Source organism: Equus quagga, chromosome 11, assembly GCF_021613505.1.
Source record: "Equus quagga isolate Etosha38 chromosome 11, UCLA_HA_Equagga_1.0, whole genome shotgun sequence".
NCBI lineage: Eukaryota > Metazoa > Chordata > Mammalia > Perissodactyla > Equidae > Equus > Equus quagga.
This window is the reverse complement of record NC_060277.1, coordinates 10653932-10897724: the sequence shown is the minus strand read 5'-3', so window position 1 is coordinate 10897724 and position 243793 is coordinate 10653932. Positions and strand designations below refer to the sequence as shown.

The 243793-nt window shown below is 39.1% G+C and overlaps 2 protein-coding genes across 8 annotated transcripts; both read left to right on the top strand.

Moving 5' to 3' along the window:
* Window positions 1-1227: 1227 nt before the first annotated feature.
* Window positions 1228-20497, top strand: HINT3 (histidine triad nucleotide binding protein 3). The gene is made up of 6 exons (XM_046675089.1): window positions 1228-1281; window positions 1728-2369; window positions 9864-9981; window positions 13568-13637; window positions 15878-16004; window positions 18213-20497. Exons 1-6 carry the CDS (start codon window positions 1228-1230, stop codon window positions 18243-18245), a joined length of 1044 nt encoding a protein of 347 aa, XP_046531045.1. The 3' UTR covers window positions 18246-20497.
* Window positions 20498-29477: 8980 nt separating this feature from the next.
* Window positions 29478-114095, top strand: TRMT11 (tRNA methyltransferase 11 homolog). 7 transcript variants are annotated; one of them, XR_006890817.1, is made up of 14 exons: window positions 29478-29572; window positions 36900-36965; window positions 38792-38865; window positions 44005-44086; window positions 44175-44267; window positions 44505-44639; window positions 45379-45535; window positions 54821-54901; window positions 57695-57859; window positions 59495-59567; window positions 59693-59824; window positions 65319-65332; window positions 67090-67210; window positions 111393-111479. XR_006890817.1 is itself a non-coding variant. In XM_046677416.1 (13 exons), exons 1-13 carry the CDS (start codon window positions 29501-29503, stop codon window positions 111570-111572), a joined length of 1431 nt encoding a protein of 476 aa, XP_046533372.1. In that variant the 5' UTR covers window positions 29478-29500; the 3' UTR covers window positions 111573-114092. The 7 variants fall into 7 exon arrangements, 5 of the variants coding, with proteins under 5 accessions (XP_046533372.1, XP_046533373.1, XP_046533375.1 ...); XR_006890816.1 differs by lacking the exon at window positions 111393-111479 and adding an exon at window positions 87335-87468; XM_046677416.1 differs by lacking the exon at window positions 65319-65332 and having other exon boundaries at window positions 111393-114092.
* The last annotated feature ends 129698 nt before the right edge of the window (window positions 114096-243793 follow it).

Below are 243793 nucleotides of genomic sequence, written 5' to 3'. Positions count from 1 at the left end.
ATAAGTTAATATTTGTCTATGATGTGAATTAGCAAATTCTTATTTGTGGTGTTCTTGTACAGTGTGCAACCTGAACACTCCTATGCAGCAACCTTATTTCTAATCACTCTTTCGTTCATCAGACAATTGTTAAGTGTCTACCTACATGCAAAGCACTGTACTAGGCACTATGAGAGATTCAAAGACACCCTTTTTTTTTTTTTAAATCAAGGAACATAATTTCTAGTAGGAAAAATAGGTACATAAATAGCATGTAATACAAAGGTGATAATTTCTACAAGAGAAGTATTGAAAAACTGCTGTGAATTCACAAAAGGAAGTGCTTATTTCAGTTTGGTTAATTAAAGATTAAGTTCATGAAGAAGGTAGCATTTGAGGAGTGGCTTGGAAGGTGAAATTTGGATGTGCAGAGATGGAAACAGGGAAATTTCAAACAGGGGAAACAGCGTGGATAAAAGCAGCGTGACGTGCAGGTGTACTGTATGCATAGAAATAGTGGATACTCAAGTTGGGCAAAGAAATGTAGTGGTTCTGAACCCGGCCTTGGGCTCTCCAGGGGCTATGAAGCTATTATAAGGGTCCCCCAAAATGTCTTGAACACATATACACAACTACTTAAAAAATATGTAAATCCTTTTAATTAAAACAACATAAATTCATTTAAAAATATTACTGAGTTAGGGGCTGGCCCCGTGGCCGAGTGGTTAAGTTCGCGCGCTGCGCTGCAGGCGGCCCAGTGTTTCGTTGGTTCGAATCCTGGGCGCGGACATGGCACTGCTCATCAAACAACGCTGAGGCGGCGTCCCACATGCCACAACTAGAAGGACCCACAACGAAGAATATACAACTATGTACCAGGGGGCTTTGGGGAGAAAAAGGAAAAAAATAAAATCTTTAAAAAAAAATATTACTGAGTTCATAAATAGGACTTTGTTATTATCTGTTTTCTAAATCAACAAACACCAACAGTACAAGTACTATAATAAGTCAGTCTAAGAAATTTTTCAGTGTGAAAAAGGAGTTGCGTTCAAAAAGGCTGAAAGTCTCTGGAGTTAGACAAACCTTTATCTGAACTCGGCCACTAATTAGTTGTGTGGTATTGGGCAAGTCTTTCTAAGTTTGTTTCTTCATCTCTGGTGGGGATTATAAAACCAACCTTGCTTATTTTGACGATTAGAGAAACACCTGGCACATTTTAAGTGTCCAGCAAATGCCAAGTATTACGAAATGAAAAGTCGAGGTCAAATCAGAGTCCACCCGGAATACCAAGCTAAGGAAGCGGTACTCTTTCTTGGGGCGCCATGGTTACTGAAGGGTTTTGAGTGACAGCAGAATCAAGGAGGGAAGCTATAGTTTGAAGGTTATTGCAGTGGTCGAGGTGAAGCATAATGAGGCACCGGCAGGGAATTTCTGGACTATTTCAGACTATAAACGCCGGGACTCCACATTGACCTGCGTGTGAGGAACGTGAGATAAAGGCCGCTATTCTGACCTAGCTGATGCTGTTAACAAGAAGAGTAAACAGTCACGTGAAGCCCAGTTTTGGACATTTTGAGCTTAAGCCTCTAAAATTATCGTGACTGAAAATGCAATCACAGAGCATCAAACATGATCTTTGTTGAAAAGGAAGCTCTGGAAATTTTGTTCATTCTCTTAAAACGTATGAATTAAAATTTTTTTTCTTAACGACAGCGTAATACACTCCTACCGCATACTAACATCACAAGCCTTGGGGAGACGACACCCACATCACCAGACTCCATTTGGTCTGGCCTTCGGGCGCGCCGGTGACGTCACCGCGACGCGGGGCGCGTACCCGCGTCTCGGCGGACGTCTTGCGTCATCACCAACGAGACGCAGGGGGCCGAGCTCTCCTGCAGCCGCAGCCGGCTTCCCCTCCCCGCCCCCCGCCTCCCCCGGGTAGCGTCCTCGTGCGCCCCCTCGTGGCCACTAGCTTCGAGGCTGCCGCCGGCTTTGGGGCCCAACCCCGCGTTGCCTTCCCTCCAGCGTCAGTTTGGATCTGCGCGTGCGCCCAACTCCCACCAGGGCCAGCGCCGGGCGGCGGGCGACGCCTCCAGGTACAGCCGAGGAGGTGCAGGAGGCCGGCGCAGGCCCCCTTGTCCCAGAGGCGCCGAGGCCCTCGGCCGCCAGGGGCAGGTGCGATGGCTGAACCGCAGGAGAGCAGCAGCGCCGAGTCGGACCCCGGCAGAGAGGCGGCGGCGGCGGCGGCGGCAGCGCTTCCCAGGTCTTTGTCGGAGACCGCGCAGGTCGTCGCAGCGTCGCCGGAGCCCGAGGAAGACGGCGGCAAGTGCGTGTTCTGCCAGATCGCGCGGCAGCAGGTGCCGGGCACCGAGCTCCTGGACTGCGAGGTGGGCGGCGGCGCGCGGCCGGCGAGCGTGGGGGTCGTGTCAGCCTCGGGAGCTTGGGAGGGACGCTTGCGGGTGTGGACCCAGGTGGGGGGGTCTTCTCAGTCCCGGGAGATCGGGAGGGACGTTCGCGGGTGTGGACCCTGTGGGGGTCGTGTCAGCCCCGGGAGCTCGGGAGGGACGTTCGCGGGTGTGGACCCTGTGGGGGTCATGTCAGACCCGGGAGCTCGGGAGGGAGGCCTCGCGGGTGGGGACCGGGGTGGGAGGATCCTGTGTGGATGGGGCCGGGTGTCCTGTTTAATGACAGACTTGCTTTCCCTGGGTCGGTAATGTCTCCCGCGTTCTTTGCTGTTCCATTGGGAGAAAACGTACTGATGAAGTCAGATACTTCGGTCTGTCTCTGCGGGTACAGAAGTATTTGGCAGAAAAGAGCATTTAGGGCTTCTGCTTTTATTAAACGGACCCCATCCCCCGCCTTTCTAGACTCTGCTTTTAAATTCTGCACACTGTAATATTGATATGGAGAAAACTAGCAGGAGATAGGTAATGGTAATTGTGAAAAGCTTGTTTGTTAGATTGACTGAAAGGCAGGGTGGCATGGGGTGGGGGAAATCCGAGGTCGAACTATTACTTAATAGCCTCTGATTTCCACTGCAGGGTACAGGTCCCAGAGGTGTTATCAGTTGGGATGTGTGCACATCTTGAGGGCACTAAGACTTTGCCTAGATATTTTAAAACAGAGATCTGGTACACACTTTCTTCTGCCGGTTCTACTTACCTTTAAAGAAACAACCTTTTGAGAGAATCAGCTCCAAAGATTCTGGCTTTTTGTAGTAATCATTTATTCATTTTGTAAAAGTAAGTTGAATTCCTTGTAAGCACCTAGACTTGCAGATTCAGTGGTGAACAAGATAAAGGATAGTCCCTGTCCAGATTTTATAATCTAAAGGGTGGAATGAATACAGATGGAGGAGGCAGCTGATTACAATGCCCTGTGCTGTGGTGAAATGGTTTTACCACCTATGGTATTTTGCAAGCCCGTGGGAGGAGCACCTAACTCAGATTTGAAGGGTTAGGGAAGGCTTTTCCGAGGAAGTGAGACATGAAGAAATAGGTAGTAGTTGACCAGGTGGGAGATTAATGTCCCAGGTAGAGAGAACCTCAGAGGTTTGGTTTGAGCCATAAGGAGAGCTAACAGAAATTCAGTCTAAGTGGAGCGTTGAGCTTGAGAGGATGGGAGGTGTGAAAGATGAGGCTGGAGAGGGGAACAAGGGGCCAGATTATTAAGGGTGCTGTAGTTCATGGTAAGGAGTTTTGTCTTTATCTGGAGAATGAAGGGAAGCTTCCTTCTTCCGAATGTTTTATCTTCTGTTTGCCAGTGTTCTCTCTGGAGAAGAGGAAATGTTTAACGCAGGGTTGGGAGGAAGGGGTTGAGGTGTTATACCAGGGGGTTTGATCTTTGGAAGATCCTTTGGGCCCCACTGAGGAGAATGATTTGGAGAGGACCAGTCTGGAGGCGTGGGGACTTGTTAGGAAGCGATTGCGGTCATCCAGCTGATAATGGCCTTAAGTAGGAATGTGGTAGTGGAGATGAAGAAAAGCGGATCAATTTAAGGGTATTTCGGAGGTGAAACAGGCTGGACTTATTGATGGAGATGGATCAGTGGTTTTCAAATGGAGACTTTTGGTTGTAACAACTGAAAGGGTGGGGAGGGCTACTGGCACCTAATGGGTAGAGGTCAAGGTTGCTAACATTATACAATGCACAGGAGAGCCCCCACCATGAAGAATTATCTGGCCCCCAAATATCAGTAGTCCCTGGGTTGAGAAACTCTGGTTTAGATGTAGGAGAATGAGGAAGGTCAAGGATGATTTGTAGATTTCTGCTAGGGTAAACCCATAGTGGTGGTACGATTTCCTTATAATTGGGAACAGAGGAGGAGAAGGTGGCCAGGAGGTGGCAGAGGGCAGGAGAGTGTTGGGCATCTAAGCAGAGATGTCCAGTAAAATGTTGGGTAGTCTGTCCTCTGGAGAGAACTATATCTCTAGCCCACATGATGGGAACTGCCAGTTTATGGATGGAAATTGAGGAGAGGGGAGTTGATGAGATCTCCTAGGAAGCACATGTAAAGTAAGCAGTGAAGGCGGGGCCTACACAGAACTCTAAAGAACACTAGCATCATAAGGGACAGGCAGAGGAAGAGGACCTGGAAAAGAGACAGAGAAGGAGCAGAGAAATAGAAGGAAAACTAGGAATGCTGAGAAAAGGGATATGTGAAGAAGAAAGGAAGTGGCAGCGGTGTCAGCCTTCCCTGATCTTCAGTCTGGGCTGGTGATCCTCCTGCATGCTTGCAAGAGGCCAAGTTAGACCAGAACTGGTTTTGTCCCTTAAGTGATAGTCATCGACTTCAAGGAGAACAATTGCGGTGCAGTGCTGAGTCAGAAGGCAGATTGTAGTTGACTGAGAAGGACCTGGGAGAACAAAAATTGAAGACAGCAAATATAGACAGCTTGTGAAGGAAGTTTGGTAGTCTTGGGGAGGAAGGAAAGGGAGTAGTAACTACAGAGGAGTTGGGGGTTAAGAGAAAGGTTTTAAAACGGTGAAGACTTTGGTGTGTTTGAGTCCTGATGGGAAGTTGTCAATGAAGAGAGATTTAAAATGGCTCATGCGGTAGAGCTTTGTACCTCAGAAAGAGGAAACTCACTTACTCGTTCGTTCTCAGTATTTGAAAGAGTGCCGTCTATACGCCAGGCACTGTCGGAGGCACTGGGATACAGCAGTGACAAAATGTGCAAATCCCTGCCCGCGTGGAGCTTACGGAAATGGACAATAAGCAATATAAGTAAAATACACAGTTTATCAGACAGTGAAAAAATGAAAGAGATGCAATTTTTAAATTTTAGTCAGGAAAAGCTTCACTAGGAAGGTGGCATGTGAGGGAAGGTTTGAAGGAGGTAAGGGAGCAAGTTACAGGGTCACTTAGAAGTAAAAATTTGAAGTAGCTCCTTGGAGGCTGGGAGAGAGGATCAGGGAAAACAGAAGGGTTGCTGGGTAGTGATGACGGTCAGTTGAGGTTGAGGACGTTCAGATTAACGTCTGCACAACTGCGTGGGTTTTTTTCACCCCTCCAGCAGTGGGGCAAAGATAAGAATATATGGCTAGAGAATGACTGATGTGATAGACTGTAAAAGCCATGCTGAAGAGGAGAAGGACGTGGAGGCAGGAAGCGGCTGATTCGGAGAAAGATTTTCGGTCAGTTATCTGTAAAGCGGGCCTCTGCTGAGCTGATCCAGAGTCAGAAGGGACCGATCTCTGCCTCTTCATTCACTCCTTATTTTACTAAACATAAAATTTGGTTAGTGAGAGGGCAAGTGAGCTGTTTAACTTCAGAGTTCAATATTTCTTAGATTCCTGGAAACGGCTTTAAAATTTTGCACACTCCAGTACTGATGTTGAAGAAAACTAATAGAAATAGATGCTAGTGGTTGTGGAAAGCTTTGTTTGTCTAAAAATAGTCATCAAGAGGGGTTGGGATGGTCCAACTTTCAATCACAGCTTTCTTCCTGGCCAAAGGTCAGGAGTTTTTCTTTGTTAGGAATATCTCAGAGTAAACTGTGTGAAGAGCACAGGGCCATTTTTTTTTTTTTTTTTTTTTTTTTTGCTGAGGAAGATTCACCCTGAGCTAACATCTGTGGCCAGCCTTCCTCTTTTTGCTTGAGGAAGATTTGCCATGAAATAACATCTGTGCCAGTCTTCCTCTGTTTTGTGTGTGGGTTGCTGCTACAGCATGGCTGATGACAAGTGGGGTAGGTCTGTGCCTGGGATCTGAACCCTGGCCACTGAAGCGGAGCACACCAAACTTAACCACTAGGCCATGGGGCGCCAGCATAGGGCCATTTTTATAGAGGAAATTAGGCATGATCAATACTTTCATTAACTAATTTATCCCCTAAATAGGGGGCAGAGGATGAATATATACAATAGTCCATGTAATACAGAACCAGTCTCCTAGCTGAATTATGGACACTTGGGTTAATTTCAGTCTTTTATCATAAATCATGCTGCAAAGAATAGCCTCCAGTACTATGTTGAATAAGAGTGGGCATCCTTGTCTTGTTCCTGTTCTCAGGGGATGGCGCTCGGTTTTTGCCCATGGAGTATGATGTTGGCTGTGAGTTTGTCATATATGGCCTTTATTATGTTGAGGTAATTTCCTTCTATCCCCATTTTGTTCAGAGTTTTTATCATAAATGGCTGTTGGATCTTGTCAAATCTTTCTCTGCATCTATTGAGATGATTATGTGGTTTTTATTCCTCAATTTGTTGATGTGGTGTATCATGTTGATTGATCTGTGGATGTTGAACCAACCCTTTGTTCCTGGTATGAATCCCACTTGATTGTGATGTATGATCCTTTTGATGAATTGCTGAATTTGGGTTGCCAAAATTTTGTTGAGCATGTTTGCATCTATGTTCATCAGCTATATTGGCTTGTAGTTCTCGTTTTTTGTGCTGTCCTTGTCAGGCTTTGGTATCAGAGTGATGTTGGCCTTGTAGAATGTGTTAGGAAGTGTTCCATCCTCCCTAATGTTTTGGAATAGCTTGAAAAGGATAGGTATTAAATCTTCTCTGAAAGTTTGGTAGAATTCCCCAGGAAAGCTGTCTGGTCCCGGGGTTTTATTCTTTGGGATGCTTTTGATTGCTGTTTCAACCTCTTTCCTTGTGATTGGTCTGTTCAGATTGTCTGTTTCTTCTTGACTTAGTTTTGGGAGGTTGTAAGAGTCTAAGAATTTACCCATGTCCTCTAGTTTATCCATTTTGTTGGCATATAGTTTTTCATAGTATTCTGTTATAATCCATTGTATTCCTGTGGACTCTGTTGTTATTGCTCCCCTTTCATTTCTGGTTTTGTTTATTTGAGCTTTCTCTCTTTTTTTCTTTGTAAGTCTGGCTAGGGGTTTGTCAATTTTATTTATCTTCTCAAAGAACCAGCTCTTTGTTTCATTGGTCCTTTCTACTGCCTTTTTTGTTTCAATAGCATTTATTTCTGCTCTGATTTTTATTACTTCTCTCCTTCTGCTGACTTTGGGCTTCGTTTGTTCTTCTTTTTCTAATTCAGTTAGGTATAATTTGAGATTGCTTATTTGGGATTTTTCCTGTTTGTTAAGGTGTGCCTGTATTCAGATGACTTCTAATCAGGATGTATTCTATACCAAAAAGAATCACTGCTGGATTTTTAAAAGTTAATGTCATAATTGAGGGGAAATAAAAGCATATAAAGTTGTATTCTGAACCAATCTGGGTAGTACAGTTGTGGCAGTTCTGTTCTGCTAGATTTGACTCCCCAATACTGATTGTTTCTCAGAAGGAGGCATTAAAGAAATATTGGAAAACCTTAAACAATTAAAAACATTGTGGTCCTTGATCTTATCCTTTTCTAAAACATTCTATAGATGTCAGTATTTAAAGTTAATACTAGACAGAAAAACGATAATAAAATGGATTAAAATTGATATAATTGTCTTGTTATTTTAGGGTTAGCCTTTGGGGTTCCCCAAGTCATCAACCTTCTGGGATTTCTCTTTGTACATCTATATATATATTTTAAAAATATATATTTATATACACACACATGTGCACATACACACATATATATGTATGCATGTATACGTATGCACATACATGTATGTATGTATGTGTATACACACACACGAAACTGAATTGAACCTCTGTCCATGTATCACAGGAAACCCACCACTCTCCCCAGTTTATGAGAGGAGTTTATCCTGAGGCTGGGAGGAGTGTGCTGTATTCATTATCCTTAGACACCGCTTGTATTTTCTGTTTCTGTTGAATATTGTACCTTGGCCTCAAACCTTTGTCTTGCATTAACCAAAGAAAGTAACACAGGTTCTTTTCCTTTCATTTTCGTGATACCTTAATGCAAAGCAACAGTTGGTATAGATTTTTCCTGAAAGTTTGGGGGTGATGAAGGATTGTCCTATTCAAACACAGCATCAAATCCCTGTTTCTGTCAGCAGGTACCTCAACTCAGTTCTTATTTGTGTACTTTCCTCCCAGCTCCTGCTGCATCCAGTTGACCCTCACTGTGTTTACCACAAGATCTTTAAAGTAACAGTTTTTTCCCCCTCCCTATACTCATCATATAGGCAGGTTACACTTAATAGCTGGAAAAATAATCAAGATTTTTGTGTAGTTGCGCCTCCACATTTTAGCAGCTTCTAGGCTGAAGGTTTGTAAGTGATGACAGCAACAAAGTCAATATTTAAACAGTATTTTAATAAAGTGATATTGTGGGCATTATACAGAAGTCTTAAGGTAGGAAAGGGACATGTAATACCTTGTTTTTGCTGCTTCCATTTCAATCATGGCCTGCTGGGGGCTAAAGTAAACAAAAAGTCCCAGTCTCTGAAGCATGGTCTACTGGAGGTCGACTTGTCAGTCACCTGAAGCTTACATGAGCTGTACAGATACTGATACGGAGGTTCATGGTGCAGATGTGCAATGGCCAACACCATTATTCTCACTGAACCCAAGATTACTGGCATGGATATGAAGCCCTTGTTCAGATTGAATTTTGGTTCCTAGAATTGAGAACTAATGAGCAACAGTATGTTCTGGGGATTTTTCTGAGGGAAACTATACTTATTGGTACTGATTTTATTTAACTTTGACTAATTTTTTTATATAAGATATTGAATGAGGTTATTTAGGGAATGCAGATTTTTCTCTTGGAAAAGCTTGAAACTCAAATGTTAATAGGTTGAAAGATTCCCTTTTTTGTTTCCTTTTCTGTTTTCCTTACATTACTGTGTGGAGTATGTAAACCAGAAAATGCATGCCACACTTGTAATGGATTGAGCACATAGCTTTGTAGAACATACAGGAATTTGTTTCAGCATTTCAAAGTCTTTTTAATGCTGTAAAGTGGAAGTAAACATGAAGTATTTGTATATAATTGCTGTAAAAAATGTTTAAAAATGTAACTGTTGGATATGTAGATGCTAGATAATGTTCTTGTTATAATTGAGGAACATGCCACTTTGGAAAAAAATTAAGTGTAAAAAACAACTTATCAATCTTGCTATGATTCTATAGTCAAACCTTTGAAAGTACGTATTGAGTGAAAAAACCTTAGGGTAGAGATGGAGAAATACGTAATAAAATACAAAAAACTCTGGGATTGTTGGTAATGAAGTTGTAATGAACCATATTCATAATTGTTTTCCTGAAATTGACTTTATATAAGTCTTTTTATTCTCTGGAATAAATGAGCATCTCATGAAGGCAGCTAAAGCTTGTCTTTATGGACCTAATGCATAATCACAAAATTGCTCAATGGGGCTTAGTTGTAACATAAGTACCATTTCCCTATCAGACTGAGATTTAAGATGTTTAAGACATGCCAGAACAGCATTAGGAAATTCTTTTAAAAAAATTCACTGACTAACAAATGATATGTTTTTTTCCTTTAGAGTGAAGACCTAGTTTGCTTCAAAGATATCAAACCAGCAGCACTTCATCATTATCTTGTGGTGCCAAAGAAGCATATTGGAAACTGCAGAGAACTAAAGAAAGATCATGTAGAACTGGGTAAGACAATGGCGGTATTCTTCATGATTATATCATCTTGAATTGGCATCAGCAATGGCAGTGACGATTAAAGAGAAAAAGCCTAGCCAAGTATTACAAAAAGGGAGCATTATGACTTTTTGAAACTTTCATTGTGAAAAATTTCAAATATACACAAAAATAAAGAACACAGTATAATCTCCATGTATTCATCACCCACCTCAACATTTATTAACTTGTGGCCAATCTTTTTTCATATATTAACCTTCTCCTACAGTAGATTTGAAGCAAATCCAAGACATCATGTTATTTAATCTTTCAAATCTCTAAAAGATAATGCCTTTTATGCTTTTAGATGATGGCTTTTCTTGACTCTGAAAATGAAAGGTGCTATGAAAAATTACAAATAAGTTATGATATGGCACATGAACCCATACTGCCTGAGGGTGAGACCATATTGGTACCTGCCTTGTAGTTTCCTGTGTAGATGAACTAGCACCAAAGTTTAATTATGAGATTTTAGTGATGAACTTTTAGCCTTTGAAAAGGAGATTCTGAATCTTGTCTCTTATATGATTATCCTGTATTTTCCTACTCATGATTTCTGTGACTTGTCAACTATCATTTACTAAGACATTTCTAAGGTCACTTCAGATCTGCTTTGATAGCCATTGTCACCAGGGTCTGGGATTAGTTTGGTCAGTATTTTAAGGTAGCTAACAAGACGGATAAGTTGGGCTAGATTTTTTGAAGGTGAATAAGAAATCTCTTTGATGGAAAACCTTGAAGTATAGTTCATTAGGGTTTAGATTACTGAATTGCCAGTTTTTAAACTGTTCTTTTCTAGATATTATAAAGTTCCTTAGTCATCTGCAGTTCTATCAGTACATTTCACACTCATTCCAACAGACGGAGGCCAGTATACATGAAATAGTCAGTACCAGGCAACAGCCACCATAGCCTTAAGTATTTTTTTCATACTGCTTTTCTTAAGAAGGGAAAAATGTGTTCATGCTTGTTTTCCTCTTTTTTAGCATTTCTTCTTTCTTATTAAAAGTTTTTATAACTGTTGCAAGTTAAATGTTACTAATTTTGAAGCAGCATAGTGAGTACTTGGGATTTCATTATACTTTTCTTCCTGATTTTGTGTATATTTAAATATTTCCATAATAAAAGTTAAAAGTTCTTGAAATTAATATTTTTTTATAGTCCATAAAGTTTGGAAAATAATAAGCATATGGATGAGCTCAATAATACTATCAAGCACTGTGACTACAATTGACAGTAATTGAACTCCACTTAGCTATAGAATGCACATTTTGTTAAGAGTACTCATTTTCCAAGATATACTATATTCTGAGGAATAAAATAAGTCTCAATACATTTCAAGTGATCGAAATCTTATATGTTCTCTGATAACAATGGAGTTTGAAAAATAAAATCTAGAATAACACTAAAAATCTTTTAACAAATGCACTTTTAAATAACTTCTAAATAAAATGTCACAGAAGACAATATTTTGAATTGATTGGTAAGAAAAATACAACATATCAAAATTTTTAGACTGTAGCTAAAGCAGTGCGTAGAAGGAAATTTATAGCTTTAAATGCTTATATTAGAAAAGGAAGTTGAAAACCAATGACAAGGTTCCACTTGAGAATGCTAGAAAGAGGCAAGCAAATCAGACCAAAAGAAGTATATGGAGGGAAATAATAAAGAGTAGGTATCAGTGAAATAGAAAAGAGACAGTAGATTGGCTCCATGTATTTCGGATCTGATTTTAAATGAATGCATAATTATGATTGTCATGTCTTCTCAATGAATTGATTGTTTTTTGTTTTTGAGTGACTCAAAGATGGCTTTTTTTTTTTTTTGGAGGGAAAGAGTCTCCCTGAGCTAACCTCTGTTCCCAATCTTCCTCTTTTTTTTTCTCCCCAAAGCCCCAGTGCATGGTTGTATATCCTAGTGTAAGTCCTTCCAGCGCTATGTGAGCCACTGCCACAATGTGGAAACTGACAGATGGGTGCTGTGTTTCTGCATCTGGGACATGAACCCGGGCTACTGAAGCAGGAGTGCTCAACTTTAACCACTAGACCTTCAGGGCTGGCTTGAACTGATCTTTTTTTGTCATTATAAAATGTCCTTCTTTATTTCTGGAAAATACTTCTTGAATCTAGTTTGTATGATATTAATTTAGCTACTCCAAATTTCTTATTTATTGTTTGCATTGTGTATTTTTTCGGTCCTCTACTTTCAACCAAATTGAATATTTATATTTAAAGACTTGCAGATAGAAATATAGTTGGGTCTTGCTATTTTTTTTAAATGTAGTGTGAAAATCTCTGTCTTTTAATTGGAGTGTTTAGTCCATAAACATTTAACGTAACTATTGATGTAGTTGGATTTAGTTCTACCATCTTGCCATTTGTTTTCTGTTTGTCCCATTTGTTTTTTGTTGCCTTGTTTCTTGTTTCCTGCCTTCTTGTGGTTGATCAAATGTAGTTTTTAGTACCCCACTTTCTCTCTTGCCGTTTTAGCTGTTATTCGTTGCATTTGTCTTTAGTGTTTGCTCTAGAGAGATCCTGTAATTATCACAGCCTACAGTTCACATTGTATCAATTCATATAAAGTATGAGAAAGCTTGCAACACTATGTGTTAATGTTGTTATATATATTACATCTACAAACTTTATAATCCCCTGATACCGTTAAAGTTATTGCTTTAAACAGTCATATGTCTCTTAAAGAAATGAAAAAGAAAAAACAGTCTTTTATCTTTACCCACATGTTTGGGATCTTGGGAGTATTTTAAAAGAAAACAAGACAAAGTCTAGCTTCAAGTAACTTGAACTTTGTTTTTGATCGTATGGGATATGGTACTGGCCTTGTCATGGAAGTCTGGGAGCCTCCCTGCTCAGGCCTGACTTAGAGAGGTAAACATTAGCAATGATTTTATGTCTTGTTGTAACAATTGTCCTCTGTAGAGTCTCTCATTTCTTCCCCTTTCAAACACTTGATTTCACCATTCAGAAACAAAAGAGGTCTAAAGTTTGACGTTGTGCTTTGAAGATCCCAGGTTATCAAAATTTTTCTAATGGGGAAGCATATTCCCATCAGCAGGCCCTGAAGCACCGAGACAGTAAAGATACTAAGGCAGATTAGAGTTTGGAAGCCAAAACAAGTATACAAACATTTAGCTAGTCAAGGCTAGGCTGGCATGAAGGGATATCATATCCGTAATTTGGGCTCAAAGACAAATTCAAAGTTTTCCTGTCTTCTTAATTCAAACAAGTTTTTTTTTAATTACTTAGTCTCCTTATGATTAGAAGTAAACCTCAGTAGGATCATATGTCCTAAAGGATCACTTGATAATACCCTTCTACAGCTGTTCAAAGTCAGCCTCTGGGTGATATTTTGTGATAGGGTGAACCTTCAGTTCAGTTGTTGATAAGCAGACTTCTCAGTAACTTAGAGCTGTTGAATGTATCTTTAAATGTTTACCCATTTGATATAACTTTTGACTAGGACCCTAAAAGTTAAGATTAATAACAACTTAGTGAACTTAATGTCTCCTATATTGTAATGTAGTTTCTTTCCTATTTTATAGTTGAGAACATGGTAAATGCTGGAAAAACCGTTCTTGAAAGGAATAATTTCACTGACTTCAAAAATGTGAGGTATGTGTACTTCCAGATAGAAACCAATATATGCATTTAGTTTTTCTGAAATGTTGTTTCCTCCTGGAAAATGAAAGCAGAGATGGCAGAGTTCATGGTTTAAATGCAGTTTTTCTGAACATGAGCATACAGTTCATTAGTAGTATAAATTAAATAAACAAACCTCTTCCTCTCATGTCTCATTTTCTAATAATCACCAGTTATACATTATATTCAAGCAGTGGGTTACAAGTCTACTTATTTTTGTTCCATATGTGCATTCCTATAAAATAGTGTATGAATTGAATTTCCTTACAAACAATTTTATGTGATTTAAAAATGTATTATTACACTTGTAGTATGACATTAATTTGAATTCATTGCCTGCTGAACTGAATTCTAGTATTTGCCAAAGTTTGAGCAAAAGCACATCATGTTCAATTTGGCAACTGCTTTAATTAATCTTAATAGTTGTTTTTTCTTTTTAAAAGACTTCTGATTTTGCCTTGTGTGTCCAAAGCAGAGCCAAGGCAGCTGTAGTGTAGATTACTTCTAACACCTCTGAACTGGAATTCAGAGAGGTCTGAATTCTAATGCTATCCATACTACTTGCTGTGCACTGTACTTGTACTGACTGTGTTACTTCAGACTAGTCGTTTAACCTCTCAAGATAATACCTGCTCTGCCTACCTGTAGGCTCAAATGAGATTGTGTGTGAAAATTCTCTGAAAACTGTTAAGCACTATCCAAGGGGATAATGACAAGGAACAGATGGTATCTGAGACCCTTTGCCCAAAAGCAGCACATTCGCTTCCCAGTCGTAGGAGTGCTTATGAGGAGAATGAGCATTGGACTAGGAGTCAAGAGCCCTGAGCCTCAATCCTAGCTCTACCATTGCCTAACTTTGTGACCTTGAGAAGGCTCTTAAACTTTCTGGATCTTTGCTTCCCTGTTTTTAAAGTGAAAGGGTTGAGTGAACCCCTGAAGTGCTTCTAGCTTTTAGTTTACTAGATTCTGCATTATATGACTCCTGTTTCACAGAGGGAAAAACCTAGTCTCCTTTTCTAGGTAGCACTGGAAGCTTTTCCATATGTGTTGTGTATCTGACTCCACCTTGTCCGTCCTGTACTCCTGCAGTATAGCACTTCTCCCGTGCCTTCTTCCCATACTCCCGCTCACTTCTAGTAATTTTTCTCTTTTAATTGAGACTTAGTTCTAGTTAGAACAGGCAGATATTTCTAGGCTTGGATTATTGTTACAGGTGTGTCCTGCTCCACTCAGAATCAGTGGACTTAGGAAACTCTAAAATGATTTTTAAGAGGTTAAATCATATTAAAAAAATTTATTTTACTAGTCAAAGGAACTCTTTTATAAATGTAGAAAGCAAATAATTATGAATAATTATCATCTAACTTATTTTCAGTATTAAACAGGAAACTTAAGTGATGATAAATTTTTTTTAATGATGATGTAATTAATTTCACTACTGAAATATTTGTAAGGAAATGATTGACTACTTTATTAAAGGAGAAAGCATGCCATCTCCTGGCTATGTCTTAGAATAAAGAAACCCTTCTTCTACTTGAGTGTCCAGTAATTTTTTTTTTTTTAATTATTTGGCTTGATTAAGCCTTGTGTTTTTTTGCACAGGAAGAGTCACCCTAAGCTAACATCTGTTGCCAGTCTTTCTCCTGTTTTCCCCCTCAAAGCCCCAGTGTGTAGTTGTATATAGTTGTAAGTTCACCGGGATCTTCTATGTGAGTCACTGCCACAGCATGGCTGCTGACAGACAAGTGCTGTACTTTCATGCCTGGGAACTGAACCTGGGCCGCCAAAGTGGAGCATACCAAACTTTAACCACTAGGCCATCAGGGCTGGCTCCAGTAGTTTTTCTTTTTTTAAGATTCATTGCAGAGGCATATCTTAGGAGAATTAAAGCTTAATATGCTAAGGACTGAAGTGATAAGACATAATGCCAACTCAGAATTCCTACAAGTTACACTGAGGCATAATATGCGATTAAGGCCTTCCTTGATGAAGAGTTTATGTTACTGTGAACTTCAACGTGAAAAGAAGAGGAACTTTGTGAATATTCTGAAATGTATAAAGAGAAACAGTAAAAGAGATGTTTGAGTGGTAATCTGTCTACCTTAGGTAACCTGTTTTGTATATCTTTAATATTTATGTGTTTTAACCTGAAAAAATAGCTTTAAGCAACTGTGGAACTCATTTGTCAATTATCTCTTACTTTTCTGTCTTAGAATGGGTTTCCATGTGCCGCCATTCTGTTCCATTAACCACTTGCACCTTCATGTGATGGCACCAGCCGATCAGCTTAGCTTCTTATCAAAATTGGTTTATAGAGTGAATTCCTATTGGTTTATCACAGTAAGTATTATTGTCATAATAGCAGCATATAAAAATATTTATCCTTTTGTTGTAGTTTTCCTTTTCTTGGCAACAGTAGGCACTTAGAGCTCTCATAGACTTGATCATCTAACATACTGCTTGTACATATCCAAAATAATATTTTTAATCTGGGGATTTTCTAGGTCATCAGCTCTGCAGGAAGAGAAACTATGGCTAAGTCTCTCCATTGCAAGCAGAGGATAGGATATAGAAGAACCATGGCATTAATAATTCAGAATCCAGAGTCAGATCTGGATTCAAATTCTGGCTCTGTTAGTTACTTGAGGGACCATGTGCAAGTTACTTAAACTTTTTAAGGCCCCAGTTCTTTATTACCTGCATATAAGTAATAGTGCCTACCTCTAGGATTAAGAGGATTGATGAAATAATTTACATGAAAAGCACTTAGAACTATACTTTGCGTATAGTAAGTGTTGGTAAATGTTACCTGTTGGCTTTGTCATCATCACCAACGTCATTGTAGAAACTGAGGTTTTGTAATTTTTGGTAGTCAGTTTGAACTCCTTAGAAAAGGGCTGCAGTAGAAGCATTAACCACCAGAGCTGAGCCTGAAGCTTTAAGCCTAAAAAATTGCAGAATTCTGCTTTGCTAGGGCAAAAGTAGCATAGAATTCATCTGATTATAGGTTTGTGGCCTGACAGTCAAGCTTTAGTTATTAAGTGGCTCTGTCCTTCCAGGGCCACTTGACTAGTAATTTACCAGTCTCTTATTTCATGTGTCCTTGATGATAAGGTAACCTGTAGTTGCTATCTGAATGATCATCAAGTTACAAGTTAAATAATTATCATTAATTAATATATATTATTATAGTTACAGTACACAAATTAAAAAGCATATGATTTCTAGAAACTTCATATTTCAAACTTATTTCCTTCTCTTCCACTTGTTGTCCAGATGATTTTATTTAATTAAAAAATATATTTAAGATATATATATGTGTGTGTGTGTTTATTTGAAATAAACAAGTGGGACATCCTGCAGGACAGCTAGAAGGGTCTCTTTAAAAAATCAGTGTGATAAAAAAGGGATTTTTTTCTTACTTGTATTTCCAGTTTTCTACATGATCCATGCTTTTGTAATAAAAAAGTAATTAAAAATATATTTTTGTAATGTTTTAAACTGTATTTCCTTACATGAGTTTTCAGTTAGAAAAAAACTGAATGAACAAAGTTATAAGATCTGTTGAAGGTTCACCCTAGGAATCTGAACTCTTCTTAAATGTGGGACTTTGTCAGTATATATTATGAGACTTTGAAAAAAATCAAGATAAAGATACTAAAGTTTATTCCAAAATCTCTTATATAATGTTCCAGATACATAAGATGATTGAGAAAAGTATCTGAAATAATATAACTAGAAGACTTTAGTTTACTTTTTATTTATTTAATAGATTTTATTTTTTAGAGTAGTTTTAGGTTCACAGCAGAACTGAATGGAAAGTACACAGAGTTCCCATACACCTCTGCCCCCACATACTTAAAATCTCTGTCACTGTCAACATTCTCCAGCACAGTGATACATTTGTCACAATCCATGAAACTACACTGACACATCATTATCACCCAAAGTCCATAGTTCACATTAGGGTTCATTCTTACTATTGTACATTCTATTATAGGTTTGGACAAAAGTATAATGTCATATATCCACCATTATAGTATCATACAGAATAGTTTCATTGCCCTAAAAATCCTGTGTTCTGCCTTTTCAAATATCCCTCCCACTTAATCCCTGGTACCCACTGATCTTTTTAATGTCTCTACAGTTTTTCCTTTTCCAGCATATCATATAGTTGGAATCATACAGTATATAGCCTTTCAGATTGGCTTCTTTCACTTAGTAATATGCATGTAAGCTTCCTCCGTGTCTAGTGTACTTTTTAAAGCTATAGTATTACATTTATTTTCCTTCTCTTATTGAAACTTTTTAATGAATATGCAATATGGATAAAAATCTGCTTATTTATATACAATCTAGAATAATACCTTTACTACAGTTTATAAAACTGTTACATTGAGAGTTTATTTGCAAGATATTTTTAGGAACAAAATCCTTAGTATCTAGCTCTTCTGCTGTGGCTTATTATAATAGAAATGCCAGTAGAATTATTTCATACAGGTTATGATTACTAGAATAAAAAGTATGTTATATATTTTTTAATTACAGGCTGATTATTTGATTGAAAAATTAAGAACATGAAAATGTCAACAGTGGAAGATTTTCCTAATTTTGGCTCAACAGAAACTACTATTTTGGTCCCTTTGAAGTCTAATTATAGTTCTGAGGTTTCTTGGGTTTTATGAGAGGCTATCACTGGGTAGCCTTAAATCTTTTCTCAATGTCTATTTCTTGAGATCTGTAATATAGTTATGTGAATACTTTGTCATTGACTTCTTTGTTTTAATGGTTATTTGTCTAAGGTATAAGGTACTATAGATAAAATCCCTTTAAAACAAATTTTGTTAATCAGGAAGTGCTCTGAATTAAAAAAAAAGTACAAATATTTTCATTTCTCAGTAGTCAATTATAATCGTGATTTCTTTATGAATAATAAGCCAGTATAGAAAATACTTTGTTGGAGGTTTTATTACTGTGAAGGAGAAAAAGAAATACTACTTCTTGACAGTTCCATAATTTTACACATAAAATTTCAAAATAAAGAGTTCCGTACTACACAGTGATCTCTGATCTTGTTGATGGAAAGAATTGTGTATGTGTCACTTTTTACTGAGATTTCAGATGCTTTTCACTTCTTGAAGCCTTGCATCTTTGTAATAAATTGATCCTGAAAGCTATATAATATATATAAAATAAATTCTAACAGTGAATTTGCAATAACAATCAATTTGGCTATTCAGGAGAATTCACTGCAATGGAGTTTTATTTGTAAGAACATAAATAGGAAGAAACATAAAGTGGTTATATTAATGTATTAAAACTGGTGGAAACTGTTGCTTTATGGCTTGTTTATTGTACCAAAGGAAAATTAGAATTAAAAATTGGTTAGACCTAGCTTTTCTAATAAAAAGGTCCTGATTTGGAAGTAGAGATAGATAGACTTGGATGAGAAAATTTGTTTTAATAACACAATGCTAATATTATTGATAGATCATTTCATGAGACATATTTCTTTAGGAATTGTCTTTTGATGCTAATTTACACTAACAATAGTGAATGCAAATGATGAGTAGGTGGTGAAAGCTAATTGTATATTGTGCCAGTGTGTAATAGTACCACGTACATGAATATAAATGAACCTAAGGATTAAAGTATTGATGTTGGAAACAGGCTGAGATGACTGGTTTTCTTTCTTTTTGGGGGGGCATGATATTAAACATAATTTTAAGTAATGAAATACTTATTGCAATGTTTAGTTATAACATCTGGAATCACTATTGTTTAGTTTACTTGTTCATTTATTTATTCAGCAGACATTTACTGAGCATTTAGCATCTAACAGACACTGCCAGGATCAGGAAATACAGAAGTGAGAAAGGACAGCCTGCCTTCAATTGCTAATACAAGACGCAAACAAAACCGGTGAATACAGTTTAGTGTGTTAAGGGTTATAATGTCCAGAGAAGAGGCTGTGGAGAGGGAAACACTTGAGAGCAGGTGGCAGAAGAGCTGAGTATTCAAGACTCAGTGTTCAGCAGGTAGACAGTGGAAGATGGGGCAAGAAGAGACCCACATGTACTCTCCTCAAGTTCTGCTTCCATTAGTTTTTACTTAACAATAGAAATGAATGTCCAAATTCCATTTTATTCACTGAAAGTGGAGAGAGGGATTTGGAAGTAGGGGTTATGGGCTCTCAAAATTAGATTTACAAGTTTTTCAGCACTGCTTTGTTAAGTAGATCACTGAGCACCTCCACAGATCAGCAGGTACAAGTTTTTATAAATCAGTTCAAATATGACCAGCTTCAGAAAAGGAATTTTCAGCATGTGCAACATGTTGTACTATGTGAACTTGCAATGATGTGATTGACAATATTATGGTAATAACATGTAAGGTATTTAAGGAATTCTCAATTGCTTGATGGACTTCTTAAAAAATGTGATTAGCCAATTGATTTAATTAATATAGGTTTATCCCCTCTCATAGTAAGTTTTTCTTCTTGTTGGAAAATCGTTGGATCCTCACATTTTTAGTAGCAGTTCTTTTATATCTAAAGATTAATAATTAAACTACTACAATTGAAATTCACTCAGCCTTTTCAGTAGTTTAAGTATTTGGTAACTCTAGCTATCTATAACGTTAGTTCATCACAAAGCTAATTCATAGTCTGTCTTAAAAATGTTTAAAGTAGTATCGAGAGCATTATTTATGCATGTTGTGATACTATTTGTTTGTAATTGCAGAATTGTAAAATTATTAATAATGAGATATGTCAAACTATGCTTACTTAACTAAAAGAAAGCTAAATAAATATGGAAAAATACTGTGTCAAATTTTGCCTCTCCGGACTTTTTTTGTTTTTTTAAGACTATTTTTTTTTAGAGCAGTTTTAGGTTCACAGCAAAATTGAGAGGAAGGTACAGAGGTTTCCTATATATCCCCTGCCCTTATACATGCAGAGCCTCCCCATTATCAACATCCCCCACCAAAGTGATACATTTGTTATACTGATGAACCTATTACATCATTATCACCCAAAGTCCACAGTCTAAGTTCATTCTTGGTGTTGTGTTTTCTATTGGTTTGGACAAATATGTAATAATATATATCCATCGTTATAGTATCATAGAGTATTTTCACTGCCCTAAAAATCCTCTGTGCTCTGTGTATTCATCCCTCTGTCTCCAAACCCTGGCAACCGCTGATCTTTTTATTGTCTGTATAGTTTTGCCTTTTCCACAGTGTCATATGGTTGGAATCATACAGTTTATAGCCTTTGCAGATTGGCTCCTTTCACTTGGTAATATACATTTAAGGCTCCTCCATGTCTTTTCATGGCTTGATGGCTCATCTCTTTTTAGTGATGAATAATACTCCATTGTCTGGAGGTACCACAGTTCATCCATTCACCTACTGAAGGATCCTGGTTACTTCCAAGTTTTGGCAATTATGAATAAAGCTGCTATAAACTCCGTATGCAGGTTTTTGTGTAGACATAAGTTTTCACCTCCTTTGGGTAAATACCAAAGAGCACAATTCCTGGATCATATGGAAAGCGTATGTTTAGTTTTGTAAAAAACTGCCAAACTGTCTTCCAAAGTGGCTATAGTATTTTTCATTCCCACCAGTAAAATGAATGAGAATTCCTGTTGCTCCACATCCTTGCTAGAATTTGGTGTTATCAGTGTTGGGGATTTTGGCCATTCTAATAGGTGTAGTGGTATCTTGTTTTAATTTGCATTTCCCTGATGACATATAATATAGAGCATCTTATCATATGCTTATAGAGCATCTTTTCATATGCTTATTTGCCATCTGTTGTAGTGTCTGTTAACATCATTGGCCATTTTTTAATAGACTTGTTTGTTTTTTTATTGTTGAGTTTTAAGAGCTTATTGTATATTTTGGATAACACTCCATTATCAGTTGTGTCTTTTGCAGATACTTTCTCCTAGTCTGTGGCTTGTCTTCTCATTCTCTTGATATCGTCTTTCACAGAGCAGTAGTTTCTAATTTTAATGAGATCCAGCTTATCACTTATTTCCTTGATGGATTGTGCCTTTGGTGTTTTATCTAAAAAGTCATTGCCATACCCAAGGTCATAAAGGTTTTCCCCTATTATCTTCTAGGAGTTTTAAGTTTTGAATGTCACATTTAGGCCTATGATTCATTTTGAGTTAGTTTTTGTGAAGGTTGTAAGGTCTGTGTGTAGATTCAAATCTTTGCAGGTGGATGTCCAATTGTTCCAGCACCATTGAAAAAGCTATATTGTGTTGCCTTTGCTCCTTTGTCAAAGATCAGTTGACTGTATTTATATGGGTTTATTTCTGGGCTCTCTATTCTGCTCCATTGATCTGTCTGTTCTTTTGCCACTACCGCTGTCTTGATTCCTGTAAGCTGTGTAGTAATAAGTCTTGGAGTCAGGTAGTGAGTCCTCCAACCTTGTTCTTCTACAGTGTTGTGTTGGCTATTCTGGATCTTTTGCCTTTGCATATAAATTTTAAGATCAATTTGTCAATATCTACAAAATAACTTACTGGGCTTTTGATTGGGATTGCATTCAGTTTATAGATCAAGTTGGGAAGAACTGACATCTTAACAATATTGAGCTTTCCTATCTGTGAACATGGAATATCTCTCCATTAATTTAGTTATTTGATTTTTTTTAAATCAGAGTTTTGTAGTTTTCCTTGTGTAGATCTTATACATATTTTGTGAGATTTTTACTTAAGTATTTCATTTTGGGGTTTGCTAATGTAAATGCTATTGTGTTTTTTATTTCATATTCCACTTGTTCATTGCTGGTATATAGGAAAGCAATTGACTTCTGCATATTAACTTTGTATCCTGCAACCTGGCTATAATTGCTTATTAGTTTCAGTAGTTTTTTTAATTGATTCAGATTTTCTACGTAGATGATCATGTCATATGTGAACAAAGACAGATTCATGTCTTTCTTCCCAATTTGTGTATATTTTCTTTCCTTTTATTGTCTTATTGCATTAGCGAAACTTTCCAGTATAATGTTGAAAAGGAGTGGTGAGAGGGGACATCCTTGCCTTGTACCTAATCTTAGTGGAAAGCTTTGTGTTTCTCATCATTAAATATGTTAGCTATAGGTTTTCTTTTTTTTTTTTTTTAAAGATTTTTTTTATTTTTTCCTTTTTCTCCCCAAAGCCCCCCGGTACATAGTTGTGTATTCTTCGTTGTGGGTTCTTCTAGTTGTGGCATGTGGGACGCTGCCTCAGCATGGTCTGATGAGCAGTGCCATGTCCGCGCCCAGGATTCGAACTAACGAAACACTGGGCCGCCTGCTGCGGAGTGCGCGAACTTAACCACTCAGCCAAGGGGCCAGCCCCAGCTATAGGTTTTCTTTATCACAGTTGAGAAAGTTCCTTTCTAGTCCTAGTTTTCTGAGAATTTTTATCATAAATGGATTGTGGATTTGGTCAAATGCTTTTTCTGCATCTATTGATGATCACGTGATTTTTCTTTTTCAGCCTGTTGATGTTTACATTACCTTAATTGATTTTCAAATGTTGGACCAAGCTTGCATACTTGGGATAAATCCCAGTTGGTCATCTAGACTTTTTTAATATTACAGACATGCACCGCATAATGATGTTGGGGTCAATGATGGACTGCATATATGACGGTGGTCTCATAAGGTTAGTACCCTGTAGCCTAGGTGTGTAGTAGGCTATATCATTTAGGTTTGTGTAAGTACACTCAATGATGAAATTGCCTAATGGTGCATTTCTCAGAACGTATCCCTGTTGTAAAGTGATGCATTACTGTACTAAAAACAAAGTTTCAAATCAAAGATGTTTAGTAAATTGGCTGATCCTAATATATGAAAGGTTCGCTGTCAGAAATGGAGACATACCTCTTCTTTCATAAGAATCCAAAGTCAAGAGCACAGTCTTTATTATTGCAACATCTTATACATTTCTAGATACTGATGTCAAGAAGTCATCAATAAAAGTTGATGCCTACATTTTCATTAAGTGCCCACTACTCCAAGTCACTAAAATGAAGCTGATACCTGTTGATTTATCTGCCTATGGATCAGCTTGTATTCTAGCAATATAAATACAAAAAAGAGATCTCTGATTCAGCTTAAATAAACTTAATTAAAATGTCTAGGTCTACCTTTGATTAAGAAGAATCAGATCCTCATTGTATGATTAGTTATTTAAAGCCACAGAAGTAGAGATAGATCCACAGTCAACAATAATCCATTAATTAAACCAGTCCTGAAGTCAAATATCTTTCGGGTAAATGTATTGTATTTTCTGTTGACATAAAACAGGCGTCTCAGACTTAAAACATGTCCTCTTCTCTCCCCATTCCTCTCAGTCTTCCCGATCTTTGTTAATGGCAACTGTAAGCTTTGAATTGCTCAGGCTAAAAATCTTGCAGTCATCCTTGATTCCTGTCTCTCACACTTCATGTCTAACCCATTTGCAAACCCTATCAGTAGTACCTTGAAAATATATTCAGAATTTGACCACTTCCCACCACCTGAACTGTGATCTTGGCCATGTTCTCATCATCATGTGTCTAGATTATGGCAGTTAGCCTCCACACTATCTCCCACCTTTTGTCCTTACCCACTCTGCAGTCTATTCTCAATGCATGTATACATTCAATAAACAGAACACGGATGCCTGAGTGTTCTCTCAAGCTCACAGTTCCCAAGCACTTTGCCCTCAGACACAAAAAGTTTTGGCACCAGGATGTTTCCTTGAAGGGACCTGAAACAAAAATCAGTTCATTCCTCTCAGTACCCAGTGTCTCCGCCTTTTCAGACATATCCTCTCTTGCCTTGAATACTGCTAGAATCTCTTGCCTGGGCCCCATGCCTTCAGTTGCTTCCTTTCTCACACAGCCTCCATCAGAGTTCTTTCTAATTACTGACCTGATCATGCAATTTTCTTATGAAAACCTCACCATTTACCCTCAAAATTACTCATCAGTCTTTCCAGCTTTATTTCCTGCATTGATACCCCATATGTCAGCCATTTTTACTATTCCAACACAACTGAGCACACCTTTGAAAATCTGTTTAGCTTTAAAGCCAGGTTAAAATGTTACTTCCTCTTGGAAGTTTTCTCTGACTTCCCATCCCTACCCATGGCAATATTTAGTGTTTCTTCAGCTCTGACCCATGACATTTTATTTTCCTAGCATAGGCCTTACACAGTCTAGCCAGGAAATAACGGGGTATCTCTTGCTACTGGATTTAGAATGCTTTAGAGCTGGAAGATCTCATTTTTTATTTAGCTTTGTATCCCCATTGCCTTTGCCCAATGACTCATTCATGTTACTGGTCAGTAAATATTGTATTAACTGAGCCCCTTCGAATGTTACGGTAACATAACAAAATTTGATTGAGCACTGCATGATAACCCTAATTTCAGGCAACTTTCAATCCCAAAATCAAAGAGTATAACTTAGATGTCAGCTGGATCCCCCTGATCTTATGTCCTTCATGGCAGTATCCATGACCAATATAACTCAGGTATGAAATCTCTTTGATTCCAAAAAATCCATCCACACCAAGCATTTCATAACTAAACTTTTGCAGGGCAATGGGAAAGTGTCATCTAGCTACTGCCACCTTGCTGACTTTCCCTCAACTTCTCTCCTTGCCTTTGGGACACATTTCTTTTTGCATTAGAATTTTCTACAATTTCTCTAAAGTCGTGGTTCTAACCAACATGCCTGACCCACAGGAAATCACCTTACTTAAGTTGGCTATTCTAGATATTTTCTCAGCTAATGAGATTCAAGATTCTCAATCTAGCTGGTTAGACAGGGTTGTTCTTGTTACATCTTCTGCTGAGAAAAATATTTGCAGCATTTTGCAAATTTATCACATAAATTTTCTCCCAAAAGCTGGGTAAGAAGGCAAAACATGCTATTTATTTGTGGTATCTGGGACTCAGAGCCCATCCATCCATCCCCCTCTCCCAGGTAGTGATTCTCAAACCTCAGTGTGCATCAGAACCACCTGGTGGGCTTGTTTAAAACACACTGCGGGGTCCCACACGTGAGTTTCTGATTCAGCAGGTTTGGGGGTGGGGCAGGATTTTGCATTTCTAAATGGTTCCCAGGTGATACTGATGCTGCTGGTGTCTGCACATTAAAATCAACAACTGAGGAGCTTTTAAAAACATCTATGTTCAGGTCACACCTCAGATAAATTAAATTTGAATCCCTGGGGATAGATTCCAGGCCTTGTATTTTTAAAAACTCCTCAGGTAATTCCAATGTGCAGCTCAATTTGAGAACCTATGCCCTATGGAATTGAATAAAACTCCTCTTTCAGGCATCTTATAGTAGACTCTCAGGAAAATCCCTTTTATGGGACTTGAGATCATTGATACTATATATAATAATTTTCCTACTCATGGGGAACAAATAGGATCAAGAGATGGTAATTTCTTGGAACTGTGCTTAAACAAGAAGCTCTGTGTCCTTTCCTAGGAGGTAAGCTGCACACCTACTTTGAGACTTCATATTTGCAAATTACTTGCTAAAAGCCTTTCTTTGTTGAGAAATCATGTTTGCTTCTTATATTTTAGGACAGGGAGCAGGAAAGTGGGAAGGAGGCAGGGAGGAAGGACAAAAAGACCTGGCTAAAATGATGCAAATGTGCTATGAACTTATATCAACCCTGGTTCACAAGTTCTGCCCAAGACAAGTAAGTAATAAATGGGATCCCATCCAAACGTGTATAATGCTCCCTAAGATACAAAGCTGAAGCCTGGAACAGTGTGGATAATATCCAGGTTTTGTTTGGCCTTGTATTTGGAGTGGAGTAAAAGTAGAGTGAAACCTTTTTTGGTGTCTTGCAATCTCAATCTCATCGCAAACAAAAGAATCCAATTAAGGACTGGCCCAAGGAGAGAGGAAAGGCATCCCTAATTTTGGCATGCCCTAGGTTAGGCTCCTTTTGGAAACTGTTTCTATTTCAGCCAGTTGCTGAGAAATGGGGAAGAGTTGTTTTCCTCTAGCCTAGCTCAATCAGCCTACTGTCTTACATCTGCCTGGAAATGTATGGCCCTTGATTATTTGAATTGTGGCATCATTAGAGTTTAAGGATGACCAGGAGAGAAGGCTGAATCTCCATCCTGTTTTCCTTCACATTTTTTCTTTGCACAGAACCTGCTTCACAGGTGGCAACTTAATGGGGCTAGTTTGCAACTAGGACTTCAGGTTCGTTCTGGGTAGTCTTTTGACCAGAGGACAAGATCTTTTCTCCACTTTGGGAGACCTTGCTTTTTCAAAATTCGACCTCGAGGTATTGAGTAATACTTAAATTAACTGCAGCTGCTTAAATTTGAGCTGGTGCCTCAAAGTCCCAACTTGTTCAGTTTTGTTTCCAGAGGGCACCCTGTGTTAGTTCTCCCTTCGCTTCCTGAATTATCTTCATTAAGATTCAAGATACTGGAGACCCTTCTGGCATTTCATGGAATTAGAACTCCCTCAGGAATGCTTCACTATAGTGAGGTTTCCATAGTTCTTATATAACTTGTCCCAATAAAACTTTATTCTCTGTTCAAAAGCCCCTAGTTCTTTACTCATTGCAAAAATCGTCTTAATACATATGAAGAGAACTTTTCTCCCTCTCATTGGTACACAAATCTCTATGGTTCTGGATGATACCCAATCCCTTTTCAAGTGTTGGATGCTCAGCCTGAGACACATGTATGGCAGTTTTGACATTACACATTCCCTCTGCTGCTGGGACCTGTTAACTCTCTACTCATTTCCTTTCTTCACTGATTCTATGTCCTACTAGTCTCAACACTGTAGTGGCCTATTATAACCAGAACTCAAAATTCTCCTCTCCAGTTCCTGGTCCTCACTTCCCAGGAATGCTTCTGGTTTTTTAATAATCAGCAGCCTATACCAGAGGCTCCAATGCTTGCACAATAGTAATCTCACAGGAGGAGCTGAGTCTCTAAGATGCCTGCCCTGGTGGATGAAGCACAGATGGAGCTTTGGGTCAGTTCCCAGAAGACAGACTGTGAATCTCCTTGCCCCTTCCAGTACAAATTAAAAAAAAAAAAATTGCAAGTCTCTCGATGCTAATTTGAACACCAATTTCCAAAGTCTGTACTCTCTTGCTGCTCCTTAACTACTCTTGTAAGCTCAAAACATTGGACATGTCTGGCTGTGAGTCCCTCAAAGGTTTAGTTGAGCTGAGTAGTTCCACACTAACCTTAATGGCCGATGCAGGGTTACTTTCTACTTCCCCGGACCATGTATCCCCCGTTTGAGATTCATGACATAGATGCTGTCCTGCTCATTCCTGGAGCAGAGAATTAGTGGGGCTTTAGTCATGAACCTTAGCTCAAAGGATCCCATGTGAAAAATCAGTGAAACTTGAATTCATCTAGGTTCTCCTACGCCCTGTAATCTCATTTGCTGTCTCTGCACAGCATCATATTAACCCTAGCATGAAAATCAGCACCTCTTTGATATCCCCTAAAAAGTTGCCTGATCAAAATCTCAGGTGTTTGGTAATTCTGACAAGTTTTGGGGATGGGGCATATCATATGCTGCACATCCTTCCGCTACCATTCCATTGGTTCTCTGTCCCACCTGGGCCTCTCTGCTCAAGGAGGAAGCGATTTCGTTTTCACATGCCAGAGTACTTTTCTCCCCTTCTCTGAAGCCCTGGGGCCAAGAGACGTCTATGCTCCTCAGATTCATTTACCGCAGGTAGAATTATCAAGACGTTTTCCCAAGAAAGGCAGATTGCTTGCTAGGAGGAATTCTCATATGTTTTAAGAGAAGAAAAGTCTCAAATGCCATTTATTGGCCCCACACAATATGCTAGGTGTTACATTAAACACTTTATGTACGTTATTCCACTTAATTGTAACGATCCCTTGAGGGAGGCGGAATTATTCCATTTTAGATAAAACAGGCTAAGGGAGGCTAAGAAATTGCTTAAGAGCATATAGGTGGTAAATAGTGGAACTGAAATTTGAATCAATACTACGCTGGAATGCAAAAGAAATAGCTTTCAATAATGCAAACGATTCAGTACTCTCAAAGCAGCAATACATATACACAGAATATGCAAATTAAAATTTACGAATACGCTACTTATTTTATGTGCCACTCTGAAATCTGTGCCAGGGTTAATAGTTAGAAGCAACTTTCATCATTGTTTTAGTATACACTCGGCTGAGGATTGGTCATGTGAGTCTAGCATCTCAACCTGATATTGAGTACTTTGAGGAGCACATGGTTTTGTTTTCTGTGAGGTAGAGTACGAATCAAGAGAGATGATCTCGGTCCTCAAGAGCTTATCCTAATTGGCTCATAAGGCGTGCATCCTTGAAAAGTTATTGGAAAAATACAAAAAGCATACTAAACGTTAAATGAGTGGCCCAGATAAGGCACTCCCCAAAGTCTGGAGCGGTCGGAGAAGTCTGCCCAGAAAAGGTGAAATTTCAGTCCAGTGCTGAAGAAGTGGGATTTTATGAGTTGTAGAGAAAGGTGGGAGGACGTTCCAGGTGGGAGGACCACTAGGAAGGGCCCTGTCTTATCACAGCCTGCCCCTGAACACAGCGCGGCCCCTGACACCAGCCACTGGCACTTCAGAACCTCAACCAGAAAGCGCCGCGCAGCCCAGCCAACCCCTCCAAGAATGGCCGGGTTCAAAGTCCGCGCGCTAGGAAGCGCGGGACAGCGCCCACCTCGCCGCGCTTCCGCTTCCGGCCCTCAGGCTCCGCCTCAGCGGAAACGGCTTTGCGTGGGGAGAAGGGGCGGGTCGCAGCGCGGGCCGCGCAGGCGCACCGCGGGCGGCTGCTATGGCGCTGCCTGGCCCCCTGAACAGGTATCTGCTGCTCATGGCGCAAGAGCACCTGGAGTTCCGCCTGCCGGTGAGCGCGCCGCGCCCTCCTCAGCCTCCGACGAGGGAGAACGGTGCGGGGAGGGGGGTTCGTATGTGGTGGGGGCTTCCGCCCCGCCCGAGCACGCAGGGTTCCTGGGGGTGATATCGGGAGGTCACGCGTCCCCAGTCCTCGGCCCCCGGGACGGGTGGGAGCTCGGCGGACGGTGTGTGAGAGAGCAGTCGGAGACGGCCTCGCTCGGCCTTGCTAAGCTTTTTCATTCATTCCTCACCGTGAGCCAGGTACTGAGGCAGGCAGGTGCATTTGACCGGTCCCCTCCCTCCAGGAGCCCTTCGTGTAGCGGAGAGTAGGGACAGCCGACAGAGATACTCAGGCAGGGTTACAAGTGTCAGATATGCGGGACAGGTTCCGTAAGGGGGCGGGGCGGAGTGGTGGTGGGTGGTAGGGGTTACAGGATGGAGAAGCTGGGATAAGCGTTTTTTATTCATTCAAGAAACATTTTCAGAGTACCTGATCGAATGTGCCAGACGCTGGGGATATAACGATGACAAAGATATTTTCTGTTTTCAAGGAGCTTACCATTTAGGCTAAGGGGTGAGCCGATGCAAAAACCAGCGTTATGAAATGACGTTAGTAAGTGCAGTGATAGATGCGCAGGGAAGTATCAGGGCCTATAGAGGAGAATCTAGTCCACCTGAGGGGTGGCGGGGATGCTGGCCTTAAGATGGCTTCCGTGAGGGTAGCGCTTGAACTGTAACCTAAAGAATGAGTAGGAGTTAGCCAGGCCGAGGAGAGGGAAAGGGGTAAATTAGAATTACAAGCAATTCATTATTACCGGATTACCAAGTATGTGACGGAGAGTGACGAGAAGAGAGCAGGAGAGGTGGCTAGGGGCCAGCAAATGCAAAGCCTGGAATACCCTGGAGCTTGGAAGGGGAATTTATTGAAGAGCTAAGTAAGAAAGTGACAGAATCAGATTTAAGGAGAAAAAACCACTTTGGCAATATGGAGGATGAATTTGAGAGGAATAAGACTAGAGTCAGAGACCAGTTGGGGGTCTGTTGGAAGAGTCTTCTTAATAGATTAAGAAGGCCTGGACTAGGGCAAGGGGTAAAGATGGGATAGACTGGGAAAATGTTTAGGTGGTAAAATCGTCAGGGCTTGATGACTGATTGAATGTGGGGGGAAGAGGGACCAGTCAAGGATGACTCCTGGGGTGGATATAAGGGTGTCTGCATTTAAAATACGGAGCACAGGCAGATGTAAGTAAGATTTAAATTTTGGTTATGCTGAATTTGGTGTGCTTGTGTGTCATCAAATGGAGATGACCAGGAGGCACTGAATTTATGAGTATGCATAGAGTGTGATGGAGTGGTCTGAGCTGGTAGTAAATGTTTGGAAGTCTTCTGCATATGAACACTAGGAGGGAAAATAAAATTATTCAGTGCAAGCATGCCATCGAAGAGCGGTGGGCCAAATATACATGCTTGGAAGCATTGATTTTAAGGAGAAGTGAGAAAAGAGGAGGTCATGAAGAAGCTAGGCGAGTGTCAGAAGGGTGTGAGGAAGGATGTAAGGCCATAGAAATCAGGAAGGTAAAGTTTTAGGAATTGTACTACAATTGTTGTGTAGTTTTAGGGGGCAAGCCAGATTGCTTGGTTTAGTGGTCAGTGGAAAATGAGGAAGGGGAGATAGACTAGACTAGAACTTAAGAAGGGAAAGTAAGAGGTTGGTTAACAGTTTGGGGGGACCCAGGGTCAAGGGAGGGGATCTTTCCCCCTTGAAGAGAGTTTTCTGTTTATGGGCTGAAGGGAAGAGGAGAATGGATATAAGGGCACAATGGGAGGTGTTGGCCTTTCAATAGAAGGGGAGAATGGGCAAAGGAGAGTTAGGATGGGTTTGAGGTAGCTGCCTGAGGGCCTGTTTTCTAGGTAATTAATGAGTCAAGGTTATTTCTTGGGAGATGGAGGATCAAGGAGTTGAATGGAGAAATGCGAAAAATAGTAAAATTGGAAATGGTCATTGAGAACAAAAGAGGGAGCTGACAAATGAAATTGGGAACACAGGTATTAGAGAAATGCTGAAACCCAGCTAAGGGTGAAGATCACGTCTTTGTGATTGTGCCAAGATTCTGTGATTTTCTTCAGTTGTACTCAACTCACTGGCCTTAGGAGTTATGAAGGAAGATTGTGGCGTTGATTCAGGATTAGTTTTGTTGGGCAGGTGCATTGGCAAAATAGGGGTGCAAGGGCATAGAGTTTCATGGAGGAAGTAGTATTTTAGTTGGATCTTAATTGATAAAGGAGATGTTCTGTGGTGAAGAGAACTGGAAAGCCCACTTCAGTGAGAAAGAAAGAAGAGCAAGTGTAAAGGCACAGAGGATGGTTGATTATGGTGGTGTGGGGTGTGTGGGGTGTGTGGGGAGGCAGGATGAAATAGTGCACAGTGAGGCTAGAGAGGTGGGTAGGATCCAGATTTTGGAGTGTTTTGAAACCATTGCAAGTGTCGATCAAATCTGTAATTAATCTATAAATCAAAATTGGGGTGAGTTTATTATGAGCTAGATCTGAGGACTAGTCCAGGGCTTTCTTTCCCCAGGGAAGGAAGTGCACCGAAGAAGTAGGGTGTGTGGAGTGGTTATATACTGTCTTGGAACAAAAAGCATACATCACATATGATAGGAATGTCCGTTTTACAATTGTCATGAGATTGCTTTGCTGGCACACCATATTGGTGGTCACAAGGTGAGTGGTTACAAGGTGAGCACAGCAGGTCAGTAATTAATCCTTAGTTTAGGGAGAGATGCTCATCCTTAAAGAAACACTGATATGGGGAAGCTACATCCCTGTCTTTAGGGGCATCCTTCTTTGGGGCATAGTAAATATTTAAAGCAGATGTATAATGCATGATCAACGGGCCACATCAGGCGTTTTTGGAAAAAACAAGGTCAAGCAGATTTGGTTTTACATCAAATGACTTCCTCATATACTCCAATATATACTATTCCTTTTCATTTGTTTATCACAAGGAATTTGGATTTTATTTTAGATTTAATGGGGAGGGAGCCATCGATTATTTTTCGCTTTTTTTTTTTTGGTATGCTTTTTGGTGACGAAGATTGGCCCTGAACTAACATCTGTTGCCAGTCTTCCTCTTTTTTTTTTTCCTCTGCCTAAAGTCCCAGTACATAATTGTATATCCTAGTTGTAAATCATTCTATTTCTCCTATGTGGCATGCCACCATAACATGGCTTGATGAGCGGTGTGTTGGTCCACGCCCAGCATCTGAACCTGTGAATTGCAGGCTGCTGAAGTGGAGCACATTAACTTCAACCACTCGACCATGGGGCCGGCCCCTCCTTATTCCTTTTTAAGCAAGGAAGTTGCAAGTGTTTTTTCTTTTTAAACCAGGAAATGACTAGTAATCATTTGTATTTTAGAAAGATAATTCTGGAGTACCAGAGAAGGGATACCACTTAGAGGATACTGGAGTGAAACCAGGAGAGGCCAAGGAGGGTGAGTGCCTATGGTCAGGCATGCAATAAGAATGGAGTAGTTAGGCTGCAGTCTTAAGAATAACATCCCTGGTACCTGGTGATTTTACCTGTTTCTTCTTCCTTAAGTTCTTCTTAGTCAGTGTCTTACCTTGGTGCCAGTTTAATCTCCCAAAAGCTCAGTTCTGTTTTGCGTCCTCGTTGTCCCAATGCTGAAACTCCTTAGTCTAGCATTCAGGGCTCCTCACTGCATGGTTCTCTCCTCTGTCTCCCTCCTCGCCCTCACTGCAGCCAAAACTATGGACTTCCCATCATTCCCTGAATGATACGGGACCCCACCCCACCACGGTTTTCCTGCTTTGGCCTCTGCTCCCTGTGCTCCCTTTTTTCTGGTTTGGGTCTTTCCTATCACAGTATTCAATCTGTTAATTTTATAAGGTCAATTTCATTTAGATTTATGCACATAGTTATTTAGGTTTATATTTTTTACTTGATTCTTCTTTTTTTTTGGTGAGGAAGATTGGCTCTGAGCTAACATCTGCTGCCAATCTTCCTCTTTTTGCTTGAGGAAGATTGGCCCTGAGCTAACATCTGTACCAATCTTCCTCTGTTTTATGTGGGATGCTGCCACAGTGTGGCTTGACAAGCAGAGCTAGGTCCATGCTTGGAGTTTGAACCTGTGAACCCTGGGCCACCAAAGTGGAGTGCTCGAACTTAACCACTGTGCCACCAGGCCAGCCCTCACTTGATTCTTTTCAAATCTGCAATTTCTTTTTAATAGTTTTTCATCCTCTGCCAATTCTTAATTGTCTTTTATCCCTTTCAATATCAAAAGCATAATTATGTTAAGTATGATAAAATATAGGCATATAGAAAGCACAGTTTATGTTAAATATGATAAAAGAGGTCCCGTGGGTCTGTTTCTTTTGCATATTATTTCTCTTGGTGCATTTTCATATATGTGCTGCGTTATTTCTTAAATATGTGCCAGATTACTTGAAAATTTATTTGAAGACATAATATGAAGCCTAGGATGATGTAAATCTTCTTGAGAAGATAGGAGCACATTGGAGCATTAACGGTCTAGGATCACTTGAACTCATTTTCAGGCATTAAGTTCTGTTTCTGTTCTGAGTCACACATACTCACACATACTCCTAGGGTGTGTTGCTTTTTGGGATTCCCAGTCTAAACTGGGTGGTGTATCAAGCCTCCTTTCCCCCCCTTGGATGGTCCTATACTCTTTTTATCGCCCTCTCTCTACTGAGCTATCAAAAGGGCTGTCCACCCTCACCGCTGCTTTTGGAATTGGTAACTGTCCCAGGGAGCAAGTGGCTCCACCTTGGGATTTCTGTCCTCTCCTGGATATTGGTTTGGTAATTCTTGTGATCTCTCCATGTCTTCAAGCAGATGTCAGGATTTTCTACTTCTTCTCAGCAGGAGGCATAATCTGAATTACCTAGTGTGCTGGTACTGGAAGTGGAAGTCCTCTTTCATCTATACAAATTCTGTGTTTAGGGTTTAAGTCAGTTTCCGCTGAAACTTTTCTTCTACAGCTGAAGTAACCTTTTCCTCCCCTGTACTCTACTAGAATACTTTTTTGCTTCTTTAAGAGCACTCGCTGTTTTACACCTCACATTTCAGTTACTAGGTTAAGTGTTTTGTTAGTTCTACTGGACCTTAAGCTCCCTGAGGATAAATATATATTTATCTTTACACAGCTCAGTGCCTTGCACTTATCAGTTGTTTAATAAATATTGACTTGAGTGAAAGGATCCCTTTGGGAAAGGTAATCAAAAGGATCAGCTACACTTTTGGGCCCATCTACTGTATTAGAACTGCTAGGCAGAAAGTTGTAATGAGTAGCTGCCTTTATGATTAAAATAAGAGATTAGGAAGGTAAGTGTGGTCTGGTTTTACCTCTGTAGAGTTAATCAGGGCCAATTTTAGTTGGCAGCCGCCTTATTGTACTGAAAGTAAAGTTCAGCCACCTGGGTTTTATTGCTGGTTCTGAAGCAAACTAAACGGATGAAAAAGTGAGTGGCTGAAAGAACTGGAAAGCTCAGGTGAATTAATGCATCAGGCGTGCTGTAGATGATGCCATAGTTTTGTATCCAATACAGATTCATTTGTTCCTAATGTAGAAAGATTCTCAACTAGGAAGTGAATTTACCATAAGATGAGTAAATATTTCGTTTTACTTTTTCAAAGTAGATTGATGGAGTAGTTTAATGTTTTGCTTTTAAATTTGGAGCTTAGGTTATCGCATTTACTCTCAGTCTTAAGTCATTGCGTGAGTTTTGGGTAGTGGGGCTAACTCTATACCATACAACTTCCCATAAGCCTTCACTTCTCTTTAGACTCATAGAGCCTTTGTGTTCTAGCCTGTTGCTGATTCTTAACGGTTTATTCCAGGAGCAGCAAACTTTGATGTTTCCAATGTAAAGCTGATTTCACAATATGCTTTAATAGAGAATGAACAGCAATGATTCTAGACCAAGTAACTTAACCTATAACTTTGTTTTTTCTTTTCAGTATTTAAACTCTGTCTATCTTCCCTGATTTCTTGAGCCGCTGGACTTCAAGGGCAGTGTTGTCATCGTCATCTTGATTCCCTGCTAACAGCCTGGGTTCTGTGCTCCCCTCTTTACATACCTGCTTACCTCATGAGATAGCTGTGATTCCTTTTTTGTAGACAAGGGAACTGAGAGCTGAAAGAGCTGATGTCCTGTATAAAACCACCGGCTGCTATTTGGAAGAGCTGAAAATCAAATTGTGGTCTGCCTGCCAGGTCCAGTGAGGCCAGCTAGTTAAATTTGTGAAGGCCATCTTGCAAAATGGCTTTTGGGCTACTTTCAGTGATTTACTGATAGTCCATGCTAATTCTTGGTCTGTCCATGTGCTTCAGCTGAATTTAGCCTCTTCGAATACCAGGAATTAAAAACAAAACGATTTGTTACATAGACAAAAGGAAAGCAGAAAAGGCACTAGTTGCTCAAACCTCCCATTCTTTTTGATCCTGAGGTGGAGGATGTCCGCAGTCTGGGTATACTTTCTCTCGTGGTGGCTGTTGCTCATGATGGGCTTGGAGTTAAAGGCTCCTTCTCCTAGCTGGGAGGAAAGAGGATTGTAGGCACCTGGCAACGGGGGCACTTCTCTCTCTATTATATATATACATATATATATATATGTTAGGTTACCTCCTCTCTAAGACCTACACAGAGGAGAGGGATTCTACCTGCTTTATGTTATTTGAGGAAACAAAATTTGTTAGTAGTACAAATCATAAAATTTGTATAGTCATCTTATGTTCATCCATACAAAGTGATTGCTTCATAGAATATACATACTATCTGAATAGGTTACAACTTTGCATACCTGATGAGTTTAAGTAGCTATTGTGTTCTCTTTCTAGTTCTGTAACTTTATCCAGAAAGAAGAGGTTAACTCAATATGGCTTGTGTTTAATGAACCCACAGTGATGCTCCCTAGTTAATCATTATTTCTCTTCTAAACATTCTGTAATCATCTGTTTAATTATTTTATTTTTATTCGTCAGTTGTCAGATTTACTAATCTGTGGTTTTTGTCATCTGTTTTTTTCCTTTTCAGAATCAGGGCATTTTCTAACCAAGTCTTTTGGCAGCTCTCCTGTTGTCTAAAATTTCTCAGAAATTACTTACTATGGTTGTGACTGTAAAATTTGTTCAGAACCCAGAGTTGTAATTTGTCTAGTGTTGAAATTTAAATGCCTCAGGTAGATCATCAAGCCATTGTTTTTTTAAAATCTTATTATATTGTATCTATTAATAGACTTTGAGTTCCCTGTGTTAAAGTATGTCCTCTGTAATATTTTCAATATAGGAGATAAAGTCTTTGCTTTCACTTTTTGGAGGTCAGTTCATCAGTAATCAAGGAACTTATGGAAAGGTAAGTTGAGTTTATAGTCTTCATTATACCATACGTAATATACTTATAAATAGAACTTTAGGTTTGATGAGAACTGCAAATCTTAAATTTATATTTATATGGCTGCTTGTATTTCTGGGGGCAATTGAATAAAAAGGATATTTTGGGAAAAAATTTAGGTTTATTTCCAGTATTCAGTTAGTTTACTAGTTTTTAAAGATTTTTTTTTTTCTTTTTCTCCCTATAAACCCCCTGGTACATACTTGTATATTTTAGTTGTGGATCCTTCTAGTTGTGGCATGTGGGACGCCGCCTCAGCGTGGGCTGACGAGTGGTGTTATGTCTGCGCCCAGGATCCGAACTGGGGAAACCCTGGACCGCCAAAGCGGAGTGAGCGAACTTAACCACTTGGCCACGGGACCGGCCCCAGTTTACTAGTTTTTAATTTTTAATTCAACAATTGTACTATAATTCATATCTGTCCCTTCACTGAAAAAGAATATTGATGATGTGTGATTAGAATTCAAATTTAGAATTTAGCAGAATTTCAGACTTATATTGGGAATCATTTTAAAATGTGAAATTGTGCGTGTGTAAGATTGTGAATTTATTTTGTATTTGATAGTTTATCAGTGTATTAGAGAAGCTTGGAAAACAGAAAAAGAAAAAGAAAAAATCATTCATAGTTCTTCCTCCTTGACATGACTTATAATTTGGGAATTCTGCCTTCCAGTCTTTTTTCATGTACTTTTTTCGTTCAGTTGTAATGCTACTTAGGAACTTCTGCAGTCTCTTTTCCACTTCATAGTGTTAATTTAGGTACACGTTGCTACATAGCCTTCATCACTAACAGAGCTGTGAAATATTTTCCATTGATTAGCTCTACCATAATTTACCTAACAATTTCATTTCATTCAGGTTGCTTTTAAACTTTTCCTAATAAAAATAATACTAAGATGACCGTCTTTTTTCCTGTTTGTATTATTTTGAATTTTTCCGTAGAGTAGTGTAATATTGGAAGAAGAAAGACTGGGTGTGTAGGGAGGGTTTCTTGCAAAAGATGAGAGAACTTAAGTTGAAAGTCCCTGGGGTTGGACTTGTGCTGCTGAGTGACCTTCACTTATCGAGGGAGGAGAAGAGGGAGCCTAGATATAGTCGGGTGAGGGTGATGAACTGAGGTCAGGGTCCTGCTGCGTTTTGCTGTGCTCTGGGGTTCTCTGGGTGGAGTTTAAAAGTGCCTCTCATCTTGAGTGTTGACAGGGCATTGGGAACCCCCCCCCCCGATGCACCTGGAACTTTTGTCCTTAGCTAAAATAATAGAAATCAGTGGTAATTTAATAATATACCCTATGATTTTCCATCATAGTTATTTCAAAGAGCCCCGCCTCCTCCCATCAGGTGGCTACAACTACCTAGAAAAAGAGGGATCATTCAAAAAAATACATTACTTAGAAGTTAAAAATAAAATAGCTTTATTTTAAGGAATGATTAGCAACAATAAAAAATTTGAGACTGTACTTTGGGTTATAATATGCATTCTTTTGGTCAGACTACATAAGAGAGCAAATACAAGATTAACCTTAAGTTTAAATAACCTTAAATTTGCTGATATTTTCATTTAGAGTCATTTATAGAAGTGTTCTGACATTGATATTATCCTAACAGGTTACCTACTAAGATAATTTACTTTTTTACTATTCGAGCAAATTTTTATTTTGGTTAGAGTCAGAGCAGGTGTCTTACATGAGAGTAACAAATAGGAATCTCTCCTTATTGACTTCCTGAATAAGAGCAAGTGAGGCCATAAAACCACTTAGAAGTAAGTTGTATATTGTTCTTTCTTTCAGTCTCCTTTTTGGATTCTTAGCATTCCCTCTGAAGAGATTGCCAGAAATTTAATGAAACGGACAGTGTGTGCCAAGTAAGAGACACCTATAATGTACACTGTACTTCTCATAACTACTCTGTCCTACTCTTTGCTCTACTGGCAGAAAGTGGAAGGTGGTGGTGGTTGAGGGGAACTCAGAGTTGCTTGCAGTTACCTGCATTTGCCACTGGATGGCGGTGGGAGAACAGAGAAGAGTTGTCTGCTGAAACTCCAGATGAGAGTCTCAGTGGTGAAATGCAGAAACACTTGTTTTGGAATAATTGTTTTAAACTTCCGTTTTAGGGAATGTAAGATGAAAATGCTGTGTTATTACATAGGACAAATGCCACATTTAATTATAAGCAAAGTATTGAAAATCTAAAAATGTGTTTCTTATAATTGGTTTTTACTTGGATGAGCAGATTGAAGTGGAAGATGACAAAAAGTGAGGCCTGCCAGGAATTATGTTTTGCTGTTTTATTTGTTAGAGGAATTCTGATTATCGTGCATTGGTATGGATTAATGTAATGAGGTCATTTATCGTTCACCCTACCTGAGTGTTTTCTAGGTTTTATTGTTGGCATCTGTTTCTTTTTTTCTTCCCCCCCCCCCCACACTATTGGAAAATTTTATATCTTTGGGTTTGAAAATTAAACTGTATTTTCAGCTAGCATCTTAAAAATTGAACAACTTATCCTTGACTTGCTTTTTTTCCCTAACATGTTGGCAGATTGCTGAAAACCATGTTTTCCTTAGAAATTATAATATTTAATAATGCAGTACAAATAAGAATTTATATATATCTAGTTTTACTAACATGATTAGTAGTGTTTATAGCATGATATGTAATTGCTGTATTGAGTAGACTACAGCCCCATCTTCAGTTAAGTTCATGCTATTGAAAACTAGCCGCAGTACTAAATCTAATTTCCTAAAGTGAAGCTTGTTAGTGGATCTATCTTATTCAATAAAAATGGCTAGAAAATGGAAACATAAACTAGAAACATCCTTTGAGTAATTATTACTTTAGATTAGCGTTTTAAAATTTATGGCTTTAAGAGGTGTTTGGTTTCTGACGCTAAGTCTTACTACGTTTAAAATAGCTATTTGAGGACCAAGAACTTGTACACTTTCTTCAAATCTCATATCTTCTGGTGCATATATTTTATTAATGGCAGTACAAGTAGTAATTGTGTAATGATTGTATAATATTATGTAATAATTGCCTTGGCCACTTTTTATTCTCTATTTTGCAGAGCTGAGGTTATACCTTAAGGGTTAACTAGGTAAAAGGAGTATTACTGTAGAGGTCTTCTCTCTGTAAACTTAACAGAAAGCAAAGGAGGAATTCATTTGCAAAGGATAAAAATCACAATCCTAATTGTAGTGTTACTTGTTCCAGAATTAAAATAGACTATAATAAGCATAGACTCAAAACTAGCTTAAACTCAGATTTTTCAGTGGGAGAATAGGGATTGAAAGTTAATTTTGTTTGGTTGATTTATTTTTAATATGGAATATTTTGAGCATACCACAAAAACAATGAAAAACAAACCATGTTTACCTTGTTAGGTGTCAACATTTTGAGATATTTGCTATAGATTTTTTGTGTTTCTTTCTTAATTTTTAATTTTTTTATTGAGGTCATGTTGGCATTGACTTTTAGCATTGTGTAATTTCAGGTGTACGTTATTTCAGTTTCTGCATAGGTTGTATCATGCTCACCGTCACTAGTCTAGTTTTTGTCCATCACCATATACATGTTCCCCTTTCCCTTTTTGCCCTCCCACCACTGCCCTTTTCCTCTGGTAACTACTAATCTGTTCTCCTTATCTATGTATTTGTTTAGCTTCCACATATGAGTGAAAGCATACAGTATTTGTCTTTCTCTATCTGACTTATTTGCCTTAGCATAATGCCCTAAAGGTCCATCCATGTTGTTGCAAATGGCATGCTTTTTTCTTTTTTTATGGGTGAGTAGTATTCCATTGTGTATATATACCACATCTCTTTTATCCATTCATCTGTTAATGGACACTTGGGTTGCTGCCACGTCTTGGCTATTGTGAATAATGGTGTGATGAACATAGGGGTGCATAAATCTTTTTGAATTGTTGATTTCATATTCTTTGGATAAATACCCAGTAATGGAATAGTTGGATTATATGGTATTTCTATTTTTAGTTTTTTGAGAAATCTCCATAATGTTTTCTATAGTGGCTATACCGGTTTGCATTCCCACCAGCAGTGTGTGAGGGTTCCTTCTCTCTATAGCCTCTCCAACACTTGTTATTTCTTGTTTTGTTTTTTATAGCCATTCTGACTGGTGTGAGGTGATGTCTCATTGTAGTTTTAGTAATTCCCTAAATAGTGATTCATTTCCCTAATAGTGATGTTGAGCATCTTTTCATCTGTCTGTTTGCCATCTGTATATGTTCTTTGGAAAAATGTTTGTTCACATCCTTTGCCCATTTTTTGATTGAGTTGTTCATTTTTTTGTTGCTGAGTTGTGTGAGTTCTTTATATATTTTGGAAATTAACCCCTGGTTGGAAATATGATTTGCAAGTATTTTCTCCAAGTTGGTGGGTTGTCTTTTCATTTTGTTGATGGTTTCCTTTGCTTTGCAGAAGGTTTTTAATCTGATGTAGTCCTATTTGTTTATTTTCTCTTTTGTTTCCCTTTCCTGAGTAGACATGGTATTCTAAAAGATGCTGCTAAGACTGATGTCAAAGAGCTTACTGCCTGTATGTTCTTTTAGGAGTTTTGTGGTTTCAGGTCTTACATTCAAGTCTTTAATCCATTTTGAGTTAATTTTTGTGTGTGATGTAAAATAATGATCTACTTTCGTTTTTTGCATGTGGCTGTCTAGTTTTCCCAACACCATTTATTGAAGAGACTTTCCTTTCTCCATTGTATGTTCTTGGCTCCTTTGTCAAAATCAGCTGTCCATAGGTGTGTGGTTTTATTTCTGGGCTCTCAATTGTGTTCTGTGCCACAGGTTTTTTTTTTTGAGAAAAAATGTTTTACAGAAACCATTGATGCTCCCTGTGCACCTTTCCCGATTCCATTTCCCTTCTTTCCTCAAAGGATATTCCCTTAAAGGATTTTTGTCAGAAAGTTTTCATTATTACTTCTTTAATCAGTGAAATATTTTAGATCATTATTAACCTTATATTAATTAGTTGACATTCACGCTTACTTGTATAGCACCCATGAGAAATGGGGCAATCCATATAAGCTTTATAATCTCTAAAACAGGGATCATAATAGTACAATTATATATATGAAAACTGTTTACGCTGAAAATCTAAATCATAAAAGGTGTTACTATAAATTAATGTTTCAGTTACAACTCAAGGTTATATGTCGAATGTTTATTTTGACCATTTTAATATTAAATATATTAATATGTAAATTTTTTCTGGAAAGGAGGCTATGGAGTGTTCATATTTTATTGATTCTAAGTTATCATTACAAGCATTCATTTCTGTGTTATACTGTAGAATAGTTCCTTAGGGATAATTACGATGTGTGGAACTGTGTGTGCCTTTCCTGAATGGCTTGGGATTCCTGGTCTTTTTGCATTTTTCTTTCTGAGAAGCAATGTATCATAGTGGTAAAGAGTATGGAGTTTGGAGTCAGAAGGATTGGGGTTGAATCCTAGCTTTATCAATTGCTGTATGACCTGAGATTAATCTCTTTGTGCCTCAGTTTGCTTGTTGGTTAAATGGATGATGATACTGGCAGCTCCATCATGGGGTTCCTATGAGGAATAAGTGGGTTAATATTAAATGGCCTTAGGACAGTTCCTTGTACTTTGTGTTATATTAGCTGTTAGCTCTTACTGCTTTTTATTATTTTGGTTTTCAGAGTTTTCCCTTTCCATAGATTGTGTTGCCTATGTTTTCTCTCAGTTTATTTGCCCAGTTTTTTCTCCCTTAAGTTTCATGAAGGCATGGAGCTTTATTCTCTGCTGTATCCCAGTGGTACCTAGAACAATTCCTCTCATGTAGTAATCCTTAATACATGTTTGTTGAGAGAATGAGTTGACCAAGCTTATAATTTTTAAACATTAAGAAGAAGACAAAAACGGTGAATACATGGAATTTTGGGATATTTTTGAGTAATTTTTTTTATTGCGTTGCTTTTTATTCTCTGTGTTTTGTGTAGCTGAGGTCACTGCTTAAGTGATAGTTAAGTCAGAGGAAAATTGCTGTAGAGGCCCTCTTTCTATAAATTTAAAGAAAGGGTCAAGGAGGAATTTGTTTTCAAAGGATAATGTTCTCAATCCTAATGGCAGCATTGATTACAATTATAAAGTAGTTTGAATTTAGATGTGTAACACTATGCTAATGTATAGACCAAGTTCCATTATCCCTAATTCTAAAAACTGTTTAATTGATTGTAATGAATTTTTGGTTGTAATTGTTTAAATGTTCCTTGAAATTGATGGAAACTTGATTTTTTTTTTTTTTTTGAGGAAGATTACCCCTGAGCTAACATCTGCTGCCAGTCCTCCTCTTTTTTTGCTGAGGAAGACTGGCCCTGCGCTAACATCCACATCCATCTTCCTCTACTTTATATGTGGGATGCCTACCACAGCATGGCTTGCCAAGTGGTGCCATGTCTGCGCCCGGGATCCGAACCGGCAAACCCCGGGCTGCTGAAACGTGTGAACTTAACTGCTGTGCCACCAGCCCTGATAATATTTTTTTATAGTAAGAATTTTGTTTTTCTAAGTAATAAAAGTAACTAATAGTTCCTAAATGTTAGTAAGTAATAGCTAGATATTAATAGTAACATTTTTATCTGGTCATTTTCCTTTTTGTTTTATGGAGAGGACACTGGGAAAAATTGGATTTCCTGCAGCTTTTCACTCATTTCACTAAAATAACAAGTGATTTTACTGCATCATTTGTATTCTAGTATAAAAATATTATGATGAAAACTTGGAAAAATCTTCATTTATGTTAAATTTCTCTTTCTGTATAAAGTTCAACTCCTATGCATAATTTGGACTTGTGACAAATGCTCTATTTGTTTCCAGGCTGTGTATTTCACATTTATAGCTTAGAAAACTTAGGCAATTATTTTAGTGGAGTGAGCATAAGGAACTAGTGAAGTAGTTGTTACGTATTACTACTACATGAACTAATTTCTACTGAGGTTAGTACCAATCATTTATTTCCTAGGTCCATATTTGAACTGTGGGGTCATGGAAGATCTTCAGAGGAGCTGTATAGTTCTCTTAGGAGCTACCCTGTGGAGAAGATGGTGCGTAGTGAAAAGTGGTTTTATATAGACATATCTGCAGATACTGTAGAATTTCTAAGCTTACAGATTTTATTTGCTTTTATTTTAGGTTCCATTTCTGCATTCAGATTCAACGTATAAAATAAAGATTCATACATTTAATAAAACATTGACACAAGAAGAAAAAGTCAAACGAATAGATGTAAGTGAATTAGCACAAACCGAAAAACCTATGAGATTAGTGTCCTCCAGCCACTCTTGATATATAATGATACCCAGTGTCTGTAAGTGCTTATTTTGTAGCACATTGTGTGCTAAGTACTTTTCATGTTTTGTCTTATGTAATATTGCTACCAAACTTATAAAATAGGTATGCTTATATAAGCACTATTTTTCCTTTTAAATTTTTGTAGACATTAGGATTGCTTTCATTTTTTAGGCACTTGAGTTTCTGCCATTTGAAGGAAAAGTGAATTTAAAGAAGCCACAGCATATATTCTCTCTTTTGGAGGATTATGGTTTGGACCCAAACTGCATCCCTGAGAATCCACATAATGTTTATTTTGGTAGATGGGTAAGCAAGTATTCTTTTTACCTATTTCAGTTTGTTTCTTTAAAAGCTCAATGTTATGCCTTTGTATTTGACTCTTTATATGTAGAACTTAAAAGCAGCTGAAGAGTCAGAACTACTGTATGAATTAAAATCAGTGAAAAGTATGTGGTTGTGTGTCTTGTGCCGTTTGTTTTTCCAGAGATTCCTGTGAAGTGCAAGAGATTTGTTAGATATAGGGCCTCGCTAGGAGGTGGTGGACCTGGAAGCATGAACACAGGACTTGTCAGAAAGTCTGAACTGCTTTTTAATAAAGCAGAGAAAAGGCAGCGTGCTGTGATAGCTGAGGTGTCTCATTTGGGGAGCTCTTCAGTCTAGGTTTCCATTCTGAACAGACATGAAATACTGCAGGACAGTTCTGCCTGCTTCCCTGAGGCTGTAAGTGTGCGAGTGGAAGCTGAGGCTTATGTTCGAGAATATTGCTGTTTAGGAGAAAAAAGAAGTGGGTAAAGCTTCCTCACCACCAACCCCTGCGTTAATTGCAATCAACTTCAATCCAAATTTGATTTGAAAAGTCAAACTAAATGGGACACACTAAGAAATAAAAGATATTTCTCTGTAACTACCTTAATCACATTTTTAAAATTTAGGGCAGAAGTAAGTGGAAAGAAGTTATCACCAAAATACTGTGGTTTCACTGTGAGTGATTATCTTGAATCTCTTCTGTACAGTTATACTAATTTGAAAATTATCTCTGATCTAGATTGCAGATGGACAGAGGGAGCTTATCGAGTCATACAGTGTCAAAAAGAGACATTTTATTGGAAATACAAGCATGGATGCTGGTTTATCATTTATCATGGCCAACCATGGAAAAGTGAAAGAAAATGATATTGTCTTTGATCCATTTGTTGGAACAGGTATTTTTATTTAATGGTTAAGCTAGTGTAGAGACATTCCTTGTTTTTATTAGTCAAAGTCGTAGTAATAATGCTAAGAGATTAAATGGATAGAGTAGTCTTTTAATTATCATTAGATAGTGGCTAAGAGACAACCACGTTTGTGTAATAGCCAATATTTAACACTTTTGTGACTTCAAAGATGATGCTGATAGAATTTTGTGGGGGTTTTCCCCCAAGTAAACCACTAGGGAGGAGTATACCATACATTGCAACAGCATACGTTGTCGAAATGTAAAGCTACGTATGTTACTTAAATAGGAAAACTCTTGAGGGGAAGAAAGACTTGAGTGATAAGATAAAAAAAAAAGTATCCATCTTTTAAAATTGATAACCATATACTTACATGGAGAAGAATGGTTAATGTGCCTTATCTTTGATTTGGTTTGTGGAGGTTTATATGTATGAAAATAAGAAAAGTGACTGAGTATTACTGGGCTAGAGCCTGGCTTCTGAGGCCACAACCTGGGTTCTATACATACTTGATTGGATGTCCTTGTCATTAACTTTGTGTAGAAGTTCTCAAATTCCAAGGTTATTTCATCTGACTCTGCACAGACATTTTCCTGCTTCAACCCATTTTTGCTCGATCTTGCCCATACCTAGGGAGTACTCATGTTTAGGTTTGTCTGGCTAAATTCATTGTGATTCAGATTGTGTGGGAACAAATTAGGCTGTGTTTAGAGTTTCACCCTGTAGCCATCTTTCCCCCTCAGAAACTCCCTAAGCAGAGATGCTGCAATAGCTAACACTGGTTGAATAGTGAACGTGTCAGGTACTACGCTCTGCAATCTAACGTTACTATCTGATTTAATTCTTACAACTGACATGGAGAAACTTTAAAAAATCTTCCTGAGGACATGATGGCACAGAGAGAGGTGAAGTGATTTGGCCAGGGTTATACAGTGTGTAAATTTCACGAAATTCACACTCAAGCAGTCTAACTCCAGAATTTCTGCTCTGCACTACTGTCCTAGAGCTGCCTCTCTCTGCATTAGGATCTGCCAGCCAGCTAGTACCGCATAAACCAACTTGAGGAATATGACCACATGTGACTAGGAAGAAATAGTATTAAAGTCGAGAGATTTCTGTGGAAAATCATCTCTGAAGGAATGATTTTCTGTGTGTGTTGTTGAATTAATCCACTAGCGAGTCTCTCTGCTCTCAGTCCATCATTGTCTCCATATATTCCGCCCCCTGCATACTACTTATTCCTTTCTTCCCTAACCTCATTATCCTTAGTGCTTCCTTCTACTTCTTGAACTTTTACTGGAAATAATGCCAAATTTATAGAAAAGTTATGAGAATAAAAATAGAACAAAGAACACCTACATATCCTTGACCCAGATTAAACTGTTGTTAACATTTAGCCTCATTTACTTTATCTTTTGTTTTTTCTTTGTTTATGTACATAACATTTTTTTTCTGCACCATTTGAAAATAAGTTGCATTCATCACGTCCCTTTACCCCTCAAGTGCTTCAGTATATGTTTCTTAATAAGGATATTCTCTTACATAACCACGGTATAGTTTTCAATGTTCGTACATGTACTATTAACACAATACGTTAATGTTTATATTTCATTTTTGTTAATTGACCCACTAATGTCCTTTATACCATCTTTTTTTCTTTCCAGTCTGCCATCAAGTATTGTATTTTGTTGTCAACATTTCTTTGATCCCTTTGATATGGAACATATCCAAATCCTTTCTTTTGTGAAATTGGCACTTGCAAACAGTACTGTCCCTCTACCCTTTATTTTTTATCCATAGTGTTCCTCATTTTGGGTCGTTTGATGTTTTCTCATGATTGGATTCAGGTTCCTGGCTGGACTTCTACATCAGTGATTTTGTGTCCTTCTCAGGGCATCCAGATGATGTCTATCTGCCCCTTGTTGATAATGTTAATTTTGATCAGCTGGGTCAGACAGTGTTCGATTTTTTTTTCCCCCCAGTGTGATTACAGTCATGTGCTGCATAATGACGTTCGGTCAATGACGGACTGCATATATGATGATGATCCTGTAAGATTAGTACCGTATAGCCTAGGTGTGTAGTAGGTTATGCCATCTAGGTTTGCCTAAGTATACTCTATGGTGTTCGCACAATGACGAAATTGCCTAATGAGACATTTCTCAGAACATATCCTTATCGTTAAGTGACACGTAACTGTACTACTTTTTTTCCTTTGCAGTTAACAGGCAGTCTGTGGGGAGACACATTAAGACCATATAAATATTCTTTTTCATATCTAAATCCCCCCTCAGTCCTGTCAGGTTGTCAGGTTTAGCGTCCATTGATGATTCTTGCCTGAAGTAGTCTTGACTTTGATGCTTACAAGGGGATGATTTTTCAACTCCAGCACTCGCGCCGCATTTACCAGTTGATACTCAGTCTGTTCTAAGGAGGGGCCTTTTCTTCTTTCCTGTGTATTTATCTATTATTAATATGAATTAGTAAATTCCCCCGTTTCCCCCCCAATGGTCTATAATTCATTACTTTTCTTAATTATTTTGTTCCTCAAGTTCTCCTAGATTTACCTAGTGAGAGCCCTTTCACATTGGATCTGTCTTTGTGACATGTTCCTATCTTCTTTTGTTTTTTTGAGCACTCCCTGGCTCGTCTTCTACCTGCCAAACCCTGGAATGAATCATTTCTCCAGGGAACCCTTGTTTCTTTTGGTGGGGAATGATGTTAGAGACCAAGATCTGGATGCTAGGTATCTTCATTTCTAGACCCTTTAGCCGATAAGCTGGGAAATATGTGTGTGTGTGTACACAATGTGCATGTAAATGCCTGTGCAAATACACAGACACATATTCCTACACATATACTATCTGTGCATGTTGACATATTTTAGAAATTGTGAGATTTTCACATATACTACAAATTCCAGTCTATCCCCACAAATTTCTTTCTTGCCTACCCCCCTTCCATATTTACATGTACTTCCTTCCACTGTTAGAACCCTGGTTCCTATCAGCATCAACACACATTTACTCTTTTGCTCATTCCTATAATAAATTTAGAATAATTTCAAAATTGCTTTGCCTATACCACTAAAAAACAATCCTATTAAAAGATATGTTTTCAGGATATGTTTTTAGTTCCCTACTCTGCCTAAGGGGCAATAAAGTCAAATATTGTGCTTTCTTCTTTTCCCCCTTCATTTAAAATTCAGTTAAGTTCACTTTTTCCAGTTTGCCCTCAGTTTTAGATTTTTACTCCCCCTCATCCTTGTTGGTTTACCTTTATTTATTTATTTATTTTTGTGAGGAAGATTGTCCCTGAGCTAACATTGTTGCCAGTCTTCTTCTTTTTGCTTGAGGAAGATTGTCACTGAGCTAACACCTGTGCCAGTCTTCCTCTATTTTATGTGGGATGCTGCCACAGTGTGGCTTGATGGGTGATGCTCCGTCTGCGCCCAGGATCCAAACCTGTGAACCCTGGGCCATGGAAGCAGAGTGCACAAACTTAGCCACTATGCCACTAGGCTGGCCCCTTACTTTTATTTTTAAATATGTAGAAGATTAATTTGCTTCCAAAAGTCACAACTACACAAGAAGGTAGATTCAGAGAAATGTCACTTCCTTTCATATCCCTCCCATCCTGCTTCCTTATCCTGTAGGTGACCAACTTCTTTGTTTTCTAGTTCATTCTTCCTGTTTTTTTTTTAAGATAAGCAGATATATGTACATTTTCTTATTTCCACTTCTTTCTTACACAAAAGATAGCATACTATATATGGTTTTTTTTTTTTTTTGGAGGAAGATTAGCCGTGAGCTAACTACTGCCAGTCCTGTTTTTGCTGAGGAAGCCTGGCCCTGAGCTAACATCCGTGCCCATCTTCCTCCAGTTCATCTGTGGGATGCCTACCACAGCATGGCTTGCCAAGTGGTGCCATGTCCACACCCAGGATCTGAACAGGCGAACCCCAGGCCCCTGAGAAGTGGAACATGCGAACTTAACCGCTGCACCACGGGCCAGCCCCTATATGTTGTTTTTAACTTTGCTTTTTTCGCTTAACAATATTTCCTAGATATCATTTCCTGTTAGTTCATAGAGGTTGTCTTCATTCTTTTTTTATAGTTATACTCCACGGGCGTAGGGACTGAAATTTTTTCAAACAATCTCCTGCTTGGACTGGGTAGTTTTCAATATTTTGCAGTTACAAATAATTCTTGCAGTGAATAATCTTGTGCATACATGCTTTCATAATGTTGGAGATATAGCTCTGGGGTAAATTCTTGTAAGTGGGATTTCTGGGTTGAAGAGTGTATGCATATGTAGTTTTGTTAAATGTTTTCAAATTCCTCTCCATTATGCCATTTTGCATTCTTGCAAGCAATAGATGAGTTCCTTTTCCCTCACAGCTGCTCCATCAGGGTAAATTGTTAAGCTTTTGAAATTTTGCCAGTCTCTTGGGTGAAAATGTTATCTCAATGAAGTGTTAATTTTTATTTTTCCTATTATGAATGAAGTCTAATGACATTTTATATTTAAGGGCCATTTTTATAACTTTTTTGGAATTGTCTTTCATGTCTTTTGCTCATTTTTCTGTAGTCTTTTTGTTCCTCCTTATTTTTAAAAGTTCTTTGTATGTTAGAGACATTAACCCCCCATTGTAAAATGTTTTATATATATATAAATATAAAATAATATATATAAAATATTTTCTCTCAGTTTGCCATTTATCTTTTGACTCTGCATGTAATTGCTTTTTGCCACACACAAGTTTTCCCTACATCCAAATTATAGAGGAATTCAGCTATGTTTTCTTCTAGTACTCTCTTAATTTTAATTTTTCCTTTTAGACCTCTGGTCCATTTGGAGTTTATTTTCTTGTATTTTGTGAGGAATGGGTCCAATTTATCTTTTTCTAAATGCTAAACTCTTTATTAATCCTTAATCTTGTTCTTGGACTTCTAAAAACTCTTTCTGTGAAGTGAGAGGAATTCTTTGAGTTATATTCATGTACGTAATGCTTAATATGCACGCATACATGTAGACCATACCGTAAAGTTTAAAAACAGAGTTCCTAGAACTATGGGGAAAATTTCCTTCCCTCGATGTAGATGAGGCTGGGTATATTGTGAAATGCTAACTTCCACAGCCATCAAGGTATTGACTACCTCTAGTGTGGTGAGGAGAGGGGAGACCTGCCCCTGATTTGCTTTAGGGCAGCTCCTTAAAGTGGTTAGCATATCTTAGTCGTTGGGCAGTTTGTATAAGATAGTTAATGGAAAATTAATTGCAATATTTAAGACAGTTAATAGAAAATTGCAAGAGGTAGATCTCTGCAGAAATGCTGCTAAAATTTTTTTGTAATTTGAGTTTGTATAAACATAACTTTAGGACTGTACCTAGTTTTTGGTGCTTTTGTTTTGAAACTGATAATAGCCAACAATTCTGAATTGACACAGTTCTTAAGCACAGTTTGTCCTCTTTCTTGGTCCTTTTGTCTGGTTGATGGGTAGTACCTTCTGAAGGATTGGAGAAATGAGTAGCCCTGTGCCCTCCTCCATGGCCATAGTTTTTCACAAAGTATTTTATGATATTTTTTCCTTCTGTTTCTTTTTTTGTATTTTTTTAATTCAAGTGTTAAATTTTCAATTTTAAAGATTACAAAACTGATATGTATTAGTTTCCCCAATGCTTTACTTACTGACTGTTGGTGACCTGCGACTATCTCAAGGGTATAGACGAACTTCTGGGAAACTGGAAGGAGAGAGAAAATCTTCTCTTGCCTTAACACCTTTCCTTTTTCGTTTAGACAGTCTGCTGCATTATCTAGGATGACATTATGAGCTGCAGAAACACACTTTTCTTTCCATTTTAGCAAATATGTTGTTTTTCACTTTAGTAAGGTTTGTTTTTTCAAAGTTGTGTATCTCCGTTTTCCCAAGGGAGAGGATACATATCATGGGTCAGCTCTCAGTAGTGAGGAAGTGTCTGAACTGCCGCTCTGATTGAGCATCACTCAGAGTGATCGGCGTGAATATGTTGAACACTTACGATGGCACAGGCCTGCCTGCGATATGATACAAGACTTGTGGATGGTCTATAACTCTTATTAACTGAGTGTGCAGCTTTACTTACTTAATTTAATTCAATTTGTTGAATATGTTTATCTAATTGGTAAGCTAACGTATACTTATTTCAATTGCTGCTGATCCCAAAGGAGTGGTATTGTAGAGACTATCACAGAGCAAATAGAGTGAGTTTTCAATCCTTACTCTATCAGTTACTGTGTGACTTTGGGCAAGATTCTTAACTTGTCTAAGCCTCAGTCCCATCATTTGTAAAGTGGTAGTAAGTAATATATTGTGTGGATTAAGTGAGGTAATACATGGATATGAAATTCTCAGCAAGTTAGCTGACGCATAGTAGCTATTCAGTGAACTGTATGGATTATCATTATTTTTGAATTATTATTTTGTTAAGAACTTAGATGCTTTTTTGGTGATGAAAGATGTTAGATATAGCTAATATTGAATGGTGATGGTGAACAATCTTGCCATAAACTCATTTTCTAGTCCCTTCTTTGGCTGTATTCCAAGATATTCTTAATTTGCAACTGTTGACAAATTATGGCAGCAGGCAAGGAATTTGAGGGTTAAAATTGTAAACTTCTGATTCTTTGTTTATAGTGAAAAATAATTTGTCCCAGTGTCTGCCAATGGCTGTAGTTGGCTGTGATATGATTTTTTGATGGAGCTCTGCAGCCATAGCTCTGATTCCTTTTCCCCTTCCCCTCTCTCAAGTGAGTCAGCTCCTTTCGTAATTGAGAGTGCACCCAGGAGGCTATTGTACGCTCCTTGGCCTCTCCTACCTTCACATAGCTCCTGGGTGTAAGGAGAGGAATGTGGCTCCTTTTGAAATTTTATCATTGCAGAATGATAGACACGGGAGCCAGGTTTTGGGAAACCAGCTGTCCTAGTTCTGGGAGGAGACTGAAGAGGAAAAGAGAAGTTAGGAGAGAGAGAGTGGATCTCTGTAGGTCTATATAGTAATCTCTGCTTCCCATTTTGTCCATGGCTATTTGTGGTCCCCTTTTCCTGAGTCTCATAGTTTGTCTGGTAGAATTTCCATTTCCTGGCAATACCCTTTTGCTCAGGCTGCTAGTTTAATTTATTTGAGTTCTTTTTTAAAAAGGATAAAATAGATGTAGTAGTATCACCATTTTTCCTCCTTTTCTCCTTTTCTTTCAGCAAAACCAAAGCCCAGTTCTTATTTCCATAATTTTGTAAAGCTTTCTACTTAACTCTCTAAAGATGAAAGTCATAAATTAGTTTCTATATCCTAAATAAATTCCATTTATTATATCCTTTCACCTGTAAGATATTACCCTAACCTTAAAGTGGTTACCATTTAAGTAATGAGAATTTAGAACACTGAATTGCTAGTCTAGATCACATACGTGGTATTCTTACACTTGATGGCATAATAAGACATTGAGTGAGTCTCCTCACCTGCCCCCTCAACACTTTATCCCTTGTTTTTTTTATCACCCCTTCTTCCACCAGAAAGCTTCCAAAGAAACTGCAACTGAGGTATAACTAAAGGCAAAAAGAATTTTCAATTTAATTGAAAAAACAACTAGATGATTAACAGTGATTACCCAGTGACTAGTTCAGAGAAGCTAATTTATAATGATTTTACTTAAAAGTTGAAAAGCTTAAGGGCACTGAGTTAACTAACAGATGCAGTCTAACAGATTATTCATCTCCTTCCAGCAGTGTACTCTAAATTGGGTCTTCTCAAAACTCACTCTAACCAAATGGATAAGGTTCTGTTTAAGGAAGCACAGGAAAGCTTTTCTGTTTCCCTTGACAACTAGTTCTTCTAGGTGAGTATCTGCCTTAATTGGCAGAATTGTAGTAATTCCTCGTAATTTGGGTGAAGTGATTTTATGAGTATTCCAAATCATCACATATAGTACTTTTCCTGAAGATGGACTGGTCCATTTACAGAGTAAGAATTGTGTGGTCCTCCTCACCGTACCTCTCGCACAGGTGCTTTTTTAGGTAGTGTAAAGGAACCTAGGTTTTGGTTTCTGCTGTTCTTTGGTCCTCCATTTCTCCTCTTCATGGACTCCAGTAGAAAGTAGTTACAGTATTTTTCATGAGCAAAGTATTTTTAAGTACATGTTACCAAACTATGTTTTAAATGGCTATGGAAGGAACACCATTAATTTATAGATCTTGACCCTCTGGAGGCACTACCCATCTTAATTTAGGAGATTACATTTTAAAAGAATATAAGGGAAAGAACCCTAGCTATTTTCCCCTGTGTGAGTTTGTGCATAATCGAAGAATACTTACTGATTTCACTCTGACTGACAGCCCTTTCTACAGTATAGCTATTAAGACTTGCCCAAGCATTGAGAGCATGTTAATTTGGATGATTTACAAAAAGTGGAGGTGAATGAAAAGTACAATTATTAAATTATTTAACTTTGTAAATTTTTTCTTAAATAATTTAAAAATATTGTCACCTTTTATTTTAAAGGAATTTCATTAATGTTTTAATCTTAGATTTTTCTCCATGTGTGAGCTCGTCCCACCTACCAAATTACTTAATCCAATCAGATGGTTTTGAGACATTTGTTTTCACTTTGATCACAGCACTAAGTAAACAGAAGTCATTGTATTAATTATTTTTGTGTATGTTTGATAATAGTTATTCATAAATTCATATTTACGGTTTAAGAGATAATTGCTTCACTGCTTATAGAAGTAACTATTCTTCTTCCTAATATTTTAATTGCAAAGATTAATGTCTTATATATCAATTGTGCCCTCTTTAGTTATTTGAAACTGTGACTTCAGTGGCAGTTGAGCCCAATTATCAGAATTTATTACCAGCTGTTTGCTTATAGCAGCCTTGTATCCTCATTTTTAAGAAAGGAGGAAGATGGTTTGTATAGACCTCTGAAAATAAGGTGAAAATCACTAAATATACATTATTTTGACCAAAAGAAGATAATTTTCTCTAAGTAGTGCTGGTGAAAGTAATGATGCCAGGGCATACATTAATTCCTTGCTCTGTGACCAATGTAGTGAGCACAGTTTAGGGGTTTGTTTTTTCAGTTCTGAGGTCTGCTAAATATGGCCAGGACCAGTGTCATTCTAGGGTACTGTGCCTGCAGCTAGTTTGTAAGAATCTGGATCAGATTAAATAGGGGAAGAAACAAGAGTCTGGGACTTTCTGGTTAACAGATCATAATTGTGTGATTTTTTTTAGGTGGGCTTCTGATAGCATCTGCTCATTTTGGTGCATATGTGTATGGGACAGACATAGACTACAACACAGTTCATGGCTTGGGTGAGTAGAAGTTTTAGTTAGCATTAAAGTCTTTGCTCTTGTACCAAATGAGCCTTTAAAATAATTAAATAGTTTTATATGGCATTGTACATCTATTTCTAATGTTAAAATGCAGAGTTGTGATATTATGTAGTTTCACTTATTTTTACAACAATAAAACTTCATTGGGTATTTGCTTTTTATGAAGTATCCAGTATGTGCAAAGTGATCTCTTGGGGGAAACACAAAGATGGATAAGAAAAAGCCCTCCCCTCACAGGTATTTGTAATCTTAGTAAGAGCTATTTTTTTCGGTTTTTTTTGGTGAGGAAGATTGGCCCTGAGCTAACCTCTGTTGCCAATCTTCCTCTTTTTCCCTAAGGGAGAGCGTTGCTGACCTAACATCTGTGCCAGTCTTCCTGTACTTTGTGTGTGGGACACTGCCACAGCATGATTTGATGAGTGGTGTGTAGGTCCCTGCCTGGATCCAAACCCATGAACCCTGAGCAATTGAAATGGAGCACTTGAACTTAACCCCCACGCCACTGGGCCAGCCCCGAGAGATTTTTTTAAAAATAGGCAAACTATAAGGTTGTGAACTTGCTGGGAAAGAAGTAGGAGAGAAGGGACTAGCCATTTTTAATCAAGATGTCCATGTTAATAAAATACACAGTTTCTACAGATTGCGACCATTCTTTTATTCAGTAATCATACATTGAGTGTATGCTGGATTAATTTCTAGTCCTTGAGTACCATATACATTTTTAATTTCATAACTGACCGAAACATCTTTGAAACAGATAAGGTGACAATAACTTTAAAGATGCTGCATTAGACTCAGGGTAACTTAGGACAAGCATCTGCTTGCTTTTGAGGCAATTTTGGAAAATATTTTAAACTCTAGAAGCTTAGGTAATAATGTTTAATTGAATGGAATTGAATCAAACTGAACAAGTATTTCTTTATAGCTGAATGGTATTAAAAATGTCATATTTCATTGATTTTGAAATTGTTTGTGTTTATGTTGGTATTCCATGTTGTAACTAAAATCAACCCTTAAAACACTCTTTTCTTTTTTCTCACCCAGTGAAGTTATTATATAGGTGAGAATTTCTTATACCTTTTCTTTTGCTGAAGCAATTTGATATATTGTACTTGATGGCCTGTCTTTTTTCCTACCTTGACTATAAGGAATTCAGTAATATTTATCATAAGGAAAGTGAGTTAGGTTTTATCAAGTTCACCTAAATGGGCTAACCAGAAGACGATATGCTCTGTCTGCAGTATATTAGAGTAGACAGGGTGCTCAGAAGAATAATTCCAGTTTGCTTTTAGTAGAAGCAGTATGTTTGCTGTAAGAAAATAGTCCTATATAACTTATTTGAATTTTTATTGATGAAGTTTCTGTTTAAAAGTTATGTTATAACCTTTAGTCTACTTGGATAGAGTTCTGATTGAGGTTGAGTTTCCTTAGAGCCGATCCAAGATGCTGTTAGACGTGCCTGCTGTTTCCTGTGCTTCTCACTCTTTCTGTACTCTCAAGTAGTCTCAAGTTTCTCCTGTTTTGAAACCTTTTCTATCAATCGTGCAGGGGTCCTGTAGCTACCACTTTGTTTCCCTCTTCCTTTTGCCAAAGTGCTTCTTTAAAAACTAGTATTTATTTGCCATTTCTTCTTCTTCGTCTCTCTCTCTGCTGCCTGTTATTTTCTAGCTTCCGTGTCTGCTGAAAACTCTTACTAACCCACAGATTTACAGCATTTGGCAGTGTCAACCTCCGTAAAGCCTCCCTTGGTTTCCTAGACACTGCTCTCATCGGATGGTACTTTTATTTCTTTTACTGTCTGTCTCAGTCTCCTTAAGTCTGTGCAGTTTTCATTGATGTCTGTTTGCATGTAGCTTTTCTCTGGGCAGCTCTCTTTGACTCCATCTCCTATCGCACTACATGTTGTACAGAGTCATGTCATTCTTCTCCTTTTGATTTTTAATTTTTGTTTTTATTGTGAGGTAGATCGTAATACAAAAGAGTTTATAAAAATAGAAGAATAATTGTAGAACAAACACTTATGTAACTGCCAGCACAGTTAAAATGTCATTCATTCTTATGGATTTAACTTAAGTTTATATACTATCTCCCAAGTGTATCTATTCTGGCCTCCAGCTGCCTGCTGAATCTCTTTTCTGAATGTTCTGTAGGAACCTCAAGGTATAGTACGATTGATAGATCTCAAGTGAGTCTCATCTTTTTCCCTAAGCTTGTTTTTCTTCTTGATTTCTCCAGTCTTAACGGTGTCCACTGGTGTCTCCTAGACTAGAACTTTTGAACTTCTTCCTTGGACCTCCTCTTTAACTTTTCGTGTGTAATGCCTCCATTTTGCCTCTCTCCGTGGTCACAGCTCCTGCATTTCCCAAGTTAGCTCTTGTCACTTCTCTTGGTTTTATCTGATTCATAGGAGTCATATTCTGCATGGGACTGTTTTGCCTGAGGAAAGGGACCATGTTCTGTTCAACTCTGTTTACTGGTATATGCTTTGAACTCAGTTAAGTATTGAATGAGTGTTTTTAGGCAGTTTTACTTGAAAGGTGACTGGACAAAATCAGTTAGACATCAGTATATTTTACTGCTCAAAATGTATTTTTATAGTAAGTTGAAATAAAAATAATTGTTTATTTGTAGAAATAAGATTAAGATTTTAAATGAAAGCAAGTCTTATTTGAGTAGATGTAGGTTTAGATGAGTTAAACATTACTTTTAGCTAAATGACAAGAAGTAAGAAGGCTCTATTTGATTGGGTACTTTCTCTTTCTTTCCCTTCAGGAAAGGCTAGTAGGAAAAACCAGAAATGGAGAGGACCAGATGAAAACATTAGGGCAAATCTTCGTCAGTATGGTTTAGAGAAGTATTACCTTGATGTCCTGGTTTCAGATGCATCTAAGCCTTCCTGGAGGAAGGGCATGTATTTTGATGCAATCATCACTGATCGTAAGTTTATTTTTATATGAAAGTAGGAGTAGGATTAGTTTCCTAAAGTCATTTACATTTAAAGTACAAAATTTATCAACACACACACAGAAACGCCAACTTGTGCTAGTATCCCCCCTTCCCTGACTTCTTGGCATAGTGAGGAGGAAAAAATTATGAGTTTAGGGCAGGATACCAATATAACTAAGTAGTTAAAAGCTTACTATTTTGTTTCTTTAAACTACATAGATTAACTTGTCATCCTTTTTTTCTCTTTAGCTTATTTTTTGAGGCATATGTTTGTTTTTTATGCTTGTTTTATATTGGACTGTAATTGTTTACTGGTATACCAATTGGAGCCAAAATGTTATTTGCCATTATGGTGTCAGATTTTGGAGAGTTTCAGCTATCACATATTTCCCCACGTGGAAACTCTTGTGTTTTTTTTTTGTAGTGCGTGTTTTCACTGGCGTCTCCTTTCTAGAGCGACTTGAAATTTGGGGTTCTGCGAACCACTGGGCTTGTGAACCCACTGAGCTTCAGGGCTGTGCATGAGAACTTGTTTTCTCTTGCTCTTGAGTTCTTGAGCTCTTCGGGCCTCTTTATCTAAGAAGAGATCTGCCTTTCCTATAGTGTTTGGCAGTAAATCTGTAAATAGTGGCAAAATGTATCTCAACTGTTCCATCTCAGCCCTCTTCAGTTTTTTGGTAACTTAGATGGTTTCAAATCTAAGAAAAGAAAACTTTTCAAGGTATTACAATGTCAGTGTGAATGTAATTCCTGAAAATTGGATGACTCTTTTTTTCCTTTGAGCTGTATATATATTTTTAATTTAGGTTACATTGGTTTATAACATTATATACATTTCAGGTGTACATCATTATATTTTGACTTCTGTGTGTACTACATTGTGTTCACCACCAAAAATCTAGTTTCTATCCATCGCTGTACAAACATCCCGTTTTATCCCTTTCGCCCTCTCCCCACCCCCCTTCCCCTCTGGTAACCACCAGTCTGTTCTCTGTATCTATGAGTGTGTGGGGGGTGTTGTTGTTGTTTCATCTTCTGCAGGGTGACTTTTTATTAACAATCTACTTTAGTATTTGGTGTCACTCTGTGTGTATATTTATAAAAATGCATACTTGTTTTCTTAGTCAATTGAGGGTAAGTTGTATATATACATTGTGGCTCCTTACCCTTATACTTCAGTATATATTTCCTAAGAATAGGGATAGAATCTTAGATAGCCAAAGTACAGTTATCAGTTTAGTAAATCGATACAGTACTTTAATCAATTCTTTAATAAAGTCATGTTCTTTATAGCAATATTTTTTCCCCTGGTGCAGTATCCAGTCTAGTGTCAGGTATTGCACTTTGTAATCATATCTTTTGGGCCTCTCTTAATTTGTAACACTTTCATGGCCTTTCCTTGTCTTTTATGACGTTGACGTTTTTGAAGAACACGGTCACCTGCCTGCCCTCTCAGTGTTTTAAATAGAATGTTCTTTATGCTATGCATTCTCAGCTAGAATATTGCATAGTGATGATGTTGCGTTCTTCTCAGGGTGTGACACCTGGAGGCACGTGATGCCCATCTGCCCCTCATTGGTCATGGGTGACTTTTGATTATCTGTGTTCCCAATGTTTTTTATCTAGCTCCATATGGAATCAGAGAATCTACAAGAAGAACAGGTTCACAGAAGGAAATACCGAAGGGGATGGAAAAATGGTAAGTGAGAGTTAAATGTGATATATTACTACTCTGAGAAGAAGCATGTTGCTTCTTCTTAATTAACTTAGTTGAACAGTCTTAAAGTTTTTCACTGATTTTGAAATTTTCTTTTCTTTGTCTAGTCCAGAAAGCCACGTTCCTGTTTCCTTGAGTTATCATCTGAGTGATATGTTTTTTGACCTGTTAAACTTTGCAGCTGAGACCCTCGTATTAGGTGGAAGACTAGTCTATTGGTTACCTGTGTATACACCAGAGTATGTAATATTAAATAATTTTATTTTTAATTTCATTTTCTTATGGTATTTATATATCTAGTGTAATTTTTTCCCTATCTCTAATTATATTCAGGGTAAATGTCTTTGTATTTAATGTGTATGATAGCCTTTATTTACTCACATATGTTTATAAAACAGGCCCCTTTCTCTTAATGATTGAGTCGCCCTGACCTTTTTATTTTATATCAGGGATTGGCAAACTATAGCCTGTGGGCCAAATATGATCCTTAGCCTGTTTTTGTAAGGCACTTGAGTTAAGATTGGCCTTTACATTTTTAAAGGGTTGTTAAAAAGAAAAAAAAAATAATAAGAATATGTGACAGCAACATATGTGGCCCACAAAGGCTAAAATATTCACTATCTGGCCCGTAGGAGGAAATTTACCAACCTCTATTGTGTACCACACTTAGCTCAGTGCCTGATATGTCATAGCTGTTCAGTAGCTGTTTTGCCAGGCCACAAACGTGGGTAATTTTTAACGACTTAGCTGAACAATTCATCTGTTACTAGTTGGCTTTCATATATATTGGCTATTATGATCACCTTAAATGCAGTAAATCTTTTTTAAAAGCTAAGACTAAAATAAGAGCTGTATGTATATTTAAAGCCCTCATTGTGTTCCACATTATTGGTTTGGGTTTATTATTCACTAATTATTAATTATAAACAGTGATGTACATCAACAATGACAGACAAGATGTCTTGAACAAGACAGGATCTTTAGATTTGAAAGATAGTATCAAGCTCAAAATGTGGCTGTTTCTTCAATCTGCCATAGAAATCTATTTTAAAAAATTATTTTAATTCCTGTATTTGCTATACATAATTGTACAGAAGCGTTTTAGAATAGCCTTAACTTGATTGTCTTTTCATGATGCTGGTTGGTCCTCCAGCAGTTGGAAGCTTTGCTGTTTTTTGTTGGTTGTTTCGTAAATGTTGTATTGGAAGTTACGATGGTCTATCTTTAGTCATATGTTTGTTATCAGCTGTTAAGACTGTGCACATTAATGCCCAGACCCTTAAAACTAGGCTTAGGTTCTGTTGCCAGGGATGGCATGAACCTAATTCCATTTAACCTCTTCATTTTAGGAATAAGGAAAATTAATTCCAATGAGTGAAGTGACTTGTCTGAAGTTAAAAGCTAGCTAGCTAATTGGTTTCCTTATTCCCAGTGCGTTGTTCACTCAATTCAACATCCTACCAGATCTCAGGTATCTGGTATATGATGAGATAGATGGGATTTTATTAATATTTTCAGAGAAGAGCATAGTTGTTAATTTCTATGCAAAAGTGTTTCCTGTCTTAGAGAAGCTGAATTCCAGCAACAAGCATACTTGTCTTTTTGCTTTAATTCAAGTTTTAGGGCTGAAGTTTTTCAAAATTTATTTTGAAATAATTTCAGACTTACAGAAAAGTTTCAAATACAGTACAAAAAACTTTTATGTCTCCCCTCATCCAGATTTTCCAAATATGTGTTTAACATATACCTACTCCACCTCCCCTTGCCTCACCCATTATATTAATCACATTCCCATTATCATTAATCTTTTTTGGAACTCTTTGAGAAGTTTTGGATATGATGTCCCATCACCCCTATATACTTCATGGTATTTCTCGGATACAAGAACCTGCTTGTCAAATCACCATCAACCCCTGAAGTCTGGAAATCAGCATTGATAACACTGCTGTCTAGTTCATGTACCCCATTCAAATTTCACCAGTTGCAGTCCATCCAAGAAAATGGGCTGCATTGACCCATCATGTCATTCTCCTCCAGTGTGGAATATTTCCTCATCTTTTGTGTCCTTGACCATTTTATAGAATATGTGGTTTATATTCTGAAGGTTGACCCTTAGCCAGGATCCATCTCATGTTTCTTCTATGACCAGACTTAGGTAGTGCTCTTAGTAGGAATACCCCAAAAATGATACTGTGTTCTTCATGCGTTGCATCTTGGGGTGCACAAAGTCAACCCCTACTAGAGATCTTCAACTTGATAATCTGGTCGTGTTGTTCTCTGTCAGGTTTCTCCACTTTGAGTCATCATTTTCTCCTTTAGTTAGTATTTCATGGGGGAGATATCCCAAGATTATACCAGTATCTTGCTCTTTTTTTTTTTTTTTTTTTAAAAATTTTTTTTTTTTTCCTTTTTTTCCCCAAAGCCCCCCGGTACATAGTTGTGCATTCTTCGTTGTGGGTTCTTCTAGTTGTGGCATGTGGGACGCTGCCTCAGCGTGGTCTGATGAGCAGTGCCATGTCCGCGCCCAGGATTCGAACTGACGAAACACTGGGCCGCCTGCAGCGGAGCGCGCGAACTTAACCACTCGGCCACGGGGCCAGCCCCCCAGTATCTTGCTCTTCATCAAACCACTACTCAGATTGACAGCTCCATTCTGGACAACCACCATAATGATGATTTTTCTCTTTCATCATTCCTTTTGCATTTGTAAGTTGGCATTCTACTGTAAGGAAGAGTTTTCTCTCTTCTTCCCATTAATTTATTGATTTATGTTGATGTGGAGTCATAGATTCCTATATTATTCATTGGGTTATAATTTATTAGTATCATTATTTTGTTGCTTTAATTGTCTCAGATTTGATCAGTGGGAGTCTCTTTGAGGTGGCTCGTCTGTCCTTTGGAAATATCCCCCTTTGTTTTTGTGTACTTCTTACTTTCTGGCATTTCTGACCACTACTTTGAGTTAATTATTTAATTATAATTGAAATCAAACATAATTAAGAATATCTTTTGTTGGGCCAGCCCCAGTGGCCTAGTGATTAAGTTTGGCGCACTCTGCTTCGGTGGCTCAGGTTCGGTTCCCAGATGCTGACCCACACTGCTTGTCTGTCAGTGGCCCTGCTGTGGTGGTGGCTCACATTTAAAAAAAAAAAAAAATTTGAGGAAGATTGACAACAGATGTTACCTCAGGCGAATCTTCCTCACCCAAAAAATATATATATCTTTTTAAAATTTATTCATTTCTCTTTATAAAAAGTTAAATTTGAGATAATTTTAACTATTTTTAATACTGTTGAAGACCTTAACAAATGGATATTTCTTTGATGGCTTCTCAATTTTAATAATTTTCAACAAGGGGAAATTTCCAAATGCGTGTAACCAAAAGGATATTTCAGAAGTATAAAAGGGAGATGTATTTTTATCACTTCTTTCTTTCTTTCTTTTTTAACCTTATATGTTTTATCAAGTGACAGATTTCATCTAGGTATATGGCTAGCACATAGACAGGAAGACCACTATGGCATTTACTTCCTTGACTTAGTCGTCCCTGGAGAGTTATTTCCAGGTCCTCTGATGTTCATTACTAGACTTCTGTTGTGTCTTCTCCTCCCCTTCAGCCTAAGGTGATCTAATTAATGAATTAATTTTTATTACTAACTGTTAACTTATTAATGAACTTAGTTTGTCTTAAGTTTGTGTTAGAAAATGAACTCTTTTCATTTTTGCTGCATACATCATCCAAAATCTTTGCTGTTTTTAAAATAACACGTTAATGATGAATTTAAGACTAAAGTCACCTGCAAAAGTTTGAAATAATGTTCTAGCTTCTGAATTAAACAATTTAGAATTAGTTTGATTTTGTTGTATTGAAAATATAATTTTTTATTCGAGCAGAATAAAGAATTCACTTAAAAAGTATACCTTAGCACAAGTTAATTTTAAAACATTTGTGTTTTTGATATAGTGAATATAGCCTTTTAGTCCTACTATTGAATCAGTTTACTCAGCCAAATCCTGTTATATGATTGAAGTTTAAAAATAAGATTACATATTATAATCAAGTTCAGGTATTATTTTCTAAATCCAGGACATTTTGTAAAGTATAAAACATAATAAAAACAAAATACTATCTAAAAGCTTAGTTATTTGTGAAGAATGGTCAGAGCGGATGATTGAAAAGGATTTTCTCACTGTTTGGCATAAATTGCAGTGCAGAAACTGCTGCTCAACACGCTCCTGCTGCTGTTCTTCCTCTCAGCTGCCTTCTCCCCACTCCAGCGTGTGGGTTTTTTGCCAGCATCAGGATACTCTGTCCATGTTGTATCTTTTCACCTTTGTTTATTCTGTTTCCATTGCTTGATATACTCTTCCTTCTTTCTTCAGCTGGTAAAATTCTAGTCATCTTTCAAGACCTGTCTTAATTGTCACCACCTCTGTGACACTTTCCCAACCCTTCCCAGTGGAATTAATCCATCTTTCATCTGCACTCTCAGAGCAGTTTATTCTTATCACTCATAGAAACTTAGCGTGTAAAATTACTGTAGACTGTTGGTGTTTGTGGGTTTATTATTCACAATTTCAACTACTGTACTTACAGATGACCCTGAAGATCTGTGTAGTGTTCATTTGGACAGGGCATAAATTCAACTCATGTGTTTGATGTTACAGGAGTTGCTAAGCTACTGAGTGAGTGTAGCTGTTGCCCAGGTTCCACTATCCATATCGTGTTGTTTTCTAAATATTGTTACACACAGGTGACTCTGAAATGATTAGAAACTGTGTTTCTTTGTGAAAGATGTCCTTTAATAGAAATCTAGCTGCTAACGTTCATGATAAAAATGATGACAAAGTGAAGAAGACTAATAAAGTGCCTTGAAGTAGAATTTGGGGATAAATTTTATTTGTAATAAAATGAATTTTGTGGTGGCTCAGAGCAGTCAGGAGAACATGGTTTTCATCTCTCATTTAGGAAAGAGGAAAAAGTGATTCCTTAAACTGTTTTCAGTAAGGGCTCCAATCAACACAAAATCTGTTTCTCAGATGGGAGGTGAAATTCTCGTGACATTTGGAAATAGTTAGCTTGAGGCATGAAGATTCACAGGAAAATAAGCAACTGTCAAAATTGATTCATGGAAGAGCTAGGGGCCTATACACACAGTTTTTTTTTGCTTTGTTAAATAAGTTGAAATATAATTTGTATACCATGAAAGTGACCCTTTTAAAGTGTACGACTCCATGATTTTTAGTATATCCACAAAGTTATGTGACTCTCACCACTATCTAATTCTAGAACATTTTTTATCACCGCAAAAAGAAACCCTGTATACTTAAGCAATCACTACTGCTGCTGTCCCTATGTGCCACTTAATCCATCTCTGTGGATTTGCCTATTCTAGCCGATTGAGATTTTACGTAGATGTTTAGATTGTAGGGAGTAGTAATAAAGCCAGGGAATTGAGATAGAATGCTATACTATCATACCAGTCCAGGCATAGTACAGATTGATAGCTTCTGCTCAGCACTTTGCAAACAGCTCATTCGTATGAAATATATTAATAAATGTATTAGTAAAGAATATCTTGTTAACTGCTATTTTTTATTTTTTAGCAGGGTATTGTGGGAGTATACTATTAAACTGATTGGTTCATTAATATCATAGAGTAGTGGTTAAAAACAAGTTTGTTAATGATAATGATAACCCAAAATGATGTTCCTTCATGCTTGAACTTGCAGATCAAGTCAAAAAGGTAATCTAAAACTTGTAAATATGTTTTTTTGCTGTTAGCTGAATGCTGGTGACTTAATTTCACCAGTTTAGCATCATTCATGTCATAAATATTAATTAAAATTATTGGTTTTGTACTTTTATATTTGATTTATAAATTTCTTTTTGGTTTTATAGTTATATAAGGGAAATAAGTATAAGAAATTTATATCTATTTTATTTTTGTATATATTTAAGTATCATTTTAATAAAAACACTTTGTAGCTCCACCAGGAAATAAAGGGTTATTTTTCCTTTACAAAAGGGTACATTACTAAGTTTGACAAACAGTTTCAGACATCTATAAACCCTGTTGTTTGCAAGTTTAAGGAAAAGGCTGTATCTCCTCTCTGTTAACACTTTTTATTTTAGTCTGTCAACCATGGTGTAGAATGTATTCCTTCATATCATAAATGCTTTCTATGAAGACTCCAAATTTGATGTCAACTAATGTAATAGAAGTACAACATTTCCAACTATATAGTGAACATTAGAGAATTATTAGGTAGAGTGAAATCTCAAATGGTCATTGCTTGTTGGAAAGCCCTAAGGAAGGAGGCAGAGAGTGACTTCAAGAGAATTCCTTCCACTGATAATAAAGTGAAGTGCATTATGAATGTTGCTTGGCAAGTGGGTGATGAAGGTTTTGAGCAGGTGGTTGAGGTAATGAGGGAGAGCTTGTTGAAGGTCAGAGAGACCTAGAGAAGTAAGTAAAAGAGTGTGGTGAGGACAATGTTGATGCATTAGAACTGGAAGCTGAGATAATGGTGGTCTTTTACATGAAGTGCTAATCAGCACCTTTTGCATTTTGGATCAGAGCTTTACATTTTCCCACATAATAAATGCTTGCAGAAGCTATCTAGAAAGGTAAGAAGATTTTCAAAGGAAAAATAAAAACTGGCAATCGGTATTCTTAATCATACCCATACCTGGTGAGCCCCTCCCCTGCTCTTCTGCCGAATTCTGCTCTCTATAGCCGTTTTCCACACGTCTTTCTCCTCTTTCTTCTGCCCAGATTGATGCCAGCAACCTGTCAGGTGTCAGGTTCTGAATGACTAGACTGACTGTCCTGCTTTCTCGGTGTCATCATCTCCATTCACACAGGACATGTGCTACACAGCAGCAGTCACCACTGCCATCATCATGGCATTGGTTTTATTTCGTGGTTAAGGTGACCAGAGAACTGATGTCACCTGTAGTGTTTATTTTAGTAGTAGATTATTTGAACTTTTGTTCTGTATTTGCAAAGTTAATAGAGGTCTCAAGATGCCATTAAAATTTTGCAGGGGCACTTCATTTTATAGGGAAAAATGTGTTCTATAGTGGACTTTATACTGTGGGAATTTATAAAAATCTCCAGATGACGATGTCAAGGGGTTGCTGTACAATGTATTTCTGCCCATGTTACATGGTCTCGTGGGATCTTTAGGATGGAATCATTGTCTTGTATTTTTGTGGTTTAAATGCTTGGTGCTCTACAACAAAACATACTTGTATCCTCTCTCTCTTACAGGTAAAAAGTTAAAACTGCTTTTTCTGGATGTAGTAATATTAAAATACTTCACTTTTTAAAAATATGGCTTGTTTATGACTTATGGGTTATATGGGTTAGCATTTGTGAATTAAAATAGTACAGCATGTAATGGGAGGATGTCCCATACCACACTGGATAAACCCCATGACCATCCTGTGTGTGGTGTACACATGAGTGTTCTTAACAGTCAGCTGTTCTTTCTTCAGATACATTGAAGAGATGGTTCCCTCGCACCCTTGCCTGAAACTCATTAGCAACTGTGAGCAGAAGCTTTCCAGTCACACATCAAGGCGCTTGATAACAATGGAAAAGGTGAAGAAGTTCGAGGTAAATTATCCTAGTAGGTTTTGGATAAATTATGAAAGAACCCGAAGTAGATTTTTTCTAGTTTTCCTCTAATGGAGTTTGGGACTGTTAGTCCTTGATTTTTTAATAATTATTTCTGAATTCAGGAAGAGGCAGATATGAAGAGGTTTTTGGCACTTGGTGGGATTTAGAGGGTAGGTGTAAGATATAGAAGTTGAAGAGAAGAATAGAAATAAAAGTTGACTTTAACTTCCCAGGATTTATTTGACATCCTTGTCACTAACTCAATTATAAAGCAGAGAACTCTTAGTTAAACAACTATTTTCTAATTAGCAATCTGCTAGTTACTATTTTATCCAAAAGCTGAATCTACTTGATTGCAGACTATGCTGAAGAGAACATGTCACTTTATATAAGGAGAAAGTAATTTTCCCCCATCTGTTAGGGCCCAAGACTTGTTCCCTTTCCTTGTCTCACACACACACATACACACACGTATGCATAATTAATTTAAGCTTGAGAAGAAAGAACAAAACATCTGTTATTTCATGTCCAGATCAGAATTGATATGAATAATGCCTCATAATGGAGCTTAATTAAATCTACAGAAGGCTCCTTGGGCTCTGCTTATCTATATTGACAACCAGAGCTCTCCCAAATTCTCCAGGAACTTGGGCGAGCCCCATCTTTGCTTTGGATCTGTAGGGCAGGTAGAAAAGAATAGGGTGTTACTGCCTGAAGATTTTCTCATACCCATCTCTGCTCTGCATTTGATTTTTTTCATCTAATTCATAGCTTATGGATTCTTTCACAATAATGAAACCTAATATTTGTAGAGTGCTTTTCTATATATTGTTTTATGTATTTGCTTTCGTCTCCATTTGCTCTCTGTCTCTAATTTAGATCTTTATTACCATATACCTGGTTTATGCTGATAGTCTCCTAAATTATCTCGCTTGTTCCATTTTTCACACCTCTAGTTCTTTCTTGTTAAACGAATCTTCCTAAAACACCACATTCATTATGTCACTTCTTTATGCAGAAATTTTAGTGACTCATTTTTATTACTGAAAAAGGTTCAGAATTTTCAGTGTGACGTAAACTTTCCTCAATAATTAGGCTCCACTATCAGGGTATTTCAGAAAGCTAAGCTGTATACATATATAAGTAGTTGATTGGTGTCTACTTGGTGTGTGTATGTATTTGTATACTCACATACATATATATGCAAGGTATATGTGATGTAATTAAAATGAGAGTATCTGGTAGTCAATTTTAAAACAAATACTAGAAGTTTATATTCAAATGACATATATCCTTTGGGTGGCATCTTGTATTCATTACATTTATGTCATAATTATTCAACATGTTCTTGAAACTTTTAGATTAATATTTAAAGAAATATATTCATATTAAACAGTTATTTTGCTTTATAACACCACCTTGCTTTTCTTCAAATTGTATTTACTGGACTTTGCTGCTCACATTTCGTATACCAGAAAGGTTACTTAATTGTTGTGTTTTGGAAATCAAATCCTGTTCCAAGGATGATAATTACCATTAAACATTTAAAACAATAAGCAGATTCAGAAATCCCAGAAGAGGGCTTCCAAATTGTTTAACATAGTGATAACCTTCCAAAGTGACAATTTTGAATGACTACCATTTATTTGGATATACAGTAGAAACCGTCTCAACTAACCTCCATTTCAAACTTAGTTGATTAACCAGTCCTGGCTATTCCTGCTCTAAAACACAATGCCTAATGCCTGTAATATGTGAGATACTTTCAGCTGGTGAGTTGCTTGATCTTTACTATATCTGTACACTTCTGTACCTACTAGCTGCATTGTCTGTTTACCATGAGTTGGTTGTGTTTGTTCTATGAGCTGTTTATGCCAGTTATATTTGTTGTGGTAATTATGTAACTTAAATACTAGTTAGACCAGTGAAATATGAATGTGAGAATAAAGTTGTCATTTCTGTGAAAACTAAGTCAAATGCTGTAGAAAGATAGGATAAAGTGAATTGCTAAAAAAGAATCTTGGATTGGGAATGGGTGAGATAAACTATAAAAGTTTGGAGAAAAGTTATCACAGTCTAGGTTTCTGTACCCAGACTGTTTTGTAAGAGTCTTTAAGTTCCTGCATCATTTTGCAGAAGACCAAAACTGGAAATCTTTTTAAGTCTTAATTCTATATCAAAAGATTGACAAATGAATATACAATTTTTTAAGTTAAAATAAGATGTTTACTGTATTTACAAAGCATTTTAATTTTTCCTGCTTTTACTGACTTTTTCAATTAACCAACTGTAGTTAGGGCTGCCATAACAGAATACCACAGACTGAGTCGCTTAACAGAAATTTATTATCTCACAGTTCTGGAGGCCAGAAGTCTAAGGTCAAGGTACCGGCAGGTTTGGTTTCTGATAGGACTTTTCTTCTTGGCTTGCAGACAGCCGTCTGTTGCTGTGTCCTCTGTGCACACATGCTGGTGTCTTTTCCCGTTCTTATAAGGTCACCAGTCTATTGGGTTACGGTCCCACAATTATGACCTTGTTTAACTTTAATCACTTTCTTTAAGGTCCTATCTCCAGGTACAGTCATATTCGGGGTTAGGGTTTCAACATAGGAATTTTGAGGGGACACAGTTTGGTCCATAACACTAGTGATTACAAGTCTATAGTACATTGAATGAGAGGCTTCTGTTATATGTTAAAGTATACTGTTTTCATATTCTCCTAGTTAGTTACTTCTCATGTATATGTTTATCTTTTAGTATTTTGAGGGAAGTAAGGCATTTGATAATTCAAATAGTAACATTGTAGCTCTTAGAAATCACAGCACTTAATGTAATTATTTGAGTTAATAATAGTAATAGTAACTAACATTTATGTGCCAGGCACATGAGTAATACGCGTAAAAAACAAATATCACCTATAGATTTTGTAGTTTTAAGTCTTGATATTAGAAAATAAAGTGAAGGGCATCAGCATTCTTTTTTTTTGTTGAGGTATAATTGACATATTATGTTAGTTTTAGGTGTACAACACAGTGAGTCAATATTTGTGTACATTGCAAAATGATCACCACAATAAGGCTACTTAACAGTTGTCACCACACATAGTTACAAAGTATTTTTTCTTGTGATGAGGATTTTTAAAATCTACTCTTAGCAACTTTCAAATATGCAATAAATACAGTATTATTAACTATAGTTACCATGCTGTACGTTACATCCTCATGATTTATTTATTTTATAACTGGAAGTTTGTACCTTTTGACCACCATCACCCACTTTGGCTCACCCCCTACACCTACCCTGAGCAATCACCCATCTATGCTCTATATCTATGAGCTTGGTTTTTTTGTTTTGTTTTGTTTTTGTAGATTCTACACATAAGTGAGATCATACGGTATTTATCTTTCTCTGTCTTATTTCATTTAGCATAATGCCCTTGAGGTCCATTCATGTTACAAATGATAAGATTTCATTCTTTTTTTATGGCTGAATAGCATTCCAGTGTGTGTGTGTGTGTATGGTTATGTGTATGTATATGTATATATATATACACCCCACATTTTCTTTATCCATTCATCCATTGATGGACACTTAGGTTGCTTCCATATCTTGGCTATTGTCAATAATGCTGCAATGAACATAGGAGTGCATGTATCTTTTCAAATTAGTGTTTTTGTTTTCTTCTGATAAATACCCAGAAGTAGAATTGCTGGGTCATATGATAGTTATATTTTTAATTTTTTGAGGAATCTCCATATTGTTTCCCATAGTGGCTGTACCGGTTTACATACCCACCAACAGTGCACAAGGCACATCCTCACCAACGCTTGGTATCTCCTGTATTTTGATAATAGCCATTCTAACAGGTGTGGGGAGATACCTCGTTGTAATTTTCATTTGCATTTCCCTGATGATTAATGAGGTTCAGACTCTTCATGTGCCTGTTGGGCATCTGTATGTCTTCTTTGGAAAAATATTTATTCAGATCCTCTGCCTGTTTTAAAATCAGAGTGGTTTTTTTTTTTTTGCTGTTGGGTTGAGTTCTTTATATATTTTGGAGCCCCTTATCAGATATGATTTGCAGATATTTTTTCCCAGTCAGTAGGTTGCCTTTTCATTTTGTTGATGATTTCCTTTACCATGTAGAAGCTTTTTAGTTTGATGTAGTCACACTTGTTTATTTTTGCTTTTGTTGCCTTGGTTTTTGCTGTCAGATCCAAAAAATCATTGCTAGGACTGATGTCAAGGGGCTTACTGCGTGTGTTTTCTTCTAGGACTTTTATGGTTTCAGGTCTTACATTCAAGTCTTTAATCCGTTTTGAGTTACTTTTTGCATATGGTGTAAGATAGTGTAAGTTTCATTCTTTTGCATGTGGCTGTCCAGTTTTCCTATCACCATTTGTTGAAGAGACTGTCCTTTCCTTGTTTGTATATTCTTGTCTCCTTTGTCATAAATTAATTGACCACATATGGATGGGTTTATTTCTGCGCTTTCCATTGATCTATGTGTCTGTTTTATGCCAATACCGTACTGTTTTGATTACTGTAGCTTTTTAATATAGTTTGGAATGAGGGATTGTGATGCCTCTAACTTTGATCTTCTTTCTCAAGATTGGTTTTGCTATTTGGAGTCTTTTGTGGTTCCATACAAATTTTAGGATTGTATGTTCTATTTCTGTGAAAATTGCCATTGGAATTTTGATAGCAATTGCATTGAAACTACTTTGGACAGTTTAACAGTATTAATTCTTCCAATCCATGAGCAGGGAATCTTTCCATTTATTTTTGTCTTCAAATTTCTTTCATCAGTGTTGTATAGTTTTCAGTGTACAGTCTTTCACCTCCTTAGTTAAATTTATTCCTAGATATTGTATTCTTTTTGATGCAATTGTAAATGGGATTGTTTTATTAATTTCTCTTTCTGGTAGTTTATTCTTAGTATGTAGAAATGCAACTGACTTTTGTATATTGATTTTGTAACCTGCAACTTTACTGAGTTCGTTTATTCTAACAGTTGTTTGGTGAAGTCGTTAGGGTTTTCTAAGTATCATATCATCTGTAAATAGTGACAGTTTTACTTCTTCCTTTCCAATTTGAATGCCTTTTGTTTCTTCTTCGTGCCTAATTGCTCCAGCTAGGACTTCCAATACTATGTTGAATAAAAAGTGAGAGTGGGCATGCCTTCTTCCTGATCTTATAGGAAAAGCTTTCAGCTTTCACCATTGAGTGTGTTAGCTGTGGGCTTTTCACATATGGCTTTTATTACATTGAGGTACCTTCCCCTATTCTGACTTTGTTGAGAGTTTTTATCATACATGGATGTTGAAGTTTGTCAAATTCCTTTCTGCATCCATTGAGATGATCATGATTTTTATCCTTTATTTTGTTAATGTGGTGTGTCACTTTGATTGATTTGTGGGTATTGAACCATCCTTGCATCCTTGAGATAAATCTCATTTCATCATGGTGTATGATCTTTTAATGTATTGTTGAATTAAGTTTACCATTATTTTATTGAGGATTTTTAGATCTGTGTTCATCGGAGATATTGACCTGTAATTTTCTTTTCTTGTAGTGTCGTTGTCTGGTTTTGGTATCAGGGTAATGCTAGTAAAGCGTTCTCCCTGTCCTCTGTTTTTCAGAAGAGTTCAAGAACGATTGTTATTAATTCTTCTTCGAGTGTTTGGTAGAATTCACTAGTGAAGCATATGGTCCTGGACTTTTGTTTTTTGGGGGGTTTTTAATTATTCAGTTTCTTTACTGGTAATTGGTCTGTTCAGGTTTCTTCATAGCTCAGTCTTGGAAGGTTGTATGCTTCTAAGTTATCTGTTTCTTCTAGGTTATCCAATTTGTTGACATATAATTGTTTATAGTATTCTTTTATGACCCTTTGTATTTCTGGGGTATCAGTTGTAATGTCTCCTCAGTTGTAATGTCTCCTTTTTCGTTCTGATTTTATTTATTTAAGCCCTCACTTGTTTTCTTAGTCTAGCTAAAGGTTTGTCAACTTTATCTTTTGAAAGAACCAGCTCTTAGTTTCACTGGTCTTTTCTATTGTATTTTTAGTCTCTGTTTCATTTATTTCTGCTCTCATCTTTATTCCCTACCTGCTACTAACTCTGGGCTTCAGCTGTTCTTCTTTTTCTAGTTCCTTGAGGTGTATATTTAGGTTGTTTATTTGATCTCAAATAAAAACGTGTATTAAACACTTGTTAATACATGTATTTATTTTAATACACGTAAAAAACAAATATTAGCTACAGATTTTTTAGTTTTAAGTCTTGATATTAGAAAGTAAAGTGAATGACATCAGTGTTCTTTATTTTGTGGGCTCCTTAAGCAGTACTTGCACCGTATAATGGTTATGATGGTTTGAAACACTGTTCAAAAGAATTGGAAAGAGGAATTTATAGAGAAAAGACTAATAATTAATGGAACCACATAATAAAATAGTCATTTCTATTTTGATGTCAAAATTAAGACCCACTGTGGACAATTTCACATTTGCTTTCCCCTGAGTTTAATTTAAGAAAGTCTGGTATTTTTTTCCAGACTTATAGTTTTCTCTAAGCAAATTTATTTGATACTAAGAACAAACAATATAGAATGATCTGAGGATGCTTCTGAGAATTTTTCTTCTGCATAAAAATGATAAATAAGGTCACTCACTTTAGATATTTTTAAACCTGTAAATGCAGTGCTAATCTTTGTTTGGTTGCCTTTTATCATTTTAGTTGTGTCCTTTCAAATTGATTTTAAAAAATAAGGGAAAAGCCTAATATCAAGTAATTTTTTGAAACAGTCTTCACTTTATAAAATCACATTTAATCAGTGAGTTTTAACTAATATGGAGTTTACTGTAACTGAAAATACTTTGTCTCATTAAATTAATCATGTTTGGTTTTTAATTAATTACTTCATTTCTACCTTCTGTCTGTATGGAGAGGAATGTATATAATTGCAGCAAGATCCTAGTCCTTTATAATGCAAGTGATGACATGAAATTGTCAAACAGTTCTCGTACGCGTCTAACAAATTATTCTCAGGCTTGTTCAGTGTTGTTGATTTTGGCAATGGAAGACGATTAATTTTAGATTTTTACACTTTTGTATTCTGTGTCTCTTCATTTTTGATTTGTCACTTGTTAGGTTTAACTTTAGTATAACTTTTGGCCCACTTGATACATTGTTATAAAGTGTTCTCCCTCTTCCCCCTTTTAAAATATAAACATAAGTTATAAATGCAAAAAATTGTCTAAAGAATATGGATGTTTCATAAAATTTTGTATTTTTACATTATTGGTTATAGTTTTTAGGCTTGTTGAGAATTAGTAGTAAAGAAGAAAATTCTTGCTAACCATGTTAAAATTATGAAGCTGTCTGATAAGAAGAACCAGTTGTTTGTCATTATTCCCTCTTAATATAGTCTGAAAGCTGAGGAGTGATGCTTAACACTTTTCTAAAGCTTTATTCTTTACAAAGCTTCCATGTGCATTTGACCGTATTACTTTATTCTTACAAAGCTTCCATGTGCATTTGACCGTATTACTTTGCCCGTTTTAGAGATGAGGAAGTAGCCTAGACCTTGTGCACTTCACTTCAATGGGAAGTGGCCAAGTTGGGACCAGAACTCTTTTTTGTACTTGAAATTCTGTATCCTTTTTCTACATTATATTATGTCTTTACCAAAAAACACATTTCTACCTGTATGCTGAGATTAAAGGGCAAATATGCTTGAGTGGCATATTATTAGTTTCTTTCAAAGATCGGCTTTCCTCATCGCTCATGGGTCCGTGGTAGAATGTGATTTGTTTTACTGGATACATTTTTCCTGTTGATACAACATCTAGTTGATGCTGCTGTGTATAGTTGTGGTCACGGCGGTTATTCTAATAAAACATTTTTGTCATATAAAATTCATAGGAAAAAAATAATAATCTCCAGAGTTGTCCAGAGCAGATCAGAGTACAAATGTAATAGTTATGTTTTCAGTGAAAGTTACCTAAAACAATACTCTCTCAACCTTTTCTACCAGAATTCTTGGATAGACAAAAGAGTACCCGAAGTAGCCATTTTCAAGACTTCCTTGAAATCTTTTTTAAACATTCGTGCAACTTTTATACTCTGTAGTACTTGTTTAAATATAAACAATTGCACTAAATGGGCCATCATCTGGCCTATTTGTTTTGTGGCTTGTTTACTTGACGTGCTAGGTTAAGCACTGAAGTATAGGTAAGTGTAATTCTAGATACTATATGGACATTAATTTAGACTAAAGTTAAAATATTGTGTAAATCAGTTGTCATTAGTTTTTATAGCTAGCCAGTATAGTTCAGATGATTTAAAATAGGGAGTATTGGGAGGTCATAGTCTCAGGTGATGAAAGTTAATATAATGTTTTATTTTGGACTGATTGAAAGAGTCCAGTAACATGAAGCTGTTGAATGTTTCATGAGTCAGAATGGAAGGTGGCCAAAATTGAGGGGTTTGACTAAAGGACGGAAAAATTTTGCAGCTATAGAGGGAGAAAGAACCATTAACATTATAACAACGTGTTTTAAATGAGGAAGAGAGAGAAGAGACACTGAGGTCACTTGTTTGAGAAGATGACTCCTGGATGACCTGAAGTGCAAGAGTTAGTCTTTGTGATGAGTAGGTTACATGTTAGAATGATAGTAAAGCAGAGTGACTCATCATGAACTGTGGTGTTTTGCTGAGATAATGCTGTGCCTGATTCTGTTATGCATTATCCTTTCTCAGGATTAATGTTGTCTTTTCTTTGGCAGCTATTTGAATTAAAGGTGGTTCCTTCTGGTTGACCTTTCTTTCTGAAATATTTTGTTTTTTGTCTATCTCTTGCCAGGACGGTGGGTATTTTCCTTTTGATTAGAGCTCTGAAATATTAGAGATTAGGTATGAAGTATTTCAATCATATAACATGCCTGGTGGGAAGTAGATTCTACTTCATTTATCAGTGAGAAAAATAAGGCAGGGTGACACTAAGTAAGAATGTGGTAATTGGATATGAACTTAGTCTAGGTCTTAATAGTACAATATGTGTTACCTTCAAAATGTTTGTCTGTGTGAGAGAGAGAGAAACGAGAGAGAACATTTTTAACAACTATTTTGCATAGCAAAGAAGGAAATTGCATTGTCTATAAATTGTGTTTTAACTTGAGATTCAGTTTGAAAAAGGCTTATAAAGCAGATAGAAGCCTGGTGGTGCTGCATGAATTCAGTTTCAAGGATCACATCGTCTCCTTAGTTCTGAATGAATTGCTTTTGCTATTAGTGGTACTTTTCCTTGAATTTATGTCTTAGAGGGTTTCCATTTGACTTTTTCTTTTATACTTCTGCTAAACTAAATGATTTTGCCAAACAAACTGGATTTTCTTTTTGTCTTCTCCACAAAGTCCCCCAGTACATAGTTGTGTATTCTAGTTGTAGGTCCTTCTAGTTCTGCTCTCTGGGACACCACCTCAGCATGGCTTGATGAGCAGTGCTAGGTCCATGTCCAGGATCTGAACCGGCGAAACCCTGGGCCGCTGAGGTGGATTGCACAAACTTAACCACTCGGCCATGGGGCCAGCCCCCAAACTGGGTTTTTTATTAAGTTAATGATGTCGAAATAGTTTTAAATTATTTTTTTCTGGTAAACCAAGAAAAAGCAAAAGTCTGTTACCTACCAGCTCCAGGAAGGCAAGCATTTTAAGATACCTAGATCCTTTTACTTATGGTATTATTTGGATATGACTCTTATTTGCAGGAAAAAGCAGTTCTCTCAAGGCAGAAAGAGCATCTGTCTTTATGCTCCAACTCTAATGCTCATATTTTTCAAGCTATGACAGTAAAACAGTCTTTAATATACTGATGATATAGAATCTTAGGCAGAGGTCAGTTGCAAAATATAAAGTATGATTTAGAAGTCCAAGGTAAGAATGGTTTAGGGAAATGGGAACTTTATGTGTGAAGTCAGCATAATCCTCTGGAGCTTCTTTATAATTCTTGAATGACAGATTTTCTACTTTGTATTTTTCTTTATCATATGGTCATTTAACTTAGAATTATCTTTCCAGGGTTTTTTCAAATTCAAATATGAATTTGTATCTTCTTCCCACTCCATGACCCACTAAGAATCCAACCCTGAGATTTTAACATGTATTTTTTTGCCCAAAACCTAAGTGTACAGTTTAATGAATAATTACAAAGTGAACATTTGTGTAACCGCTGCCAACGTCAATATTAGAGCGTAATGCAGCACCCCAGAAACACCCCCTGCTGGGCTGTTTATGATTGTAAACACCTCCCCCTGCAGGTGGCCGCTAGTCTGACTTTTATGGTCATTGCTTCCTTACTTTCCTTTGTAATATTATCACTATTGAATTCATCCTTCAGGAAAGTAATTTTGCTCGTTCTTGATCTGTTTATAAATGCATGTGTATCTTTACTAAATTTTTCTTTTAATGGGTTGTGACAGTTTAAAAAGTCATCTAGAAGATGATTAGTTTCCAAGTTAAAGTGAGAGAGTATGTAAACATGTGCCTGTGCATGTTTTGGTCTGTTTTTCACCCTGTGCTGCTTAGGGTAAGAGTCTTCTTAATTTTATTTAAATATCAGAAATAGTAACTAATAAGTGGTCATTGCATTTTTGTCTGGTGTGTTTCCCCTGTGTTTTTTCAATATTTGAAGTAAAGTTTTGAATTTTATCAAGTTACAGATTTTAGTGGAGAGCATGTATTACGTACTTATAGTTCTGTATCATCATGATAGCGCGAATATCCATGATGGTCTTTTTACAATTACAAAGAAATTATGTGCTAAGTGCCAGATGACTAAGTTCAGTTGTTAAATGTCACTCACTTTCAAAAGTCTAGATATGAAGGTTTTAATATATATTAAAATGTTTTAATAGACTTTAGGTAACTTAATATCTTGCAGAGTAATGAAATTTTTAAAAAGTACAGATTGTATGTAAATAGCTAATTTAGGGATGAAGATTTCCAACCTCACCTTATTCCCATTAAGAATAATGCTAGAAGTTTCTTTTAAGAGTACTGGATGCCAAACTTTTGACCTGCTTGTCCTTGGTTTGGAGATGGCCTAGTGCTGTTTATAGTTGTGTAACTTTAGCACAAGTGGTTTCTATAGCTGCTGTCCAGTACCAGATGGAGAACAGTGGGGAGCTTTGATAAGGGGAGCAGGATTTTTAAACAAAAGCTGGACATGGGTAATTACCCTGAAGCTGAACTGCGGCCCATTATATTCAGCACTGTCATTTACATTTCATTTCACTCTCTGCTGATTACAAGAAAGAAAAGCTGCCCACTGTTTTTCTCTTCCATCTCTTTGCCTTCTTCCTCTCACCTTACTTTAGAGTATGTCAGCTTTAATCTGTTCCATGAATCCAGAAGTCTTTCCTGACAGAATCAGATGGGCGTTGCCAGTTTGGTGGCTTTCACTCTGATGACAGCATCATTGGTTTTCACTTATCATAGAACAAGTTTCATAAGCCATTTGTATTCAAGTGTTTGCAATGAAACTACTGTTTTGTATACACTGCTGTCACTTTGAGAATATCAGTGACTTAAGATTAATACTAGTGAGGTAGGAGAAATCATTATCTCATTATCAGGAACTGTCAGTAAGTAAAAAGACAACTTAAACCTGACCTATAATTAAGATAGGAGCCATTTGGTTTTCTTCTGAATGGTTTTCAACTTCATCTCCAAAGTGACACCTTTCTAGGGGGAAATCTCTTGTTTTTAAACAGTAATTTTATAAATTGATGATTATCCTTAGGTATTTTCATCGAAGTTTGCAGGATTATATAAAAGTTACTCATTTGGCAGTAAAGAGACACTATGAAAGAATTTTGGCTTTAGTCAGAATGTGGATGGGGAGTGGTGTGAGAGATGAGGCTGTAGGATTAAGCACTGGGGGGTCCAGTTTGTAGTAGAGGATGGGTTGAGGGCAAGGAAGTTGAGGAAATTCATTCCTGATCACCTCATTTTTTTCTCTGTAAAGAAGGATGTAAGTTTTTTGTTTTGTTTTTTTTTTGAGGAAGATTAGCCCTGAGCTAACATCTGCCGCCAGTCCTCCTCTTTTTGCTGAGGAAGACTGGCCCTGAGCTAACATCTGTGCCCATCTTCCTCTACTTTATATGTGGGATGCCTACCACACGTGGCTTGCCAAGCGGTGCCGTGTCCACACCCGGCATCGAACCAGCGAACCGTGGGCCGCCGAGGCGGAATGTGTGGACTTAACTGCTGTACCACTGGGCCGGCCCCCAGGATGTAAGTTTTTGATGAGAGTGAATAAACAGAGATTATGTAAGGTTTGGAGGACAGGTGAAATTTTGGAAAAGGTGCTATGAGAAATGAGAAAGAAAACTATGTCTTTTAATGTTTTCTTACATTCATGTATTTTTCATCTTCTTATATGTTTTCTTTCTCTGACTTGATTACGTGTTCCCTGAGGGGAAAGCCATGGCTTTCATTCTCTCAGGCTGTGTTTATGGGACCATTTGTGTAAGGTGTGGAGGCTACACGGACTAATAAGGCATAGTCCTTATCCTTAGAGAACTTGCACAGTAAGAGAAATAGTCACCCAGCCCATCCCGCATGATGCGTTTGGTCATGTAGTGATCCCTGCAAGGTGCTACATGAAGAGCAGAGAGCACCTACCTGAGGAGGTGGTGCTTGAGTCGAGAGGAAGCCAACATTGTAAGCAAAGGTACAGAAGCATGAGAGGGGGTGTGGTGCATTCAGGGAACCCTAGACATGACTGAATACCAAGTATTTGGGTGGGGAAATGGAAAACCACAGGGAGGCCTAGTGGTGAGGCTCTTTACATCCCAAAGAGTTTCACGTTCATCCTATTGGTGATGGCAAATCCATGAGGGATGTTAGGAGAGTGGCAGAAGTTCAGGTTTTCGGAAGGTCATCTGAGCTTGAATATGCAGGCGAGTTTGAGTTGTGGAAAGATCCCTGTGACACCAATGTGGAGGCTCCTGGCGTGGTCATGTGAGGATGATGAGGCCGTAAACTCATAAAGGTAGAGTTGGAAGTTGTAGAGGAGATAATGGAATTGAGAGTTTTGGTGGAGGTAGACAGGGCAGGACTCGATGACTGATTGGACAGCTGGGGTGAGGGAGACAGGAGTTAAGGTTAGCTTTCAGAAATCTGGCTTGGGGTAACTGAGTGGATGGTAGTTTTCTTGCATGTATTTTTTCCTTCCCCTCGCCCCTTGAAGGACATGGCGTGGTGTTGCTTTCTGGGCTACTGCAGTAGTCTCTGAACAGATTTCCCTGCTTCTGCAATTTCTCCTGCCATTACATTTCCTATACAGTAGCCAGAGTATCTTTCAGAATGTAAAGAGATAATGAAACTCCCCTCCTTAAAAGTCATCAGTGACTTTCTGTGTAATTTAGAGTGAAATTCAAAATCCTTCACATAAGCTTTAAGCCCAGCCTGATCTACTGGGTTTTCTCTCCGATTTCATTTTGTGCCACATTCCCTTTTGTTTACCAAGCCTTAGCCACTCTGGCCTGCTTTCAATTCCCAGAATGTACTTACCTCTTTCTAGTCTCAGAGTCTCTCACAATGTGTTTCTTCTCTCATGTGTTCCCTAGAATGTTTCTTCTCCTCTCTTTGTCTGAGTAAGTTTAATTCATCCTTGAGGTCTCACATAAGTGTCACTTCTCAAGGGAAGCCTTTCTCATCCATTCTCTTCACCCCATCTGGATGTCTCCTTTCAATCTTAGGGAACCCTTTTCTTCTCAGTGTTGTGTCACAGTTTGTAAGTATATATTTGGGTGTAGATTGTATAATGTCTTTCTGCCACTAGGATATAAACTCTGAATTCACAGACCTTGACTGTTTTGCTCACCACTCGATAAATATTTACGGAATGGATAATAACTGTTCAGTGAATATTTTGGACCTTTCTAGAATAAAAACAATCAAATTGAACAGTGTTTAAATCATCCCTTTGAAGGAAGAATAGGAACAGTTAGATATGGCTAGCTGAAAATTTTCTTTTTGAAAATACACTGAATTTCATCATTACCCTGGCATCACTCTTCAAAAATCAGTGTTACCAAAACATTTTAATCTCATGATGCCTAAGCCTCTTTTCTCATGAGAAGCAAACCAAAAAAGCAGTTGAATCGCCTTACTCTGGAAAATCATAACACCCTCCCTCTATTTAAGGAGGATATGATAACAAAGAATGGCAAATTTCTGAGAGAAGGAAGAAATTGGAAGAATAGTTTTACCCAAGTGGAGTTCTCGATGACAAATCTTTAGTTCCTTTAAAGTCTGAGCAGTTCATGACACTCAGTTTGAGAAACACTGTTACATATACGTATTGTGACGGTGCAATCCAGTGTCATTCGTTCCATTTAGAGTGTTTCAAATCTTACTACAGAATGCACAGTTTTGTTTCTTTTCTTGAGAGTTTGTTCCCCTTTAGATTAATATTTATTAAAAATTATAAGTGGCTGAAGTACTTTCCTTTTAATGTCTTTTTTATTCTTTTTGATGCTCTATGTTTGATCCAGAGTTGTAAAAATAATTAAGGATTAACTTGAATAAGGTCTAGTTTATGTACTTTTTCTAGAGACTAATTTGCAATTTTAGTTTGGACATTGTTGACAATGATACACTTGAGAATCACCAAGGTGAATATGTATTTGTATATTTCCACATCGTTCTTTAAAACATGAAACAGTGTGAATAAATGCTAGTCTTCCCTGAAGGAAAGTGGCCATCCTGGTCATGTTGATGCTCTGTGACTCTAGACGTTTACAACAGTCGGGACTCACAAACAGTGAGGGAAACAGCGTTGCTGACTGTCAGATGTCTGGTCAGCTCTGTTTTAAAACTGTCTCTATCAAGAAGGATTTATCTGCTTCAGCCAGCAGAGGGCAGTGTACACATAAAAGTACACCTCCACTTGTAAGGCTTCCTTTGGTTTCTTTGGCAAGTGTGTTAAAATTCCTCGAGTGGTTTATGTTTAGAATTAGCAGTACTGATAGGACAGGAAATTGGCTGGGTGGGACAGTGGTTAAAGGGATTCTGTCTAAAAGTTCAGATCTGAAATATGTGCTACCATAGCGTGGCTTTTTAGTGAGGAATGTCCTCTAAATGTCAAACTCCATTTTGAACGACCCACTATCTACTGTGTGGGAAGTTAACTCTTTAACCAATGTTTTGATGTAATTTCTACTAAAGAAAAAGTGTGATGTTAAAAGCATGAGCTTTGAAATCCGATCTAGGCTACACTTCTGGCAATGCTACTTATTAGCTGTGTGACCTGTGGCAGATTATTTAAACTTGCTCAGTCTCCTTTTCCTTATCTGCAAATTTAGATAATAATCTGCTGTGAAAAGATGCAGAAAATTAAATAGTTGGCTTATGTAAAACACATAGTTGTTGATATATCTTACTGCTTTCTTGAATCAGAACTTGTGTATTTCTTGTCATAGTTACACACTGTTTGTCTTACAAGGTTACGTGATAGATCTGAAAGCTGTATATTTCCATTATGTGGCCATCTGTAGCTAGCATAAATTTTCCTACAGAAGCTCTTAATTTCTGGTTATAAAAAATGGTAATAAACAGTAAACAGTGTAATCAACAATCTTCATATTTTTTTCAGATCTCCTTAACTACTACCATGCTCCAAAATTTAACCAGTAGTTATGAAATTTGGGAAAGGTGTTCTGTAATCTTTCATTGCCATAGTTTTCTGTCTTGACACTTCCTCATTCTTTGTGTGTTTTTATTTTCCATGAAGTATTTCTTGCTTACTGAAGATTGACAGAACTCAGGTTTTATGATACATAGATGATGTCATGACTGATAGTGATAGATTTGGAAGTGTTAGAGACACGAGCGCTCAAACACTGGAGCAAGTCTGAGTTAATGAGGGACATCTAGGATTGTGTTGCTCGAGGATACTCTTCTCCTTTTAAGTAAACACTTTGGCCTTTGAGATACTGAGTTGAAAAAAAATCTGCAGATATTCTTGGTTAAGATGGGCAGGGAATGTGAACAGAAGAGTCATGAAAAGGTGATGAAAAATATGTAGGGTTGCATATCATCATCTCAAGTGTAAGCCTTGATAAACTAAACTAAAGATAGTATGAAAGAAAGAAAAGAAAAAAACAGCGAGTTTGCGTTATTCTTCAGCATCGAGGTAACATAAATTCGGAATGCTGCAAACAGTATATTTCATATGGACTAGGGTGTATTTTAAATGTGTGTTGTTCATAGGAGATGATATTTACATGTATGATATACATGTGATGATATGTGGTAGACCATAGATATACTGAATGTCCTATGTGGAACATTTTATGAACCATGGCTTTTTCAGTTAGATGAAATGGTAGCCACGGTCCCTGGAGTGTCTGGCTTTCCCTGAAGAAGGACTTAGGCTGCTAGGTCATAGAAAGGCCCTTGCCAGATCCCTAGTACACAGGGGATTTGGAGCTTTTGGGTTCTCGAAGAGTTTTTGTTATGAGTGTCTTTATTTCACAATCGGGGGCAATCAGTCTTGTAGAAGGAGCCATTCCATCATAGGATCCAAACACATACCTCACATTGATTCTTCTCTACTCCCTGGGAGATGAAGAACATAGGAGTTTTCTCTTTTCCCCAGAGATTGCATTTCTAAGGGTAATAGTCTTTCCCAGCTTTTCCAGTAGCACATATTTCTCTGCGGCTGGGTCCCTGTAGCACTGAACATGTGGTCTGTTAGGGCTTATTTTGCTTTTACTTTATTCTGAGGGAATCTTGAGGTCTGAACTATTCAGATAGAGGATCTCATAGGTAGTACATAGTTTCTTGATAACCGTGCATTAGCATAGGTTTTAATCATTACTTTTGAGTTTTCCAGGCTTCTGCTGTTCATTCCATTTCTGACTCTGATCTTTATATTCTCTGTTCTTTATCACCAATTTGCCCTATTTATATCATTCAGGTCAAAGACAAGCGATTTTGCTAAGCTCTGTCTGATCTGTGAAGAAGGCTGTCTTCCCTTGTGCTTTGGCCTTTGTCTGCTGCTTCCTCTGGGGAGCCACATGATCAGCAGCTTAGGTGGGCTGGGCACAACTGCGCCCCAGTCCGTCTCAGCGCCCTCGCTGTCCCACAATGCCTCTGCCTTCTGGAAGCACATTTCTGTCCTGTCTTACCCTCCTCACCACTGCAGCTCTAGAATATTCCGTGAAGTAGTCCACAGTGCATTCAACGTAGGGGTGATCTTGCATGGCCTAGAGGACTCCCAGGGAGAAGAGAGGACAGAGGGCAGAGCTGGAAAGGACCTTGTTGCCTGACAGTGTTCTGATCCCTCTTGTACAAGAGAGGAAAGTGAGAGGACATTCAGCAAACTGAATCCAACTCCCACACACGAAGAGAAAAGCCTCAGAATTGGGGAAAGTTTGAACCCATTTGGACTTTAGCCAGGAACGTTGGCATATTAGGTTTGCATTTGAATAGGTTGAGTTGGGTCTCATTAGGGAGAACAGACTGGAGAGGGAGCCACTGAAGGCAGGGCAACTGGCCATGTAGAAAAAAACAAGGCGAGATAAGGAAGGTATAAGTTATAGTACCGGAGTTACAGGTGAAGAGGAAAAATGGATTTAAGATATTTAGGATGCAGAATCTAAGATTTTAGGACTGACTAAATGTGAGATGAAAAGGGAGTGGTCTTTGACCAAGATTGCTGACTTTGATGACTGGGTGGAGAATGATGCAAAGAGCTGTGAGGAGAAGTAAAGTGGCAGGAGAGACGTCAGCATCTGGACAAGCTTTACAGTATAGCCAAGACAAGGCATTTCTGTGAGGATGAAGCTAATATAGTTCAGAAAGTGGAGATGTTTTCTAGTGATCTTATTTGATATAAGGGCAGAATTTAGGGCCCTTGGAGGAGTAGATGGTGGCATGTCCCTTCCTTTTGTATGACTCTTCAGTCAGACTTTTGATAGTTGAAATGCACAAGCCAAGGTTAAATGCTGGAACATTGCTCTGTGTTGCTGCTGTCTCAGGTACAGTCCTGAGCTGTGGACCAGACTGGAGACTTCCTCAGGTTAACTGTGCTCCTAGGGTTATAAAATCCCTCAGGCATCCCCGTGGCTCCTTCAGTCTCCTCCCGGTATGAAAATTTTGTGTTGTTGAAATAATCCTCTTAGTTCCTAGAACTAAGCTAGTAGTACTGCTGATCCAGTCTCTTCCTTTCTGGGTAGGCAGTGCAGCTATCAAAGCCTTCGTCCATCACCTGTTTATTCAGAGGTTCTGCTTCTTGAGTTGGGGAAAAAGTTAGCTCTTTTGGAGGAAACCTCATTCTCTTGTAGGTTATAGTCTCTGGGGTCAGATAGACGTGTGTTCAATTCCTGGCTCTGTCACTTAGCAGTATTATCTTGGGTCTGAGCTCTTAACTCATCTGTGAATGGGGATAATAGTGTACTTTTCTCTTAGAGCTGAGTTTATATTAGATAGAGCATATAAGGCATTTAGTGTAGTTTTGGGCCCATAATAAATACCTAGTAAATATTATCTTTCATTTGGTATTCTTTAATTGTATACCTACAGGTTGACTAGATAAAAGTTATCTTTTATCTTTTGGGGATTCCATGGCCTGAAGTTAGTAACCATTGGCATGTTTTCACGTGCTTGCAGGAATTTGGAGCTGTAACATAGTTAGTGCCATAAAACTTAAGTAGCCACCTTTTTTTTTGATGAATCAGGAAATCTGGATATGTTTAATAATTTGTTTTTTGTGTAATTTTTTTTAAGATTCTGTGACAAAATCGTTTCTGAATAAACAATCACCCAATATAATTTTATTTTGGCTAAACCTGGGCTTTTATTAATGTTAGATACGAGAGAAAGGATGAAGATAGTCATCTCGTACAGAAATAAGGAAAAAATATAAAAATATCTTGAGGATTGTTATATTCCAGATGTATTTGTAGATATCATTTTGATACTGAAACCAGGATTAAAAATTAGGTTTCATATTTTCTAATTGTGTTTCTATACCTATTCTCAAAATCACATTAATCTGCGTGCAATTGAATATGAATTTGCAGAAGTACATGGGAAATGATATTTCTTTCTTCTTTTTCAAAGATTGGCACCTGAGCTAACAACTGTTGCCAATCTTTTTTTTTTTCCTGATTTTTCTCCCCAAGTTCCCCCAGTACATAGTTGTATATTTTAGTTGTGGGTCCTTCTAGTTGTGGCATGTGTGACCCCGCCTCAGCGTGGCCTGTTGAGTGGTGCCATGTCTGCACCCAGGATCCGAATCAGCGAAACCTTGGGCCACCAAAGCAGAGCACACCAATTTAACCACTTGGCCACGGGGCTGGCCCCGAGATTTATTTCTAATTAGATTTTTTTTCACGGTTTGAGATGGCTAGTGAAATTGGGTGAGAAGCTGATATTGTGGTTTTTTCTGTTAGTCTTCTTATCCCTCAGTTTTCTAAGCTGAAATAGGACATTCTAACTGAGATGGGTATTTCCAGTGTGCATATGTCAGTCTGAACTCTAGTCCTTACCTGGCACTGGAATCTAAACATGTGGAAATCACTTGTTTAGCCCATATCTTCATCTATTGTGGTTACTCTTACTTAAAGTTGCCAGGAATCATTTATTTCATTAACTGAAGGGAGGTATACCCCTAAACAGTTTTATTTATCTGTATGACATCATACAAATGCAATAATTTGTTGTTACACACCTTGGAGTAGAAGCTTCCCTTGTTTGATAGTTCTTATAGTCACAGATGATTGTGGTTCGTGCTGAACTGGGAGTCAGAAGGTGCCTGTGCTCGTCTCCGCTTGTCTTGCCTGGGATGATTCTCTTTGTCATCTCTGACTCTCTGTTTTCCCAGTAAAAGTATTGTCCTCTCTGTGCAGAAAGGATCAAAGGAGATGAAGTAGGTGGATACCCAAGCATGATACAGACATAAAGTGGTGGTACATTTCTAATTCAGGTGAAAAAGAAAAACAAACATGCACCAGAGTGAGATTTTGCTTCAAGTAAATGACCACTTTGGTTGCAAGCTAGCTGAAGAAGTAACTCAAATGTCGTTATTTTCTGTATTTTCCAACCAACCAGAACCGGGACCAGTCTTCACATCTGCCAAACGATCACTCTCTGCTATACCAAGGCCATAACTCCTTCCGGGAGAAATATTTCAGTGGGGTGACCAAAAGAATTGCCAAGGAAGAAAAATCTAGCCAGGAGTGAAAATTAAGATTTTGACAATGGAGAAAGAATAAAGATTTGATAGAAAAGACATCTGGATGTGAACTTTTAAGTATGATCCGGAAAACATGTACTGTTTTAAGTGATTTTATGTAACAAAATAAATGCTACAAAGTAAATTGAATAATTCTTGTAACATTAGCTTTTTTTATACACTATTTTGTTGTATGTGGTCTTTTGAACCTTATTTAATTTATATTTGTACTTTTAAGTATTATGGCAATTGAAAACAGTTATATTTTTGGTAACTAATTTACAAAGGGAACTAATAATGACTTTTTAAACAGGTATCTGCTGGGCATGTTATAGGCAGTCAGTAGTGATTGAGAATTTATTCATTGGATAGATTTAATTTGGTTTTTGATTGTAATTGATTTAATAAAGCTTACTGAGGATTCCTAAAATTGTGTAGTGTTCAGTGCTTTCCAGGGGGGATGTGATGAAGGAAGTGAATTTTTATTTATAAAATCCGGACAAGAAAGTAATAACAGTGATAATGGTAATGATGAGAAAGGCTAAGACCTGACAACCTTGAAAGATTCCAAGCTTCTTGAGGCCTGCCCACATCTGAAGCTCGTCTGTACCTTGGATTGGCTCCTGCATTCCTAAACCTTGACTGTCGGTCCAGTTAACTACCCACAATTTTTGGGTTAGAAAGTAACTGATAGTTAACAGCAGTAACAACAACACAAATCCTTGATGGTTCCCTAATGGTATTAAGCCTAATCAGAGCTCTTTGAAATAGAAGCTGTATTTTTCCTGAAGGAGAAACTTTGCTGAGTCCACATTGTGTCCATCATGAAAATATCTTGTTTGAAAACCACTATACCCATTAATTCAGGATGCTAATAGCTTTCTTGCTTTCAGTGGTCAAATGTACCTCAGCAGGGTGGCAGTAAATGAATCCTCTCCCTTTAACCAGAGCTTATTTTTATTTATGTTATTATTATTGTAATGTTACTGCTGGCTTTTATGGACTCAGAGTTTGAACGTGCATGGCCTACGACCTCCAAAAAAACAGTGCTGCCCAAGCAGAGAGAGAGAGCAGGCCGTCCACTTAGTTCTCTCCTGTCCTGCAGCTCTGAGTTTCAGCAGTGGATCTCAAACATTTTAGTGATTGTTTTATTTGGGTTTCTGAATGTGATTTGTGGTACACTGGGGAAAATCTAAAAGTCTTCAAGGGTGATTTATTTTCAATATTTCTGTTATAAACCATCTTATTTAAAATATTTTGAGCTTATATGGGGGGTGAGTTTGAAACTTTGTAGCTGACTAAATTTGGAATATGAGATTTTAGCCTTGCCCCATTTTTTGGTTGTCACCAAAATTAGTCCAAATAGTTCTGGAAACATTGCAACATTAATTTTAGTCACTTTGTCCTTAAAAATCCAACATTTAAACAGATATTTCAGATTATTTCTTATTACCACTAATTGAGGTCTTCTGGTCGTTAATTCTTCTTCATTATTGTGAGGCTTATTTTCATATGTATCAGTAAGTTCAGTCTCCCATTCTTGAAATGTCTCTTGGCTCAGAGTGAAGTCATGTAGTTATTATAAAGTTGATACTCAGAAGTGAAAAAGAAACCTGGTCACTTTCAACCAATTTCTTTTTAAACTTTTTATTAAGATTATGATAATTTACAACCTTGTGAAATTTCATTTGTACATTATTGTTAGTCATGTTGTAGGTGCACCACTTCACCCTTTGTGCCCTCCTTCCACCCCGCCTTTCTCCTGGTAACCACCAATCAGTTCTCTTTGTCTATATGTTTAACTTCCACCCATGAGTGGAGTCATACAGAGTTTGTCGTTCTCTATCTGGCTTATTTCGCTTAACATAGTACCCTCTAGGTCCATCCATGTTGTTGTGAATGGGACGATTTTATCCTTTTTTATGGCTGAGTAGTATTCCATTGGATATATATACCATATCTTTATCCAATCATCGGTTGATGGGCACTTAGGTTGCTTCCATGTCTTGGCTATTGTAAATAATGCTGCGATGAACATAGGGGTGCATGGGACTTTTGGAATTGCTGATTTCAAGTTCTTAGGATAGATACTCAGTAGTAGGATGGCTGGGTCATAGGGTATTTCTATTTTTAATTTTTTGAGAAATCTCCATACTGTTTTCCATAGTGGCTGCACCGGTTTGCATTCCCACCAACAGTGTATGAGGGTTCCTTTTTCTCTCCAACATTTGTCACTTTTTGTTTTGGTTATTTTTGCCTTTCTAACAGGTGTAAGGGGATATCTTAGTATAGTTTTGATTTGCATTTCCCTAATGATTAGTGATGATGCGCATCTTTTCATGTGCCTATTGGCCATCCATATATCTTCTTTGGAGAAATGTCTGTTCATGTCCCCTGCCCAACTTTCAAACAATTTTGATTTTAGAATGGAGGTTTCAAGTCCTCTTATTCTACAAAGAGAGACTTTATTTTCTGGCATCAGGATCTTATTCCTTTTTCCAAGTTACAGCAGATCATTTCCAGGAGTGCTTCAGTTTTATATGTATTCCTCCTGCGCTTATCAGCAGGAATATCACCCAGCAAAATGCATGCCTTTTGGATAGTCCTGGAGTATGAATTTACAGTATAATCTGTGAGTGAACCCTAGGTGGTCTGTGGGCTGGCCTATTAAATGTTATAATATGACGAAATCTATAATTTTGTTTCTGGCATATATTAAATACCCATAAAATCCAGACGGTTACCTTCCTGGTGTTTTATCAGAAGTACCCTCCTACCTATCCGTCTGGGTGGGCATGTTTTGCTGTGATAGCTGGGAGGGAATCGTGGAGTAGGTGGTCTTTGGTGTGTTTAGCCAAAGTGGCCAGCAGATTTAAAAAAGCTTAAAATCTGCTACAAATTTCTCAGCCACTTCCTGCCCAGGGTGACCCAGGTTTGGGCCAGCTCACCACTAACTTCCTTATGACTAATTCTTTAAATACAAAGATTGAGTAATAGAACATTTTCAAACCGTTTAAACTCTGGGAGGTAGGTCTGTGTTACCACTGTTTCCTTGTGGAGGAAACTCACTTAAAATTTGAGATTCCCTGTATATTTAAGAAGAGTGGTGATTACAACAACTGAAAAGAACCTTATTTCAAGTTTGGTAAGGAAAAGTAGAGTAAGAGTTAATATATTGGATCTATTGTAGTGAATGTGTTTATATTATTGGAAGAAAAATATGCTTTTAAAAAGTTTGAGACATAGAAACAGCTTTTGAGGTAATATCTATTACTCTTAGAATTAAAGAAGTAGAGATTTGATTTTTTTATCATCAGGCAAGTAGATGTTAAGATCATGTTATCTAGATGCCAGTATAAGCAAATCTGGCTCTTGACTCAAAGGCCTTAGTTGTTTTGGGTTAGAAGAACTGCTGACATACTGTTCTCAAAGTATTATCAAGTGTTGCTAATCCAAAGAGATATGGAATAAAACATAATGTTTATGTGTCGAAAATTGAAGGTGACGTCTTTTGGGGAAATGATCTTCTTTGTATATTTTAATAAATCTCCCTTGAAAAAGCACAGTGCAACTAAGCGGATGTTAATGGTTCTAACAGAAAAACAATCCTGTGTAGATAAAGCAGAGCATAAATAAATAAATTCATTAATGGAGCATAGGGGTGGAAATGGAGGTGAGTGTTGCTGAGAAAATTAAAGACTTTATTGTTGAGGCCGGCTCCGTGGCTGAGTGGTTAAGTTTGTGCCCTCCACTTCGGCTGCCCAGGGTTTCGCTAGTTCCGATCTTGGGCGCAGACATGGCACCACTCATCAGGCTGTGCTGAGGTGACATCCCACATAGCACGACCAGAGACACTCACAACTAGGATATACAACTGTCTACTGGGGGGCTTTGGGGAGAAGAAGAAGAAAAGAAAAAGATTGGCAACAGATATTAGCTCAGGTCCAATCTTTAAAAAAACTTTGTTGATTTTCCTGTTTGACCAAAAGGGAATAAATTTTACCAGAATAAGGACCTTGGCTCCCTTTGGAAGAGTATGGTTTTGTTCCATTATGAAGTTATTTAGAAAACTAAACACTTGTAAGAATCTTTTTTCTTAGAAGGATTGTATTCATAGATTAAGCGAAGTCTACTTTCATTTCCAACTCACTCCCATTTTTGTCAGATATTTATCAAGTAATGTGGTTTGTAATCCAAACAAAAAAAAAGTGCCTTAATCCAGAACATACACATGGCCACAATAACACTAGACTGATGGTGTTTGTACTTTATGAAAACATTGAGATCTTCTCTAAAACAGAGTGGTTGGAGAACATAAGGTCTAGAGTGTAAAGAGTTGTAATGGAATGATAAACATATCTGTGATTCTATCTAGCCATAGAATCATAGAGACAGCACATTCCTGTCTATCCTTTGGGGTGAAAAGCTTACTAGAGAACTTGACCCTGTTCTCTTAACAGAGGTCTGCCTCAGGATGCTCAGAATTTTCATTGTACGGGATAAGCAAATTGACATTTAGACATAACTTGAGGCCAACCTGGAATTTGGCTCTTATCCCTTCCTTCCTAAGCTGTTGTAGACAGGCTCCTAGGGGGTTGGAGGCTAAATTGTCATGGCAATCTCTTAAGAAGCCTGGGTCCTGGAACAAAATGGGGCTTAATAGATGAATGTTAGCATAAGCCAGCTTCACTTTGTGTAACTGCTAGCCCTATTTCATGGGATAGTAGGATGTGCTTAGTATATTTTGTTCTGGAATTTGAATGTTCTTTCTAGGATAATCATATTGCAGTGATGCCAAACTGAACTGTCTAAAAAGGAATCTGCTTTGACCTCTGTGACTTTAAAATCTCTCCTTTAATCAAGGCTTCCTGACTCTCTCCTGAGGGCTTATCAGAAGAACTCTGTTTGTCTAACATCCAGCAGTGAAGATTAGCTGGGCTTATGTGTGAAGTTAGTCAAATTAAAAAAAAAAAAAAAAGGTTGAGAAAATTAAAATTGAAAATGTAAATGGTACTTGAGTTGGACTTTGATGGCTTGCCCAAGTATTTTATCTAATGTGTTGTAGGTTTGTGAAGTGGATCAAGATGGTCAGAGTGGTATTGGTGAGCTTTGGAAATCTGGAAAAGCTCCTTTGTATTTGTTTATTGTTTATAATCATGGACTCGAGTATCTCATCAGAAGTCTGAGTGTTTCCAGCACAAACAATAAAACTTTTTTTTCCTACATTGTTTCATTTTTCTACACTTTATATCTGTTGGGAGATAATTCTCCATAAATGTCTTGCATTTCTGTGTATTGTTCTAAGGAGACGTGGACCCTCTGCATCCTAGACTGTCTTTTTTGGGGATGTGTTAGCACCTTTGAAAGATAGAGTATCTCCACCATCCCTGTCCCCAACCCCTTCTGAAAAGCAGTTATTAGCAAACTGCTGGGATCTTGTCAAAACTGAACACCTGAGCTATCCAACCTGCTACTTCTATTGTGGAGTGGATCAAACAGACTTGTGACCTCCAAGATGAGAAGGGCCCAACAAGCCTCACGTGTCAGATGGAATTGGTGTATTCAAGAATGCAGCTGGCTTAGCCCCAGTAGTGCCATGAAAAAGTGGTAGCTATCCATTTGGGGAAAACTTTACTCCCCATTCCACTACCTGAAACAAAGGCACTGACTCAATAGCATTCTTGATTCATAAAGGCTACATTTAGGGGGTTTAAAAATACATTTAGGTTGCCATTTAGGAGATTCCTCTAAATACCTGCTGCCTCTTTCATTGATGGATTGGCTAAACTGAAGCCCAGCGGTGTTCAGTGGGCTGCTATGGCCGCTCCATCTCAGCGCCAGATATGCAGAACCGAAAATGGATGTGGTTGGCCTGGTCAATGGTCAGCACTCAAAGCCATTCTCATAGTTCCAGCCAGTACCCTCCTTGCTGAGCCTTGTTATATTTTTACTGAGTCTTATGCTGTTGCTATGACCTATGGTTTGGTCTGTCACTTGGAAAACTACAGACTGGCAGATTAAAGACACCCTTCCTTAGGGGCTGCAAACAGTGGAAGCAGGTTGTGACTGCTGACTGAACTGTGTGGGTCTTTCTCAGATGAGACCACCTAGATAGAGTAAAGCTGTTGGTTGGGCTGGCACCACCCAGATTGCCATCATTGTTGCCTTGATCCATCATTGTCCCAGACATGGCCGCACATCCACCATTATAGGTAGGACACAAAGTAAAGCACCATATTTCTGATGCAGAGCCGCCATTTGATGCTAGACTTGTGATTTCTGCCAAAAATTGACCTGGTTGCCTTGTGGTGAAGGACACCACATTGCATGGAGTGTTGTCCCGCCTGCTTCTGGCAGATTGATTACTTCAGATCTTTGCACCCACTCTCAGAGCTATTGGTTGTGCGTCACTGCTGTTGACACTTTCTCAGGTTACAGTGTTGCTGTTCCAATCCGATCAGTTGACTCCAGCCACACCACTTTGGCCCATGAAACTAATCTGTGCCACGTGTTTGGCTTTCTGGACCATTTGGTATAACAATGGTATAACAATGATATAACCTTTATTGCAAAAGCCACTCAACTGTGGGCTGATAGTCAAGGTATTTGATAGACTTTCCATGCTCCCTACCATCCACAGGCATCTGGAATTTTTGAGCTTTGGAAATTTTCTCTACATTTACTCCATGTTTTCTCTGGCAGTCCTTTACCAAGCCTTCTCAGAAAGGCTCAGGTCATTGCTTCAAAGTTAGCTCTGAATAGTACACTGTTTTGTCCTTTGTCACACACCTAAGTCTTTTGATGGTTGGGTTTCAACTCAGAGACAATTGGTGATGAATATCGTGAGTCTCAGGCTGGGAAGATTTTCCAAAACCAGCACCAAAGAGGGAGCTATGACAATCCGGTCCAAAAGGACTCCCCTAGGTGGTATGCTTTATTATTGAGGTTGGAGCAGAAAATCAATATTCCAGCTGATTTATTGTCTTTAATTTTCTTCTTCTGTTTACATTTTCCTCTAGATCCCCAAAAATGTTAAAATAAAACCACACTTTCTGTTTTATTTTGGTGGTAACTGCTGTTCCCTTTAGAAGTTATGCTACTCTACTTTTCTTGTTACACACGTTCTAAGGCTTGCCTGCTGGTGATTGGTTGATGCAAAGGCATAGAAAGAGCGTGATGTGTAGGGGAACTGCATGCAGTTCAGAATCACTGAAGTGTGAAGTGTAAACTGGGGATCAATAAAGTAAGGCTAGAGAGTGTGGCAGGCCGGAGAGCTTTCTACCCCCTCCCCCGACCCTGAGGGAGGAAGGGAGCTACCTTAGGATTTTCAGTGGGAAGGTGATATTATCAGACTGGGTCTGACTGTTACTCTGGTGATAGTGGTTTGGAATGGAGGGAGAGAGACTGGAAGCTGGAATCTTGTCAGAAGGTTGATGCAGTCATCCAGGTTAGAGATGTAAGGATCACAACCAAAGCAGTGGTGGTAGGGTTGATTGGAGAATATTTAGAAGATTGAATGAGCAGGTCCTGGTAATTGATTGGATACAGAACGAGGAGTAAGGGATGATGTCCAGGGTTCCGATTGAGTGACTGGGTGGACAGCATGACACAAATGGGAATAGAAAATGGTGGAAAGAGGATGTGTTTAGGTTTGGACATCCTGAACATGAGGAGCCTATGGCACAGGCATGGAGAACTGCACAGCAGACTGTTGAGTATGCAAAACCAAAGCTGGACAAAGATTGCATATGTGAGGAGCAGAAGGTCCCTGAATGGGACAAATAACCACTGAGTTAAGATACACTGTACAGCTCAAAGATTCGTCATGTCGTATTTTTCCATATGTGTTTAGCAAAGCAAATTGACACAACCCAATGGGAATTCCAAGTTTATTACAAGAAATTTATACTGAATTACTAATAAGATGAAATTATTCCATTGCACTCCTTGAAGTTGCGGAGGACGACACTGGCTTTGGGGTGCTGTGCTTCTGCCTGAACTGGATGGGTGGATGTACTCCATTTGTTGTATAAGTTAGTGCTACATCATAGAGTTAGGACGTAAAGAAACTGACAAGTTTTTGTTAGTTGCCTCTAAGAAAAACCTGCTAAAGAAACACACAGGCCACCACTCTGAACTCATCCTTTAAAATTAAAAATACTTCCCCTCCCTTTCTCTTATTTAAGTAACTACATAATAGCTTTTAGGCAGCAGTATAAAAATTACAAAGTAGGCCAGAATATGGGGAAAATTTTAACTAAATTGGGGGCTTCATTTGTTTTTTCATTTATTTTTTAATTTTTTATCTATTTATTTTTTGGTGAGGAAGATTGGCCCTGAGCTAACATCTTTTGCCAATCTTCCTCTTTTTTGCTTGAGGAAGATTGGCCCTGAGCTAACATCTGTGCCAATCTTCCTCTACTTTGTATGTGGGATGCCGCTACAGCACGGCTTGATGAGCAATGTGTAAGTCCATACTGGGCCTCCGAACCCGTAAACCCCAGGCCACTGAAGTGGAGCACGCAAACCCAACCACTATACCACCAGGCCGGCTCCTGTTTTTTCATTTATTAAAAAATGTTGGACCAAAAAATCCCAATTTCCCCTACCCCCTTTTTATGTATCCCTATGCATTTGGCAGAGTTTATGACAAAATCTCTTCCCAGCTGTGGACCAGCCAAAAGCCTTTTCTGAAGCTCCTACTAATTTGGGTTAAACTGACTGGTTGAAAGCTTCACACAGAAATTCTGCCAAGAAATGTCATAAGGTCCTTTGACATTTAATTCTACAAACAATCTTATCTTTTGGAGCAAAATAAACGAATAAAAATTTATGTTTTGATTTTGCTTTTGTGAGCTTGTTTTCTTTCGTAGTTTTGGAGAAACAGATCAAGAACCTGAAAACAATAGAACTTTGTTTTTGCCTCCTTTCTGAACCCAAAGAGAGGAACTTTCAGGATGTTAAGTGGATTCCTAAGGAAAAAAGAACAAGAGTGGTGCTGTGTAGTTAGTAAAGCGTCTAGGGGAAGACATGACACGTTTCTACTAGCTGTGAAGTGGTCCAGAAGACTCAGTCCTGCAGCAGGTGATGCCACCTCGTGTGTCAGAACCCAGGGCTAGACCTTGAAGCCTGTCAAGTTGACCTCTGTGTACTTCGTTGGCATCCTCAACAATGAGAAAGACACAGCCCCTGTCTTCAATGAGCTTATAGTCCCAGGGCTAGCGATGGTGGTAAACAAAAAGGTAAGTAGTCTGTTAATATAGTGGTCCATCTTTCCAGAAAGTAAGCCCAGGGTGAGCATAAGAGGAGCACTTAACCACTTCTAACTGTGGTAGGGTATATTAACCCTGCCTTTCTGATATTTTGAGACTTGACAGCTTGGGGACCCTGGAGAGACTGCTCCTCCCAGGGTCAGCCAATTCCTGAAGGTAGTAAGGGGCTTGCCCGCAAGTGTGTCTTTCACATGCAAGCTAAGCAGTCCAAAGCTCACATTCTCCACCACTGCCTTTCTCCCTGTTACCCTCTGGGCCACTGTTCCCCTGTCCTAATCACTCCAGGGCCAGGTACCAGGCAACTAGGGACAGACCTTACACCCTAGAGCTCACTGAAACTATTCAAACTAACCAATCCCAAGCCTGCTTACCCTGCCTCTCCCATTCCTTCCTGTGGGAACCCCAATGAAGACTCTTGCCCACATTTTACCCAGGCTCCCCTCTGCCTCCTCACCAACCATGTGTGACCCTGCATGGCAAGGCATACCCCTCTTTGGGGAGCATCAAGGAACAAACTGTCTTTTCAAAGGCAATTGTCTTCTGCTCTGTTGGTTTCACCAGACCTGAATAATCATAAAAGCTACATTTTAAAACTTAGAGGTGGGAGAGGATTGGGTCAAGAAAGACTTCTGAGACAGGATGCCATTTAAGTAGACTCCGGAAGAAGGAGCGGAAGTTGCCAGATGACATCAGGTGGTGAGGGCAGGAGGAGGATTCTAGGCAGAGGCATCAGCATCTGGAAAAGCACATTTGGATAACAATTCAAGCAGTTAGTCTGCCTGGAGCTGAACTAAACATGTTGGATAAAGAGAAGAAATGAAGCGGGAGAGGAAATGAGGGCCTGATCGGAAAGGATTTATCTGCCTTGCTACAGAGTCTGGGCTTCATCCTGGGAGAAGCTCCCTCCCTATGATATTCTTCCCTTAATACGATGTCAATGCTCTTCAGGAAGTTTTAGCTTCTTACAAAATGGTGCCCTGTGGCTGAGGTGCTTGACTTCCTTGAGAAGGGGTCCTGTAGCGATGGGTTTTGTGGCTTTGCCACTCACTGCTCCAGGGACTGTTTCCCTCTTGGTTCTGGGTTCCAGTTAATGACCTCTGAGTTGGGCAAGCCACATACTTTAAGGCTGCCTGAAGCAAAGTGTTATCACCTCGGAGCCTCAATTTCTTCATCTTAAAGCCTTTTTAGGTTCCCAATTACACTGTGTATGAGATTTCCCAGATAAGTGCTGCAGAAACCTCCCTGACCCTGACTGACAGATACTTGCTCCAGAGCCAAGAAACGGCCTCGAGTTGGCCTCCTGCAATGAGGGAGATGATTTTTATTGATTTCGCTCTTCACACAGTACTGACTGTGCAGGCCTGCAGAAGAGCAAGCTGACGAAAATAAAGATCGTGGGTTGCCAGCTCGGGTTTGTCCTTATTTCTAAGGACAAACCCAAACCCCGTCTCTGGGAGCTGCTTCTCTACTCCAAGACAAACGAGCTGCTGAAGTGTCATGATTTTGAAATCCTAGCAATATGCATAAAGATATTTTACTCATCAACCTCAAGGAATCTGTCATAAATAATGGTTTGTCCTCAGTCAAAGGCTGCTGCTTATTTCAGAACTTTGTCTTGGGGCCCATTGTACTGTCTTCTAAGACACAGAGTGTTCCCTGAAGGAAAATGGTTCAGAACCCCCAGAACTTCTCTTTCCCATCTCCTTGAAGTAGTCTGCCAAGAGCATCCAACTTTTTTTGAGTCACCATATTCGGATGACCTTTCAAGAATGCATCAATAATGGGGATGGGAGGGAGGACTTGTTTGTCGTCCTTCTTTCCTCCTGGCCCCTCCCTCTGTCATTCCCTGCTTGCTTCTCCTTCACTGTCTGCTACATGCCTTATATATACCAACCACCTTGGACCAAGTTTTATGTAGTGTTTGGTTAAATTAATTTTTGTTAAATTATTAAAAAATCCTATTTACTGAGTTCCAAACTCTGGTACTTAAGAAAAGAAAGCAAAAATGTCAAACAAAAAACAAGATTATACCAATTTTAATAGACTGTTCTCTGGGTGAGGTACTAGTGAGGCTGGGGATGGTAGGGAGGTAAAGTGGGGGGGATATATTCAGTCTTAAAAGAATTGAAAATTTTTCTCCTTTAGTGTATATTATTTCTTTTCATGCCTTAACCATTTTCTTTAAATGTTCTTGTTTCCTCCTATAAAGTTCTACAGCCATCTTTTTCATGCTTCCTCAGTGTTCCATAAAGCTCTGAAGTCCTTTTTATAAATTTTAAATTTTGGCAATAGGCAATAAATTTACATGGTTTGAAATTCAAAGCAGTTCAAAAGGGTATTACCAGTCAAAAATTTTCCTCTCTCTCTCTGCCCCTCCCAGGAAGTCCCTCAGATGCCCAGCTCTCTGCCCTGGGGACAACCACTCTCACAGACTCTTAGCTCCATGTCAAACCACATAGGATAGTCCAAATCTGAAGCCATAATTGCAACCCCAGGTGGAACAACGGCAAGACCAAAGGATCAGGAATTAGAGGATCCGTCCCAGTCCTATCAGGACAGCGCTGACTTCATCTGTGTCTATTTCTCACCATTAACATAAAAGTAATAATAATGTTTCCTTAATTATCTTCCTTGGAATGAGAATCCATTGAGATGATGTGTATGAAAACATTTTTAAAAATTGTTCCGTAAGAGAAGAGAAAACCCGGAGCCTAAAGCTAAACCCATCACGCATGTTTGTCATGGTTAGGAGTGGAATGGTCCAGGATGCTGCCCGAGAAAACTTTTACTTTATTTTGAAGCTTCTGGTGAAGAGATGTGGAGAGGCTATTGGGCCCTATAGGGAAGGAGACGAGGTGGATTTATTTCCTGTCAGTTTTCAGTTCCTCTCTTCAGTTCTCCCATCACCCAGAAGAAGCTATGGCCTCTCTTACATGAGTAACTAGACAACGAATGCAACTCCTTTTGTAGCTACTGATCTGCCACCTTTGGGGTCAGCTGAGGCTTATTTCCTGGGCTGCTTGATTCCTTTCCGGCTCATGGAATGGTTTCCAATCAAGGAAAATGACGGTCAAGGCCACTTTGAAAAATGTGTGAGTTGGGAGAAAATACAGACTGCTTTAGGGCTTTTACTTCAGGACTGATGTCACCATCCTCCTTGAGGCAAAGCTTGTCAGTGACTTCAGAGGAAATTGTACTTGGGGAAGGAATGCAGACTCCACGTGCAGTTAAATGTGCATGTGTGAAGGGGAACTGGCCTGATAGCCCAGGCTGGAGCCCTTGTTTATCCAGAGAAGATAGGAAGCAAGGAGCGGAGATAAGGCAGGCTTTCACTTGTCTGTGCCTGCACCTGGCCCCGGAAAGGCTGTGTCTAGTGCAGATAGGAGCTCTGGGTCTGCCCGCCGAGTCTTGTGTGGTGCCAAATACAAAACCCTGCAGTAATATGGAAGGCCATTGTCTTCCAGTTAGTGAACGCTGGTGCAGTTTTATCAAAGGAACCCTAAGCTTATGCCCTTTGTAGGCTTCTTTCTTTTTTAAGAGACAATTATTAATTTGCAGAGACGATAAATGATAAACTTGTTTTGAGCATTATTGTTCTTTGACAAAGCAGCCTGAGTAAAGCCGCAGGATGCCTGGCACTGTGTCCACGGTTGGCAAGCCGTTGCGGCCTCCTCTCTGCCACTTTCCTCTCTATTCCCCTGTGGCCAGAAGTGAAGGTTACTCCACAGGTAACAGCCTGATGATGCCTATGGTCGTCTTGACTTTCTGTACCGGGAATTGAAGTCTTATGTCTTAGTTTGAAGTTACTTACCTTTCATGGATTAGGGGAAAATCAGATACTTTTCAAAGAGTGTGTTTTGGTGAATTATATTAGGATGTCTGGGAGACACTGATTCTATTAGTTGCTCTGTTAAGGGAACTCTGGAGAAGTTGGGAGTCCCCCACTGATGGGAAGCGATTGGTAGCTTTTGGTCTGTGTTGCATGACAAATCAGAACTCTGCACCCTGTGACTCTAGGAGAAGGCATAATAACGAATGAACCAGGCTTGGTTAATTAAGGTAATTATTAAAATAGTTAAAATGTTTCTGCCCAGGCAGCAATTAGTCTTCAAAAAAAACCCAGAAAATGTATCATTTACACTATTGCCTTCCGTCTGTGAAAGCCACAATCTGCATGTGAGATGGTTTTAGATTTCGACAGCAATGGAACTCGAGGAACCTTGGTCAAGACCTAGCAGCCTCATAGACCAACTCCTTATTACCTTGGTTGTCTTCAAAGCCTTTCTACCAGAGCATCTTTGCTGAAGGGCAAGTAAGGCTTGAGAGGCTTAGCTGGGCAGCTCTATCTCCCGAGTGGAGTTTCAAAAGGATAGGGCAAGCAGATGACTAAGCTGGCTGGGTTTTGTTACTGCATCTCAGACAGGCCAAGGAATCTGCCTTGGGTCTTGAGGTAATTCCCCTGTACTCCTCTGGATATTTTGGCTCCTTGCACCTCTGCTCTCTGTCAGCATCACTCTGTCTCCCTGTTGATGGCCAAAGATGGGCCAGATAACAAACAGCTCTACCATAAACTGGGTTAGTTACTAGATTTCTAAGTTTCTGTTCACTTGTAAGATTTTTGACCCAGAAAGATCCCAGAGGTGGTGTGAGCCAAGAGCTTCTCTCTCTATTCAGGGTACTCCTTACTCTCAATATATTTTGGACCAGGCGCCATGTGGCTAAAATGAGTATCCATGACAGCTCTTATAAACAGAACAAAAACATGAACAGTAGGAAAAGCAGTTAGTGGATGGAAGGCAGAAGCTGGGAGTCAGGGATTCATGAGCTACAATACTGATGATAATAATTACCAGCATATTCTAAATATTTAATAGGCTGACATTGTGATAAGTACTTTTTATGTAATATGTAATCTTCATAACCATTCTATGCCCTAGGAATTATATACATTTTACAGATGTGGAACCTGAAATTCACAGAGATTAAGCAAAGTGAATGGTTTAATGATGAGTAACATTAGAGGTGGGATTTGAACCTACATCTGACTGATGAGGTCTGTACTACTTTTTTTTTTTTAAAGATTTTATTTTTTTCCTTTTTCTCCCCAAAGCCCCCCAGTACATAGTTGTATGTTCTTCATTGTGGGTCCTTCTAGTTGTGGCATGTGGGACGCTGCCTCAGCGTGGTTTGATGAGCAGTGCCATGTCTGCGTCCAGGATTCGAACCAACGAAACACTGGGCCGCCTGCAGCAGAGTGCGTGAACTTAACCACTTAGCCACGGGGCCAGCCCCGAGATCTGTACTTCTGACCATTACACTCTACTACCAATAGCTATTAGCTCTCGCCTCCTACTGCTGACCATGATGTTTTCACGAGCCTTCCACTCACCAGCATTCTAGGGAGAATGAATGGACAAGGACCATCCAGAACCAGAGAGAGATTATATAGACCCTATGCATCTGTTTCAAGGGCTTTTCAACTTTTGCTCTTCATGAGCAGGTTCTGTTTTCTTCTTCCTTTCTTCATGTCATAGACCAACCTAGACCTGGTTGCAGGGTTTTTATTACACTTCTTAAATTCAGAAGCTTAGGTCAAGAACTCAAATTTAAGAATTGAGGAATTGTTTTCTCCTAAAGGTTAGCTACTCTGTTACCTACAGGCTCTAAAAATAATGCTTTGCCTCAGAACCTGACATCTGCTGCTGTGTCTGTTTTTCTTTTATCTTATCACTGGCTCTCCAGCTCAAGCTGTCCACCAAGGGAAGCAAAATGCCACAGAGGGTATGCGAGGTGCCCCCACCTCTCCTTCAGGCAAGTAAGGCCAAGTGCTTTACAAGAACACTGTTGACTCTGCTGTTTCTACAGAGAGAATAGGCCATTCAGGGGCTGCCCTGTCACTCAGTGCATCTGTGACAAGGTGCAGATAAAGAACCTCATAGCACCCAGAGAGTCTGGGTTGGCCCTGCTCACAGGATGTGGCCAGTCACTGCCAGAGGTGAGGACAAGGCCTGGGCTTTGTCCAGCAGGCACACAATAGATTCATTTCAAAGTTTCCTTTTTTTCTTTTGATAGAGAAATGAATCCCCCAACTCTGATGAGAGACAATGTCCCATTTTAAGGGCTGGGGCTAAGTCAGTATATTAGATTTCAGAGTCAAGCAGCATTTTGAGAATGTAATATAGACAAGTTGTTGTCTGCTTTCAGCTCAGTGGACAAATGCATTGTTTGTGTAGTTCCTGTGCTCAGGGAAATGGGATCCCTTGATTTCTTAGTCCGTTTAGGCTCGCATAGCAGAATATCATAGATTGGCTGGCTTATACACAACGGAATTGTATCTCTCATGGTTCTGGAGGCTGGGCAGTCCAGGATCAAGGCCCTGGCAGATTACTGCCTGGTGAGAGAGCACTTCCTGCCTCAGAGGTGGTTGGTTGTCTTCTCACTATGTCCTCATACCATGGAAGAGCTGAAGAAGCTCTCTGGGGCCTCTTTTATAAGATCAGTAATCCCATTCCTGAGGTTCCACTCTCAGGACCTGAGTACCTCTCAAAGGCCCCACCTCCTGATACCATCCCACTGGGGGCTAGGATTTCAACACATGAGTTTTAAGGGAACACAAACATTCTGTCCATTGTACTTGTATAAATGAAATCCACAAGACTCATTTTAGTGGGCAGTTTCAATCTCCTTCCCCTCCAATCTCTCTAGGAGCTGCCAAAAGGTAAGTAGCCTCTTGATGCTGGAAGTGCTGGTGAGAAGTGCAGTGGCTGAATGAGGAACCGTATGATGTGAGAGGAGAATCACTGGCCACAGGCGATATACAAGGTAGGGGCAGGCTCAGTCGCCTGGTCCTTTGCTATCCATCAGCATTACCCAGGCTTGTTAGAAGTGCTGAATCGCAGGCCCCATGCCAGACCTGCCAAATCAGAATCTGCATCTTACTAAGATCCCCAAGTGATTTATATGGACATTAAAATTTGGTCAGCACTGCTCCAAACTCAAAACAAGTTTCCATTAATACCACATATGTTACAACTATTGTCTGTTAGCAGAGAAGAAAGATGACCGAAGTCATTAACATAGTTCTTAAACTTTTGTTATCAAGGTTAATCATTTGTTTATTTAAACTAAAATGGCCTGCTTTCTCTGGAACCATTTATTGTGTATCAGTAAATCACAGGCTTCTTTTTTTTTCTATATGCTTCACAGTTCTTAGAATGAACTAAGGATCAGTCAATTCTTTTAGCCACTGATGCCTATAGCCAGTTCAGGCTGACATATGAATATGTTGGTGTCCTTCTTTGCCCCCAGTAGCCAGTGTGTAGGCCGCAAGACTGTTAGAAGATAGTGGCTGTTGTGGACAGCTTTTGGTTTTGCCTGTCCAGGCACCTATTTCCCCTTCGTTTTGTATCACCTTCCTTGTCAGAGGCCTGAGGGTTAGTGGGGCTGTCACTCAAGGTCCTCTCTCCTCCAATGGCCAAGAGTTGGCGTGTGACCACAGTGAGGCCAACTGGACACTCTCTGATTGTGAGAACAAAGCTCATTCATTTTATCCTAACAGCTGAAAGAACCATTGCAGCCTAGATCCCAGACCTTCTGGATTGCCATCCTGCCCAAGGCCTGGCTGTTCAGCTTTTTCTTTGTTCCTATTCCATGTTCTTACAATACAGTGCATTTTTGTTTGTCTAAGGGAGCCAGAATTCCTTTCTGTTGATTCTAACCAAAGAACCCCAGCTGAGCGAAGGAATCTAAATATGGTGCCTGTTGTGGACAACCAATTTTGTTTTTAATGAGGAGGGAAGACATTTACGAACACTACAACTTTCCATTTTGTTTCATTGGTTGGGTTGTGTTCTGTAGCCAGGTATACACGATTTTAAGGTTGCTCAATGTTATTTATAATTTTGCCCCCTTACCTTGCTGTAATTTATTATATATGTGTATATCTGTGAAAAGACTAATATTGATTAATAATCACCAGGATATGGGTAGTCGATACTTTTGTGGCAATTTCAACCTTCACCTCAGTGGGTTCTTAATTTTTAAACTTATGACTTTGGTGTTCAGGTGCTCTTGGTACATCCTTAGTGAGTTAAAAAATGAGCCCCAGGAGAAGAAAGAACACATGTGTAATTTATCAATCTATCATATGGAAAACAATAATGTCAGTACAGGCCAGTCCACTTAATGGCCATCAAAGATATTACTTGGTTGACAGATTTTAGTTTTATCTATTCATAGAGCTACATAAAAATTCACACACCTTCCCCACAAATGTATTTCTTTATTTTATTAGTGAACACAAAGGCCTGAAGGTGATACAGATTAATCAAATAAATAATACTGCCATATAAAGAATCAATTGAATCGAGCTTTGAGGATAACTAACACATAGCTCCTATATTTAAAATGCCTTTGGAAAAAATACAAATGGATCCTGGTGAAACATTGGTTGATTTAATATCCTAAATAAATAGTCAGTGCTCTTTAGCCATTAAAAAATATTGTAGATTAATATTTATTGGACATATGTTTATACTGGATAAATGAAAAAGGCATATGTGCCATCTGACTGCATTTTATAATTTGTTATTTATATTAATGTTACATGTACATGGAAGTATTCCAGTGTCTTACAGTGGATATCTCTGGTAGTTTATTTTATTTTATTGATTTGTTTTATTTTCATTCCAACTATGCTTATTTTCTTATTTTTCTATAAAAACATGTTTTGCTTTTCTAACATGAAAAAAGGAAAAGGCTATTTCTAGTTAAAAATAAATTAGAGACTCTGGACTTTGTGTGTAAATTAATATGGGAAGATATGTCAAGGTTTAGACATCTAGACTAAACCTTGTTATACCATGGAGAAATTGTAGAGAAATACTAAATTTGCCTGAGAATTTGGGAAGTCTTAGTAGCTTTTATTTTTAATTAACCAAATTCAATGGAGCTTAAATTAAAAAAATATTTCTGTCACAGTTCTGTTTGATTTTGTATAAATGTCCTGCAGTTGGGAATTAAAAAAAAGAATAAATTAAACTTGTTTTATAGTAGACATTTCTGTTTTCTAGACCAGAGCTTCTCAAATCTTAATGTGCAGATGAATCCCCTGGAGATCTTGTGAAAATGCAGATGGGTGTGGGATGAGGCCAGAGATTCTGTATTTCCATTATGCTTCCAGGTGGAACTGGATGCTGCTGGTCCGTGGACCATGCCTTGAGTGGCAAATGTGGCTAGGCAGAAGTTCCATTCTTAGTGAAGTTGGGAATCACTCTGAGGCAAAGAAAAATAAACAATCAGTGAGCAAAAACTTTTATAGCCCATGGCAGAAAGCTGGTAGGTTTTGAGCCTTCTGGGTGTGGGACTTGAATGTTTCATCAGAGTGGAATTGAGGTCAGAGATCTAGGAGCAGGAGTGAGGGAGGTGATGTTGGATCAGAACCTGTGGGGTTGGGTGGAGGAGGGACCAACGGGAAAGGGAGCCCATCCCAGTGACATGGCTGTTTCTTACAATGTTATTTGAGATGACATTCTTGATGATGCCACTGCTGGTCTCCTTCACCCAGTGGATTACAAAGAGATAGATGTTGGCACCCTCTGGAGAAGATACTTTGGGAGACGTGGAGGCTGGTGAGCATGGAGGGAGCGGAGGGAGAAGGTAGTGGTGAGGTATGAATGTTGGTGCTGACTCCTGAGCAAAAGTGGGCCTGCGGTGGGAGGAGAAAGTGACCATGCAGCAATGTGGGAGCCTTGACCTCTGGTGTGTCTGGGGGCAGCCCAGGGCATCTCTGAAAATTTTGCCTCGGTGTCAACTGACACCCTAGATTACACCAGAGCTCTGTGGACCCCTTTTTAGAACAGGTGAACAATTCTAGAAGGGTTAGTACTTTCTCTTCTCAAAATGGGAGTTAGAACACCTTTAATATATTGTAGCCAGAGTATCCAAAAGCCCTGGGCTCCTGGATTGAGGTTGTGTAGGGGAAATCGCTGCAGGAAGCATTAGATGGCGTTTCCCGATTGATCTGCATTCTGAAGCTGAAAAGGCTGTCTCATAAGAAAAAATTAATTTGCCTCCAAGATACAAAAAAACTCACAATTAATCATTAGAGACAATCTTTTGAAACTGTGTATTTCATAAACTGTGGCAATTTCTGACAAGATAATAATACTCAATAAACCATAAAGTGCAAATTCAATTTGGCCAGAAACATGGTTTCTGCAGGCCAGAAAATCACCTGAGTTAGGAGGCCCAATGGTTTCTGTTCCATCTCTTAGTCATTTGTTTAACGGCCTTGTTTTACATTTGTTTAGTACTGTTGGTGAAGAGCAAGGACAGTTCAAGAGGATCATTAGCTGCAATTACTTGATAGGAGAACAGAACCTGCTTTTACTCTAGAAGTGAAGGCTGATTCCCAGGCTGGTTAGGCCCCTGCCTTGAGTCTAGGAGCATCCAGAGTCATGCTGAGACCCTCCTCAGCAGAGATGGGCAGTCTCTACTCACACTAGGGGACAAAGATGATGCAAAAGGAGAAAGCAAGAGGAAAGGAAAGGAAGTTCTCAAAACTAGAAATCACTGACAATATTCCGCTCACGAAACTGTGAATAATTTGCCTATGAAAAGAGCTCTAAAGAACTAATAACTGAATCTGAAGCTTCTTTTTACAATTTTAAATAAACAGCTCAATAAGACCACTTGCTATAAAAGGAATCTGTTAGCTAGACTAGTGTAAAAGAGAGAAGATAATTGGTCAAGTCATCTTGTTCTGTCATGGTATCCACTGAGCCCGGGCCTGGAGAAGCTACACAGCTCCCGTGAGATGGAGGGAAGGCAGGAGCAGAGCTGAGAGGTGTCCACGTGGAGCCCTGCCGTGAGGTGACATAAAGGATGCTCCCCTTGTGCTTCACCCACTGATAGTGACCTTTTCTTGGTACATATGAAGATTCCAGATGTGAACACCAAATAACTTGCCCTTTAATTCTGGGCAACTGCTGGCTAAACTGTGGTTAGGCCAGGTTGGTTCAATTTCTGATGCCTCCATTCACTAATTATAACACCTTGAGCAAATTACTTAGTCCTCTCTGTGCCTCAATGTTCTTAACTGTGAAATGGAAATTAAAAAAAGTACCTATGAGTACTCTATGAGCGTTGTTGTGAGGATTATGAAATTAACACATGTAGTGTGCTTAGAACAGTGCCTGACACATAGTAAGTTCTCAATAGATGATACGTAATAATCGACATTATATTATTCTTATTGTTTAGCTATGCAGTCATGGGCAAATTGCACTGTTTCTCTGAAATTGTTCCTTAGCTGTACAATGAGGATAACAGCACCTATTTTATGAACTTATTATAGGTATAAAGGGCCTATTTTATGAACTTATAATGGGTATAAAGGGATAGATGCTGAGAGAGATGCTCCAACTATGGACAGGTGGAGTTCAGATGCTGTTGGGCAGAGTTGGGGAGATCCCCTGTGCCTGCAGTCATTCACCTTTACATGGAAGCCGAGACTCCTTAGGGAAGTGGACTAGGATTCAGACCACTTCCCTGTTTGATGGCTCCAGGGAGCCACAATCAAGGCCAGATTGTGAAAGCAGCTGAGCAAGGAAGTCCTCCGGAAGAAAGGCGCTTTGCGGGCCAGGACCACAGCGAGCCTCTGCCCCTGGGCCAGGGTGAGGCAGGGATGCTCTGGGGCCAGAACTCATCCTCCCGGCCTTGCTTTTAGAGGATCACAATCTCAGGCTGCTATTGCATGACGCTTTGTGGATTGAGTATAATCCTCAGTCAGGATACTCCATTCTCTTGCTGAGAAGCTGGAAGCCCTAGGTGAATTTTTAGAACTACCCTGAGAGCAGAGCAGAGGGCAAGGTGTATGGTGCCACAGAGCTTGGTGAAGTGCCCTCCACCCAGAGAGCCAGGCATTGGCTCCACCACCCACGGTGAAAACAAGGGTGCATTGCTCCATAGCTAGAATGTTTGGGGGCCTGATCAACAACCTGCACAACTTTATTTTTAAAATGAAAAAACAATTGCTGTTTTGTGAAGATATATCATATACAGTAAAATGCATAAAACATAAGTATATAGCTCAATAAATTATCACAAAGTAAACACTCATGCAACCATCATTTAAATCAAGAAATAGAATATTGCCCAAACAGGGAGCCATCCGTCTGCTGCTTCCCCAACACAATTGCCTTGGTACACGCTAAATGGAACGACATCCAACAATATCCTGACTTTCAGGTAACCACTTCATTGCTTACCTTATGGTGTACCACCTGAGCGAATCTTTGCACATCACAGTTTAGTAGCTTCTTTTGCTCGATAGTTTTGTAGGATTCGTCTATATTGTTGCATCTACATGAGGTTTGTTCATGTTCTTTGCTGTGTGAATATACTCACTGTACAGTATTTATCCGTTCTAGTGATGATGGACATTTGGGTTATTTACGGTTTTGGTGTTCAAGACTAATGCTTCTGTGAACATTCTTTCACCTGTCTCCTGGTGAAAATATACATGCCTTTGTTTGGGTTTATACCTTGGAGTTTACTTACCAGATCATAAGGCGTGCACATTTTCAACTTTAACAGATTATGCCAGATTATTTTCCAAAGTGGTTGTACCAATTTACATTCCCATCAGGAGTGATTAAGAATTTTAATTGCTCCACATTATCACCAATAAAATCAATCTTTTTAAATTTAAGTCATTTTGATAGATGTGCACTAATTTAAAAAAAGTTAATAAATTCTATTGATATATAATTCACATACCATATACTTCCCTCATTTAGAATGCACAATTCAATGGTTTTTAGTGTGTTCAAAGAATTGTATAACCATCACTTATTGTTTGTAATTTTTATTTTTCTGATTCCTAATAGATGAGCACCTCCTCATATGTTGATAGATCATTTGGATTTCTTCTTTTGTGACGTGTCTTTTTAATTCTCTGTCTCATTTTTTTGGGGGGTTGTCCATCTTTTTTCTTATTGTTTCATTAGAGTTCTTAAAAAATATTTTACATATGAACCTTTCTTAAATTTGTGGCTTTTTAGTTGTTTAATGTTACAGTCTGATGAACAGAAGCTTTCATTTTTGTTGTAATTTACACAATTTTTTTCTTTATGGTGAGAACTTTATGTGTCCTGTTTAAGGAACACTATATTGCTGACTCAGGTTGTGAAGTTAGTCTCCTATATTATCTTCTAGAATTTCTGTTATCTTGCTTTTCACATTTAGACCTATGATCCACTTGGAAGTGATTTTAGTGTATGGTGTGAGTTAGGGAGGTCAAATTTTATTTTTATTCCTTTAGGATACCTACTTTTCCTAGCTGTATTTATTCAAAGCATCTTCCATTTCCTGCTGCTCTGCAGTGCCGTCTTTGGCATAAATCAAGTATTCATGAATACATGGATCTGTTTTAGGGCTTTCTTTTCTATTCCATTGTTATAATTGTATATGTTTGAGCCAAAAACACACTGTCCTAATCACTGTAACTTTAGAATGTGATTTGATATTTAATATCTGGGAAAGCAAGTCATCCTGTCTTTTCTTCTCTTTGCTTTCTTAAATTATTCAAAAGCATCTTGACTATTTTTAACTCTTTGCTTTCCTCTATAAATTTTTAAATCACCTTGTCAAGTCCCACAAAAAAAATGTTAGAACTTTGGCTGGAAGACTTTCTTTATTCCCTCTTTTTTTTTCCGTTTCTACTAAGTGAATCCCAGAAGATTATTTCTTCCTACTTTTTGAGTGACAATATTCCAGGTCTACTAAGTTCAAGTGCATTATAGCTATGACGGCCATGACAGCAGTCTGGCATTGGCTTCTGTAGGAAACAATCTCCAGACCAGCAGTTGTGGAGTCGTCCAGGGTGGAGAACTATCTGGGTTCCTGACCTATGGGAAGGGCCAGGACTAATTTAGGAGATGAGTCAGCGTATCTGGGGATTCTTGTACACATAAGAAGAGGATTCTAGGAAAAGACAAGAGTATGCATATTTGGGGAAGGAGAACTTGGAGTCATTGTAAATTAAGGTATCAAGGTGTGTACCCAGGAGCTGGTGAAATCCAATCATTCTAGTTCCACGATGACTGAAAGAGTGAAGGATTTCTGTGAGCCCCTACCAATGCCAAGTCACAGAAGATGCTCATGAGCCACCTTCCTCCCTTCCCTTGCTTCGCCCTGACTACCTGTAAGGCTGTGCTTGACCAAGCACCCAGGGGGACTAGGCTATAAACGTGAGGCACCATGCTAAGGCAGCAGTAGACCAATGGCTTGGTAGTTTGTGATTAGAGACAGGGAATTTCTTTTGAGCCAATATGTTGTCTCTGACACCAAAGAGACAAAGCTGTGAGCCACCATGAAAATGCCACTTGTATTGACTGTGCCTTGCTTTACCTTTCTGTTTCTGTGAGAATTCTGAAAACATCCCCAAAGCAAGAATCATTTGGGTTTCTCTGGTTTCTACCTCATTTTCGTTTTCTTAATGAAGCAAACTTCTCAAATAAGACAAAACTCCAACATTGAATTATGCTTGGGTTGAGTTCTTGCTGGTTTCGTTGCTTTGGATCATTGTCCGAGCCCTGTGGTTGGAGACCGCCATCAAGCTGTGAAGCTGGGTGTTATTCTAACTCCTCTTTGTTCACAGGTTCCTGCTGGGAACTCTCCATCTGCTGCTGCCAGCAGGGTGTCCCTGTTTCCAGAACTTGTCATCGAGGACCTGCCAGCATTCATGGGCATCGTCTTCTCTGGTTATTGGAGACTTCCAGGGAACAGTTTTCCTTTTGTTTTGGAAGGCTGTGATTGTGGACATGAGGGGAGAGATTGACTACAGTGATATTTTTGGTTTCTGTAGATGAAGCAGGCTTCTTCCCAGGTTCACTGAAACAAAAAAGGATCTGTCTGAAATGTCCTCTTGAAATTACCTTTATTTCTGAAGAGTCCAACAGAGGAATTAAGATATGGCTACTTCCCAACTGGTCCCTCCGGGAGACTTTGGGGTCATTAGAGAGTTCTACAAAAGCAGAATCACATGAATCAAAAGAAAACCAAACATACCGATGGTGCATTAAGTAGTAGCCATGGGCTCCCTTTCCTTTTCTGAGTTCTCTGGATGGAAGCTAAAATAAGAAGACAGTGACCGAGATGTGCTTCCTGCCAGAGAATGAAGGGACTTGCCCTTTCTTTCTGAGATTCTCTTCTCAGAATCAAAGGACATGCTGGTTTCTGTCGGATTTCCAGTTGTTGCTGGTGGTTGGAGTCCAGAGAACTCTGGAAGTGTGCAAGGCTGACCTTGCTGCACAGACCTCCCTTCTCTGGTTTTCTCTCTTTTTGCCCTCTCTCATGTGTCTGGTACTTTCATGTGTTCTCTTTTTCCAAAATGTGAATAAAAAGTGACTTTGAGATCTTGCATTCATCCTAAGGGAGAGATGTTTGCCACACCAGACGGATTCACGAGATGAGAAACATAAAATAAAGGAATGAAACCCTGAAGGTAGAATTCCAGGAATTAGCCAATTGGTGGGAGAGTTTGAGTGGTTTTCTCTCCTTCGTTCCCTTCTCCCTTCCTCCTCCCTTCCTATGGAAGTCAGAGACCAAGTGCCTGTCTTCCAGGAGCTTACATTCTACTTGGTGACACCAACACACATAAGCCAAACTTGAGCAATAATGACAATATAACAGCACCATTTATTCAGCATTTACTTAAACAATGTTTTAAGCTTCTTATATCTATCACATTTAATCCTTAAAACAGTTCTGTGATGTGGGTAGTATTATTGACCACATTTGTACAGATGGGGAAGCAGAGGCTTAGAGAGATTAAGAGCTTGCCCAACACCACACACCTACTAAGTGGAAGAGCCAGGCTGGTCTGGCTTCCAGCCACTAGGCTCATTCAGCCCTATGCTGTGCCTCACAGGGCACAGTCATTCTGGTTGTAGGAGCAGGAAATAAAACCCCAGTGAAGGAAACTTTGTGGAGGTGATGGGACTTGAGTCTGTGAAGGATGTATGGAAGAAGTGGGCAAGTGGGTGTCACTGATGGCCTTATTATGACCTCAACGCTGATCAGTTCTTTGCCTGCAGAAGCAATAGTCATTCTTATCACCATACGTGAGTGTTTGGAGTGTAGTAGTTTTCCACTCTCAGTGGAAACTGGTTATCATTAATCACTACAAGCAGCCCTGTTTCCTCTGGGGGTCTTCTTTCAGATGTCGATAAATCTTCCTAATTAGCTGTAAAAATCATGAAAAGTAGACATCACGTTTTAATCGTAAGCCAAACAGAGGATTGGCATTCATATGATAGCTTGAATTCTTATTTTCCTTTTCCAAATTGCTTTGAGTTTATGACATTTTTAGTAGATCTCCTGCAAGTCTCAGAGCTCAGGATTGCAAAAGCTATGAATTGTTTTCAGTAACTCAATCACAGAAGAGAAAAGCAAAAACAAAAAAAAGCATTGACACATTGTCAGTGGTTTATTTTCCCACGTGTTGGTGGGATATTAAAGATCTTTGCAGATAATTCAATGCAGGCCTGGTTCTAAGAATAAAAGCTGGCATACTGATCAGTGAGGGAGAATTGTTTTTTCTCAAAAGCTACGGTGAACTCTTCCAAGACTTGGGAAGAGTGCGGGATTAGAAGTCACACTATCTTTAGTGTTAAGACGTAGCATCAGAACAGGTTCAGAACAGAATGGCCACAGCTGGAAAAATCAAGACTCAGCTGAAGTTTTCTCTATGTCATTGGCTATCAGCGGTTCTCAAACTTCAGCATGTAGCAGAATCATTTGGAGGGTTTGTTTCAACACAGATTGCTGGGTCCTGGGCTGCAGTTTCTGCCTCAGTAGGTCTTGGATAGGACCTGAGATCTGCACTACTGACAAGTTCTTGGGTTATGCTGATGCTGCTGGGGCAGGTACCAAATTTTGACAGTCTAACTTCCAATCCCAGCTCAATGCTATCCAGTTGTGTAACCTGAGCCCTTCTCAGTGTCTTTCTTTGACTCAACAGCACCTACTCCAGAGCAAGTTCAGGAAGTGCTTTAAGAACCACTGTGATGTATCTAATAGCATCTGCTGGGATCCCAGCTGATAAAAATATTTATTTCATTCTTCCTTCCAGTTTGGTGGGATCTGCTTTGCTTGAAACTTTGATGGGGATTTTCTATTTCTGGGGATCTCTGAAGATGAACTAATGCTGTTCTTCAGCATCAGGTCATGCGGTGCATGCCTCTGAGTTGGATCCTCATATGAGTATAGAAGCTGCAACGTTGAACCTAGTAACGAAGCCTGATAATTACTTTCAGCACTTATGTTTTGAAGTGAAAACACAGTTGTTTTTGAAAGTCACATACTTGTGTTCTTGTCTTTGAGTACTTCACAGCACCTAATGGAATCTCTTGAGTTTGGCAGGTCTTCAATAAATGCTTGTTGAGCTGAAACATTGAATTTTAAATGTAAACCTGGTGCCAAGAGCTCATCTGTAAAATAGTATCCTTTGAGTAGGTGGAAATAATCCGAATTTTATACACTTTATATGTGACTTAGAATTTATACAGAATTGAGAGAACAAATTATCTGTCTTCCTCAATCCTTATAAAAGTTGACTGTAATGATTGAGCATTTGGGGCTCTGATCCTGAATGATCCTAGAAGAGGAGTGTTAGTGGTCCCCTGACCCGGCTTTCTAGGAGTAACTTTCTGGCTCTGTGCCCCTTTGGAAGGCTTTTCCCTTATAGCCATTGATGGCTGGGTTCTGAACATAGTTGAGAATGCAATTTTGTATCATAGCAAAAATGCCATGAACCCCAGCTGGGTACCACCTCAGAGAGAGCTTCGCCCACCCTTAACCCAGGAGAAAGAGCGCTCTCCCTGAGTCTCTACTCTCCTCATGAAGACGACCACGAGAGATCATCAAACTACTCTCTCGTATAATACAGTCTGAATCACTGGACTCAGCATGCCAAATACGTATTGATCGTACCACTTTCCATTTTTAAATGTCAGGACAAGTTCCTTTAATTCTTTAGTTAATAAATGAAGTCCTCTAATGGGACATTATGAGTGACCCGTTCTTGTTATCCATTTTCAAAGGTGGTACGTGAATCGCAAAGTCACAATATAAAACCACTTTGGAAATAGTTACTTGCCTAGGACTCAAGCAATTCATGTGACATGAATATAAAATGGTTCCTGTTTTATAATCCCATTTACAGTCAGTGAGCCTCGAAAGGTTGGCTGGTTAGATAATGAACCAAGATACTTTTATATTTCTTATGAGTGTGTTATATTCTTTTTCAATGTCTTATAGAGGTCTCTGGGAGATGTTTTCTCGGATATGGATATCAGGAATATAAGTGTTTCTCTTGAACAAATGGTTTCTTTTAATTTTAAACAATGTGAAATGTGTAGCTAATCAAGTTTCCTTTCTCAGAGTAGCTGTTAGACAACTTGGGGCCCATATGTGACTTGTCCATCAAAAGTGCATTTAATTTTATGAGACACATGCTTTTGCCTTTGTGTGTGTGTGTGTGTCCTATTCCTTTCTTATCTACTTTATAAAAAAAAGACTTTATCATTGTAAAATAATTCATGTTTATCTTAGAATATTTGGAAAATGTGGAAAAGAAAAAACAACAAACCGAGAATATTTTTTGCAGTCTTTTTCTATGTATATGTACATCTCTATTTAAATAAATTGACATAATAGGATGTAACTCCGTTGTAACCCACATTTTTTTTTAAACGGCATGACTCTCTTATCATCTCCTCTTAATTTATGCTATCCTTCTGTGTTTTATATATCTTTGCAGACTACCTAAAATCCTTTAAGAACAGGGGAAGCTTTATGTGAATAATCAAACTTAAAAAAACAAACCTGTATCTGGTGACTTGATTCAGATGATAGAGGAATAATGTGATTAGATGAAAGGTGAAAAATATAACAAAATTCCCGGCAGTTTCCCTAAGCAATGATGTTTGCGATGGAGAGGTGAGTAAAGTACATATCCTTCATATCGAAATATGCCATCCTTCATGTCAACATGGATTGCTGACCTATCCTTGAGAAAATACAGTCTTAGTCTGAGTGGTGTTTTGATGAGGGTGACAGATCTGTGCCACACTTAGGTTTGGACACAGCTGGGCTAAGGGTTCACTCTGCACTTGGGGATCAGCAGGAAGCCCACTGAACCCCACAGCGTTGAGGCCCTGTTTTGTTCTTATTAGTTGCAGGGTAACCTGCTGAGCCAATCAGCCTGAGCTGTGGGTCACCACCTGCCTCTGGCTGGCTCTCTTGGGCTCCCTGACAGCTCTTGCAGGGGTAACAATGTGAAATGCCATACCTCAGCTTCCTGGGATGAATTTGTGGGCAACGAGAGTTCTTCAACCAAGGATTCATACAGCACCCTGTGAACTGGCCTTCTGACAGATAAGGCACGACTTACCTGGTTGTTAAATCACATCTTTTGAAAAGATGCCCATGACTTCAAATAGATTCTTGAATATTCCATGGCTGATTACATTAAGGAACTAAACCAGCAATCCTCCTTGCTCTCTTTACCTCTGGGCCTGTGCTTTAGGCCCAGAATGCCCTCACTTTGCAGTTTTACCCAGGCTGTTAGCCTTGAGGACAAAGCTGAAGCGCCTCTTCCTCCCAGAAGCCTTATCTACATGCAGCTCCTGCCACGTGTGCCCCTGAGCTTGAGGCTCATGTAGAACTTAGTACTTATCACGGCATAATTGCTCGCCGTCATGTGCTCCACTGGGCTGCAAACTCCTTAAACACAGGGCTTGGATTTCATTGCTTACTATAGAAGCACACTATTTCTTGAATGAATAAATGATAGCTAGATTTCTCTCATCAAAGTTGAGTTTTTGGGGTGTGAACAGAGATACATAAGCTAAAATATTTTGAATACTACCTATACCTAAAAATAATTATCAGGAAGGCCATTACAATGGAGAGGAAAGACTTTAGGACCAAGGGGTTATCACTTAACTGTGTTTTTTGCTATTAGGCCCCTGAGGCCATGTCTGTTTTTCTACTGTTAGTGTAAAATGTCTTTCATTGATTTTTTTTCTTAAAAATTAATTTTTTTCTTTAATGAAGCTCCTCCTTTTTTTTTTTTTCTGAGGAAGATTCACTCTGAGCTAATATCTGTTGCCAATCTTCCTGTTTTTTTTTTTTTTTATGTGAGCTCCCACCACAGCATAGCCACTGACAGACAAGTCTTGTGTCCTGCATCCAGGAACCAAACCCGGGCTGCCAAAGCAGAGTGTGTGGAAATTTAACCACTAGGTCATTGGGGCTAGCCTAAAATTAATTATTTTTACATGCTCTTTTCTGCAATCATAGAGAAGATGTATCCAAAATGACAACTTCTCCATTTCATATTTCAATGAAAATTAGATAAATAGGATTTATCCTGTTTTATCCTATTTATCCTATTACCCCACCTGAACCAGACTTTAGGGATAAAAGCAAATACAAAGGGCAAGTAATTAAAGAATCATTTTCAAGACTGACCACCAGAAAAGTCCAAAGATCAGTACTTGTTTAATCCATTTCTTCATTTATTGAAGCATATAAAAATAATCAATATTCACAGTGATGTTCCATCATCAAAAATTTTGGGCTGATAGGAATAATGCATTTTAGAAAGGTTCTCAATAAAAACTCAAAAAATCATTTCAATGTAAACAATGTCCTACTGAGGGAATTAAGTTTTCAAAATTAAGTCCTAAATGCCAATTAAAAGCTTTGTAAAAAAAAAAAACAACACCTATGGTCAACAAATCAATCATGGAGACATGCAGGACACCTCAAAACAGCTGCTTTTCACTCTCTTATTAAAGGAAACTTTCAAATTTCCATGTTAAAGAAGTCAGAGAGTAAATGACTCTCTGAGGTCCGTAAGTAAGGCTTTATTTAACCGCCACTTCTCCTCTTTCCACAGGGGCTGCTGGGAAATAGTAATGTATTAGTTAGGTAATTATCTCTAGCTACTGCAACAGGCAAATCCACACGTCTCAGTAACTTAATGTAGTGAAGTTTGTTTCCTGCTCACATGGAGTCCAGTTTGGGTTGGGGAGTCCTCCTCCATCTGGTAACCATCCCACCTGGACCACAGAGTCTCAAAGTCTCTGTTGCAAAGGAGGAGGAAGATGGAGAAGGCACATGGTCTGTGATCGTTCTGGCCTAGAAGTGACATGTATCACTGTGGTTCAGAGTCTATTGGGCCAGAATCAGGTTCAGAGTCTACTATGTCTCATCACCGGGCCCCAGATAACTGCAGATGAGCCTGAGACATGGATATGAGCACGTGGATGATTGCAGAGCATTAACTGCTTCTGCCACAATATCCTTGGCAATTGGATCTCACTCATCCCCTTTTTCTGCCTGCTTAGTGTGCTACCAAAATTCATGGGGTAGGGCGTAGGAGGAGGGGAGAAACTAAGGACAAGAAGACATATGTAGTAGATATCTACTTTCTCCTCTGGTAGCAGAATCCACATTTCCTTATGAGAACCATCTGTCTCCCAATTTCAGTTCATGTAGTTCTGGCTTGAGCTTTCCTTTTCCTCTAGGGCTGGGTATGTGCCCTACACCTGCCCAAGCAGAGATAGCCATGAGACAGGAAAGCCCTTCTGTCAGGTCTCCCTAGCTCTGAGGGTTACATATGCCTGCAATTCCAATAGCTGTGCCAATATAGTGCCACCACTGGATGTATCTGCTTGAAAATGAAGCCAAGCAAAGAGACCACAGAGCCAAAAGGAAAAAGACAGACTTTGGATGACATTGATAGAACCCTTGGAATAAGCAGTGCCAGTGTGTGCCTTGACTTCCCCAGTTGTGTAAACCATGTAGCACCTTAGTTTGAGCTGGGATGAGTTTGGTTTCTATAACTCACAAATAAAAGAGAAGACCTAGAAGTTATCACTCTACAAAACTTCAAAACAACATCCTTACACCCCTTTGTCTTTAAGCCCAAATAATTAGCAGTTGCCTAAGAAAGTACTGATAATTAGAACCTATACATTTATATCACAGAATTTTTGCTTTTGTAATATAGATACCATATAAATGAGGAGTGATTAATTGCCCTCTATGTGTTTCTTCTAATCCTACTTCAACTATTAGTAGTTTTGATAATCACCAGTTGGCTGATTATATCTGAATCAAAATGGATTTAATTTTGTCTGTTAATCATTTCCACTTGTGAGAAGTCAACTATTTAATCAGCTTTAAGAATATTGAGGGAGAAACTTCCCTCCATTCCTGTCACTTCCACAAAAATCAGACTATTAGTCAGCAGAATGTTTTGCAAATATCTAAAGTGAATCTGTGTAACATTTTCTCCAGCCTTGGCACCACAAGGGTGTAGATCCACAGCCAGACCCAAGCTTTGCAGATAGTGTTAAGGGATTTGGCCCAGTTGTGCTATTTGACCCAACGCTTCTAGAGAAAAGTCTGAAAGAAGATACGCAATAACTTTCTGGTGACCCAAACTATGGTAACCTCAGTCTCTAAATCACACGACATTTGCTTACTTTCTTTCCAATAGGCTGATTAATTATTTGTCTTTATTTAGTGTCAAATCAGGAGCCAAAAGAAGTTGGAGCAGCTGGGGCCAATTTTTAGATTTAAAACCAATGGAGCAATTTGGCTGTCTGAGGTGGAACTGAAGAGTGACTTTTCTTTAACATTGTCATCACCACAGTGTCCAACCTACTCTGTTCCAGATGTGCAACATCTGGGCCTTGAGGAGTGTGGTTAGGAAATCAAACAAGACATGTGGACATCCAAAATGAGATAAGAGGCTCCGACAGATAGCTTTCCTTTCTTATGTAGTGTCTTTCATCTGCTTCTGTCAAAGTTTGCTGGAAACCTCTATCTGGAAAGCAGAATTTCTCCTCTTTGATAAGCAAGGCAGCAAATGTAAAGAAAGTTTTATTGTCCAAGATAAGTAAATGACCTGAATAAGAATCCACATGAAAAGTCTCTTAAATCCTCCCCATGGAATGTCCTCAGGTAATAATAAGGTGAATTAAACCAAAGTCCTCTTACTGGCCCTACAGGAGTGGCTGAGAGGAATCAAGTTTCTCCTTAGAAGACATTTCCTTTCTTCCCAGATTGCGCCTGTTTTTCCTTCGACATATCTAAGGTAGACATTGTTTTCTTCCCTGTGTTAGAGTGAAGACCTAACAACTCAGTCGATAATTTCAAACGACAATAATTGATACACTGCAACTTTGGCTGGGAAAAGCTAGTGTTAAGCTTTCAGTAGGGTTCTCCAGGGATAAAAAGAGGCTGATCATTTGACTATTAGCCTGTTCCTCATTAAAACTCTCCTTCTTATGTGGTTAACATGATCACCTCATGTCTAAAAAATCCTGAAGTAACATAAACAAAGTCTGGGTTGAAGCTAGGATTATATTAGCATAATCCTAACGATGGAGCAAACATCCTTTGTCAACTAACTATTGAGTATTTGTTGAGGATACTCTTTATGCTTGTGTGGTATTAAGTGAATGAGGGCAGCGGATCAAGTCCTAGTTGGTGAGATAATACTAACACAGATTAAACAATGTCCACTCGTAAAAGGCAGCATACCATTAATACTATGTTATGTGGTATAGACTAAAACTCTTTAGGAGCTCAGAAAACAGGCTGCAGTCATGATAAATAATAGCAAGAGTGAGAGATTGTTCTGGGATTTAAGAAAGTTTTAATCACCGACCATGGACCTCACCCACTATATGTGCCTGAGATGTACACACACTTAGTCACAAGATAGACTCGTTTGGGAATATGGGTAGCTCTGTGCTAATGCATCATCCTCACTGAGGAAACAGCATTTGTAGCCTGCTTAGTGTGGCTTTGTTGCACAAATGTTATGCTCATTGGAGAGAATATTTATCCATAATCCATCCCGTCCTTTCTTATTCTCATAGAAGAGGTCTCTGAAAGGTAAGATAGTCACCTTCCCGAGGGAAGGACAGGACTCAGTGATGGAGAAGGCACTTTGGAACTGGGAGAATTGCCTGTAAAATCAAATTTAGGCAAAGAGATAGCCCAACAGCCATTCATAAATCGTTCCCTCATGAAGAAACAATAGTGTGCACTGGATAATTCAATAGAAAACATTAGTCATTTATCATCCTTAATTATCAGTCATCTCTAACTGCATCTGGTTTGCATTTTTTATTTGAAAGGTTTTTTTTGAGTTGGACCCGGGCATTTTTTTCTTCCGTTCCTGACTTCATTTTGTTATTCTTTTTAAAATTCCATCACTAATTCCCATGATGTGAGGAGGTTCCTATTTCACCAGGCACAATAAATCAAGCAGCTCCTCTGTCGTAACATTGTCCTTACTGTGCATTTGTCCTAGGCCCCGGATCGCTGAGTTTACTAAAGGTTAGAGAGTCAAGCTGCTTTGAGGACAAACTCAGCCAGCGCCGAGGGTATGCACGTAGCCCTGAAGGTACACAGCTTCAGTCAGCTTGATGGAGAACAGCTGCTTCGGAAAAGTCAAATGGCAAAAACTGACCCTGGGACGTTTTGAAGTTTGTGAACTCTTGTCCTACTGCTCTGGACAGCGTGTGGTGGCCGAGGTGCACTTTTGCCTGTGGAACTGATGGGTAATAGTCTTCTCTCATGAAATAATAGTCACAGCTAGTATTTAGCAAGAATGTTCCACATGCTCTGTGTTATACAATTTGCTTTTATGCTTTGTCACATTTAATATTCAGAAAAACCCTTTGAGGGAGGTAAATCCTGTTATTTACATCTTTCAGATGAGCAAACTATGACCTTGGAAAGGTGTAGTTGCTTGTTAAGTTCTCAACTGGGAAGGCCCTGGACCGTAAAGGTAGAATAAATCAGAACCTCAAGCCTGCATGAGGTAGGCCGATGCTATAAATTTCTCCAGAGAAAATCCTTTCTACCATGAAAATCTCAGGACAAGAGAGGTCAGCTCCTTGTTTTTCCTCTCCGCGGTATGGGGTTTCTCAGAGATTTTTGGTGGTGGCTAATTGATCATGGTGTCCCTAGGAATGAAACAGCTGGGCAGTCTGCTGGAGTATTGCTTGATCTGCAACATCGAAAAACTCTAGTTCTGGTGGCCAAACCCTGACTTAAGTTGCCACGATGGAGAGAAGGACCACTCACCAGGTTTTCTGGCCTAAGCCAATTCACAGACTCAGAGCCTCTTGAGGAAGGACTCTTCATTACGGTTTCAAGTAAGTACCAGAAATCTTCCTGCAAGTCTTTTGTCAAAAGAACCTGCTGCCATTTGATAGACTGTGTGCTGTGGAGAAGAAAATACCCAGATCATTCAGGACTTACTAGATACTGGCTCTTAACTAGGTTATTTCTTATAACCTAAACTACCCATTGTAGTCTACCAGTTACAATGAGAGTTTTCAGTGGTCAGGAGACAGATGAAGTCTGAGCCCAAATTTAACTCACAGTGAGCCCAGTTTGTCAACTGACCCATCTTGTGGTTATTTCCTCAGTTCCCGTATATGTATAACTGGAATGTATAATTGGCAATAGTCAGAATCCCCACAGCGACACTCTGACTCATGGAATAAGGGCCATTATGGTAGGAGGGGTGAAGTAGAAGCCCCTGGAACATCCCATCCCTACAAATATAGTAAACTGGAAGCAATGTCATATCCCTGGGGGAAATTGCAGAGATTAGTGCCCCTGTCACAGGCTTGAAAGGTGCAGAATGATACCTACCCTGTGCTCGTTTAACTCCCCTGTTTGGTCTGTGCAGACATAGACTGGATCTTGGAGAATGACTGTGAACCACAAGCTAAATCAGGTGGTAACTCCAATGGCAGTTGCTGGTATGGTATCTTTACCGGAGCAAATATACACAGGTCCTAGAACTTGGAATGTAGCTATTGACCTGAACAGTACCTTTTCCTGCAAACCAGTGGCAAGGCCCACCAGAAACAGTTCGCTTATGTCTGGCAGAGCCAGCAGCAGACCGTCACACTCTTGAGTCAGGGCCGCATCAGTTCTGCTGTCTGCCATAATATGGTGCACAGAGAAATTGTCATGACATGGCACAAAACTTCACACCGGTTCACTACAGAACATTGAGACGATTGGATCTGACAAGCAGAAAGTAGCAAATCAGATGCCTTAGTAATAAATATGTAAACAAGAGAGTGGGACATAAATCCCACAAAAATTCAGGGCCCACCACCTCAATGAAATTTCTGGGGGTTCAGTGGTCTGGAGTAAGGTGAAAGAGAAGTTGCTGCACCTTGCACCATCTACCAGGAAAGAAGAGGTACAATGCAATACAAAGAGGTATGCGGTTTTAAAAAAATTTTTGAGGTCACATATACCACATCTGAGTATGATGCTCCTAACCATGTGCGAAGTTACTCCATAACGCTGCCAGTTTGGAATGTGAACCAGAGCAAGAGAAAGCTCTGCAGCAACCCTGGCTTCAGTGCCTGCTGCTCCACCACCTGGGTCTTGTGATCCATCAGATCCAGTGACAGTGTGTGCATAGCAAATAGGGATGCTGTACAGAGTTTCTGCAAAGTAGATTTCTAGGCTTTTGGAGCAAATCTATGCTTTCCTCTACAAGTAATTATTCTTTTGAAAACAGCTTCTGGCTTGCTACTGCACCATGTAGAGACTGAATGCCTAACCATGGGACGCTAAGTGACTGTGTGGCTTGAACTTCCCATCATGAATTGGATGTTGTCTGACCACCTAGCCACAAGGTTAGGTATGTACAGCACAATTTGTCGTCAAGTGGAAATGATACATGAGTATGGAAGATGACCTGAGTGGAGCCATATTAAAATAGAGCAGAGCAGCCATTTCAGAGGAATTGCCTTGCACATTTTGTTTTCTTTATCTTCCAAACTGGACCAAACTGCCAATGTTCCAAGAAGTCAGTAAGGACAAGAATATCCTGTTTGTAAGGACTGATGAAACTGGACTTTGCTGATGACCGAATCGCTAACAAATCAATGAAGTACAAGCCTAGCCTTTTGCCTGATGATCAAATCTCAAGCCAATCAATGAAGTACAAACCAGTCTTACCTCATCTAGCCCAATGAACTCTTCTTAATACAACTTACCTCATCTCTCTCCTTTTTTTTTTCATAAAAACCCTGAGCCCCTCTCCTGTAATCAGAACACTGTTTGGGTTTGTACCTGAATCTGTGCTCCCTGAATTGCAGTTCCTTGATTCCAGATAGACACTGTGCCTCTTCAACTGGTTTCTGTTTTTGTAGGTGGACAAGAGACTGAGCTTGGGGAGGTCTAGAAGGGTCTATAAACTGCTCTAGTAGGTGGCTCAGACTCTTTCAAAACTGATTCCTGTGGCATTGCCTCCTCGCCCTCAATTCATGCCTGTGATCCCCAGAGGAGTTTCCTACAACCAACCGAATGAGGAAGAAAAATCTTGAGTGTAGTTTATAGATGGTTCTGTGTGTTATGCCAGTACCACCAAAAGTGGACCTCTGTATAATTGCAGCCCTACTTAGGGGTGACGTTGATATATATACCCTACTGTTTCTGTTTCTCTGAACCCTGGATAATACAATAGACAATACTGTTGTGATGTAATATATTATCAATATATTTTGGTGTATTTTATTGTAATTTCAATTTTGTGCATTGTAATATCAAATTTGTAGTATAATATACATGTAATAATGTAATATCAATTAACCAGTCACTATGCGTTTTCTTTGAAGACTTGGTTGCCATCCTGTAGAATCTCGACCCAAATTATTATCATGTTCTCTTTTTAAAATTAGCTTTTTATTTTGAAAATTAGTCTTTAGGTAGGTCTCCATTCTTTAAAATTCTTTAACTATTATCAGTTTTGATCTACTTTCAATCAGGTTTTTCAGTGTTCTGGAAATGAGCCAGGATACTCTTATTTCATTTTATTTTTTACAATTTTGGAATTTCATATCCTCTTATTTAAATTATTCTCTAGTTTTCGTTTCAAAGATCACTGTTTTCAACAGATAACAGAGAAGCAAGGGCAAAGATTCACCCTAATCCATTGACCTCACTTTTCCTCTAACTGTTTCTTGTTTTTAACCATGATTTTTACAGAGCATTCTTTTTGGAAGCCTCAGCTTATTTGGAGAGCTTCCCTTTTCTGATATACTTTCAGTCCTTGGCAAACCAATATCCCACCATTGTTTCTCTCTCTGAGGTGACTGAGGCACCATTATTGAGCTTACCAACAGTAGTTTCTAACTCTTCCTTCTTCTGGAGCTCTCTTCTTTTTCCCCGACCCCAGTTCACCTAAGTCTAAGCATAAACATCTTTTGCTCTGGGAGATTTCTATGACCCTTTGCACTAGATTTGGTCCCTTAAGGGAAGCCCTCTGCTGTTTACTTCCATGTACCCTGTACCTCCCTTTTCTGAATTTTTAGCAAACTTTCATCATTGGTTAAATATCTGTCTTTTTCACTAGTCTGCACATTCCACTAGGGCAGGAATCTGACTTGGTTCCTGACATAGGTACCAGTTAACATATGCCAGGAAGTGCTGTAGGCTCATTAGTTATTCATGAAATGGATAGTTACCCATTCTTATTTCATGCGAAAGCTCGTCCCTTTTACCATTTTCCTTTGGTCTCTTGCCATTTCAAATTCCTTTACCTTCTAAACATATCACAATGTCTGATATGTGAGGGAGCATAACATATTTAATATGAGAAGGCTATTCCCTGCCACCTGAATGCGCCTTAATGTCTTCTATGTTTTCTTTGAAGGTCCACAGCATCAGTGAGCTGCCATAGGCCCATCCTGGACACAATGCAATTTTTCAATCTGTTGACATCCCGGCTGTGTTCAAGGTGATGACTGCCTGTTGTCTCTTTTCTAGCTGAAGAGGTTAAACAAATGGATGAGAAGTGGTATCAGAGGTCTATGGTTTTAAAAGTTGGAGGAAAATGTCCTTAGATTACTCACATCAAAAGAGCACCTTTTTCTAGCCTCTTATTCCTGTGCTGATTTATTTAAAAGTAATCAATTCAAATGAAGAACTATTCAATTCAGATATCATCCAAATATAACCACAAATGAAATTTTGCCCATTTTATTCACTGAATCATGAATGAATTACTTAAGCTTCCATTATTACTTTAACACATTTGTTTAGCTTAGTTCTTGGCAAAATTTACTTAAGCCACGATGAGTGTAAAAGAGGTCCATTTAGTTAGTGGCGTCACATCCATGCAGTTGCTCAAGCTAGAAACCAGACGTCATTCTTGACTGCCTTTTCTCCGTTCCCATATCTATCTGCATCAAAACGTTCTGTGTATTTTGTTAATTCTACCTCCTACTGCCTCTCAAATTCATCCCTTTTTCTACATAATGGGTTTCTACTACTGTGCTTCATAATCTCATAATTTTTCACTCAGATTACTGCGTCTGCTTCATCTGTTCCCCCTGTCCTCAGTCTGTTTGCCAATACCGGCCAAGTCAAGCCAGATCATGCATCTTCTTACTTTAAATACTTCAAGGATTCCACATTGTCTATGGAGTTAAGTTCTTGCTTTTTTGCTCCACACTCTACATCCTCCATCCCTGGTTCTGGTTCATTTTTTCAGTCTTATCTTGAGTCGCTTTTTCCACACTCAAAGCTTCATGATATCTTGTGACTTTAGGCCTTTGTACAAAATGATTCCTCTGCCCCAGCCCACCTTTTCTCTCTTTTTGGTGCAACTAAAACCCTTTGATTTTACTATAGTTGAGGCACCACTTAGGGATGGGCTAACCCTGCCTCCAGACTCCCCATAGCTCCCTGTGCTTACCTGCGTCACGGCATTATTCACGTGGTGTTGTAGCTCTCTCTTTGTCTGTCTCCTCCTCACCCCCCAAAGAACTGTAAGTTATTTGGAGGCAAGAGCTGAGCCTTACTTGTGCCTAGCATGGTGCCTGACACAGAGATAGTGTTTCAATGAGTCTTTGTTGAATCAAAAAATTAATGAAAAAAAGGAAAAGAGTAAACATCCAAAAGTTCCCTACTCTTTATTAGTTCACAAACCTAGTCAAGTTAGCAGTTTACCAATTACAAACCATCACAGGCTCTATGCAGGAACTCACTTTTGTTCTAACTGAATACACTGTTCTTCAAAGACACAAATGACATTAAATGTTTTGTAAATGAACCCACTGGAGTGCAAGAAGGGATATTATATTGGAAAACATTAAACAACCTGAAATAAAAAGCAGATCGTTTCCCAACCACAAATTGCAGATTAAAGAAGAAAAATCCTCAACCAATATTAAAACTTACTTTAAAGTAAATGCTGCCAACATTTTAAAGGGAGGACATGACCACATCCAGGGACAAGACTGTAGAATGAAGACAAATGGTAAACTAAAGAACATTAGCCGACAAAATAAAATACGAGGCAGCCCACTTGGCCAACGAGTGAAAATGAAATAAATTCAAGAGTTTTAAAAATGCCTGATTTCTACAAGGTTGTTCCATTGTTTTTGGTGTTGTTTTTCCCTATAAGCTGAGCTTAGAGACTTTTCCTCTGCAGAAAGAGGCTTTGGCTGTCATTTTTTCATGGTGTGTGTTTGTTCACGTCCTACACAGGCACCGAAGTATGAAGAAAGGAGAGCCTCATGGGAGGCCGGAGCAGGCTGGGCACACTTTTGAACTAGATACTGATCAATAGGCCCAGCTAGAAAGATGACTTGTAAACTGGATTCTTCCCAGTGTACATCCCCAAAGGGAAATGCTGAAATTCCTTCCCCTTTCCTCTCTGCTTTTACAAATCTTCCCACTTTAAGACCTGTCTCAGTTTCCCCCAGCTTCTTCGAAGCAACCTCAGAGATTTGGCCACTTTGGCCATTTTTCCTGACTTTCTTGAGAGCTTCAGAATCAGACTATTCAATTGTTCATGTTATTATATTATAGTTATCGCTAATTATGTTTTTGCATGTAAATACTGTCTCCCTAATCAGATTATTCCCTCTGCCAAGAACTGTCATTGACTTTCAAAAAAATATTCCTGATAGTTATTAGCACAATGTACAGTGTACATAGCAAGCACTCAGTAAACATTACAGTTAAACTGAATTAAATGAAACAAAAGACATTTTATGACAGAGATTATTTTCCCCTTACAAAATTATTAATGGAAACAAAAATCAGAATTAAGCATCCCCGTAGCTACCAAGTGTTTTCTTTTCTCTTGTTTTCCAACTTATAAGTGGGCATTATGCCAAACCACTGGTTTTCAATCCAGGATGCACATGTGAAACACGTGGGGAATTTTAAAAATACAGATGCCAAGCTCACTACCTAGACCAATTCAACCAGAAGACACTAGGGAGAGGCAAAGGATGCCCAGGTGATTATAATATGCACCAGGGAGAAAAGCACTGTGCTAGTCCGTCAACTGTTGAGTCAGTCAGTTGACAGTGCTAATCTGCCAAGACGTCCATGGAAGCTGCTCCTTTGGGCTCCTGCTAGCTGCCTATTTTAAGTGTGCCATGCTGTTCATGAGTTTTAGGCTTCTCAAATATCCCAATATCCTCTTCCTTGGTGTGTAAGTATTTTTCTTTTACTCATCTATTTATAATAAACAATATGAGCAACTTTTAACAAGGGAGTAAAATGGGGCAACCAAAATCTAAGAGATTTAGGGAGTTTAGTGACAATAGAAGTTTAGGTCAATTCTATACACTTACAGGAAAAAAGACAATTGACCTACTCTGCTGGAAAAATCAAACCCCATACCATTTTCATCTGAAACCCACTATTTTTATATATAAAATAGCTAGTTATTTATTTTTTTTTTTAAAGATTTTATTTTTTTCCTTTTTCTCCCCAAAGCCCCCCGGTACATAGTTGTATATTCTTCGTTGTGGGTCCTTCTAGTTGTGGCATGTGGGACGCTGCCTCAGCGTGGTCTGATGAGCAGTGCCATGTCCGCGCCCAGGATTCGAACCAACGAAACACTGGGCCGCCTGCAGCGGAGCGCGCGAACTTAACCACTCGGCCACGGGGCCAGCCCCAATAGCTAGTTATTTTTGAGGAATGAAAATTAGTTCTTGACTATTTGGATAATTGCATAAAATCCAAATTTTGCTTGCATTTACAGACCAATATTCTATTGTCATGTTTGTTCTTATTTTAAAATTATTTATTAAGCTCTTAGTATATGCCAGACTCTCTGAAAAGCTCTTTACATATAATTTCCTTTAATTATCAGACTAACCAGCTGAGGCATGTGCTGGTATAATGCCTGTTTTATACACAAGGAAACTGAGGATGGAGAAGCTGAGAAAATGACCCATGGTCAATAGTTAGTGAGACACAAAGGCAAGATTCAAACCGAGGTCTGTGCAGGTCCAAAGCTCTTAACCTCTGCTCTGTGCTCCAGGAATAACTTCTACCACCAGGTGCCTCTGAGTGAAGTACAGAATGCAATGCTTTACCTGAAATCCAAGGGTGATGGAAAAGATATAAATTGTAGGGGGTTTCCTCTTCATTTAAGTTCAACTGTAAGTTATTTATGAATTTATGTCTACTGTAATTGAGTTTGTAATTTTCCACTAGAATGTGTTTTGGATGATCTTGTAAAATTTCCAAAGAAAATTCATGGGATTTTTTTCCCAGTATTAAAAGATGAGGAAGAGCAGCAATGTGGTTTTAATGCATAGTGTATTTATAAGGAAATTACAGAATATATTAACACAAACGTTCTATGTTTAAATCCAACGACAGTTCGACTGCTCATTCTTGAACATGCTGTGCTATTCCACGCCTTTGTGAATGTGCACATGCTGTCTGCTCTCCCTGGCCATATGCCCTCCCTCCCCTTGGTCATGTCTACTTGTCAAATTCTAGCCAGTCCTTCAAGATGCTCAAACATCTTTCTCCTTGTTGAACTCTTTTCACCAACCCCATCCCCCCAGGGAGCCTAAATAACCATTTTCCTTGGTCTCTCTACATCAGGGCAAACCTATGGCTTGCTCTGTTACAGTTTCTACAATACTCATGACAATCCTTTCTCACTTCAGGGGAAGCTTCTTTGGGGCAAGACTGTTTCTGATCCTGTATCCCCAGTGCCTAGCACATAGTATGTGGTCAGTAGACAGATGGTTAAATTTTTGAAAGAATTATGATTTAGACAAACTAGAATTTACTAAACAGGCTATGCTGTGAAAGTTGAGCAAAGCTTTCATCCTGATCTGATTAGATTTCTATTACATTTGAAAACCTGTCACCTCCCAAAAATTTTAAGGGAAGTATAGGAATACATACACAAATAAACACATTTACTGTTGAACGAGTATAAAGCCTTCTCTGAAAGCAATTAGTTGTTTTGCATTGCCATTGGTAGCAGTATTTATGTATGTGGATGTATACGAATGTACTTCATCTTGTGTAGTCAGTTCTCTCTTGAAATGTTGATATTCTATGTAATACTAAAATTTAACACACTAAGATATCCTTATTTCATTACTTGCTCTAGTACACAAGACTGGTTCCTCCTGACGTTCATCTATGGGATTTCTGTAACTAAAATAGTCACTTTGGGAGAGAATTAATCCGAACGTGTGGGGTGTGGGTATTAGTTTGTTAAATGGGAAACAACTTCTGAATCCAGCCTTTCTTCAAAGCTTTTTTTTTTGAAACAGATGTGCTTTCTCATACTGAGGAAAGACATTTGGGGCAATGTCTCTTGGGTGTACTGGGTCAGGCCCCATCTGCCTGGCACTGTGCGGATCCTCAACCATGAAGGGCATGGTGATCCCGTGTGGCATCTTGATTGTTTACATAGAAGCCGACCTTCTTTTGTGTTGAAATGGTGAAAGTCAAACAGTTGTCTCTCTGGCTAAAGAAAGCTGTGCATCTTGATGACACACTGATTGCTTTCCTTCAATATTTCCTGGTCTTAAAATGACCTTATGGAAATTCATTCTATTTCTTCAGGTCATTTCAGTTTGCCCAAATTCTGGCTTCTTAACTTGTTAATACATATCCCATGTGTTTAAATTACCCAGAAGAGAGGAGTGAAAAAAACTCGTCACCTACATTTATGAGTCCTAAGAAACATTGAAGTTATAAATGGTCATATGATTTCAAAATTTAAGAAGCTGTCGAAGAAATATGAAATGGCCAGTTAAGGTAGTTATTCAGATGATTCAGATTTAGTCTTATAAAAACATTATTTAGTATGATTAATCCTAATTATTTGCTCATAGTCATTGAATTCTCTGTGTAGATTTAGTTTTAATTGTAATTCAAGTGTCACACCTGGCTTTCTAACTTTGTTAGGAGGAACTAGAGAACACTGAATACATTCTGGGGCCTTTTGCTCTTCTTAGTGGTTGCTCCATATGTTTGTTTATTTCTTTATTTTTGTCAGGGTTTTTGGAGTCCATAGCAACTGTGAACTCCTGCATTTGTCTTCATGATTTCTAGAAATTTCAGGAACTTTGACCAATCCGGTGGTTCTGCTCCCAAAGATTTATTTGCTAGCTGATCAATTGGATATTGGAATTCTCACAAATAAGTAAAAATGGCACATTGTTAATTTGTGACTCAGAGAGTATGTGAGCTTTGCCAGTCTTGGTGGAGCCAAATGACGCAGTTCTAGAAACTGAGGAAGACTTCTAATTTTATCTCAATGTACTTTGGATCCCTCACTCAAATCTCTTATGTGCTGGAGTTTGTGTGAAAAAGAATCTTATATTTTAACCTGCCCCATGAACTGTTTCTTACTTATGAAATAGTTTCCACATTGCTTATTTAATGGAGGTGGAAAGAGGGAGATATTTTCCTAGGAAGGTATTAAATTATTTCCTTAGAAGTCCAAGTACAATTTTAAGAGTTTAAAAGTTATCTTCACATTTAGTCAGTTATAAATCCAAGTTATGTGGGTAAGATAAAAACATATAACAAATTAGGACTTTCTCCCAACGTGTTAACTCCATCATATGGCTTAGTTTGAACTTCAGACACCTGTGAGGCAAAAGTAAACACTATTGGCTCCTCTTGATTTCTGTGCTACAAGATAGCTTTCCTCACTGCACACTCTCTATATGCTATGTATTTGGACTGTTAAGATAAATTGACTATGAAGATAATTCCATTATAGGCATGTAGGATGAGACCAGTAGAAGGGACTTGTGACTACTTTCTTCTTATGAGTATAATAGGATTCCAGACAAACCAGGAGCGATGCCTCTTCAGTTCCCAGTACACTGGCCAAAACTCTTTCATTTGGTACCCTTGTGCACATATATTTTCCCTAATACTAGATCAGTTGGGTGCTGGCCTTGCTCAAGAACTTAGAACAGAAAATAAGATTAAGTCTCTTCAAGAGTTAAATTATAGAATTAACACATATTAGTGGTAGAGTACATTTAATCAGGCACTTGAATAGCTTGAGGCCTGCAAGACATATATATCACATATATATCTCCTAAAATAATGTTAACCAGTTCATAGGACATAAAGTCAATATGCAAAATAAATTATATTTCTAAATACTAGCAATGAATAATTACCAATTTTCTAAGGTGGGAGACTTATCCAGAATGCTTCACTCAGCTCTAGAGTTTTTCCAAAGTATGAGGTGAGCAGGAAGAGGACCGAATGCTTTCTGGAACTATGTTCTCGAGCTGACTGTCAGGGTGGTCTGTTCTTGAGCAGTTGGTCCTTGATTCATGGTTGTCAAGCCAAGTGGTGGAATGGAAAAAGTGATTGTGTACGTGGGACATTACTAACCAAACTAATAGAGCTGTCTTATCGGGCTTGGCTCTTACTGCTCTTTTTTTTGGTGAAATGTGCTGGGGGCAGGGGGGCAGGCGGGTGGTATTCCTATGCATAATCATTTAATTTTGTTCGCGCTTCTCAAAGTAACAAAATCTCATGTGTCCTTTTGAGCGTGATAGTGTCCTTAAATCCTGTGTGGAAGTAGAAACTGTGTCAAAGAAGAGCATATGTCCACTCTCATGGAGGGGGATTGCTCATTTAGAAGGGCCATTTTCTCATTTAAAATTGTTGCAATATTTTATGGAAATATATCTCTATATAAATATACTGCCAAATTTATGTGTCAGTATTGACATAGTCTCAAGGAGCTTTAACATTACTTCCCTGGTTACCTGGATTCAATACTCGTGATTTTGCCATAGAGAAAGAGAAAACCTCTGGTCTGTTGTGTCTTCCAGGGGCTCTCTGCCCGAACCTTGGGACACAATAGGTATGTCAGAGGCAAGGTTATTCCCTGGCTGGTGGGCATGGAGAACGCCAGGGATCTCATCTAGGCTGGCCTGGATTTGAATATAGAAACAAGACAATGGTTCCCTTTTGTAGCTTTTAAGTACTGTATGTGAGCTGAATGTTCTAGAACTGCAGGTCACATTAACTGCGGTCTATTTTCTACTTAATTAATAACTAGTATATGATATAGAGGCTTTTCAAAGACTCTCACTTGTGTCTGCTCCACCAACACATTCTGTCTTATGTTACCCTTACAATGATTTTGTAAGGCAGGCGGAGGTGTGCTTTTTGAAAGAGTAGAAGAAGCTTGGGTTGAGAATCAGATCTAGATTCTAGTAACTACTTTTGTGTCCTCAGTGTCATCATGTTTATAATAAGATGCTTCTAAAACTCTCATTATTTCTTCTTGACATAAAGGTAAACTCATAAAACACAGAAAGGTTAAGTTATTTCTTCAAGATCACACTTTTCCAGGTACTTAGGGTTGACTCTAAGCTTAGAGCATTCACCTGTAGAATTTAGGGACAACACGCTTGGAATGTCAAATACTGGTAATGTTTAGAAATGGATACTGGTAATAATTCACACGTGACGGATGAGACTGGCCCTCCTATGTGATCATTTAAGCGTCAAGTCTTCACTGAGGAGTAGAGACCTGGAAAATAGTCTCCTCACTTATGTTGCCTACAGAAGACTGGGAAGAGTTGAATTACTTGTAGGAAGCTGTCTAGGTTTTAAACATAATCCAAGGGAGAGGACGCTGTGGCCACCTGGGTCCTTGTGAGAGATAATGTCCTAGAATGAAGTTGACTGCATAATGCTGGAATTGCTGGGTGACGTTGTTCATTAGGAATATTTAATTCCCTTGCTTCTTTTCTTTGTTTACCATATAACCTTCTGATACCAACTTGGCCTTCAGTGTGGACTCACTTTATTCAGTCAGCAAGCATTTTTGAGTCTGCCACGTGCTAGGTCTATCTACTCAGAGTTGAGAAATGTAGTCTCTGTCCTTGTTCCTGTGGGCTTCCTGGTCTACTTGAGGTGGGGAAGGGGGAGAGAAACCAAACATGTAAAAAATAATTATTTTTGAGTGGAATACCTGTTGTAACAGAGATATGAACAGATGGGAGCCAAGAACTCTTCCAGCCCAGGTTTTAGTGGAGGAGAGGAAGGAATCAGAAAATTTTTCACGTGGGAAGTGACAATCCATCTTGCAGTATGAGGAGAGAAGTGGGATTGGCCATTTGTTAAGGCATGGAGGCATGAGAAAGCATGCATTGTTGAGGAAAGAATGGCAGATTTGGTGTGGTAGAGCTTGATTTCTTGGGGATTATGGGCAGGCATGGGAGAAAGAAGAGATAAAACTGGAGTCAAGCAGACATCAGACATTGCGTGACTTTGATTGCCAGGCCAAAGTTTTTCTGCACAAAATGGTGAGCCAGCAGAGGGAGCAGTGTTTGCTATGTCTAACCAGCAGCAGAATTCCGGTTCTCATGGAAATTAACTCTTGACTGCAGAGTAGAGGATTTTGGTGTAGTTTTTCTTTTGGGCCAGCAGGCCCATAGAATTCCAGGTTCATTGGCAATTAACCTAATTTATCAGAGCAAATTGGTAAAGTTGTGGCCATTCAGTCTATTTTAAGTCTTGTTTCAGTCTCCTCTGGGGCCTGATCAGTTCTGGGTAATTCCAGAATACTGTATTTTCTGGATTTGCACAATGGAATATCTTTCTGTGGATCCCTTTGTGATGTTTCTTACATCCTAAATCAGCTTAGCTCCAACTCTCTGTCAGCAGCAGCCTGAGGTTAGATTCCAGATCCTCTCAGTCCTAGCAGATTGTTCATATCATGGGGTCATGCTATGTCTAATTTCAAAAGCCCGGATAAATTAGATTTCAGTCTCTTTCTCATGAGAATCAAGTACTTTAAATAGCATGATGATCGTGAGCGCAAAGGCATTATTGCTGTTTGTGGCCTTGTCTTCAAACCTCTGTAAATCAGAATGGGTTTTGTTCATGTTTGTATTTCTCCATCAGGCCAAGAATGGTCTTGTGCGTGCAGTAGATCAGTGACTGTTCAATGAATGATGACTTCACAATCATATTTCTCCTATAAATAATTTTTAGGTTGCATCTGGAATCTGTCTCTTGCCATTTTGTGTTATCTATTAATCTGCAATTGATTTAAGTTGATCCAACTTCCTTGGAGAATTTCTTTAAGAAGAGGCTTGTTATGTCGGAGCTGTGAAAGGCTAAAATTTGAAGAACAGAACTCAAGGCTGTGAGTCACTGCTGCAGATATAAGCTTGGGGTTTATAACCACAGTCAATGGCTGGAATCATTTGTAATTACAGGGAATGTTATTTGTTTCATCAGACTATTCCAACTTGCAGACTTTTCTTCCTCTCAAAAGTCGTAACTTTTATTTGATGTTAATGTATCAAAACCAAAGATGACTAGATACAGAAATGGATGGGTTTCTATTTTCCCGCAAATGTGTGATTTGATGGTAATGGCTATGAAATAGAGGAATGTTCTGATAGTATTGTTGGGGGAAAAGTTATTAACTTCAGGGTTCTGATGGACTACCTAGAGTGGAGAAGGACTTGCCCTCTTGCGGAGAGAATCTCTCTGCCTCAGCCTCTCTGTTTGTCAGGACTGATGGTATCCCACTAGCTGTTAACAAGCAGCAATCAATAATGCTTATGTCACAGGACCTGCATTCTATGTCGAGAAGACCGTATAGTAATAAATGCTAATTATTTTAAATAATACTCAAAGGAAAGCAAACTTCCTGAGAATACATTTCAGTGTGTCAAGCTGATGAATAAAAGAAACATTTTACATGATTTTGGCTTTCCTTTCGGTAGGGCAATAGTATATTATGGTGCTTGTCTGAGAAATATGACCTAAGTTTTATTTTATTGCATGCATATTGAGTGTGAAACTTTCCTTTATCTTTAATGGCTTCTGAATCATGATTCAGGAATCTTTCTTTAAAAAGAATATATATCCTGGGTGTTCTCAAAATTTTTAATCAATGGAAGTAAAAAAAAATCTGAAGTTGAACCAAAATTTCTTCATCTCGTCTTTATTTCTTTTGCGTCTAGAGATTTAGTTGACTTATGAAGGCTAAAATTCATTTAAGCTCTTTATTTCTGAACTCTCTCTTTCCTTTACATTTCAATATGTGTGTGTTCTTGGAGCAACGGCTGGGAGGTGTGGGCCATAAGGAGGGGAAGTGGAGAAAAGCACTTAAAAAGGCCTCTTACTGTTTTAAAGAAACATCTCCAAACTCTCTTTGTTTATTCTTATGGTAAGTGGTTTTACAAAGTGCTGGGTAGGATAATTTCCCTGAAATTTTCCCTGGATTTTAATGACCTGAAGGATTATTCAAAATTTCTTCCAGAACGCTAAATGGAAGGGCGTGTGGTCTAGTCTGTAGTTTCCCCACTGTTTTTCTGGACGGGTCACACCTCTCGACTCAGCAGGCCACCCGAGAGGAGCGCCCTCCCCTGCTCTCTCAGCTGTAATTTGTGGGAATTACTTGTTGTAGATGGTATCCACTCCCTTCCCATCTCTGCCCCCTCCACCTCTGCTTTGCTGCTTCCCTCCTCTCCTCAGTCAGGTGCAGCACAGCCCTCGGACAGGTGTTCCTACAGCGCTGCAGCAGGCTCTCGCTGCAATGCCTCCTTCACTCCAGCCCGTCCCTAACTTCCCCATCTGCATTACAACTTGTCTTCTCTTTGTTTCAGGTGCTGTTTAAATTATGAAGACTCATTCAGTGTAAATCGTGCATATGCCTCATAGATGTTTTGCATTTTAATTACAGGTACGCTTCAGATGAATTATCGTGATGCAAAGAAATAAATGATGGTTACTTTGGGTTCCTTCAGCTTTTTAAAAGTGTGCCCCATATCCCTCCATGTGGGCTACAGCTACTGCACAACCTGCCCCCACCTGCTTCTCTCCTCAGGAGCAATTCTCTGTCTTTCCCCTGACGTGGTTGCTATCACTGCCTTTCTTTATTCTTTTTCTTAGAGAGCTGAGAAACAAGGCTGAGGGGGCAAGAGCCACGACAAGTTGGAGAGCAGTACAGTTAATAGAAGCCAATAAGGAATATTAACACCTATGTGCCAGTCCCTCTCTTTAGTGATCACTTAAGGATCAGTTTCCCTATTTGTCACATGGCCTATGCTATGTTATGGTTTTGGATGCCTACACCCTTTTTGCTGTTTCATGTGTCAGTAGTCTAAGAAATTTCCCAAAAGGGGATTTTTAGCAAAAGGAATGGGTAAGAAATTATGGATTTAAACTACTAATTAATTTAGAAAGTGTAGGCATTTGACATTCATTAATTCCACAAATATGTATTGAGTACCAGCTATGTGCCAGATGCAGTTGGCAGATAAATAAATTAGGCAGCTGCTCGCTTACGATGAGATCTACCAAGGAGTAGCTTCTCACCCTCCCTCTCTTGGGAGTTACTTCTTATTGTTAGTAACTTGGTGGCATCTTTAAATTATTCATAGTTAGCTCCTGTCACTTGGTTGCCCTTCAGGAATATATTGCATTTGTATGTACTGCTTCAAATGTGTCATATTTTGAATTCAGGAGGGAAAATTTCCCTAGATTTCAGTAAAGCCGTACTCTTCGGTGTAGTGTTAATACTACATCTCATAGCTTTCACTCGTACATTCTCTCTGTCCAATCACAACATCTGTTCAGCACAATCCCTGCCTGAAGTCTTATTCTACATGTCCTCTGCTGGAATGAAAATGCATTTTATTCTTTACTCGAAATTTGTCTACATGCATGTGAATCAATATGAGAACCAATTGACTACAGATAATTGGCTTTCTGTCTATTGCTAATTGAGACAATGCTGAGATATTCCAAATAATTCTGATCAACTTCATGGATGGCAAGTTGGATCCCGTACTTGCCTGATAATGATGGCAATTAGAATTTATTGAAGTCATCAGAGCTGGGCTTATGTGCAGTATCTTGCAAGAGGAAGAAGCGTCAAGGACTGAGCTATGAGAGGAGTTTCCAGTTCCTGCCCTAGAAGGGGATGGGGAGGAGAATTAGGCTTAAGGCTTAAATTGGAGGCATTTCAATGAAGACAGACCAGGTAGCTACTCGGGGAAAGAGGTAGGATGAGGGAGGGTGGTACATGGATAGTTCCAGAATCAAGGAAAGAAGTGTAATAAGCCTTTTTTTTTTTAAATCCTAGAGGTTGAAAAGGAAAGCAATCAGACTTCTGAGGTGATCTTTGGGATTGGAAAGATGTGTTTGCGGGTCTGGAAGAAATGGGCGTCTGCACCAGTCTGGGCATGGAGCCTGAGAGGCAGTAGGGACTTGAGAAGGGACTGGCTGAGCATGTGCCTGGCAGCCCTGTGCAGCCTGGCTGGAGTGTGGTGCTAAGGAAATAGTGCTGCTGGAAGTTTTTCCCTCTTTCCAGGGGCTATGCCAGCCTATGGCACATTTGCATGCTTTGGATTGGAAGTTAGATGACTCTCTTATTTGGTTTATTTAAGCCTCTTGGGGCTCTCAGATGATGCAGGGGAAGAAGTGAAGGATCAAGCCAGTATAAGATTCTTGAGATAGTTTTAATTAAATTTGGTAAAATAAGAGACAGGATCACATTTGTACCCCACGTCTTATGAGCATTTCAAACCAATTCCATTTTATAGATTAGGATTAAGATTGTGATTTGCTCATTGACTAGTAACTACAATACTGAGATTTCAACAGCTGTAACTGGATATCTTAGGTCTAATTTTTTATTTATTACTTTTCCTTCCTTTGATAATGTTTTCTTCCCTGTTTCTCTGTTCCCTTAACTTATTATTGTCTCTCAGATGGCTTTAGAAATCCTTCTTGTTGTGGAAGACAGAAACCCAACTTTAACAAGCTTGAGCAAAAAAATTTCCTATATAGAATTTGCTATATGGATGTGGGGTTACTTCACACACTTCGATGGCAGGAATGTGGCTAAGCCTCAGGAACATTGTCCCAACCATCCGCGGCCAGGCTGGACTCAAGCTATACTAACATGGTGGCTCCCGCACTATTGGTGAAGTCTGGCCTGGGCGAGTGAGACTGGGGAGCTGAGGTGACAGTTCCCAGAAGAAGGTATGCTCTTTGGCAGACAAAAAGTGTTTACTACAGTTAATACTAGTGATTTTGAAATTGATTATAATATATTCCCTACTTACTTACACGACTACTTGATGCAGTAAAGCACCAGGTGTGTCTGTTCCCATTTTATAGATGAGGAAACCAACGTACAGAGAAGTTACCTGATTTGTCCAGGGACTCACAGCTGGTAAGTTATAGAGATGGAACTCAAGCCTTTTGCACCACCTCCTCCTCCTAGAGTCTTCAATTCTTAAAATAAATCACCTCTGTTGTTCAGGTCTTTTTTGTCTATTTGAAGGAAACAACATTCTGGATTAATTTTGAGTAAAAGTACCCTGAAGGCACACTGAATTTTCAGACTTGGACAGATGATCCTCTGATGGAGCTGTAGTGTTTCCATTTCTCTTTTATTTGGGAGAAAGGCTATTCTCCATGCTCCCCTTTTCTTTTGATTTCCTATTGGCATCTCTGTTTTGCTCCATGCTTTTCAACATTCAAGCCAGATGCTAACTGTCTGTGTGAAGACACACTACTTCTCAAATATACCAAGATGCCAAATGTATGTGTAATATTTGACCATATGTGAATATTCCAGTAAACTCCTGGGGACTTATGTTCCAGTGTCAACACTAAACAACAGAAAGACTGTAAATTCCATCAGAATCCAACCAGAAGAGATGCATATGCCTCATATTTATAAATATCCAATAGACGTAATGCATTCTAAATTTAACTTTTTAGTATGATAGAGTTGTTGCATGCTATCTCCATGGAGCACAGCAGCTTGCAAATGTACAAATCGATGGGACCTCCTCAGGCTATTGTTGTCATTACTAATCATAGCAATTGGCTATTGTATAGAAACTTGCAAGCAAGGAACATTTCTCAAGAAGAATCCTAAAAGAAAAGAAGAGAAGAATGTGTGTTAGGCAAAAGATACATTAAAAAAATAAAGGATTATACTATCTATACTACATGAACCAGGAAAATTCCCCTGAAGCTGGACAGAGTGGCATTAAATTCTGGGACTTTAAGCAAAACATTTCAAAGGACACACGATACAGGCTAGAATTTTGAGAAATGTCTCCTCTGCTGCCCTCTCGGCCCCTGCATCCTCTAGAGATGCTGGTCTAATCATCATTAAAAAGCAAAAGCACAAAGCAAAATCACTTCAGGAGCATTTACTACACACAAAGCTTTGTTTTGGACCTGGTGGGAGTTAATGAGATGAAACAGACAGGGCTTGGTTCTCAAGTCACTCATGGTTTAGTACAGGGAATCTCCATTGTCATCAAAGTAACAGAATACAAGCCAGGAAGCAGGAGCAAAAGGCAACACTTCGTTGGAATGGTTCAGAATTGAGAGAGGCTGAGCCTCTTAGCTTGCCTCTGAGCTGGGGAAAGGATCTGGTAAAAAGGGGGCTCTCTTACTGAACTGTACTCTCTTTTTCTAGCAAGTATTAAGAGTCCTATTGGTAATAATAACAGCAAACATTTATTAGGTGCTACATGTGCTAAGCACTTTAATTCTTTTTCTCATTTGACTTTTAAAACAGCCTAATGAGGAAGATACTATTACCATTCCTGTATTACAGTTCAGGGTATTGCGGTTCAGAAGATAAAATAACTTGCCAAGCTCATATAATTGTTGAGTCATAAGATTGTTGATCCCATACAAAGTTGCATTTTCATTCTACAGAGATCAGTGGGTGTTAACCTTTTCTGAAGGAGGTGTGCTCCGAGTCACAATCGTGTCCTTATCTTATCTCCTTATCTCTGCCAAAGCAAACCCTACTCATCCTGCAAGAACTGTGGGACTGGCTCTATTCCCGTCATAAACTCTGAGACCCAGCGACCTCTCTTCTCAAAGCGCATCTGGAGCACTTATGCATGCCTCATTTGTCTGGCAATTGATCGTGAACTGCCCTGTGCTAACTCTCACTTATCATACAGTATCATTTAACTTTGTTTAATCTTTCCATCCAGGTTGTAGACTCCTTCGTGTTGGGGGCCTTGTCTTAGGGATTAAAAATAAGTCTTCTATAGCATCTACTGCCATGCATATTGTGATCAATTTTTTTGTACTTATCTGAATTAAAGTTGCATTGGTTATCTATTTCTGCTTAACAAGTTACCACAAACATTGTGGCTTAAAACAGCACATAAGTAGTATCTTACAATTTCTGTTGGTCAGGAGTTAGGCATGTCTTAACTGGGTCCTCTGCAAAATTGCAATTGAGGTGTGAGTCTGGGTTCAGTTCTCATCTGGAGGCTTGAGTGGTAATGTGTGTGGTTCTAAGCTCACTCAGGTTGTTGGCAGAAGTCATTTCCTTATGGCTGGAAGACTGAGGGCTCCAGCTTCTTGTTGTCTGTCAGATGGAGGCCACTCTCATTTCCTAGAGGCTGCCGTCAGTTCCATGCTACATGGTTCTCTCCCATGGCCCTCTTCCAAAATTACACATACTTTTTTAAAAGCCAGAAACTGAGAGTCTCTAGAGTGAATCTGTTAGTAAGATGGAGTCATACGTAATGTAACATGATTGTGACAGTGACATCCTATCACCTTTGCCATATTTTATTAGTTAGAAGGGAGTCACACATCCTGGCCACTCTCGAGGGGATAGAATTATACAAGGGTTTGAACAAGAAGAGTTGGGGATCACGAGAGGACCACCTTAGAGTCTGTCCACCACAAAAGGCAAAAAAGCAGGAAATGTGAGAATATTTAAGACTTTATCAAATTCATTTAGCAAATCAATAACAGCACCTGAAATAGAATTCAGGAATCTGATTCTGATCTTGTTCTAACTACTAAATCATCACCACCCATAGCGAGATGCCCTTGGCTACACAGAAGTTCTGGCTGGTGGAGATGGAGTCCAGGAACGAATTGACAAGGAGTGTGTATTGAGGGAGATAACTTGCTATGAATAGTCACTGGCCAAAGTGGTGGGATCAACTCAAACCTGACTCTTGGTGGAACTGAGATGCAAGGTCATCTCTCCAGGAGTGAGCGGCAAAGACCTGGGTGTGTTAGGATTGGGGTTCATTGAGTCTCTTGGAGAAAAAAGTTGGAAAGATCCAGGTAGTCTGTCAGGACCTCAGACTGGAAGGACAGGGATATAGCCTAGCGGGGATTCAGCTGCTAGTAGGAAGCTGAGGTGGAGCCACAGCTGTGAAGAATAGACTAACATGCAGGTGGAATTGCGGTCAAACTGACTCAGTGGGCCCATCCCTTGCTCACAGGACTAGCATTTGGCTGCATCTGTGGAGAGAGGGAAGGATCCTAATGTACTGCCTGTGGAAGCCCGCACTGAAGAAAGAGACTGAGAATCATCTCAAGAAATCTAGGCTCTGATTCCGTATTGATCAAATTTGTGGGATGGAAGTACATATTTACATTTTGCTTTTCCCTGAGGCACATTTTCTTAGTTATTTTTAATAAGATTTCTCTTTTTCCATCATCTTTTCTCTTCTTCCCCTATTCTTTGGACACTTTAGCTTTCATTAAAATCCTTAGATTTCTATCCAGTTAGTCTTTTTTCATTGAAATCTAATGATAGAGATATAATCCTATCAGTTGAACAAACTGGATCAGATACACTTTTCTGTATATTGCTTATTTATTATACGACTTCCTATGCCTTTTAAAATAACACATGTTTTATGGGATCTTTCTCCCGTGACTCATTTTTGGAGCTGATCCGAGAAGGAGTTATTCTCCAGACGTGGCACCATTGACCCTCATTTTGAATTACATTTTTTATTTATTTTTCAAAAGATATTTCATTCACAGAATCCCCACTGAGCTTTTTATTGTGGAAAATTAGGGCCCGTAAATCATCCCCCTCAGAAAACTATAAATTTTACACAATTGAAACATTCCATGGACTGAGCTTGGCACTTTGATGAAATCACTCCTTTGCTCCTCATAATTTATGAGCTTCCCCCATTCTCCTCCTGCCTCCATCATCACCTTGCCCTCCCAGCAAGAGTGGGGGTGGTATCATGCCTTTCAATTGCTCACTGGGGTTTATTGAGTATAATTTGTGAGCGAATTTATATGAATCCACAATATTGCAATTTATCCAAAATTATGAACAATAAAACTTTTCATTTTCTTCTGGCAGGCAGAGGGGACATGGGTCGATCACACAGGAGGTAGCTCAGCACATGCACTGGGGAAGAACAGAGTCCCTGGATCCAGATGACATGGGATCTGCTAGTAGTTTCTTGTGAGGCCGAGGCCTCGGTTTCTTCACCTGTGGGTTCTTGAGGGCAATCTTTAAGGTTCCTTTCAGCTCTCACCTGTTCTGATTCTGTGGATTGAACATGGTTCTTGGCATGTTGCTTCTTTTATAGGATAATTAGGACAACCAACAGGCTGTATCTCAAAGCTTTGCTGTGCTATTTTGGATGTGGATTGTTAACTCTGGTTTTTCGGGGGAAAGGAGAGGAAGCACAAAGGTGGTAAAGAACAAAGCAGCCTGATTCTCACCCGCCAGGTTTGTGCTGGATTGTGAGGCTTTGGAAGCCAGTGGTTGTGTCTTATTTAACTTGAAACGCCTCACTCCTAGTACAGAACCCAAAGCCCGGTTTCTGATAAAAAACATTGAGTGACCACAGAGAATCAAAGGTGTGTTGCCCCCATAAATTCAAGTGTCCGGAACAGTGCCAGACACATGGTAGGTGCTTAATACATATTTGTTAAATTTCCGACGACTAGGCTAACGCCATCATTGGGATGTCGGAACTTCCCTGCATCCATTCCCAGTCCAGGTGACGTCTTTATTTTTATATCCTAGTGTTTTTCTTCACTAGAACTCCAGATGAGTGTTCTAAGAAATTGCTAGCTTTATGGCATCACCTAGCCTCACAGTTTTGGAAAGAGTTTTCCTGCTGGAGAAATAGGCTAGAGTTAGAAGAAAGGGGTGGTACAGCAAAGTGGCTGAGACAGCTCTGGAGCAAGACCTGGGCTCTACATCTTAACAGCACTGAGACCTTGGGTGGAATATTTCCCCCTCGCCTCCCCCTCAAAAGCTCCACTCTCTTTATCTGTAGAGTGTGGGGGTCATAATTGTACTTATCACTTAGGGTAGAAGCGAGGATTCCAAGAGGTCATCCATGTTAGGTGCTTAGCCCAGTGCTGCCGTAAAGATTCAATAAATGTCAGCTATGGCTTATTTTTAATTATTATTAATAGTATTAGTGTATACATCAGTAATTGCTACAGTTTTCACTTTTGTGTTAAAATTCAGATTCTGGGGGCTGGCCCCGTGGCCGAGTGGTTGAGTTCGCGCGCTCCACTGCAGGCGGCCCAGTGTTTCGTTGGTTCAAATCCTGGGCGCGGACATGGCACTGCTCATCAAACCACGCTGAGGCAGCGTCCCACATGCCACAACTAGAAGGACCCACAACGAAGAATATACAACTATGTACTGGGGGGCTTTGGGGAGAAAAAGGAAAAAAATAAAATCTTTAAAAAAAAATTCAGATTCTGTTGTGGCAATGTAACTATTATATTACATAAAATTTATTGCAGTTTTAACTTAACCATTTCTTTAGCTTTTCTGGGCATATTTTGAGATCCTTGCATTAAAAGGAAAGAGTATCACAGACACTTATCAAAAGAACCTGACCATTTTGGATGGAGAATGTCTCCTGGATTTCTGGTTAATCTGAAATATAATTTTTGGGATTCCAGGCTTACAGGAAAGAATGAGAATATAGTGCTGTATAAGAAGTGTCTGGTATCTCTTTTCTCACAAAATGAAAAATTTCCTCCTCGAGAGTCATCAGTTATGACTTTGCCTACATGCAACTGTGATATAACACACTGCTATTTAATGAAGACTATCACCAGGGTCAGACTGTAAAACGGTCTGAAATACTTGAAAATCAAAGTAAAGCTGATTCCCTTTGCTTTGACCTGCTTGCAGGATACCGTGACAAGGTATGAACTGGAATATGTGTCTTGGAACTATTTACCCCCTAAATATTAAAAATGTAAATAAGTAGTGGGGTTTTCGGTGACAGAGGATCTAAAGTGATGGCCATCCAGCCCTCTGCTGGTAAAATATGGCTCACTTAATGACATTTCAGTCCTAAATCACTCCACTGCAGGCGAGTTTGTGGCTGAGCGGGTTGCACAAAAACATTCCTTCAGGACCATTTAAAAAGGCTGAATAAGCAAAGTATCCTGTGTGACCACACTCCGAATATCAAAGGGGCGGTTCAGGTACACGTGTTATTGCCCATGGCTCCAGGCCCAATAACCTTTTCCTCGTAGAGATAGATTCCCCGGACAGAAAACAAATCTGTTTCCAAGTTAGAGAACTTTATCAGATTTATCTCTTACGGTCAGATCAGCACGCAGAAAACAAATGAAGTCTGCAGCATGATTCAGATTGGAAGGAGAGCAATTTATAGTGCTCACTGGCTTCTCGTAAACCTTATTAATGTCTGGCATGGGGTGCCAAGGAGCCATAAAGAATCGTCCTGCTGAACGTTTCTATCTGCTTAGTTTCTCATTATATGTCCTCCGCACAGCTTAAATAACGGCAGCCAGAGCATCTCGTGAGCAGGAAATGAGAAAGTTACACATGTTTTTGTCTCATAATCAAATATTCTTCCCTATCTTTTAAAAATCTCCCACTGGGAGGCAAAGTACTGTTTTTTGGTTTCATTTTTCCTTAAGCTGTTGCCTGTAATTTCTACTTTGTTTTAGATTTGTCATAGCCCTAAAGTGGAATTAAGTTGCTTATTTATGCTCATGTTTTCTATTATTTTGGATTTGGGACAGTTCTCAATCCAGTCACGGCCCTACACTTTCTTGAATTTACATTTCCTTTGAATTCTAGCCCCTGGTGTCCTAATGATGTGAACACATTATGGATGGTGCCAACTTATTCATTTATTAGAGTTAAATTTCCTTATTTATTGAAGGTTCTCAGTATATTTGACCTAATAAGACAAATAGGTGACATTTATTGAGTACTTACCATGTGGCAGGCACCTTACATTTTTATTTTTTTGAATCATCATAGCAACCTCTTGAGGAAAGTACTATTAACACCTTCATTTTAGAAATGAAAAAAATAGTTGCCTTGGGTCACTTTGCTCCTCAACAAAAGAGCCAGGAATTGCACCCTGACAACTCGCTCTTCACCACTACAGTGTGCCCTGTCTCCAAAGGTAATTTACAGTTCATTGGACATGACACCTGAGAAAGCACGAGTGTAACAGAGAAGAGAGGAGGAGGATGGGAAGAAACAAAGTTAAATGTAGAAAGAGGAATGACACCGAGTTTTACCAACAGTGGAACTGAGGGAATCTTAGTCACACAATTGGCTCTTGTTGAATTGAATTGAATCAGCTTCTCAGGTGCCTTGTTAATGGGCGGGGATGTGGGTGGACCATCCAAGCATTTTTTTTTTTTTGAGGAAGATTAACCCTGAGCTAACTACTGCCAATCCTCCTCCTTTTGCTGAGGAAGACTGGCCCTGAGCTAACATCCGTGCCCGTCCTCATCTATTTTATATGTGGGACGCCTACCACAGCATGGCTTGTCAAGTGGTGCCATGTCCGTACCTGGGATCCGAACTGGCGAACCCAGAGCTGCCGAGAAGCGGAACGTGCGAACTTAACCGCTGTGCCACTGGGCCGGCACCCCAATCCAGGCATTTGAATATCTGGAAATGGACACTCTTCCACTATAGAGGATTACATATTTTTTGAAAATTTTTTATTTTGAAATAATTTTAGACTCTCAAAAAAGTTACAATCAAAGCACAAAGAACTTTCATATCCTTTCACCCTGTCTCTTCCAATTATTAACACTTTTTATATTTGTTTTAATCATTTTCTCACTCTATTATTACTTTATGAACCAGTTTTGGGACAAGTTGCAGACACAATGGCCCTTTACTCCTAAATACTTTGGTGTACATTTTTAAAGAATAAGTAAATTCTTTTACATACCACATTATGATTATTACCTTCAGGAAATTAACACTGATTCAATGCTAATACCTAATCTATAGATTTTATTTATATTTCACTGATTGTCCCAATAAAAATATTTGGGGAGGAGCTATTCAGGGACCAATCTAGGATCACGGTTGCATTTAGTTGTCGTGTCTCTTTAGTCTTTTAGTCTGGAATAACTTCTGTCTTTGTCTTTTTTTGTTTTGACATTATTTTTGAAACTACAGGTCAGCTGTTTTGTATTTGTTTTTTTGTTTGTTTGGGTTTTTTTTGAGGAAGATTAGCCCTGAGCTAATGTCTGCCACCAATCCTCCTCTTTTTGCTGAGGAAGACTGGCCCTGAGCTAACATCATGCCCATCTTCCTCTACTTTATATGTGGGATGCCTGCCACAGCGTGGCTTGATAAGCAGTGCATAGGTCCGTGCCCAGGATCCAAACCGGTAAACCTTGGGCGATCGAAGCGGAACGTGTGAACTTAACTGCTACGCCACGTGGCCAGCCCCTGGCTGTTTTGTAGACAGTCTTTCAATTTAAGTTTGTCTGATGTTTCCTCATGATTGGATTGAAGTTATACACTTTGGGCAGGAATAATTGTGTTATGTTCTTCTCAGTGCCTCATGTCAGGAGGCACATAATGCTAATTTCTCCCATTCCTGCTGATATTAACAGGTTTCTCTACTGTAAAGTTACAATTTTTCAATGCACTAAAGTCAAAATCTGATTTAGATGCCAGTTTCCTGGGACTTTTCATTTAAAGCAGGTTCATCACCGAAGCAGCTTTGACTATTGTGAAAAGGCTGGTTTCCTGATCTGTGAGTCTCAGGACCAGTCTGGAAAGCGGTGATTCAGCTGAGATATTCCCTTAGGGAGAATTAACCTAGGTTCCATCCCCATCACTAGAATCTCCAAGTTGTGATCCTGTTTGTGCCTAGGAAAGTATCTTGATTTTTGGTGAAACTTTAATGAGATAAGTGGAATATCAAAATATTTCTATGTCAAAATAAAATATGATTTTTATCATAGATTCAGATTATGGGTGAGCAGAGCCATTTCGAGAGCAATTGTTCTCAAGGTGGGAATGGAGGGTGTGGTCAAATTAGCTCTCTGCTGTTGTTGGACAAGGAAGTAGATGGCCTCATATTTGTCCTCTTATCCAATTCACTGCAGCAGACTCGGGCCAAGTGGGAATGGCTAGCATCTGAATCTGCAACTTTCTCCTGGAGTGAAGGAAGCTCAGTTTGGCAGAACACGATCTCATATGATAGGCAGTAAGAGATAATGCTAATACATTTTCTCCTACAATGAGGCAATAAGGGATAGTGTTATTTGGGATCATTTGGTGATCACATTAAATGATGAAGGAAGCATGAGTCCAGAGAGCAGGCACTTGGATCCTTCACCAACCCACCAGTGTGTGTGTGTGTGTGTGTGTGTATGTGTGCTTGTGTGTGTCATGGGGAAATGGGTAGTGTGTCTAAGTAGGGGTGGAACAGCTAGAGAGGAAAGTTAGAAGAGGAAAGACAGGTGAGGACCCAGTCATAAAGGACTTGGGTTATTAAGCATATGCACAGACTGGTACTCCAGCCCAGGGGAATAAATCAGAAAATTGCAGAATTGGAGTACTAGAGCAACTCTGGGCTGCTACCAAGTGTGATCTGAAGGAGGCTTCTGTGAGTGAGGCTAGAAGACTAGTGAAACTTTTAGCCTAAATCTGGACTGGTCTTGGAGACTGAGGAAGAGAATCAGAGAATTCCAGCCGGGGGAGAATTCCACAGGATCTGTGGACCAAGCCTGACAGTGTGACCAGCTTATCATGTTAAAGATCTGAGCCTCATAATCAGCAATCACGCCATTAGCCTGAGCAGTTGTACTCACCTCATCCAACCCACGTTCCCCTTAGCGTTGCATCCTTATTATTTTTTTGGCATTTTATGAAATTTTCTCTCTCGTAAGGTTGTTCTTCAGTCATATATCACTTGTGCACTGCTGTTGGGGCTGATTCGGTCTGGGCTCCATACCCTTCCAAGTGACACCTTAAGACTGAGAAATCTGGTCTCCTTTTCATCCTTCTGATTGGGCAAAAGTGGAAGGAGAGAATCAGAATGCTCAATGAAATATGTAAGCTTAAAGAACTGTGTCAGAATAAAATTATTTCAGAAAATAATTGCTTTTAAAAATCATCTCCAAGGGCTGGCTGGTGGCGTAGTGGTTAAGCTCGTGTGCTCTGCTTTGGTGGCCTGGGGTTCACAGGTTCGGATCCCAGGTGCAGACTTACACACTGCTCATCAAGCCATGCTGTGGTGGTGTCCCACATATAAAATCGAGGAAGATGGGCACAGATGTTAGCTCAGTGACAATCTTCCTCAAGCAAAAAGAGGAGGATTGGCAACAGATGTGAGCTCAGTGACAATTTTACACACCAAAAAAAAAGAAAAAAAGCCCTCCCATCCTTACCCTCTGTAATTCTATTTCCTTTCAGCTTCCTTTATTTTAATCTCTTTCTTCTCCCATGACATTTCCTATTTGTTTAATGTAAGCAATGTTCCTAGTGATCACAGCATTGAAGTGGGCAGAATGGAAACCTTGCCTATGGTAACAGAAACTATAGAACCATGTGTGTGTGTCTGTGTGTTTGTGTGCTTCCACGTGCATGTGTATATGAAGCTTTGCAGAGCTCATGCAATTGGGAAAATGAAGTGTTTCATTGTGATCACATTGCTATTTGTGTCTATTGTTGTTGTCATCATGATTTAACATTTATTGCATGTCTATAGGCCCCTGGACAGACCCTGGAATTAGATGTCAACTCTGTTTAGTGGATTTATGCTTGAAATTGTATGGCAAAGCCACAACATGGAAAAAGATAGTAATTCTAAAAGAGAAATATTGAATAATGCATTCCCAGAAAAGGTAGGTAAGGAGAAAATGAGTTTGACCCAGGCAGTTAGGAATGAAAGTAGTGTGAGAAGACTTAAATGCTAGCTTAGGGATGGTTTGCAGCCCTTTCCAAGAACTCCAGGAGGGACCGTGGAGTCTGTATGATCTAACACCTCAGTCCTCCTCTGCCACAGCTCAGACCCCATGGGGAGGAATCGGCACGAAGAGACTCCCTGTCTTGGATAATAATAACAAGCTGTCCTCTCTGTAGGCAAATTGTCTGCTGGAAGTCATACTCTACCCCTGGCATAACCAATGCAACAAATAATCAAATCCCCAAGGAGGGCTGCAAGGGAAACCCTGAGTGGATTTTTTCTTTAAGGATATAAAGGGCATTCAAAAATAAAGATATAGTTTCTTAGACTAACTTTTTTTCCCCCTTAACATGTGCCTCAGACCATCTCCTTTCTTTCTACCTCAGACACCCCCTACACTTGTTAATATTAAATGTCTCTTAAGAACAAAAGTAAGCTGCATGTTATTTATGGAAATTGCACGATACTAACTTTGCTAATTACATGGTCGCTCACTTTCCCAGGACCAGATCACCTCCCGTTTGTCTCCATCTGCTTTGGCCACCATGTGTTTTAAGAGTAAGACAGAAGTAATCAGCTGCAGGTTTCCAGAGTAATCCCATGTTCTTTCTGAGGCTCACATGAGGAATTCACCGTCTGGGTTTGAGGGCACATCAGCCCGAGATAGAGTGGAGTGAGTTGGCTTTCCCCATCACCTGTCTATATAACAAGTGGGGAAATTTCAAATGGAGTTTTGATGTCAAAACAAACCAAGTTCAGCAAATTCCTGAGTACGTGAAATCTTTGGCAAATACCTTCTCTGCCTCTTGGATCTCTGTATATAAATTGGGGATAATGTGTCCTAATTTCTAGTGTGACTCTGAGTCTTAAATGAGGCGATATAAGATGAGTAAATTGTTAATGAATGATGGTTCTTGGTTTCTTTTCCCCTCCATTTCATCCTCTTCGAAACTCCTGAATACTAAGCTGAGAAGGCGTAAAAGATGGCATACATACCAGCCTTGATCTAAATCCAGAATAAAAAGCTCAAACTGGGCTATATGCTGCAAGGTTATTTGCTGTGTTACGGGGGCTACTATTTTCCCAGTGTTAATCCTTCCTCCCATCTCTCTTTGGTTAGAGAACTGGTGCCACCACCTGCTTATTGGAGAACCGGGCTATTTGTTCAGTGATGCATGTCTCTGGACCCCAGAACTGAGCTTAAATAAACTGCCAAGTCCATCAGCAACCCTTTATTGATGTCTACTAGGAATGGCTGGGTTCAGTACCTCTAGATCTGTGAAATAATTGCTGTGGTTACATCAACTGCTTGAGGCTTTGGATCTATAAATTCTGTCTGTCTCTTCTTTTTTCCAAGGGTTTTCTGCTTGAGTGCTGTTTCACCTCAAACAGCCAGTTCCATTCTGACACAGTGGAGATATGAAGCTTCCCTCAACTGACACGGCTTGGCTAGAGGCCAGCCAAGAGTTCCTCCAGGAGATTTTGGCTGTGGGATAAGTTACAGATAGCTTGGCCCTGCTAGTTGCGATGATCATTGGTTGGAGTAATAATAACAATCCCTGGGTACATAACTGGTTGTCTAAAAATGTGAACTTTATTAATAATCCAGCATTTCTGCTTGGCTGCTGGCAGCTCCGTCTAGACTCTATTTCTTGGCATTCTCTCATCTGTCATTTCTACCACAAATCCTCTACTGATCTTTAGTTGCCTACTTTCCTCTATTTTATTGTCTTTCTTTCAGCCACTGGCTTTCGCTGTGATTTTTCACTAAACCAGAGATTTAATGTCCTTCTCAGTTGTAAGGAAAAGAAACTGAGCCTCCTTAAATCAGTATGTCCCCATGTCTTCTGCTTTTCTGTGTGTGCTACAGCATAGACAACCTATTACTGAGGTTGTTTGTGTGTTTCTATATACCCAGTTCGGTATACCGTTATTGAGCCTGGGGCCTGAACTGCTCAGGCTGTAGGCTGGTAGCTGGATACACAGAGATGAAACCTCCTTCCTGCTCTTGAGGAGCTGACATTCCAGTTGGGGGGGTAGGCATCTAAACAAACAACCATGATACAATGTGCTCAGTGCTATTACTAAAGTACAAACAAGATGACTTTTGGTGTTTGACGTTGCTTCCACATGGATCTGAAGCAAGCTGTAATACTGTGACTTCTTCTAGAGTTACTATTTATCTGTTTGCCCAGGCTGTTCCAATTTATTAATAGGGCCCTCTTTCAGTCTAGGTGTCTCTATTTGGATGAGAAATTGCGTGGTCTTCCTATTTATAAATCAAGGACCAATATATGAGGCTGGTTTAATTCGGGGACAAGCATTTTTGAGTTGCTGCCTTTGCGTCAGTGGTTGGGGCGGTGGGCTTGGCTCCTGACCCGGTTCCCCTTCCTCACCAGCAGCAATACCTCTACTTCTTCAGATCACAGCGACTGTGGGGTAACAATCCTTCGCCCCAGCCCATTTGTGTCTTTTAGTAAATAGGTTCAACAATAGTATGGGTTTTTAAGAGCATTTTTTTTCCTTTCCAATTTGAGTTTTAAAATCACTCCCCAAGGAATTGACTAAATGTCTGAAGAAAGGATCCAAACCCAGATTTAAGTATTCTAAATGCCCTGTGCCACTCTGCCTTGGCCTAGAGGATGCCAGGGGGAACTGCTTGCTGCTATTGCTCATAGTTTAGCTTCAGTGTGAAGGTGAAAGCAAATGTTGGTCATGGGGAAATTTAGATCTGCATTCGAAGTGATGCTAAAGAATATGAGTTCAAGTTAGCATATACATGAGAGATTGTATTGATTTTATAGCCAAACTAGAATTCACTTATTCATTCATTCAGTCCCCCATCCACTGAATGGATAAAATCCATGCCTGCTGAGTGCTATGTGCCAGCCAATCTACTAGGCACACAAGATGGTGATGAGTTCTGCAGACATCTCTCTGCCCCTAAGGAACTTAAAGAGTAAGAACCTCTAAAAGTGGGGCAGGCCTGGTGGTGCAGCAGTTAAGTTCGCGCTTTCCACTCCTTGGTGGCCAGGGGTTTGCCGGTTCAGATCCGGGGTGCGGATATGGCACTGCTTGGCAAAAGCCAGGCTGTGGTAAGGTGTCCCACATATAAAGTAGAGGAAGATGGGAATGGATGTTAGCTCAGGGCCAGTCTTCCTCAGCAAAAAGAGTAGGATTGGCAGTAAAAAAAAAAAAAAAAAAAAAGAACCTCTAAAAGTGATTTTAATTTTATCCACCTGCTTCGTGTCTTCTCTCTAGATCCTTGCGACCCGAAGTATGGTCCCGATATCAGCAGCATTGACATCATCTGTGAGCTTGAAATGCGGAGTCTTAGGCCCACCACAGACCTATTGAATCAGAATCTGAATTTTCAAAAGATTCTCAGGTGATCTGGGCAGATTCTGATTCAGTTGGTCTGGAGCAGGGCCAAAGATTCTTCACTTCTAATAAGCTCTGAGGTGATGCCCAGGCTGCTGGTCCAAGGATCACACTTTGAGTAGTAAGGGACTGGACCAATGTTTTTCAAATTTTGGGTTACAATTCAGCAGTGGGTCATGACATCAGTATAGTGGGTCATGACTAGCACGTTGAAAACTGTTTTTAAATAGAATCAAATAGAAGAGAAAAAAATCACAGTGCATTTCATGCCATGATGATAAGTATTGTTTCATGAAACGTGTCAGTTTTTTATACACACACACACAGGAATATGTACTGAGTCTGATGAAAATGTATTTCTTTATATGAGCCTTAGCCAATAGCAGTTTGAAAGCTATTGCTCCACACACAGTGAAGCCCTCAGAGCTGACTACAGGGTACAATGGAGAGCCCACACCAAAGAGATTCTGTTATGTTAGAACCATCCAGAATCCTAGTGAGGACTCCTAGGAAAAAGCAGAACATTGGTGCTATGGACATGCTCTATCAGGGGTGCCAATTTATGTGCTGGTTGGATCACGAGATACCATGTTTAGTCACGTGTCATGGCACATAGTAGGTGTTTGCCTGATGCAACACTTTGGACTGTGAGCTCCTTGGAGGCAGGACCCATGTATTACTCCTAGAGGCCAAAACAGTGCTGGTCCCACAGCAGGAGTTTCCACAGTGTACCGTGACCTTTATTTCTTTCACACTACTCAACACACCATTGGTCTTTTCTGCCTCTACTACCAGGAACCACGTCTTACTTATCTTTGTTTTTTTCTAGTGCCTCATTCAACACCTAGAAGATAGTAGATATTCAGTAAATTCATTCATTCAATAAATATTTTCTCTATTACTCTACAGAGAGGATTATCTGTCAGCTGTGCTGTAACATTTCTAGAAGGCACACAGGTGAACAGCCTTAATAAATAGCAAACCTGTGAAAAACAAACTCTCCTGTGGCCTAAATGGTGTCACATCTATATAGCTATAGGGTAGAAACAAGTCAGCCTTGGCACTCAGTTTTATGCTGTATTATTTTACTTTAAATTCCCTTATGCTCAAATTTTGGCTTTTCTCCTAAAATTTTGCATGTCTACCCATATCTCCCACCTCCAAGCATTTCTTGCTTCGTGTGTGTTGCTTCCATAGACTGTGCTCCCTAATTCCTAAGGAGCTGGAATAATATGGTCTAAATGTCCACTGTGCCGCTGCCCTTCATACAGGTGTCACTTCTATCCATGCTGAAGTCAGGGAATCGCCATGATAGAGTGCTTCCTCTCCCCACCAACCCCAACACCAACCCACTCCCACCTCAGTGATTGCTGCTGCTGGGCAGCTGTGCTCAGTATTATTCACCTTCCCTGTAGTTCTCAGCTGTGGCTGTCCGTTATCATCACCTGAGGGAATTTTAATATTGGCCATGCCCAGGTTGCACACCAAAGCAGTGAAGCCAGAATCTCTGGGGGTGGGACACAGGCATCAGTAGTTTCTAAGCTTCTCAGGTGACTCCAATGGACGGTGAAGCTTGAGAACAATTGCTTAAGCAGAGAATGCAGCCACTTGATATTTGAAGTTTAAGAATTTTCTTCATCCCTCAAAATATATTCATATCTCTTCTAGTCTATATTAGCCTTGCCCGAATCTGACAATGTTTACATTGCTGTTTGAGGTAAAGCAGTTGAAATGTGTGTTACCCAAGAGGTAAAAAATCATTAAATCATTACTTGACTTACCACCTGTGCTGGTTATTTACTATTTTCTCAGCCTCGGAGTCATTTCTGTATTCTACTTTGTGATGCTGGGGCTGGGACTCTACAAATGACAATTCTTCTTAGCCGTCTGGCTCCTTGTGGGCACCAGAGAAAGACCTCAAGGCTGCGGGAGGGAGGAGGGACTTGCCCCTCCCTGTCTGCTTCCTGTTCCCATCAGCATCACCCCAGCAGTGACCTTTCACCCTGGAGTGGCAGGAGGCACTAGTTTCCGGTTTCTTTGAACTCTCCCAGCATCAGTCCCACTGCCCCCCAAGAGGTACTGGCAGCAGTCTGGTGTAGGTCCCAGCTTGTGGCGCTCCTCCGAGGGTGCCATAACGCCCTCTACTTATTTATTGCTTCTGTTACCTTAGTGTCTTTTCTTTTTTCATCTCCTAACATTTGTTTAACCAGTTTCTTATATTAAATTACTATGTGGAAATATCTGTTCTTTCCTTCTCTGACTGGATCTGACTCTTACAAAGCCTTACTTCAAATTAGTCTTTGGGGCTGGCCCCATGGCTGAGTGGCTAAGTTTGCATTCTCCACTTCTGCGGCCCAGGGTTTCACTGGTTTGGATCCTGGGCACAGACATGGCACTGCTTGTCAGGCCATGCTGAGGTGGCATCCTACATAGCACAACCAGAGGCACTCACAACCAGAGTATACAACTATGTACTGGGGGCTTTGGGGAGAAGAAGAAGAAGAAAAAAAGACGATTGGCAACAGGTGTTAGTTCAGGTGCCAATCTTTAAGAAAAAAGAAAAAAAATTGTGCAACTATTCCTTTTATTAAAAAAAAAAATTAGTCTTCAGATTATCTGGTTTAAACAGTAGACCTCTGCCACGAGGTGGGCTTTCTAGGAAGGCAGAGAACAAGCAGGCTCAGGTGGCCTGTCTCCATTTGGGGCAATGGGAGCGTGCTGGAAATCTTCCTAGGGGCCAAGGGTGGGGACGAGGATGCTAGAATGAAGAAGAGGTGGACAGCCATGAGAGAGGAAAGGACACTGAATTACAAACCTTCATAATTTTGCTAGCTCTCTCTTAGCTGAGAAACTCTGAGAGTATGAATCAGAGATAGATGGTAAGCAAGAAAGAATCTACAGTCATCCACAGAAACATTTGTTAATAATATAAACCTTCTGATCTTCATCCCCTTTCCTTCCCACAAGCCCACAGTTTATAGCTTTTTTCTGTTTTTGTGGTCTTGTCCTTTATTATAGGGTAATGCAAATTGTTAATCTTCTCTTGGGTGTGGGATTTGCTACTCCTACTGCCAAGAGTGGCACGTCTAAGACCATCCCGTCTGTTCTCATATAGCATGTAGTAAATCCATGCGCATAGAATTCTCCTCAAGACAACCATTTAAGTCCTGCTTTCTCAGATTTGTCCACTTGGGTCAGCAGTATCTTAACTCTAAAAATAAGGAGGTTTTATTTGGTCCAAGTGTCCCTGTTGTGCCCTTACAACCATTTTCATGCAAGCAGTGAGTTGACTCACGTACTGTAATGAGTAGACTTTGGGTGTTCACGAGGGAGAGTTAAATTCACACACCACATTCCTGCACTATTTCACTGTCTCGACACTTCGCTGTTATTAACTTTCTTTTGGGAGTTCTTTTGTGCTAAAAATGAAAAAATTTTATTCACCTCCTCAGAAGTTTGGCATATGCAACAATGTAAAGAAAAACTAAGTCTCACTAAGATGCAGAACTTTGGATCCACCACCAGCCTAGGAGTTCAACCCCAACCCTTGATTCAAATTATTACACCAAAAAAGTTACAAAAGTGGACTTTTGGGGGTTACTTAGCAATAACTGAACTACACCTATTAAATCTAACAATTCTGGCGGCTGCTTTACCAAAAGTGCACCAACCGTCATGATTATACGTTAGATTTTTAAGTTCCTGCTAAAGAAATGAGATAACTATTAGCCAGTATATTTAGGGGAAATTTGGTCCAGCCTGGATCCTCTACTCTGAATACTACATCTCCTGGTCTCCAGTGAGATCTTGATTTCTTGCTTCTGATGCTTATTATTAACCATAGAATATTTTAGTCTTAGTATCTGTGGAATTGGCTGAGTCATACTGCAGCTTTCTCTTCCTAACCCAATGAACCCCATCTGCCTTTTCTCTGATGAGTCTGTTTCTCTGTGGGATCAATGTTTTCTGTCTATGGTGTTAGAAGGGATGTTTTGTACCTTCTTTGATGGGGAGAGTCACTTCCCGTGACTTCGTCATCTGACAATGGCTTCCCTATTGTATGGTAATCAGCAGGGGACAATCATCCTTTTCCTCTCACCTGGAAGGGACAGGTGAAGCCACATTCTTAATATTGTCTAGTTTACTCTTATGTTGATTGACTATATAGTTTAGCGTGTTTATGTAATCCAGACCTTCAACTGAACCTTTATTCCGACCCATGATTTTTCAGTAGGACCCCAGATCCATTCATTAACTTCAAAGGCATATGGGTGGCTAACTATAACCCTGCCATCTGATAGGGAAAACAAAATAAAAAACCAAACAATGACAATAAAACCCTTCAAAATATATGTCACCAGAAAGCAGTGAATAGTAGAAAGATCACTGCAAATAGAGTCAGAAAAAGTAGATCCTAGTCAAACCACTAACACTTATTAGCTGTGTGACCATGAGCATGCCATTTAACCTCTCTGAACCTTAGTGTCCTTTTTTATAATGCAAAGTGTGAGTTATAATATGCCTTTTGTCCACCTCACAGACGATGAACTCTTAAGAGCCTGGAAATTCCTCAACTCTTCTGTTCAGGTAGACTTTCTGGAAAAGTGCTTTGTTCTCAGAGGATTTGATGATTGACTTATCTTTCTCTTCTGCCGCTGTCAGTAGATTTACCGTAAATGTTTCCTGAGAGTCTCTCTCTTGAAGAGATTCAGGCCCCAGTTAAGTTCATCCCTAGCACCTCTTCGACCTCTTCAAATGACATCGGATGACTAAGTGCCTGCTACTGTGGAGACAGTGCCCACAAAACCAGCAGCAGGCCCTCTCAGAAGACGATAACGCTCTAAGTGGCTGTCAGTCCTTAGCAAGGTCTAGTAGCCAGGGATGCTTCCTTATCTTCTAAGAGTCCTCAAAGTTCCTGGAGGAAAAAATTGCACATTCTTTATTTTAAAAAAATCTCCCTGCTCGTGACAACGAAACAAGACTGAGCAAACAGGGCTGCACAGTCACGATGAAGTCGACTGTCTGAGTGGAGTAGGGAGCAGTGGTGATGTTGGCATCTACAGGTTTGGGAGAAAGGGCTGATGAAGTGATTCCATTTAGAATATGAGCACTGATTCCTAGGGAGACAGAATTTACTTCCTTTTCTTCTTTCTTAATGAAATGGCTAGCTTTGAAATATATGACTCAAGAAGTGAATTCAGCTCTAATGGATTGTTTTCTGAGTTTGTTTCCTATTTTCTTTTGAGTCTTTAAGGAGTTTGAAAACAAATTTTCTTTATCCACTCTGTAATAGAAATTTCTACTATTAAGAAATAACCAAATGAAAAATTATAGAGTGTACTTTGTTTATAAGGCAAAGCTCAGGAGAAGATATCTTTATCATATTGCAACAGCTCTTCACCGTGGAGACAGTTCTTTTCCTCTTTCCTAAAGCTAAATTGCTGGTATCACTATTCATTAATAAGCAGAATGACAACTGTTTAGGCTGCCAAATCTCTTTTATAAACATTTCCTTTGGTAGGTAGGGTTTTTATACACTTTCCCAAAGGGCCAAGTTGACAGACATGGAGTTTTGCTTTATTTCCACAAAGCTCTGGATCCAGATCCCTAGGTCAAAATATATGCCACTCATTTCCTACGTTTGTTCATGTGACCCCTCTGAAGCCTGGCCCTAAAGAGTCATTTCTGATGAGACTTTCAGCATGGCCATTAGTCACTAGATAAACATGTGACCGTGGACCATTTGTAAAGTGAAAGCTCCCCAAATAGAGGCTTGTCCTTCACAATAAGAACAGGTCCAATTTTCCTCAAAAGCTCATGGCTGCCTATGTGATGTGGTTTGAGAAATCTTGAATCTTTTGTCCCAAATATTTTTCCTATTGAGTCCTACATTTTTACTAACAGTATTATCACTACTGTGGGTTGAATCTGGCCTTTCCAGGCCATTTTCTTTAAAATATGGCAATAGCTCTGGGAAAGGTCCTCAGACCTTGGTGTGCAGACTTTATAAGATCCTTTCTCCTTGGACAAAAGAAATAGAGTAGGATAAGAAAACTGGATGGTTGGCAGGGAAAAGGTGTAGAAAGAAGAAAAATGATGCACAGAATGGAAGATGAAGTGCCCATGTGTCAGCAAGAGTCAACCTGATTCTCTATTAGATGTTCTGAATTTATGAGTGAGGATGCAAGGCACTGTGCACTGTGTTAACCTTTGGAATAGCCCCATGAGCATCCGGCAGAGTATAAATTAAGAATATCTTTCTGGAAAAACAAGTTGGAAACATTTATCAAGGGAATAAAGAACATTTATGTATATAGAACCAACAATTTCAATTGCAGGACTCTATCCAAAAAAATAATCAGCAATGAGCAAATTTGGACCCAAAGTTGTTTACTGGAACATTATTTACAATTGAAAAAATAATGCAACAAGTTAAATGTTTGTAAATAGGAGAATGAATACTATGGGAAAGAATTTATGGAGTAAAAGTGACTAAAGCAGTATACAAAAGATACTAATAATATGATCTCAAGTGTATGAAACACATATGCATAGATAAAAGAATAGACTTGTAATTAGTGGTTGTCCATGAATGGTTGTTATTTTTCTTTGTCCCTTTTTGTATTCTCCAAATCTTCCACAATGGTCATTTATTACTTTACAGGCAGAAAAAACGTTATTAAAAAATTCATCCAAGAGCAAATGTTTGTGTCAAGGTTGTAAACCTAAAATATGGGTGTCCTCTGAGGAGGCTGACCATTGCTGTATAGCAATCTCCCTGTGGATAATTAAAGCTCTGTCAGCCTTCCCCTTATGTATGGGTCCTTTATGTTTAAGGGCTGTCATTCTACATAAAGATGTCTACATAGGATGAAATTTGGCACCTGATGTTTAACTTTGGATAGTATTGTAGCTTGCTGTGGCCAACTCTGAGATAAAAACAAGTTGGATGGAGTTTAGCACAGAGAGATGTTCATAAGCCATTTTCTTAGAAATGGACAATGGCAGAAACATGCAAGAAGCAGAGGAAGCCTTGAATTAGGTCCCTCTTAACCCAAACACACGTATAATAGTTTCATCTATTTACTAGACATTGACTTGGGTCATCAAACTCTTTTTCCTAAGTTTGGTTTGCTTTCCGTGTTTCAGACATATTTGATGTACCTGAGGAGGGGATCTAGACTCAGTATCTCGGGACCATTTGGTAGTCTTTTCTCCACCTGGAATGCCTAAGAAATATCGTTCTCTCATGTTCTTTAGGCCCACGTTATGGGTGGGTGAAAGCTCTTCCTTGAAGCCTCTACTGCTGCCCCCAAGAAGTGTGACCGCCCCTCCTTTGAACCTCCATGGTACATGCATAGCGTTTTTATATTAACTTTCTATTAGATTGTCAATTTCTTAAACACAAGAGCTGCTATGTCTTTTATCCCCCCGCCTTACCCATCTTGGCAGAATTGAACTTGTTCATTTAATGAATCAGGTGTTAATTTTGCTGGCCCAGGGTCTACCTCCCTCTCTTCATACACTTTAGATATGATGTCCATTGATCAGCTCAAAAAAATCGCTACAAGTAAGGGTAGCAATGAATTTTTCAAAACTTCTGCATGAGGTATCTTGCTAGAGTAAACTATTTATGGAAAACATGGAGCACAGAGCTACAAAGCACTCATGATGTAAGTTACCAGCGCTCTCCACCACGGTTTATTTAGCTTTTGCAGTATAGAAGAACGATGTAGGCTCTAGTGTTAGGAGGAACTGAGTTTGAACTTAACATTGACATTTATCAGAAGTAGGATTCTGGGTGAATGATTTAGCTTCTCCAAGCCTCAGTTTCCTCATTTGTAACATGTGGAATTAATTAATTAATCTTAGTCCTTAGCCAGGACTAAGCTCCCTAGACTTTGCAGGGCAGTATTTACTTAATATCTTGGTCTGTTGCTCTGAAATCACTAATCTATTTGCATAACATATGCCCCAAATGGTGACTCCTTTGGAAATTTTGAGGGAATACTGAGCCGGAATATTGAATAAATTTCTGTAGTAAAAGCCTATTTGGCTATAAATATATAATCTATGAATCTTTTATATACTCAAGGCAGGAGAGTTTAGTGGGCTTCAAAGCTAGACCGCTTGGGTTAAAAATTCTCCAACTCTACTTAACCTGTCTGTTTCCAAGAGAGCTTCTTACATGTAACATGGAATAATAATAATAATAATACCTGACACACAGAGCTGCTTTGAGGATAAAATGAGCTTAGGTCTGCTGGGTGCTTAGAACAGTGCCTGGCACGTGGTAAGCAGTCAGCCAAAGCTAGCACCTCCTAATAAATTGATTTAAAAAGTAGAGCTCTCCAAGGGCCATGTTGAGCCAAGTATTACAATAGCGGAAAGAAGCTTTTGTAGTAGTTCTGGTGCCATCTTTGGGGGGAGGAAGGGAGCATATACTGTGGGGACTTGTGCCTCACGGTGGCTTGGATTTGTTAACAGCACTAGTCAAGAAACACAGTGCACTGAAAAAGCTGCCAGACGCCAAATGAGATAAGGAGCGTCCTGTGAGCAGCGACAGACTTGAACGCTCCCAGTGAACAGACAAGAGAAGTGATGGCTCTACTGAAGAAAGCTTGTCCTTGAACCTTGATACCACTGATTTTTTTTCCAGATGCTGCTGACCTTTTAAATAAACACAGGAACTTCTTGGTAATGGAATGTCTTTATTTTCTGATGTAATTCCTACCTTTATTCACCATACCTCTAGTTAATCCACTAGAAATGAAGTGGTGTGCCCGAGTGGATAACCAAATAACTAGATTATCTGATATTATACTTTATGGCTAAGTCGTTCTGACATTTCTTTCTTCTCATACCTAGCTTTTTACTTTCAGATATTGAATCTCCTCTAACCATCTGTTAGACTTCTTTCTTCTTTCTCTCCAATGTTCCATCTCTTATCTTCTGTCCTTCTTTTTTTTAAATTTAATCTTCTAATCCTTTGATTGCATATCTATTTCTGCTATAAAAGTTTTTAATTTATAACTTAACAGATGATTAATTTTTTAGTTTTTCTCTGTTCCTTGCACTGTTTCTTCTGAGTCTCTTCTGTCTTTGTTTTTCTAATTGTTTTGTTTTGGTTTCTGCGTTTTATGTTAGGATATTTCCTCAAATGTCTGGTGAATCTAGGCTGTCCATTCATAATCATAAGGGAGGCACTAAAAAGTATTGGCAATACCCTTCACAGAAGGCTAATGAGGGAGTGAGTCAGAATTCTCATGGGAGCGGGTCCCCAAAACATCTGAATCACAGTTCTTCTCTCTTGGGTCCATCAGTCTCTTTGGAGAGGAAGTGACACTGTCTGGGAGGGACGAGGTGGATATGCGCGCTCTCAGAGCTGGAAGTGGAGGGAATGTGGAAGTCTCACGGCTGTGCATGCAGCCTTTCCTGTAATCACCCTCTTCTTTAGTACAGGTGGGATAGATTGCAACAACAGCACCAATTCTTCACACCTTCCTGTATTCACACCCTCTGCTGGGTGGCTCTGCAGTTCCTCTCACTACAGAGGTGAGGTCTCTTCCTCCATGCCTGGAATCTAGCTGGCTTGTGACTTACTTTTTGCAACAGAATGTGGCAGAATTGACATGCCCCTTCGAAGCCTAGGACTCCAAAGCCTTGTGCGTTTTGGCCTGTTCTCTCATGCCTGTCATCAGCGCAAGGACATTTTGAGATCTTGTGGAAGATGAGAGGCTTGTGGAGCTGAGTGGAGGCACCCTAGTCACCCTAGCCAAAGCGAACCTAGATCAGCCGACCAATCTCTCAGCACGTGAGCACATCCAGCCAAGATCAGCCTCCCAGCCACGATCTCCAGCTACCTGTATTCACGAGCGATAAATCTTTCTTGTTGAAGACCACTGTGGTTTTGTGGTTGTTTGGTACAAAGTGTCATGGCCATAACAGATAGCTAATACTACAGAGTTTCCACCTCCTCCTCAAGTCTGTAGAAATTAAAATAGAAATTTTAATTTTCTTCAGAAATTAAACTCTTGTTTTCTGCCCAGAGTAGGGAGAAGTCACCAAGTTATGTGGCAGAGGGACTGGAGTGACTAACTGTACCTCATACTAATCTCCAACCAATCCTGTTTTGAGTCATACCCTGGGCCCCACACTCAGAGGTCTCTGATGTGACCATTCTGAGCTTTTCCGGGGCTCTGTGGCATAACTGGGGTTGTTTGTTTTTGCATCTCCCTCTATAGGCACCAGGTTTTGACCTTCTGTCGGCTAAGCCACCTGCCCATCCACTTTCCAGGGCCTGAGATTTTGTTCCTCACTCTTCTCTACTCTCATATCCTCTCTAGTTCACCTTGTCCTTGGGAGCTTGGGCCCTTGAATTCTTTTCCTGTCATAGAGAGAGGTTTTCAGAGGGAGTGGGGATACATGTGTTTCTATATTTCTTGTTTAGTCAGAAATATCGCCAGTTACTCGTCTTTTCTCCCTAACTCTGTCTTTTCTTTTCTTGGGAATGTTCAACTGATAGGTGTGATTTACTTCCAGGCATTAAATGACATAATTATAAACATCCCTCTGAATAATTTAATGATGTAATAATAATTGACTCCTCTATCAATGCTTTCTCTCTTTTGTGTTGAGTCTCATATATTAATTCATTCAGTGGCTATTTATCAAGGATCTGCTATGGGCCGTGTGTTGTGCCAGCACTGGCGAAACAGTGGGGAACAGAATAGACATGGTTCCTCTCCTCAAGGGACCTACGATACAGCTATCTACCACAAGTCTTCCTTAAGCACTTCTCTCCGCACTGTCCTAGTACACGTCAATGGGGCCATCCAACAGCTCCCTCCTCCATTGTTCACATGTGGTGAGCCAGTTTAAAAGTGGAGTCACATAGATGTCAGCTTAAATATTGGGCAATAACTTAACCTCTCTAAGCCTTGGGATCTTCAGTGCAGTGCAAAGTACTAAAAATAAATTAGAATTTCTTGTCAACATTTACAAATTGACATTTCCTCTTTCTCTCTAATGCATGCACACATGCATGCAGGAGCACACACACGAACACAGATGCATACATTCTGATTTCCAGCTTCTTCTGAAAAATCAAAAGACACTGCAACATTGGGCCACTTTCCTGCTTGGCAACATTAGGCAGAACTGTGTAAGGGCTGCTGACCTCTTTACATGGGGCATGGTCTGCCCCATTTGCTAAGGTCCCTACCCTTTCCCATTGTAGCAGACCTGGCTGTTTTACACATTTGCACTATTTTTGGGGCCTCCGTGGGCATTTGAGTTTTCCACCTGCTCTGAGAGTAGGAAATTGAGTGCGATTTTAAAAATATTCTTAAAGGGAGCCAGCCCTGGTGTCCTAGTTGTTAAGCTCAGCATGCTCCACTTTGGCAGCCCACGTTCAGTTCTTGGGCACGGACCTACACTGCTCATCTATCAGTGGCCATGCTGTGATGGCAGCTCACATACAAAGTAGAGGCAGATTGGCAACAGATGTTAGCTCAAGGCAGATCTTCCTCAGGGAAAAAAAATTCTTAAAGGAATATTTAGTTAATCTGTAACTTTCAAAGACATGAGACATTGTATTCTTTTCCCCAGATCATGTTCTTTTTATATTATTAATCAGCTATCCCTAAATATGAATGTATTGACTTGTATGTATTTTTAAAGGTATTTGGTATTTTTAAATGTATTTCAATATTTGTTTCACCAGTATTTGTTGATGCCTAGGGTGAAGATTCTAAACAGTCTTTTGGCCTTCTTAGGTACTTTGTTACTTGATTTTTGTGCCAGGTCACTGTACCCATTGCTCTAGTCTACAGCCCTTTCCAAATCGCCTTTGCTCTGTTTTCACTTTGATTTAGGCTCCACACGGTTCTGAACTCATGGCTTTGTTTATTCAACCTTATGCTCCCCTTTCAGAAACTGTCTTCATATTTGCTCTCTGTGATATTTGGGCTGTGGACATCCCTTAAAGACCCCAGCCTGGCTCATTCTCCCAGTCCTCAGTGCCTCCCGTTAATCCTGGTGGTTCAATGGAACTGTTACCCTGCCCTGCAGTCCTGCAGGCCTTTGTCTGGCCCAGCACTGCTGAGGCCCACCCCTCCCAAGGTCAAAAAAGGAGGCTCAGACATCCTGTAAAACCTTAGTTAGGGTCCCGTGACAGTTATCAAATTCAGTAGAACACCCCTGAAATGTTAAGATTGATTCAAACACTTGGAATGAACTTCATAATTGGTTTCCACCTATGGAAACCCATGAACAACGATTTATTTTCCTCATCTTCCTAGGAAAAAAAACCTTTGTTCTTCAGATACTATGTGGTGACCTTATATTTTGCCTGATTCCTTCAAGGAACACGAGGTTAATAAGCAGATATGATCCTAGAGTGTTGTAGTAGGAGGACAATACTAGAAGAAGAAGGTTGACAGCTGGTCTCACGCTTCCCTGCCGGGTTCAGTCCACTTCTGAGCATTGTGTTTCAACTTGCGCACCACCAAATGAGGCCACGTAGATAAACTAGAGGCTGTCCGGAGGAGAAACTTCAGGATGGCTTGTGGGAACCACAGCCATGTTATGTAAGGAGAGGTTGAGAAGTCTGGGAAGAGTAAGCTTGGAGAAGAGAAGACTTTGGGGTGGTTTGAGAGAGGACAAGGAGTGTAGTTGTCATCAGAACCATCAAATTGTCATGTGGAAGAAAGAGCAGATGACTCCAAGGGATTGGATTGGTTCAATGGGTAGGAACCACAGGGAAACATATTTGGGCTCTTTTTTAAAAAAAAGAAGAAGAATTCAGAGTTGAAATTTGCTGCCCAGGGAGAATATTCTGGACCACTAGGCAACCAAGCATAAAGTGGATGACCACTTGGTGGGGGTGTTGTAGAAGGGATTGACTTATTGATAGGATGATTGGACCAGATGGTCTTTAAAGTTTCCTTTTATCCTGAGCTCCTACAGTGTTTGAAATTGTCTTGACAGTAGATTCCTGCACATTTTAAGAATTAAAATCACAGTATTATGCATGTGTTTAGATCACCTAGGAATTAATTTATTTCTGCCTATTTTAATGATAATAATGAAATATTAATGTGAGGATATGTTCTGCTTACTCATGCAGCAAATTAGACCTCTTTTTTTGATCAACAAATGTCACTATATATCGTTGAAATAAATTTGGCTGCTTTTTCCATAAATTACTCACTTGGGGTCAGTTAAGATAAAAACATAACAAATGTCAGCTTTGGCCCCAGTTTCTGGGTTAAAAATAATATTTATTCCTTTTCCCTTTTCCTTTCCTCCTTCCAAATTAGTACAGAAAGGATATAAATACCCTTTTCATATTATCACTGAGAGTTAAGAATATAGTAAATCTGGAAAGCCCAGTTAGGAGGACCTATAATTGAGTAATTCAGTCTCATTTCTTTCACTTGGGATGAACCTCAGCTTTATTAATTTTTCTCCCCGTAGCCTTACCTGATCTTCTCCATCTGAGTTCTTTCTATTTTCTTCCATGTCACTGGATCACTTCCTGTGTTTTGACTATAGAGCGGTCATTTGTGAACATGTTTGTTTCCCCCTGTGGATGATGAAAAGGAATCTGTCTTGTACGTTTTTGTAATCTCCACAACACCTATTGCCCTCTCCTGAGTGAAGTGATCCTCAGTAACTATTTGTGGTTTTAAATGATTTCTGTCATAAGCACCTTCCGTTTGTTCACCACAAGTTTGGTCCAGCAGTTACTATGTTAACGCTCATTCAACGTCCCCCGTGAGATGGTGACGAACTTGCTTTGGAGGTTAGAGATCACTACCATCGTGTGAGAAGCTGACAAAACTGATGGCTCTGAACATACAGGAGGATGGCCCAAAAGAAAATGCATCTGACAGCGTTTTTTTTTTTTTTTTAACATGGTTTTTAAGTGGGGGCAGCCTTTTCCTGTGGTCTGGAACCACTGTTTCCAGAACTTATGCTGAGTTGTAAAAGAGCAGGGGCCGCCTCGGATCTAGTTCCAACTCTACCACCAATTAGCACTGTGGCCTCAGGCCAAGCACAGAGTCTTTCTGGTCACAGCTTCCTCATCTATGAAATGAGGGAGCTGAAAGTCACGGGATTCCCGGCCCCTGCTGGCTCTACTATTCCTTACAGTAAGTTGAGAGATTCTCCCTGTCTCTGACCTTGTCCCCTTTCTCTCCACTCTTTACAATGTGTGCAACTTCAGATAAGTTATTTATTCTCTGTGTGGCTCAGCTTCCTAACTTACAAAATGGGGATACCTATTTCTCAGTGTTGTGATTAGAATTAAAGGAGTTGATGCAAGTGAATTGTTGGAACAGTGCCTGATGCAGAAGCACTAACGAAATGTTAACTCTTTCATTTTGCTATTTTGTTGAAAATATGTTAGTCCATCTCCAATTGTTAAAATTTCAAACTAATTTCTGTCATGGCATCTGGCACAGGGAGTACACCCAATATGAGTTTTAAGCCTACTTTCTATTGTTCCTCTTTCAAGCAGCATTATCTGAAGTTCTATTTCCATCTGTTCTTAGACTATGTTGATTGCTCACTGACTGGTCCCCAATTTGGTATCTTTACCTCCTACTCTGTGATGCTCAGGATGTTTGTTTTTACACAACAAATCTTTGGCTTCTGGGTCATTGTCCTATGTTCTGGGACCATGGAGAAGCTTTGGCCTTGCCATTTCCACGTTCACAGAACTCATCAGTGGCATGGATGGAGACAACTGGCACACAGAGATGGTGTCTTTGGGACATCTCTGTCTAGTAGTCTAATGCAAGGCTCAGCATGAGAAGGCCCCGATCTTCCAGACTTTATTTTGGCTTGGGGCATGATGTTACACTGACATAACTGGAAGGTCAATCATTTCAGTTCAACATATTAGAGGCTTAATTAAACCTATTGAGAATTTGATCTGTGATAAGCTCTGTTCTAGTTTTGTATACGTGGGAGAGAGGAAGAAACGAAGAGAACAACACTGGGGTCTTTGGTCTCAAGGAGTTTGCACTCTTATTTGATGTTGTATTCCAGGTATTCTGAGAACAGTAAGCTTTAGAAGATGAGGGCTGACACAAAGAAACTTACTGCATACAAAATCTTTTCATATTTGTAATACCCTTTAATCCTTTATCACTATTATTTGATATTTAAATTGCGGGGCCACCTGAGTTTCACAGAGGTGCAATAATGTGCCAGCAGGTAGCCAGGCCAGGCTGTGAACCTGGGTCTTCTGACTCTGGGGTGTGTTCTCAAAGGTCTTCAGAGAGGAGAAGGTAATGGCATTTCTGCCAAAGAAACCTTGGGTAAAATGCAGAGGTTCCTTGTACGTTTTGCTGGTTTTATTGTTAGTGTACAGTATATCTCTGATGCTCCAAAGCGGTCCACAATTTTCCAGCTATGAATTTTTGACAGAGTCATGATTTAAAGCTTCAAACATATGATTGTGAGATGACAGTTTTCAACATTTACCACAACCTCCCTGCTAACCACACAGCAGCCAACTCTCAAGCTTTCCTCCAGGAGAACAGAGGGATTTTTCTCCCCACATGCCGTCCAGTTCCATGGGAAAACATTAGCAGTGACAAATTATTCTGAACAAATGCTTGAATCTGAGGTAAATTTGAACCTTCTTTCCTCCGTGAGAGGAAGCCACCATCAGAACATTCCATGAATAAGTTTGAAAGACATCATCTGCACAATTTTGATCATTATCTATTAGCTGTAATTACTTAGCACGCAGTGGGAAATGTTCTTTCTTGGAGCCAAGTCTATTTACATGGATATTTATAGATATTTGTATTTATTTCCTTCGGCAGACGTGGACAAGCGCATTTATGAAAAGTACTTCAAGTCTATGGAAAAACAAAGCAGAGTGTACTCAAATAAAATTTACCACAAAAAGCATAATAATAGCTTCCATGTCTGAAGACAACAGACAGGCATAAAATATAAGGGAATTATTTTATCCAGGACAAGAGAATTGCTGTTACAGCAAATTTTGACCCTGTGACAGTCTGAATAACTCTTAGGTTTAAAACTTCCACCCCCACAGACTCCAGTCCACAGAGGAGATAACTGATCTGGGGCTTAGCAGTATTGGCAAGGTGGTGCATTATGGGATTTAGCTATAGAGTGTTTGCTCCCCGAGGAGGGAACTGCAGGAATTTTAAGAACTTGCATCAATTCCCTCGTGTAGAAGCAGTATGTCTAAGTATATTTCAAGTAAATCCTCAACTCAACACATAAAGCTGCAGTTACACCACGCCTTTAAAAGGAAATTAGGGCAGGGGAATGAGGCCAGGCTGACCCTCCTGGAGACAAAGCCACCGTTTACCTCTTCAACTGCCCTGTCAGTCCTTTTGAGTCACGTGTTAGAGAAGCTATCGTTTTCATTGAGAGCACATTCACCCCCTCCCCCGACCCCACTACCACATAGATTGTAGGCTCTTGATTTTTCTTTTAGGGCCCTAATAGCTTACAGCAATTTGGAGGGTTTCTTTAGATGTTTCTCTAGCAAATTGATTCAGATCACAGCTCTTTTTGTAATAAATTTTTAAACATTGATTGTCAATTCTTTTTTTAAAAGAAAGTCCTCCATAATAGTCTTAGGAAGGTAGATTTGATGTAGTGATAAAGTGAAGCTAAAAATCTCAGCTTGGACAATAGATAGCAAGTGCTGGCGAGGATGTGGAAAAAAGGGCCCCCTGGGGCACTGGTGGTAGGATTGTGAACTGGTGCAGCCACTATGGAAAACAGTATGGAGGTGCCTCAAAAAATTAAAAATAGAACTACCATATGATTCAGCAATTCCACTTCTGGGAATATATCTGAAGGAAACGAAAACATTATGTCAAAAGATATCTACACCCCCATGTTCATAGCAACATTATTTATAACAGCCATTACATGGAAACATGTCTATTTTCAATCAATGGATGAATGGATAGAAAAATTGTGGTATATATATTATTCAGCCATAAAAAAGAAGGAAATGTGTCATTTGCGATAACATAGACGGAGCTGGAGGACATTACGCTAAGTGAAATAAGTCATGCAAAGACAAGTACTGTATGCTCTCATGTGTGGAATCTGAAAAAAGAAAAACCAAGCCAGAAAACAAACTCATACAAAAAGAGATCAGATTTATGGTTACCAGAGGCAGAGAGAGGGGGAATTAGATGAAGGTGGTCAGCAAGTACAAACTTCCAGTTATAGGATAAATAAGTACTAGGGATGTAAGTACAGCTTGATGACTGTAGTTAACGCTGCTGTCTGGTATATATGAAAGTTGTTGAGAGAGTAAATCCTAAGAGTTCTCATCACAAGGAAAAAAATATTTTTTATTGTATCTGAACAAGATGATGGATGTTAATTAAACTTATTATGGCGATCATCTCAAATATGTAAGTCAAATCATTGCGCTCTACAGCTTAAACACACAGCGCTGTACGTCAATTATATCTCAGTAAAACTGGGGGGAAAAGCCCCTCACTCTTTGAATAAATACAATACACCTTAGTGGTACAATAACCAGATTGCTTAGATGGGGGTACATGCTAATTAGGGCAGCTTAGTGGCACAATGACTAAGGACATTTATTCACGTTACTGATTGTTTTTTGAATGTAATATGGGAGAGAGTGGCAACAAATAACCATTCTACCTTCAATAGAGATGGTGAGATTCCATGGATATATGTGGAGAAAATGTGATAACAACATGTAATTTCACAAATTCTTAGAGCTAATGGCTTATCTGTTTGATACCTACAATTTTTAATGGTTTTATCTCCAATCACAGGTTAGAAGTAAATCTCATTGCTTGGAGAGTTTAATGATAGCATTATCATCTCTATGTGTTGGGGGTGGCAACTTTGAAGACAAATATAAGGCACTGGTGACACGGGTTCTAGGACCTGTCATTCAGTGGACTCACTTCTGGGTTGGCCGGTTGCTTTTGCTCCTAGTCAGCTGCATCAAATGAGCGCATTTTGAACTATTCCAAGCAGGCCATTACCTGAAATAATTTAAGTTGTGATTTGGTGTTCCTCCCATTGATCTTTTGTCTGCACTTAACTTTGGTTAAGCAAGGAGTCACAACATGGATATCCTGCCATTTCATGTTCTGGCCAGGTCTTACAACTATCTTCTTTTAATTTAATTTAATTTAATTTAATTTTGAGGAAGATTGGCCCTGAGCTAACATATGTGCCAATCTTCCCCTATTTTATATGTGGGACACTTGCCACAGCGTGGCTTGCTAAGTGATGCATACATCCACACCCGGGATCCGAACCAGCAAACCCAGGCCACTGAAGTGAGGCATGTGAACTTAAACACTTTGCCACTGGGCTGGCTGGCACCTCTTACATCTACCTCCATATGTATCTACGATGTAGTCTTACTGTCTAATGGGGGCTAGTGAGAAACATATATTATGAGTTTCTAACAAAAGCTATTTTTATTTTTCTAGATTGATGACCAAAAAGCCATTCATTCTACTTAAACTGATTACAGTAGTGGGTTATGATCTCTTCAACACAGAAACGACACCATGACTGTTTTTAATGACTTCCAATATACGAAGAAAAACTAAGAACTCAGAACTTAGGGTGGGTGTGGTAGGGGAATTATAGTATAAAATCCATGTGTTTTAGAGCTCGTTGGACTGTAAGAGGTTGGAAGAGCTCAGGTATGTTTTGGGTTAGTCCAGTCCCTCAAACTATTTCTTTCAAATGTTTTCTTTCAACCAAATCTGAAACACATTTTGCCAAAACCTTTCTTGCCTTAATTTTTAAAGCCATGTGTATTTAAAGGGACATTTAATCCATATGTTTTGGCTCATTTACACTTAACTCATCAAGATATTGTTTTGAAGAGCTATTTGAGCTCCATGGAACCCATTTTATAAGTCTTTTCTTCCGCAGTACTAGGAAGTTGTGTTTTGCTGGAAACAGAAATTGAACCCACGAAATGATTAAGTTTGGATGAAAATTGAGAATGTACAAGATTTTTTGAGAGCCACTAAACTTTACTTAGAAAAGCGTGTTATTCTTTTGCAGTTTTTTAGTTGCTTCTTCTAAGTACCAATATGCTTTGGGCAAGATGTTAAATTTGATCATCTATTAAATCTTTATTTCACAGTTAAATGTCTGAATGCTTATTGCCCAAAATATCTTCTTTAGTGAAAAGATAAAAGCAAGTTAAAAAAAAATAAGGAGAATATACAACAGAGCGAGCTCTAAACTCCTTTTGATGTTGATGCTGAGATAAACTTGGACCTTCAGGGTAGCTTTTCTCTTCCCATCAGCACTTCCATAGAGTTCTGCCCACTCTTTTCCTGAAGTTCCTTCTGCAGGGTTTCAGGGAGATAGGGAGCTACTGCTGAATGGGGTCTCACTGTCTGTATATCCTCGGCACCTCAGGAATCCTCAGATTTTTCCCTCCTGGGTAGAGGGATGACTCTAGGGCACTTATTAAACATACAGTAGGATTGCCCATCTGTCTAGTATTCCCCAGAAATTTCAGGTTCTGAAGACACTCATGGAGAGAATTCAAGGAAATCAGTATACGCCTTCCATAGGCAATGTCTCTGAAGGGCTGTGAGGGTAACAGAGCTTTTCAGATGGGTCGTGACCTAAAGTTATAGTCTCATCATCTCCGAAGAGTCAAGCAACTTTGAAACAAATTTTGCCCATTGAGTCTCAATATCTGATGACAAAGAATGACTCTTTCTCAACAAAAAAAGTTCTACAACTCAAATTCATCCACACGCCTCTGAATTCCTTGAACAAGATTTCTGGAGTGAATCGAGTTGTACACATTCTTCTTATCCTCTAATGTTCCAGTGGACATATGAGTAAAAATCTACTTTAATTAGAGATGTGAGTAAAAATTAATAAGATTTTTAAGTTCATAATAACATATAAAATGTATGTTAGCTGAATATCAGTTGATAAAAATCTCCAAGATGTTAACAGTCTAAATATGAGAGAGGAAATTATATTTCTTAAAAGACTGGTTTTTACTACAGGAAATAAAGTTTGTTGTGCAATATTAATGGACTTTAATGAGTTTGATAGGATAGTTTTCTGTACATCTTCTGCCTTCCCTTTTAGAATGGATGTGTGTTCTTTTCTCTCAACATTGAGTCTAGAGAATATTTATCATTTGAAGCATGCACTGAGACTCTCCCTGATGATTAGATGGTGTAGTACTATAAAAAAGTCATCAATCTATGTGGAATTCTCCACAAGTTTACTATTATTTTATCTATTTATTTATTTATTTGGTGAGGAATACTGGCCCTGAGCTCACATCTGTTGCCAATCTTCCTCTTTTTGCTTGAGGAAGATTGCCACTGACCTGACATCTTTGCTAGTCTTCCTCTATTTTGTATGTGGGATGCCACCACAGCATGGCTTGATGAGCAGTGTGTGGGTCTGGGCTGGTGTCTGAACCTGCAAAGCTCCACTGAAGTGGAGCGCACGAACTTAATCACTACGCCACCAGGCTGGCCCCAAGTTTACTAGGATTTTTAAGGTAAATATTTGATTTGTGAAGAGATGACCATCATTCTGAACTTTTTAAGGTCTCTGACAAATATGTAAAGGAACCTGTTTACCAGACATTTAATATCTCTGAGAGATAAAGAAAAACGCAATGATATAGTGGTCTTTCTGAAAAACAGCATTAAAAAATTCAATTGTCGGGGCTGGCCCCGTGGCCGAGTGGTTAAGTTCGCGCGCTCTGCTGCAGGCGGCCCAGTGTTTCGTTGGTTCGAATCCTGGGCGCGGACATGGCACTGCTCGTCAGACCACGCTGAGGCAGCGTCCCACATGCCACAACTAGAAGAACCCACAACTAGAAGAACCCACAACGAAGAATACACAACTATGTACCGGGGGGCTTTGGGGAGAAAAAGGAAAAAAATAAAATCTTTAAAAAAAAAAAAAATTCAATTGTCATAATCTTGAGTAATAACTTTCAATGTTTTTTCACAATGAACCTATTTCATTGGCCTGAATTTATGGCCAGTGTATTATTTTTATATTGTAAGGCTAGTGAATTTGTGGGTGAAAATTATACATTTAGACACATATATGTATACATATACAAACCTTTTCAATCTTTGGCCTTAATGTTCTTAAATTTCATTTATTAAAATTTAAAAACATCATAGATATTAACTCAAAACAATAAAATATACTTGGTAGCAAGGTTAACTTTTATGAGCTTATGTTTCATGTGGTTCTTTATTTTCATGATGCCGTCCTTCAATTAAGTAAAAATTGAAACTTTAAGAAATAGTATGAAGTTATTCAAATAAATGTAGAAATAGTTGAAGCTGTTTCTGATATCTTTTCAACTTCATTCATTAATTTTCAATAATACAACTAATAAATACATCCAGGCTATAAAAACAAAAATATTATACATAAGGCTGTAATCTCCTTTGATCATCACCATCAATCCTGATTCTTTTTTGGGAAGCAGCAACAACATTTACTTTGAAGTGTATCTTTCCAGATCATTTTATTTTTACTTATATGAAATATATTTATGGCCATAGACTATCCATAGCACTTTAAAAAAAAGGGTGTTTTAAAATTTAAATTATATTTTAATGTATCTGTTATTCTGCAACTTCTATTTGGCTACCTTGATAAACTTTCTAACAAATTCTAACAATTTATAAGTTGATTTTCTTAGATTATTTTGAGTAGATGATCATATCATATGCAAATAATGGTGATTTTATCTCTTCCTTTCTGATCTTTTTATCTCATTTTTTTCTTTTCTTGGATAAACAAGCATAGTGAATAAACGCTAGACAGACAATGATAGTATCTTGCATTATTCCTTAATTTAGTATAGTCCTTCTAAGATTTCATCCATTAAGTATGGTACTTATTATATACTTCCACTAGTGATACCTTATTAAGTTAAAAATTTTTCCTTTTATTTCCAGTTTGCTAAGACAAAAAAATCAGGTATTAAATTTTATGCAATGCCTTTATATTATTTAGTTTATATCTTTTGTCTTCTAATATAGAGAATTGATGAATTTTCTAGTATTGAACCATCCTTGCAATCCTGGGATAAACTCAATTTGGTCTCGATATTTAATTTTTAAAAATACGTCTCCAAATCTTTTTGCTAATGCTTTATTTAAGGTGTATATATATCTTCACTTATAAATGTGATCAGGTGATAATTTCTTTCCCTGTGCTTTGTCTTGCTTTGGTATCAGTGCCATATTTGCTTGGTAAAATTGGTCAGATGACATCTTTTTCTTTGCTCTGAAAACTTTATATAACATGAAAATTATCTGTTTCTTCAGGATGTAATAAAATTCCCAAATAAAACTTGGATTGGATGCCTTTTGAAGTATAATATTTTGACTATTAGTTTAATTTCGTCAGTGGTTATTAGTTGGGGTAAGTTTTTAAAACTTTTCTTTCAGGCAATTTTCATGATCCACACATCTTTTCTGGAAAACTGTCCATTTCAGGAAAATGTTTCTCTAGTTATGCTAAATTTGCCTCTGAAAATGAAAGATACATTATTTCTTTCCCACATCTCAGGTGAGGAGTAGAGAAATTGCTTTTCTTGCTAAGTTAATTTTAACATTTGCACCAACAAAACAACCCGTACTTTTGTAATGTTTCCGATGAAGTTAGTTATTTTGCAATCAAATAACTGTAGAAAATTTTGCTTTTTTTTTTCACCAAGTGGCAATGCATGTAAATAATATCAACCCCAACTGCAGATTCAAGAACCAGAGAATTCCAAAATATTTCTAATTTTCTTAACCTCTGTGTGTTTCCTCACCAATAGAATTGAAAATAATTCTTTGCCACCTCTTGGGCGTAGCTATGTAAAAGCATAGAATGACTCTCTTCACCTCCATCCAAAGTTTGTGTGTGTTAACTTATAAGGATAGGGTTTTATTAATATAGACCCCTTGCTTTAGAGAAAATGTCCTTAGGGTAAGCTGTATATTTGCAGAAGAGAGTTTTCCTCTACGTATGAGTAACTGGAATTGAATCTGGGGCTTTGGACTGTCGTTGAATCATCCTCATTAATTAGCAGTAAAGCATAAGTTGACTATTTTGTCTAATTTGAGTTATCAAACGAGTAGACTGATCAGCTTAATTAAAAGCAAAACAAACAAACATAAAGTGATGGTCCCTAGTTAATTGTTGTTTTAATCAATGTAATCAGTCAAGTAATTTAAATATTCAGAAGTATTTGTGTTTTCACACCCATTAAATCAGTGAGGATGATTTTGCTGACTTACTAGGGATTGCATGAAAGTGGCAGATCTGAAGATACTGTTCAGGCATAAATCTATAGTTTTTTTCTGCTGTTACAAAAGTTAAAATGCATATGGCACGGACAAGCCTGGCAGGACAGTGAAGGTGATGTGAGAAGAAAAGGTCAGGAGATGAGGTCAAGAAGCTAAACCAGATGCTCTGTTAAGTTTGGGACACAAAGTGAACTAACTTAAATCATTACTTCAGAAAAGGAGGTTATGTACGGTGTGTATTCAGCATTGGCTTAACGATCTCTCTTTAGTAACACTTGGTCATTTCTGCCCTTCATCTTTGACCGTCTGAAGAAGATAAATATCTTTTATACTAAGCACAAGTGAAATCCAGTCTAGTTAATTAAATAACTTGTTCTTTCTTATAGCATTGCTTTAGACCGTCATTCCAAGACTCTTCCTGTCTCAATTTTCCTGTCAATTTTGAGAATTTCCTTCTTTTTATACTCTATCAAGGAAAGAGCTTCCAATTTGCCCTAGCAGGACCATTTGGCTTACTGCTTTAAAATTTCAGAACAAAGGCACAAGATTACCTGATTAGAAGTCTGTGTCCTTTTTGTGCTTCCTTGCATTATTCTCCCCAAGAAAGTTAAACTGTATCATCCAGCAATAAATCTATGTTTTATTGGTGGGGGCCCCTGACTTCTTTGTGATGAGGAGACTTCTTTTTCTTTTTTTGAGTCATTTGGCTTTTTAATTTAATTTTTGGTATATCTCACCTAACTCTTTACCCCTGGAAAAGAATAGATACTGGTGATATATAGTGAGAAGAAATAGTATATTGGAGAAAGGAGAGGAAAGGTGATTGTTAAGAAAATCATGCTTGCATGGCTTTATGGAGTAAGGAGCAGACTTTTTACCACAACCACGCCAAGTTCTTGGGAGACAGACCTCCTTATAACCGGGAACACAAACACTGGCTATATTGTGATTGCCTTTGGCTTTGATTGTATTTGTATTAAATTATGATGTCTTTTTTTTCTTGCTGAGGAAGATTCACCCTGAGCTAACATCCATGCCAATCTTCCTCTATTTTTCTGTATGTAGGCAACCAGCACAGAATGGCTGCTAACAGCAGTGTAAGTCCATGCCTGGGAACCGAACCTGGGCCGCTGAAGCTGAGTGCACTGAACTTAACCACTACGCCACCAGGCTGGCCCTAAATCATGATTTCTGAACATTGATATCATTTGTTTTATTTTTAAATGAGTAGAGTTTTCTAAATGACTAAATTTGAATTTTGTTCAACAAAGGCTGTAACTTCCAATTTATAGGTAGAAATGGCATGAAAAAATAATGGAAAGAACATGGATTATATAGTCAGAAACCCACACTCAGATTCTAACTCTGCCATATTTTTAGCTGTGTAAATTTGAGCAAGGCACTCACAATTTCTGAATTTTAGTATACACGTCAGTATGAATAACAATTCCCAACACATAGGGCTGTTGTAGAGATAAGATGAGGTGTCTTGTAAAGCACTAGTAAGGTTCCTAACACACAGAAGACCTTCCATACCTATTAATTCCTCTTTTCCTTAATAGCTATATCAATGGGATATCATTCTGTTCCAGGATCTATTTCTCACCAACTATATGAACTTGACAGTTCCCTTAAGTGTTCTGAGCCCCGGTTTTCCTAACTGTAGAATGGGAAGAAGTATCTTCCCAAATGAAAGAGCTGTCTTAGAGAAGTTTTATGGCTATCAAATGAGAAAATGATACGCGATAAACTTTGAAAATTATAGAGTACTAAGGAAATAGAAGCCATTCTTTTCAAAAGTAGGTATTAGTTCAGGCACTGATATTGTATGTATTGTATTTTACCACAAAAACATAATAAACATTCAAGAAAGAGGAATTCTTAGTATTCAAGATCATATTTCACCACATTTATCCTTGGTCATTTTCCAAGTCCATGTGCAAATAGGATTCTAAAAAATGATTTTTTCTGACTATTGACATTTGTTCTTTTACAAATATAATCGTGGGTCACTGAAAGCCCCTCAGCTTCCTAAGAAACAACTAGGAGCACGTTGAATCTTCTCCTGGAAGATATATACTTACAATGTCAAGAAGAAAATCAGAAGTTTTATTTTGAAGAAAAACAAGTGAAAAATATTAGGTTGAAAGAAAAATGAGATTATTTACCAAGGCCAAATGAAGATAAATATTGTTAGAAGTTGTTTTTTTTTTTTTTTTCCTAAAGATACTACTTGTCTTCATAATGCCATTTGATGGAATAAATTTGCTTGAGTGGCAGATTTTCTTTTCTTTTTGTTTTATTTTTTGATAACTGCATCAAATTTGTAAAAGAAATAAGAACTACCTCCGTTATTTTCACATAGCCTCTTTCTGAATAATAGAGCTGATCTACCAACACGCTGAAACACTGAACAAAGCCCTAGGAAAGGAGAATTTGATTTTTCTTTTTCAAAATTAAGTCATATACAAAAGTTTGAGAAATTTCAGCATGTTCCTCCTCATCCTTTTTTTTTTTTTGGAATTGGAATGGTTCACGACATCCCTTCTTGTAACTCAGCGTTGCTCAGTTGCGTGCATAAGCTTTGTGCAGATAAGTGGAGACTCTGTGACAGTGCTCAGAAATGCTTCAATTTACTATCTGGGCTCTAGGATGGGGCCACTTGACTCACTGTGATCTGAGTTGGAACACAGTTTTATTCCACAGCTATCTAGACCAAGACTAAGGAAGAACAATTTACCAGTGAAAGCAACAAAGCGGTTGAGGTAGACAGAAAGGAATTAGTTTTTAATGATCTTTTGGAAGTCCCATGAAACGATTGAGTTTTGTTTTGATCTTGCTTGAATTAATAGCGGCTTTTGAGTCTTCAATCCCACTTCAGCGAGCATTGTTTCTCTATTTCACGGTCTGGCGCGCCTGCTGTTTAGGTTTTACTTGGGCCATTGTTCCACTTTGTAAGGCTCAGCCCAGTGTTTTTGTGTTCTTCAGCTTTAAACATTGTTTTGGTGTTTTCCTTTTATTTCTATAGCTGTTTCCTCTTGGGAATTTGATGGGGTTATTATCACTTGCACGGGGCTAACATCCAAATTGGAGGTTCTTAGTCAATTCATTTCTCACTGAGACAAGTGCCATGCTCCTTGCAAAGAGCGATTTCAGCCCTGTCCTGGTTACAGCCTGACTTTTCCTTCGCTCCTTTTTGGATTATGTGAGTTATTTAGAATCAACTAACGAGGCTGCAAGAAAGCAATTTGTATGGCTGGAGCAGCTGTTATGACTAAAAAGCTGTTTCTCAATACTAAATAGTAATTTGCTTCTCCCCAAAGCTTTCCAGACAACGACAACATCCCCAGTTTTCATTTGAGCATTGTCTCTAACTCCCCATCTCACTGTCAGACAGATGTCCACATTCCTCCACTCTGCTTCCCGCTCCCCATCCAGTTTTCAGATACTTGTCAGGACGAGAGTAAAGGCTTACAATTTTTTCATACTTTTTGTTTGTTTGTTTGTTTTTGGTCAATCAAGCTATACATGTATATATTTTAAAAGTTATTTTTTTTTTTAAGATTTTACTTTTTCCTTTTTCTCCCCAAAGCCCCCCCAGTACATAGTTGTATATTCTTCGTTGTGGGTCCTTCTAGTTGTGGCATGTGGGACGCTGCCTCAGCGTGGTCTGATGAGCAGTGCCATGTCCGCGCCCAGGATTCGAACCAACGAAACACTGGGCCGCCTGCAGCAGAGCGCGCGAACTTAACCACTTGGCCACGGGGCCAGCCCCTTAAAAGTTATTTTTAAAGAAAATGTGGAAAACGAAAAAGAATAGGTCAAAATCCCTTCAGTCAAAGACTTTCAACATTTTAAAACAGACCTCCTGGTTTTTTGGTATAATTATCTTCTTTGAGATATGACTATTTTTTCTGCAATTATGCTTAAAATAATTTTTCAGTTAAAGTGATCATCCTTCCATTTAAAAAAAAAAATATAGATCTCCACGATACTTTTTAAAGACTGCCAGCAAAAGTCCTGCATCTTTACGGTCCTGGGCTTCCAGATGGCTATAGGAAAAAAATAGAAGTGATCTGAAAATACTAAGAGAAGATCAAATAAATACACTACTAAAGTCCTTCTACAAAGGAGAAATGAGAAGAAACAGATTTAAAAAGGTCAAAAGAATTACCTTCTGGTGTTAATCAACAGATTTTGGAACACCGACCAAGCACTACCCTTACGCTTAGAATGAATTCGCATTTTGGAAACTGAAGCCATGGGTGCTGGGATTCTGAAGCTCCTTAGTCTGTCGCTCACTTCCCCTCCCTCCACAGGACAGAGGAGGGAAGTGGAGAGAGGAAAAAGGTAGAAGATAAGATGCAGGAGCCAAATTGGAAAAGAGAGAAGGAGAATGCTTGGCTAGCAGATTGGGGAGAAGCCCTAAGAGAGGAGCGGGAGACGGGCCTTCAGGATATTTACAGCCAACATTCCATTTAGCACCAGGCACCCAGTGGAGAAAAGGCAATTTATCCTTGTCATAGACCTGGCTGCACTGCTTCTCCTGCTGCCAGGCATTTTGTTCCCAGAAGAAGGGGCTCCCTGGGAATGCAAAGGAAAGGTGGCGGGAGGAGGGGGGAAATGTCAGTAAAGCCTTTCATGGCCAGCACCCTTGTCCATTTCAGGTTAGGTTACAGCCTGGTCATTTTGCCTTCTGTGTCTGTTTGTTATTCTCTTTTGATTTCCATTTTGTATTTTGTATAGCTAGGTATCCAGCTCTCTACTTCCTCCTTTCAGCTAAGCATGGTCCTTTTTAAAAATTTTTCAAGATCCTCTTCTAACTATGCTTTATGAGATACTACCATTTTTCCCCTGGATCCTTACCTTCTAGAGGTCAAAATGTAATCTTTTAAAAATGAATCTCCAGTCTGACTGAAGGGTCATATTAATTTGTCATCTTTGTGGCTTCAGTATTTCATTGGCAGATATCCCACATGATTTCTTGTATGCCAATGACTAAGTTTGTCTACACAAGATGGCAAGTGTGCATCTGTCCAGTGACCTTTGGGATGATTTGGACTTTTAGCATTTTTTTCCAAAATAAGAAAGAAACATAACAGTTGCCTATTATCCTTATGAATTCCATCTCATCCATAACCCAGCATTTTGGGAATTTTCTGCCTTTCTCAGCAGAAGTTGTCTAAGTCTAGTAAAGGCACTGAATATCCTTGTCACAAGATATGGTTTGTGTAACACACCAGCCTACTTACTCCAGAGGGAAAAGAAGTGGTAGGATTGGGCGGTGGATTCAATTACAGCTCTATCTTCCCCCTGCAAAATGATCTGCTAAGTATAATTTGGTTTCCTCATGTGTTTAATGAAGATATAATGACGTTTACCTCACAAGGTTGTTGTGATGACTAAATCATATTTATGTGTGCCTGGTACATAATAAGTTCTCCATAAATAGTAACTGCTGGTTTTATTGTGATTGTTTACATTAATAAAGACTATTAACCATAACTTCAAGATTGCTATATTCTGTTTTGGGGTTAAAATTGTCAGACATTAATCACCTAGAGGATATTTAAGCACTAAACTGTGTGGTAATGACCATGTTTTCAGTCTCAGGCACTCAGGTGAAGGAAAGATTTATGCAGGCCAGCAGATGGGGAAAAGAGGACCTTCCTGAAGAGGTGAGGACTGAATTAGGCCTTGAAGAGTAGATAGAATTTAAAATACACAAAGGGGAGTTTAGGGTTCAAGAGAGAGGAGATTGGAGAGAAAAGTGTGAGTAAGCATATAACAACAAAGGGTAGGGTTTCAAAGCTATTTTTCTGGGTTATTTGTCAGCATTTATTCTTTCTCTCTTTTTTTTCTTGTTACTTGTGACCTTTTATTAAAATTCATTTAATTTTTCATTTAATTTTTTTTACATATGCCAAGATAATAAGTATGCTCATAATATCATGCCACTTAAATCTTTTAAGAATCTTGGGTAGTTTACTACTCAGCTGTTGCTTTGAAAGCATATCATTTTGGAATTAATTCTTGGGAGCTATGTTTGCAAGACTGCATATATTTGAGGCAAATTGAAAGAGTTTATATTCCTAGGGACACCATTAAATTTCTAAGGAAATGCTGCATTTCAACTACCAGTATATAACATCTAGTATCTGTAATGGCTGTTTCTCCATTCATTAAGCAAATCAAATTGAGTGATCTACTGTAGTAAGACCCGGGGCTACTAGAATGGTCCATCCCTACAGTCATCCCTGAGACTGTGTGATGCTCTGTATAAGAAAACGTAGAGAGAGGTGAAATTAAATTGTACCTGTGATTTACTCATTTGGTTCTTACTCTAAAAATATCATTATTTACCGCCACTCCTGGTATTGCCCTGTTGGCCTCTCAGTTAGCCTGGTCCATGGTCAGAGCCTGGCCAGCCAGGCCACAGCGTCCTGACTAGAACACCTCCTCACCAGGCAAAGGCAACATGGCCTCTTTCAATGCTGAACCGATCAATCCAAGTGTAGGAATGATAGAAAATATCACAAGTGCATTTTTACCTTTAGCCCCTTAATTAAATGTAGGGGCAGTTTATGTGATCTATTTAATTACATACATTCTTTCCCAAAGCATTTTATTTCCACGAAAGCCCCTGTAATGCAAGATTCCACTGGCCGCTGTATCTGAGAATCCTTGGAAGCATAATAGGAGAGGCAGTATAGCTTAGCGTGTTTGAAACTAAACAGATGTGGGTTGAAGTTCTGTCTCCACCGTTTATTAGCTGTATGATTGGGGGTAAGTTATTTAACCTCTCTAAGCTTGTTTTCTCTGTTGGAAAATAGGCATAATAGTATTTATTGCAAAGTTTTTTGAAGTAAAGATTAAAAGAGAAAATGAGTCTAACTCACTTAGTAGAGTGATTAATACATAGTGAATCACCACTAAATAAGACTGATAATAGATAATATTAATTATAGTGAATGTTAATAATAAATTTAATGGTTAGCAATATATTAGCATTATTAATACATAATTTAATAAATTTAATGGTTAACATTAAAAATACCTCGTGTTAGCTACTACTACAATTATTATCATAATGTTTGATTCAGCTAATGTTTGATTCAACTTTTATAAGTTTCCTCATCTGTATAGAGAGGATAAAATTACCTACAGACTGATGCTGTGAACTACGCCAGGTGTGCTGTGAGGATTAAATGAGAGATGAGGTGTAGCTGTGCTTTACAAACCATAAAATGATTATCAAGGTAAAGCTGGAAACAAGTAGATGGCATATGGTAACATTTCTGACCTTAATATTTATGGCTGGAATCAAGGCAGTGTTTTGAGGAGTGCTAATCTTCTAAGAGTTGGGGCCAGTGTTTCTGGAGACCTAAATGGATGGTTTGTAATGGAGCAGAACGCTGTGTCCAGGAAGGCTGGCTAAGCACCTTCCAATTCTGTGTCCTGAGCCTGGCAAAGCCACATTAGCTTTAGCGTTGTAGCTATTATGGAATTCCAGAATTCATCACCTTCTAAGAGAATTACTTTGCTAAGGAACTTTCTTTCTCCTTTTGTAACTCTGTTGGGATAAACTCACTAGGCATCCGCCTTGGACTAGCCACTTTGGGAAGCACTTTTACCTGTGTTATTCAATACGATCCTTATAATTGTCCTCTGAAGTACAGTTGTCCTTCAGTATCCCGCTGGGAGTTGGTTCCAGGACCCCCACAGAGACCAAAATCTGCAGATGCTTAAGTTCCTTATATAAAATGGCCTAGTATTTGCATATAACCTATGCCCATCCTCCCCGTATGCTTTAAATCATCTCTAGATTACTTATTATATCTAACACAATGTAAATGATGTGTAAATAGCTGTCGTACTGTATTGTTTAGGGAATGACAGGAAAAACTAGTCTGCTCATGTTAAGTACAGACGCAACTATTGTGGGCCTCTTGACCGCAGTTGGTTCAACCCACTGATACAGAGAGCTGACTGTATACATTTCACCTATGTTTACTGAGGAGGAAACTGAGGCTCACTAACTTGCCCAGTAGTAAATGGTAGAGTTGGGATAAAAACTCTTATCAAACTGAAATGAAGTCTGTTCTTCCTACTACATTAGTTCACTGACGCTTATATTATTTAAGCACGAATGTAGAAAAAGGGCAGGAAGGGGGAGAGGTTCTCCATGGAGAGTCGTGCTGCCTCCCTAGGGAGTTCTGAGAGTGGACAGGGGAACTTCTGATTGTCACAGTGACCGGGGTGAGAAGGGGCTGCTGGATTTGGTGGGACCATGGACACCAAATGTTTTCTAGGTGGTCCAATGAAGAATTGTCGCCCCTGAAATGCCAGTAGTGCCCCCATTGAGACAAGGGACGAGGAGATTCAGAGGTGTCTCTCTCGGCTTCTTCTGAAGCCGTAAAAGGGGGCCATGGCTGTGTTAGTGATTGCAGTTTGTAGTTTTCACTTGCATGCTTCTTCCAATGCAGGAAAACCCAACCCTCACTTCCCACGCATGACTAAATTGTTTCTCTCTAGGTGTTTTCTTGGTGCTCTTTGTAACCCTTATCACCATATATTGATCACTATGTCCCATACTACAAAAACTCGGGAGTGGACATGATTTTTTTTATTGCTAATTTTGAGGTCCCCAGCACAGGGTCTGCTTAAAGGTGGGTGCTCAAGTCACACTTGTTGATATGAGGGCGTAGCAATTTTTCTATCATCTATAAAGCCCCAGAAACAAGCTTGAAAGCATGATCCCGCCTCCCAAATAGGCTGAACCAGATACCCTAGCTTGGCTTAAAAAATATTGCTATTTTGGTGGTCATTAAGGAATCCTCATGTTATTCCTGAATTCCTGCTCCTTTCTCAACTAACGAATACTCCGATAGCTCAGGGTTGCCAGCAACCTTCTAAGAAGGAGAGTTCTGCCTTTTGAATCTGGCTGAGGGACTGGTGCCTTACAAAGATTAGTTTTCACTGCAGCTCCTTTAAGTTGTACCTCTGTTTACCTCTTTGGGTGCCGTGGGGGATACAGCTGTTACCAGAGGGGGTGGGGGAGGGGGGAGGGGGTGTTTTCAAGATGGTTGGCTGGAGTGAAAGCATCACACGTGGTTTTTCAAGCAGGTACTTGATCTCAACAGAATCATTAGTGCTCACTTTCTACCTGTTCAACTTTGACAGATTATTTTCCCTTGTGGCGTTTGTATATACATCAGAGTTATTTCTCTCTCTCATCATTTGTATAGGTTTTCATGTATTGTTAATGTATGGAGCACTTCCAGTTGGCACTAGCACTTTTCAACTACTAATTAAAACACCTTTAAACCCTTTGAGAAAGAACTACAGAATTTTCTGTTTTATTTGAGTCTTCAGTTGTCAGGTGGCTGGTCTAAGATCCCTTAGGGAGTAAGTTGAGGGGTTAAAATAAGGACTAAACACCTTTGATTCCTAGTTATTTGGCTTTAACGCTTTTTCCTTCCTCCTTCCCTTCCTTCCTTTCTTCCTTCCCTTCTTCTTCCCTCTCTCCCTCAGTCCCTCCCTCTTTCTCTCTTCCTCTCTCTCTCTCCTTTTTCCTTTCCTTTCTTTCTCTCTCACAAGGAACTTCCTTATTCACTTTCTTCTATATCTCTATATCTTGCTGATTTTCTCACTATAATTTTGACCTTCGACTTAGAGGTCAGGGTAGACCCAAGTAAAGGTTGTTAACTTAGGTTAGACAGTCAGCACTGGGGCACCTGCTCACCCCCTCTCTCACTTTGCTGCTATGTCTCCCACATTCTTAATATCTTCTTTCATCAATTTCTTGAAAAAAAATGGCCACTTTTGTCCACTACTTCCCACCTTCTCCTACCCTCTTATTCACTTGTATAACCCATTCTCACTAAAGTTTTTCCCCTTCTTTTCCTGTTGTAGGCAGCAAGTATTCTGATTTTGTTTTCTCTCTCTCCTTTTTTGGAGATGAGGTAAGTATGGGGGTAGGGTATGTGTTCCCACACAGAAAAGTTTAAAACTGCTAGTTGAATGAAACTTTATGGCTTTCGGAAATGCAAATTAGGTTGTGGCATTCTGGTTCATTTTGGATTAATGCGATTTCATCAAATGGCTGAAAAAAATCAATGAGCATACTTTTTTTTAAAGGCCATTTAAAGAAAATATGTAGTGAAGAAAATGACAGTGGACACAAATATACTTCAATCTCTAAGTAGCCAAAGAGAATTGTTTTCAACTTGATGTGTCTGAAGAAAAGACAAGACAGTGGCTTGGGAAGTCACTGCCCTTGGCCTGGGTGGAATCCGAGGATTACTGGCATTAAGAGAAGAGATTGAAGATTATGTTACTAAATGGAAGCCTTACAGAGACACACATGCCTCAGGATGAAGAAGACAATAGGTATTAAGAGATTACAATGGATAGAGTGTGGTATTAGCTGTCTTTCCAAGGTTCCAAGGTTGAATACTTTACAAACGAAATAAGAACATCTGTTTCTCAGGCCAAGGTGTGGAGTGCTGCTGGAGCTGAGGTTGCTTTTAAATATTCTTTCCAATTTTGACCCCCAAATTTTTAGGTTCTGTCTATTAGTCTAGGAAGAAAGATAGCAGCCATGCTGAATCGGATATTGTTTCAAAACTCAGTCTTGATTTGTTGTCTTAATCCAGGCAATTTTGCCCTTCCAGCCTTCTTTGATCAGGGCTGTTACAATCTGAATAGTAAAGGGAGGTGTAGGAGTTGTGCTTGAGGCGGTTGTGGGAGAGAGTGCAAGGTCCCTGGACTGGTTTTCAGAGACCTGGAGTCTAAACCCAGTTCTGACCCAAAGAACGTGACTAAATTTCTCAGAGCCTTAGATACTTCATTTGCAAAATGGAATGATGCTAGAGGATTTTCACAGTTCCAGATGTTGCTAAAAATATAGGTAGCTCTCAAAGATCTGCAGACATATTAATTGGAGGCATTGGGAATCTATTCAATTGTTCAATGATATTACATTTTGGAAATATCAGATGAAAGTTCATGAATGTTTTCCTTGTAGGAAGGGTATAACGTTCTCGAGAATTATACAGATCCTACTGGGATGACTGGTTTCATTCTCAAAGGACTAATAACTTTTTCTTTAAGAATAATAAAATGAATTTACCTATAGAACATAAAATACTTCAACAGTTCCCTAAAGTGTGTTTATCCAAACATTGTTAATTCATGGGTATCAACAGGAAAACCTCTTGACACTGAAGTAAACTAAAATGAAGTTGTCTGATCTAGTTTTAGCCTGAGGTATTTCACACAGTTCCAAAATTCCTGTAAGAGTAAAGCCATGTATTGATAATGCACTTATACTTCATATAAGATTTAAAAATATATATGATAATATAAATTATAGTATGAAAAATATAACTACGGAGGTACTGTTACTTTAATCCTATCTTTAATACTAGGAAACATTTTTAGTGGTTGTGCTTTCCTTCTTTAGCTGGGGTAATCTCTTAGTTGCTAAGGGAGACTAATTTGTTTACAAACTTGTTAAACCAAATCTGCACACCACCACATCATGGATAATAAAGTGAGAAAAGACCACTCACTGTCACTCTGCATCCACTTGGTGTCTTATTCACATTGAATTTCACTTTTTCAGCTGTGTATTCCATATTGCATGTTTCACACATTGTGTTTCTAAATGATGTGCTGACGATGATTGTTAACCATGTGTGTGGGTGTGGCTGAAAAGACCCAATGTGTGACCAGACCAGAGTTCCTTTTCCAATGACAAATAAAAATGGCAAGCAATAGGATATATTGGAGTATATGAGGAAGCCATTTCGTATAAACCTAATTTGGCCTGACTTTGTTTTTTCCAAAAGGGCCTGACTGTGGCCTTGGAGCATGCATTGTATATACATTTCCTGTGGCAAGAACAAAGCCGCTTGAGATAAAGGTGCAACTTCCCTCCCCCTCCCAACATTGGCATTTCCTTAAAGATTAAGCGTCTTTCCTTAGGCTAGGAACTGATTGCTGCACTCACCTTTGACCACCCAGCTCACCTGTGACCACCCGGTTCGAGACAACAGACTGCCATCCTGCTGCATTCACTGAGACAGCAGACCTACCTGCTGTGTCCATCAATCACTGTGCCGACAGAGCAGTCTCTCGACTATTGTAAAACGGACATTTCAATCCTATGTGAAACATCCTCTCTGGGGGTATATAACCACTCTGTGTGCCCCACTTCTTTGATGCCCTTTCTTCCTTTGGGAAGAAAGGCCCCGGGCCATGGTCCTCACATTTCAGCTCAAAATAAACTCTCCCAAATTTTCATTTATAGATTGGTTATGGATTATTTTCGTGGACACAGGTTTCGCACATTGTATTTCTAAATGATGTGCTGACAATGATTGTTAACCATGTGTGTGGGTGTGGCTGAAAAGACCCAATGTGTGACCAGACCAGAGTTCCTTTTCCAATGACATACCCAGGTTGGGCTACTGTCAGTGAGTCATTCTTGCTGTCTTGACACTGGAGCCCCCACGTGCGATGTGATGGCCTGGCGGATGCCAAGTATGTTGATTCCACATTGGTACCACTAGCATAGGGAAGCGTGCATGCCGCTCTTAGGTTACTGGCAATTAAAACTTTCCCTTTAATCTGCCTCTTTTTGAAAGCCCCCTAATTTTGGAATAAATAAAACCCGGTCTTTCTACTACTACTTATCTAATGAGCTTTCAACCTTTATAGTGTATTATTAACTAACACATGGAATTATGAAACTTGTGAGATTTAAAATTTCTTTGTGTCATATTTAGTTTCCTTAGCAATTTTAATGATGGTGTTGTTGTCCTGATAGTCAGATATCAGTGCTAAAAGGTAGACAAGCTTGTGTGTGTGTGTGTGTGTGTGTGTGGTGGGAGTTTAAAGAGTTGGTAAAGTGACTTTGTGACAGGTGAGAGCATTCACTCAAGTATGGAAAAATTTTATCTGCTGTAGCAGACTATAATTTATACACTACAACTTAGGAAGGCGGAAATTTCTTTTCTAGAATCAGAGTCTCAGTTTTACTCTTGAGGTCCTGCTCTGCCTAGAGGAGATAATTTCTCCCAGCCCGGTTTGATCAAGTAGTTTTTCATCCAAAATTAAATATTTTGGTTACCATTCATTTTAAAGCTTTGTCGCTTTTCAGTAAAGGGCATCTGTAAAGATTTCTTTCCATGTTCCTCAGTGGCATCTGGGAGCAAGGGGGAGGTCATCTACAATCACAGCAGTGGCAGCAGACCAGCTGCCCTCCTGGTGCCTGCTGCTCTTGCTCTGCAGTGCCTGGCTTACCTGCTCCCAGCACATGACTCGTCTTTTGAGCATCCTGCTAATTTCTATAACTGATGCTTGTGTACCCTTGATTTTGAGACTCCTCATCAATGTTGTGGGTCTTTTTTGGACCCAGGTTCTGGATATCTCTGCATTCCCCACTAGAGCCTATGAGGATTTGTGGTTTCTTTCTCCACACCTCACTGGAGTGTGTGAACCCCCTGCGGCTGGTCCTTCAGCTCACACCCAGGCACCTTCCTCAGCTATGGAGATCGTATTTCAGATACACACACATACACACGCACACACACACACACGCACCACCGCCATCTTGCATGCTGTGTCATTCCAAAGGCAGGCTTCTCCGAAAGGTTTGTGATGGGCCCAGTCTCTGCCCAGAAAAGCAGAGGATCAACAATGGCTCCTCAGATTCCCCTAGCCCTATGTGGGTGCTTCTTTTGTTGACCGACTTCTCTGTCCTGAGGTTTGACCCCTGGGTAGGGAGCAGGGAAGTGGACCCGTCACATCGGACACCTTGTCTCTCTCTTCCTCTTGCTCTTGCTATTTCTTCCAGCACAGAATGGTTTTTCCTTTTCAGTTGCTATCTTCTAGGAATTGACTCTGGGTAGTATCCTCTTTCTTTTCTACTCTAGGACTTTTAATTATTGATCTGAGTCGTCCAGGCTTTGCTTTTATATACAAATTTTCAATAAAGCCCTTTTCTTCCTCAAGAAAGCCTGTCTCCTGCTAAATCAAAAGCCTTAGCATTCAGGCAACAGTCTTGCTATGGATGTGAAATCTTGCATTGTAAAACTGTAAGCTGATTGATGACTGCTGTTCTTGGCTGTGTGTTGCCCTTTTCCTGAAGCAATGAACTCCAATGACTTAAGAGGGTGTGGGGAAATTGGGGGAAGACTACAGGAAAATGAGGATTTAAGGTTTACCAGGGATGGAATTACATTGGTTAATATCTCAAAAATATTATTTTCATTACATCAACATCATCTCTAAGTCACAATTTACTGTGGAGATTGTCTAGATGGGTCTGATGAAAAAGAATTATATTCATGTTTGGATTTCTGTTACTAAACAGTATATTTTGTTTAAAAGAAGAGTCACTCTAGTCTTATTTACCTTGCTGTCATTCAGCTATTTTTTCTTTCTCTTACAATTTAGTCTTTGCATTTTTTGATTATAATAAAATAAAATACAGATACAGACCCCTCTCCCCAGTGAATGTATGTATACATCAATGAATTGCCTAATGAATTATAAAGTGAACACCTTTGTAACCATCACTATGTTAAGAAATAGGACTTTGCCAGCTGCCCATAAGCCCCCTCTGTACGCTCCAATCAATCATAATTCCCTCCCTTCTGCCACATGTAATTATTATCCTGACTTTTATGGTAATTATTTCCTTGCATAGGTGTGTGTTTAGTTCTAACATTCACACGTGCATCCCGAGACCCGATAGTTTAATCTTGCCCGCTGTAGATGAAAATGATCCATAACCAACCTATAAATGAAAATTTGGGAGAGTTTATTCTGAGCTAAAATCTGAGGACCATGGCTCAGGGCCTTTCTTTCCGAAGGAAGAAAAGATACCAAAGAACTGAGGTATACAGAGTGGTTATATACCCCAAAACAGGATGTTTCACATATGATTGAAATGTCCCTCCCACAATAGTCACAAGATTGCCCTGTCAGCACAGCGCTTGATGGACACAGCAGGTAGTGGGTCTGCTATCTCAGAGGGCGTAGCAAGAGGCAAGTCTATTGTCTCGAGCTGGGCGGTCACAGGTGAGCAGCAATCAGTTTCTAGCCTAAGGAAAGATGCTTAATCCTTAAGGAGATGCCAATGTTGGGAGGGGGAGGGAAGTTGCACCTTTATCTCAAGGGCCTTTGTTCTTGCCATAGGGAATCTCTAAAGCAGATATACAATGCATGCTCAACGGCCTCCGTCAGGCCCTTTTGGAAAGACAAGGTCAGGCCGAATTAGGTTTACACCAAATGGCTTCCTCATATACTCCAATATATCCTATTACTTGCCATTTTTATTTGTCACCGCTATTTAAGATTTGATGTTTTTAAGTCTCTTTTAAACTATGGTTCCTCTCTCTCTCTCTTCCTTTTTCTTACCATGTTCCTGTTGAAGACCTAGACATGTTGGACTGTAAGGTTTCCCACAGGTTGAATTCTGCTGATTACACACTCATGGCATAGCATGTTCCTTTGCCCTCTTGTGTTTTCTGCAAATTGGCAACTGGATCCAGAGGTGGCATCACACTCAAGTTCAATCTCTTTGGCAAGACTGGAGGTGGTGTTTGGGAAGACTATAGGAGGCACATAATGTCTGATTGTCTGTCTTTTTTTATGATGTGTGCCAATTGTTGCTGTTTAGTGCCTAGACTGATTATATAATATACTCCTTAGTGCCACTTTTGTACTTTGGATTTTCATATATATGCAAGATACAGAAAACTTGGTAAATGAGAGAGAAGCCTTCCCAAATGATACTGTAATTTAAAAAATTTCTAAATGTGTTTTACTTACTTTTGTATTTGATATAAACCAGGTTGCCATGGGCACACCAAGCTTGGAGCAAAGGCAGAGCCACAATTACAGGGATAAAACAATTTCTCTGGCTTTATCTCCCACTTACTATTATGGAACTTCTCTCTCCAAAGATCTTCTCCTCTCATTGCTACTACCAGAAGTCCTCAGGTAATATCTCCTGTATGTTTTAGAAAATGGCATTCTCAGGTACGATGGGGCATCTTCCTCTCTCTTTCCTTGTTGCCCGTACCAGCTCTGCTTCCCTCTGGGGATGTCTTCTTGAAAGCTTCTGGACTGGATGAAACCCCATCTAGGTGACTCTTCATTGTTGCTGCTACTGCATTTATGTGGGTGACATCTTCCATTGATGCCCAGGGTCAGAATCTGCTAATTGTTCCCCCAAATGTCCACTTTCTCTTCCTTCTGGATATACAGCTATGGTACATTTCTCAGTCATCCTTGCAATTTGATGTGACCATGTCACTAACTTCTAGACAATGCTAGGTATTTGGAAGTGATATGTGCCATTTCTGGGAGAGTTGCTTTGCTCCCTCCACATTCTCTCCCCCTTTTGGCTGGCTAGGTGCAAATGATGATGATGCTTTGGGACAGAGGTCTGTAAATTTTTTATGTGAACAGCAAGAGTGTAAATATCTTAGGCTTTGAGGGTCCTATGGTCTCTGTTGCAACTACTCAACTCAGCTGCTGTGCAGGAGCAGCATAGACAAGGGGTAAATGTGTAAGTGTGGCTGTGTTCCCATGAGACTGTATTTACAAAAAGAGGCATGGGCTGTAGTTTACTGGCACCTGCCCTGGCAGGTGGCAGAGCCAGAAGATGGAAAGAGCTTGGATACTGAGTAGGGAAGAAGGCCACCTGTTGACTAGGAACACCCTCCTATGACTGTCATGTGAGGGGGAAATAAACTTTTTTTGCATTTGATTCATGTATTTGTTACCTAGGGCTGCCAGAACAAAGAACTACAAACTGAGTGGCTTAAAATAATAGAAATTTATTGTCTCACAATTCTGGAAGGTAGAAGTCCAAAATCAAGGTGTCAGTAGGGCTGTACCTCCTCTGAAAGCTGTCAGGAGGGATCTTTTTTGCCCTTCCTAGTTTCAGGTGGTGGCCATCAGTCTTTGGTCTTCCTTGGCTTACAGATGCATCACTCCAGTCACCTCCTCGCATGTCACTTGGGATTCTCAGTGTGTGTCTGTCTCTGTGTCTCTTCTCCTCTCTTATAAGGACAATAGTCACATTGGATTAAGGGCTTGTCTTACTCTGGTATGACCTCATCTTAATTTACATCTTAATCATATGTGCAAAAACTCTATTTCCAAATAAGGTCACATTCACAGGTACCAAGAGATAGGACTTCAACATATCTTTTGGGGGGACACAATTCAATTTATGAAAGCTATTATACATTTTAGAGGGGGATTTATTTATTACTGAGGCCCATTGGGCTATGACCACATCAGTGGCCTACTGCACTTCATTGATTTTGGGAAAATTTATTTTTCACACTTTTGTACTTCATGTGATATGTCTCAGAATTGTGTGTGTGTGCGTGTGTGTGTGTGTGTGTGTGAAACAACTTATTCACCTGAAAGAGGAGCCACCATCTTTCTAGAACTCACGCTCTGGTCCATGGAGGGTTGGAAGGTAGCCAGAAGTGGTGATGGAGAGCTAAGAAATGACGCGCTGTCAACAATGGACAGACTTTGTGCCTGAGCATTGTTCTACCTGCTGCTCTTGGGGACTACTAGCTATGTTTCTACTCAACTCCCTCAGCATAAACTCTTTCCAGGAGACTCATTAGTCAAATGAACTCTTGGCAGAACCACTTCCTTTTCTCCTGACCCTTCTGCCATCACCCCTACAGACATGACTAGACGTGTTTAATCCTAACCTGAGTATAGCAGCCACCCTGCTTTGTGCACTTCTGCTGAGAGCTATAGAAGGTGTTAAAGACAAATGGTAATTAGAACTTTGTCTCCATCTCCAACCAACAGCCTTCTTTTAGGTGAGGCTTATCAGAAATAACTGGTTGACAGGAGCCTGTCAGGAAACTGATTTAGTTGATTTCCTTCAAGCAAAATTTTGAAACAAAGATACAAACCAAAGTGAGTCAAAAGGTCAAAACTCCAGCTATGGTACACATTGACAGCCACCACCTGGTAAAGTCATTATTTCAGTGCTTAAAACATTAATTTGCTGTTCTGTCGACAGCTTAAATAAAAAATAAAATGTGGGAATCAGTAAATTTCAAGAAGGCAATGTTTTTGCATTTGTGCCTATGTTTAATCATTAATGTTTCTCAAATTTATGCAAGAGATCAGCACAGAAGTGTGTTTCCTAGTCTTTGTACACTGAACGGGCCACCCTCTTTCTCCTGCCTCGGACGTGGATTTCCAGGTAGGTTTGCTCGTGTCTAATCAGTCAGCTGAGATGTTACTGTTACATAGGCTCCAGCCCTGTCTAGAAGAACCCCAGCCTGGGGGAATCTAAACATATCATTCAAAGGCTGATGATGTTGGAAAGAAAAGAGGTTTTGGATAATTTTCTTTTTTATTTGGACTTAGGTCAGTGCCTCCCGTTTACAGCTGGAATGTGCCCTGGATGGCTTCAGATGTGTTTTGGAAGACTGCTGGGGGACTCAGGAAAGTCAGCTACAGTGCAACCTCAGGAGACTGTAGGAGCAGGTTAACATGTTAAGAAACATATCTCTCTATCAGTGAATATTGATGCTGAAGAATGAGTCTGTGGAAATCTTCTCCCTCCACTGGCAACGTCAGCCCTCCCAGACAATCTCCAGGGTCAGAAGCTGTGCCAGAGTCATGAGCTCTTCTCTGTGGCTTCTCCATCAGGCTTTGACTCCTAATAAAAGGGTTCCCCAGGGGATTTCAAGTCAAAATCCAAGAACAAAACTTATTCCTGTACATGACATGAATGACATATCATTGGTGAATGGAAAGAAAATGCTCCCAATGTACAGAGATATAGGAACAAATGCTAGCAGTAAGCTTAATGTTTTGCCAGCAGTATCCTACTAATCATATAGGCCATCACGTGAGAATTGCCATCTTGCCACTTTCTAGGATAAAAAGATGTCTTGTAAAAGTAGGAATCACCCTTGCTTTATTTTATGAGGGGTCTACTTGTAGTGAATCCACGTGTCCCATGCCATCTTGTCTAACTCTTTACCTTTTGTCCCCCTAGTGTAACTTTCCACCTTCTTTCAAGAAAAGGCAAGATCTAAAACAGGATTGCAAACAGTTATTCCAGAATCAGAACCAAAAAAAAAAAAAAAGGAGCTAGTTATCAACATTTAGAAATGAGGAGATTGCATGTAAGAATCTGCATTTCTTGCATCTTTTGTGAAACAAGGGCTTGTGGCAGCACCAGGACGACATATCTGCATGGCAGCAACATATTGGAGCTGGGTAGATGGAGACACATTTCGAGGGGGGGGCATGCTCTTATCAATGCAGGCTGGGCCAGCTTTACTCATTGACATGACCAGCCCTGTTTTTGTAGGCATTTGAATTTGCAAAGCCTGGTCTATAGGAAAGAAAACATCAACAATTTTTATTTTCTTCCTTGAGATTCTAAGTTGTTTCTTTTTAATTGGAAATGAGCCGCAGTCAGGGAGTGGAAATGGCCAGTGCAAATATGTAAATAAATGGACTTCTCCAGAGCCATAGCACAAGTGCATTCAACAATAGCTGAGCTCAGTGTTACCCATGTCTGAAAGACTGACAGAATGGCCAGAACTAGGGAGGCAGTATGTGTTTAGTTTACGTTGATACATTTCAAGGGGAGATATCTCCCAGAGAAGGCCAGGACTATTTGTATTGACTGCCTGAAGCAGTTTGTTAGGCTGGAACTATGGCTTCAAAGGAACCTATGTTCCATGCTAGGGTAAAACACGTGGTCACCTGGATGCGGAAGAAAGTTTCTGGGTCTTGTAATATTATACAGGACAAGAAACACGGAATGCTTTTGGATTTAGTTAAACCTTGTTCTCTCTTCGACTCTGCCTAGAGGTTATGGTATAGCCTCAGGGGTGTTCTTGCTTTTTCTCCCAGGACTGTGCCCATCTTTCAGGTTCCACTTGCTTATGGAGAAAATAAAATTTTTGTTACTTTGAAAATCTAATTAGAAAAAAAAATAAAAACCATGATAAATGAAATACAGCCTCTTTTCTGGTTTTTAATACTAAATAAGACAAGTATTTTTCTATACATGTTGACATTTCTGACTCTCTTTAATATTCCACCTTCTCACGATTTCTATTCTCTTGCGATTCATTGTCCATGGTCTTTTTCCAGGAATCCTTCCATCTCATTAGGTTTTGCTTGCTTGCTTGCTTGCTTTTCCTTCTATGCTGCTGTATTTTCCTTTTATTCTAGAATCTGTGTTTAATTTTCCAGCTCCCTACTCTTATTCTTATTTTCCTTGTCAGCCTGGTCTCTTATTTTCTGTCTATTGTCGTTTCATTTTCTCCCTTGTGGCACCCTCCTTCATGTGCGTGCTCTGCTTATTTCTCTCTTCTGTTTGTTTGATTCTCTTACCATATATTTATGCCTCCTACTGAAAAACAAAAAACCACACAAAATGGATTCTTAACTTGTGTTAAGTGTAGCTATCGCCCTAATTTCTTTACACTAACTCCACACTGTAAATCAGTTTTTTATACTCAAGATTGCCAAAACCCCATAATAACATAAAGCTTTCCCCCAGTTTTCTATAGAAAATTGAAAGATTTTTATTTATTTATTTTTAAGGAACGAATGTTCTTTCCATGTCGTGGCTGCTGGGCTGGAAGTCCTCGTGTAGGTTCTGATCCTATTTTGTTGCTTTGCTGGCTGTGTTACCTTAAAGAAGCCACAGTGTCACTGGAGCTCAGTTTCTTCATCTGTCAGAGCTGAGGAGGAAGAATTTCCTTGCTCCTCAAAGTCTGGTCCTGAGGCCGGTCACACGGGAGTCAGCTGAGAGCTTGTGAGGAATAAGCAAGCTTGGGCCTCCCCTGCTTCCTGACTGGGAATCTGCGTCTGGACCAGAGACTTGCGCCCTCACCAAAGTTTGAGAAGCACAAGCTAGATATTCTCCAAGGCTTTTTCCAGCTTTAACTTTGCTGAAAATAAGGGAAAGTTAGGGCAAAAATTAAGTGAAAATTGCCTTGCTCACCGGTACAGTAGACTCACCCAAGAATCTTTGATGAAATGCTGACGCCTCAGGATCCTCTCTCAGAACAACTAATTTGGAGACTCTGGGGATGGTGTTTGTGCTATGTCCCAGGTAATTCTAACGAGCGAGCCTGAGACCCGCTCAGGTCTACTACTCAACTTTTACTTCCTTTTCTGATGCTGTCAGCGCTGCCTTCTTTTGAATGTATAGTGAGTAATTACTACGGAAAGAGAAGAACTCCAAATTACTTCATTTTACCTACTTAAACCCACCAAAAATTATTCTGGGTAGGGTAGGGGAGTAAGGAGATAGCTATTGAAGGTGACTGCACATATTTTTATAGCATTGTGCGAACAAAAAGCAAGATTCACTTATTATTTTTTTCTGAAGCTTCACTCAGACCTCTGCTGACAATGGGACTGTTTGTGGTAACAAGAAGGAAGTAACCCCTGGCGAGTGATAGATGGGACCTTGTGTCCCGAGAGTCCTGGGGAGTGGGGGTGGATATTTCAGTGGGAAGGTTTCATTTCATCATAACTTGATGCTAGTGTTGACTGGGTGGGCACAGTTAACCACATGCTATGATTGGGTTACCAAACATCAAGTTCCAATTTACTTTTAATTATATCAGTTTGTTAAACTGTGGCTGATTTAAGAAAAATTGAAGCCAACAGAATTTTTTTCTAAAATTGCCATTATAGTATCTTTAGTGTGAGAACTAGGGAAGGAATAGTCATAAAACAGTTTCTCACAAGAGTGGAAGGTGTGACAATACCATTATGGGGAAATTCTTTTATGTTAGAGTTTTTCAAATCGGGTCTTGAGGAACCGTGTCTTTAAAGACTAACTTTCTTCTTTTTGAGGTTAAATTTTTTTCTCTGGTGCTGGATGAGAAACACAAGCAAATGATTACATTTTTGGAGAGATCCAATTACTTGATCAAAATAAAGAAAAAATGTATTTTTCTTAAATGGTTTTTGCTTAGTACAGCGTCTTGTTTTCTCAGTTTTCATGTCCTGAAATATTTCTGCATCATTAAGTTTAGCTGAGGAGCCAAAATTCTGTCATTGTGGGGATTTCTGAGGTGTCACCTAGAAGAGGAGAGAGATTTAGAATAAGATGTCATTTTGGTCTCTTACTTGAGTGTTCCTCCAAGAAGTTATGTGAGCAGAGAAACATTAATCTGGTCGGAATCTGTCTTTCCCATCACATAGAGAACCCCCATGCAGAATCTTTATTCAAGGGTGGGCCATGGCCTCATTTCATCAGGTCTGCAGAGTCTCTGGTAGTTTTGTGATTCTTATTTCACACTCTCTCAGAATCCCATGAAGACTCAACAAATATTTCCTCACGAATTTATTCTAGCCCTGGTCAAAACTGTGCAGAAGGAAACTTTCTCTTCAATTGCGTTCTCGCTCTCTTATGGAAACACTTCTCCCTATTGTTTGTACTTCTCTGTGTTGCTTCTGCTCCATCTTTGTCCTGCTCACAACTGCTACCTGTGTAGTGGATCTTTGCAACAACTTTTTCAAGCCACTCTGTTACTATTCATTTGTTTTTCTAGATAAAGAACTCACTGAGCTGACATGTTTTTCTTATTAACAAGATATTCTTTTATTTGATTTGATACATCTTCTCAGCTTTCTTAATTCTTTTATAAAGTGGAGGAAGTTGAAAAGCTTTCTATCAAAAACTTGATTAGGACATTCTAGTGTGGCTGTTTTATTTGATTTTGGAGAAAAAAATTCCAGAATATTTCTGACTCTCACCCCTCATTTGTAAGGAAAAGAAGTCTACATTCTAAATGAGTAAATGTCTAAATAAAAATGTCACATTTTCCCATTTTTAAGAATTTTCTAAATAGAAAATATTTATCCCAGGGTTCCATTTAGGTAGGATGTGGGGGTGGTGGTATTGGGGGTACCTGAGTGGTGGGTGGTACAGAGATATGGGAAATCAAGCAAATCAGAAATATTCTTTTTCCTTGCTTTAATCCTTGGGGTATTTTGTATCTTTCTAAGTCGTTGAAAACACGATGTCAGAGGGAGGCATGTTCTGTCATGTTGGAATTAACTACACAAAAAAATAGCAGGTAACTTCATCTTTACTTAAAAAGAATGTATATGTATATATGTGTGCGTGTGTATGTGTATGTATATATTAACAATAAGACTGCCTTTGCAAACATTACCTTTTATGGGTCTGGAATCTTTTTGATTCTGAATTATTGGCACCTTCTAAATTCATATTTATGGCTTTTGATTCAATCTATATGCCAACAGGTAGGAAATATGGTTAGCTTGAACCAGTGATCTGGACCTATAAACTTAAATGGCATTTAATATAAGTTACTTCTAGTGGTTTTTTTTTCCTGAGGCTGCTGCTGAATTGTGATATAACCACTTCAGGTAGAACGTACTCCAGTCTTATGAAAATTCTCATACCCTCATTGATACCATGGAAAATTTAAAGAATAACAAAAGTAGGCTTGGTACTAGTTAGAATGTGATTTCTCCCGAGAGTATCTGGAATTTGCTCTGGGTTAATGAAAACTTCACTCACTGCTCCAGTTCACAAATTTTCTCACTGGCTAGTGTGATTTTTTCCTACACTATTTCCAGATTGCAGAGGGAACTATAAAAGAATGGACTCAAAGTTTGAAACTAGAGGGCCTATTTTTTTGTCTAGTTGTCAGATTCAAATATTTGAGTCACTTGAACTGTTAGCACGAGAGCTGGGGGAGAGGATGGTCAGCGTTCTGACTCACACTGTCTCTGAACCAGAGTTCTTCTCCAATAAGAAGCCTGACAAGTGTGTCAGGATGAGCCATCTCGAGTTTGGGAGCCTCCCCTACTTGAGAGAGAAAAGGTAAGCTACCTGGCACTACCTACTAGTGCTTTTTGAAGGTGATGAAAACATCATCAATAACGCTCTCCCCCACAGTCATTGCATGGAGCCTAAATGTCCCATCTTTAAAGCCCCTCCTTCTGGTTAGTGTCATTGGTAACATGCACATAGGTGTCGGAGAAGACCGAATCCTTTTTTGTTCATGGACAAATTGACTGGATTATTTTGCTTTTAGAAAGAGCTCTGAAGGGAGGGGACAGAGGAGACACATATTTTGCTTGTGGAGTGACAAGGAGAGTTCAGAAGCTGGGAGGCTATAAAAAGATGTCAGACCTTGGCAGGTGGTACAGGGCGGTGGACTGGGTTACTTGAGGAACTGACTTTTAAAGTGAGTGATTCTCAATCATTTCTCTCCTCTAATACACTGTAGAAGGATCACATTCCTTTATCTACAACAGGGACTTCTGTATAATGCTCCTTATAGAAGTGGTTCTGAGCTGGGACATAATGGGATGTCTATCAAAATCTGGGCGAGGGTACAATTTGGAAAAATTCTTAGAGTCTTGTTTTAACAAAATAGATAAGATTCATGTAATTGTGGGCATCACTCACATAAAGCAATTACTTTTCCCAGATGGTCAAAGTTTGGTCTCTTATGGTTTTATGGACATCGGGAGTGAGTAGATTCTGACGCAGTGAGGTTTTTGGGTTTTTTCCTTGCTTAAAATCAGCCTTCAAGTCCAGTTTGCACTACTGTAGGTAGAGGATCCTTCTGTGGCTATAAGTAGTGTCCTTAGAAAGGACAGTGGCGCCATAACTTACACTTTCCTAAACTTATGCTGCAAAATTGGTCTCTGATATATGCCAAATCAGGGAAAATGTAGAAGAAAAGAGGCATATGGAGGAGCTGAGGATACTGGGAGGGGAATGAATGTGTGCAGAAGAGAAGGGAGTTTATAAATGTGGGCAGAGTCAGAGAAGGCTAGCAGGAGGTGACCTGGGTCTGATAATTTTGCATCCAGTACGTTGGTGTATCAGGTATGCCATGATGTCTCACAATGCCCTCACCACTCATACGGTTAGTCTGCTCCAATCAGGTACTTACTTACCACCTACTGTGTGCCAGGCATTGTTCTGGGTTCTGGAGGTAGAGCAGCAAATGAGCTGCCTAAGTTCCTGCATTCAAAGCGCTAACATTCTAGTAAAAGAGTTCTCTTGTTCTTAAGTATGAAATGCCTGTTTATGGCAAAGAAGTTTACATGGGAGATGTTTCATGTAAAATATATGATTTGTCTTGGCAAAACATCCTTGAGGCAAGATTAGGACAGTGAGGAAAAAAAATGTATTGAGTAACATTCTCTCTGTTTCCACCTTTCTGTCAGGTCATAGATATAAATTACAATTCTGGCCCTCGTTCACCCTCGCATAGCTCTCTGGCATCCTTTCCCATTCTCTGAACATGAGAGGAATGAGGAGGTTATTTGGAAGGTCACTGGTCTGAGGAGTTGTCCTGCTACAGTTACCAGAGAATCTTGAATTTCATCTGGAGAGACTGCAAGGCAGCGGGGGCATAGCCACGGTGAGGAGTCAATTGGTGAGCAGCCCCCAGAGATGAGAAGCAGATGGAAAGTCAACTTCATGACTTGCTTCTTTAAAAAGAATAGGCTGTAGACGGATTTTAAATCCCACTGTAAATACAAGGCTAGTGTCAGCGGCTGTTTCAGGAAAACTGAAGGAACTCAGCATTCCCCGATGTGTTGTAGAGAGTGTGTGGCCTCAAGCAGAAAAGTGAGGCATTTGTTTCGTCTTCTTCCTCAGCCTCCCATCCTGGAGCTCTGCAGAATTTCTGGCCCTGCATTGGGGTCTTGGTGTGCTGCAGAAGTGATTAGCATGTCACCGTGGACTCTTCCTCTGCCCCAGGAGAATGTCCCAGGAAAATAGGAGCAAGGTCCCGTGTGGGTCGGTGAGGGGTACTATTCCTTCTCAATAAATAGCATGAGAAGCCCTGAGCCAGGGTCCTCATGGCTCAAAATGTGGTCCTGGGAGCTTGTTAGACATGAGATCTCAGATCCTATCCCAGAATCTGGGGGTTACATTTGCACGGGCCTAGGCGATGCATTTTCCTGCCTCACTTTTCTCTGCCTGTCACTCCCCACTGTCCCTCATTCCCTGTAGGCTACTCTCAGGAATGGCCTTGGAGGAGTCCTGGGTGAGGGGATAGGCCACAAACATTTGGTTCTTCTTTGTGAAACTAGGACTCCAAACCTAGAAGAATGTAAGTCACAGAAAACAAAGGAATGGTCTCATTTGGGACACATTTAAAACCTTTGTTGGCTAAACCTCAGGAAGCCCACAAAAAGCTCCCAGATATTTTAGGGTGTGAATTTTGAATCTGTGCTTGACATCTGTTTGGCTGCCATGACCTTCAATTTACCAAAATATGGAATCTTCATTATGGCATTCTATCCATATAATGAGGAAAATGTTGATATTTGTCTCAGCCTCAGGGCTCTAAAGCAAAACTATCCCCAACTACACTTTCTTGGATAGCACTTTACACGAAAAATAAATCAAGAAATTGGTTCCCTGGAAGTTAATACAAGTGAAGTTTCCCTTCTTGCAAAGTAGAAATGATACTGAGTCCTTTTGATTATCACAGACGTCTTGAAGAGAAGTCAGAACTCTTCGATCGAAGTTTTATCTAGCTAAAGGGGTTTCTTCCTCCTCAGTGTATATCCCCACCATGAATGGTCCTGCCCTTTTAGTTCTTTGTGGATGAAAGGTAAAACCACCTTTGCAACATCATGCTATCATTGTGGTTTTTGGGTTTTCAGGAGAGACAGTGAGAGAGGAAGAGTGAATGGGGAAGCAAGAGAGTGAGAGACAGAGAGAGAATGAGGGGAACAAGCCCTCTACTGAGCCCCAACCACGTCCTTTCTTGGTGGCAGCAACAGAAACATGGGTAAGTGATTTCTCCTAGAACACGGTATCAAAAGGAGTCTGTCCTATGAGCAAGGTGGAGGCACCCTTCCCAGGTTGGCTTCAAACTATCCAGCCATGTTATTAACACATTACCTGCAGCCAGTAGAATATGTATATGGAAATGTTTTATATCATTGACTACTTTTCCTATGTCTGTCAGCCCTACTGTCTCAAACTCATGTGCCAGTAGTAAATCCAGGTCTTCCTGTCAAGAATAATAGCCGTTTCTAAGAAGTAGACCAAGGCCGAAAAGAAAGGGACCTTGCTATACTTGGTCGTCTTTGAGATGAGAGTGTTGAGAATCCTCTCCACTCCTGCACTCTTGGCTCTTTTTGTTGACATAGGTTTAGTAAGTTTTGTGTGCGTATGTGGACATTTTTTCATTCTTAGGTTTCTGGCTTCATTAAGAAGTTAGTTGTGAGGCCAAAATTCCGGAGATGCTGACCTTTTTTGTAGTAGGAGTTAGTTTATCTTGTGGTTGGGGCTGAAAGAGAAAAAGCCTAGAAATGCCCCCAAAATCTGATTTAACTGATTACTAGTTTATCTACATCAACTTTAAAACTTTGGATAAGCATTATTTAGACAGTAAAGACAACAAAACTGTATTCAGTTGTGTCTGCTCTTACACCTAGCCTCCAGTCTGACTTCTCTCAAGGTTTCTTTCAATCCTTCCAGAAGCCTGAGGAGTCAACATAATAGAAAAGGGATTTCACTTAGTTACCATCCAAGAGCGTGGACGTGAACAACAATGTTCATGTTTTTGGATGGTAACTAAGTGGCAACATCAACTGATGTTTTCATTCAAGTTAATTCCCCACAGACATCCTTGTTGGCATATTTTATTCTGGGGGATTCTTAGAACTGAAATTAGCCTAGGGACTTGGAACAGTGGCTTTTATGAGTGTCTCCTGAGATGCTTTGACTGTAGATATTCATGAGAATATCTGTTGTTCCCCAGAAAGACAGCCTCGGTCTCCTTTCTCTTTCTCTTCTCCCTCGCAAAGATTAACTGAAGAAACATTTTAAAAAGTATTCAGTTTCGGTTAGGAAGTAACATACTAAACAAGTTAAGGTGGGTGATGTGTAATCACTGAAAGGCTAATTTGTTCGGGAAGCAGGAATTAACACCTCTACTCTGGTGAAAAAAAAGAAAATGGTACAAGACCTTAAGTAGCTAGAAATGATGGAGTTTGGATAAAGCCTTTAAGCAGAAAAGGAGACCGGGAGGGAAAGCATCCCTTAGTTGTCAAACCCTGTGGACAATCGATAGCCCCTGGTTAAGTATCTTTTTCTCTTGACATAGGGAAGTTAAAATACCAGCACGATTCAGTGTAATCTGCACCTTCAGCCCAAAGGCCCAAGAACTTATTAAAGACAAGGAATCCATTCGGCCCAATCATTAGACATGACTCTACAGTTCTGGGAAATAAACCAAGTCAGCTCAGAAACAGAAAACTAATCCAATCGACCACTTGAGGGAGGTGGTGGGTTATCTTATTTGGAAAAAGAACCCAGTTTTTTTTTTTTTTAACAATGTGCAATTTTAAGAACTTTGAAAATCTTCTGTGACCTGTGGGGAAAAAGGAGATCACAGGAACCCAGACAACAGCCTTTTCTCCACTTGGATCCATTCCCTAATTTTCCTATTTAAATAAAGGAAATAAAACAGATTTACTGAACACTTGGGATGGTCTGCTTGATGGATCACTTTAAAAAGAGAGAATGGGGCAAAGGATGGGTAGTTTATTTTCACAAATCAGTTTTAGTTTTTTTTAATGAAATAAATGAACTAGAAGCCCATTAAAATGGTTGTTACAATTCTTCTTTTTAATTGTTTACTCTATTAAGGTGACAATACTTGACAGTTTGATATATGAACAGTGTTCACTTGTCTGACATAAACGTAAATTATAACATGAGAACGCAATGATCCTTCAACCCTTCATTCGCTCATCCAGGTTAAATGTAGAATTTGGAGAGAAGTCAAAATTAAAGTTATATTTACCTACACTCCAACAGCTGTTTCTCCTTGTTTAATGGCAGCTGAAGAAAAGTTAGCTGAGATGAAGGGTAAAATGGGTCAAGTCCAGTGAAGCCATTGTATTTCATCAGAGCCAAGATGGGAAATTATGTTAAAGCCAGCCGAAGTACAAACACCATCGGTTCATGGATTTCTTTTTCCCTGGGTATCATAAAAAATACTTGAACTTAGGTTCATTCCTCTTGGATTGGATTGCAGCATTATAAATCAAAGTTTTTAAAGGGATTGGATGTAAAATCATTATAGAAACAGGAATTTTTAATTAATATTTTATTTTTTATTAGTTTATTGCAGGTATATAGCATATAGAGTCAAATAGCATGATAAAATTTATAATGAAAAACAGCGGTAGCCTGCTCCTCCACTTGTTTCCTCCAACTCTTGATGCACAAAAAAAAGCCCACTTTCAATTTGTTTATCTATTTCTTCCGGCATATCACTCCAAATGTCTATACAACATGTTTATACCGTACTTTCTTACATACATGTCATTAAGCTTTAGATATTTTCTATTGCTTCTACTTATAGGAGAAAAGAATCCAGCCCTAACCACTCTCCCCACACCACTTGACGTCCACTTCCTATTTCCTCATCCTCGAACTGTGGTTAAATCACCATTTTTAGTTTAACCTGTGTTCCGCGTTAACCTTATGACTATATAAATGCCGTGCACAGCTGAGCTAAGCAGAGCTCTGACCTTTCCTTTCAACTTTTTGTTTTCCTAAATGAAAAATTGCATCATTTTTTCATTAGCTTATTTTTACGTACTTAGTAGTGATTCATCTCCCAAATCTCAGAGAGAGTTACACAACCCCTCCCAACAGAGTCAAATATCAGCGATCCATCAGTTTCAGTTTTTGAGTATCCATCCTCTTTCCCCCAAGCCCTCTGGCTGCTTCATCTCACAACAGGTCATTCTTTTCACCTACTGCTAAGCTCGTGTCCTGGGCCTTCCCTTCACCATCAAATAGGGGATTCTCTTTATTCTTTCCTGTCTTTGCTCCTGTTTCCTGAATCATATGCTTTTCCTGATTTATTCTCTTCTTTTTCTGGAATTCACTCTCTAGTTACTTCCTAAAAACAAGTTGACTGGGAGGAAAACGTCTTTTTTCTACCTTTATATTTTATTAAACCTTGGCTAGGTAAGGCAATTTGGATGGAAATTATTTCATGTCAGAATTTTAAAGATGTTGCTCCATTGCTTTCTATCCTCCACTTCGTTGTTATGAAATCCGCTGTTATATTAATTCCTAATCTTGCACGTGAGATCTACTTTTTCTCTCTGAAGATTTTAGGAGCTTTGCTTTATTTCTAGAGTTTGGAAATGTCACAAACAAAACATGTCCTTTCTCCTCTCATTTATTGTGCTGGAGACTTAATGGGACTTTTCAATCTGGAAATACATGCCCTTGGATTTTGGGTGTTATTTTTGTGTATTAGTTATTTGATAATTTCTTCCCTTCATTTTCTCTATCTCTTTCTAGAACTCCCATTATTCAGATATCAGACCTGAATTGTTTCTCTAATATTTCAAATTCCTTTTATTCAAGCTATTTCCCCAATTTTTCTCTTTTTGTTTCATTTTCTGGAATATTTTCTCTACTTTATCTTCCACCCTTTCTGCGCAATTAGTTTTAATTTCTATTATGATACTTTTAAATTTCAAGAGTTCTTTTATGTTCTCAGAATATTCTATATTAAAAAAAAACTGACAGACCTACATAGGATTCTTTTTGTGTTTCACCAGATTCATAACACCTTCTTTTAGCATTCTAAAGATATTTATTATGGTTTTCTGATGTTTTTGTCGTGAACATGGGATGCGCCACCAAGCTCCCCCTTCAAGGAAGGACTTGTTGTCCCCACTGCTAGGAGTGCTGTGGGCAGAGAATTTTTAGCTGTGAGTCCTTCAAGGATCATATCAGCCACAGAGAGCTGCCTCACCCAAGATCACCCCCCTTTCTGGGATGGCCCACATCCAAAGAGTGTTCTGTGTGGGATATGAATGCTTGGCCATCTTGGGCCAACTTGGGACAACCCTGAATGATTGTTCTAGCCCCAGAGACTGAGGCTCAGGCTGTCATGGGGCTGCCCTTACAGTTTGACTTCTCTCCTGCCCACTCCTGCTATTGTCCTCTCCAGGGACACTCCCTAGGAAACATCCTGCATGCTTAACTCCATGTTAGAGTCTGCTTCCCAGGGAAACAGAGCTGCAACTGCTTTCTTACCATGCAGTGTACCTGTTTCTGCTGAGTTACCTCTATTCTGCTTATTCATTTTGGACTCTGACTTCCATGCTAGAGGCTTTCTATCTGATCTTACTTGAAAGCAAAATTGACTGGAAGCTTATGTATGTGTGGCATATGTGTCCTTAGGGTCACAGTTAGAAAAAGTCAGGAAACCAGCTGTTTCTTTGGTGTCTGTAGGTCTTTTCTCTTGTCCTCAGACAGTTGCCTCCTTTCTCCTGCTTGGAGAGCATACGCCTGGCTAGCAGCTTTCTGAGACCTAGTGGGAGAAGGACCTGGGAGTCCCACTGTTAGTATAAACATTTTTCTTAAATACTATGGATTTTTCGTTTGAAATCTCAGCCCCAAATTCAGCTCTGCCTGGCAAAGCTACTAAACTTCTCTGTTTTGAACTGTCTAGAGAATTCTTTTTACTCTTATTTTCTACCAGAGTGTGGGAGGAGTAATCTCAAGGTATGTGGGATTGGGAAGTGATTTGGGGCATCTAACTTTTCTTTATACAAATTTTCACCCAGTTCCTCTGTTATCAGCTCCCCGGCCCTTCAGAGGGGCACCTCCACTGCTTGGTCCTTTCTAGGGATCTGTGGTAGCAACTGTGTTGCTTCTTATGGACTTCTTGGAACTCTCTCCTCTCAGCTAAATTGGTTACTGCTTGTCCATTGGCTTTTCATCTTCCAACATTTTGTTGCTATTGCTCACCTGCTGTGGTCTCTGCTTCCATTCTCTTTGTTTATGTGGGTTTAGATCTCTTTTTATTTCTTTACTGTTATTTAAGTGGAGCTTGAAAGAGAATGGGTATACAGACAGGGTTTACTCAAACTAATTTGAATCAATCAGAGTACTTTTCCTATACCAAATCAACGGCATGTGACAACGTTGATCCTGTCCTCTCTTTAGAAACACATTCTTGTTGGCTTCCAGGACAACACATTTGCCTGGTTTCTTCCTACTTAGTTGGCTGTTCATTCTCACAACATACTTTTCAATCTCTCATTTCTCTGAAAATAAACATAATAAAAAATCAAAATAGGACAGTTCTACTAAATAATATTAACCAGGATAGGTATCTTTAGAAGACACAGTTGAAAGAGTAAATGCCAGATTTCATGCACAGCAAAGAATAATTGTAAGGCAATTCACAAATGAACATGAAGCACAGACTTCTCTTTTCAAAGATACTCTTTTAGCACTCAATCAAGTGAAAATGGGTTTAAAATTTCTATTTTTTAAAATATTGTGAAATTGAAACACTTTAAAAGTATGAACACATTTTAATTTACTGAGTCCTAATAGTTAAGGAAGAAAACTTTTAAAAACATGCAAATTGAGATTCGTGCTTGCTTTTACTGAGTTTCTCATCAGATATAAACTATTTCTATGGACTATAGAACTTTGTCAAAGGCATTTTCTGTGTCAAAAAAGGGTATTTTTATAAACTCTGTAAGGAATAAGCATCAATGTACTCAAATCACAACTAAAAATTCAAACCTCTTTGTTCAAATAGGATATATTATGTGATAAAGTGATTAAAGGTAGCTTGAAATGAAAGAATTAGGAAAAAATGTAACTTTATAGAAAAAAGTCAGTGGGCATATTTCTTGATCATTGACCCATGAAATCATATTTTCAGATACATTTTATTTGGTAATCTTAGATAATCTGCACACATTACCTATTGTGAACATGTATTAGAAATTTAAAAATTTATATAACTATATTATATGCCTTTCAAATTGGAATTTGCACCAGAGAGCTAGATATTGTGTACAACTAGTGAATGCTTTTTCCTTAAAATCCAAACAATTGGATTACATTACTGTGCAACTGCTGTCCTTAGCCTGCTAAACTTGATCTTACCTTCACTCATTGGATAGTTTATCATATTTACAGCAAGAGAGCATTTGGCAAGGAAAATTTAGTGTTAGATTTATAAACAAAAGATTTGTCAGACAGTTAGTCCTTAAATTGATTAATTTGGAGAATGTAATAAGTTTAGGCCAGAGCTATAACATGTAGAAGCAAGAATGACACATATGCTTTCAACACAATTGTCACATTAATGAGCAGTTGTCTATTTTTCTTCAACAACTGCACGTGCATGTGGTAATAGGAGTCTGAGACAGGTGCCAATGCTTCGATCACTTGGCCACACAGAGTTCTAGGGTTTATGAGTCTTGGGAACAGCTTCTCTTAATCTGACTGCTAAAGCTCTGTCCTATTGTCTTTTTGTGGAATAGAAACATGGCTCAAATAGCAAAGCCCAACTAATTAGGAAAATTAATTTAATAGTTTAAAGCACAGAGGGCATTCCCTAAGCTATAAAATCTTTTGTTTGGAAAATTTTAAACAAATTATATTTTACTTTATGTTTTACTATTTACGGGAACACAATTTTCTCAAGATTTAAATTGCTCATTGTTCCATAAATAGGACACACATTTAGAAAGAGAAGTTTTTTAAAAGGAATATTTTAGTGATTACTTCTGGCTCAAAACATAAAACTCTTAGTGCTTGATGTTACCGGAATTTTGCCCTAGATTGGCTTTTGAATCTTCTCTGTAAGGTTAATAATAGAAATGTTTTCATCCCCATTTACTTCTTTGAATTACTACTTTGAATTTAGATTTTGTATCTGGGTGAAATTTCCCTCTGGCTTAATGACTGAGCTGGTAGAATGTCTCAACTAAATCCTGTATCTTTTTGTTAGCAAGATTTATAATCCGAAGGCCTAAAAGTTGGAAGCGCATGCTGACCTGTGATCCCACTCCTGTTCCTATTTTTTAATTCCCCTGACCTTGCTAAGTATTGTCACCCAATTCTGTTCGGTTACTTCCAGTGATGGAGAAATTTCTGCCCAGTTTAGGCATCTCAGGTCATCCTTGGGTCATTACCAGCTATTTTCACCTTAATACAGATTCCATCAAAGTGTTTTGTGGGTTGGACCATGGAGCAAGAAGACTTAACCTTAAAAGGTTCAGGAATGTAAATTGACCAAGGTGAACTCTGACCTAAAAGAGAAGAGTACCATTGTCCAGTGGGATTGTGATTGCGGTAGTTAATAGAAAAGATTGTCAGCCATGTTGGCTCTGGGAGTGGAGAAGGGAGTGTTTCCCAAGACTGGGATTGATGTCAGTGTCCTGTGAGTTGAGAGTGTTCTGGGATCTGGCCTGTTTTCAGGGGAACCAAGGCAACAGAGACAGCTTACTCAGCTATAGTTCTGACTACCCTTATTTTCTTTTCTTCAATGATTCCTTTATTTTAATACCTTTTTGTCAACACTTAGAGGAAAGGAATACAATCTGCTAAAAACATAGCAAGTCATCCTATCAGACAATGGATGCTTTAAGAGCGAATTCCTTGGGGTAGCGAGGGATATTTAGAAGAAATCATGGACAGTTCCAATTATGGATGAATTTACAAGCTAGTGGAGAAAAGAAAGGAGACAAGTAACTCATAAATAAAGCATGTAAAGCATGGAAGCTTTTGTAACTTTATAGAATGAAGTATTACAAACTGATGAAAACTCTAGGATGTATAGAATCATCAAAGCAGAATGAGGTTGAGAAAGTTTCTACAAAAGAGAGGGACAGAATATGATTTCTCAGGATTGGGGGAACCTTTTGGGGAAGGAAGAGGTGTTCTTGAAAGGGGTAGGGGTGTTCCAAGATGATCTACAAGTCCCCACAAAGTAGAAAGGTTGCGGAAGTTTATCTACGCCCAGAGTCTTGCTGTCTTGGGTTGCATTTCTTCTTTTCCCCCCGCTTCCTGTGGTCTTTTTCTCAAGAGAATTGGGACTCTTCCTACGACTCTGGAGGATCTGGGACAGGACTGCTTCGCCTTGCACCTGGGCTAGTGAGGTTTGCTTGTCCAAGGCCTCCAGCAAACTCTCTTTTTGTCATCTTCCCCAGTGGGATCTGTACTTGAGAGCTGACACCGATGCATGAGCCCCACTGTAGTACGGTTCCCTTACTGAGGATTTAAGCTCCTTCCTTGAGCACCTACCAGACAGCAATACCTTTCTTCCTGATGTGAGAGCTCTGCTTTCACTCCTTGTCCAGGTAGCCAGACAGCTTTAAAAATGTTCTCTTAGAGGAATCACTTTTAGGATTCCTAGGACTCTGGGGCCATCCTGAGCTGAGAGTGACTTTGTCCAGGGAATGAATTGAATCATTGTCTGTGTCTTTCGACCCTCAGATCACCTTTGTTATTTCGCAGTCTCTGCCCAGTCACTAGGCTGCACCCACTGAGAATGCCTTTGTATCTTCTATAATTAAAGAGGCCAATTTCAAGCGCATTTGAACTGGGGCTGTTGGTAAGTGGGACTTTACCTATCCCCCACAGGGAGGTGAGGTTTGTGACACTGGGAAACCTTAGTAACCATTCACACCCCCCACCCTGATACCACTCACACCCACACTGCATTCTGCTGGACTGATTGATGACATTTCCTAATATAGCAGGGGTAGGATGACTTATTTTGAAAATAGAATTAAAACTTTCCCTTTTTAGGAGCAAGCACCACTTTGGCAACACCGTCAGCTCCAAGCACATTCGTTCTTGTGGTCAAAACATTAGCAGGGTGCTTTGTTAACAAAATGTTCAGGTCATGATAAGGCCAACGAAGGAACTGTAAGACTTTATGAGTGGAGTCTTTCCAAATAGTGCTCCGAGTGAAAAGTACTGAGAGAAAAATCTTCTCCAGTAAACAGGGCCTGAACAAGCCAGGGACGAGAGTTGTCATGAGTGAGCAGAGGTGTCAGAGTGTCGCATTAACCAAAATAAGCCACCCCATGAAAAGCAGGGAATGACTGATAGGTCTGAAAAGTGTGCAGCTCTCTGAAACTTTCGAGTAAAGGATCTGAGATGGGCTCACTAATTAGCCTCCTTGGGCAGCGTAGGAGAGTGGGAGCCCTTTGAAGAGGTCCCAGGGAGTGCTAAGTACAGGGGACGTTTATTGCAGTGCTCATAAACGATGGCGCTGGACAGGGGATGGGAAGGAGAGCCTGCAAACTGCAGGGCACCTGCTCTGGAAATTCATCTTCATGGAAACTTCCCCGACTCTAAACTCTGATCACGTTGCTACTCTCGATCACCTCAGCATTGTAAGCAAGCATTCTAGATTCACTTTTGGTGTTTTTATGGTGCTTTGTGTTTTTAATGAGAGGGAGAGAGAGAGATCAGGCAGGGGGGCCGTGGGGGAAGTGGGGATGGGTGGTGGGATCTGATGCCAACCCCCTGGGAGAAAGGCAGTCTTCATTGTCAGCGCGAGTACTGGCTCTAACAGTTGTGTTATTAGACTAATCATGAAACCGCTGTGGGATTCTGTTGTGTGATCTGTAAAATGAAGGAATTGGATGAGATATCACTGATTGCTACTGATATCTTACATTTGCTAGGGCCCTCACACATCTTATTTGACTTTATAATAATCCTTGAGGTACTTGTACAGAAAACATGATTTCTGCCTCACAGAGGGGTATATGAGACTCAGGGGAGTCGAGTGACTAGTTCATGAACCACAGCAAATATGTAGGGCAAAGTGGGACAAGAACCCAGGCTTTTGGATTGCTAGTTCTTTCTACACCTCTCAAAAATTATAATTTCAATAGTCTGGAGTTCTTTGAACTAAGTACTTGAAGGCAAAGAGAGAGTACTATGTGTCTACTCTGAATCTACAGTGTAACTACTATGATCTGACTCTACTTCTCCACAGCTTAATAAATGCTGCTCACTGAAGCTTTTAGGAGTTTAGGTGACAATGTCCTTACTTTGAAGTCCAGAGTAGTTACAATTTTATGAACTGCTACACTGTGCCAGGATCATTATGTATATTGTCTCATTTATTGTTATTCAGTTTAAAGGTGAAGAAACTGAAGTTCGAGAGCACATCACACAGCCAGTACGGTGGAGGTGGAATAAGGACAGAGGCTGCCTACTTCCCGGGGTGTCAGCCATTGTCTCTCTGACCTTCTCTCTCTCTGTATATCTTTCTCTCAGTGCTTCCTCCAGGTCAGAATTCAGATCTTCTCTGGTTCCCTGAATTGGAGAAAAGCAGCTAAAAATGATCGTAGGCCCAGTCAGTGTCACAGGAGGATTCAGTAGGATGTGTGGGTTCTAAGAATAGGGGGAACCCACACCTGGCTCTCTGATGGTGTTACTATGGAGGAGAAGTGTTTCCCAAAGAAGAGAGCCTGCATAGTAAATAGGGGGAAGCAGGACCTTAGGTAACTTTAGAAAGGGTTCTCCCAAATCATGACAGAGGGACAGTGGCCTGTTTGGGATCAAGCAGAAAGGCGGACAGACTTTCCAGTAGCAATCTGTGAGGACTGATATTCAAGAGTTGGGTCCCTCTCCCCATCTCCATGATGCCTTGGCACAAAACACACCGTGTGGCACTATTAAAGGGAGTGATCTAGAAGCCTGAGGTTTCACTTGTGCTCCCAACCTGGTGAAACAAGGTTCTTAGAGTTGGAAAATAATTTGAGATATAAAAATCAAAAATTTAATTTATAGCTTATCTGAGATACATGTTTTCTACAAAAGATTTCCCAGTACTTCATGTCGAGACAAATGATGGAGAAAGTGAGTCGCCATTCAGTGTTCTACCCTTCAGGCAGCTGAACTCAGAAGAACCCTTGTCACAGGATTCAATACTATATTAATGTTTTGGCTAACAATTATTGCCCATCCCTTTAAGTTCATGTTGTAAATCTGACTTTCATTGGTTTATTATTTCACTTAACTTGTGTAAGTTGTAAAGTTATTTGACCCCATGGTTTCAAAAGAGTTATAAATATAAAACACGTAATACACGCTTTTATGTTCGCACATATTCAAGGAGCCTTAAGCATATCCACTATCATTATTAGGGTCCTTGAGATTATTTCGTTCTTCACGGCCCAATGAAGTTTGAGGAACATTATTCTAATTCAAAGGGGTGATTTTAATTGTAGTTTTTGAAGGTCAAGAAGGAGGAGAAAATGTTGGAAGTCAGTGGGGGAGGTATTTTGGGGCAGTCCCTGGAAATAAGTCACCTCTCTTTCTTTATTCAAAATGTTCTGCAGATAACTTAGATTGCTTTGAAATATTTATTTGGTGATGAAGATTTATTTCTAAGTGAAGAGTCATGTCAGTAGGACTGGCTTACATAAGCTGTTGTGGTCAGCAGAGTTTATCTTCAGTCTTTCAATCTTCCTCAGGATGCCATCGCAAACCTCCCCTTGGTGTTCTTCACTCTCCTTTCTGGGGCCCCTTCATCCTCTGGAATGGTGAGCAACAATCTGGTGAGGAGCGAGGCCTCCTCTGCACGTCCCAGCCCCAGGGTGCTCTCAACATCCACCAAAAATAAATAGTGCCTGTCTGCTGAGCCTGTGCATCCTAAAGAGAGGTCACTTGTTTTCTCTTACTGATGAGCTTTTCTAATTAAATTTTTTTCCTCCTACTCTTCAATATTTAATTTTCCTATCTAAAGTTCTTCTATTCTCTTGTTCACTGATTCCCAGGGTAAAAACTTGCTGGTGTAATAAATGAGACCGTAGTTGAAGGTAAAGGCTTTAAGGTTTAGTTAGCCCTCCATAACGGCATGTGCGTTTTAAAAGAAGGAAATGATTTACTCTCAAAGATTGGCTTCAATTGTGAGGTTTTAGTCCTGCGATTTTCTTGTGAGATCACAGAGCCTCACCAAGTAACTGGATGTAGGCAGCTTACTGGTTTAGAAGACAGAGGGCAGAATATCTCTGTTTATTTTGATTAGATTATTAAAGTCGTACGTATCCGGGGCACAGAAGAACTATACCTTAATTCATTTCATCTAACTTAAGCATATAGCAGGATTTTCTTTATTGAATTGTAACACATTGTTTTAGAATCTACAAGAATATCTAAATGAAGCCTCAGAAACAATCAACTAGTTTAATTGAATTCCTAGAAATGTAGGATGATGCAAGAAGTAGGATATTGAATTAAAAAGCTACACCAAATACTGATTTTGGAAAAGAAAGAAATGTAATATTTTCATTGCATCTTTCAGTTGACTACAAAAGATAGTCTTGAACATTGGCAAATTCCAATTAAACATCACCAAGGAAAATGGCCATTTTAATTACGTTGACTTAGAAATCTCACCCTAGTAGATTGCAAAATTATCTTTTTACTGTCTAGGAGTCTTTCAAGTATATTGTTGGAATTTTGTTAAATATCCCCCATAGAACTTTGTAATGTCCAATCACTTTTTTCCTTGATAGTATATTTACTGAAACAGTTCCAAATTCTGCATTTGGCTCTTTGAATGTGTTCCTTGTGATCTTTAGTTTTCTGATCACAAGAGCTCATGGATTGCTGGATAAAACTAATGAAAAATAATCCTGAATTTTGAACTTCAAGGATAAAAGAAGGATCCATCTAGTAATAAAGTCAACACCCTTTCATCATTGAAAAATCCTCTGCAACCAAGTTATTTTTGTCAGAACTTTGTTAACTTGATAAAAGCATCTATAAAAAGCCTACAGTTAATATTTTACTTAATGGCAGAATACTAAATACTTTTGCCTAAGATTGTGATATAGGCAGGGATGTCCATTTTCATCACTTCTATTCAACTGAAGTCCTAGCCAGTATAATAAGAAAAGAGAAAAAAAAACTTACATAGATTTGAAAGCAAGAAGAAAGACTATTTTTATTTGCAGGCGATATGATCAGCTATAAAGAAAACACTATGGAATCTATAAAAAGACTACAAGAACTAATAAGCTAATTTAGCCAAATTTCAAGATACAAGATTGATATAAAATAACCAAGTGAATTGTTATATACTAGCAGTTAACAATTGGAAAACAAAATTTGAAAAACAATACCATTTGCAATAGACTCAAAAAACCCCAAAACAAAACCAAATACTTGAGAATAAATCTAATGAAAAATGTGGAAGACCATACCCTGAAAGTTATAAAACGTTATTGAGAAAGAAAACCTAAAATAGCAGAGATATATCACGTTCGTGGATTCTTAGACTCAATATTCTTTAGATGCCCATTTTTCCATACAGATTCAACTCAATCTCAATCACAGTCTAAACTTTTTAAAAGAAATGATTTAAAAGAAACGATAAATTTTAAATGATTTAAATGAAGTGATAAATTTTAAAACAAAAAAATTGACAAATTCTAAAGTTTATATGGCAATGAAAAGAATCTAGCATAGAGAAAACAATCTGGAGGAATTATGTATGGAGAATTATACTACCTGATTTCCAGACGCCTTATAAAGCTACAATAATCCAGACACTGAGGCACTGGTGTAGGAACAGAAGAACCAGATCAATGAAACGGAATAGAGCCTAAAAATTAACTCACACATGTATGATCAATCGCTTTTCCATCAAGGTAAAGTCGACACAAAAGCACAAATTATGAAAGAAAAAAACTCATAAAATAAACTTCACCAAAATTAATAAACTGTTTAGCAAAAGACACCAGAAAAAAAAATGAATAAGTGAAACACAGACATGCATACATCTGACAAAGGACTCACATCCAGAATAAAGATTTCCTACAAATTAAAGATTTCCTACAAATTAACTATTTCCTATGAATGGATGATAAAAAGACAACTCAATAAAAAATGGGCAAAAGGCTTGAACAAGCACTTGACAAAAGAAGATATAAGAATGACCAATAGGCATATACAAGGAGGTTCAGCATTGTTAATGACCAGGAAATGCTGTTTAAAACCACAATGTAGTATCATCTTGTACCCCCCCAGAATGACTAAAATAAAAAAGTTTGGCAAGTCCCGAATTTTAAGGTGGTAAGGACATGAAGCAACTGGAAAGAGTCAGTGCTATTCTTTTCTAAAATTAAAAAATTTTTTTTGGAGGACGATTGGCCCTGAGCTAACATCTGTGCCCATCTCCCTCTACCTTACATGTGGGACGCCTGCCACACAGCATGGCTTGATAAGCAGTGTGGCTGGTGTTATTCACCATATTTGCTTGACTCCCAAATGTATGTGTAATCTTACAACCAACTTCAAAATAAATCTGACAACTGATTGATCCTCTGACCGAGGAGTTTTTATTGAATCAACGGCACATTTTACAGTTGAGGAGATGCACTAAATAAATCTGCTATATTCAAATCAGCCAACTGTTCTTCCCAGAGGAAGTTAATTTAAAAAGTGAAAAAAAGAGTAAAAGAAATGACTATCTCCTTCTGATTAAAGAAAAAAGTCGTAACAATTGTAGACTCTTACATTTTATTTATTTATTTGTGTCTTGGGGTTGGTTCTTTCTGTTTTCTTTTACACAGAGACTGAAAGCAGAACCTTCGAGTGCCAAAAGGTTGAAAAGGTGGTTTGGTGAAGGGGTTAAGAGATGAACTATGGGGCCAACAGACCTGAGTTCTGATTCTTTATTCACCTGTTAGTTGAATGCAGGCTAGTTTCTTATCCTCTGAGGGCTCAGTTGCCTTCTGTATAGTGATGCGGGACTCAACGGGCGGTGATGAGGTTTAATGAGGTTTCTTTCCTTCAGAAGATGCTCAGGACAGCGCTTCACATATTGTGGGTGCTCACTAAGTTGCAAACCTTATTAACTAAAATCTTACTTCTGATTAGTGTCAGAGTCCTAGCCAAGGTGAACTCAGGACAACAGACTTAAGGCTGAGGTGGTTTGTTGACTACTTAGAGATGTCCAGCTTGTCAGAGGCACCTTTGCTACTGAAACAAGAATGAATTCCAAGGAAAAATTTTGCCTCTTAATTAAGATTCAAGGCTGATTGGTTGAGGAAAACTAGGAACCAGAAAGTCTTTAAATTTTACCAGGATGCCAAATTTGATTTACGAACTCACTTTTCAAAGAATATTTCATGGTTTAAAGTTAAAGCAGTTTAGCAATTTTAAAAAGTGATTAAAAAATAGTAATAGAGGGTAAGAAAAGTTTTCAAATCTCCTAAGCCAGCTAAACCTGTCTGTGGCCTCTGTTCGTAAACCTCACAGTGCCATAGCATAAAGCTAGTTGAAAGTTTAGGGTTTGGGGGTTTTTGTTCTCGTTTGAGAGGTGAAAACCTTCTTGGGATAAATTTGCATATGTAAATAGATACAGCCCCTGGGAACCAAATGACCACTTTCAGAATATATTAATTTTATTTTTCATGCTTATAATATATGATTGGAATTTCGTATCTTGGCATTTTCCAAACACCAAAGAAAGAAAGTCACACAGATTTGGCCAATTCGTTCTTTCATCTGGGTGATTTATTCTGCAAAGCCACAGATGCACATTTGAGGATTTTTTTTTTTTTGAGGAAGATTAACCCTGAGCTAACTGCTGCCAATCCTCCTCTTTTTGCTGAGGAAGACTGGCCCTGCGCTAACAACCGTGCCCATCTTCCTCTACTTTATACGTGGCACGCCTACTACAGCATGGCTTTTGCCAAGTGGTCCCATGTCTGCACCCGGGATCTGAACCGGTGAACCCCTGCTGCTGAGAATCGGAACGTGAGAACTTAACTGCTGCGCCACTGGGCTGGCCCGAGGATTTTTTTGAACATAACCATAAGTGTGCACCTGGAAACAAGCTATACTAAAAAGTGCTGTGAGTGGCTTTGGATTTGTATGCAAAAGAATTCTGATTCTATTAGTCAATTACTGGCTCTATTCTGACTCTCTTGTAGCTTTTTGATCACACAAACAAATGACTTAATGTTTCTAAGCTTCAGGTTCTTCTTTACAATTATATATATGTCCCACAGGGGTGTTGAGAGGAACATGGAGACTGGAGTTTCTCCTGAGATGTAAATTACTTTTCTGAAATGAGAGAGATCTGAAAAGAGGGCCTTTACTGCGGAAGGAGACTCCATGATGCAGAGAACGCTAGGGAGGAAAGAGGAAAGCTGAGTACCATCTAAGAAGCAACGTCAGGAAGCAGGAACGGGGATTCTGGGGCCTTCATGATCTTCCCATACGTGTCATTCCTGGCATTCATTCACTTACTCGTGGAATGAACAGAGTTTGGGACTTTGCCAAGTTCAAGGGGCTCGATACTGAAAGATGACTAAGACTTGGTCCTTTCTTTTAAGGAACTCATAATATGCTGGGAAGACTGACCAGTACTCACACTACAATGTGATAAGTGCAATGGAAACACTAGGGCAGGACGAGTGTTTAATTTAACTCGAGTAGTAAAGATAGGCTCTTCAATCCTTGAAAGAAAGGAGCTGCTTAGTACAAACAGGGGAGGCCATTGCCGAGGAGGGAGCAAAATGTAAAAGGAATAAATGTGCAAAAGAGCAGGTCGCCTGATGATGGTCGGTTTAGAGTGCCTAGTGGGTGGGAAAACTGTCCAGCAGGCAAAGCCTGTGGCCATTCAGCCAGCTCAATCTGCAGCTCTGATGAAAACCAATAACTCTTTTTCAGAGCTTCTCAGTGTGTGTGTATGTGTAACTTTATGGAGAAATAACCATGGAAAATGTCCCTCTGCCAAGAGTTCTTATTCCAAGACTTTGGGAAGCACAACAAATAGGCCATGAAGTTTTTTGGAGAAAGATGTCCCTAATTGTGAATGTAATTTGAAAGTCATTGGAAGAATGAAGAATGTCAGTGCTTGCTGCTGGGCGATTTACCAGGAAAAGAAGGGATCAGAAATCTCTGGTCTTGAGTTTGAGAAACCTGAGCAGAGCTTGAGTGGAATGTCCCTGAAAAGGAACATTTGTGATAGAGTTTTTTCATTGTGTTTGATTTCATGTCCAGAAATGCTCCCCAAGATATATTTGTGTTTTCTCATCAATTTTCTTTTATCAGTATGATTAAAAATGCCTCAAATCCTAAAGAAAATGGTAGGTGGTACCACTTTATAATCTGTCAACTTGACGGTCAAAAATGTCTTGCAGTTCTTTAAAAAAAGAAATCCACGAACATTCTATTGCCTTATTTATTCAAATCTTCTTTTATAGAAAATGGGAAAATTGTTACTTAATTATTTCCCTGAGGGCTAGGGAAAAGAAGCCACATGTACCTGCCACATGTTCTGAGGTTTCTATTCCTTATCTGGCCAATAACTAAAAACATATTTCACTTTGCCTATAGGTCCTGTCCTTGACTCTTTGGGTTTTACTTTGTGACTGGGGGGGGGGGGGCTTAGAGTAGTTCTGGTCCAGTAATAAGGTAGCATATTGGATAGATTTGCAAGATAAATTAAAGTAAGTACTTTAACAAATAATAATCCCAGATTCCTACTTGTCTCTCAAAACTTTCATTGTTTATTTATTTTTAATCTCTCATGTTCATGTATACCTTATACTATTGTCATTAATGAGATGTAGACCATTGTATTATGTTTTTTTCAGATTACACAGCACTTTATGTTTTACATTGCTTTTGTTGGAGGACCCCAGTATCTGGCAGAGCTTGTATGATAGCTGACATCCTTTGAAACCCCATCTGTATTTCTGCAGTGCTTGTCAGCTCGGGACTATGTTGTTTCAAGCACTTCTTTCAGAGTAGCTCGTCAGTGTCTCCTCTGGGCCAGGCTCTTGGGTTAGTTACTGATGGACATAGCCTCCAAACCTCTTTCTTCAAGTAGTTTTTATTGTCCCATTTTATTGAGGAGGAAAACTAGACCCTTGGAGAGATTAAGAGAATAGCTCAAGATCGTAGGTGACACAACCAGGAGTCAAACCCTGGTCCACCTAGTCCATAAGACATTCTTTTTTTCTCAAGGCACCACACTGTCTCCATATATCTAATACCCAGCATGGTTGAGGTAGTCTAGGGTAGCATTTAAAAGATGTGAACACTGCCTGGGTTCAAATCTCGGTTCTGATGCATCCCTGCTACAGGACCCTGGATGAGTTATTGAGCCTTTTCTTTGCCTTAGCTTCATCACTGTTGGATTTGGGGAAATCGAAATAGCTGATGTACATAAAGTGCAGTGCGTGGCCTAGAGTATGTGCTCTGGAAAGGGGAGCTGTTTTGGATTGAGTGCTTGATGTTAGGTGCTGTCTTTCTAGGCAGTGGAAACGTTAGGTCCCAAACTTTCCCTAGCCCTTGATGTTGAATGGTCCCTCTCCTTTGTGCTCCTTACCATTTCACTGATAGAACACCTCACTGATCATTTTTATGAAAATTATTTCTTTATAAAATTGGTTCCTCTTGCATACTCCCTGAGACCATATCTTATTTATCGCAAGCCCTAGTGTTCACTGATTCACAGATACGTTCACAAATCTGATTGTAACGGTTTTAGAACCCAGAATGGACTACTAAACTTTGGAATCTGCTGTAGACGACTTTAAAAACTCAGTTATTTCTTCTCTCTCTAGACTTGTTTATCTCTGTGGGGGAGAGGTCAGGTGACTTTTCACTATCCCTTCCAGCTTTGTGTATCAACATCAACAAAGCTATTTGCTTTGCCTTCAAAAAGATAGAAGTATACTTTGTACCAGTTCTTCAAAATCTTAGTTGTCAGAAAGTATTTGAGCACTGACACAGAGCAGTGGCCCTAATTTACCTTTTCACTCGTGATATTTAAAAAATTACTAGTAAGTGAAGGCCATCTCATGATTTAGATAATTTGAACTACACATAACCTCAACTACAGGCTTCTGGAAAAATCTATTCCCTCCCTTTAAAATGTAATTTTTTATTTTTAGTAGAAGCAAATGTTTCTTAGTGAGTGTTTAGTAAAAATGTGTTTAAATCATAATGAAGGGGAATGAAAAGAATACAAATATCCTCTCTGCTTGCCCTGTTAAGATGGTCACACATAAATTGCTGTTTTGTTTTCATCCAAATATTGTCTGTGATAATCTCATATATCAAGCATTTTGGCAAAACTTTTATCATCTTCTGTTTCTTATTACAAATTTTAGAAAAAAATTTCAGCAGAAATAAGCAAAAGGGAGAATGTAAAAACCACTCACAGATGCAAACATTCTGGTGTTTTTTCTTCTAAGTTTTAAAATGTGTATTTCTGGAGATGCTGTTGATGGTTTATCCACTGTTCATCCCCAGCTCCCTGCATCCTTCCTTCGGAATCTCATGTCTTTTCAGGTATCCTTCCTCTGCTCCATGGCCAGGTGCTTTGAAGGGCGGGACAGACCCCATCATCAGCCCCAGGGGTGGATTGTGATTGGCGCAAGCCAATCCTGGTTGTTTCCTTTGCTAATGATTGGCTTAGGCACGTGATGCAATTCTGACCAATGAACTGTGAAAGGAAGTTGGCTTGACATCTCAGGAAAAAGGTTATTTTTTCTAAGAGATACATACAGGAAGCGTTGGCTTCTTTCATTCTTTGAACTTTTTCTTATCTGTGAGTGACCTGCAAGTACAGTTCTCATCTTGGAGCCAGGAGGGATGCTAGCTTAAAAAAGAAAGTGTTTACACTAAGGATGGTGGAGCAGAAAGCTGCAGATAACTTGAGTCCTTGGGGATATTAGTGGGTTGCTGAATTAGCCAACCTTGGAGCAGCTTATCTCTGCTCTTATTGTTGAGTGAGATAAATTACCTTATTATTTAAGCCAATGGTTTTCACATTACATGTCAGTATCCTGGAGAGTCATGGACCTTCCAAGGCATAAGTGAGTAAGGATAGCTTTCAAGTAATCAATTTTCAGGTGCTCAACTTCTTTAAATATTCTTTTATAAAATTGATTGGCCTTTGGAACCCCATGAAATGAAGATGATGTGGTGGTTCTCCTTTTCCACCTTCTCTTTCAAAATCACCTCTTTGCAAAATCACTCTCCTTTGCAAAGGAGAGATTTGCCACTCACTCACCCCTTCCAAATCTTACTAAAGGTCATTGCCCAGGGTGCAATGTACCTTTAAGAAGTCTCTGTCAATTGGGGCACCGAAACCAATTCCCCATTTATCTAATTAAGATGTGAATTTCCAAAAAATTTTACTTTTTCTTTAATAATTATCAAAATTCTTAATAATTTAAAACTTTATGGTATCTTGACCAATTGTGTATTACTACACACAATCCTGTATGTAGTAATTGATATAATAACTCAACTAGAGGGTATTTTGATTACTTAGGGCTTTGTGGTACCAGAAAACTAATTTTTAAATTTAAAATGTTGAATATATTTTTGTAGAAGAGAAGTATGGTAGAAGATCAGCAAAGGATTTTTGAGTATTAAAGTACATACTTCATTACAATAGCTGTAAGGGAGGTATAATGGAAATACACACTCAAGGGAGAAAAAGAGTGATTATTAAAGACGACTTTGTTAATGTAATTTTAAAATGGATAACAGTGGCTACAAACTTGGAATGGTATTAAAATTCCATTGCATACATTCAGAATTGGGATTTAAATTAAAATAAATGTGAATAATTATAATAGGCCAGATATCACATACTTTGTAAATAATTAAACTTGTGATAAAACATTTTAAATGTCAACTTAAAAATGTAAGAAGATACATAGTTTTCCAAATTATTTTATGGAATACGCTAGCCGAAAACTTTGAAGTTCACTGTACAACTATTTTGAATTGAGTTTTCTTGATGCCCAAAGCATGCATCTCTCCCTGTCTCTCAACATTACATGTATTTAATGTAATACGTCTTAAAATTTGATGATCCTGGCCACCTGCTGTGCAGTCGCTTGAGTTTTCACCTCCTCTGCTCTATCTGTCCAGTTATTGCTCCTTCGTCCACTTTCCAGCTTCTAACATATGTTGACATCTCAAGTTAATTGCTATTTTCTTTCCCTTTCACTTTGACTTTTTGGATTTTTACCTTAGAAAAAAGTTTTGTTATAATTTGAATGGGGTTTCAGGTTGGAACGAAGATAAGGGAATTGTTCAGTCGGCCATGTTTTGTTCAGAGGTTGACAAACTGTTGTCTAAATTATATTTTTTCACTTAACCATACAATGGGAACATTTTTCCATATTGTTAAATGTGCTTGTTTTCATATATGTTAAAGGGTACATAGTATTTCACATTATGGAAAGTTATTAGTGCAATTTCTGACAGCCGGGTCAATCCATAAAGATTTCTGTATGTTCCCTCAATTTTTTTGTCCATTATTTTCATTACATTAAACAAATCAGAGTTGCTCCTTTCCCTTACCTTGCACATAAATCTGCTTTATTATATTACTGACAAGATCATTTGTGAGATAGGAATGCAATCACACAAATGCGTAGGTTTTCTTATGTTGACTTCTTTCCTACAAGTGTTGTATCCTACCATTTTCGTGTGGTTAAAGGTATCACAATCCTGCTCCCCAGCTGCCCTCTGCTCTCCCAAGGTGAAAGCTCATAAAATCTAGAGGCAATGAGGGACTAAAAGAAAACATGATCACAAAGGACATATACGAGTCTATCAAAAGGGCCTCTCATAACAAGTAGACCCTTTCTTATCCAGGTGAGAAGAAATAATAAAAGCTCCTTATCAGTCAACTTGATCTGGAGTGGAGAAGAATGAATGCAGTCTTTGAAACAGCTTAATAAGGCAGAATAGGCTTGGTGGGAACATTGTAGACATAGCTTACATTCTACTCTTAACCTTTCAGGACACAGTCACTGCCCTCTGTCAATTACTGCCATCTCTTTGTTGACAAGCCTGATGGGTTATAAGTACAAGAATCTTCCAGATGCTTGGCAGAGAAAAAAATAGACCTCCAACACCGGGGTGGTGCTTCTGGTGGCAGAAACTTAGGGTCAGAAAAGGAGGAAACCATTGTAGGGAAAGAACAAGCCTGAGAACTGCTTTCTGTCAAAAATTGTCAATGGTGTCCATTCTTAGAATGACCATATGTCAGGGTGGTTCTCTTTCATTTTTGAGATAATTTTTAATAGGTCTTCATGAAAGCTAAGAGAAAATTTGATTTCTTGTGCCTTTCTCTATTTCTGTGTCTTGTTTTCAGATAAGTCTTCCAATGGATTCCCACCTGAACCTGATCCTAATTCCAGAAATACAAAGCCTGGATTCTTTGTGTTCACTACGTTTATTCTGTCTTTCCAGGAGCTAAGGCTGCAAATCCCACAGTGAGGCACGCATAAACACAAACGAGGAGGGATTAGACCACACTATTTGGTTAATCTCAGTTTACAAAACCCCTTCTTTCTTTGTCTGACAGGCTGCCACAGAAATTCAGCAAATTCAATTTGCAAACCAAACGTGAGAAGTTTCTGCATCATGGGTAAAGAGATGGTAAAAAATAACTACTGCCTTTCATAAGCCCTCTGTCTTTGAGAATCCCTAGGGATGTTTTCCAGGGTGAAGGATCTCTACAGCTAAAGCTTCAAATCATCCTCATGAAGGACAACTCAGCACAACAGAGTTTCCTTCCAAAATTTAAGCAGCACAACCTCCAAGAATCTTGCCATGTGTAGCTAAGACTACCAAGAAAGGAGCCCCTCTCTGACTTCCAGCCTCCAGCTCATCCCTCTCTCCCCATGGTTTGTGTTTTTGGATCCAATGACAATAATACTGGGAGGACTTTAACCAAAGTACTTTGAGTTCTGGGAGGAGAAACAAAGAATGGTTTTCTACAGCATGTTCATATAACTGGACATCCATTAAATAACTGGTGTGCAGCTGGGAATAAAAATGGCTTAACAGAGAGAAGTTCCTATAACAGATGTGAGCATAAAGCCAACAAAGGACCTGAAGGCTGAGCACTTCAAATATGCTGTCACAATCGCCTGACATCATGAGCACCTGTTTTAGAGGAAAACCACTGTAGGGGAATGATCCATGTCTCTATGTGGGGTGACAAACGTTCCATTTCAGTTCTGTATTTAGATAGAAGATGCTCAGGGAGATTTTTTTCTGCAATCCTCAGGCCTGTGCCTCTGTAGACTGCTTTTTGGATGTCCCAGGAGTTCCTGTTTGCTTTGGTCAAAGATCAGATACAAACCCCAATGTTCACATTTTCTGCTCTCCCAAGTTGTAACAGTTTCAAGTGGCTTTCAGAGTCCCAAAAGACTCATCCAGCGCTCTTAAAGTGTATTATAAACTACAGAATTTAGTTTGTCATAGAACAAAACTTTACTTCAGTGAAAACAGTGACTGTCATGGAATTGTATTATGGGAAGGGAATCTGCTATAAACCAAGGAGAAACTAAAACTAGCAAAGGGCGGCAATGGTGGCAGTGGTGGTAACTGACGGAGTATGTGTGTGGCTAGTGTGAGTAGGAAAGATAACCACATTGTGTGGTAGGCTGTAATTACCATAATATTCTCTGACCTTAGTGTTTACTTTCTTCTTATCCAGGGAACGGCAGTGTTAAGTTATTTTAAAATACAAAGTAAGAAATTAAAAAATCCTACCACCGTATCTTCATCTTTGGAGTTTATACCTAGTTATGAGTTCACTGCTAAGCAACGCAGAGTCGTAAACATTGTTCTTCAGTGTTTAAATCTCCATCGTGATCTGACATAGATTAATAAAGAAAGACTGACTCATCATTGGCTCGTCCTGCTTTTTCTGACTGGGAGTTGTTCTCTCTACTGAGGCAGATTTTTAGATAATGGTGTGAACACGTATTCTTGAAGCACTGAGAGTAGGGAGAGTTTAGACAGAGAGTGTGGAGATCTGTCTGCTAACATGGTTTTAAATGCAAACCAAAGTAACAATCCAAAATGAGCTGTCTGCCAATATTATATTCCATAAGAAATCTTGGCATCTTTAACAAATGACATATTTATTGATTCAATCTCCTTGGTAACTACTTGGCCCATGGACAAGTGCTTCTCTATATCTGGGACAGTTATGACAGTGCTCATCATAAAAGTGTTGAATATTGGCCACTGATTTTAAATAATGAAGGCTACATTTCAAATTTGCTTCTGTTAGTAAAAAGAAAATCCTAACAGGAAAAATTTGACATAGATTTTATTCTAAATCATTCTTTCAGCAAATTAAATTCCTCTGATAAAAAGGTGTAAAAGTTGGCAGTTATGAGGATGCAATATTTTGATTGTATATCCCGCATGCTGCCTGTTCCACGTGCCGTCATCCTACAGACTCCATATGGGACCATCGCCTTCCAAAAACTGGAGAGCATTTCCACAGATGTCCTTATCTGTGGATTGGTCCTAATTCTATCAATTACCCAATGGACCCAGGAAATTATGGAATTCGCTTGCTGTCCTGTTTTTGTTCAAATGACATTTCACAGACCTCCTTCTTTCTCCATTTCTCTTCTTCTTGAGGCATTTGACCCCAATATCTCTTTGGTTCTTCATAATAGTTTACATCTTGGTGCCTCTCTCCTCATTACCTTGCTTCTTTTCTGCCTTTCTCCTAAAATTTTTTGCCTTATATTCTCTCCTTACTTTTCTCTTTCCCCTAAATTATTTGTCTCTCTATTTTCTACTTGTTTTCTCGTATATTTCTCATTTGTGTGATTACTATTATTTTTTTGCCTCCTATAATTAAATTTAGAGGGTTTTCACATTCTGCATTAAATTGTATGGAAGATGCCTGTGGAAACTTCTAGCCTGTTCAATGGGGCCTTATCCTATTGCATTAAATTGTAATTATTATGAATGCTCTACATCTCCCTCCACCATTCCATTTTATACCCCATAGGAACAGTCTTATTTGCTTTTATTTGCCTTGGAGTTCTCCAGAATCCGACACAGAGAAGATGCTCTCTAAGCGTTTGTTGAATGTTGAATAAATTGACATCCTTTAACCTTTTTGCCAGACACAGAAATGAACTAACTTCAACTCTTTTGTAACCATGGCACACAACATGGCGCCTGGTATACAGTAGATGCCTAATAAATGTCTGTTTAATGAATAATCAAAGATCAAGATTAAACCTAAATCTTGTTTTAACATTTTCTTGCTAACATAAACATATTTTCTAACCCTCTTGGGTTAATATGCCCATGTTCAGAAATTGGTGTACTCACAGAGAGTACTCAGGACTCAATGGGCCAGTCAGAATTTCCTTCACTTCTAAGGTTTGCATGTTCCTCACTCATATTTTAAACCAACGTTTCTTCTGACGGCCTATCTGCATTTATTTCTGCTCTTTTCCATGTAGCTCAGACCACAAAATCCTGGGCTTGTAGCAAATATACATTTCCATGGAAACAAAGCCAAAAGCAATAGGAAAAGGAGCCATTGACTATAAAATGTCTCTTGGTTGCCAAATTTCAGATCTTTGCCTGATTTCCTTTAGTTTTGTATTGGTTTCTTTAATTCAATGTGAACACAGGGATCAAGACTTCTTGAATTTAAGAACTTTTTTAAGAAGTAGACTGTGTTTATTCAGTTAAAACATGTACTTACAAACATACGCAAACTTGCAGGGTGTGGAAAAAGAGCTTTAGTGAACGAGGTTTGGGTTTCAATGTTATTTTTATGAAAGCTTCATCTTTACTGGGTTTAGTGTATTTGCCGTAAATTTAAATTGTTCACTGACAGATGAGGGCATCTTTCATTTACAGAATTTGGGTGATTTTTTTCCCTAAAGGAAATGTAAGGAAAGTGTGGTTGGATATAATTAATGAGAAGTAGCAAATGGTTACATCAGCAGTCGCATAAAGGATTGTGCCTGCTCTTCAGCAAGAACATGACTGAGAAATCAAATCGTAGATCTGAAAAGTGGTGGTATATGACCAAGCGATCATGGCAGATAACTTCTGAGTGAGCACGAGACCGGGACCATTTCTGCACCTGAGACCTGTGCAGTTTGCACAGGGTCCTGTGCTCAGAAGGGCCCCACACTTGGTTTAATGCTCTGCTGTTTCTGTCTTGACATTCTTGATTTTTCAACAAGGGGTTCCACATTTTAATTTTGCAGGGAGCCCTGCAATTATTTAGCTGGTACTGCGTGAACTTACCCTTCATACCATCTTCAAAGTTAGGGGAGACTGCTTGCACCGTCCCTAACCATTTTAAGAGCATAAGATTCAGAAACGGTGAGTAGAAATGTCAGTGAGGGTGTGGGCTTTCATCTGAGACCGCCCAAATGTACTAGGAGACTGTTTTGTTACTTCAGCCCAGCCTGGTCACCACTGGTTGAGAGCAATCCATCTCCTGGGCAGTGAAAAGCAATTTATAGAGTGATATGGAAAGGCTTACCTCAAAACCAACTTGGATTAATATATCTCAAAAGCCTTGAAATATACCTTCCTGTTAACTTAGTAATTACACCTCTAGGACAGAGGATGTAAAGCTGTGTACAAGCAAGCTCATGACCATGTTATTTATGATAGTAAATAACTGGAAATGATCTAAATGTATATCTGTATGTGATTACTTAAATTATACTATACTTGATGTATGGTGTGAGCCATTTAAAAAGAATCTATGCATAGATAAAAAGTGTACAAAGCTGTCCGACACAATGCAGTTGTCTTTAGGTGGTGGGATATAGATTATTTTTAGCATATTGATATGTGCTAATTTTTCTAGAATGCATTTGTAGAGCAAAAATATTAGTTAAGAACAATCAAAAAAGCAAGCAATAAACAATCCACCATTGTTAAGCTTTATTTCCATGCTCAAGAAAACTATTATGACTTTTCATTATTTTCCTTTATAAACTGTAGGCCTTGAAGAAACACCATGTATAAAATGAGAAAGTTTCAATGGATGTTATGTTCTTCCCATTAAAGATATTATAAACGTCTTCATTTTCTTTTAGCTATTCAGCTATAACTTACTATTCTTTTTCCTTCCTCTGAAACTTCTCCAGAAGCTGTGGCAGGTGCAGAATGCGTCAGCTCAGCTGTTACTGTGCAAAGGTGTGAGAGAAGCGGCAACGCCCCCATCTGTGAACTGCACTGCTTGCCAGGTTGATAACAAGGATTCTGGACTGGAGCCTTACTCTCTATTGTTAGACTATAGCTCTCTCTCACAACCACAAAGGAAGAGAAGTATCGTATATACCAGAAGGTAGGCGAACATTATGTTCTTTCAATTTCTCCTACCACCACAGGCTATCCTGATGGACACAGTCTACTTAGCTCTGAACTTCACTTTAGAGGGCGGCAACAAGGTTAAAAGCTCGTAAAATCGTCTTTTTGGTATTTATATGTATGTGTTCTCTCCTATTCAATCTTGATTCCATAGGTCAATTACAGCTTCATATGACAGACTGGCAAGTGCCCAAACTTGTTTCATGGTGGCCAAATTTCATTTCCTTGGGTGTTGATGGAGGTGAATTATGGGTCTTTGTTTCTACCTAAAACTTCTGCCAACATTATGGAGTACCATGTACTAACAAATATACAATATCATATATTATAGCTTTGCCTACAGCAGTAGCAACATCTGTTTGAGCCAGGGGTTAGTTAGGAAGCTGGGCAGATTTAGTTGCCTAAACCTGCTGCCTTTTTGATAAAATCTTTATGATAACCGGATTTGTTAATGTTTGTTGTAAAATATTTATATGTACGGACACTTTATCTTTCTACTCAGTCTTTATAGCCTTTTTTCTAAAAATACATTAAAGGTGTCTGAGAAAATTTGGTAAATATATATTATTTTTTAAAATAAATTATGAAAACCCTACTTTAATATTGCAGTAGCAATGTATTTTAATGCTAGTGTATTTGGACCCCAGGTTAGATTTGAACAGAAGCACAAGTTTGAAATAAGTGTATTTATAGAGAGGGAATGGACTAGGAAAGCTCAGTTACTTTGATCTCCAAGGATCAAGAAAAAATTTTTCTCTTACATTTTTTTAAAGTGAGAGAGCATGGTATTTTCAAGATGATTTTCCACTAGTTTACTTTAAGGGAAATTTACCCTCATTTATAGTAATGTTGGTTTGACTTGTAGTCTATGAGACCGTGTTTTGATTTAGAAACACCTACACTTGTTCTTTGAGTGTAACAAAGTATAAATTGAAGCAGTGTTGTTTAGCCAAGTATTCTTGTCTCTGTCTCTTCCTGGCAGGAGAAGTTGAGGAGAAAGTTGGGCCAGAGATGGCAGTTATGGAGGACATCTGGGAGATGGGGATGGGAGAAGCAAAAGGAAGATCGCAAAAACATCAGACAGACACACTGGCAGCACACTCAAATGTGCGTGAACATGTGCAAATGTGTCCACATGAACATACAGGAATCCAGCTTCCCACTCAAGGATACTGTTATTCACTGAGGCTCCCCATTTCAGTGTGTAGATGTGTCCCCGTATAAATACCGTCTTACTAATAATGACCACTGTTATTCTTTTGGGGATTTGTTTCTGTTTAGAACTCAGCCTTTTAAGACTTTCATTCTAACTTAGAAAATGCCATTCTTCTGATCGTTCCCTGTCAGGCTGGCCAAAGCCATGTCTCAGTATTTACATTTAGTCCAGATTACTTGACAAGATAACCTAGCCTGCCTTTGAGTTGATGCTTTCATAGGTTTACCCCAGGCCGGTGCTTCTCAAACTTTAATGTCTTTGGGAATCTTGTCTTTTGGACCCAAGCTTCTGCATTTCTAATAAGCTCCCAGGGAATGTCAATGCTTGCTAGTCTGTGGATCACACTTTGAGTAGCCAGGATTAGGTTTCTCCATGTTAGTTCACAGCACAAGAGCTCTTTGGTTATCTTGCTAATGTTATTCTCAATATCTTGTAGGGTTGGAGTATGATGAGGATTACTGAAGCCTGCCATGCCTAGTCATCTAATACTCAAAACATGATGTATTTTTGCTCACAACATTGGTGGAGAGGCTAACTTTAATCTTCAATGGGTTATTTGCTGAGTGCTGCTGGTTCAGGACTCATAATACTTATGGACTCCTTAGGCCTTCCTTGGATCTGGTCTCCATCCAAAGCACAGGCTTCCTTCAAAGCACATTGGTGTTTGTCAATAGGCTTCTGGTTACCCTGTCAGTGAGAGAATATTTGACCACTGGTAATTTCTTTAAGAGAAATTCACCTTAATTTACCATAACTTTTAAATAAACTCTGTTTTGATTTGGAAAACACACTCTTTTTTTGAGTGTAACAAACTGGTAATTGTTTTCTTGAGGAAATAAAATGTAAATTAAAACAGTATGTTTAGCCAAATGCCCTTGTCTCCAGATTCTACAGTTCTTCTTGGCAGGAGAAGTTGAAGCCTTCATGCCATATAACTTAATGTCCACTTCCACATTTATGATGTTTAATACCTGTGGTGGACATGATGTTGTTTGTCCAGTGTGGTTCCTCCTTCCTTTGGGAATTTATTCTCTCCATTTCTAATCAAGTGGTTCTGGTAGGGCTTCATTGTATGGTACTCTGCCTTGCGTCCACAAAGGTGAACACATGACCAACTGTATTGCTGTATTCCCCAGTCTAAAACAATTTCGTCCAAAGAAGGGTAAGTAACCTACGCTGAGCCAATCAGAGACCTCTTGGGAATTGTTCTGTCTGGAGCTGCATGTGAAGATACATTGTATCTGGGCCATGCAGCTGGTAGGAGGTGAATCAGAGAGCAAGAAAATGTTGATTCTAGTGGGAGAGAATAAAGCCACTCAAAGAAGAGCAGAGAGGAGACGGGAAGATAGAGAAGAGATAAGGCAAGGGGCATCGAATTAGGAGTTCTAGTCACTGAAGATTTGAGTTGTCTTGATTCCTTTTCACTTTTCTTTCAACTCTCTGAACTCAGATCACATGAGTCACTAAATTCCTTTCTGTAAAGCCAATTTGAGTTGGTGGTCAAACTTTTATAACTGAAAGAAACCTATTAAATGTCTGACACACATTTCTTTAGAACAGTGAAGAGGTATTTCACTGAGGCTGCAGTATCTTATGGCCAAGCTTTAGTCAGTGTGCGTAAACTCAATTTGCAAATAAGAATCAGAATTAGTGAAGAACAACTGAAACATGCCTTTGTTTGCCAGCAAGTGCATTACATTAGTAAGTGATACCAAAGGGCTGAAAAATAAAATGTAATAATTACAGTTGTCACAAGTTTGACTGAAGATGAACATTTTGAATACAATGTGCATAAAATGAACATTGAGCTCAAACTAAAGACATTGATTAAAGAAATAGAAGAAGAAATCTGCCTGGCTCAAAAAGTAGATGAGGTCAGGCCATTGTAAGATCAAATATAGACAAAGAAAAGCAGCTTAGACAAATTTTAATAGAAACAAAGGATTGTTGGTGAGTGATGATTTGCTACAAAGAAGAAAAAGTACTCTGGAGTTTATTTCCCTCTCAATAATAGACACATCAGAACATTAACTAATAGTGATGTAGGGACCTCAGTGAGAAAGAGGGAAAGGAGAGGAACCAGCCCATACTCAGAAATAGATCTCTGGGTTACTTAGAGGACTTTCAAACTACCCATGCTGCTGTCCCTTTTGGGAGCTTCTCATATGCTTTTCTAGGGGGTAGTTTTTCCCACGCCAAATCCCACTCTCAGATGAGAATCTCAATTAGGGAACAATACTTATTGATGGGAATGTATGAAATTCTCATATGTATAGAATTTTAATAAAGGCTGATAACTAATTCAGACTCAATAAGAGAGTCAGTTCTTATTTAGTGAAAAATGGAGTGATTTATATGAAAACTATATATATGAAAACCATACACAATAAAAACAAAGACAGAATGGCTCCTTTCCTTACCAAAAAGACTACAAATAAGATGAAAGGGTCTAGCTGCCCATGAAAGAACCAAGAAGCAATGGAAGGAAAGTGGCCAACACATGGAGAATCTACGACACATTCCATGGGGTACATTACATCTGTCATCTCATGAAGTTATCATAAAAATATTATGTTAGGTATTCCTATATATATTTAACAGATAAAATGGAGATTCAGAGAAGCAACTTGCTCAAAATCACACAGTTGTTATGTAATAGAAGTTGGACCCAAGTTTATTAGCATCTCTTCCCAAGCCAATGAAAATTCTCTTCTTCCACAATGAGCAACAAATAGCTATTGAGTGCCCATATAAAAAGGACTGGTAGGGAAAGACTAATATAGATAATTTACAACATAGTTTGAGTGTTGTGACCAGAAATGGATACAGTATGCTTGCAATAGAAAGGAATTTATAGCAGAGTTCAAGTGTTTTCAGCAGACATGGAGACAATATACTTGCCATAGAATTGAGTAATATAATATCAACTAATGTTTATGGCCCTTCGGGTGGGTTATATAAAGAAAATTATTGCGGAAAAGTTTTTGCAGCTGTAAGGAAAGAGATCTTCATCTTTTCAAATCACCAATTTAGAGTATGGTAACAACTCCACAAAATGGTTTAATATTGTGTATCTGTATGACCCTTTGCATGCCATTTGAAGGTGTAATTGGTAAGATAAGCGAGGGGCTTTTATGAAGATTGTCTCTTGAAGACATACAGCATCCCCAGGGGTCTTTGCTATATCCTAAGGTATGGGTAAAATAAAGAATAGAATTGTATCTCTTAAATAACTTTAATTTTATTCATTATAATCTTCTGCATAAAGCGTCATGACCAACCTTAATCTAATTGAATAGACTTAATAATTAAAGAAAAAAGCCCATACTGCTTTCAGAGTCAGGAGACTTGTGGTTCAGCCAGTCACTGGCTGAGTGACTTTGGTAAAGTCACTATTATTTGCATCATAATTGGTAAAATAAGGTTTTATTAGCTCATTTCTAACTTTTACTCTATTGAGAAACTTTACCGTATTATGAGCTGAAGTATTGGTAACCTTTTCAGGTCACATCAAATTTCTTTATTAGGTTGCAAAGTCTGAAATAGATCAATTACTTCAAATACTTGGGTGGAGCATATTGGACTTTCAATTATGATACCAATACAAATAATAGAGCTTCCACTTCTCCATCTCAGTCTCAGATATGTCTATCCCATCATTAAATATCGGGTGACTTCATGGCTGTTTTCCTAGACTCTATGCTCTTCTCACTCTGTCCTTTCTCCCTAGGATATCTCACCTATGGACACGAGTGGTGAGCATAAGTCTGAAATGGCCCCCAAGATTCCCACTTCCTGCTATACGCATGCTGTATATTCTATGCCTTAGTGTAGGTGGGACTTGTGAATGTGAAGGGAGGATTTCACTCCTATGATTAAGTTTTGTTAAAAGGCAAAGATGAAAGGATTTTGGAGATAAAATTTAGGACCCTAAGAAGTTGACTTTTTGTTAATCAAAAGGGATCTTATCCTGGTTGGGCCTGGCGAAATCAGGTGAGCCCTTTAGAAGAGGGTCTAAAGTTTCAAATTGAGAGAGATTGGAAACGAGAGAGACTGCGAGCTCTCTTGCTGATCTCGTAGAAGCAAACCGCCATTTTCTGGAGAGGATCATGTGGCAGGGAGCGGTGGGTGGCCTCTAGGAGCGGAGGGCTTGAGTCTTACCATCGCAAAGAACTGAATTCTGCCAACAAGCAGTGAGTGTAGAAGAGGACCCTGAGTCTCAGATTAGATTGCAGTCCTGGCTGACATTCTGCAGCCTTGCGAAACCCTGAACAGGGGACCCAGTTTATCCTTGCCTAGCCTCCTGACTTATGGAAACTGACATAATAGATGAGTGTTGTTTCAAGCTGCTTAAACTATGGTAATGTGTGAGGCAGCAATAGAAAACTAGTAGAACATGACTTCGATTATCACCAGATGATTCATAAATTTATCTCCAGAAAGCCCTTCTCTTGCATATCCAACTGTCTATTTGACGTCTTCTCTTGACCGTCTCGTAGGTACTCAATTTTAATGTGTTCAAAACCAGACTCATGTTCATCACTCTCAAGCCAAGTTCAGTGAATGGCTTCTACCATCCATCAAGTTGGGAAGTGAAAAATCTAGGAGTTGTCTCAGATACCTTTTTCAGCTTTATCCCTTGTACCCAATCCATCAAAAATTCCAATTCATTTCACTCCTTTGCAGCAGGTACTTTAGTCTGGTTCACTCAATATTTAATCTCTCCCTATCAGGTCTGCCTTCCCTGTACTTTCAAAACTGAAAACCTAAAGATAACATTTACTCTTCTTTGTGGCTAAGGTTTCCCGTGAGATTTAGGTTCTGAGAGACAGATTCATGCAAGTGAATTTTGTAAGATGGACGTGAACAATGAGAGGTGGCAGCCGTGTGTAAGGAGCTCAGACCATCTAGCAAGCACAGTGTAGAGATATCAGTTCTTCTAGGGCGGCTATGGCACTAGTTGTACTGTCTGGTCCTTAGCATCTTGAGGGCCGTGAGGTTACCACCAGAACTGTGAGTCACGTGTGTGTGGGTGTTTCTCTTTGTTGCATTGTTTCTGGCTGTGGAGCATTCTGTCTTGGTGCTTTGACCCTTCTAGAAATTCTATAAGCTACTTAATACCTTGAGATATACCTCTTTTTTGTTAACACTTGATTAGGTGGATAGATATATTTTTTGAAAGCCAGCTAATCTATCTTTTTTCTTCATCTCCACCACCACCATTACCACCATCCTGTTGTAAGCTGTCATTATCTATTATATGTATTCTAGAAATAGTCTCTTAGCTGGTCAACCTATGTATCTGCCCCCTTATAACTCTTATAATCCACTCTCTACTCTTCAGCCTGAATGATCTTTTCGACATGTAATCCTCTCCCACTTAAAATATTCAATAGATCCCCATTGCTCTTTAGATGAAGACCTAGCCTTTCCTAGCCTGCAAAGCCTAGCCCCTACCTAACTCCCTATTCTAATCTTGTGCTTCTTTTTCCCTTAGTCACCACTCCAGCCAGAGACTTGTAGTCTCCTGTAGGTATCATGCACCTTACTACTGCAGGACTTTGCACACAACCTACTTCCTTAAGGGAGGCTCTCTCTTCTCGACTTTCCTGAATTTTCTGTGATCTCCAGATGTAAGCTAACTAATCTGTTGCCTCCAGATCTAAGCTAAATCATCCCGTCCTCAAAGAAGGCTTTGCTGACCTCTCCGCTTGGTCAATTATCTCGTGTGCTTTCTTGTGCCATTAGCCCCTTAATGATTCCACTTTGCAGAGTTGCAATTTTATAATTATGTCATCATTTGACTAACAACTACTTTTCCCACTGTATGGTCAATACCCTGTGAACAGGTAGTTTTCGGTTTTATCACATTATATTCCCTCCATCCAGCACAAGGTTTGGTACACAGTAAGTGCTCAATACATATATGTTGAATTGAAGCATTTATGAGGTTCTAGGTATTCTTCTAAGTGATTATACTCAGTTTATCCTTACAAAAATGAGGCAGGTAGGATCGTTCTATTCTGTCAGTTAGGACAAGCTAGGCAATACTGTGGTACCAGATAACTCCCTAGATCCAGTGGCTTACGATGACCTCAGACCAAGTTTGTTTCTTGCTTAAGCTTAATGTATGATTATGGTTAGTAGGTGGAAGGCTTTATCAAACTTACCCAGGGATCTGGGTCAGATGCCCAACACTTGCTTCTACAATTATTGCATCAGGGAAGATAGATGATGGAGAATCGTGTACTAGCTTTTAAATGCTTCTGTCCAAAAGTGACACTTATGGGCAAATTGAGTCACTTGGCCATGTCTAATGACCAGGAAGTGGTCATTAGAGGAAGGAGATGTCATAAGGTCATAAGGAAAGAGATATATAGTCATACTGTGTGCCTGGCAGGAAGGGAATCAGAAGTATTGGTGATCAAATAAAATATTGGTCTATCAAATTTGTATTCCCATTTTATAAATGAGTAAACAGGATAGAGAGAAGCAACTTGCACCCAGGTTGGAGCTAGGGTGGAATCTGGGAAGTCTGACTTCCCCCTCCACATAGAGTTCTATGTTAATCTTCTTTGCCATATTGGGACCTAAACAGTCATTGGAATTCTAGGAACAAATGGTTAACCACGTTTCTGTCATTGCTTTTGCTCTCAAAGGAGAGGAGGGAAACCAATTGCTGCTCTAGCCAATAGAGTTCCACTCCCTGAAGATGGCAGAAACAAAGACCTTTTTTCAGAAAGTCCATGGGGAGAAGCTGATATACCAGCAATCTCTATTGTTCTTTGTTTTTTTGAGAGTCTATTTCTATCTAACCTTACAAATGAGTACTTTAGATAATGATTTTGTCAAGTTTATGTAGCCAAGCGTTATGCTTAAACATAAACTTCAAACAAAGCTGATCTTATTAAAGGTTTTTCTGATCATTCTCACCACAGGTTGCATGTCAGTTATGTTTCCTGTTTTTCAATCAGAAAGACAGTTGCCTGTGTAATGTCACTTTGAACCGCTTAATGTGTTTGAGAACGTGGTGGATAATTATCTCTGAAGCTCTTGCATCTGGGTTTTTATGAAAATAAATTTCAAAACTAATATTTACATAATAAAGCAATAAAATTAGCTTTTTTTTTCTTTTCAAATCATGGGACGAGAGAAAGAAGAGTGGGAGACTTGGGTTTGTTTTTATTAATCATGTACTGGCTGTTGAGTTATATATAAAATAAAGTTGTAATTTTGACTCGACTTAATTAGGACTTATTTTGTCATTTAGCAGGAAATACTTTTTTCAGAATATAGAATTTCAAGCAAAGAAGTACGTAAACCTTCCTAACCCGATCTCAATTATTTAAGGATATGATTTATTACTTATTCAATGAACATTTCGTAAGCATTAATATTTCACCGAAATAGTCATATTATCTGCTAACAATATCTTCTATGCTCACATTAGAGTAATTTTTATTACCTTTATTCCTTTGAAAACAAATAGAGGTGAATTATAATCATTTCTACATGGAAATGTTTATCAAATGGAGTTTGTTGCCTACAGGAATATTTATAGAAATGCAAATATTACTATAATTGAATAATATACCTGGGACATATTTTCACTAGAGATAGAAAAACACTAAATAAAGCTCAATAAAACATGTTAATATTGAAGAAACTCTTTGTGTATATGTGTTTATTTGCTGCCAGCATACTTTTTTTAGTTCTGAATTTGTCATTTAAAAATTTATATTTTTATGGACCAAATGTAAGACAGTCGTTTATTTATGTTTACGTATTTATCCATAGGTAAATGATATAATAACCAGCAAAAACTCACAAAAGATTGAAATCGCTCTGCAATAAAGGTTTATGTCAGGCCTCAGTGCTTGATTTACGGAAAAAGCATGCTAATGTGCCACTTTGCTTGGAAAACCACAGAAGAAGAATACACTGTAGAGAGCTGGTTGCCTTTTCTTAGTGGAACTGTCAATATCATGATATTTCAGAATTCTAGATATCAGAGACCAGTTTAAATCTCAGCTAAACATAGGAGACTCCCACTGAAATAAACTCGAGAGATATATGAGCATCTTATCCAAGCAAGATAATCTTTCTTCTCTGCCATGGAGCCTGAATTTGAACGTATTTACGTATCTCCACAGAACATTTGGCTATTTAACCATCGGAGACAATGGCATAAAAAACCGATGGTGTTTTACATCTTTTAAAGAGAAGCTTAATCTCATCTTCTTTAATATTAATAAAATTCCCTTCCAGCTTCTGAAAGTAACACTCCAGAAGATGCTTACGATATGCTTCTGCTTAGTTACCTTACGGTGTTGGGCGTCCTCCTCCCCGAGTCTGTTTGAGTTTAGTTAAGGTCTTCCCACTTTAACACTACTTACAGACCAGCATCTCTCTCTCACCTCTCTTTGTCTCTCTATCTCTTTGGCTCTGTCTCTTTCTCTCTTTCTGTGTCTCTTTCTCTGTTATACTGCCTTTCACATGATGCTAGACTCTGCAAAGCCCCCTGGGAAATGAGGCTGCTTCCTGTTAAGCGATCCTGGGGTATGTGGAATGTGAAGACAACTGAGAACAAGGTGGCGTGTCCTGTTGTAAAGATACATACAATCCGTAAAACAGCAGAGTAGGGGAGGGGTTCAAATGGGAGAAGAGGGTGGTAAGTTTTGCCATGTGCTATTTCTCTCCAGATCTGTTTTTTAAAAGTCACTTCTGGCCCCATGGCCAATCTGCATTTAATTACCTCTTCCAGCTCTATTCCCCAGATGGCCAGCAGTGTGGCCGTGGATTCCCCATTCCCTCTGTGAGGCCCAGCTCTGGGGCTGAGCTGATGCATTACAAATGCCTTGTGGACCAAAACAATGTATGTGTCTGATGGGATTTTCCCGAAGCGGTCGGGATGCCAACCACAGTCCTGATCGTTTTAAATGGCTTGTGATCTGAGGATAGGGAGACGCTCATTAGTGGCCGCAGGAGCCCAATGTCAGGAACAGATTGAACCAAGTTGCTCTGCCAACACAGCATCAATAGAAGAGACCGTGTCAATAAAAGTTCCCAAGATGAAGCCATAGAATGAGGCACTTGTGGACGATTATAAACATTTTGCCCCATGGTGACTCTCCTCTATCAAACCTACTCCAAGCCTGATAAGCGTTGCCTCTTTAGGGGTCATTAATTTCCCTGAAAATTTAAACAGCTGTCACTTGTGAGCCTCCTCAGGTGCTCATGTGGGAGAGATTAGCCTGTGTTTATAAGCCCGTCTGTTCATTAAGCGCCTGCCCATGTGGAACCCCCTCCACAGGCTTGCAGATCGCCCACAGATAATTGGGGGCAGCCGTGAATTACACAGAGGCGCTGCGGGCTGCAAGAATGGTGTGGCCTTATTAATATCAGCTGGGAGAGTGCGCCATTTTAATGATTTCCAATAAAGTGAAGCAAGCCCTCAGAGCTTCGAAAGCATTTGGGCTCCGACAGTTAAAGAGACTGTACAGGTTTGGGTTTCCTGTAGTTACTATCAACTTCTTTCTCATTAACATTTGACAATGGTGGTTTAACCCTTTATGGTGCTGTGATTCCTGCATGGTCAACTTCTAAGTTCGAGCTACTTCTGGTAGTTTTAATAGCTGCCAAATCTTCTGGTAGATTTAATAGCTGTTATAGTAGAAAAAGATACTTGGTGAAGCTGTGCGGCTCCAAAAGGAGGAAGCGCATTTTGGCTGTGCTTTCTAAGTCAAGATATTCATGTTTTAAATAGCATTCTCCAATTATATAATCTTTTTTTTTTTTTTTTAAAAGATTTTATTTTTTCCTTTTTCTCCCCAAAGCCCCCCGGTACATAGTTGTGTATTCTTCGTTGTGGGTTCCTCTAGTTGTAGCATGTGGGACGCTGCCTCAGCGTGGTCTGACGAGCAGTGCCATGTCCGCGCCCAGGATTCGAACCGACGAAACACTGGGCCGCCTGCAGCGGAGCGCGCGAACTTAACCACTCGGCCACGGGGCCAGCCCCTCCAATTATATAATCTTTTAATGAAAGCAGACAATGTTCTTCCAACTTATAGCCAACATTCCATATTTCATAATGTGATCTGATGCTTGTTTTGCCAAATCTCCAGCAATATTTTCCATGTACCTTTCAAATCTATTTGTTGATAAGGGAATGCCTTGTAGTTTGTCAGTATATTGACTCCTGTAAATTATATCAGACGTCTTTTCCAGGAAGAGAAGTGTTTCCCCAATGGTATGTGGCTTTCACTATTAACTAAGGAACCACGGAAGTGCCTCCTAAATGTTTACCGTGAAATTTGGCAAAAGGTTATAAATTGCTGGTTTGAGAATAACAGGGCTTTAAACATTACTGAAGAAATGACTATGCTGTTTTTTACATGCTTACATTAAAACTCTCTTGCTTCTTATAATCATGAGCTAATATCCTGAGTTATAATATGCCCTTAACATGAGGTTCATTGATAAAAGTTGTGGCTGTTCATTACTAAGAAAGTGAAAGTAAACCCACATTTCAAATAGTGTTCTTGAGAATTTTGAAGATTTCAGACTGAAATGTTTATACATGAGGAGATGAGTTTTTAAAATATATAATGTGGCTGATAAAAAATTTGTACTAGGAGCTAAAACATTAATTTTGCCATTTTTCTGGTGGTTTGCTTGTGTTTAAATTAGTAGCATTTTTAATGGATTATTTGCAGAAACTTTTTAATCTACTTGACACTTTGTGAGGGTAAATTCATTTAAAACCCAATAATTGGTTAGTCCATTTAACTGGATCCACAAAAACTAAAACATAACAGAATACATTGGAAACAAACACATGAGAAAGTATAGTGCTGTCACCCCTGACCTGTGTTTAAGCTAGCGCCTCTCATATTTCCAGATATCTTGTTTGTTGCATGTGACAGAGGACTCTGACATACAGACTGGATGAGGGGAATGGTGTCAATCCACATAATAAAGCTTAGCTACTTTCTTGTGGCCTACATAAAAAGCAAAATTCTAATATTTTTTCCCTACACCATAATGAATTGTCTTTCATTAATGCCACTTTAAGGGCAACTCCCAGAGACAAGAGAGAGAATGTCTTTGCCTCACATCCTCCATCAGTTCTGGCCCTGGCTACCGGAGAGTCTTTCTGAGGGGAGGAGCAATGACATGATGTGAGTTAGCGCTTTTCCATCTTTGTGGATCAGCTTTGATCTTAGCAGATAAAAGTATATCATCACAAGCGAAGTCTTCTGGTGAGCCTCCTATTGCTATATCCAAAAGGAAAAAAAGTTGGAGGTTTTAAAACATTTATTATTGGTGGATGTACTAAATGTAGCTGAATGCTGCATATTCCATGTATAGATTTGTGAGGGAGAAGCTTGATTTTTCAAGGCTTCTAAGATGACCTGGATTCTCCTAAAAAAGTAAGAGATTCCCACAGAAGTCCCAGTGACCTCTGTGCTCTTTCATCTGTTCACCCTAATGAACAACGAATAGAAGAAACCCCCCAGACTCATTGAAAGACTCCATTTTAAGTAAAATATGGCTTTTATAGGATAGTAGAAAACTTTGCTTTCTTTCCGGCGACTTTGAAAGAAAAGATCTGAGACTCAGGTGTGTATATGAAATAATCTTTAAAAAGTAAAATTTATGGGGGCTTGCCCTGTGGCCAAGTGGTTAAGTTTGCGCACTCCGCTG

Bases quoted from the DNA above. Each gene is read 5' to 3' on its own strand.
- HINT3 (XM_046675089.1), top strand. From the start codon at position 1,228: ATGAAAAGTCGAGGTCAAATCAGAGTCCACCCGGAATACCAAGCTAAG. The intron at 2,370-9,863 runs GTGGGCGGCGGC...TTTTTCCTTTAG, and splicing joins CCGAGCTCCTGGACTGCGAG to AGTGAAGACCTAGTTTGCTT. The intron at 16,005-18,212 runs GTAAGTATTATT...TTTTAATTACAG, and splicing joins ATTCCTATTGGTTTATCACA to GCTGATTATTTGATTGAAAA.
- TRMT11 (XM_046677416.1), top strand. From the start codon at position 29,501: ATGGCGCTGCCTGGCCCCCTGAACAGGTATCTGCTGCTCATGGCGCAA. The intron at 44,087-44,174 runs GTGCGTAGTGAA...CTTTTATTTTAG, and splicing joins GCTACCCTGTGGAGAAGATG to GTTCCATTTCTGCATTCAGA. The intron at 59,568-59,692 runs GTAAGTGAGAGT...TTCTTTGTCTAG, and splicing joins CCGAAGGGGATGGAAAAATG to TCCAGAAAGCCACGTTCCTG.